The sequence below is a fragment of the Parambassis ranga genome, chromosome 10, assembly GCF_900634625.1.
Source record: "Parambassis ranga chromosome 10, fParRan2.1, whole genome shotgun sequence".
NCBI lineage: Eukaryota > Metazoa > Chordata > Actinopteri > Ambassidae > Parambassis > Parambassis ranga.
The window spans coordinates 20,221,717-20,510,074 of NC_041031.1; the positions used below are offsets into that span (position 1 = coordinate 20,221,717).

At 42.2% G+C, this 288,358-nt stretch overlaps 5 protein-coding genes across 9 annotated transcripts; 3 read left to right on the top strand and 2 right to left on the bottom strand.

The window, feature by feature from the left end:
* Nucleotides 1-107,494: 107,494 nt before the first annotated feature.
* Nucleotides 107,495-109,268, top strand: LOC114442729 (cathepsin Z-like). The gene is made up of 6 exons (XM_028416508.1): nt 107,495-107,614; nt 107,979-108,142; nt 108,301-108,480; nt 108,553-108,703; nt 108,774-108,936; nt 109,061-109,268. The coding sequence occupies exons 1-6, from the start codon at nt 107,496-107,498 to the stop codon at nt 109,184-109,186; spliced, it is 903 nt and encodes a 300-aa protein (XP_028272309.1). The 5' UTR covers nt 107,495; the 3' UTR covers nt 109,187-109,268.
* Nucleotides 109,269-114,103: 4,835 nt separating this feature from the next.
* On the top strand, nt 114,104-115,939 carry nanos1 (nanos homolog 1). Its single transcript, XM_028415996.1, has one exon. It carries the CDS (start codon nt 114,251-114,253, stop codon nt 114,929-114,931), a length of 681 nt encoding a protein of 226 aa, XP_028271797.1. The 5' UTR covers nt 114,104-114,250; the 3' UTR covers nt 114,932-115,939.
* Nucleotides 115,940-138,171: 22,232 nt separating this feature from the next.
* Nucleotides 138,172-229,018, bottom strand: pcgf1 (polycomb group ring finger 1). Of its 5 annotated transcripts, XM_028415995.1 has the most exons (9): nt 228,908-229,018; nt 227,409-227,514; nt 226,388-226,540; nt 226,203-226,274; nt 225,779-225,884; nt 225,621-225,663; nt 223,390-223,476; nt 222,800-222,880; nt 222,479-222,555 (listed from the first exon to the last, which is right to left on the bottom strand). In XM_028415995.1, the coding sequence occupies exons 1-9, from the start codon at nt 228,992-228,994 to the stop codon at nt 222,505-222,507; spliced, it is 786 nt and encodes a 261-aa protein (XP_028271796.1). In that variant the 5' UTR covers nt 228,995-229,018; the 3' UTR covers nt 222,479-222,504. The 5 variants fall into 5 exon arrangements, with proteins under 5 accessions (XP_028271792.1, XP_028271794.1, XP_028271796.1 ...); XM_028415994.1 differs by lacking the exon at nt 222,479-222,555 and having other exon boundaries at nt 222,579-222,880; XM_028415991.1 differs by lacking the exons at nt 222,479-222,555; nt 222,800-222,880; nt 223,390-223,476 and adding an exon at nt 138,172-139,533 and having other exon boundaries at nt 228,908-228,995.
* Nucleotides 215,967-218,494, top strand: lbx2 (ladybird homeobox 2). The gene is made up of 2 exons (XM_028415990.1): nt 215,967-216,663; nt 217,339-218,494. The coding sequence occupies exons 1-2, from the start codon at nt 216,339-216,341 to the stop codon at nt 217,800-217,802; spliced, it is 789 nt and encodes a 262-aa protein (XP_028271791.1). The 5' UTR covers nt 215,967-216,338; the 3' UTR covers nt 217,803-218,494.
* A 38,252-nt stretch (nt 229,019-267,270) lies between the features above and the next one.
* Nucleotides 267,271-277,572, bottom strand: fgf24 (fibroblast growth factor 24). Its single transcript, XM_028416037.1, has 5 exons — nt 276,743-277,572; nt 276,515-276,551; nt 273,051-273,228; nt 270,236-270,342; nt 267,271-268,711 (listed from the first exon to the last, which is right to left on the bottom strand). Exons 1-5 carry the CDS (start codon nt 276,772-276,774, stop codon nt 268,433-268,435), a joined length of 633 nt encoding a protein of 210 aa, XP_028271838.1. The 5' UTR covers nt 276,775-277,572; the 3' UTR covers nt 267,271-268,432.
* Nucleotides 277,573-288,358: the final 10,786 nt, after the last annotated feature.

Sequence of the window (288,358 nt, forward strand, 5' to 3'; positions counted from 1 at the left end):
AAAAAATGAAAGCACATGCACTGATAATCTGATTTGTGCTAAAAGGGGCATGCTGGGTTTCTGGAAGTGTGGATCTTTTGTTCAGTTTTTAGTCATTTATAATGCATGTTCTCAAGGACTGCACAAAAAACAGCGTCCCCTCTCACAAGGTTGTTTCTTTGTGTTATAAAAATAACCGCTGTAAAGTAAAAGGGACTTTTTTCCCCCTCCCTCAAAATTCATCCTGCTGTTCCTAGAAAGGCATCATCTTCACAAAAGTCTGCAAGAACTGTGCTGGAGGTGTAGCACGAACAATTTAATCTGCACAATCAAGCACATTTCTGACACAGTTATGAGTCCAAGGTGTTTGGAACAGACCACTTATCTTGAGTTTCCAACCCAGATTCAGACATCAATAGGCATCCTAATCCATTCAGACTCAAACCTGCGTGCAGGTAATGTCCAAAATGATGAAATATAGCACTGACACAGGACTTATGAGGTCATTTCTAATGCAGCTGCTAATGGCCTTCCCATATGTTAAATTCCATCAAGCTAGGCTAAATGGGGGGAATCCAGCCCCGTCTATAAACATCTGCCATTAGAGTTTAGGCTGCAGAGGGTGGGATTAAAGTGTCGCAGGGTTCCTGACAAGATAACTTGTAAAAGCTTGGTTGAGGGTCAAAGGTAGCAGATATCAGATGGGGTGCATTCCCAGAGTCCTGTAAAGATAGATAAATCACACAGAAAGCCTCTGCTGCCCATTTGTATCTGTCCGTCTCGCTGCCTTTTATTTTTTTTTTACTTTCCTTTTGCAGCCTGAGAGATTCACACAGATAAATCCTGCACTGTAACTCCCTGAACTTTACAGCTTACTGAGGGGAGGAAATGAGGACAGGGGAGCTGCTGATGCAGTGACATTGATAAAGCACTCCTCCAAGGCCTTAGACCACTACAATTTAGGAGAGATTGATTATCCAATTAACATTTGGCACGGTGGGGAACTTCACATGTTTGGAGCAGCACTAACAAGATGCAACTGTCCGGTCACGCTATCGCTACGCATTATAGGCAATTTCATGTCAGCTGGATAAATCAGCCATTTTCATAGAGAGAGCCCAGGAATCCGATAAACCAATCCGTAACAGCATCAGGAGCATTATTTCGTTTTGCACACTGTAGCTGCTATAAAGCTTTTGTGTAAAGAATTCAGTGCTGCTTAAATAATTTCCATTCTTAATTCAATTTCTCTTCTGAACACAACCCTGCAACGCGAGGGAGTCCTCACTGTCGGTTTTCTTCCACAAAAGGACGAGTTTCTATATTTAACAGATGCTCCACTGTACAAAAAGCTGCTGTAGCTGCTCTCTCAGAATCAGAAATACTTTAAATAGATTACATGAGTTGTGTTGACATAATTATAGCTATTAAATGTAGTGTTTTTACACTGTGCGCCTGGAAAAGATCCCAGAAAATGTCTGTAAAACAGTCATTTTTAGTAGGATTTTTCTAATATTTGACCTGGAAGTAGGAAACATGATATACTTTTGATTCATAATGTTATTTAGTCCATGACAACTCATGCAGCTAGCATGCAGCTACCTTATTTTCACATAAGGCAATAAAAACCAGATTTCTGTGTGTTTAAACCTCACTATCTATGTACCAGTTACAGTCAACATGAAATCAGACACTTCAGCTAAAAACGTCAGAGTGTTACAAACACAAAGATACCAAGCTTTTGTATGTGCTCCGTTCAAGTTAAGTCTCTCTTAAGCTTTGAGTATGTCAGGCTGGGAATGTGTCCAAAGAAACTAAGGTGGAATACCCCTTAGAAGGTTTAGAAATAAAGCCCATGCGAAAATGAGAAAAAAAACATTAAAAAAATAAACTGTAACCCCTTGGGGCCACTAGGGGCCAACTCCTAAAGTCAGTCAATCTCCCTAAAATGGACAAGTTTTAAGCTTTATTCTTTATTGATAGGTTCCCTTCTCAAGTAAGAATCAATTAATAACAACATTTTTTGATGCATTATTATGCAGAAATGGTGCTAAATATAGCTCCTGAGTTTCCCTGAGGGACCTTCCCAAAGGGATTACTAAAGTATATTCTATTCTTTTCCATGACCAGTCATTTCTGTATGGTTTACAGGAAGATTGTATTTGAATGAATTGCTTATTCAGAGGTCAAAACTATTAACAAATACACAGAGGCATAGAAAACTAAGGTTTAATTTATTAATTAACATAATGTATTTTTTTGATAAGGCATAATAAATATCAAAACATTCAAACTGTGCAATGTGTAGCCACTTAAGTTCAACTTAAAGGCCGCCAGCAGCCAAAGTCAAATATGGAATCCTGAAGTTCAAACGCATTTATTCCTCTTTCTGTAGGATAAACCGCTCAGTGTAACATATCTCGCTCTTAATTAAAACCAAAGTTGATCATGGTGGTAAAGTTTCACTCAGACTCTGCATAGAAAAGGGCAGTGTCACATTTCCTCGCCAGCTGCAGCCTAGTCTCATGTCCGAATGAAAAAACGAGATTAAGAGAAGTCCTCGTAATGGTCGTAATGTCACGTTTCACAGGTCATTAAGCTAGCAGGATAACCGACGATTAGGAGAGGACCACATTTGATCTCTCCTCCGTGTCTCTTGTCAACACAATGGCAATAAGCCACGCCACGTCAAGTCAGCGACTGAACAACAGGATTTAAAGTCTATTGTGTTCCAGCACGCTTGATGTATGCGAGGGAATTTGCTTCAGATGTTCCTAATGACTCCCTGTGGTGAGTGCATGTGTGCACTTATTGATTTTATGCTTGCCATTCTATGTATTTCTATAAAGGCTTCAATGGGGGCATCTTTTACCGCTCTGACTGTCATATTGATTTGTTCGATACGTACACAAATAGTGTGATGAATGACATTCACACTGGGCAGATGGAAGCTTTAACTTCTGATTTATTCTTTAAGTGGTTTCAGTGAAAACTTGTTCTGCCTTCTGACACATGAAGCTGACATTCACGCTGGTCACAGCCACATGCATGCTCCCACATGTGTAATATTAGGGCTGTAAAACTAATAGAGTGCTGAAGACAAACTCTGTAACATAATCTGATTATTTTTCATTAAGTTCCTTGCTGGCAGATCTCAAAGGATATGGACAGCAGATGGATCAGGGCCGCCTTTCTTACAGTCCCTAACAGATTACAGCTGCTAATATTTTGTATTCAGATTACTATAATCCCCTTTACATAGAATCTGTTACTCCTTAACCATTCACCTCTTTCTCTGGGAGCAATTAAAACAAGCTCTTGAAGCTCCAGTCCAACAGGAAGCATTAGCAGACTTATGACTTCAAAGGCTCGGCTCAAATATACCACAGTGAGTGTTGTGTGTGTGTGTGTCTCAGTTGTGGCTCTTGCACAAAAGACGGACTTCTTCTTTTTTTATTATTTTATTCTCCATAATACATAATGAGGGTTTGGTCTTCTGATCGGATTTTTAATTCTAAAAAGACGACTGAGAGCAACAAAAGCTGAGCACACGGGATTGTGAGCAGTCTGATATCCATGTTATTTGCTCAATAAAACCCCTGCCAGCACATGTGAGTTCTATGTAATGTGGCTCTGCGATGGATTAGAGCAGCAAGTCATGGACTGTGAATTTTCACAAGCCCCATTTTTTCATTGCTAAAACCTCTATTTATTTTCTTTAGTGCACATAAATGATAATTCCATTGTTGTTCTATAGTGCAGAACCACAATTTGCATTAATGCCTTGTATTTGCATGCATGTAAATCCGGTTTGGTAAATGAATGCTTTAAGTCCCACAGCAGAAATGCTTAAAATACTTAGTTTACGGAACAGATGATAAATGTCTGATGTGAGTGCAGTTTGAATAGTTTTCATTTTTATGCCTTTGTATGAATAATTACCACATTTCTGTGCCGTCTTGTCTAAAAGATCACTCTGAATTCAGGAGGTGGAATCAGTCTTGTGCTGCTAAATTTGGCCAAATCAGCACTCGTCTGGATGTTTTTCTGTCCTTGTGCTAAAATAACCTGTGGCTGGGGGAAGGAAAAAAAACTCATTTTTTTGTGTGTAGCTGCAAAGATGTTCCTCCAAATGAGCACAAATGTGCATCCCTTTGTGGTGCTCTACGTTTCATTCATGCCTCCCTGCCACTTGAGACATGCTGCCTCTGATTAGGCTAATTGCCCCCCCACACCCCTCACCTTTTACTTCCCAACATGCCCTCCCCATTCCCAAAATTCAGCTGTGCCTGGATCATCCATTTGTCTTTGCGTAATGAAATCCCAAAGGCTCCCTCGAGCTGTATAGCACCCCATCGCAGGAGCTATTAAAGACAGAGGTGGCTGTTGCACTCTTATCACCAGCCCTCGTTAATCCCAGACCTCTCTCACTCTGCAGCCCAGTTGCCACTAATGTAATAACTCTAAATCAACGAGATGAGCGGAGGGATTTCACTTTGGAGGGATGCGGTGGGAGAAGAAAAACTGTAAACAAACATAACGTTTCATGCATTTGGTAATTTGATGCTATTACTATTCTCGGGTACTTAGGCACTTCCAAATGAATAGCACTTGGAGCTCCAGATGAGTGGTGTAGCCTGCACAAACACAATTTATGTGTTCACTAAGCTCTGTGGCTCTTAGAAAAGAAAATGTTTGCCGTTTTATCCTGTACAGGAACAAAAGACCTGCCGTGTTAAACCTTCAATAATGGATTTCTTGGAAGATGTGAACAGTACGTTCTTCAGTTGATTTAAGAAACAAGCCTAATCTCACAGACACACTGTAAAACACAAAAAATACATGAATGCTTCCTGACTTTGGCAACCTCAAAAATGAAGATTTTTGTGGTTATTGTGTGTATTTTAACTCACAGACCTTCCTAAACCTAAACAAACACTGACTCAAACTGACAGAAGAATGCTGGTAAGCAGACTACATGGGCTCAAAAAGGTAATATAAATATACAAGGTGGTGTACAGACTGACAGTGGTGTGAAAGTGGAGTAGGTGGAGCAGTCCACAGGGAGGGTTTATTTCCATTACCGGACCGTAACTTTGTCGCTTTCAGCTTCAGTTTTATTCATGAAATATTCAAAGACCAAGGAATGCATCATGGGGCCTCATATTATAAATGAATGTTTAAAAAAGAAAGAAGCTTCATACCATTTTCATGGTTGCCATGGTGATGAGCCTCACCTCTATGGGGGAGATTATACATGCACTTATTATCATGAATGTAGGCGGATGCAACACATCCTCATAAAACAAATAAACAACACATTCAGTCCTACATCCCCCAGATGTGACACATGGTTTATACTGGATGGCAAGAACAGAACAGAACATATGGCTGGATGGTGGAGGAGGTAGGACTGGTGGTGTGAAAGGCTCAATCCCACAATGCACTCGGCAGAAATTGTTTCAATTCTGGTTGAAGTTAGGTATTAAAAACCACTGGTTACGATTAAGCATTAAGATGTGGTTAGGTTTACTAACTAACTATTGATAACTGTTACCACAAATCACAACATTTAATTCAACTTCTACAGGTATATACAAGCGTACCTTTAATAAAACCTTACCGTTGTTAGGAGACAACAGAGGCGGTGCTGGCCATGCAAGCAGAACGATGCATCTGGTTCCTCAGTGCAGCTGTGTGTCTGCAAACAACATGCAAGATAAATTAAATATATATACAATAAAACAGAACAATAGAGCTTCCTTAAATTGTTAAGTGACTTTTTAATCAGGACAGGAACACATATGTGCATTGTTAAACAAGGGTCTTGAATAAAGACCACACAGCACGCCAACCAAGGGAAAGATTAGACTATTCTCATATATCACTCAGCTGCACAACACACTTAGAGGAAAAGTACAGCTACCTGTATTTAAGGTACTTCTTCACAAAAGAAAGACAGATGAGCCAAATGAAACTCTAAATAACATCACATTCTGTGCAGGTATTCAAGTTTGCAAAGTGATCTGATTAGGTTCTAAATGATATACTTACCTGAACAAGACTCATCTTATATCATCATCACCATCTTGCATCATATTTACAGTCTACTCCTCTGCTTCCTGTTGACATAAACATATTTGTAAAACTGTTTTTAATTAACAATACTGATGAATATAGACTTGTTTGAAAGACTTGACCCCTTCAAACAGCCTGTTCTTTACAGGTCGTGGTTTCGGTCAAGTGCCAGCTCCTCTATGTGAAAAGCAGAGAAGCGGAGCAGTGGGTGGAGGACTTTGTGTGCAGACAGCAGAGTAACAGTGCCGGATCAACCACTGCTTGACAGAGAGAGCCATCATGGCGGCGCTGTGCCAAAAAGTGATCGTCTGCCAAACATGGATTTCTGTTGTGGCAGCGTGCTTGGAAGCTTTAAAGCTGCATCGCCAAGTGTCGTGTAGCTTGAGCCACGGCTGTTCGGTCTCATCCATCTCGTCACTCCATGTCTACGGTTATAGCAGACAAATGATCAATAAATGGTAAAGTTTGTGAAACAGAAATGGTCATTCTTGTCTGTGATATTTAACAGATTATCATCCAACCAACCCATCGTACCTGTTAACACAACATTAAAGGGTCAATGCACCTCAAAATTATTGTTTTCCATCTGCCAAAAAGTGACTAAGGCCTCTACAGAGTGCCTGAGTGGTCATTTCTGCCTCAAAGTTTCAACACCAAAGTTTATGTTGGACCTCACAGCAATCCAGACTCGACACAGGTTGTATCATCTAAACATGTGCAGAACAGTGATTATATAAACAGTGATTAGAACGTGTATCTTCTTAAACACTGAAGAAATGTAACTTCAGTTTGACCTCTCGAAACTTGTTGAAAGCACAACGGAAGTCAGAGAGGACAAACCGATCTTTTCCTGATTTTATTAATGATCCGTGCATGTCCTTGAGGAACAGTTAGCCTTTTCCCTCTATATTCCTGATTAGATGATAACACTGATGATTGTAATGGACTGTCTTCACTTGGCTAATTGCGTGTGCCATTAATATACAATGGAAAGCTCTTACAATCAGCACCGAGAGTCGGGCAGAAACTGCTAATTGGATTTGTAAAATCCATCACTTCTGCAGAAGCACAAAAGATTGGATTCACTTCATCAAGTCAGACACAGTACACAAACAAAGATGATGCAATGTAAGGGGATTAGGGCAGTCGTAACATGCTGCCTAATCCATACATGCACATCAGGGAACGAATGGGAATGTGAGCATGCAGTGGGAGTGGCGATGAAGTTCACTGGGCTGTAGTGGCTCTCTCTCTGGTACACAAGTCCATAAGTGGCATCATATTGCCACATAAGTATAAGCAGAAAACTAGCTTAGCCTAGCACTTATAAAATTAGCTTCAGTATTAGGAGCCCAGCTCATGCTGTGCTGTAATTCCATTAATTGATGTTGGTGTGTTCTCATGTGGCAAAAGGAGGCTTACCACAAACGATGATGAATGCAGAGGGTGTCGGCGGTCAAGAGGCGTTTATTTCATGGGCCCCTGCATCACTGACAGTCTTTTCATATCTGGACATGATATAGAGCCCTGACCTGGGGACATTACGCTTCTGGGGAGCAAACATAGCTCTTCCTTTTGAAATCCAGCAGACCAGCAAATGCAGGAGCCGTGAAGCGGCTAACCCCTCTGTCTTGTGTTTCAGTTCAGAAAAGAAAAAAAAAGGGGGGACTGTAGGTAAAGTGTCATCAAAAGCTGCACAAAGGAGGCCGAGATTACTGCCGTCCAAATAGGTCAAGCTTGCCTGACAGAAATGGGGGTGTTAGGAATCCATATCTCAAGCAGCAAGGTGATTTATTTGACATTACATATGGCCCACAGTTCAAGAAAGAAGGTCACTGAAGAGGAAACAACTCAACAGCCTTTGGAAGGATTGTTATGATATTTTGATATGATATGATACTTCCTCAGATGATGAAGAAACCCAGCTATAGCGGCACCAAGGATGTTTACTGTAGTGCCACCAAATGCAACAAAGTGTTTGCACTCAATGTGTGCCATAATATCTGATGCAAACCTTCATCCTCCACTTCCAAAACTCAGTTAACTGAGTCATTAGGCTAAAAAATGAACAAAAGAAGAAGTCTCGAAAAGATAAAAACTCTATGTTAATCCAGATAAGGCTGGTTTGGTGGCCAGGTGCTTATAAATGTTAGGCCTTCAAATCATCAGATTTCTCATCTGTCAAACATTTTAAACAATCTACACAGAATTATTGTCAGCTGCTTCATGAAGGAAATGCCCCACAAAACATCTGAGTTCACACTCACATAGTACCCTCCACTTTTTAACATGAGGAGAAGCCCTGCTCCTCAGCACTGCATTCATGATAGGCAGAGCAGCACGCAGAGCAGCACGCAGAGCAGCGGCACAAACTCTTCCTCGCTGCATCTGTTTGTACAAAGGGTTTTCTTTGTGTTGTGTTTTGAGTCTAAATTTCCAAAATAGTTCAGCAAAATCTGGGCTGAAATATTTGTGGAGAGAAATTTCTGAATCTGCCTTCACTGTAAAGCCATGACGTCTGTTTATAATTATTCAGCAAGGGGTAGGGTTGCTTCTTATTTGTAAAAAGTTGCTGAAAATCAACTTTATGCAAATGAGGAACAGCCTACTGCACGCAGAATGCAATGTTTAGTGTTTCATGTTGGCAATGAAAACATCAGACTCCTAGGTAGGAGGAAACTGTGGCAACATCCACCCGACCCAGTGCTGTCTACAACCGGTGACAGGGCTCTACATCACAAATGAATCCAGTACTTAGATTTATGAGCAAATGTAATGCCATTCTCATCGGCTTTGCCTGAATTTTATGTTAAGCATAAATTTGCATTCTAACCAACTAAACTAAAGCCACTTTTACACACAGATTTCCCTAAACGCTACCAAGTAAACTTGCTTGTTATGCCCCTTTTTGCTCATTGACAAACAGCAAACGAAACTGCAGTAAAGCCACCACAGTGCCAGCTTTTAAAGGTAGGGTAGGAGATTTCATTCGGATGCACTTTTTGTTAAATTAGTCCAACTTCTCTTTACAATCCAATAGCAACCGATTAGTTCGGCAGTTTCACATTAAAACGAAGAATATGAATCATCTGTGGAAGCTATAAAACGCTAAAAACATCAGCCAATCCTCCGGGTGGACCCTGTGCAGAGTATTGGCTGGTTGTCACTCTCTTCCTGCTCTGCGTGCACCAGAGAGGTACGTGCATGATGGCCGAAGTCACAGACCGCAGCTCGTCTTCAGGTAATGCGCGTCCATGTGATTGGAGGCGTGGCTTCAGGGTGAGCTCCGAGAGAAAGGGGCGTGTGTTTACTTTTGAAATCTGGCTGACTCTCACTGAGTTTTCAAAATCTCCTTTACTTACCACCTTTAATGCTGCAGGTTTTATAATCAGATGTTGTGTTAAAAGCCACTTACAAATTCAAAATGTTCTGGCAGGTTCGCCGCTAAGACCGCTGGCTACTTTTGCCTGCAGACGTTCCCGGTGTGTGTGACACTACTAGCAAAACAAATATGTTTTCGTATTGTCAAGGTTTACACATGTCTACGCATAGTATTAGTGTTGGATGAAAACCATCAATATGTTTACAGAGCAGTCATGTGTAATGATTTGGGTTTACAGGTTCAGTGTTATTTCTGATAAGTGATGTAGGATTAGAACAAATGTCAAGATTCTAGCATTACTTGGACTATATATGCTAGATTTGATCCAAACACTGAGGTATTGCTGTGGACGGAGCTACCCTCACAGTTACGGTGTGTTTTCAGCAGAAGCCTCATAGTTACTGTGAAAAATTCACAGAAAATCAGCAGCCGATGACAGTCCACACTGTGTCATGCCATCCACTCCCATGTAATGTCAAACTTCTCTTTTTTTTTTTTTTTTTTTGCCACCCTTCCTCTTTCCACTCTCGGCACACTTGTAATCCAATATCCTTTCCAGCATGGAAATGAGAAATAACAAGATTAGGAAACAATTTATATGAATCGTCTCATGTTCACTCACTGTTTACGCTTTTCTCAGGAGGGAAAGCAGAGTGCGGTTTCCATGGAAACTGCAGCCGGCCGATGACGACTTGCATTTTGAGATGGTTATTGAAGTTGGCAGCTGGAGAGTCTGCCCATAATTTTCATAGTAAAGAAGGTAGGAAGCAAGAAAAGTGCATTACCAGTGAGATTAGTTTTGCTCATGTTTTGCTTGTACTCTACGCTAGTCACATTATATTTAAATAAAAAGACCTGAAATGTTTGGTTTTATGAGTTTAGGAATGCTGTGGCAGTGTTATCTGCAGTAATATATATAAAAAAAAATGCATGCATCTGTGTTTTTATTCAGCACCTTGATGCTTTTATTGTTTGTAACTGTGTTTTGAGGAGCGCTATACAAATACAGTTTGTTATATAATTTAGCAGGCAGATACAGCTGAGCCCTCAGGAAAATGTGCTGCTCCCAGGCTCCTGGGCAATATGAGCAGCGGCCTTGAAACTACCTGTCGACATTGATCAGTCACACGGCGGGCTTTCTCTGAGATGGGACTTGCAGTTATTAGAGCGAGAGGCTGTTAGATGGAGAAGCCTGTCGTCCGCCAGCTCTGACGGCTCAGGTAAGCCCTGAGGAAAACTGCCACCCCCCCCCCCCCCCCCCCCACCCCCACCCCAAGAGCACATCAGCCCTCGGCATCACTCGAGTTTCAACTAAGTGCTGGCGTGATGTATTGGCTCTCACCACTGTGCTTCCTAGAAGAAATAGTGCAGCCATTCAGCTGCTCGGCTGTGTAAATTAGGACATCAAACCGTACTGTAGATGCAGTTTTTTTAAGAGGGCAATAAGTAAGGTTTTTACTGCCCTGTGACAAAAAATGACTGTGGAGGGTTTGATAGGGTTGTTGATCATTACGGTTCACAGGTTTCCTCGCTGTAGATTGTATCTGGCTTTCAGACAGTGACTTGTTCTGCGTTTCAAAAATAAACTCATAACCTTCCTGTTCACATTTTCAGCTGCTTTGGACAAAGACACTCTGACATTTTAGTTACAAAAAAACAAAACAAAAAAGAAGTCAATGCCGCGACAGCAGCAGCAGCAGCAGCAGCTGCCTTATTATTATTTCTCTATTTTTCACAGTGACACACTGTATTACCTTTTCAGCAGACGTTTATGGTGGCTTTCAGTTTGTAATTAGCTTACTCCTCTCTGTTGTGAAGATATGACTTTATAATGCACATCAATTGCAGGACATAATCGCTCAAGGGGTATATAACACCAGGAGTGTGGGGGGTTGTAAAAAAGACTTGTCTAGAGGTGGAAATGTTCTGCTTGCACTGAGGTTTTAGAAAACAGAATGCTCCTGCAGGATAATGATTTTTGGGATGGAACTGATTTAACAGTTTCAGCCTCTTTGTGTGGATTCAGTGCTGGATCCACAGAAACCAAGCTTCATGTCCTCAAAATGCCACCTTTGGTCAATTATACACAGTGGTGGAGGAAGTACTGAAGCTTGGTACTTAAGTAAAAGTACAAATACCCAGCAAAATATATACTCGAGTAAAAGTAGAAGTGCTACATCAACAATCCGACTTAAGTAAAAGTCTTAAGTACTTACATTTAAATGCACTTAAAGTATTAAAAGTAAAAGTACTCACACACCGAATATATATTATTGATTTGATCTGAACAGGTTAAAATAATCAAAGAAATCATCTTCATAGTAAAATGGACCATGTGTAGTTAATGTACATGTTCAGTCCAGAAGCAGCTATGGACAGGTCAGTGTGTCATGAGGCAGGCTGTGGGCATCAAGTGAACAGAGAGGCTGCTGATAACAAACAGGCATTCAGCATGTTTACTGTGTCAGTGTTCCTGCTGTAGATTCATGTTATGATTCATGTTAATCAGACATTAATGGATGGACCTGTGTTAGCAGACAGCAGCTAACTAGTTAGCTAACTGAGCCAGAGCACCGGCATCATGACTGAGGCTCATTATAGAAACACAGCTGGCAGCGTGACACCACCTCCATGCAGAGTCTGACCTCACATCAGTCCAGCACTGTGTTCATCACATGGAACAAGTAACTACAGACACTGTAGAAATGTAGTGGAGTAGAAAGTACAGGTAACAGCTGCAACATGTAATGGAGTAAAAGTATAAAGTATGCACTATTATTTTTACTTAAGTAAAGTATAAATACATAAAAATTACTTCTTCACAGTTTTGTGTGGAAGAAGGTTTGTCCTGATTATCAGATTTGATAAATGCTGAATGGGGCGGAGAGGAAACCAAAAAAACACATGGTGTCCACATACTTTTGTCTATATAGTGTGTGCCTACCCAGCAGTAACATAGAAGATGTGAACAAACAGTGAATCACTGTCCAGTAACATATTTTCACTCAGGCTTCAATGAGGACCATGATGAATTTACACTACACACTTTGTTCTGCATACCAAACACGCCATCCGTACAAAACAGCCCTAGTAAAGTTTACTTTTCAACCCCATGTGAAATCAATGGCACTCACTTGGATATCATTAAAAATGAATTAGTTTGATTTTTTTTGAATGAACACAAGTCACTTGGAAAAAAAAAAAAAGAAGAAGTTCACAAGCACACAGTGACGGTGCCCAGCAGTGATGCTGTATAGAGCTCCGAGTTCAGAGGAGCAGCTGCAGGGGGAAACAAATTCTATAAACACTTCCTTGGCAACCTTGGTGCACAAAGTTTACTCAATATGACTGTGAATATTTTAAGAATCCACGCTGCTGAAAAATAACATGGGCAACATAGAGATGTCTCTTTCAGAATGTTATTTTGCTGCATGCTGGGAAATATGTAAAGCTAATCCACAGGGTGCCTTGCAAGAGAAACTCTCAAGGCAACACTCGTCAAGGCAGCATCTAATCGCAAATTTGATGTGTGCAAAAAAAAAAAGAACACTGGACATCATTCAGAAATCAGCATGTAAAGGTAAACACAAGTTCACGGCTCCTCTCTTACAATGCACTGTAAGAGCGCTTTGTGAGGATAAACTATGTGACCTTTGCTCAATGAGATGTGACACAACAGTGCCGTCAATCATAAAGCAGAATGTTAAGACTGAAGTCCACTGGTGGTCTTTGCCCCTTCATAGCCAGGGGGGCTGCAGGGAAGGCTGTAGGGGATACAGGCCGCCGCTTGGACACCAAAGGCATTTGTGTGAAGCAGGCGCCAGCTGGTCGTGACTACTGTAATCTCTGCTATTGATTAAATGGGTTCCCAAGCCTTAGAGGGCGCACACAGATCCCAGTGGAGCAGGACAACAGCAGAGGGACGAACACGCCCTGCGCTGCTTTCTACTGTCGTCTGATGGGGTGTTGGTATGAAAGACACCGCGCTGGCAGCCCCCAGAGGGATGCTGCCTGCTGTGGCAGGTCTATACGACGGGGAGAGGGGGGGGGATTTCTAAAGACAGCGGCTGGATGGGTGGTATGAAAAGAGGTTTAGAGAAATACTGAGAAAGCATAAGAATGAGTAGGGAGCAACTGCTGGGCGCCGCTCTCTGCAGAGCTGTGAAGGAATATTTCAGATACCTTTGAATAACTTGCGTGGTATTGACAGATGAGACAGGGAGAGACAGAGAGAAAACACTTGGGTCTATTGTCAAAAGATTTCAGTCTAAAATGTTCAATGACTCATTGACATCTACAGTTTACTCAAACAGTTTTAATGTATTCAGTCTCTCTTTAACCCCTAACCCCTATATTAACCCTGTCTTCAAGATGTTCCATACTCATACTGCATCATGTTTTTTGCTTAACCCCAGATCCATATGTTAAATATTTAGGGAACCTACACTGTAGACTCATTGTTTATATCTTTGTGTGTGCCTACAATGTAAAAAAAATCTGTGTATTTTACGGTAAAATACCGGCAGCTGTGGTTGCCAGAATTTTACCGTGAAAAATAAGATGTGGACGTATAACAGATTACAGTATGACTTTTTGATACGTTTTACAGAATGTAAAAGAATGTAAATTACAGTGAATAATAAAGATGTACTGTAAACCTGTTTACGGCAGTTTACCTTAAAGTTAACAACCATCATGTAAATCTTGTTAGTTATTTTCACAAAAAATAACTGCTGTAATATAAATACTTTCACGGAAATTTGCATTAAAAAAATACACACTAGTAATCTCCACCCCAGCTGGCCTGTGATAGAATCTCATAAGGCAACATCACTAACTGAGGCATCCTTACCTGCTGTCCTGTTCTCTGAATCAAACCTGTCTTCAATCAGAATCGTGTTTATTGCCATGTAAGTGAAGGGGATGCACATTACTAGCAATTTGCCTTAGTGATTGGTGCATACATAAAAACATATAGTAATTAACATTAAATAAGATAAAACTAAGATAAAATTAAGGTAAATAAGGCTCCTCCAAAGCCTGGCTGGTCCATTTTTTTAGATGTCCTCACCACAGGTTTGGAGACCAGACCAAATTTCTTGAGATTTGGGGTCCTTTATATTAACGGGTAAGAGTTTGGACAAGAGTTTGGATTGGATTTATTGTAATACTGCACACAGTATTAGTTGTATTATATATGACTATCAGTCTTCACTTGCCTGGATTTTACTTGAATGTTTATTAATGTTTAGAATTTATTAGGTTTTATTTTTTTTACTCTTACTACTTTACCTTATTTTATATTTCTAACCTGTTTTTTGAGTATACATGGAACACCTGGAATGAAAGCAATTTCCCCCTGGGATCAATAAAGTAATTCTGATTCTGATTACAATGAAATATGGAGGTGAAAAACATGTGTAATATCCGCATATACCAAAGCAAGAAACATTTTACAATTGACAAAAAAAACAGACCTTGAAGCATAACATTGATCTTTTGTATCATATATGTTGGTGGGCTTGTAATCAGCCTTTTCACCTGAAACAGATTAAGGTTTGAGACATTTTATCCAGCTGGTAGTGCTCACCTGTATTTGCAGTTTGTTCCTTATCATCATAAAATATTTTAAATATTTACTATTATAATATATATATATATATATATATATATATATATATATATATATATATTATATAAATAATAATAAATATATATATATAAATAATAATAATATATATATATATATATATATATTATATATATATATATATATATATATATATATATATATATATATATATATTATTTTAGTCTTTTTAGTAATGTATGGTAAAAAGAAAGCCCACAGAAGATCAGAAGATTTCAAAGCAAAGCCTCCTTCCAATAATTAAAACCTAAAAATAAAGACAGGAGATCTAGGCCCTGCGATGGACCGGCATCCTCTTCATGGATAGACTCCAGGAGATCTTCATCTGTGGTTGTATTTGCCCATGAACACTCAGTATAACCAGATGATTTAGATGTTTTAAGACACACACGGAGTTAAAAAAGGGAGTACTTACTTTTGTGTTGTTATTGTAGCTTCTCCTTGATTTCCTTGCAGCTTGTGCCCTTTGATGAACATGAATCTCTGCTGATGCTGTCATAGGATACAGAAAAACTTACACACAAATAATTAATACCAAAAAAATGTAAACCACAGCTTGATACATTTAAATGAATCTCACCTCAGTCCTTGGTGTCACATGGGGCCTGCAAGTGGTTTTTAACTGTAATACCTGAAATGTAAGAGAGAAGACTCCTAAATATTAGCAATACCATGAGTCAATCTGAAAAAAACCTTAGTTACACTTCAGAGAGTTTTATTAACTTTTATTGACCAATAACCAATAAACTGTTCACATGTCTCTGTCCACTCAGGATCAGGGAGATCTGCAGTGAGGGTGAGGACTCAGGACTCACTCACATCAATTTTGCAAATTGATTAGTTGTAAAGGAGAAGAAAGTGTTTGTTTACCTCTGAAGGAACTCAAGTGTGGAGGCCAGGGCCACAGGATGGTGGATCCTGAAGGTGTAGTAACTGCCCCTGCAGTTTAAAAATAGAAGAAACTTACTATTCTAAGACAAAAGTCACTACAGTTTCCTGACATATATATATCCAGTGGAATGAACCCGTTTCTCTGCTGTAACACCTGAGAACCATGTCTGTGATTCTCTGTACATGTCGCTTATACTGCTGTCTGCAAAGCTCTGTGTTTCCTTGTTATGTGGGAAGTAAATGAGGATTTCACTTTAAACATGCGTGTGCACCTTCTCATGGAACAAGTCACCTTATGTTCTTTCAAGTGCGCTATTCCATCTGACGGACTCAACGCTCACACAACTATCGCGCATTTATAAGCACCTCCAGCCGACTCCATAGCAACTGGGGCACGTACAGCATTTCAGCTAACTAAGCTAAAAACAAAATGCCTCACATGTCAGTCAGTCAGTCAGTTCTTCTAACTTCCGCTTCCTAACCGGGAGCAAGTTTTATTTTAGGAACAAAGAGAAGCTTCCTTCGTAACTATCACTCTCAAACACAACGTAGATTCAAGTATACTTACAGACAGCGGCAATTAATGTTGGCTCCAGTACCGCAAACGTTGTCAGGAGTCAAAGCGCTAATACTTAAAACGAGAGCTCAGACTCTGGCGCGCAGCTGTGGCGCTAAGGGTTTCAAATTCAAAAAGTTCCGTGACGTCTCCACCTGCCTCTGTTCCTCCACAGGCTCCGTTTTCTCCGGGCATTTGATTTCTTCTTCGTCTTCTGTGGAAACGTAGTGTAGTAAGTAGTGTATAAGCGCCCCCTTTTGGTGTGGAGTTTGAGTTGCAGTATTTGATCTGGGATTACAGCTTCAGTATATTTAAATAAGCATATTAAACAATTAATAAATGGCAATATATATTGGAAGTATATAATAATATAATAATAAATAATATAGTCAAATCATTTAAGTAAAAAATAAACATTTGTGTTTAAGATCTGGTTTATAGATGATTGCTTAGTGAATAACAATAACTTTGCAGCTATTTAGTATAAGTAATTTAAGTATAAACACAAATTATAACACAAATATTTAGTATAAAAAGTTTGTATTTTTTACAAACACATAACATATTTTAACATCTCATTTGTACAAATAAGATATGTTTTTAAATGGTTTTGTTCTGTAAATTTAAAAGTGAGTAACAAAAAAATCTGTCATTTCTTCTGAATATCACTGCTTTAGTAGTCCCAGCTAGTAGTCTGCGTATTCCTGGTCATGTAGGTTGTCCTGGTCTAGGTTGTCCTGGACAGCCTGTCCCATTTGTTTTCTGGTGTCTCTGCAACACATTCTTTCAGGACATTCAATAATAATTACAAATATTAAACATTTTCCACCCTCAATTTAACATGGGAGTCAATGTTTATTTTTTTAATTTTTTGGTAGACAGCAGACAAGTTCACAGTGTGTGTGAGTTGTGCATCTACTTGGTGCTTAGGCTGCCTAGGGAAGACAGGCCCGAAGACATCTGAATGGCTTGCAAATAGCTTTGCAAGCTCTTGAGAAGAACTTCTGTGTAGCGCTGACTTTATTCCTGACTTTATTAGTCTCTTTATTCCCTTCAAGTGTCTCCACCTTTGGCACAGAGTCTTCCACTTTGGGGATCTTGGATGTCACAAAAGCCTCCACTGGACTGAACTCAGGTGGCTCCTGCTCTGTCACAAAAGCCTCCACTGGACTGAACTCAGGTGGCTCCTGCTCTGTCACAAAAGCCTCCACTGGACTGAACTCAGGTGGCTCCTGCTTGGGCTCAGCAGTCTCCGTGTACACCCTGGACTCCACTGGACTGAACTCAGGTGGCTCCTGCTCTGTCACAAAAGCCTCCACTGGACTGAACTCAGGTGGCTCCTGCTCTGTCACAAAAGCCTCCACTGGACTGAACTCAGGTGGCTCCTGCTCTGTCACAAAAAGCCTCCACTGGACGGAACTCAGGTGGCTCCTGCTCTGTCACAAAAGCCTCCACTGGACTGAACTCAGGTGGCTCCTGCTTGGGCTCAGCATCTCCGTGTACACCTGGACTCCACTGGACTGAACTCAGGTGGCTCCTGCTCTGTCACAAAAGCCTTCCACTGGACTGAACTCAGGTGGCTCCTGCTCTGTCACAAAAGCCTCCACTGGACTGAACTCAGGTGGCTCCTGCTCTGTCACAAAAGCCTCCACTGGACTGAACTCAGGTGGCTCCTGCTCTGTCACAAAAGCCTCCACTGGACTGAACTCAGGTGGCTCCTGCTCTGTCACAAAAGCCTCCACTGGACTGAACTCAGGTGGCTCCTGCTCTGTCACAAAAGCCGTCCACTGGACCTGAACTCAGGCGGCTCCTGCTTGGGCTCAGCAGTCTCCGTGTACACCCTGGACTCCACTGGACTGAACTCAGGTGGCTCCTGCTCTGTCACAAAAGCCTCCACTGGACTGAACTCAGGTGGCTCCTGCTTGGGCTCAGCAGTCTCCGTTACACCCTGGACTCCACTGGACTGAACTCAGGTGGCTCCTGCTCTGTCACAAAAGCCTCCACTGGACTGAACTCAGGTGGCTCCTGCTTGGGCTCAGCAGTCTCCGTGTACACCCTGGACTCCACTGGACTGAACTCAGGTGGCTCCTGCTCTGTCCAAAAAGCCTCCACTGGACTGACCTCAGGTGGCTCCTGCTCTGTCACAAAAGCTCCACTGGACTGAACTCAGTGGCTCCTGTCACAAAAGCCTCCACTGGACTGACCTCAGGTGCTCCTGCTCTGTCACAAAAGCCTCCACTGGACTGAACTCAGGTGGCTCCTGCTCTGTCACAAAAGCCTCCACTGGACTGAACTCAGGTGGCTCCTGCTCTGTCACAAAAGCCTCCACTGGACTGAACTCAGGTGGCTCCTGCTTGGGCTCAGCAGTCTCCGTGTACACCCTGGACACTTTCTGCACTTCGGTGACCTTTGGCATGGCTTCTTTACTGTCAGAAATGATCTTCGACGCTCGGGTGGAGCAGGCAGGCAGGGTCGTTACCATGGTGACAGGCTGACACACAGAAGCATACAAAGCAGACATATTTGTAGTCTTTATCACACTTTAAGCATTATATCTGTCATATTGATCATCCTCAGCTGTATCCTACTTTTCCACACTCAAATCACACAGCCTGTGCTTCTTATAGTCTTAAGGTATTATTCCAGCCTCTGACCTTTCATATCGTATATTCACAGGCTGTTCTTTAAGGTCATGACTTCATACTGTTCTTGTCTTCAGCTGTTTCTTTTTCATATCTTCATAATATTAAAACATTTTCTACTTTTCAAAATAAGAGCTTCATCTTTTCAAATTCATAACTGTGTTTCAGCAAATTGCACTTAGATGAAGTTGCAATGAAGTTGCACTTATCACTCACTACTGTTGGTACTCACCACGAATCTGAGTGTATGAAGAAATCTGTTGCTAAGATGTTAGCCTCCTCTGCAGCTGTGTTTCTCGTTCTTCCTCTCTGATCCTTCTGTTCTCCGCGTTAGTCCAGTAATCACGCCTGAGATTATTTTCCTTAGGACGCCTTTGCTTTGCACTTCGGGCAGGTAATTTCCACGGAACTGGCCAAAATATCCTGCTGTGTCTATCTTTGAAACTGTTCATATGTTTATATACCTTTGGTATACCGTTGATCCTGTGTCAGTCTGTCACCACGGTAACAGTCCTGCTGCCTGCCTGTATCCATGGCAACCTGAATGTTTATCAACTGCCCCTAACTGCAGCTCTCTCTGTCCCCCTCCTAATGCGTTTCCAATGTAAAAACACCCTCTAAACAACTTCTGTTTAAACCGAAGCCTTCACACAAAAAATATGGACACCGTCAGAATCACAAGATGTTGCTCTACAACACAGTATAATATTTATGGCTATGATGTCAAACATACAGAAGTAAATGCTTGTTTTGCGATTCTGGAATCAGATCTACTAATTCAGCCTGTAACACCATCTCCTTATGTCCATTGCAGATATGGCAAACAACAGATCATCAGCCAAATAACACCATCTACTGTAACTTAAGTAGACAATAGCTTCCTCCCAGCGTTTTCTTTAAGTTGAGTCTAACATCAATGTAACGTCACCAAGAGCTCTACCATCTCTACTGTCCCTGGGTTTACATTTATCTTGGAGTTCACCCCAAATACGAGACAGACAGAGACACACATAGACACAGACACACTTACACACACACACGGCATGTGCGTAAATGCGATTCTCTCTCCCTCTCTCTCTTTGAATAAACGCAATGAAGTTGCACTTAGCACTCACTACTGTTGGTACTCACCACAAATATTTGAATTGGTTTTGTTCTGTAAATTTAAAAGTGAGTAACAAAAAAATCTGTCATTTCTTCTGAATATCACTGCACATTTTACAGCAATGGCCTCTTTGTGACATAGTATTTCCCAGTTATTTTTATCAAAATATTATATTTTTACAGTAAAGTTGTGCTTTTTCGATATATATTGTCCGTAAAAATAAAAAGTATAAAAAGTTTGTATTTTTTTACAAACACATAACATATTTTAACATCTCATTTTGTACAAATAAAGATATGTTTTAAATGTTTTGTTCTGTAAATTTAAAAAGTGAGTAACAAAAAAATCTGTCATTTCTTCTGAATATCACTGCTTAGTAGTCCCCAGCTAGTAGTCTGCGTATTCCTGGTCATGTAGGTTGTCCTGGTCCTAGGTTGTCCTGGACAGCCTGTCCCATTGTTTTCTGGTGTCTCTGCAACACATTCTTTCAGGACATTCATCAATAATAATTACAAATATTAAACATTTCCACCCTCAATTTAACATGGGAGTCAATGTTTATTTTTTTTAATTTTTTGGTAGACAGCAGACAAGTTCACAGTGTGTGTGAGTTGTGCATCTACTTGGTGCTTAGGCCTGCCTAGGGAAGACAGGCCCGAAGACATCTGAATGGCTTGCAAATAGCTTTGCAAGCTCTGAGAAGAACTTCTGTGTAGCGCGACTTTATTCCTGACTTTATTAGTCTCTTTATTCCCTTCAGGTGTCTCCACCTTTGGCACAGAGTCCTTCCACTTGGGGATCTTGGATGTCACAAAGCCTCCACTGGACTGAACTCAGGTGGCTCCTGCTTGTCACAAAAGCCTCCACTGGACTGAACTCAGGTGGCTCCTGCTCTGTCACAAAAGCCTCCACTGGACTGAACTCAGGTGGCCTCCTGCTTGGGCTCAGCAGTCTCCGTGTACACCCTGGACTCCACTGGACTGAACTCAGGTGGCTCCTGCTCTGTCACAAAAGCCTCCACTGGACTGAACTCAGGTGGCTCCTGCTCTGTCACAAAAGCCTCCACTGGACTGAACTCAGGTGGCTCCTGCTCTGTCACAAAAGCCTCCACTGGACTGAACTCAGGTGGCTCCTGCTCTGTCACAAAAGCCTCCACTGGACTGAACTCAGGTGGCTCCTGCTTGGTCTCAGCAGTCTCCGTGTACACCCTGACTCCACTGGACTGAACTCAGGTGGCTCCTGCTCTTGCTCACAAAAGCCTCCACGGACTGAACTCAGGTGGCTCCTGCTCTGTCACAAAAGCCTCCACTGGACTGAACTCAGGTGGCTCCTGCTCTGTCACAAAGCCTCCACTGGACTGAACTCAGGGGCTCCTGCTCTGTCACAAAAGCCTCCACTGGACTGAACTCAGGTGGCTCCTGCTCTGTCACAAAAGCCTCCGCTGGACTGAACTCAGGTGGCTCCTGCTCTGTCACAAAAGCCTCCACTGGACTGAACTCAGGTGGCTCCTGCTCTGTCACAAAAGCCTCCACTGGACTGAACTCAGGTGGCTCCTGCTTGGCTCAGCAGTCTCCGTGTACACCCTGGACTCCACTGGACTGAACTCAGGTGGCTCCTGCTCTGTCACAAAAGCCTCCACTGGACTGAACTCAGGTGGCTCCTGCTCTGTCACAAAAGCCTCCACTGGGACTGACCTCAGGTGGCTCCTGCTCTGTCACAAAAGCCTCCACTGGACTGAACTCAGGTGCTCCTGCTCTGTCACAAAAGCCTCCACTGGACTGAACTCAGGTGGCTCCTGCCTTGGGCTCAGCAGTCTCCGTTACACCCTGGACACTTTCTGCACTTCGGTGACCTTTGGCATGGCTTCTTTACTGTCAGAAATGATCTTCGACGCTTGGGTGGAGCAGGCAGGCAGGGTCGTTACCATGGTGACAGGCTGACACACAGAGCATACAAAGCAGACATATTTGTAGTCTTTATCACACTTTAAGCATTATATCTGTCATATTGATCATCCCTCAGCTGTATCCTACTTTTCACACTCAAATCACACAGCCTGTGCTTCTTATAGTCTTAAGGTATTATTCCAGCCTCTGACCTTTCATATGGTATATTCACAGGCTGTTCTTTAAGGTCATGACTTCATACTGTTCTTGTCTTCAGCTGTTTCTTTTTCATATCTTCATAATATTAAACATTTTCTACTTTTCAAATAAGAGCTTCATCTTTTCAAATTCATAACTGTGTTTCAGCAATTGCACTTATGATGAAGTTGCAATGAAGTTGCACTTATCACTCACTACAGTTGGTACTCACCACAATCTGAGTGTATGAAGAAATCTGTTGCTAAGAATGTTAGCCTCCTCTGCAGCTGTGTTTCTCGTTCTTTCCTCTCTGATCCTTCTGTTCTCTCCGCGTTTAGTCCAGTAATCACGCCTGAGATTATTTCCTTTAGGACGCCTTTTTGCTTTGCACTTCGGGCAGGTTAATTTCCACGGAACGGGCCAAAAATATCCTGCTGTGTCTATCTTTGAAACTGTTCATATGTTTATATACCTTTGGTATACCTTTGATCCTGTGTCAGTCTGTCACCACGGTAACAGCCCTGCCTGCCTGCCTGTATCCATGGCAACCTGAATGTTTATCAACTGTCCCTAACTGCAGCTCTCTCTGTCCCCCTCCTAATGCGTTTCAATGTAAAAACACCCTCTAAACAACTTCTGTTTAACCGAAGCCTTCACAACAAAAATATGGACACCGTCAGAATCACAAGATGTTGCTCTACGAACACAGTATAATTTTATGGCTATGATGTCAAACATACAGAAGTAAATGCTTGTTTTGCGATTCTGGAATCAGATCTACTAATTCCAGCCTGTAACCCATCTCCTTATGTCCATTGCAGATATGGCAAACACAGATCATCAGCCAAATAACACCATCTACTGTAACTTTAAGTAGACATAGCTTCCTCCCAGACGTTTCCTTTAGTTGAGTCTAACATCAATGTACGTCACCAGAGCTCTACCATCTCTACTGTCCCTGGGTTTACATTTCTCTGGAGTTCACCCAAATACGAGACAGACAGAGACACACATAGACACAGACACACTTACACACACACACGGCATGTGCGTAAATGCGATTCTCTCCCCTCTCTCTCTTTGAATAAACGCAATGAAGTTGCACTTATCACTCACTACTGTTGTACTCACCAAAATATTTGATTGGTTTTGTTCTGTAAATTTAAAAGTGAGTAACAAAAAAAATCTGTCATTTCTTCTGAATATCACTGCACATTTTACAGCAATGGCCTCTTTGTGACATAGTATTTCCCAGTTATTTTAGCAAAATATTATATTTTTACAGTAAAGTTGTGCTTTTTTTCGATATATATTGTCCGTAAAAATAAAAAGTATAAAAAGTTTGTATTTTTTACAACACATAACATATTTTAACATCTCATTTTGTACACAATAAGATATGTTTTTAAATGGTTTTGTTCTGTAAATTTAAAAGTGAGTAACAAAAAAATCTGTCATTTCTTCTGAATATCACTGCTTTAGTAGTCCCAGCTAGTAGTCTGCGTATTCCTGGTCATGTAGGTTGTCCTGGTCTAGGTTGTCCTGGACAGCCTGTCCCATTTGTTTTCTGGTGTCTCTGCAACACATTCTTTCAGGACATTCAATAATAATTACAATATTAAACATTTTCCACCCTCAATTTAACATGGGAGTCAATGTTTATTTTTTAATTTTTTTGGTAGACAGCAGACAAGTTCACAGTGTGTGTGTGAGTTGTGCATCTACTTGGTGCTTAGGCTGCCTAGGGAAGACAGGCCCGAAGACATCTGAATGGCTTGCAAATAGCTTTGCAAGCTCTTGAGAAGAACTTCTGTGCTACTGATGTTTTAAGAAAACACTGATGATCTGTCTGTCCGTCAATGGTCGCCCAGCATCCATATATAAGGCCACATTGAATGGAGATTTCCACTCTTTGATCAGGCTCTTATAAACCAGGTCGCTAAGACCAGTGAAATTTTCTGGAGGAATGTTATTACATTGCCTCTCCAGTAAATCACAAATTTGGTTGGAAAGCCGGAGTTGGATGATGTCATACTCTTCAGAGGTTAGGTGCGTCTTTAACTTTCTATCCACTTTAGAAATGAGACCATAAAGAAATAGCTGTAAGTGTGCTCTCAGATCACAAGATTCCCTTGACTGCTGCTGAGACACTTTTGGTTCCTCAAGAGTCTCTTTATTCCCTTCAGGTGTCTCCACCTTTGGCACAGAGTCTTCCACTTTGGGGATCTTGGATGTCTGCTGCACAGGCACACTGATGACAGGTTCTTCTCTTTCAGCATTGGAAGTGACATTCAGCTTCTGAGCCTTTCTAGGAGGCTTGGGTGGAGCAGCCTTCTTTCCTGAAGCCTTTTGCATAGTAGGCTTTGGCAGAGAAACCACGTCAGGTGGCTCCTGCTCTGTCACAAAAGCCTCCACTGGACTGAACTCAGGTGGCTCCTGCTCTGTCACAAAAGCCTCCACTGGACTGAACTCAGGTGGCTCCTGCTCTGTCACAAAAGCCTCCACTGGACTGAACTCAGGTGGCTCCTGCTCTGTCACAAAAGCCTCCACTGGACTGAACTCAGGTGGCTCTGCTTGGGCTCAGCAGTCTCGTGTACACCGGACTCCACTGGACTGAACTCAGGTGGCTCCTGCTCTGTCACAAAAGCCTCCACTGGACTGAACTCAGGTGGCTCCTGCTCTGTCACAAAAGCCTCCACTGGACTGAACTCAGGTGGCTCCTGCTCTGTCACAAAAGCCTCCACTGGACTGAACTCAGGTGGCTCCTGCTCTGTCACAAAAGCCTCCACTGGACTGAACTCAGGTGGCTCCTGCTTGGGCTCAGCATCGTCCTTGTACACCCTGGACTCCACTGGACTGAACTCAGGTGGCTCCTGCTCTGTCACAAAAGCCTCCACTGGACTGAACTCAGGTGGCTCCTGCCTGTCACAAAAGCCTCCATGGACTGAACTCAGGTGGCTCCTGCTCTGTCACAAAAGCCTCCACTGGACTGAACTCAGGTTGGGGCTCCTGCTCTGTCACAAAGCTCCACTGGCCTGAACTCAGGTGGCTCCTGCTCTGTCACAAAAGCCTCCGCTGGACTGAACTCAGGTGGCTCCTGCTCTGTCCACAAAAGCCTCCACTGGACTGAACCAGGTGGCTCCTGCTCTGTCACAAAAGCCTCCACTGGACTGACTCAGGTGGCTCCTGCGTGGGCTCAGCAGTCTCCGTGTACACCCTGGACTCCACTGGACTGAACTCAGGTGCTCCTGCTCTGTCACAAAAGCCTCCACTGGACTGAACTCAGGTGGCTCCTGCTCTGTCACAAAAGCCTCCACTGGACTGACCTCAGGTGGCTCCTGCTCTGTCACAAAGCCTCCACTGGACTGAACTCAGGTGGCTCCTGCTCTGTCACAAAAGCCTCCACTGGACTGAACTCAGGTGGCTCCTGCTTGGGCTCAGCAGTCTCCGTGTACACCCTGGACACTTTCTGCACTTCGGTGACCTTTGGCATGGCTTCTTTACTGTCAGAAATGATCTTCGACGCTTGGGTGGAGCAGGCAGGCAGGGTCGTTACCATGGTGACAGGCTGACACACAGAAGCATACAAAGCAGACATATTTGTAGTCTTTATCACACTTTAAGCATTATATCTGTCATATTGATCATCCCTCAGCTGTATCCTACTTTTCCACACTCAAATCACACAGCCTGTGCTTCTTATAGTCTTAAGGTATTATTCCAGCCTCTGACCTTTCATATGGTATATTCACAGGCTGTTCTTTAAGGTCATGACTTCATACTGTTCTTGTCTTCAGCTGTTTCTTTTCATATCTTCATAATATTAAAACATTTTCTACTTTTCAAAATAAGAGCTTCATCTTTCAAATTCATAACTGTGTTTCAGCAAATTGCACTTATGATGAGTTGCAAATGAAGTTGCACTTATCACTCACTACTGTTGGTACTCACCACGAATCTGAGTGTATGAAGAAATCTGTTGCTAAGATGTTAGCCTCCTCTGCAGCTGTGTTTCTCGTTCTTCCTCTCTGATCCTTCTGTTCTCCGCGTTTAGTCCAGTATCACGCTTGAGATTAGTTTCCTTTAGGACGCCTTTTGCTTTGCACTTCGGGCAGGTTAATTTCCACGGAACTGGCCAAAATATCCTGCTGTGTCTACCTTTGAAACTGTTCATATGTTTATATACCTTTGGTATACCTTTGATCCTGTGTCAGTCTGTCACCACGGTAACAGCCCTGCCTGCCTGCCTGATCCATGGCAACCTGAATGTTTATCAACTGCCCCTAACTGCAGCTCCTCTGTCCCCCTCCTAATGCGTTTCCAATGTAAAAACACCCTCTAAACAACTTCTGTTTAACCGAAGCCTTCACACAAAAATATGGACACCGTCAGAATCACAAGATGTTGCTCTACAACACAGTATAATTTTTATGGCTATGATGTCAACATACAGAAGTAAATGCTTGTTTTGCGATTCTGGAATCAGATCTACTAATTCCAGCCTGTAACCCTTCTCCTTATGTCCATTGCAGATATGGCAAACACAGATCATCAACCAAATAACACCGTCTACTGTAACTTTAAGTAGACAATAGCTTCCTCCCAGCGTTTTCTTTAAGTTGAGTCTAACATCAATGTAACGTCACCAAGAGCTCTACCATCTCTACTGTCCTCTGGGTTTACATTTCTCTGGAGTTCACCCAAATACGAGACAGACAGAGACACACATAGACACAGACACACTTACACACACACGGCATGTGCGTAAATGCGATTCTCTCTCCCTCTCTCTCTTTGAATAAACGCAATGAAGTTGCACTTATCACTCACTACTGTTGGTACTCACCACAAATTTTTGATTGAGAAGCTTCCTTCGTAACTATCACTCTCAAACACAACGTAGATTCAAGTATACTTACAGACAGCGGCAATTAATGTTGGCTCCAGTACCGCAAACGTTGTCAGGAGTCAAAGCGCTAAATACTTAAAACGAGAGCTCAGACTCTGGCGCGCAGCTGTGGCACTAAGGGTTCAAATTCAAAAAGTTCCGTGACATCTCCACCTGCCTCTGTTCCTCCACAGGCTCCGTTTTCTCCGGGCATTTGATTTCTTCTTCGTCTTCTGCGGAAACGTAGTGTAGTAACGTATAAGCGCCCCCTTTTGGTGTGGAGTTTGAGTTGCAGTATTTGATCTGAGATTACAGCTTCAGTATATTTAAATAAGCATATTAAACAATTAATAAATGGCAATATATATTGGAAGTATATAATAAATAATAATAATAAATAATATAGTCAAATCATTTAAGTAAAAATAAACATTTGTGTTTAAGATCTGGTTTATAGATGATTGCTTAGTGAATAACAATAACTTTGCAGCTATTTAGTATAAGTATTTAAGTATAAACACAAATTATAACACAAATATTTAGTATAAAAAGTTTGTATTTTTTTACAAACACATAACATATTTTAACATCTCATTTTGTACAAATAAAGATATGTTTTTAAATGGTTTTGTTCTGTAAATTTAAAAGTGAGTACAAAAAAATCTGTCATTTCTTCTGAATATCACTGCTTTAGTAGTCCCAGCTAGTAGTCCTGCGTATTCCTGGTCATGTAGGTTGTCCTGGTCTAAGTTGTCCTGGACAGCCTGTCCCATTTGTTTTCTGGTGTCTCTGCAACACATTCTTTCAGGACATTCAATAATAATTACAAATATTAAACATTTTCACCCTCAATTTAACATGGGAGTCAATGTTTATTTTTTTAATTTTTTTGGTAGACAGCAGACAAGTTCACAGTGTGTGTGAGTTGTGCATCTACTTGGTGCTTAGGCTGCCTAGGGAAGACAGGCCCGAAGACATCTGAATGGCTTGCAAAGCTATTTGCAAGCTCTTGAGAAGAACTTCTGTGTAGCGCTGACTTCTGGCTGAGTTCTTGTAGCATGTTTTAAGAAAACACTGATGATCTGTCTGTCCGTCAATGGTCGCCCAGCATCCATATATAAGGCCACATTGAATGGAGATTTCCACTCTTGATCAGGCTCTTATAAACAGGTCGCTAAGACCAGTGAAATTTTCTGGAGGAATGTTATTATATTGCTTCTCCAGTAAATCACAAATTTGGTTGGAAAGCCGGAGTTGGATGATGTCATACTCTTCAGAGGTTAGGTGCGTCTTTAACTTTCTATCCACTTTAGAAATGAGACCATAAAGAAATAGCTGTAAGCGTGCTCTCAGATCACAAGATTCCCTTGACTGCTGCTGAGACACTTTTGGTTCCTCAAGAGTCTCTTTATTCCCTTCAGGTGTCTCCACCTTTGGCACAGAGTCTTCCACTTTGGGGATCTTGGATGTCTGCTGCACAGGCACACTGATGACAGGTTCTTCTCTTTCAGCATTGGAAGTGACATTCAGCTTCTGAGCCTTTCTAGGAGGCTTGGGTGGAGCAGCCTTCTTTCCTGAAGCCTTTTGCATAGTAGGCTTTGGCAGAGAAACCACGTCAGGTGGCTCCTGCTCTGTCACAAAAGCCTCCACTGGACTGAACTCAGGTGGCTCCTGCTCTGTCACAAAAGCCTCCACTGGACTGAACTCAGGTGGCTCCTGCTCTGTCACAAAAGCCTCCACTGGACTGAACTCAGGTGGCTCCTGCTCTGTCACAAACGCCTCCACTGGACTGAACTCAGGTGGCTCCTGCTCTGTCACAAAAGCCTCCACTGGACTGAACTCAGGTGGCTCCTGCTTGGGCTCAGCAGTCTCCGTGTACACCATGGACTCCACTGGACTGAACTCAGGTGGCTCCTGCTCTGTCACAAAAGCCTCCACTGGACTGAACTCAGGTGGCTCCTGCTCTGTCACAAAAGCCTCCACTGGACTGAACTCAGGTGGCTCCTGCTCTGTCACAAAAGCCTCCACTGGACTGAACTCAGGTGGCTCCTGCTTGGGCTCAGCAGTCTCAGTGTACACCCTGGACTCCACTGGACTGAACTCAGGTGGCTCCTGCTCTGTCACAAAAGCCTCCACTGGACTGAACTCAGGTGGCTCCTGCTCTGTCACAAAAGCCTCCACTGGACTGAACTCAGGTGGCTCCTGCTCTGTCACAAAAGCCTCCACTGGACTGAACTCAGGTGGCTCCTGCTGGGCTCAGCAGTCTCAGTGTACCCTGGACTCCACTGGACTGAACTCAGGTGGCTCCTGCTCTGTCACAAAAGCCTCCACTGGACTGAACTCGGGTGGCTCCTGCTCTGTCACAAAAGCCTCCACTGGACTGAACTCAGGTGGCTCCTGCTCTGTCACAAAAGCCTCCACTGGACTGAACTCAGGTGGCTCCTGCTCTGTCACAAAAGCCTCCACTGGACTGAACTCAGGTGGCTCCTGCTCTGTCACAAAGCCTCCACTGGACTGAACTCAGGTGGCTCCTGCTCTGTCACAAAAGCCTCCACTGGACTGAACTCAGGTGGCTCCTGCTTGGGCAGCAGCAGTCTCCGTGTACACCCTGGACTCCACTGGACTGAACTCAGGTGGCTCCTGCTCTGTCACAAAAGCCTCCACTGGACTGAACTCAGGTGGCTCCTGCTTGGGCTCAGCAGTCTCCGTGTACCCTGGACTCCACTGGACTGAACTCAGGTGGCTCCTGCTCTGTCACAAAAGCCTCCACTGGACTGAACTCAGGTGGCTCCTGCTCTGTCACAAAAGCCTCCACTGGACTGAACTCAGGTGGCTCCTGCTCTGTCACAAAAGCCTCCACTGGACTGAACTCAGGTGGCTCCTGCTTGGGCTCAGCAGTCTCAGTGTACACCCTGGACTCCACTGGACTGAACTCAGGTGGCTCCTGCTCTGTCACAAAAGCCTCCACTGGACTGAACTCAGGTGGCTCCTGCTCTGTCACAAAAGCCTCCACTGGACTGAACTCAGGTGGCTCCTGCTCTGTCACAAAAGCCTCCACTGGACTGAACTCAGGTGGCTCCTGCTCTGTCACAAAAGCCTCCACTGGACTGAACTCAGGTGGCTCCTGCTCTGTCACAAAAGCCTCCACTGGACTGAACTCAGGTGGCTCCTGCTCTGTCACAAAAGCCTCCACTGGACTGAACTCAGGTGGCTCCTGCTTGGGCTCAGCAGTCTCCGTGTACACTGGACTCCACTGGACTGAACTCAGGTGGCTCCTGCTCTGTCACAAAAGCCTCCACTGGACTGAACTCAGGTGGCTCCTGCTCTGTCACAAAAGCCTCCACTGGACTGAACTCAGGTGGCTCCTGCTCTGTCACAAAAGCCTCCACTGGACTGAACTCAGGTGGCTCCTGCTTGGGCTCAGCAGTCTCCGTGTACACCCTGGACTCCACTGACTGAACTCAGGTGGGCTCTGCTCTGTCACAAAAGCCTCCACTGGACTGAACTCAGGTGGCTCCTGCTCTTCACAAAAGCCTCCACTGGACTGAACTCAGGTGGCTCCTGCTCTGTCACAAAAGCCTCCACTGGACTGAACTCAGGTGGCTCCTGCTCTGTCACATAAGCCTCCACTAGACTGAACTCAGGTGGCTCCTGCTCTGTCACAAAAGCCTCCACTGGACTGAACTCAGGTGGCTCCTGCTTGGGCTCAGCAGTCTCCGTGTACACCCTGGACTCCACTGGACTGAACTCAGGTGGCTCCTGCTCTGTCACAAAAGCCTCCACTGGACTGAACTCAGGTGGCTCCTGCTTGGGCTCAGCAGTCTCCGTGTACACCATGGACACTTTCTGCACTTCGGTGACCTTTGGCATGGCTTCGTTACTGTCAGAAATGATCTTCGACGCTTGGGTGGAGCAGGCAGGCAGGGTCGTTACCATGGTGACAGGCTGACACACAGAAGCATACAAAGCAGACATATTTGTAGTCTTTATCACACTTTAAGCATTATATATGTCATATTGATCATCCCTCAGCTGTATCCTACTTTTCCACACTCAAATCACACAGCCTGTGCTTCTTATAGTCTTAAGGTATTATTCCAGCCTCTGACCTTTCATATGGTATATTCACAGGCTGTTCTTTAAGGTCATGACTTCATACTGTTCTTGTCTTCAGCTGTTTCTTTTTCATATCTTCATAATATTAAAACATTTTCTACTTTTCAAATAAGAGCTTCATCTTTTCAAATTCATAACTGTGTTTCAGCAAATTGCACTTATGATGAAGTTGCAATGAAGTTGCACTTATCACTCACTACTGTTGGTACTCACCACGAATCTGAGTGTATGAAGAAATCTGTTGCTAAGATGTTAGCCTCCTCTGCAGCTGTGTTTCTCGTTCTTCCTCTCTGATCCTTCTGTTCTCCGTGTTTAGTCCAGTAATCACGCTTGAGATTATTTTCCTTTAGGACGCCTTTTGCTTTGCACTTCGGGCAGGTTAATTTCCACGGAACTGGCCAAAATATCCTGCTGTGTCTACCTTTGAAACTGTTCATATGTTTATATACCTTTGGTATACCTTTGATCCTGTGTCAGTCTGTCACCACGGTAACAGCCCTGCCTGCCTGCCTGTATCCATGGCAACCTGAATGTTTATCAACTGCCCCTAACTGCAGCTCTCTCTGTCCCCCTCCTAATGCGTTTCCAATGTAAAAACACCCTCTAAACAACTTCTGTTTAACCGAAGCCTTCACACAAAAAATATGGACACCGTCAGAATCACAAGATGTTGCTCTACAACACAGTATAATTTTTATGGCTATGATGTCAAACATACAGAAGTAAATGCTTGTTTTGCGATTCTGGAATCAGATCTACTAATTCCAGCCTGTAACCCATCTCCTTATGTCCATTGCAGATATGGCAAACAACAGATCATCAGCCAAATAACACCATCTACTGTAACTTTAAGTAGACAATAGCTTCCTCCCAGCGTTTTCTTTAAGTTGAGTCTAACATCAATGTAACGTCACCAAGAGCTCTACCATCTCTACTGTCCCTGGGTTTACATTTCTCTGGAGTTCACCCAAATACGAGACAGACAGAGACACACATAGACACAGACACACTTACACACACACGGCATGTGCGTAAATGCGATTCTCTCTCCCTCTCTCTCTTTGAATAAACGCAATGAAGTTGCACTTATCACTCACTACTGTTGGTACTCACCACAAATTTTGATTGAGAAGCTTCCTTCGTAACTATCACTCTCAAACACAACGTAGATTCAAGTATACTTACAGACAGCGGCAATTAATGTTGGCTCCAGTACCGCAAACGTTGTCAGGAGTCAAAGCGCTAAATACTTAAAACGAGAGCTCAGACTCTGGCGCGCAGCTGTGGCACTAAGGGTTCAAATTCAAAAAGTTCCGTGACATCTCCACCTGCCTCTGTTCCTCCACAGGCTCCGTTTTCTCCGGGCATTTGATTTCTTCTTCGTCTTCTGCGGAAACGTAGTGTAGTAACGTATAAGCGCCCCCTTTTGGTGTGGAGTTTGAGTTGCAGTATTTGATCTGAGATTACAGCTTCAGTATATTTAAATAAGCATATTAAACAATTAATAAATGGCAATATATATTGGAAGTATATAATAAATAATAATAATAAATAATATAGTCAAATCATTTAAGTAAAAAATAAACATTTGTGTTTAAGATCTGGTTTATAGATGATTGCTTAGTGAATAACAATAACTTTGCAGCTATTTAGTATAAGTATTTAAGTATAAACACAAATTATAACACAAATATTTAGTATAAAAAGTTTGTATTTTTTTTACAAACACATAACATATTTTAACATCTCATTTTGTACAAATAAAGATATGTTTTTAAATGGTTTTGTTCTGTAAATTTAAAAGTGAGTAACAAAAAAATCTGTCATTTCTTCTGAATATCACTGCTTTAGTAGTCCCAGCTAGTAGTCTGCGTATTCCTGGTCATGTAGGTTGTCCTGGTCTAAGTTGTCCTGGACAGCCTGTCCCATTTGTTTTCTGGTGTCTCTGCAACACATTCTTTCAGGACATTCAATAATAATTACAAATATTAAACATTTTCCACCCTCAATTTAACATGGGAGTCAATGTTTATTTTTTAATTTTTTTGGTAGACAGCAGACAAGTTCACAGTGTGTGTGAGTTGTGCATCTACTTGGTGCTTAGGCTGCCTAGGGAAGACAGGCCCGAAGACATCTGAATGGCTTGCAAATAGCTTTGCAAGCTCTTGAGAAGAACTTCTGTGTAGCGCTGACTTCTGGCTGAGTTCTTGTAGCATGTTTTAAGAAAACACTGATGATCTGTCTGTCCGTCAATGGTCGCCCAGCATCCATATATAAGGCCACATTGAATGGAGATTTCCACTCTTTGATCAGGCTCTTATAAACCAGGTCGCTAAGACCAGTGAAATTTTCTGGAGGAATGTTATTATATTGCTTCTCCAGTAAATCACAAATTTGGTTGGAAAGCCGGAGTTGGATGATGTCATACTCTTCAGAGGTTAGGTGCGTCTTTAACTTTCTATCCACTTTAGAAATGAGACCATAAAGAAATAGCTGTAAGCGTGCTCTCAGATCACAAGATTCCCTTGACTGCTGCTGAGACACTTTTGGTTCCTCAAGAGTCTCTTTATTCCCTTCAGGTGTCTCCACCTTTGGCACAGAGTCTTCCACTTTGGGGATCTTGGATGTCTGCTGCACAGGCACACTGATGACAGGTTCTTCTCTTTCAGCATTGGAAGTGACATTCAGCTTCTGAGCCTTTCTAGGAGGCTTGGGTGGAGCAGCCTTCTTTCCTGAAGCCTTTTGCATAGTAGGCTTTGGCAGAGAAACCACGTCAGGTGGCTCCTGCTCTGTCACAAAAGCCTCCACTGGACTGAACTCAGGTGGCTCCTGCTCTGTCACAAAAGCCTCCACTGGACTGAACTCAGGTGGCTCCTGCTCTGTGACAAAAGCCTCCACTGGACTGAACTCAGGTGGCTCTTGCTCTGTCACATAAGCCTCCACTGGACTGAACTCAGGTGGCTCCTGCTCTGTCACAAAAGCCTCCACTGGACTGAACTCAGGTGGCTCCTGCTCTGTCACAAAAGCCTCCACTGGACTGAACTCAGGTGGCTCCTGCTTGGGCTCAGCAGTCTCCGTGTACACCCTGGACTCCACTGGACTGAACTCAGGTGGCTCCTGCTCTGTCACAAAAGCCTCCACTGGACTGAACTCAGGTGGCTCCTGCTCTGTCACAAAAGCCTCCACTGGACTGAACTCAGGTGGCTCCTGCTTGGGCTCAGCAGTCTCCGTGTACACCCTGGACTCCACTGGACTGAACTCAGGTGGCTCTTGCTCTGTCACAAAAGCCTCCACTGGACTGAACTCAGGTGGCTCCTGCTCTGTCACAAAAGCCTCCACTGGACTGAACTCAGGTGGCTCCTGCTCTGTCACAAAAGCCTCCACTGGACTGAACTCAGGTGGCTCCTGCTCTGTCACATAAGCCTCCACTAGACTGAACTCAGGTGGCTCCTGCTCTGTCACAAAAGCCTCCACTGGACTGAACTCAGGTGGCTCCTGCTTGGGCTCAGCAGTCTCCGTGTACACCCTGGACTCCACTGGACTGAACTCAGGTGGCTCCTGCTCTGTCACAAAAGCCTCCACTGGACTGAACTCAGGTGGCTCCTGCTCTGTCACAAAAGCCTCCACTGGACTGAACTCAGGTGGCTCCTGCTCTGTCACAAAGCTTCCACTGGACTGAACTCAGGTGGCTCCTGCTCTGTCACAAAAGCCTCCACTGGACTGAACTCAGGTGGCTCCTGCTCTGTCACAAAAGCCTCCACTGGACTGAACTCAGGTGGCTCCTGTTCTGTCACAAAAGCTTCCACTGGACTGAACTCAGGTGGCTCCTGCTCTGTCACAAAAGCCTCCACTGGACTGAACTCAGGTGGCTCCTGCTCTGTCACAAAAGCCTCCACTGGACTGAACTCAGGTGGCTCCTGCTCTGTCACAAAAGCCTCCACTGGACTGAACTCAGGTGGCTCCTGCTCTGTCACAAAAGCCTCCACTGGACTGAACTCAGGTGGCTCCTGCTCTGTCACAAAAGCCTCCACTGGACTGAACTCAGGTGGCTCCTGCTCTGTCACAAAAGCCTCCACTGGACTGAACTCAGGTGGCTCCTGCTTGGGCTCAGCAGTCTCCGTGTACACCCTGGACACTTTCTGCACTTCGGTGACCTTTGGCATGGCTTCGTTACTGTCAGAAATGATCTTCGACGCTTGGGTGGAGCAGGCAGGCAGGGTCGTTACCATGGTGACAGGCTGACACACAGAAGCATACAAAGCAGACATATTTGTAGTCTTTATCACACTTTAAGCATTATATATGTCATTTTGATCATCCCTCAGCTGTATCCTACTTTTCCACACTCAAATCACACAGCCTGTGCTTCTTATAGTCTTAAGGTATTATTCCAGCCTCTGACCTTTCATATGGTATATTCACAGGCTGTTCTTTAAGGTCATGACTTCATACTGTTCTTGTCTTCAGCTGTTTCTTTTTCATATCTTCATAATATTAAAACATTTTCTACTTTTCAAAATAAGAGCTTCATCTTTTCAAATTCATAACTGTGTTTCAGCAAATTGCACTTATGATGAAGTTGCAATGAAGTTGCACTTATCACTCACTACTGTTGGTACTCACCACGAATCTGAGTGTATGAAGAAATCTGTTGCTAAGATGTTAGCCTCCTCTGCAGCTGTGTTTCTCGTTCTTCCTCTCTGATCCTTCTGTTCTCCGTGTTTAGTCCAGTAATCACGCTTGAGATTATTTTCCTTTAGGACGCCTTTTGCTTTGCACTTCGGGCAGGTTAATTTCCACGGAACTGGCCAAAATATCCTGCTGTGTCTACCTTTGAAACTGTTCATATGTTTATATACCTTTGGTATACCTTTGATCCTGTGTCAGTCTGTCACCACGGTAACAGCCCTGCCTGCCTGCCTGTATCCATGGCAACCTGAATGTTTATCAACTGCCCCTAACTGCAGCTCTCTCTGTCCCCCTCCTAATGCGTTTCCAATGTAAAAACACCCTCTAAACAACTTCTGTTTAACCGAAGCCTTCACACAAAAAATATGGACACCGTCAGAATCACAAGATGTTGCTCTACAACACAGTATAATTTTTATGGCTATGATGTCAAACATACAGAAGTAAATGCTTGTTTTGCGATTCTGGAATCAGATCTACTAATTCCAGCCTGTAACCCTTCTCCTTATGTCCATTGCAGATATGGCAAACAACAGATCATCAACCAAATAACACCGTCTACTGTAACTTTAAGTAGACAATAGCTTCCTCCCAGCGTTTTCTTTAAGTTGAGTCTAACATCAATGTAACGTCACCAAGAGCTCTACCATCTCTACTGTCCCTGGGTTTACATTTCTCTGGAGTTCACCCAAATACGAGACAGACAGAGACACACATAGACACAGACACACTTACACACACACGGCATGTGCGTAAATGCGATTCTCTCTCCCTCTCTCTCTTTGAATAAACGCAATGAAGTTGCACTTATCACTCACTACTGTTGGTACTCACCACAAATTTTGATTGAGAAGCTTCCTTCGTAACTATCACTCTCAAACACAACGTAGATTCAAGTATACTTACAGACAGCGGCAATTAATGTTGGCTCCAGTACCGCAAACGTTGTCAGGAGTCAAAGCGCTAAATACTTAAAACGAGAGCTCAGACTCTGGCGCGCAGCTGTGGCACTAAGGGTTCAAATTCAAAAAGTTCCGTGACATCTCCACCTGCCTCTGTTCCTCCACAGGCTCCGTTTTCTCCGGGCATTTGATTTCTTCTTCGTCTTCTGCGGAAACGTAGTGTAGTAACGTATAAGCGCCCCCTTTTGGTGTGGAGTTTGAGTTGCAGTATTTGATCTGAGATTACAGCTTCAGTATATTTAAATAAGCATATTAAACAATTAATAAATGGCAATATATATTGGAAGTATATAATAAATAATAATAATAAATAATATAGTCAAATCATTTAAGTAAAAAATAAACATTTGTGTTTAAGATCTGGTTTATAGATGATTGCTTAGTGAATAACAATAACTTTGCAGCTATTTAGTATAAGTATTTAAGTATAAACACAAATTATAACACAAATATTTAGTATAAAAAGTTTGTATTTTTTTACAAACACATAACATATTTTAACATCTCATTTTGTACAAATAAAGATATGTTTTTAAATGGTTTTGTTCTGTAAATTTAAAAGTGAGTAACAAAAAAATCTGTCATTTCTTCTGAATATCACTGCTTTAGTAGTCCCAGCTAGTAGTCTGCGTATTCCTGGTCATGTAGGTTGTCCTGGTCTAGGTTGTCCTGGACAGCCTGTCCCATTTGTTTTCTGGTGTCTCTGCAACACATTCTTTCAGGACATTCAATAATAATTACAAATATTAAACATTTTCCACCCTCAATTTAACATGGGAGTCAATGTTTATTTTTTTAATTTTTTTGGTAGACAGCAGACAAGTTCACAGTGTGTGTGAGTTGTGCATCTACTTGGTGCTTAGGCTGCCTAGGGAAGACAGGCCCGAAGACATCTGAATGGCTTGCAAATACTAGAACTAGAACTTCTGTGTAGCGCTGACTTCTGGCTGAGTTCTTGTAGCATGTTTTAAGAAAACACTGATGATCTGTCTGTCCGTCAATGGTCGCCCAGCATCCATATATAAGGCCACATTGAATGGAGATTTCCACTCTTTGATCAGGCTCTTATAAACCAGGTCGCTAAGACCAGTGAAATTTTCTGGAGGAATGTTATTATATTGCCTCTCCAGTAAATCACAAATTTGGTTGGAAAGCCGGAGTTGGATGATGTCATACTCTTCAGAGGTTAGGTGCGTCTTTAACTTTCTATCCACTTTAGAAATGAGACCATAAAGAAATAGCTGTAAGTGTGCTCTCAGATCACAAGATTCCCTTGACTGCTGCTGAGACACTTTTGGTTCCTCAAGAGTCTCTTTATTCCCTTCAGGTGTCTCCACCTTTGGCACAGAGTCTTCCACTTTGGGGATCTTGGATGTCTGCTGCACAGGCACACTGATGACAGGTTCTTCTCTTTCAGCATTGGAAGTGACATTCAGCTTCTGAGCCTTTCTAGGAGGCTTGGGTGGAGCAGCCTTCTTTCCTGAAGCCTTTTGCATAGTAGGCTTTGGCAGAGAAACCACGTCAGGTGGCTCCTGCTCTGTCACAAAAGCCTCCACTGGACTGAACTCAGGTGGCTCCTGCTCTGTCACAAAAGCCTCCACTGGACTGAACTCAGGTGGCTCCTGCTCTGTCACAAAAGCCTCCACTGGACTGAACTCAGGTGGCTCCTGCTCTGTCACAAAAGCCTCCACTGGACTGAACTCAGGTGGCTCCTGCTCTGTCACAAAAGCCTCCACTGGACTGAACTCAGGTGGCTCCTGCTTGGGCTCAGCAGTCTCCGTGTACACCCTGGACTCCACTGGACTGAACTCAGGTGGCTCCTGCTCTGTCACAAAAGCCTCCACTGGACTGAACTCAGGTGGCTCCTGCTCTGTCACAAAAGCCTCCACTGGACTGAACTCAGGTGGCTCCTGCTCTGTCACAAAAGCCTCCACTGGACTGAACTCAGGTGGCTCCTGCTCTGTCACAAAGCCTCCACTGGACTGAACTCAGGTGGCTCCTGCTCTGTCACAAAAGCCTCCACTGGACTGAACTCAGGTGGCTCCTGCTCTGTCACAAAAGCCTCCACTGGACTGAACTCAGGTGGCTCCTGCTCTGTCACAAAAGCCTCCACTGGACTGAACTCAGGTGGCTCCTGCTTGAGCTCAGCAGTCTCCGTGTACACCCTGGACTCCACTGGACTGAACTCAGGTGGCTCCTGCTCTGTCACAAAAGCCTCCACTGGACTGAACTCAGGTGGCTCCTGCTCTGTCACAAAAGCCTCCACTGGACTGAACTCAGGTGGCTCCTGCTCTGTCACAAAAGCCTCCACTGGACTGAACTCAGGTGGCTCCTGCTTGGGCTCAGCAGTCTCCGTGTACACCCTGGACTCCACTGGACTGAACTCAGGTGGCTCCTGCTCTGTCACAAAAGCCTCCACTGGACTGAACTCAGGTGGCTCCTGCTCTGTCACAAAAGCCTCCACTGGACTGAACTCAGGTGGCTCCTGCTCTGTCACAAAAGCCTCCACTGGACTGAACTCAGGTGGCTCCTGCTTGGGCTCAGCAGTCTCCGTGTACACCCTGGACTCCACTGGACTGAACTCAGGTGGCTCCTGCTCTGTCACAAAAGCCTCCACTGGACTGAACTCAGGTGGCTCCTGCTCTGTCACAAAAGCCTCCACTGGACTGAACTCAGGTGGCTCCTGCTCTGTCACAAAAGCCTCCACTGGACTGAACTCAGGTGGCTCCTGCTTGGGCTCAGCAGTCTCCGTGTACACCCTGGACTCCACTGGACTGAACTCAGGTGGCTCCTGCTCTGTCACAAAAGCCTCCACTGGACTGAACTCAGGTGGCTCCTGCTCTGTCACAAAAGCCTCCACTGGACTGAACTCAGGTGGCTCCTGCTCTGTCACAAAAGCCTCCACTGGACTGAACTCAGGTGGCTCCTGCTCTGTCACAAAAGCCTCCACTGGACTGAACTCAGGTGGCTCCTGCTTGGGCTCAGCAGTCTCCGTGTACACCCTGGACTCCACTGGACTGAACTCAGGTGGCTCCTGCTCTGTCACAAAAGCCTCCACTGGACTGAACTCAGGTGGCTCCTGCTCTGTCACAAAAGCCTCCACTGGACTGAACTCAGGTGGCTCCTGCTCTGTCACAAAAGCCTCCACTGGACTGAACTCAGGTGGCTCCTGCTCTGTCACAAAAGCCTCCACTGGACTGAACTCAGGTGGCTCCTGCTCTGTCACAAACGCCTCCACTGGACTGAACTCAGGTGGCTCCTGCTCTGTCACAAAAGCCTCCACTGGACTGAACTCAGGTGGCTCCTGCTTGGGCTCAGCAGTCTCCGTGTACACCCTGGACTCCACTGGACTGAACTCAGGTGGCTCCTGCTCTGTCACAAAAGCCTCCACTGGACTGAACTCAGGTGGCTCCTGCTCTGTCACAAAAGCCTCCACTGGACTGAACTCAGGTGGCTCCTGCTCTGTCACAAAAGCCTCCACTGGACTGAACTCAGGTGGCTCCGGCTCTGTCACATAAGCCTCCACTGGACTGAACTCAGGTGGCTCCTGCTCTGTCACAAAAGCCTCCACTGGACTGAACTCAGGTGGCTCCTGCTCTGTCACAAAAGCCTCCACTGGACTGAACTCAGGTGGCTCCTGCTCTGTCACAAAAGCCTCCACTGGACTGAACTCAGGTGGCTCCTGCTTGGGCTCAGCAGTCTCCGTGTACACCATGGACTCCACTGGACTGAACTCAGGTGGCTCCTGCTCTGTCACAAAAGCCTCCACTGGACTGAACTCAGGTGGCTCCTGCTCTGTCACAAAAGCCTCCACTGGACTGAACTCAGGTGGCTCCTGCTCTGTCACAAAAGCCTCCACTGGACTGAACTCAGGTGGCTCCTGCTCTGTCACAAAAGCCTCCACTGGACTGAACTCAGGTGGCTCCTGCTTGGGCTCAGCAGTCTCCGTGTACACCCTGGACTCCACTGGACTGAACTCAGGTGGCTCCTGCTCTGTCACAAACGCCTCCACTGGACTGAACTCAGGTGGCTCCTGCTCTGTCACAAAAGCCTCCACTGGACTGAACTCAGGTGGCTCCTGCTCTGTCACAAAAGCCTCCACTGGACTGAACTCAGGTGGCTCCTGCTCTGTCACATAAGCCTCCACTGGACTGAACTCAGGTGGCTCCTGCTCTGTCACAAAAGCCTCCACTGGACTGAACTCAGGTGGCTCCTGCTCTGTCACATAAGCCTCCACTGGACTGAACTCAGGTGGCTCCTGCTCTGTCACAAAAGCCTCCACTGGACTGAACTCAGGTGGCTCCTGCTCTGTCACAAAAGCCTCCACTGGACTGAACTCAGGTGGCTCCTGCTCTGTCACAAAAGCCTCCACTGGACTGAACTCAGGTGGCTCCTGCTCTGTCACAAAAGCCTCCACTGGACTGAACTCAGGTGGCTCCTGCTCTGTCACAAAAGCCTCCACTGGACTGAACTCAGGTGGCTCCTGCTCTGTCACAAAAGCCTCCACTGGACTGAACTCAGGTGGCTCCTGCTCTGTCACAAAAGCCTCCACTGGACTGAACTCAGGTGGCTCCTGCTTGGGCTCAGCAGTCTCCGTGTACACCATGGACTCCACTGGACTGAACTCAGGTGGCTCCTGCTCTGTCACAAAAGCCTCCACTGGACTGAACTCAGGTGGCTCCTGCTCTGTCACAAAAGCCTCCACTGGACTGAACTCAGGTGGCTCCTGCTCTGTCACAAAAGCCTCCACTGGACTGAACTCAGGTGGCTCCTGCTCTGTCACAAAAGCCTCCACTGGACTGAACTCAGTTGGCTCCTGCTCTGTCACAAAAGCCTCCACTGGACTGAACTCAGGTGGCTCCTGCTCTGTCACAAAAGCCTCCACTGGACTGAACTCAGGTGGCTCCTGCTTGAGCTCAGCAGTCTCCGTGTACACCCTGGACTCCACTGGACTGAACTCAGGTGGCTCCTGCTCTGTCACAAAAGCCTCCACTGGACTGAACTCAGGTGGCTCCTGCTCTGTCACAAAAGCCTCCACTGGACTGAACTCAGGTGGCTCCTGCTCTGTCACAAAAGCCTCCACTGGACTGAACTCAGGTGGCTCCTGCTTGGGCTCAGCAGTCTCCGTGTACACCCTGGACTCCACTGGACTGAACTCAGGTGGCTCCTGCTCTGTCACAAAAGCCTCCACTGGACTGAACTCAGGTGGCTCCTGCTCTGTCACAAAAGCCTCCACTGGACTGAACTCAGGTGGCTCCTGCTCTGTCACAAAAGCCTCCACTGGACTGAACTCAGGTGGCTCCTGCTTGGGCTCAGCAGTCTCCGTGTACACCCTGGACTCCACTGGACTGAACTCAGGTGGCTCCTGCTCTGTCACAAAAGCCTCCACTGGACTGAACTCAGGTGGCTCCTGCTCTGTCACAAAAGCCTCCACTGGACTGAACTCAGGTGGCTCCTGCTCTGTCACAAAAGCCTCCACTGGACTGAACTCAGGTGGCTCCTGCTTGGGCTCAGCAGTCTCCGTGTACACCCTGGACTCCACTGGACTGAACTCAGGTGGCTCCTGCTCTGTCACAAAAGCCTCCACTGGACTGAACTCAGGTGGCTCCTGCTCTGTCACAAAAGCCTCCACTGGACTGAACTCAGGTGGCTCCTGCTCTGTCACAAAAGCCTCCACTGGACTGAACTCAGGTGGCTTCTGCTCTGTCACAAAAGCCTCCACTGGACTGAACTCAGGTGGCTCCTGCTTGGGCTCAGCAGTCTCCGTGTACACCCTGGACTCCACTGGACTGAACTCAGGTGGCTCCTGCTCTGTCACAAAAGCCTCCACTGGACTGAACTCAGGTGGCTCCTGCTCTGTCACAAAAGCCTCCACTGGACTGAAACTCAGGTGGCTCCTGCTCTGTCACAAAAGCCTCCACTGGACTGAACTCAGGTGGCTCCTGCTCTGTCACAAAAGCCTCCACTGGACTGAACTCAGGTGGCTCCTGCTCTGTCACAAAAGCCTCCACTGGACTGAACTCAGGTGGCTCCTGCTCTGTCACAAACGCCTCCACTGGACTGAACTCAGGTGGCTCCTGCTCTGTCACAAAAGCCTCCACTGGACTGAACTCAGGTGGCTCCTGCTTGGGCTCAGCAGTCTCCGTGTACACCCTGGACTCCACTGGACTGAACTCAGGTGGCTCCTGCTCTGTCACAAAAGCCTCCACTGGACTGAACTCAGGTGGCTCCTGCTCTGTCACAAAAGCCTCCACTGGACTGAACTCAGGTGGCTCCTGCTCTGTCACAAAAGCCTCCACTGGACTGAACTCAGGTGGCTCCGGCTCTGTCACATAAGCCTCCACTGGACTGAACTCAGGTGGCTCCTGCTCTGTCACAAAAGCCTCCACTGGACTGAACTCAGGTGGCTCCTGCTTGGGCTCAGCAGTCTCCGTGTACACCCTGGACTCCACTGGACTGAACTCAGGTGGCTCCTGCTCTGTCACAAAAGCCTCCACTGGACTGAACTCAGGTGGCTCCTGCTCTGTCACAAAAGCCTCCACTGGACTGAACTCAGGTGGCTCCTGCTTGGGCTCAGCAGTCTCCGTGTACACCATGGACTCCACTGGACTGAACTCAGGTGGCTCCTGCTCTGTCACAAAAGCCTCCACTGGACTGAACTCAGGTGGCTCCTGCTCTGTCACAAAAGCCTCCACTGGACTGAACTCAGTTGGCTCCTGCTCTGTCACAAAAGCCTCCACTGGACTGAACTCAGGTGGCTCCTGCTCTGTCACAAAAGCCTCCACTGGACTGAACTCAGGTGGCTCCTGCTCTGTCACAAAAGCCTCCACTGGACTGAACTCAGGTGGCTCCTGCTCTGTCACAAAAGCCTCCACTGGACTGAACTCAGGTGGCTCCTGCTTGAGCTCAGCAGTCTCCGTGTACACCCTGGACTCCACTGGACTGAACTCAGGTGGCTCCTGCTCTGTCACAAAAGCCTCCACTGGACTGAACTCAGGTGGCTCCTGCTCTGTCACAAAAGCCTCCACTGGACTGAACTCAGGTGGCTCCTGCTCTGTCACAAAGCCTCCACTGGACTGAACTCAGGTGGCTCCTGCTTGGGCTCAGCAGTCTCCGTGTACACCCTGGACTCCACTGGACTGAACTCAGGTGGCTCCTGCTCTGTCACAAAAGCCTCCACTGGACTGAACTCAGGTGGCTCCTGCTCTGTCACAAAAGCCTCCACTGGACTGAACTCAGGTGGCTCCTGCTTGGGCTCAGCAGTCTCCGTGTACACCCTGGACTCCACTGGACTGAACTCAGGTGGCTCCTGCTCTGTCACAAAAGCCTCCACTGGACTGAACTCAGGTGGCTCCTGCTCTGTCACTAAAGCCTCCACTGGACTGAACTCAGGTGGCTCCTGCTCTGTCACAAAAGCCTCCACTGGACTGAACTCAGGTGGCTCCTGCTTGGGCTCAGCAGTCTCCGTGTACACCCTGGACTCCACTGGACTGAACTCAGGTGGCTCCTGCTCTGTCACAAAAGCCTCCACTGGACTGAACTCAGGTGGCTCCTGCTCTGTCACAAAAGCCTCCACTGGACTGAACTCAGGTGGCTCCTGCTCTGTCACAAAAGCCTCCACTGGACTGAACTCAGGTGGCTCCTGCTTGGGCTCAGCAGTCTCCGTGTACACCCTGGACTCCACTGGACTGAACTCAGGTGGCTCCTGCTCTGTCACAAAAGCCTCCACTGGACTGAACTCAGGTGGCTCCTGCTTGGGCTCAGCAGTCTCCGTGTACACCCTGGACTCCACTGGACTGAACTCAGGTGGCTCCTGCTCTGTCACAAAAGCCTCCACTGGACTGAACTCAGGTGGCTCCTGCTCTGTCACAAAAGCCTCCACTGGACTGAACTCAGGTGGCTCCTGCTCTGTCACAAAAGCCTCCACTGGACTGAACTCAGGTGGCTCCTGCTTGGGCTCAGCAGTCTCCGTGTACACCCTGGACTCCACTGGACTGAACTCAGGTGGCTCCTGCTCTGTCACAAAAGCCTCCACTGGACTGAACTCAGGTGGCTCCTGCTCTGTCACAAAAGCCTCCACTGGACTGAACTCAGGTGGCTCCTGCTCTGTCACAAAAGCCTCCACTGGACTGAACTCAGGTGGCTCCTGCTTGAGCTCAGCAGTCTCCGTGTACACCCTGGACTCCACTGGACTGAACTCAGGTGGCTCCTGCTCTGTCACAAAGCCTCCACTGGACTGAACTCAGGTGGCTCCTGCTCTGTCACAAAAGCCTCCACTGGACTGAACTCAGGTGGCTCCTGCTCTGTCACAAAAGCCTCCACTGGACTGAACTCAGGTGGCTCCTGCTTGGGCTCAGCAGTCTCCGTGTACACCCTGGACTCCACTGGACTGAACTCAGGTGGCTCCTGCTCTGTCACAAAAGCCTCCACTGGACTGAACTCAGGTGGCTCCTGCTCTGTCACAAAAGCCTCCACTGGACTGAACTCAGGTGGCTCCTGCTTGGGCTCAGCAGTCTCCGTGTACACCCTGGACTCCACTGGACTGAACTCAGGTGGCTCCTGCTCTGTCACAAAAGCCTCCACTGGACTGAACTCAGGTGGCTCCTGCTCTGTCACAAAAGCCTCCACTGGACTGAACTCAGGTGGCTCCTGCTCTGTCACAAAAGCCTCCACTGGACTGAACTCAGGTGGCTCCTGCTTGGGCTCAGCAGTCTCCGTGTACACCCTGGACTCCACTGGACTGAACTCAGGTGGCTCCTGCTCTGTCACAAAAGCCTCCACTGGACTGAACTCAGGTGGCTCCTGCTCTGTCACAAAAGCCTCCACTGGACTGAACTCAGGTGGCTCCTGCTTGGGCTCAGCAGTCTCCGTGTACACCCTGGACTCCACTGGACTGAACTCAGGTGGCTCCTGCTCTGTCACAAAAGCCTCCACTGGACTGAACTCAGGTGGCTCCTGCTCTGTCACATAAGCCTCCACTGGACTGAACTCAGGTGGCTCCTGCTCTGTCACAAAAGCCTCCACTGGACTGAACTCAGGTGGCTCCTGCTCTGTCACATAAGCCTCCACTGGACTGAACTCAGGTGGCTCCTGCTCTGTCACAAAAGCCTCCACTGGACTGAACTCAGGTGGCTCCTGCTCTGTCACATAAGCCTCCACTGGACTGAACTCAGGTGTCATTTCTTCTGAATATCACTGCTTTAGTAGTCCCAGCTAGTAGTCTGCGTATTCCTGGTCATGTAGGTTGTCCTGGTCTAGGTTGTCCTGGACAGCCTGTCCCATTTGTTTTCTGGTGTCTCTGCAACACATTCAGGACATTCAATAATAATTACAAATATTAAACATTTTCCACCCTCAATTTAACATGGGAGTCAATGTTTATTTTTTTAATTTTTTTGGTAGACAGCAGACAAGTTCACAGTGTGTGTGAGTTGTGCATCTACTTGGTGCTTAGGCTGCCTAGGGAAGACAGGCCCGAAGACATCTGAATGGCTTGCAAATAGCTTTGCAAGCTCTTGAGAAGAACTTCTGTGTAGCGCTGACTTCTGGCTGAGTTCTTGTAGCATGTTTTAAGAAAACACTGATGATCTGTCTGTCCGTCAATGGTCGCCCAGCATCCATATATAAGGCCACATTGAATGGAGATTTCCACTCTTTGATCAGGCTCTTATAAACCAGGTCGCTAAGACCAGTGAAATTTTCTGGAGGAATGTTATTATATTGCCTCTCCAGTAAATCACAAATTTGGTTGGAAAGCCGGAGTTGGATGATGTCATACTCTTCAGAGGTTAGGTGCGTCTTTAACTTTCTATCCACTTTAGAAATGAGACCATAAAGAAATAGCTGTAAGTGTGCTCTCAGATCACAAGATTCCCTTGACTGCTGCTGAGACACTTTTGGTTCCTCAAGAGTCTCTTTATTCCCTTCAGGTGTCTCCACCTTTGGCACAGAGTCTTCCACTTTGGGGATCTTGGATGTCTGCTGCACAGGCACACTGATGACAGGTTCTTCTCTTTCAGCATTGGAAGTGACATTCAGCTTCTGAGCCTTTCTAGGAGGCTTGGGTGGAGCAGCCTTCTTTCCTGAAGCCTTTTGCATAGTAGGCTTTGGCAGAGAAACCACATCAGGTGGCTCCTGCTCTGTCACAAAAGCCTCCACTGGACTGAACTCAGGTGGCTCCTGCTCTGTCACAAAAGCCTCCACTGGACTGAACTCAGGTGGCTCCTGCTCTGTCACAAAAGCCTCCACTGGACTGAACTCAGGTGGCTCCTGCTCTGTCACAAAAGCCTCCACTGGACTGAACTCAGGTGGCTCCTGCTCTGTCACAAAAGCCTCCACTGGACTGAACTCAGGTGGCTCTTGCTTGGGCTCAGCAGTCTCCGTGTACACCATGGACTCCACTGGACTGAACTCAGGTGGCTCCTGCTCTGTCACAAAAGCCTCCACTGGACTGAACTCAGGTGGCTCCTGCTCTGTCACAAAAGCCTCCACTGGACTGAACTCAGGTGGCTCCTGCTCTGTCACAAAAGCCTCCACTGGACTGAACTCAGGTGGCTCCTGCTTGGGCTCAGCAGTCTCCGTGTACACCATGGACTCCACTGGACTGAACTCAGGTGGCTCCTGCTCTGTCACAAAAGCCTCCACTGGACTGAACTCAGGTGGCTCCTGCTCTGTCACAAAAGCCTCCACTGGACTGAACTCAGGTGGCTCCTGCTCTGTCACAAAAGCCTCCACTGGACTGAACTCAGGTGGCTCCTGCTTGAGCTCAGCAGTCTCCGTGTACACCCTGGACTCCACTGGACTGAACTCAGGTGGCTCCTGCTCTGTCACAAAGCCTCCACTGGACTGAACTCAGGTGGCTCCTGCTCTGTCACAAAAGCCTCCACTGGACTGAACTCAGGTGGCTCCTGCTCTGTCACAAAAGCCTCCACTGGACTGAACTCAGGTGGCTCCTGCTTGGGCTCAGCAGTCTCCGTGTACACCCTGGACTCCACTGGACTGAACTCAGGTGGCTCCTGCTCTGTCACAAAAGCCTCCACTGGACTGAACTCAGGTGGCTCCTGCTCTGTCACAAAAGCCTCCACTGGACTGAACTCAGGTGGCTCCTGCTCTGTCACAAAAGCCTCCACTGGACTGAACTCAGGTGGCTCCTGCTTGGGCTCAGCAGTCTCCGTGTACACCCTGGACTCCACTGGACTGAACTCAGGTGGCTCCTGCTCTGTCACAAAAGCCTCCACTGGACTGAACTCAGGTGGCTCCTGCTCTGTCACAAAAGCCTCCACTGGACTGAACTCAGGTGGCTCCTGCTCTGTCACAAAAGCCTCCACTGGACTGAACTCAGGTGGCTCCTGCTTGGGCTCAGCAGTCTCCGTGTACACCCTGGACTCCACTGGACTGAACTCAGGTGGCTCCTGCTCTGTCACAAAAGCCTCCACTGGACTGAACTCAGGTGGCTCCTGCTCTGTCACAAAAGCCTCCACTGGACTGAACTCAGGTGGCTCCTGCTCTGTCACATAAGCCTCCACTGGAATGAACTCAGGTGGCTCCTGCTCTGTCACAAAAGCCTCCACTGGACTGAACTCAGGTGGCTCCTGCTCTGTCACATAAGCCTCCACTGGACTGAACTCAGGTGGCTCCTGCTCTGTCACAAAAGCCTCCACTGGACTGAACTCAGGTGGCTCCTGCTCTGTCACAAAAGCCTCCACTGGACTGAACTCAGGTGGCTCCTGCTCTGTCACAAAAGCCTCCACTGGACTGAACTCAGGTGGCTCCTGCTTGGGCTCAGCAGTCTCCGTGTACACCCTGGACACTTTCTGCACTTCGGTGACCTTTGGCATGGCTTCGTTACTGTCAGAAATGATCTTCGACGCTTGGGTGGAGCAGGCAGGCAGGGTCGTTACCATGGTGACAGGCTGACACACAGAAGCATACAAAGCAGACATATTTGTAGTCTTTATCACACTTTAAGCATTATATCTGTCATATTGATCATCCCTCAGCTGTATCCTACTTTTCCACACTCAAATCACACAGCCTGTGCTTCTTATAGTCTTAAGGTATTATTCCAGCCTCTGACCTTTCATATGGTATATTCACAGGCTGTTCTTTAAGGTCATGACTTCATACTGTTCTTGTCTTCAGCTGTTTCTTTTTCATATCTTCATAATATTAAAACATTTTCTACTTTTCAAAATAAGAGCTTCATCTTTTCAAATTCATAACTGTGTTTCAGCAAATTGCACTTATGATGAAGTTGCAATGAAGTTGCACTTGTCACTCACTACTGTTGGTACTCACCACGAATCTGAGTGTATGAAGAAATCTGTTGCTAAGATGTTAGCCTCCTCTGCAGCTGTGTTTCTCGTTCTTCCTCTCTGATCCTTCTGTTCTCCGCGTTTAGTCCAGTAATCACGCTTGAGATTATTTTCCTTTAGGACGCCTTTTGCTTTGCACTTCGGGCAGGTTAATTTCCACGGAACTGGCCAAAATATCCTGCTGTGTCTATCTTCGAAACTGTTCATATGTTTATATACCTTTGGTATACCTTCGATCCTGTGTCAGTCTGTCACCACGGTAACAGCCCTGCCTGCCTGCCTGTATCCATGGCAACCTGAATGTTTATCAACTGCCCCTAACTGCAGCTCTCTCTGTCCCCCTCCTAATGCGTTTCCAATGTAAAAACACCCTCTAAACAACTTCTGTTTAACCGAAGCCTTCACACAAAAAATATGGACACCGTCAGAATCACAAGATGTTGCTCTACAACACAGTATAATTTTTATGGCTATGATGTCAAACATACAGAAGTAAATGCTTGTTTTGCGATTCTGGAATCAGATCTACTAATTCCAGCCTGTAACCCTTCTCCTTATGTCCATTGCAGATATGGCAAACAACAGATCATCAACCAAATAACACCGTCTACTGTAACTTTAAGTAGACAATAGCTTCCTCCCAGCGTTTTCTTTAAGTTGAGTCTAACATCAATGTAACGTCACCAAGAGCTCTACCATCTCTACTGTCCCTGGGTTTACATTTCTCTGGAGTTCACCCAAATACGAGACAGACAGAGACACACATAGACACAGACACACTTACACACACACGGCATGTGCGTAAATGCGATTCTCTCTCCCTCTCTCTCTTTGAATAAACGCAATGAAGTTGCACTTATCACTCACTACTGTTGGTACTCACCACAAATTTTTGATTGAGAAGCTTCCTTCGTAACTATCACTCTCAAACACAACGTAGATTCAAGTATACTTACAGACAGCGGCAATTAATGTTGGCTCCAGTACCGCAAACGTCAGGAGTCAAAGCGCTAAATACTTAAAACGAGAGCTCAGACTCTGGCGCGCAGCTGTGGCGCTAAGGGTTCAAATTCAAAAAGTTCCGTGACATCTCCACCTGCCTCTGTTCCTCCACAGGCTCCGTTTTCTCCGGGCATTTGATTTCTTCTTCGTCTTCTGCGGAAACGTAGTGTAGTAACGTATAAGCGCCCCCTTTTGGTGTGGAGTTTGAGTTGCAGTATTTGATCTGAGATTACAGCTTCAGTATATTTAAATAAGCATATTAAACAATTAATAAATGGCAATATATATTGGAAGTATATAATAAATAATAATAATAAATAATATAGTCAAATCATTTAAGTAAAAATAAACATTTGTGTTTAAGATCTGGTTTATAGATGATTGCTTAGTGAATAACAATAACTTTGCAGCTATTTAGTATAAGTATTTAAGTATAAACACAAATTATAACACAAATATTTAGTATAAAAAGTTTGTATTTTTTTTACAAACACATAACATATTTTAACATCTCATTTTGTACAAATAAAGATATGTTTTTAAATGGTTTTGTTCTGTAAATTTAAAAGTGAGTAACAAATAAATCTGTCATTTCTTCTGAATATCACTGCTTTAGTAGTCCCAGCTAGTAGTCTGCGTATTCCTGGTCATGTAGGTTGTCCTGGTCTAGGTTGTCCTGGACAGCCTGTCCCATTTGTTTTCTGGTGTCTCTGCAACACATTCTTTCAGGACATTCAATAATAATTACAAATATTAAACATTTTCCACCCTCAATTTAACATGGGAGTCAATGTTTATTTTTTTAATTTTTTTGGTAGACAGCAGACAAGTTCACAGTGTGTGTGAGTTGTGCATCTACTTGGTGCTTAGGCTGCCTAGGGAAGACAGGCCCGAAGACATCTGAATGGCTTGCAAATAGCTTTGCAAGCTCTTGAGAAGAACTTCTGTGTAGCGCTGACTTCTGGCTGAGTTCTTGTAGCATGTTTTAGGAAAACACTGATGATCTGTCTGTCCGTCAATGGTCGCCCAGCATCCATATATAAGGCCACATTGAATGGAGATTTCCACTCTTTGATCAGGCTCTTATAAACCAGGTCGCTAAGACCAGTGAAATTTTCTGGAGGAATGTTATTATATTGCTTCTCCAGTAAATCACAAATTTGGTTGGAAAGCCGGAGTTGGATGATGTCATACTCTTCAGAGGTTAGGTGCGTCTTTAACTTTCTATCCACTTTAGAAATGAGACCATAAAGAAATAGCTGTAAGCGTGCTCTCAGATCACAAGATTCCCTTGACTGCTGCTGAGACACTTTTGGTTCCTCAAGAGTCTCTTTATTCCCTTCAGGTGTCTCCACCTTTGGCACAGAGTCTTCCACTTTGGGGATCTTGGATGTCTGCTGCACAGGCACACTGATGATAGGTTCTTCTCTTTCAGCATTGGAAGTGACATTCAGCTTCTGAGCCTTTCTAGGAGACTTGGGTGGAGCAGCCTTCTTTCCTGAAGCCTTTTGCATATTAGGCTTTGGCAGAGAAACCACGTCAGGTGGCTCCTGCTCTGTCACAAAAGCCTCCACTGGACTGAACTCAGGTGACTCCTGCTCTGTCACAAAAGCCTCCACTGGACTGAACTCAGGTGGCTCCTGCTCTGTCACAAAAGCCTCCACTGGACTGAACTCAGGTGGCTCCTGCTCTGTCACAAAAGCCTCCACTGGACTGAACTCAGGTGGCTCCTGCTCTGTCACAAAAGCCTCCACTGGACTGAACTCAGGTGGCTCCTGCTCTGTCACAAAAGCCTCCACTGGACTGAACTCAGGTGGCTCCTGCTCTGTCACAAAAGCCTCCACTGGACTGAACTCAGGTGGCTCTTGCTTGGGCTCAGCAGTCTCCGTGTACACCATGGACTCCACTGGACTGAACTCAGGTGGCTCCTGCTCTGTCACAAAAGCCTCCACTGGACTGAACTCAGGTGGCTCCTGCTCTGTCACAAAAGCCTCCACTGGACTGAACTCAGGTGGCTCCTGCTCTGTCACAAAAGCCTCCACTGGACTGAACTCAGGTGGCTCCTGCTTGGGCTCAGCAGTCTCCGTGTACACCATGGACTCCACTGGACTGAACTCAGGTGGCTCCTGCTCTGTCACAAAAGCCTCCACTGGACTGAACTCAGGTGGCTCCTGCTCTGTCACAAAAGCCTCCACTGGACTGAACTCAGGTGGCTCCTGCTCTGTCACAAAAGCCTCCACTGGACTGAACTCAGGTGGCTCCTGCTTGAGCTCAGCAGTCTCCGTGTACACCCTGGACTCCACTGGACTGAACTCAGGTGGCTCCTGCTCTGTCACAAAAGCCTCCACTGGACTGAACTCAGGTGGCTCCTGCTCTGTCACAAAAGCCTCCACTGGACTGAACTCAGGTGGCTCCTGCTCTGTCACAAAAGCCTCCACTGGACTGAACTCAGGTGGCTCCTGCTTGGGCTCAGCAGTCTCCGTGTACACCCTGGACTCCACTGGACTGAACTCAGGTGGCTCCTGCTCTGTCACAAAAGCCTCCACTGGACTGAACTCAGGTGGCTCCTGCTCTGTCACAAAAGCCTCCACTGGACTGAACTCAGGTGGCTCCTGCTCTGTCACAAAAGCCTCCACTGGACTGAACTCAGGTGGCTCCTGCTTGGGCTCAGCAGTCTCCGTGTACACCCTGGACTCCACTGGACTGAACTCAGGTGGCTCCTGCTCTGTCACAAAAGCCTCCACTGGACTGAACTCAGGTGGCTCCTGCTCTGTCACAAAAGCCTCCACTGGACTGAACTCAGGTGGCTCCTGCTCTGTCACAAAAGCCTCCACTGGACTGAACTCAGGTGGCTCCTGCTTGGGCTCAGCAGTCTCCGTGTACACCCTGGACTCCACTGGACTGAACTCAGGTGGCTCCTGCTCTGTCACAAAAGCCTCCACTGGACTGAACTCAGGTGGCTCCTGCTCTGTCACAAAAGCCTCTACTGGACTGAACTCAGGTGGCTCCTGCTCTGTCACATAAGCCTCCACTGGAATGAACTCAGGTGGCTCCTGCTCTGTCACAAAAGCCTCCACTGGACTGAACTCAGGTGGCTCCTGCTCTGTCACATAAGCCTCCACTGGACTGAACTCAGGTGGCTCCTGCTCTGTCACAAAAGCCTCCACTGGACTGAACTCAGGTGGCTCCTGCTCTGTCACAAAAGCCTCCACTGGACTGAACTCAGGTGGCTCCTGCTCTGTCACAAAAGCCTCCACTGGACTGAACTCAGGTGGCTCCTGCTTGGGCTCAGCAGTCTCCGTGTACACCCTGGACACTTTCTGCACTTCGGTGACCTTTGGCATGGCTTCGTTACTGTCAGAAATGATCTTCGACGCTTGGGTGGAGCAGGCAGGCAGGGTCGTTACCATGGTGACAGGCTGACACACAGAAGCATACAAAGCAGACATATTTGTAGTCTTTATCACACTTTAAGCATTATATCTGTCATATTGATCATCCCTCAGCTGTATCCTACTTTTCCACACTCAAATCACACAGCCTGTGCTTCTTATAGTCTTAAGGTATTATTCCAGCCTCTGACCTTTCATATGGTATATTCACAGGCTGTTCTTTAAGGTCATGACTTCATACTGTTCTTGTCTTCAGCTGTTTCTTTTTCATATCTTCATAATATTAAAACATTTTCTACTTTTCAAAATAAGAGCTTCATCTTTTCAAATTCATAACTGTGTTTCAGCAAATTGCACTTATGATGAAGTTGCAATGAAGTTGCACTTGTCACTCACTACTGTTGGTACTCACCACGAATCTGAGTGTATGAAGAAATCTGTTGCTAAGATGTTAGCCTCCTCTGCAGCTGTGTTTCTCGTTCTTCCTCTCTGATCCTTCTGTTCTCCGCGTTTAGTCCAGTAATCACGCTTGAGATTATTTTCCTTTAGGACGCCTTTTGCTTTGCACTTCGGGCAGGTTAATTTCCACGGAACTGGCCAAAATATCCTGCTGTGTCTATCTTCGAAACTGTTCATATGTTTATATACCTTTGGTATACCTTCGATCCTGTGTCAGTCTGTCACCACGGTAACAGCCCTGCCTGCCTGCCTGTATCCATGGCAACCTGAATGTTTATCAACTGCCCCTAACTGCAGCTCTCTCTGTCCCCCTCCTAATGCGTTTCCAATGTAAAAACACCCTCTAAACAACTTCTGTTTAACCGAAGCCTTCACACAAAAAATATGGACACCGTCAGAATCACAAGATGTTGCTCTACAACACAGTATAATTTTTATGGCTATGATGTCAAACATACAGAAGTAAATGCTTGTTTTGCGATTCTGGAATCAGATCTACTAATTCCAGCCTGTAACCCTTCTCCTTATGTCCATTGCAGATATGGCAAACAACAGATCATCAACCAAATAACACCGTCTACTGTAACTTTAAGTAGACAATAGCTTCCTCCCAGCGTTTTCTTTAAGTTGAGTCTAACATCAATGTAACGTCACCAAGAGCTCTACCATCTCTACTGTCCCTGGGTTTACATTTCTCTGGAGTTCACCCAAATACGAGACAGACAGAGACACACATAGACACAGACACACTTACACACACACGGCATGTGCGTAAATGCGATTCTCTCTCCCTCTCTCTCTTTGAATAAACGCAATGAAGTTGCACTTATCACTCACTACTGTTGGTACTCACCACAAATTTTTGATTGAGAAGCTTCCTTCGTAACTATCACTCTCAAACACAACGTAGATTCAAGTATACTTACAGACAGCGGCAATTAATGTTGGCTCCAGTACCGCAAACGTCAGGAGTCAAAGCGCTAAATACTTAAAACGAGAGCTCAGACTCTGGCGCGCAGCTGTGGCGCTAAGGGTTCAAATTCAAAAAGTTCCGTGACATCTCCACCTGCCTCTGTTCCTCCACAGGCTCCGTTTTCTCCGGGCATTTGATTTCTTCTTCGTCTTCTGCGGAAACGTAGTGTAGTAACGTATAAGCGCCCCCTTTTGGTGTGGAGTTTGAGTTGCAGTATTTGATCTGAGATTACAGCTTCAGTATATTTAAATAAGCATATTAAACAATTAATAAATGGCAATATATATTGGAAGTATATAATAAATAATAATAATAAATAATATAGTCAAATCATTTAAGTAAAAAATAAACATTTGTGTTTAAGATCTGGTTTATAGATGATTGCTTAGTGAATAACAATAACTTTGCAGCTATTTAGTATAAGTATTTAAGTATAAACACAAATTATAACACAAATATTTAGTATAAAAAGTTTGTATTTTTTTTACAAACACATAACATATTTTAACATCTCATTTTGTACAAATAAAGATATGTTTTTAAATGGTTTTGTTCTGTAAATTTAAAAGTGAGTAACAAATAAATCTGTCATTTCTTCTGAATATCACTGCTTTAGTAGTCCCAGCTAGTAGTCTGCGTATTCCTGGTCATGTAGGTTGTCCTGGTCTAGGTTGTCCTGGACAGCCTGTCCCATTTGTTTTCTGGTGTCTCTGCAACACATTCTTTCAGGACATTCAATAATAATTACAAATATTAAACATTTTCCACCCTCAATTTAACATGGGAGTCAATGTTTATTTTTTTAATTTTTTTGGTAGACAGCAGACAAGTTCACAGTGTGTGTGAGTTGTGCATCTACTTGGTGCTTAGGCTGCCTAGGGAAGACAGGCCCGAAGACATCTGAATGGCTTGCAAATAGCTTTGCAAGCTCTTGAGAAGAACTTCTGTGTAGCGCTGACTTCTGGCTGAGTTCTTGTAGCATGTTTTAGGAAAACACTGATGATCTGTCTGTCCGTCAATGGTCGCCCAGCATCCATATATAAGGCCACATTGAATGGAGATTTCCACTCTTTGATCAGGCTCTTATAAACCAGGTCGCTAAGACCAGTGAAATTTTCTGGAGGAATGTTATTATATTGCTTCTCCAGTAAATCACAAATTTGGTTGGAAAGCCGGAGTTGGATGATGTCATACTCTTCAGAGGTTAGGTGCGTCTTTAACTTTCTATCCACTTTAGAAATGAGACCATAAAGAAATAGCTGTAAGCGTGCTCTCAGATCACAAGATTCCCTTGACTGCTGCTGAGACACTTTTGGTTCCTCAAGAGTCTCTTTATTCCCTTCAGGTGTCTCCACCTTTGGCACAGAGTCTTCCACTTTGGGGATCTTGGATGTCTGCTGCACAGGCACACTGATGATAGGTTCTTCTCTTTCAGCATTGGAAGTGACATTCAGCTTCTGAGCCTTTCTAGGAGACTTGGGTGGAGCAGCCTTCTTTCCTGAAGCCTTTTGCATATTAGGCTTTGGCAGAGAAACCACGTCAGGTGGCTCCTGCTCTGTCACAAAAGCCTCCACTGGACTGAACTCAGGTGACTCCTGCTCTGTCACAAAAGCCTCCACTGGACTGAACTCAGGTGGCTCCTGCTCTGTCACAAAAGCCTCCACTGGACTGAACTCAGGTGGCTCCTGCTCTGTCACAAAAGCCTCCACTGGACTGAACTCAGGTGGCTCCTGCTCTGTCACAAAAGCCTCCACTGGACTGAACTCAGGTGGCTCCTGCTCTGTCACAAAAGCCTCCACTGGACTGAACTCAGGTGGCTCCTGCTCTGTCACAAAAGCCTCCACTGGACTGAACTCAGGTGGCTCTTGCTTGGGCTCAGCAGTCTCCGTGTACACCATGGACTCCACTGGACTGAACTCAGGTGGCTCCTGCTCTGTCACAAAAGCCTCCACTGGACTGAACTCAGGTGGCTCCTGCTCTGTCACAAAAGCCTCCACTGGACTGAACTCAGGTGGCTCCTGCTCTGTCACAAAAGCCTCCACTGGACTGAACTCAGGTGGCTCCTGCTCTGTCACAAAAGCCTCCACTGGACTGAACTCAGGTGGCTCCTGCTTGGGCTCAGCAGTCTCCGTGTACACCCTGGACTCCACTGGACTGAACTCAGGTGGCTCCTGCTCTGTCTCAAAAGCCTCCACTGGACTGAACTCAGGTGGCTCCTGCTCTGTCACAAAAGCCTCCACTGGACTGAACTCAGGTGGCTCCTGCTTGGGCTCAGCAGTCTCCGTGTACACCCTGGACTCCACTGGACTGAACTCAGGTGGCTCCTGCTCTGTCACAAAAGCCTCCACTGGACTGAACTCAGGTGGCTCCTGCTCTGTCACAAAAGCCTCCACTGGACTGAACTCAGGTGGCTCCTGCTCTGTCACAAAAGCCTCCACTGGACTGAACTCAGGTGGCTCCTGCTTGGGCTCAGCAGTCTCCGTGTACACCCTGGACTCCACTGGACTGAACTCAGGTGGCTCCTGCTCTGTCACAAAAGCCTCCACTGGACTGAACTCAGGTGGCTCCTGCTCTGTCACAAAAGCCTCCACTGGACTGAACTCAGGTGGCTCCTGCTCTGTCACATAAGCCTCCACTGGAATGAACTCAGGTGGCTCCTGCTCTGTCACAAAAGCCTCCACTGGACTGAACTCAGGTGGCTCCTGCTCTGTCACATAAGCCTCCACTGGACTGAACTCAGGTGGCTCCTGCTCTGTCACAAAAGCCTCCACTGGACTGAACTCAGGTGGCCCCTGCTCTGTCACAAAAGCCTCCACTGGACTGAACTCAGGTGGCTCCTGCTCTGTCACAAAAGCCTCCACTGGACTGAACTCAGGTGGCTCCTGCTCTGTCACAAAAGCCTCCACTGGACTGAACTCAGGTGGCTCCTGCTTGGGCTCAGCAGTCTCCGTGTACACCCTGGACACTTTCTGCACTTCGGTGACCTTTGGCATGGCTTCTTTACTGTCAGAAATGATCTTCGACGCTTGGGTGGAGCAGGCAGGCAGGGTCGTTACCATGGTGACAGGCTGACACACAGAAGCATACAAAGCAGACATATTTGTAGTCTTTATCACACTTTAAGCATTATATATGTCATATTGATCATCCCTCAGCTGTATCCTACTTTTCCACACTCAAATCACACAGCCTGTGCTTCTTATAGTCTTAAGGTATTATTCCAGCCTCTGACCTTTCATATGGTATATTCACAGGCTGTTCTTTAAGGTCATGACTTCATACTGTTCTTGTCTTCAGCTGTTTCTTTTTCATATCTTCATAATATTAAAACATTTTCTACTTTTCAAAATAAGAGCTTCATCTTTTCAAATTCATAACTGTGTTTCAGCAAATTGCACTTATGATGAAGTTGCAATGAAGTTGCACTTATCACTCACTACTGTTGGTACTCACCACGAATCTGAGTGTATGAAGAAATCTGTTGCTAAGATGTTAGCCTCCTCTGCAGCTGTGTTTCTCGTTCTTCCTCTCTGATCCTTCTGTTCTCCGCGTTTAGTCCAGTAATCACGCTTGAGATTATTTTCCTTTAGGACGCCTTTTGCTTTGCACTTCGGGCAGGTTAATTTCCACGGAACTGGCCAAAATATCCTGCTGTGTCTACCTTTGAAACTGTTCATATGTTTATATACCTTTGGTATACCTTTGATCCTGTGTCAGTCTGTCACCACGGTAACAGCCCTGCCTGCCTGCCTGTATCCATGGCAACCTGAATGTTTATCAACTGCCCCTAACTGCAGCTCTCTCTGTCCCCCTCCTAATGCGTTTCCAATGTAAAAACACCCTCTAAACAACTTCTGTTTAACCGAAGCCTTCACACAAAAAATATGGACACCGTCAGAATCACAAGATGTTGCTCTACAACACAGTATAATTTTTATGGCTATGATGTCAAACATACAGAAGTAAATGCTTGTTTTGCGATTCTGGAATCAGATCTACTAATTCCAGCCTGTAACCCTTCTCCTTATGTCCATTGCAGATATGGCAAACAACAGATCATCAACCAAATAACACCGTCTACTGTAACTTTAAGTAGACAATAGCTTCCTCCCAGCGTTTTCTTTAAGTTGAGTCTAACATCAATGTAACGTCACCAAGAGCTCTACCATCTCTACTGTCCCTGGGTTTACATTTCTCTGGAGTTCACCCAAATACGAGACAGACAGAGACACACATAGACACAGACACACTTACACACACACGGCATGTGCGTAAATGCGATTCTCTCTCCCTCTCTCTCTTTGAATAAACGCAATGAAGTTGCACTTATCACTCACTACTGTTGGTACTCACCACAAATTTTTGATTGGTTTTGTTCTGTAAATTTAAAAGTGAGTAACAAAAAAATCTGTCATTTCTTCTGAATATCACTGCACATTTTACAGCAATGGCCTCTTTGTGACAACATAGTATTTCCCAGTTATTTTTATCAAAATATTACATTTTTACAGTAAAGTTGTGCTTTTTCGATATATGTTGTCCGTAAAAATCAAAGTTAAATACTGTTTTTTGATTTAGAGTAATTCCATGTGTTTTCAGGGGTGATATACTATTTTAAAGTCTTTTACTGTCTACTATTTGACATTTTTTTACCGTAATTTATACAGATTTTTTTAACAGTAACAACACAGTAACAACCAATCAAAAATTTGTGGTGAGTACCAACAGTAGTGAGTGATAAGTGCAACTTCATTACGTTTATTCAAAGAGAGAGAGGGAGAGAGAATCGTGCGCATTTACGCACATGCCGTGTGTGTGTAAGTGTGTCATTAGGCCGGGCTGTGCCCTGTTTTCTTAACATGCAGCCTAAATGTTACCTGGAGGATAAAGATCTGTTAACATAAGCAGGTGGTCAAGGGGTTAACATCAGGGTACGCACAGACGTCACCTTTCAGCATCGGAGCGTGCCTGCCTCAACCCGGAAATCTGAGAATGAGAGCAAAACAGACGATTTTCAGCCTATAGATTAAAGGCAGATAGACTCAACAGTGATCATCAAAACTGATCAAAGAAGCAGTGGTCCATGAACATTGATATGTTTCCTGACATTTATATGTACCTGATATTGATGCCAGGAAAATACAGGAAGCAAAGCCTGAAGGCTACAAAAGCCTTGAAACTAAATGAAGACGTCACGTGGTCGGGGTGTAGTCAGGGGATGATTGCGCTTTGTTATTACTTGTAACAAACACATTGTTACAAGTAATATTCATTTATTTCCATATTAAACAGACCTGGGCAAAGTACGGCCCCCGGGCCAGACCCGGCCCGCTTATATTAAACAAATATTTGAGTGCACAGTACATATTATACAAAGGCAGCAAAGGTCAGCTGTTGAGCACGGCACTACTAGTAACATCTTCCCAACCCTCCTTGTCTCTTCCATACTGCATCATCCCTTCTACATTTTGGAGAGACATGGTCACGCTTTCTACACTTAAAAAATGCTGCGCGACTATGCTGAAATGTACGGTAAAGCGTCCGGAAACTCCACAGTGCATTCAGATGTTGCTGCAGTGCTGCAGCTGAAATATTTAATTGTCATCTGCGGGAGTGTGTTTTAACATACAACCAACACACACTCAGAGTAGACATGGATACACACAGCGAGGACAGAGGAGCGAGCAGTAAATGACGGCAAAGGAATATACATGTTTCATCATTACTTATAATATGTCGCTGTTTTTTTTTTTTTAAATAAATGCTGACAAAAAGTCACAAGTACTTGCAAGTTGTCGATACAGCATTTAACCCTTTAACACCACCCTCAATAGTTGATGAAACGCCTGTCAAAGGCATACCCAAATTAAACTACAAGCTGTTTGTGACCCCTTAGGAGTATGTGCAAAAGCTTGGTCTCATTGTGAAGGTAACACTCTGAAATTTTTATTTTAGCTGTGTGATTTACTGCAATTGCAAATGGTTAACAGTGAGAGAAGTCTAAACACAGAGAAATAAAAAGATTTTGTAGCTCGCCTAAATTTTTTTTGTAAAAAAAGGCTGCTTGACAACTGGAGCATGGTGATGTTGATTAGATGACAATATAGTGACACAGGCTGAAGTCTTACCTATTCCCAGTTAAAAGTAGATAGTAATTGGACAAGAAATGACCATTTGGGACAGGTTTTTCTGTAGGTATTCCCAGGCGCTCTCCAAAAAGTGCCATTTGGAGTCTCCAAATGGACACTTTGGCACCAAAGTGCATAACTCTGGAATGCTTCAACATACAGACATCAATGAGAGCTCTAATGAAAGGTGCCACTTAGAGGAACCTCATTCCATATTCAGTTCAGTTTATTCACTATTAGTATGATTGAAATAATGTTAGTGAAGCAAAAACACATTGAATGCTCATTATTCTACTGAAACTGAAATTGTGCATCACAAGAAAAGACTCAGAACAAGAGATATGGTCAAAAACAACACCTTTATCTAAACAAATACCCAAACTACTTACAGCAAACTGTTTACATGTTTACAATTCCACAGGTTTCACAGCCACATGTTGTTCTCAGTATGCCACTGTTACAGTCACGGGCTGCTACAAAGCACAGCTAGAAAGCTTGATGGGTGTCTTACTGTCACCAGAGATGTAGACTGGCTTGTGATGTTGTACACTGGGAGTAGGAGGCTGCTCTGGCTCTGGTGCTTGGCTCCCACTCTGTATCTGAATCAGTTTGCCTAAAATGCAAAAAATAAGGTTTTCATTCACAGAACAACTGTATCTGCATTCATTGTTCACCTCACAAATCAATAGTAAAAGTGCACACCACACAGGTAAACAAAATAGAACAGTGTTTGCCTAAAATGCAAAAAATATATATAAAACAAATAACTATAGATGTATGTATGGTTGTATGTATATATCAGATATTCATTCACAGAACAACTGTAGCTGTATTCATTGTTCACCTCACAAATCAGTCCTCCACAACTACTTTTGGAGGAATAGTAAAAGCACACACCTCCCCCACACAGGTAAACAGAACAAAGGACCCACACAGGTAAATGAAATAGAACACAGTGTTTGCCTAAAAATGCACAAAATATATATAAAACAAAATAACTATAGATGTATGTATGGTTGTATGTATATATCAGATATTCATTCACAGAACAACTGTAGCTGTATTCATTGTTCACCTCACAAATCAGTCCTCCACAACTACTTTTGGAGGAATAGTAAAAGCGCACACCTCCCCCACACAGGTAAACAAAACAAAGGACACAACACTGTATTCACTAATTCTTTGAAACGTCTACATTCTATTTATAAAACTGCAACATGTATAAAAGTTACTTACTTGTCATGGACAATATCTTCTCCTTCAATGAACATGTCCTCCTCCACCGAGTCAACAGACGACACATAACTTTGCGCATCCGACACATCCTCGTCAGAAAAGTCGCTTTCCCGTCTCGTACACTCTTCAATAACTTCTTCAACAGTGTAATTCTTCTTTTCCATGCGTTTCGCCATCTCTCTGGTCACTGGAAATACCACTGGAATGGAGATATACGCTCACTCTCACTATTACGCATTTACGCATGGACAGCCGGCATCCATTGTTCATGTTTACGCTTAGGCCTGTAGCCCACCCTCCTTCCACAACCCCTTCATGTGGGACATCCCCGTGACGGAAATCTTATTGGCTATACGTCCATTGCATCAGATTCAGCGTCAAATATAATGGGCTGAAAATACAAGCGTAAGAGTGGGGGGAGGTGCTTCGCTCGATATAGTCGCTCATTGGATTGTTTTGGCTAGGGACATGCCCTCGATCCTTTTGTATGGTCAAACGAGCTGTCAATCAATAGAGTAGGGAAGTGGCTTTCCAACGAGGTGTAGGTTGTCAACAAAGAGCACAAAATGGCTGCGCCCAGACGGAGATATTGCAGTGAAAACATGAACCGTCCCGTCCTCGGGCCGCGTGTACTTAAAAGGTTAACCAAAAATGTAACTCCTGCAATGTCTAATTTATTGTTAAATAATTTCCCCACAGGGATTAATAAAGTATCTATCTATCTATCTATCTATCTATCTATCTATCTATCTATCTATCTATCTATCTATCTATCTATCTATCTATCTATCTATCTATAGCAGGCACAAGAAATGACTACTCAGTGCACCATCTTGAAGGTCAAAGGTCAACTTCTGCAAAAACATTGCAAAAACAGCAGATTTAATCAGATTTAAGGAAAACATTATCATGTTAGGTGTGGATCTCCATGCTTTTATGCTTATTTGTGCATGACCATCTCAAATATAAACATTTATTTACTTCAAGGTCATTTCTTCAAAAACAAATCTAACCTGTGAAAGCCCTAAGCTGGGAGACTGGGAGTGTCTTGCACAAATAAAATGGAAAGTATACAGATAGAGGACATGTTTTCAAATTTTGTGGCAACATCTCTCATGAGTAGCAGGAAATTGTAAATTATGTAGGCCAACCGACTTTTAATGGTGCTCCTGAAAATGACCTTGGACGACTCATCTCGCACTCTCTCCAGAGAGAGTTTTCTGGTCGAGGAAACGGGCAGCGGTGTGAAAGAGCGCCTTGTCTGAGCAGTCAGGTATGAACTCTGAATGAATGAATGTACATGTTATAGGTGAGGGTACAATCTGCCGGCTGTTACCGGGGGGAGTTTTCTTTGGCTCTGAGGCTGCAGAAGAGCAACAGACTCAAAGGGATCATACACTCCTTGGCTGCTACCGCCTCTTCTCCGTGCTGCTTTACCCCTCAAATGATGATAGAGAGCAGCTCCTCTGGTGATGCTTTGAATTTTTATGGGGCGTTTATTTTCCTTGGCAGCGAAACTGAGAGCACAAGAGAGGCTCGTTTGGTTGAGCTCGTTCAGCTTGCTCTGCGATTTTTTGGGCGTGATGTGTGAAAAACCGTGTCAGTCAATGTTAATTTGGGTACATGTGGATTAGGCTCGCTGCCTGTGCTGCAGGTGACCTGTCATGTCTTTGTAGATGAAGACTGACAGCAACATGATTCATAACCTCTATTTTGTTCAGATTGTTAACAAAGAAAAAACTTTGCTATCACTCTGAATTATTATATCTGTGGGGGTGCAGCTCCACCTCCGGGCCAACACACAAAAACCAAGCAGGCTGGAGACAGGGTGAGAGTGACACTCACAAACAAAGCCTGGAACATGTGGAACTTGGACATGTGTGACAGACATCAGGAGGAAGTGTTATTCACAGGAAGTGAAGTGCTTGAAATGAGAGGGTAGGTGGTAACCAAGACAGTCGCTACCATCGATGTCCCCAAAGGTCCGGACGTCACAGTTTTTTTCCAAGGTACATGTAATAAACATTGTGTTGCTGCAAAGATGTTTCATGTCTTTTCTGATAACCTGGCATGTCTTATACATCAGGATGTACTGTACTATTCATCATTTAAATGACAATTTTCACAAGTTATAACTAAATTACTTTCTGGACCTCAGGACTTTTTAAAAATCCTGGCCACGGCTGTGATAAAAGGGGATTTTGATGGATTGGGGGACACAGTTATATTTGCCTTTCATTGGTAAATAAACAGCAGCAGTCAGCAGGAGAGACGGTCACATCACAGCAGACCGCTCCATAGAAAAGGCACTCCTCTGATCGCCATGTATTTCAAAAGCACACAAGTTAGTAATTGAGCAAAAGGTGAGCAAAGACGGGATAAAGTGGGCGTCTTCAGTCCAGCTTTGACACAACATGTGGAACATTTTAAGGTTTAAAAATGCAGATTTTGTTCCAGCCTGTACAGGCTACTGTCTATAGACTACATGTCTACTTCTTCTTCTCCTCCTTCACCCAGCTGACTATCAAAGGTATCATAGGTAAAAGTGAAACATAGCTAGCTAAAGATCCATACTGTTGTGTGGTCAGTCAGGTATGGGATCATAATATTTTGGGTCTCTTTAATTTCATGTTTTACTGCTAAATGAGGCAGTTGTGCGTGCTTGTTTTTATCTATTACAGCCATAAAGATGCCACTTTGTTTCCAGTTTGCCGCATTCAACTAAAAGATTTCAATGATGTAATCAATAAAATACAATAATATTAAATCAAAGCAAAACTGAGTTTTAACTTGGACACATTTTCCAAATTAATTCCAGTTTGGGTTTGGGTTCTCATAAATTAAATACATCTATTCATTAATGCAATAATTTACCGCTGTGATTTATGAACATCAAGCCTAACCCTGTAACACAGACTCCTGCCTACATGAACTTAGTAACTAAAGTTACAATCATAAATATTTCACTGAGGAAATTGCTTGGAGTCATAAATGCATCATTTGAATGGGGACGACTGGAGCTCAGCCAGACCTCGTCTAACAGGGCAGCGCGATATGCATCACCTCATAAAAGGCATCAATTAACCGGGCCCTCGTATCTGAGCTCCTAGTCACTTACAAAGTCATTGCTTTCCTTCCTCCTCTCATTATCATTGCATACAGTAGGTACCCGCAAGAGTGCACTTCACAGTAAGGGGGTGTATTGTTTGTCTTTATCAGGAAGGGGGTTTCCTCCTGGGTTCTCCTGGGGCTCTGAGGGGCAGATAAAGGTCCTGTAAGCTCTCCACATGTCCCCGTGTGACATCTCCATTGTGTGGAGGAGAAAACACTCATGCAGAGCGGTGCAGACAGCATTCTGAGGTCTATGAGTTTTGACAGTGAGACATATATCAAAGGACCTGCTCTGCATATCTCACGTCCCATTCAGCCAGGTTCACTGGTTAGAAACAATGAGGCGGTTAGTAACAGGCCTCAGAGTGACTGTTATTTTCATTGACTTAAGAGGTCAGACGGTATTTGTGCCACCACAGGGACTGTACATTATTACATGAATGCTTATCATAATAAGAAACAGCTGGGAAATGAATAAATAGCTGCAATTTAACAAACTGTAGGTGATAAAACATGAAAAAGTCAAATGGAAAGAGCAGTTGTTCCGATTTCTGTTGTCGTTTTGTTTGGTTTATGGGCATTAAAACTAATGGTTAGGTTTAGAAAAAGATCAAAATCTGGGTTTAAACCCGCTGGCAGAGCTAAACATACATGCTGTAGTTTCTGTTTTTACAGGACAGTCATCTGATGGATACATCTGCATACGTTTCTCCATCATCTCATATGAAAATCATGTACTGGCCAAAAACAAACACACAAACAAAACAAACATCGCATCTCATCCAGAAATCAGCCTCAGAGAGTGGCACTTTGCTGAAATGATGATGTGGAGGCAAACAGGAAAGTGAAGCAGCTCAGATTGAGACAAACAGTGCTGCTGTGTGTTATTTTTTTTATAGGCTATATCTCAACGCAGCAAATGGTGCTGCTCGCCATATCTGCCCTCTACATTATTTACACCTCGTTTTTATTAGGCCAATCTTGACATGTGTGTCTGGTGATCGATGGGAGTGCTCTCTCTCTCTCTCTCTCCTAGCTCTGTATGGCAGCCAAAGTGGGCCATATAGGCTTGGTTTTTATTTAAAATTTGTAGGTTGTTACATAAAAAAATGGCTTTGTGTGTTTATGATGTCAAATACCAAATGTAAATACACCTCATATTTTAGTAAATGGGTTGGCCTGTGCGTCAACATGCATCCAATTATGTTTTTTTTTTAAATTTTAAACACATACAACCCAAATCCCAGGTGCATTATTCCTCCACAACCACAGCATCTAATTTGCAGTGGAGGTCAAAGGTTATCCCAACACTTCACAGTTAGAATCAGTTCATTTAGAACATACATACAATAACCAGAAACTCCTGTCAGTGGACCATGTATAGAAACACCTCACTGATGCATAATGGTTATTCGTCATGCAGTCAGTGCATCCCGCTCGCATGCAGCTGCCAACATGACTGACACATCCATACAGTAAAAAGGAAGTGGAATTCTGAAAAGCTCAGCTCAATAATACATATTTATATTAGTTACTGTTGAAATGCTATCCAAATAGATCTGACCTCGCCTCAGCTGGGGGAACAAAAATGAATTATATATATATAGCCCATACAGCCTTCACTTGGCAAATAAGGGGGAATAATACATACTATGAAGCGCTGAAGATGCACTTTTCAAGCCGTTAAGCCGGGGGGACATTCGCATTGGTGAAATGTCAAAGCTTGAAATCCACAGGAGATGCATTCCTGGATTTGTAAAGGGAGTTTCTTTGAAGCAGATGCTGGTGAATATTAATGTCCAGAGGAACTGCGGTTGGATGGCTTTGTGTGGCTCAAAATGGTCACGACAGCATGAAGAAGGGCTGCGAAGATTGTATACCTTAAAATCAGAGCCAAAAATAACCCTAAAATCAGCTGTCGCTTTAAACCTAGATCTGATTTATTCAGTGAAAAATATAAAAAAAAACATTGGTAAATGGAGCTTTAAGGGCTCCATAATCAAACTGCAGTCTATAAATGATGTTTATGTTTTTCATTGGTAAAATCCTTTAAAAAAAAGTAAACATTTATCTGTTGACCTCTTTTTATTCATGAACAGTATAAGCAGCATGAAGCAAGTGAAGGCCATGTGTACCTCTATCGCTTCAATTAGATGGTTTATGTTCTGTCTCCATAACTTAAAAAAAAAACAGCCACAAGGTCACAGCGCAGCAAAGTTAAAGTCACGACTCCATTTAACTTACAGCCATCTCCACAGGCTCAGTATTTAACTCTGATGGTGATGATGATGGTGCCTCTGCTGCAGAGCTTTCAAATAAGCACTCAGCCTCAGCCTTTTTTTTCTTTTGGGTATTTTTATTGAATGACATATGCTACATAAGTGAGAGCAGGAATAGAATAGTGCAGGACACTACAAGAATAAAGCAGGTTTATGTGCTCTGACCCTTTGATAGAAAGCACTGGGATGTGGGTGGTGCAGACTTGGGGCTGGTTTGGAGCCTGGGGTTTAAAGACTTGGGCTGTTTGACGTCTTCAGGGACAATTTTTGTGTTAAAAGGTTGACTTGTCCTATTTCAGGAAGCCACTGCTGCTGATTATCAGTGTATGTGCTTGGTCTAAAACGATGTTTAGGTATAGGTGGCACTGCATGTGTCGTAGTTAACGTCCAAATAAAAGCCAGGGCAGACGTCAGTGGTGATAAAGTTGAAGCTAACTGGTGTGCGCTCTGTTTAATCAGATTTGAATTAACTGCATATAAATATGAAAAGTTAATGTGTTTCACGGCAGGTTTTCTAATGGAAAAATGTGAAATACTAAAATAAATGGTGTCACCTGTGCACATGCCTGCAGTTGCTCCCTGAATTAAATTTACTTTTGTTCCCATGATAATGCACGGACATCGCTTACTGTTGCTTTTAAGAATGGGCTCAGGGATGTTTCCCTGACAAGTGATCCGAAATAAACACACAGCATCACTGATGATGCAAAAATGAACAATGAACAACTGATTAGAGGTTTAATGTGTTCAATTACATTAAATTAATCCAGTGAAAAATGAACAGATTACTTGTCAAGGCTTGATATGAATAATAAACACTTAAATGGAGGCGGCATTAAAATTAATTCTGCACTGGCAGACAAAGGTATTTGAAAGTCAAAACCTGGCAGATGTACTGCAGCACAAGGGCATTTTTTTTGGTGTGGAAATTTAAAATAAGACCTTGAGAATCTCTAATCATGAGCTGGGCACTGCTGCAGAGAAAGAAATAATGATGGTGGATGGTGTCGAGCGCCTGGGCTAATAGCAGAGCAGTGAACGGAGGAGAGGGACTGGGATAAGAATTTCAGTGATTTCGTTTTTCGACTGGGGGAATTGCCAGAGAACACTGTTTGATATAATTGCCTCCATATGCGGAGGGGCTGTTGAGATAGCCGTGGTGCTGCGTTCCTCTCCGTCCATCAGATACCAGTGTCTCAAACATCATTTCTGTTAAGCGCTGAGGCCCAGAACCTCATGCTTCTCTCAGCTCAAAGTATGTCATGCTGCCGTGGATAATAGTGCTACCATGTGGACCTGGTTCAGGAAAAGCACTTCCATATGTTGTGTATGCATGCTTTTCCTTTCAAGATTTATGAATGAACGAGCTTCAATCACTACAGAGTCTATACGGCCGACGACATGCTCATGTTTGAAATTTCACAATGAAATCCATTTGGCTCTTTGCAGCGTGTTTGTTTGTGGTTTTGCCAAAGTTTCTTTTTTTTTTTTCTTTGCATGCAGGATGGTGTAACTGATTCTCTTCCTCTTCTACAATTACTCTCAATAAGTGGTAATTCCGTGACCTACTTCTGAGTGTTTATCTCACTGAATGTAAAGACAGACAGGCATATTGAAACAAGCAGCGATTTGTTTATTGACATGATGATTGTAGCAAATTTAGGGCCAGAGTGGTGAGTGGTATAAATTTTTATTGCCGATGGGTCGGTGAAGCCGTTACCATGGCAACCACCACTCAAACCCTGATAATAAAATCAAACAAGTTTGACAGAGCAGCATCTAATGAGTGTTTTAAGACTAAAATCTGAGTCTGTAGCTTGAAATTTGTAGGAGGAGATACATTTGGCAGATGACCCTCGTTGAAGGGCTCTCTCATAGACTCCCATGTTAAAAATGACACCGAAATTGCTTAATATTTGAAAAACTATAATTTTTTGAAAAAAAACTTGAAGTTGATCAAGAATGTCCTCTGTGAAATGAACATTTTGATAGTTGAATGCCTGAAATCGGTCAATGTATGCTGAAGATACGCTGCGCCAAAAAAACGTACGGAAGAAGAAGAAGAAGAAGAAGAAAGAGGGTGAAGAACAATAGTTGGATTGCCTAGCAACGGCAGTCAAACTAACAAGCAGTTTCTGTTGTACAGACTGCTAATATTAAAAAACAAATGGGTACTAGAAAGTGAAAAATAAACTGCTCTCCTGCTCCCCACCCTGAGCTATTTGTGGTTTTTAAGGATCTGATGCCTAAAAAAGTCAAATGTAAAAAACAAAAAGGAAGTGATGATGTCATGTGTTCCATTGACTCTCACATGAGAAGGAAAAGTCATTCAGAGGCTGTCTGACCTTTGTTACTGTGGCTGGACATTGCTTTGCAGAGTCTCATTGAACCTCTTGAGGGCAGTGCAAACAGCGAGGTCTGCACACAGAGAGTCGGCCTCCGCCGTCACAAGCAGAGTCTCCAGCTTTCTCCCATTGACATTTCCCATCATGCTCCGAGAGCCTGCATTAGTATTCACAACCTGTGAGTGGAGGAGGCCACTGGGGAGAGGAGGAAGAGAGCGAGAGTGAGAAAGCAGACAACACAGTGCAGGGATACAGTAGGGCATTGAGCCTAGCTGGGTCACTTAACTCCCCATCTGTACTTTCCTCATTCAGCCACTGCTGTTATCTTTTGGCTGAAGTTTCCAGCTTTTTGTTGAATACAAAACCATAAAAAGTGAAAGACTCTGCATTGTGTTAAACACAGAAATGGGAGTCAAGGCCTAAGGATTTACAAAGACACAGGGAGATGATAGACAGGAAGACAAATAGATTGCGATGAAGAGACGGAGATGTGGTTAGAATGCCTGAGCACTATCTGGGCCTGGGCCTGGGCCCCACAGCCCAAGGTCTCAGGAAGTGATTAACCCTCCTCAGATACCGCAGGATGATGTGTGCGTGCACATGTGTCTGCGAGTGTGTATCAGTTGGTGGGAGTCAGGAGTGGGCAGCCAATCTCTAAGCCCTTCTCCCGAGGCTCTCCCTAAAAGTGGGGTCATCACCTTCTGATCTTGAAATTGAATTCCGATGATTCTGGTTTCCCCCCCGTGTAAATCCTCTTCCCCGAGGGCGACCCCCCCACCCACCCACCCACGCACACTACTGCGCAACCACATCTACTTTGCAGCTTCTGTCCTTGTCAGTTTCATCTAAAATCTAATTCCAGTTAAATTGGATACTCTTATTTTGGTAGTCTGGCGAAATGTAGAAAGTTTCTAAACGGTTTAGTTGATGCCTACTGTACTAAGATTCAGAACAAGATCCCAATCCCTTCATTTCTCCTTAATGTACTCCATTCCTCACTGCCTGTAATCCTCACCAGATGCAAAACCTCACCCAGCAGCCAATAAAACAACGTATTTGCAAGTCAATGTTCCTAGTAAACAAGCAACAGCAATTTAATTTAAGCTCAAAGGAAATGTAATAATTTCTGATGTGACACCAGCAGCAGCAGCAGCAGCAGCAGCCAGCAGCTAATTTAGATCCCAGCCTTGGATTTGAACCAGCAACAGCACATTCTTAAGGTGCTCCCCTGCAAACAAAACAGCACATTTGCTGGCTGTCATTCATTTTTTTTTTTTGGTAGAGGGCGAGGCAGATGTTTGTTGGGTAAATCCTGCCAGACGAGGGAACTCAGCCAGTGAAGCGAGTGAAGAAATGTGTCCATCAGTGTGTTTTGCTCACCACAGCCCCAAACCTACTGGATACCAAGCATGAAGCAGCACACGCCAGAACGAACACAACAAAGCAGACGCTGCAGAAGTGGTCGCTCCGAGCAGCAGCCGCCAGCGCTCTTTGACCTATGCCGAACATTTTCAGTCAACAGAAGAAGAAAAAAAAATGAGATTCAGTTTTTAGAAATAAAAGTAGTTTATAATGACTACAGCACCATTATCTTCACATTTTACTTAATGTGCTCCGCTAATTTGCATTTGCAATTATGTTTCGTGATGTGCACTGCTCTCCGCACTGCATTTAGTTTTATATAATATAGAACTGTGTGAAAATGTTTTTAATGGTTGAGGCAATTCAAAATATTTGGTAATTGGAAAAATAGTCGACAATGGTTTGGCACTTCCTGTTTGATTCGGTCATTTGTGTTTCATCTATATCTTGTTCCTCTTGTATAGCTTGTCCCTTTTTCAGTTGTCTGTATTGCATTCCTGTATTTCCTCACATATATTTTTGTGTCAGTGTGCTTTATTCGGCATTTTAAATTTGTTTTGTTAGCTGTTTTCCTCGCTTTTTTTGTCCTTCAAACCTGCCTCTGGTCGCCTGCATTTGGGTATGAGTACAGCAAATATGACCTCACACATCTGAATCCAGTATTCACTCACTTGTAGGCCCTGTGTAAAAGTGAAGCTAAAATATCATGGAAATTTTATATTATTACTTTTTAATAATTTAAAAACTGCATAGTTAGTTTGATTGCCGTTGCTAGGCAATCAAACTATTGTTCTTCACCTCCTTTTATTCTTCCGTACGTTTTTTGGCGCAGCGTATCTTCAGACCGATTTCAACCATTCAACTATCAAAATGTTCATCTCACAGAGGACATTCTGGGTCAACTTCAAGTTTTTTTCAAAACATTTTCAAATATTAAGCGATTTCTGTGTCATTTTTAACATGGGAGTCTATGGGAGATCCCTTCAACAAGGGTCATCTGCCAAATGTATCTCCTCCTACAAATTTCAAGCTACAGACTCCATTTTAGTCTTAAAACGCTCATTAGATGCTGCTTGTATCAAACTTGTATTTAGAATTTTCTAATTCCGAATGGTTTCCGCACGCTAGGCTCTCAAAGTTGGAGTGGTTTTTGAGGTCTCCTCTGCTGTTACCATGGTGACATGCTGACACACAGAGGCATACAAAGCTCTGAATTGCTCTGATTCTCCATCAATTCAGAGCAATCCTTCACATCAGTATTCAAAGCAATGCTTCAGCTGCAGCAATCAAACTTGCATTCTCTTCAGGAAATGCTTTTTTTGGTTGCTACTTAACTAGCATAGTATTTTAAAGTTAATATAGTGTGATGACTCAATGTTTTTTTTTTTTTATCTCTTTCAAATAAATTTACCAAATGTAACATAAAGGCCCACAGTGCACCTTGGCTCGGTTTAATCTTGTACATATCAGCTGATGTTTCTGTCTAAAAGGTTTTTCAACTTGAACTTTAAAGCTAATGACGCTAGCTGTTTATTTTCAAAGAGATTCGACTCTCTTCTCGACGCTGAATATTCTCTCTTGGATTTATCTAAGTCGCAGCACAGCACATTCAGTAGCAGTGAGGTTTGATGCAAGGGTTCACATCATTACACCACGGTGCTTAAAAAGGCGAGCCACAAGCTTAACAAGAGATTTTTTCTTCACCTTTGACATTTAGCATGTCAATGAACCGCTCAGTAACCCTCCTCTCTGTGGCTCCTCTCCTCATTACCCTCTTTGGCAGGAGAGCCACACTGCTCTTCAACTTTTTTTTCTGTCTCATAATCTTTCTCCCTTTTACCCCATCCTCCTCACCCCCCCCTCCACCTCCACCACCATCACACACATTCCCTCTCGGCCCCTCTCTCTCTGCAGCAACACAACCATTTTACTCTGCAAATGACTGCACCTGAAGTCAAGTGGAAAGGAGAAGGGCTGCTCACGCAGTCACACCACTGGGTCTCCGTCTGCAGAGTCAGTAGTGCTTCACTCTTCCCCCCGCAGGGTCAGTATCCTCAGGGCTATAAGGCTCAGCCCCATTCTATTCCAACCTGGATAAAGTATGTTCACTGTCAGCACTTTCTCCAGCAGCCTGGCACTCTGTTTATTTTTGCAAGACACAGAGCTGAATAGACTTTAATAAATACCGTGGCCTGAGAGTCAGGGAGCCATCTGAGCTTGTCACAACTTGTAACTTAGCTGGTGCACCAGTTCAGACCTGTGATTGGGTGTTCACTTAACGGATGAGTGAGTGCACAACTCTCTCATCCGAGCCCTTTGGAAATTGCACCGGTCAGGACACTGCTGGGGAATCACTGCTGCACGCATCTGCTGGGCTTCACATGTGCACACACACACACACACACACACACACACACAGCTCTGCAGCATTTTCCCCAAAGCACACTGCCACCTTAAAGGATGCTGTATAGAGATCAATCAGTGCAACATTAGAGCAATTTGTTAATTTGTTAGTCAAATACTGCAATCCTGAAATTTTATGTTATATAATATAGTGAGGTCACATCCAGCTGTGGTTTGAATGGGATCAAATGAAGACTAAAGATGAAGTTCACATTTTCTCAGTGCACATCAGGCTTTCATTAGGATTTCTGTGTTCATTCAATCTGGGATCATTCAGGAAACCAATAATAATTACATACAATGAACTTTTGTTCTGCATGACATGAAGTTTTAAAGTATTTAAATACTTGTTTTCACCTATAGACTGCATATCAATATGGATGCCATGACAGCTTCCCAAAAGTGAGGCCAAAACATCTTGTTTGCCCCCTGGTGGCTGGCTGCAGCATAGACAATAAATCCCTCCTCCCAGAGAGATGGTTTAAAGCTTGTTAGCTAGTTTTTCTTTAAATCACGCTGATCTGTGTAAAAATGCTTTTCCCCCCTTCATGTTCATATTTAATTAGTTGTTGTTGATAACAAAGGAGGAAATAATGTCGTGCTCAGCAAGCAGTGGGGCATCCAAGCTATGCTGTATTTAATGTGGAAGTGGGTGAGTGTTTGGGTGGAGCAGCGATGATGCAGCTTAACCTCTGGACCTCTGCTGCACCGACTAACAGTTCCATAGAGGTCTATGTTCGAATTGCCAGCCAACTGCAAATCAGTTCATTTGGATTGTTTCCAAGTGCATACAATAAACCACAGAGAGTGATAACTTCTTGAGAGTTTTTAATCTATCTTTCCTGTCTTGTGTAACATTGGAACTTCAGTCCTGGTAAGAAATGACTATATGTATATTACACACAGTTTTACTGGTATAGACCCAGTTAAAATTCAATTTTAATTCAATTGAAATTAAAATTCAGTCATGTAGTCATTGTGCTTTTCTTTACAAAGTACTGGCCTGAAGTAAAGACAAAAGTAAAGTTCTACATAAAACAGCAGTATATAAAAGTGAATAATGCTGGAACACAGATAATAAGCAGACGTCCAGACATCAAATGAATGAAAATGGAGAATGAAAGTGTGGCTAAATGCCTTTGAAAGATGAAACAACATTAAGTAAAGGGGCTATGGATATTTAGTGTAGCACTGGATAGGCCTATCATTTCAAGTCAGGCTCTGTTGCTGCTATTGACTTCACTTTTTCTTGTCAGTGGGTTTCAGGGTTTAACTCGGAGTTGCTGAAAATTCCACAGTGGTTTCATCCGGTGTTAATCTTTAGAGATTTGCATTAGTGTCCAGAGACACCTTTGATCTTTCTAAAGACTTTGATTGGATGTGTGAACGAGGGGGCCACTTTCCCATCATGGATCCACTGGATTAAAGGAGAGAGGGGGGGGGGGGGGGGGGCGACGTTATTTATAATTTTGGAAGTTGTTTTCAGGTCATTGCAGGCTTTCAGAAGCAATCAGACAAACACATTTCAGTGGCAGTGGCGCAGAGACAGAGAGAGAGAGAGAGGGGGCGGGAGCTCGGGTACGATTTCAAACTCAGTGAACTTATGACGACAACGCTCACCGTTTCAGTGGTTTGTCTCTGTAAACTGTGGTGGGATGAATGAAAGTCAAAGAGCACTGGCAGGAAAACGGGGAAAACCAAGACAGTGTGAGGTGTTTTATACAATTCAAAGTGTAAAAGCCCGAACGTACACAGCTGAGATCTTGACTTAAAACCTATAACAAGATTGTCATGTTTGAAAATAGCTCTTAGGGATGATATTTTGACAGCAGACCACATGTTGTAGCCGTGAATTTTTCTCCTTCTGCGGGTGTGAAACCCATCCTTCAGAGCAGTCATTAACAGCAGAGCCTCTTTGCTGAGTCATATCCACTGGGCTCCTCTGACAGCCGGGCTCCATGCTTCACCTTTCAGGAGAAATCAGAGCTCGTAAACATCGTCTCAGTGATGCCTGAAACAAGTTTCCATGCCACATTAATGTGCACAGCAGCAAGAGCGAGTCTCTCGTCGAACAGCTGCCACCCCAGCCTGCCTGGCAGCAGCGCCGCGTTGGATTTGCCATTAATTTGTCGCACCTGACAGCCGACTCTGCTGGGTACCCTCCATCTACACCACTTTGCTGCTTTCTGCCTGGGAGGGACATATCTTGCCCTTGTGAGAATAGGCCTGAAATATGGTTAGGGAAGAGAATGGTACAAAATAGGAGCCCCAGGCCGTTACATTTCATGTGAATCTAGGCCAGGCCGCATGATTTGGTGGAAAGTTAGAACTGCCGGGTTGAAGTCCGTGTGCCTTTTATAATAGAACTGGGACCGCAGACATCGCCACCTTACCCATGTCCAAATTAGACCAGATCCAAATAACTTTATGTCCATATCAGGTCCAAAGAGGATTCAGCTTCATGGCTGTCTAACATTTGGGCCAAGAAGGTGTTGTACTGCTTTCATTATAGACTTCTTTTTAAAATACCAAATAATAGTAAAAAAAAAGGCTTAATCCCCTGAGTCCAGGATAAGGTCTTCAAAGAGCATCAAACCAAGTCCAAAAAGTTTTTAGTAGCTGAGACACACACACACACACACACACACACACACACAGGGGTTATACACGGAATGTAGGCTAAACACACACACACACATACAATAAAATATTTACATGATTGACAAGTCAGGGGCTTAAGGCGATGGTTCATACAGCCATCATTACAGGCAGGTGAAGTTCAACTCATGGAGTGATTATGCTGAAAGTCAATAATGTTTCTCCCTCCGATAGAATTCAATATAGTCGGAGCGCACTGAGAGTCTTTGTGCAATCATCTGCAACCTCAGACCCAAGCAAACGCAAGCATGTTCAAAAGCTGTAATCGTGTGTGTTTGTGTGTATAAACATAATAGAATCGTCTGGCTGTAGTGGATCTTTGTATGTAGGCAAACACAACTTCAGATAAACAACACATTTTTTCACTGTGCTACTATTTTTTAGCAATTTTTTTTTAACAAATTGGCAACACAAAGCTGAAACAACGTGAGCTGCAGTCAGGTGCTACTGCCTCGATGAACTGGTCATGAGCAGGTGTACAGACCTCTGTAAAAGTAGATGTTTGGGCAGTTTGCTGCTCAGGTGTGAGTTAACACAATGCCAAGAGGGAGCAATATAAGCAACGGTGTTAGAGAGGCAAGTGTTGCTGCACATCAGTCTGAAAAGCATTTCCAAAAAATGTGGAGTTCAATGTTCTACAGTGAGGAAGATTATTTAGAGAGCGTTGAAGACAGTTGTAACACTTCCCAGAAGTGAACGCCCCAGCAAATTCACCCCAAGGTCCGACCCGGCAATGCTCCGAGAAACACAGAAAACCCAAGAGAGCGACACCTCAGAGCGTATGGGCTACATATGCCTGCAATAAGCTGCTCAAATCAAACGTGTATATCAAACTATATGAGACGTTCTGTCATCACATGTCGGTGAAATTAACTCATCTGCCTCCCTTCCTGAGGCCATAGGGGTGTTTGACCTTTGACCTTCAGATTCTAATGAGCTTATTTGTAATTTGTGCCAAATCTGAACTAATTCCTTCTAATAGATTGCGTTCATGAGCACGGGCTGAACATGGAGTCACAGTAAACCTGACTTTTGTTCACCAAAATGTAGTTTGAAGTTTGAAGAAATCCCTCAGATACCAGCAGGAGGATGAGTCAGACAACACGCCTGACAACATGATGCCTCCGGCTGTGGTGGAGATGTAAAAACACAGAAAAAATACAGAATAAAAGAAAAAGCTGGACGACTAACAGATCCTTTTATCTTCATATAAAAGGATGGAGATCTTATTTTGGCGCAAATGTCTTTGTGTTTTGTAAAGGGCAATTAAATTTACTCTGATGCACCAGGCCGCCTCAGGTCATTACCTTAACACAGGCAGTGCAGCATTTATCTCTACTTGCAATGACATGAATCATCTCAGCTAAATTTCTCTGCTGTCTGACATTAAGATCCGTTTCAGGTCACTGCGAACAACCTGAGACAAACACAAAGGAAAGTATAAAAAAAAAAAGAGGAAGAACAATCTCACGCCGCTGTCCGTTTCCTTCATTAATGGATGGATGTATTTCAATATTGATGAGGCTGACATTCACCTCAGTAATGGAACATGTGTTGAGTTTGCAAAAGTTAAAAGTGGAATGTGAGCTTGCTACTAATAGCGCTTCAAATCAATGCCGCCGTTCCATCGAGCGAAGCACTTAGCCCCACCCTCTGATGTATGGTGGTGCTGTAACACTATTACCATCATCATCATTATGCAAAGAAACGTACAAACAAACATTACTGCGTGCATCAGCAGCCGAAGCCGCAGCGACTCGGCGGCCTTGGATTATTGCAAATGGACAATAACATTTGACAAAGAGCTGCAATAAATGAGCTGTGAAGGCCGGGCCTCTCACCTGTCAACATGTGACACTTAAAACAGTAATTTGTCCCCCTCGGGGGGCTGTACTTTTCAAGGTATTGAATTTCCCTCTGTATCCAAGATTATTCAACTGTCACCTAGACAGAAAACAATACCTTTTAGAAGACAGCTTAATGTCAGGCCAGAAACCACACTGCTGTGGTTGTGCTGGTAAATTTATAAAGTTCAACCCAAGGCTAAAATGAGCCTTCTGTGTTGCTTACATAAGGCCCTTATGTGTCAGGATTTATCGGAGTGTAATAAAGATCTCACCTAAGATACCCAGTGAATAACATTTCATAGCTGTCATCATCATATGGCTCATAATGCCTTAATCTTTTATGCATATTTTCCCCCTTAAAACAACATGAACGGCCATGAACAGGCCCTCCTTTGTCGTCCGTGAATGTCAACATCCCTGTTATCCCATCAGCTCCCTCTGCCTGAAACCTTAAACCGCCAAACACCTGTTCTTTTGTGTGAGCTGGCATTTTACAGCAGGGTTTCTCAGACATGCACTGGAGCCTCTCTCCTCACGCTTTCTCACTCAACCCTCTCATTCTCTCTCTCTCTCTCTCTCTCTGCTTTCCTTTTACATGTCGTCACCCCGTCTCCCCTCTCTCTCTCTCACACACCGTCCCCTTTTCCCTCTACTTGCTATTGTCATTTCTCTCTCTCTCGCCCCTCTTCTCTTCCCATCTCTCCTCCTTTAGACCCTCTTCTTTCCTTTCAGTACCCTCTACTCTTCTTCCTCTCATCTCCTCTATCCCCTTTTTTTACTATTACACAACTCAGTGGTCCTTGATCTTTCTCTTTGAATCTTCCTCATCTTTGTCTTTCTTCTAATACCCTCATCATCCTTTCAGTCTCCCTCACCATCTTGTTTCATGTCCCCCTTGGTTACTCGTGTTTCTTTATTTAAAAAAAAAATATTTTCTGCTTTTCATTTACACAATCCACCAGGAGCACTCACTCAACCTCTCATTACAATAATATTCAGCTGTAGGAGCCTCTCGGCTTTGGAAAGGCTTTCCATCAGATTTTGGAAAGAGTCCACAGGGATTTTTTTCCCCCTATTCAACCACAAGAACATAAGTGAGGTTGGTAAAAGATGTTAGGAGATAAGGCCAGGCCTGCAGTTCGTGTGTTGGGGTTGAGATCAGGGCTCTTCGCAGTCCTGTCATAGTCTTCCATGCTAAGCTGTAGCTCTTCGCTAATTTTGAGGAACACCCACTGACACTAATGCTATGCTGTAACATTAAGGCTCATCTCTCCTAGAATTAAAGTGATTTTTATCTTTGAGGTAAGATGGTTTGTAAAACAGAACGAACTTAGAAGTCATCATGGAGAAGGTGTTTGCTTCTCTGCTGCTGATTTGTTCTTGAAAAGATTTTCTGACAATGACGTGGAGGTATAGGTATTTTTCTCAATAACAAACCATGTAATATTGTAATATAAATATGTATATTATATATATGCACAATCCTTCTATTTTAAGGCAAACTTGCACAACTCCACAACACCAGAAAACTTTGGAGAACCCATCAAGTTTATAACACTCTCCTCCTCCTCCACCCTTTAGTATCCTGATAATTTGATGATTTCCGAGTGCTTCAGTGGCTGTTCTGGAGATGGAAACTTAATAATTAGTAATATAAGTAGTAATATTTCTATGTTTTCTGATTTTGTTTCTATAAAAGTGAGAAAGGTCTCCAAGGGAACTTTACAACAGAAGTAAACAGGTTTTTGTGGTGGATGAATTAAAATTATGCATAATTAGGGGCTAGACTGCTTTGAGTGACATTGCCAATATGGCTACAGTCAGAGCGTGTGGGTGATGTCACTGACAATCGGTCAATAGTTATATATAGTCTATGATCAAAGCTATTTTTAAAAGCTGTATCAGCCCTCTAAAGGCCATTAGAAGAACTGCAGGTTAGAGTGTGTTGTTTGCTGCTTGGTTTGAATATAATTGTTATTATAAAAACTAGTGTTTGCAGGTTAATATGTTTTCTGGCAAGTTTCCAGCAACATCATTTCAGCTGGACATTGATATTCTATCAAAGAGCTCAAAATTCACAAGTGACTGGTCTAAAGCAAAGAGTTGTTCATATACCAGCACGTAGCTTGAAGCCTGGCGGGATGGATCATCGTGTGAGTGTGATCTCACAATCTCCACAAACAAACTGTGCTAGAAACATGTAAATTATGGTCCAATTAGCTCTGTTTGGACAGCAGGAGCAACCACAGTACAGTGCTGATAAAAAACAACAGGGTCTGCTTCGGTTTGTGGACAACCAGCACAGAGTAAAGCACCTCGCTGTGCGGTGCGGTGAAGAAAGGTTTTTCTGGTAATGGCTGCTCACAGCTCTGCCCGGATTGAGTGTCCATACAATAGTAATAGCATGTGTCTGTATCTCTTTAACCCTTCGGCTTTTTCTCCTCATCATTACCACTGCTCTCTTTCTTGTGATTCGAACACCCCCCTTTTCTTAACTTCCTTCCCTAATATGATGATCTTCTTTTTCTCTTTGTGCCTCTCTCTCTCTCTCTCTCTCTGGCACTCACACTTCATGTCTCCCGACTACTCTCTCTGTCTTCCTCCAAGCCTCCATTCGAGTTGTATGGAAGATGAGGTAAAAGAAAGAGGGGGGAAAAAAAAAACTCTCCAACCCTTCCCTCATCTCCTTTCTTTTTTGAAAGCTAGCCTTTGTGGAGCTGCCGGGAGCAGCTCCAGTGTCTCCGACCGCAGCCAGAGCTCTTTTCATCGGGGAGAGGTTTGAAATCTAACTGACCCTATTCATGCACTGCCAGGCCTTTGCTTGGGCTCATGCTACATAATACGAAGCAATGCAGTGACTGGGGAATGTGAGTTATTCAGTGAAGGGGAGGGGGAGGACAGCGGCAGAAGAGCGTACAGGCAGTCTGGATCAAATCAACAGGAGGCAATTTAAAACGCAACATTTTACGAGACTTCTTTCCCCTTTAGGACACATCATTACCTGGAGGTCACTTTCAGTAACTGTACGGTGGAACTCCCGAGTTTGGTTTGACCTCAGTTTGAACTTAAAGCTAAAAAATGGCTTCTTTTTTTTTCCTTCTTTTGATTTGGCCTCATGCTGCGGACTTTTTGTTCTTCGCTCCTCATCTGTCAAAGTGCTTTTCCAGCCTCACTCTGCTGCTGATTGGTTCTTGAAAAGATTTTCTGATAATGATGTAGAATTATAGCAGTTTAGTATGGTATTCTTCTCAATAACAAATATGCACAATCCTTCTATTTTAAGGCAAACCTGCACAACCCCACAATACCAGAAAACTTTGGAGAACCCATCAGATTTATAACACTGATGTGTTACACATGTTTTCTGATTTTGTTTCTCTAAAAGTGAGTCAATACCAATAGACCTCTGTGTTAAAAGGTCTCCAAGGGAACTTTACAGCAGAAGTAAGCAGGTTTTTGTGGTGGATGACTTAAAATTATGCATAATTAGGGGCTAGACTGCTTTGAGTGACATTGCCAATATGGCTACCGTCAGAGCCTGTGGGTGATGTCACTGACAATCGGTCAATATATAGTAGGGTAGAGTCAGAGTCATTTGATTTTGAGTATTTGCCGATACCGAGTCCCGATCCGATACTTTCAAGATTGTCTATAAATGCGGCAAATAGCAAGTCACTCGTTGCAGCAAAACGCGTGTGTGTGTGTGTCCAGACTGCCAAGCTAAGTGATTTTAGATGTGCAGCAGCTTATTGAGACCTCGAACACAGGACCTCTCGCACCAAAACCAACTGTCATACCCCTAAACTACAGGAGACAGAGCCACCTTGCACAGAAGGCGTTAACTTTGAGAGCCCTAATAAATATATATCCGAGTCCTGATCGGGAGGCAACATCGACAACCGATCAAGTAATCGGATCGGGATGTCCCTAATATATAGTCTATGATCAAAGCTATTTTTATAAGTTGTATCAGCCCTCTAAAGGCCATTAGAAGAACTGCAGGTTAGGGTGTGTTTGCTGCTTGGTTTGAATATAATTATTATAAAAACTGCGTAGTGTTTGCAGGTTAATATGTCTTCTGGCAGGTAACAGTAGACCTGAGCATACAACTCAAGTTTCCAGCAACATCATTTAGGCTGGACATTGATATTTTATCAAAGAGCTCAAAACAGATTGCCCTGGTGAAACTGATATTGCCCTGGGAACACTGTATAGAGGAGGTTCAGAAAGGACTCCCGTCAGGATCACAACGGAGGCAGCGGGGAGAGCCGCCAGGTGGTTGTGGATTAAAAGGGCCGCAAGTCGGGCCCTGCTGGGATGCAAGTCAGGGCTTGATCAGCCCTAGCTGGGTCACCTGGATGAGGGTCCTAAAATAACCCAGTGAACCCAGGAAACATGCCCAAGGATGCGTCGCAGCTCATTCAGAGGATGTATGTTTTATCTATCTTAATTAAGCTTTGGATCATGTAACACTAAGCACATTTAAATCAAACCTGTTGGGACTCGTTTGAGTGGCAGAGCTGTGTAGTATCACTGTTGTACTAACATTTATGCTCTGCCTGCTTAAATCTTCAGTGTATCTTTCCTTCAGCAGCAGCAGTGAGAGGCACATACATCTCCGGTTGTTATATATTATATTCACACTGCATCTTTAACATTTGTTTGTGCAAAGACTCTTTAATTACTTGCAGTACTCAGGGATTCTGTGCTCCAGTTTAAGTTTTGGGATGTGCATACTGTAAAGATAAATGTTGAAGCGCATAGTCAAGGCTACCCGTCAAATAAAAATGGACAAAAATATGGAGTCCTATTATTATGGAGGCCTTTTATGAACTTAAGATACCTGAAATGTTTTTTAGTATCGGTCCCTCCATCCCTTCACTAATGTTTGACATATGTGTGGTGTGTTTTTATTGTTTTAAATTGAAAAAACAAATCAAAAACCTACATTTAACAGCAGATAAATAACATACTATGAATTAAAAGTGAATCTTATGAAAACATTTGGCATTCCAAACATCCATGTTTTGCAGTTGTTTTAACGTTGGGCCACATTTTTCAGTGAAGGTACACTGAAGCTGTTGATCGAACCTGTCTGATAATCTTTTTGTTACCGGACTGGTCTCTCACACCACGAGGCCACACTGAGTCGATGTGCAAAATGTGCTTGTGTCAATACAGACAAGCCTAATGGTCTGTGTGTTTAAACTCCTCAATGGGACGACACTGGGGCTTTGGCAGGTTATAATGGGAACACCAATGTGTGAAATATGTTATGCAAAGAAAGCAGGCAAGTGATGTAGCAAAGGGCCACCGTTTGGCACTAAGTCGAGAGAGTCAGCAATAAACGAGGACCAAAGTAAACAAGCCGCTGACATTCAGTTTTGGCCGCCGCACCACAAGCAAGAGGCGCCTTCCAAAGTTGGCCGAGTGAGATAAATTGAGGGCAGAGTGCTGTGTCTCACCAAGAAGAGCTCGCTATTCACTGTGTCAAGTGCAAATATCCTCAATTAAATTACATTCTTTTGTAACGTAGCTAAGTAACAGAACATCACCGCAACTGAAGCAGGTTTCGGCTTTTGGATCTTTACACTTTAGAAATATTGAAAGAATAATCTGACAAGCATTTTTCAGCCTTAACTGATATGAAGTGCTTAGTAATTAGCTCGAGAGCACTTCTTCCGAGAATAAATAACATTAACATACAGCCCCTCTCCCCTGCCTTTACTGTAGAAATGTATTAAGTTAAGAGAAAAATACAGAAATTTACTTTTTATTGATGTTCTAAATAAATTATTCGACAACAAAATAACATAACATAACACGTTGTACACCCTTTGTTTTGAGTCGGTATCATCGGTACTCACCTCCTACAGTATTAAATGCCATTTTGCATGACATCATTTGTGTGCACTGTGGCTCAGAGCGGCCTCAACACAAAGATAAGGTTATATTTGTTTAAGACAAAAAATACAGGCTCATGACAAATCTGTGTAGATAAATGTATCTAGAAAGTCTACTTGTGTAGCACAGTTTGTGCAGATTTGTGCACAAAACATGCAACACAATTTACTGATAAATAAAACAGAACACGTCAACAACAGATGACAACAGTGAGGCGAATACAAATAGAAATAAAAACCTAGAAAAGTATAAAATCGAATACAGATGTGAGATTTACAGTCCAGTGTTTTGTTTGTATCCCTACACACATCACATCACTTTTTCATTTAGCCAGTAGGAAGCACACACAGCCATGCACTGTCACACAAGATAGGGAGGGAAGAAGAGTGTCATATGTGTGATATATGTACATATCACACTGATCATATTGAATAATAAAATAAAATAAATAAAACACACAGCACGTGCTGCGGTTGACAATTTCCTTCACTGGGCCAATCATCACTCTGGCAGAAATTGGAACATAAAATTAAAAATCCAATTAATCATGCAGACATGGACAGAAAATGTGCAAAAAACTGAGGGCTGACCTTTAAAATGCAATTTGCTCTCTAAACTCATAAACCTTAAGGAAGAAGAGAATGTTTGTATAAATATTTCTCTCCTTTCAGATTAATTAGAGAGCTAAACTGTTTGTGCCCTGAGACAAATATGCAAACATTCATTTAGGGTTAAGTGGTTCCTGACCAACTGGTCAGTGTTTATTCAATTCAAATATTACTGTATGCGGATAAACAAAAAGTGCGACCTGGGCAAATACTCTAAACGTTATGATGACTTCTATACATAATTCAATTTTATCCAACTAATAGGAATTTAATGAAACATACCCCCCCCCCCTCATATAGAATACATAAAAATGTCTACATATGTCAAGCTGTCATTAAACAGACTTCTGCTCTAGGAAAGAAGGATATCAAACACATAAATCTGTCGTATTTTTCTATTTTATAGGACATTTGCTGCCATATTTGACACTGTGAATGAGCATCTCCACGTAAAACACACACAAAAAAAAACCAAGAAGAAACATTAGCTACCAGCAAGAACAATTATTGTATCAATATATCTAATCAATAGAGTTGTGGGAGTGAATCTAATCCCCCCGACATCGACCTCTGGGCCCGGCCATGATCCTGTTTCCAGGATGAGCTTCACTCCCGGGCCACTGACACACAAACCATTTGAGCTCAGCACACATCCCAGCACAGACTCATCCGGACACATTCAGCTACAATAGTGTCACGCTCGGATTGGCCCTGTGAGCACTGTCATGGCCTGTTGAGCACGAAGAGGAGTTTTGGGTGGCAAGGGCTGTGTAATAACAAGGGGAGCTGGGGAGGGGTTTGAATGCTGTGCAGTGTGTTGACTGTCTATCTGCCGAAATGAACCAGTCTGCTGTACGCGATAAGCAGTTAGATCAACAACACTACTGATCAGAAATAGGGAGGATATATTTGTCATCGCTTCATGGATCCTGGTGCCAATTTGTGTATCATTGTCTGCAGACAGCAGAGCGGGACTAGTCAATCCTAGAAGCTAAATTGCTGTGCACGTCCACTGAACTCCACAATCATTCCTTTTTTTACGTCAAAAAGACCACCACCCCTTCATCCAGCGGACACTTCAGAAAAGCAAACAATCAGGTCCAGGAATAGCAGCGGTATTGTTTGCATCCCCATGTTGCTCCTAAGGGCCTCTCCTCCAGAGTTTGAATCCAGACGTGAATGAGATCCAAACAAAGAGCAGCTGTCAATGGCCTGCTAGATGTGGTGGATTAAGCGTAGAAATGAAGACCTGTTGTAGTCTTCAGCCAAATAGATTCCCTGGTATTTAAGAGGCAGTGGCAAGGAGCCACGTTTCTTTTACAACCGCCTTTTAATGAGCTCTAATTAAATATCTGAGGGCTCAGCAATTGTGCAGGGGTAAGAGGTGGATCGCTGGCCACCTAAGACCAGAACAACAAGAAAAGACAGATAAACCTTCCAAGGGATAACCTGCTGCACCCCTCCTGTCTTTCTCTGGTGGTGTCATAGCTAATGGAAGCATTTTTATTCAAGCACTTCTGCTGAAATGATAAACTATAAACTGGGCCGAGTTCAGAATCACTCCAGCAGATCTGTGAACCATGGCAGTGGAAAAACCACTTGATACACGAGAGATTGCTCTTTGTGCCATTCAGAACTGTCCAGTGCCTTCAGCCTCTTTTCACCTTTTTGTTTATGTTTAAAAGTTCACTCTAATGTCTGCTAAAGTTCTGAGTGTAAAAATATACTGCAAATTAAAGTGTTGACTAACTGTTGATGTGCTCTCTCTCTCTCTCTCACTTCTCAAACCCTCTTAGCGCCTAAATTAAGGTGTGAAACTGGAGACTGGTGTGTTCAGGAACAAGCGTTGTTCTCCTAAACTAATTTTGCACACAGAGCCCTGGAGTGGATCAAGATGTCCATCATGGTAGCTGCAGAATAACTGGAACACAAAAACCAGCTGTAATGTCTTTTTTCCTCCTCCTCCTCCTCCTCCTCTTTCTCTGTGAAGCAGAAACTCTTCCTCCCACTGAGTATTGTTGGATTTCTGCACTACAGTAAAAATGAAGGAAACGAGAAAGCTTTGCTGTGGAGCTTCCGATTCATCATTATGTGCCACATTCCTGTGCACGATCCGTGTGAACACCTTCCAGCAAGTGAGGTTCCTTCCGCCTGGCTGTGTTTTATTCATGGCTGCCTCTCTCTGCTCCATTAAGCAGCAGAGGTATCTCACATCCGGGAAGGTGCGTGCGGCACAATTACAACAGGGATCATCAGGTACTTTTAGAAAAAAAACATCTTTTTTAAAATCTTACTTAAAGAGCTGGATCATATGTACAGTATGGTACCTCTGTGCAGTTAATAATAATACAAGACTGCTGTGTTTCTCTGATCCAATAGAGCAACCGAGTTCTGCCAATGAAATCACAAGTTCCGGAGGCGATAAGACTAAAGGTACGATATAGAATTTATTTTCTGATTCAAATATTTTTTCCACCTACAAAAGAGAACATGTGATTTTTAACTTATTAAAATGGGTAACTAAACTTGTAGTGTTGAAAGCAACTATGCTAACAGTTATGCTAAAAACCTCGTCCTCGTCACCTCACATAGAAAACAGAAACAACCACTCGTTCTCAGGCACACATCAACAGATCTGGGTAGCATAACGTTTTGTATATTTTAGATACTTATACTGTCCATATGCTCATCTTTCTATTAATGTATTGACCCTACTGTTGTTATTGTGCCACACATAATCCTTATCCTATACACAGTGTAATAACAGGAATGACATGTGAAATATTCCTTTCACAGTGATTCATTCATTTGTGTTTAACTACAAAAAAAGAAACTTTGACTATATTCAGCATGGAAACGTTTCGCGACATGTTCCATAATCCATCTGCAAAGTGCATCAAAATAAACAGGAACTGCAACTTTTGTCAACAACAAACTGAGCTGAGACAGGGTTTACGTTTCGAAGCCAAAACTCTGTTACATTTCACTGAGAAAAAAAAATCAAAATAATGTGCAGTCTTCCACGACATGAAGGCTACCCTCTGCAGTGGTCAGTGGTGCAGACAACAAGCCGACACATCTGCTGATGACTGCATACTGCCTGACAAGAAGCAGACCAGAAACAGAAATGCTGCAGGTGAACTGTAAAAGTCTTCTAAATAACGGACTGCCGACTTGAAAATTGTAAATAACTGATGATTTCCTTGCCTCTCAAATTAATACGTAATGTTACCCACTACATAAACAAAACAAAACAAACAAATCCTCATTGGGATGAGTTCATGTGTATCTCACAGTGCATGTTCTGGTGAAGGATGCCTGTTTTTGTTGCTGGTTCACTAACCTAACCAAAAGCAGCTGTGGTTATGGACAACCATATCTCATCTGCATTTTCCCCGACATGTTCTTCATGTCAGAATAATGCCTTATCCTTCCATTGCTTTTCTCCTCTCTCCACAGAGCTGCAATTCAAAAGCACTTATCCCTACAGAAAGTGCTCTTGATCCTGCCGCTAAAGTAAATCAGCCAATGAGATTATTTCTGCTTGAGCAGCTGAGAAATGTTTCTGATTCTGGACCTCACCAAATAAGCATTTGGCAAAGACGCTGCCTTTCCCCATGATTCTCTCTCTCTCTCTTTCTCCGAGTGGTTGTGTAAGCGGAGTTATATTTCTGCTAATGTTTTGTAATGCATTAAAATTGAATGGTTGATGGAATGTTTTGATGCCCTCAGCTGATATGTGGAGGAGGGAGAGAGCCAAGGCAAAGAAAGAATGCAGTGTGAGAAGCAGAGGGATACAAGGGAGAGACACATAAAGAGAAACAAAAAAAAGACGCCTGCACAACTTGTCTGAAGATCTGTCTCATGACTTAAACATTCTGGGGGATAAAATATGCCCACGCTGCAGGGATTCTTTTGCCTGTAAAACCTGCAGCTTCAGCAGTGTGAGCGGCATGCATCAATGGCGTATTGTTGTATCGTTGTGTTGTGATCATATTGTGCTGCCTCATGGCTGATGGAGCTGCAGCAGTTACACTGTTGGGAAAAGTAAGACACAACCTTTGCATTTCAGAAGCAGAGCGAACCGTAAAATCCTCCCTGAGTTTTAGTGGAACGCCTTAAAGTATCACAGGTCAGTGTTTATCCTCCAGGCAACACGCACACTACATCAACTTCATTCAAATATTCAAAATACACAAATAGTGCTCCGACTTTTTTTTGTACATTCTCATCAACATGATATCATGATTAAAGACTTGAGAGAAGCTAAGGAGGTTGGTGAATTATACAACTCTGATCACATGCATGAGCACTTCAGTTTGAAGTCTGCAGCTTTAGTGGTATTTTTATCCAGGAATGCAGACTTGAACTCGTCCGACCATCCACCCTAATCACCTGATTTGGCACCCACAGACTCCAGCATGAAGAAGGAGCTCAGTGGTCGTCATTTTGACTGTGATGATGATGATGATGATGAGGATATCTCAGCTATGGACCAGTTTTTGGATATAGAATTCTCATATTTTAGGTGAAATACCTGCCTAGTTCTGGCAGATTTACAGGACAAAGGTGAACCTTTGTTCAGCTTTAGCATGCCAGTGTGAGTGCAGAGTCAGCCAATAGGAACACAGATGGACTGAGATTACTCCCACTCCAGCGTGTGCCATCATCTTATTTTATTACACCACCATAGACTCTAATACCCCGTTCACACTGGGGGAAAAAATGTGGCTTAAGCAGGATTCGGCCGCATCCAGATCAATCCAGATGTGTTTTTCTCTGAGTGTGAACACCTCGAATCCGGCTGTATCCAGTTTGATTTCAATCTGGCTAGATCCACCCACGAGAGGTGGATCTATACGCATGACGCATGCGCACACGCGGTCCTACCGCGGCGTGAACGGACTCTGTATATTACGAGGCGCCACCTAGTGGTTTGGAGGACTGCAAACATGCTGGATGAAGCTGGATTGAGTGCGGACACAAGTGTGTGCTAGCCAGATTTGAAAATAGGTCTGAACGCATCCAGTTTAAAGGCTGTCTGGGCTCAATCCTACTCTAGCTGGAATGACTTTCTCCAGTGTGAACGGGGCCTATATGACCCGTGTGCTCAACATTTGACACTGCAAAAAGGGTCATTTTTTTCAATTCCACGAAGGTCCGCTGTAGAACTAATGCTACCAACCACACCCAGAACTAATGCTACCTCCTTACACCGACTATTGTGGCATATTTATCCAGCTGCATCTCTCTGTTCACAGAGGCAGGGACTTGCTGCAATGTCGGCCTATAGTGGCGACTGGACAGTTCTTCTCGTAAAATGTGTTTAATGTTATGAAGTTATGCGTTTTTATAATGATTATTACTACACCCCTAAACTCTATTTTTAATGCCATGCCTTGACCAATAGTTTTATGCCATTTTACTTATTATCAACTGAATATAGCATTTAAAGGTAGGGTAGGAGATTTTGAAAGTAAACACACGCCCCTTTCTCTTGGAGCTCACCCCGAAGCCACGCCTCCCAACCAGTCTGTGACTTCGGCCATTATGCACGTACCTCTCTGGTGCACGCAGAGCAGGAAGAGAGTGACAACCAGCCAACTATACGCGCAGCGGCGCCTCGCAGGATTGGCTGATGTTTTTAGTGTTTTATAGCTTCCACAGATGATTCATATTCTTGGTTTTAAATCGAAACTGCTGAACTAATCGGTTGCTATCGGGTTGTAAAGAGAAGTTACACTAATTTAACAAAAAGTGCATCAGAAGGAAATCTCCTACCCTACCTTTAATATAAGAAGATGCATTAGAGCAGCTGAATGGATGTTGAGGTAACCAGGTCCAGAATCACTTGTAGTGGGTTGAAGTGCCTGGTAATAGTACTAACAATCATCATCACAGAAAATGAACCACTTCCACTGAAATCCAGTAAAAAAGCAAAAGGTCCAAATGCAGTTTAGTTTAGTTTTGAGCTGTTGTTGCCTGAGCACTGAGGAACTAAATATACACCACAGACCACACAGAGGGCGCTTAGAGGGCAGTGCTGCATGACATGCACCACAAACAATTATTAGACTTCCATTGCAACACATTGTGTTATTCTTCTTCTAATTCATTGTATAATCTGATTTAATTTCATAGAAAGTTGATGAATAATTTTCCTTGTTTTCTATCTTGTATTCATGTCTTTAGGTTAGGAATTGTCACATTAACCTCGACTGTAAGCAGGAGGTGGGAGACTTTCTGACTTTCAGTACAGTAACATGTCTGGGAAACTAAGTCAGAGGGTCCACTGCTGCTGTTGCTAACACTCGACAAAAGCAGGAATGCAGTGAAGGTCAGATTCCATTAGAGAAGTGTTATACAACCCGGGGTGGGTGGGAGGGCACAGAGGAGGGCTTTCACTCGCTCGCCTTGCTGACTTCAGAAGCACTACAAATTCCTCGTGGGTATTTATCTGTAGCCAGGTGATTTCCAGGCACGACCATCCTCGGATTGAAAAGCAGAAGAGAGCAGGGAAGAGGGGAAGGGGTTACCTGTGCTCCTCAGGTGATATTTATTTTAAACAAAGGAAGAAAGAAGCCTGTGATTTAAAGGTGTGCCCTGAGTAAGACTGAGCCGTTAGAAGAAAGGAACCAAATGCAAAGGAAAGGGGGAGTAAACACTGGTGCTCGAATGCCTTTGAACTCTGTCATGCCCTCTCATCCCAACATGCTATATCACACATCTCCTCTGTCCTGAGGATACAATGTTATCTCTGATGCCTAATATACAGCAGCAGCATGGGGATACAGGAAGGCTCATGACACAAATTGAACATTTCAACACGGCGAGCAGGAGAGCAAGCACCAGACTTAGCCTATCAGAAATCTAACTGACGCGTCCTTTGTGCCAATTCCTGTGTACGTTCAGGAAATGGAACACAGGATTGTGGGAGACATCTATTTTATGTTCTAAACCCTTCAATAAATTTCTCACATTTTATCCCCCCCACTCCCTCCATTCATCCCTACCACCTCTGCAATAACAAAGGAGGTTCTCTGGCTTGACTGCGCCTTTAGTGTGTTACATTGAGACATTAGCATTTAGATAACACTTCTGAATATAGGATGGGAGGGAATTGAAAAAAACAGGAACTGAATAAACACTGTGAATAATCAGATGTTACCATTTAAATTAACATTAGCTCGTCTGCTTATCCTTTAAAATATAAGCAAAGACCAGTAACGGCTGGAATATCTGTTTTGTTTTGTTCTGTTGTTGGACTGGAGACACCGAAAGACACAAATAAATAAATAAAACTGCAAAAGGAACAAATACAAAGGGTGTTTTATGTGAGCAGCTGTAGGCGCACCGAGGCAGTGCTTTCATTTTTAATTACTTTACAGATGATCTGCAATAATAAAGGACAGATCATATTTAGCCAAACATAAGTGATGAAACTAACACTGGCTCTTAAATACATGTACACATCATTATTAGGACCAAATATATTTGATATAAAAAAAAAAAACTGGGTCTCCCTTGTTGCTATGACTAGAAGCCAGTAGGATGGATGATAAAAGTGAGGGAGTGTATGCACTAAGATGCATAATATAAACCACGGTTCCACACAGGAATGTTGTTTTAGATGATAAGAGACTCTTGCTGTCCCTCCGACTTCATGCTTCATCTCTTTTCCCTGTTTCTTTTTGGGATCATGAAGTTTTTCCTGTAACATCGTCTATGAGAAATAAACTGACAAAGTTTCACTTCTTCCTTGTCCAACCACATATATCACAGAGTAACAGTTCAGAATCATATTTATTATGATTAAACTGGAGCCAAATTACTTGTATCAACATAATTGGCAATCAACCTGCTCTGCCACTTATGTGCTGACGGCTGAAAGTAATACTGTGGCAGTAAAACCCGAGTCACACTGTCCCTGTTTTTCTGACATTCTGATCCAAATGGTTCATTTAACTCTAATCAGGTTTGGAAAAGAAAGTGAGATGAAAATCACATTTCATCTAATAAAAAAAAAAAAAAAAAAAAAGTTTAATTTCAAAGTGTCAAAATGTCTGTAAAAACCAGTTAATATGCAAACCAGCAGTGGGCAGCATACGAGTCCTGGCCTGATTCATCACTCGTGATTCTTCTCTGTGCTCATGTATGTATTATCATCACTTCCAGGCCTTTTATTTGATCTGAGTCGCCAATCAGTGTGTGATGAAAACGGTTTGGAAACCTCACAGAGATCGATCTGAGCTCATGCTGAGACAGACATGGCCAAAATATTCTCTTAAAGGGCCAACCCCTGTTTTTTTTTTAAAGATTTGTAGTAGTAGACAAATCCACACCGAAGGCTTTGTTTTCCACTTAGAAGCCTCTACTGTTAAGTCCTAATTAAAATGGAAACAACTCTGAGGGAAATTCTTTCTTTTGATCTCATGCTGCATTTTTTTTTGTTCTTAGTAAAATTCACATTTCTTTTAAACAGCAGAAAGAAAAAAAAAGAAAAGGAAGCGTTGGTGCTGGGGGAGAGTGTGTGTGGGGGATACCCAGAGGCAATCAGTATTCTAGTCACCTGCTGCACAATATAAAGAGCATGCTAGCAAGCTGTGGACAAAGATACCCCAACACACAGCCCACCAGCACATATGGAGCCACACACAGTCACACACAACCAGCTACACATGCTTTGAAAAAGCTTCATTGAAATAAATGGCAGTCTCTTCAGCAAGCTGCACCTACAGCAGTTTCTTGGTTTCCGCAGCCAACAAGGAGAAGGAGGAGGAGGAGGAGGAGGAGGAGGGAGCAGAGCACCAGCAACAGATGATTAAAGTCTGACAAAAGGTTAGGAGATGTGACAACATGACTGCAAGTCAATCAGCGGGGTGCAATATGAGCACCTTGCCCAGATTCCAGGTAATGGAGAAGAAGAGAGTGGGGGAGGTGGAATGAGAGTTGGTGGGTGGGGTTGGGGGGGGATAATAGAGTGATGTTGCACAACATGATCAACTTTCAAGATCCCTTTGAAGTCCAGAGTGAACATTTACTCCCTCTGAAATAAACAGAGGGTATTTTTTTTTTTGGCGGGACAACATCTGTGATTAAACAGTATTAGGAGGGTTTCCCCCTCCAGCGCAGAATAAAAACAGGTCAAATCATTTGCATTGAGTAAACCTGTCTGGGTCAAACATCCTGGGGTTTGGAGGGCCCGCAAAGATGGCAGGTGGTAGTTAACATTTCAAAGTGTAAGCACCCGGAATTCCTTTGATAATATATTTTTTTTTTCCTGAAATGGGACAGGAGGAGAAAACAAACAAACAAAAACAAGGAATTCCAGGGAGGCAAAGACTTCACCTGAAAGGAAGATGATGTGGCGAGGGAAGAATCTCTGAGCTGTCACATGGGTGCAAAAACAGCTCCCTGTGTTATCACAAGGGCATTTTGTCATTGACGCATCCACCGCTGGTAGATTTATGATGGCTGAGGGGAGAGCAGGCTATTACCATCGGTAATTGATGGCCTGTAGGTGTGTGTGTGAGTCTGTGATATCAGAAACATGCATTCACACATATGTGCACGTACATACACTCTCCATCTCCTTTCATAGCACCAACACCCACCCCTGCCTGTCAGTGGTATGGGCCTCTGATTAGGGGGGGGGGGGGGAGTCATGGGCTCAGTCGCCACGGAAACTGCACCAAAGCAAACAAAGGGGTGGAACGGAGCTTAGGGAATACGGTGACACAAAGAGGCTACCTTGCACAGTGGAAGATTTCAGGAGAGATTCTAACAAAGCCGAGCCGCCGCTCAACAGTGAAGCCTGTGCGCTTGTTGTGCCTCTCATTAAGGACGCAGTGTTGATGTAGCATGCTGTGGTGCACAAGCTCTGTGATTTCAAATTAATTCCCTGCCTTTCTTCTTCCTCTCCCAGCATTTGGAATGACTTTATTATTAACATATGCAAATGACAACTTTGGGGATGTGATTAGTGAAATTGCACACATTTTCTGTGATTTTCTGTGCAGCGCATAAATAGAGTCAATCCAAAGTCATTTCACTTCATCCTCTGCTTATCGCTGCGCATTTTGTCAATCAAACTGCAGCGCCTGACATGAAACCGATAAAGCTTTGATACTGCTCTAAATCCCATCGAATCTCTGAAAGCAAACAGCATTACCACCATAAAATGAATTTACAGCAGCCATAACAATAAAAACAGAACAATAAGGTTATTAAGATTAGCCATTTCTAATAAACATTAACCTGATTATTGCAAATTAAACTTCAGAAACACTGCATGAAATAAAATCCATTAACAATGCCAAGATAAAAGGTCATGAATATGTAAAATGCATTTCAAAACAATCAATATTTCCACAGTAAAGCACTGTAATGCTGACTGATGAGAAATAAAGGCAGACATGGGGACATACAGGAAGTCACCGGACCAAAGCAGGGGATTACATTTTCTTAGGGGGCTGTGGTTGGTCTTGTCCACCGAGACTCATTAAGAATGGCCTTGACATTAAGGGCCCTCTCTCTTTCAACCTGTTTGCAGCCATGATGCTGAGATCAAACAGAGTGCTATAGGTGAGGGCACTCTCAATGGCCTAAAGCTGGTCATTCATCCTTTTTAAAGACAGGAAATCAGGCTAAATGGAGGTCCGGCTCCTCCTCCTCCTCCTCCTCCGCCCTGCTAAAGAGGCTTCAGAAGCGGCTGAGGTTTTTTTTTTTTTTTTTTGCAGTAAAGAATTTCAAGTGGCCATGGGCCTTTGAGGAGGGAGTGCAGAACCAATAAAACCCAGGATTACTTGTGTCAAAGAAACACACCTGCATTTAATACGCTGTCAGGGTGTTTTCCTAATCACTAACTCCAGGCAAAGCCGAAGAAATGCTGGAAATTCAACCCAAAAACACTTCTTCTGGTTTCAAATATGTCTCACATGTTTTCACTCGTGCAGTAAGACTTTTCCAGTGTTTATGTTTGTGCGGTTTAAACACTGCAGGGGAAATAAAGGCCTTTTGTTCGACTGGGCTGACACTTTGACTTTTCAGCCTTAAAGTCAGTGCTTTGTTGTTTTCTTCCTGAGCTTCTATTCTTTCCCTCAAATAAAAGAACTATTACTCATGTCTTCATTAGGAGCAGCTTTCTGCCTTGCTATGTAAACACTGGCAAAATACTCCCCTCAATGTGGGACGCTATTGTATCTTATTATCTGCTACCAACGCAGATGAGAGCAACAGAAATCCAAGAAAATTGTAGGAACTGAAGTAAAGGCAAAGCAGATGGATGTACAGTATGGAGGCTGATTGCAAAAAGAAAAAAAAAATGAGCATATATGTTTGAAGAATTTCTTCACTCTGGACACGTATGTAAATAAGCATGCACACACATGACGTACCTCACAGAGTCTGACTAAACATAACTTCACTAAAATCTCTCCAAAAACAGCATCAGTCTTCACGTCGGCCATGTTTTGTTGCCCTAATTATAAAACTGAAACTTGTCACTGATGCTGCGTGCCTCAGGTGGTGAGGGGGTTACATGTTGACAGCGTTAACCACGTCACCACCTGAGGCACAATCAGTGGCGTCAGTGACACATTTAGATTTAGGGTAAAAATATACAACCTATGTAAAAACTGGGAGAGTTATGGAAGCTATGTTAAGTCAGACTCGGAGATATACTTCATATGTACACATGTATCCTCTTTTACCTGCATGGTGATTCTTACAAAAAAGGCAATAACATTTAAAGGAAAGCCATCTGCTGTGTGCCTTACTGAGCTGTCACTCAAACACTATTTGATGTATTATCTCTGGAACCCACTGGTCAAATGAATCTTCAGAGAAATATGTATAAATAGGTATGAATAATATCTATAATATAGTATAGTATTTTTGTCATCTGATACAGAATGTAAACAACATGCAGTTCTTACTTAAACAATAAAAGGCTGTGTGTTAATGGGTTAAAACAATTCATTACTAATCCAGCATGATAATATTACAGCGTACATGGCAGTATGGAAATATAATGAATACTGGAGCAAAATTAATTTTAGTTAAGGGCAAGCATTAATCTAATCTATGCTAATCAGTGCACAATGACAGCACTGTATGAATTTTTTAATGAAACGCTGCAATTGTGCGAAGCTTAAAATTATAAGAGCTGCCTTCTCTTATACTGCTCTGGAGGTACAGGCTTATACAAAGCAGTATCAGTATCCAGTATCAGCCTCGGGGCTGTGCATTAAGAGGAGCTGCACAGCCCTCATCGCTCCGTCACCCTCACTCTCTCGCTCGCTCTATTTTCCCCCCTGTTTTCCTCCCCTCCCTCCCTCTCTCTCTCTTTCTCTCGCTGTCCATGACAGATGTGTGATTGATACCTGTGGTGCTGGGTGATATGCTGTTTCTAATTTTAGCCACGCTCACTTGGGAACTCTCACTGCAACAGGTAAATTGAACACACAAGCCAGAGTCCATCTGCACTGTAAATAGGCCCTGATAAATTATTTTCCATGACAGCCATAGATATGAATGAATGGAGCCTGTGCTGCTCACACAAAGGTACATACAATCTATAAGACCACCACATACAGTAAGTGCATGAGTGTGCACACTGACAATGACATATCATTCCATGTCAATGAAAACTGAACCTGTAACATTATCCTGATGGTTAAAATAACATTAGCCAGGTACTCAGAGAAAAAAGGCACGACAGGTTCAGTCAGAACAAAAACAAACTTGTTGTAGTTTGGCAATTTTAATCTAAATCTAGAGCAAATATTCACGGGTTATACAGCTGCTAGTCCAGGTGAGTACTACTTATAGGAGAACATGTCCCATAACATGTCCCACCACACTTAGCCAATAATGCATCCTCCAGATATGACATATGGTTATGTTTATGCTAACAGAACATAAGGTGGAGGTCTGTGCAACACAGCAGACCTTCAGTCAGGAGTTACATTTGGCATCCAAACTACTGTTTAAGGTTAGGCATTAATAACAGGGTCAGAGAATTCAACATTAAACACATTTTACAAGGACAACCATTTGCGGCTAAGATGAGTCTCTCATGAACACGTAGAGATGAGGTAGGAGCAGTATACATGATGAAAATAGTAAATTACAGTAGTTCAGTGTTGCACTCTGGGCTTGTTACTACTGTAGCCAACAAAACGGCAAAGAAGCTCGTTGGAGATGGAATAAGTTTGCCTCATAACATGTATTTAATTAAACTTTTATGAAACTAAAGTCACATGTAATAGTCTGACACACTCGATTGGACTGATTAAAGCCCATGCAAACTTGCGTTGTTGTAATTTTGCAGCATTAATCCATCTGCATTACAAGGAAAGGAGCTGGTGTTTATCATCCACACAACACTGAAACAAAATATACTTCACCCAGCTTGGTGTTTTGAAAGTCATTGTGAATTGAGTTGCTGTATTATTAATGTGTGGGGATGTGTCAATCAAAGAGCTGCATGTTATTTCTTGAAGCTTAAACAGTAGCCGTGTCAGAGAGGCATCACATTTCAACAGTGCAGGAAGAAAATCAAGTCAAAGCATCAATAGGTGAATTCCAGTAACACACATGGTCAGTGTAGCCTTTGACTTATGACTTTCTGCGACGCAGTGAACAATCAATTACCAGGAGTCTTGGATTTCTCATTGACTCGAGGTTTTCTAGAAATAACAGGGGGCAAAAGAGTCTTTCTGGTAAAATATTCATGTCAGTAAACCCCTGCCTTCAGACAGGCAGGTTTCTTTGTCAACCTCTTTCACACTTCCGTATTTTAAAATGCAATTTTTTCTTTTCTTTTGAAAATAGACTTGTGTGTGTGTGTGTGTGTCACACAGCTAGGAGGAAACTGGGTCATGTTAATCATTTGAATCACATAATGTAACCAGGCCAGCTATCTACCAGGTACATGTAGGTCAGAGTCCATCTTGGCTCCCGTGTGGTTTCTGACCGTGGCTTTCCCTTGACTGTCACTCATGATTAATCTGCTAATGTCCACATGCAAATTCTCCAAATAGGCCCCCTCAGTGTGACTGTACAGCTAATGGGCGCCAGTGGAGACTGTTTAGCCGTGTCATGCATATGTATGAGCTTGTATATTTAGCAGCCAAGTTTCTTTTGATCACCGTGTGGAGATTGAGTGGGCCGGGATGAATGGTGGTCCAAAGCTGGGGCACATTAGCAGCTGACCACCTGCCTTTCATTCCAAGCAGAAATAACAGATGGGCCAAACAGACTGAGACACACCATTACCAGGACATAAGGATGCAGCTCAATGTTTCACTAAATGAACAGTATTATATCAATAATAAAAAAAAGCACAGCTGCACAGAACAACATGAAAGAAAAATGTTAGTTGTATTCTAATATGGAGTATTTTAAAGCGATAAATCACTGCAACATGAATGTTTGTGTAGATTAATGTTTCTGAATTATTCACTGCAAACATTTAAAATACCACACACCTAAGAACATGCTCTCATACATAAACAACAGAACAGATTCATTACTGATGACTATATGATAAAAATGACAAAGAAGACTAAGGGTGCCATTAGTTTGGTTAGACACACATTTAAAGCTAATAATTTGGACCTGGACCAATTGGATAGATATAATCTGGACGTAGAGCTGATGTAGACAGGTTTAAAGTGGCTATAACTCTGAAACTTTGCTCCAGACTTTCACTGAGGTCGTCCATTTCTGTGGATCATTGCTGACTTGTATTTAACTTCAAACTACTTGGTTAGGTTTAGAAAGTCATCGTGACCTAGGGTTGAAAGCATCATCTCCTACTTAATAAACACCACATTTGGTCAATAATACATCCACCAGATATGACACATAGTTACGTTTGTACTAACTGAACATATGGACACACTGTCCGACATAAGACGTTATGTTAATGGAACACATGATCATATTACCCAACTCCCAAATCCAATCATGGGGCTGATACAGCCACAAACATCTGTGTTAAGAGGCAAAACAGCAGACTTTCACTCAGGAGTCCAGAGTTTGAGTCCCCCTGACACTGCAAGCTGTTCTGTTTTCACCTGAAGTTTGTTTTTAGTCATGGATTTGGCATAAAGACAAAAGAAAAAAAATACTGGCCAAGTTTAGGCATTAAATCAGGGGCTTAGGTAAAAACACTTACTTTCATAACATTAAACGGTCCCTTCTTCCATAAACACATAGAGATAAAATATTGACTTCATGTCAGGATACAAGGTTTTAACAACATTCAAACACATGAAACTGACCTTACAGGCCACAATAGACAAATCGCTTAAAACAGCTTCTCTGAACAACAACATTTGATTCATGCATAATATTTATGTGAGCACAACAGGGCTCTGCATTCAGTGTCTTCATTCACACTGCTCATTTCAAAATAAGGTGACCCCATCTTACAGCAGAAACACAAAAAGCAAAAGCACTGGAAGAAATGTCAGGGACGGTCTTGTCGGACCAAATTACAGCTCAGCTAGAATATTCTAACCTTTCTTCAGAGCAGTCATTTATAAAGCTGCAATCCATGAGTGCATCAAATTTAATCACAACATCTAAGTTCAGCACAGATCCCCCATGCCTCTGTATGTGTCTTTAAACACAACTAAAGTCCACGGTTCCCAGGGACATTGGGACACATCTGGTGCTGCCTGTGCACCCAGTCTGGTATTTAGTAAATTGTACCAATGAAGAAATCTTTCGATTACAACTAGGAAATTGCTTCTGTCAAGACCACTCAACTGGGCTAGATAACTCTTGCTTGAATTGGGTCTGGATTTGAAAAGGAGGAGTAATCTAATGTGGCATCTTGATAACATTTATCATGGAAAAGAAAGGAAGGATGTGTCCCTGTGCCAGAAGGCTTTAGGTTTTTGTATTTCCTCATGCCCCTATAATGTGTTTAAAATGTAAAAACTGTTGAACTAGCTTTTGTAGTCTCATTGTTTTTGATCACAAAGTGAGATTGCCACTACTGTAACTGAAGATAATTCTAATTTATAAACTGAAAATCAATGCTTGCTCAGCTGCACCAGTTTAGAGGGGGGGGGGGGGGGAAATCCTTATCACAGTAGAGCGGATGCAGCCTGCACATGGTCCAATTAGGCTCTAAATGTTTAATAAGCACAATCAATGTGCAGAATGAAGTCTGCCACATGGGGCTTCAGACTGAGTTGAAGGAACTGTAACCCACTCTGTGGGCTACCTTTACCTTATGGAGGGGGTAGAAAAAACCCTTTGTAAAGGACTCAGGCATTCCTTTTGTAACCATTTTAATGGCCAATGCTTCCTGGTCAAGAGGTGGCTGCTGAATGGACTCATTCTGCAGGATTAGTCCTCTGTGGTGGTGATCCAGCCAGCCAAACAAATGCGACCTTCTGGTGCCAAATCTGTGCATGCACAACTATACATTGACTGCATAGGAGGGGGCAGCAGTTCAGTCAAGGGATTAGTGGGAATCAACCACTCATGCATACACCATTTTCAAATTCTTTTTCTTGACTTTGAGAGACTTGTTTAACAATAATCACATCACAGAAGGGGGGAACTGGTGGCACCACAAGAGAAATACCTGCCAAAAATTACAACAGAGGAAACTCGGGGTTAAGGTAAGCCCTGTAGACAGGAGAGCTACAGACATCCACAGCTCCAAAGATGTCTGTTCAGTCAGGCTGTGGGTAAAAAACAGGTGGACATGCTAGAGCTGGGATACACAAAACACAGGCCTCATGTGTGTCAGATGACCTTTTGTTCCCATCAGGGCTCAGTTCTGCAGGACTGCACAGCCAAATAAACACAAAATATTCCAGATGATGTGGCCCGGTCTGCGGGATTTAGCAACACCTGACACATTCAGCGAGAGATCTGCAGAGCAAAAACCACAAGTCTGCTACACTGTGTCACTAATGCAGCATGATGGCGATTCTTCCTTTTATAAAAGTCTTATAAAAAAAAAAATAGAGAGCACCCTTTGAGATACAGTTTACATTCGTTGCAGTAACTAAAATATGAGCACTTTTTTAAAGTGATGTGGCGGAAAAGATGGGGGTAGGGGTCGAATGATTGGAGGGAATGAAACTTATTGATTTTGACATCTCCACCTGGTGCATGAGTGCACACTGCATTTCCCTTCAGCAGGGTTCTGTAGAACTGAGCAGTGCACACTGTGATTTCCCTGAGCAGCTTGCATGGAAAAAAAGATCGTGTTTAAATGTAAACAAACCAATCAGCCAATCAATAAACACAGCAAGCCCCGAGGTGCTGCTGAGCGACTAATAAACAGAACAACAACGAGCGAGAACTGTGCAAACAGAAAGGAGCACCACCGACAGAATCTCAAACATTATTAACATGAAATCCACGGGAAGACATCACGGCGCTGCTCCGACTGTTTGATGGGTAAGTGCAGAGAGGATGCAGCTCAGCAGCAGCTAGAACATACGAAGGTGTCAGAAGTTATTACAGCAAGACAAACAGGATTTCTCACAAGTGCACAAAGACTGCTCATACTTCCACCAACACGAAGAGCCTAAACGTGTCTAATGTTTGCTTTTATTTACTTAAACCAGGACATGGTTCATACATCATGACGGCCTACTACTGCCAGCCAATCAGCTTTGTTTTTTTTTTAGTTTAAATACAATAACCAAAGCAAACTAGTCATTAACAGACAGATCATCCAATCACCTGTTTAGTACTTTTTCCCCTCATAATGTCCTTTCCTAACATTTCCCAAGGACAACTTCCCAGATGGTTCTGTGTAACAAACCATCTGGCTTGTCAGGTTATGAGCTTTGTAAAAAAAGGAAAAAAATGTGTAAAATTGTAAATTCCTGTGTGTTATGACCATTTGAACCTTGAGTCCAAATGTACAAGGGTATTCTCAAAATGAGGTTTACCCTTAAAAAAAAAATCCACACACATACACAAAAACAGAATTGAAATTCTGTGGGGTATGCAATAACCTGACCTTAACCCTGAAGCCGTATCAGAGGGCTGAAAAAACAGGTCTGTGTGCATCCTGAAGTCTGTTCTATCAGCCCAACCTCACCAGGAAAACACATGACGAGGTTGATATTTTTGTTTTACTAGTACATGTGAAGAACTGTCATTAGCGATGGCACCAGCACTATTTTTTTTTACTGTGTCCACACATCAAATATGTCAAACAATTCTAACTGCGGCCCTGTCAAATTGACGCATATGATTTAACACTTGTTAATCTTCCAATCTGCTTAACCTCCCTGACCTCCTGTCACACAGTGGACCACAGAGGGAGTTCATATTACTGGCTGTATGACATGGCTGTTAAGGATCACTCTGAGCCCCCTGATTCCTGAGGTTAAAGTCTTTTGACCATATTCCAATGTAATTGCTATTAAAACCCAATTATGACTGAAATGTACATAACAGGTCTGTCATCTCTGCAGCTTTGTTACCATCACTTCTGCCAATCGAATGTGAAATGGCTCGCTGGGTTGACGAAACCCCCAACAGCGAACTCTGAGGCCGAGTTCCACTGGGAAGGCAGGAGCTCGGTATGGAGCCTTTGTAATTTCCTCGACTGGAAAATGTGGCTGCTTTTAAGACGACAAGAGGTCTCCACTACAAATAATGACCATCAATTTAATCCAGGGTCTTAAAATCGTATTTTTTTTTGTAGAGCAAGTGCTGAAACATGTTGCAACATTAATGAAATCAGTTCCTTTGTTTCTGGCAGACAGTGTCAATTAATTTTAAGACAAAGTCACCTTGAAGTAGGTTCAACTTCACTAATTATCTCAGATTTTGTCCTTGTTTTCTATTGGAAAACTCACATGATGAAATCACCTGCAAAGTTATTCTGCACTTCACTCTTTACATTTCTGCCACAGATCAATAAGGCTGTCAGGCCGTCAGTCAGGTTGACTTTGTTTACAAAATGCTGCATTCATTTCCATTTACCCAGTTTTAAGTATTTCCAGCTGAAACAAAAACACCGTGTGACCACTGAAAAATGACCTGCCCCACAGTAGCAGACATCAGACGTTAAGATGTGGCTTCAATGCCAAGCAGGGGAAATAAAATTTCATGTTTCACATCACATAGCAATGTTTTATCATTTATGTAACCTACATCTCTATTTATTTACAACAGCCGCTCTCACTGTCATGCATACAAGACACAGAGAGCCAAGAACCCCTTAAGGAGAGATTGGATGAGAGTTCATGGCCAGCACTGGTGGGAAAGAGTAATGATGATTGAGCACACAGATGCAGACTGGAGAGAAAATTGCTGCATGTTGTGAGGTTCCTTCAACAAACCCTAAATGTTGGAAGAATGCAGTCTTTACATGCTGTAGTAGTGCAACTTACATCAGCATACTCGATACGTCTTACTTCAGAGTATGCTCTTATTTTGGTTGTAGTGCTGCTGTACATGTAAACATAGCTGAAGGTGTGAATAATAGTACAGAGAACATGATCTGCACAGTGCCTGGAAGCATTGTTTCATTTTGCAGATTAGCTTGCTTTATGCTGCCCTACAATGAACTCCACATATGGTCAGTAGACAGTAGTGAATAAATGGGTAACGTTTGGACTCAGCAGTGAGTCCGAGCGGGCAGAAAAAGAATCTAGGCGGCTTATTTTCAGCAGATTCGCAGTAGTAAACATCCCGATACTTTTGGCATTCCCGGTCTGACCTACAAAGCATTGGGTTATACTCATACTTTGGTCATACTACACAGTATAGCCGGAGTACCTGCTGTGAAAAGGTTTAGTTGTGGACTGCTTGCTCAGAGCCATCGTCTTAATATTTTCCTAAAAGTAACCATCATTAATAATCATATTTTGGTCTGAGGTTTTATTTATTAAAATAATAAATTTTAAGAGAAAGTGGCGAAACGGCCTATAATGGCTTTGAAGCATAGAGAAAAACATGATAATCATCTTGCTTTATGTGTCTACTCTAAATCAATGCAGTGCATGAACTAAAGTGATCCAAACCTTCTGCTTCCTCCTACCTCCGTCTGCACCCTTGACTGAACCGTCCAGTTATCTGACATTCACTCCTTCATGACTGTTGACAGGTGAGTGGAGAATATGCTGGGGTGAAGTATCTTCCTGAGGAAATGCCAGAGAAAGTCAACTGACCTCTAAGCTTCACACAGATCAGTGAACACGGATATTATCCACTCCCCATGCACACACAGACATGCTAACAGTTCACCCACACATCACACAAGCTTGCACATGCACAGATCAATCACCTGGTCTGCGAGCTCAGTAATGATGTTGTTGACGTTAATGAGGAAAAGGACATGTTCGCGAAGGCCGCTAACGATGCTAATCATAGAAATATCACACCGATGCACCCGCAGCAAGCCGTTCATGTCAGTGAATGAGTCATTGATTAACTTGGATCTGACATGTTTTTTATGTGTGTATCCATGTGAAGTACTTTCTAATTCAAGCCTAAAGCGTCAAACACAGGAAATAGCAAAAATAAAAACACCATCTGCAGCATGTCTAAAGCTATTCACACCCTGAAGCTGTTGAAGTGATCCATGCAACTCAAGTGGATGGAATTTCTGCATCTGTTTTCAACCACATGCTCAGATACAATCTTTCCTACATTTTGCATCACTTCACAGAATCCATCTACCTTGCACAGACGATGCCCTCTCATATGCCTCTGTTCAATTCAGGAAGCAGTTGGCTTAATGCTGAACTGTAAAGCAATAGGAAACAGCTAGCCATAGCTATCATAAGATGTTTACCTTCTCTATCGCAGGAGAATTCAGACTTGTGTGTGACTGAAATTTATGAGAACTTGAACTCATGCCATGGAGGCACAATGGAGAACAAAGTCCTTGGACTGCCAACATGAGATTCATCTGCGATTGCTGAGCATGTTATTTCAAAATCTATGAGCATAAATTTGCATTAATATCCTCCATTCTTCTGGTTTCAGGCTTAGATGATGGGCGATAGGGGCTTGCAGATAAAGGCTCTGCAAAGGCCAGGCAACTTCTGTCACAGCTGGAAGCACAATCCTAAAAGTCCTACAATTGTCACTGTAGCATGAAGCAAAGTCCTTCAATAGAAATAATGGCCAGAACATGAAAAACAGTCCCAGAAAATCCACAGAAAAGACAAAGAAAAGCATGTATGGTAGTTTAAATTATATAATTCTCCGTTTCAAAAACTGATAAGACATTTGATTTCACTATAGCTGAGAGGGACCCATGTTAAGCTTGAAATACAGAGAGTAAGATATGAAAAACATACATTTATAAATAAGAATGGAGTTAAAAATGTTAATTGGAAAAGAATCTGGCTTATTTGCATGGCAGGCTTTGGTTTCCAGCTCAGTGGCAGCCTCAAACATCATTTACCATCCTCCAGCTGATTGCAAATCTGGGATCTGGTTTCCTTTCTATATCTAAATATTAATAGTCTCCATTACATGAAAATTACTTTCATCTCCGACTCATATGGAGGGATTAGATTTTAATCAGCGCATTAAATATGACTTTCTATGCCTGCAGATGGGAGAGGATGGCAGGCAGTCAATTAGTATCATGCTCTGTTTGTGGTCTCACAGTGAAGCCTGATAAAGTCTTTGTTATCACAGAGAGACTAGGAGAGCATAAACAGAAGCAACACAGTGATGAGCTTCTGTCAAGGATCAGTGCGTCGACTTTTTGTTTTGAATTAAATAATTCACCAAAAGAAATAAATTAATAAAATAAAATTGCAATCATAAACTGTTGTTCGTTAAGCTCTTAAGATGTAACCTGGTAACATTGAGTCACATCTGCTCCAATCTGTTAAGAAAATAAACCCGACTTTTCGACTTATATATCAACAACCAGATTCGTTATTACAACAAAACATTCCTTATGTCCAATATTAGAAATACAAGGAGAAACATCCTCCCAGACATTTCCTGTAAGGATGGGTCTTAAAGGGACCAAGTCAGACCACACATCCCCACCTTATAGTAGCATTTATCAGCTCCTCCTGGAGCTACATATTATCTGTCCAGTATAGCCTCTGGTTGATGACAGTCGGATGCCCGTATCAACTCATGCCATGCCAAAAATGCCATGAAAATAAACATGCACAGTATAAAGCAAAAAAAAATGAGCAAAATTGGAAAAATTAAAATCATTAAAATTAGAAGCAGTAACACTTTCTATTGCAATAATTATTGGTTTTAATGTGCTTTTACTTACAGTGTGGTATTCAGTGCCTTTGCTTTGGCCGGTCTGACCCAGCAGAATGAGGTTTTCCTCAGCTCCCCTCTGTTGTGTTCAATGAAGCCTGATTAGATTGCAGATGCAGGGCAGGTTTGCTGTTCCTCTCTTGGTGAAGCTGACAGACTATTTATTCCCTGCCCCAGTGAGAGTTTGGTGTTCTGTGGTTCAACATGGCTTGGCTACCCTTTTTTACTGTTGCTCTCATCAGTCACGTTTCTGCAAGATACTCTTTTAGTGATAAGCTAAGTTGTTACCAGCCTGTGCCCAGAAAATCTGATTTTGGGGTGAAGTAAGCTGCCTCTTAAGTTTCATTTTGGTCTTCTTGTAGTTTTCTGTCTTTTTGCTTTTTCTATTAATCTGATTCTATTTTGAAAAGATGCTTGTCAAATTCAATGATGAATTTTATACGCAGCTTGAGTATTGTCTTAGGCATTTCAGCCCAGGTTGCCTGGACACTCATAATGTGTCTTGTCACTTCAACTTACTTTGATGCCCAGGATTAATTTTAGACTTGGTTGGAATATTCATGGTTGAGTTCAGCTTTGGTAAAGCTCTGTACACATGGCCTTGCTGCTAACCTGATGTGCAACCAGACACTGACAGGATGACCCAGGATGACACTCAGTAAAATAACACAGATCTGTCTCTCTCAGAACTGCACCTCGTCCTCATGAAATCCTGAACCTCGCTAAGCTGCCCAAGTCCTGGGACTGGAGGAATGTAAATGGCAAAAACTACGTCAGCACAACTCGTAACCAGCACATCCCTCAGTACTGTGGCTCCTGCTGGGCCCATGGCACCACCAGTGCAATGGCAGGTTAGACTGTGCTTTTAATTCTTATAATGTAATATAATTTAGATGAATTCTACTCCTACCCCATCTTTGTCTTTACTAGTGTGTTCTCTTGTGACTTTAAATCACTTCAGTTGAGTCTTTCTGAACAAATGTATAACTTGTGAACCTTCTCATTGTAGATCGCATAAACATTAAGCGGAGAGGAGCGTGGCCGTCTGCTTATTTGTCTGTCCAACACGTACTTGACTGTGCCAACTCCGGCTCCTGTCAGGGAGGGGACCAAGGCAAGGTTTGGGAATATGCCAACCAACATGGCATCCCTGATGAGACCTGCAACAACTACCAGGCTGTTGACCAGAGTGAGAACTCAAACAGTAGTGAGGACAGTTTTCACTTGTGTTGGATGACTTAACCCAAAATGTTCTTTCCAGAATGTCAACCATTCAACGCATGTGGAACTTGTACATCTTTTGGGAAGTGCAACTTTGTCCAGAACTACACAGCATGGAAGGTGGGTGACTACGGCGCCATAAGTGGAAGGGACAATATGATGGCAGAAATCTACACTGGAGGACCAATCAGGTAGTTTAATGCATAGCTTTGCAGGAAAGTTTAAATCAATGTTAAAGTGGGTGACTTCTCATTCCCTCAGCTGTGCAATCATGGCCACACAGAAACTGGACGAATACACTGGTGGTTTATACTCCGAATATGTTGAGACACCTTCTATTAACCACATAGTATCAGTGGCAGGGTGGGGAGTAGAAAATGGCACTGAATACTGGATTGTGCGCAACTCCTGGGGAGAGCCATGGGTGAGTCATGACACAGAACTTTGTCCCAATTTCTGTTTGGTTGAGTGGGTTTTCAGCATGGCATTTAAATTAGATGTTAGAATGACTGCAGAGGGTCAACAAACTGAGGTTTTTCTCTCCCAAGGGTGAAAGAGGCTGGTTCAGGATTGTGACGAGCGCCTACAAAGGAGGATCTGGAAGCCGGTACAATCTGGCTTTGGAGGAAGACTGCGTGTATGGAGATGTGATTGTGCCCTTAACCTATCAATAGGGTACTGCCTGCCTGAAGCCTTATTCCCTCAGCACTCATGGACTAGGATAACTGGCACAGACACAGTTCAGCACCTTAAACTCTGGGCATAATAAAGTGTACAAAATCCAACACTTATGTTTTGAATCGCTAACAAAAAGCCTTCACTACATTCCAGCTAAAATGACTTGATGAAACCAGAAGGTAATTTAAAAACATTGTGTTGCAGATTTCAAATCGGTCATTAAGACTCAGAATGATTTGACATGTGATGGTGATGACTGCAAATTGGGTTGAACTGTTCCTTTTAGATGTGATACACCTGAGACCACATACCCCCAAAAAACTGCATTTTGAGTTACTGCCCTGTGCCCGCTGAAAGGCACTTGGCTTATTTGCTAAAACGTTGTATGAAATTGGCTTCAGATCTCCAGGGGACCACTTCACTTGCATTCACATTTATATTTGCAGTTCTCTCAGGAAGTATTGCAGAATTTGCCTTTGCCTAGATATGATTCTGTATCGCCACAAGGTCAGGTTGCAGTATAAATGGTATGTAACAGCCCTCCTGATTTACCTCAAGACTCTAGGTCTCAAAATTACTCCAGTAAAATCAAACCAGTGCCTTTCAAAAGCTGAATGCAGCTTTTTGTTCATCTCTGAGTTTGATAAACAGAACGACCTCCCTTATTGACTGACATGCTTTATTAGTTTCAATTCTGTCATGCTTCTGGAGTAACATTCTGTTTAATCACTGGTTATCTACAGCAGCACACGCACAAAGCACAATGGCATCGTCTGAGTTTATATGCAATTATTATAAGAAGCCCATTTTCTTGCCGTCAGCTGGGGAACAAAGGAAAACTGAGCACTTGGATATTTGGTGTGAGCAACAATAATAAAAAGGCAAAAACAAGCTGCTGTGCTTTGCTGCTGATATGGAAGCGTTTCCCATTAACTGCTGTTTCCATTCAGCATCTCTGGGGAGAACAAATGATAATCAAACCTTCTGCAGCTCCGTTAACTTCAAGCCTCTGAACCAAAGCAAACCTTAAGCCTATAAAGCTGCGGCATGTCCGAGTGGAGGCCCACTGCGAAAAACAAATATTGGGCATAAATTTGTTGCTTAATATTATGCGATGAAGCCCCCACCCTCCAGCAATCTTTCATATGAAATCAAATTTGCGCACTGATTAAATTTCCTGCATGTTTTCTCATTTACATAATCACAAACAGAGCTCTAATGGCTGTGAATGAAAACACATGGTAATCTTTGGGTCGGAGGCAAAAAAAGAGTTTTTTTTTTGGTGCGACAGGGAAAGCTATGAAATATGCAGGCTGCAAATGCACAGGCTATATTTTTATACTGAGAGATTCAGCATTCATCTTCATTAAGGTAATCAATATAGCAAAACAGGTTTTTCAGCAATTCCTGCAAACCCATTATGTATTGTTTCAATGATCAATACCACGCTCTGTAAACATGGATGTGGAGGGGGGGGGGCATGAATGGAGTATTACCGAGGCCTTCTGGTGCTACAGGGACCTGGATTATCAGCTTAAATACATATCTGCTTCTAAAGTATATCTGAGCAATGCATTGTAATGAGTTATCAATGGCAGCTGCCTCTAGCAGCAGTGTAGGAATATGTATGTGTGTGTGTTCTTTGTGTAATCCTCCTCCCACTTTTCAAGGCCGCTGCTGAAATCTGCCTCACAAAATAAGCAGCAGAGAAGGAAACATAAGCAGACAGCCACGGAAATATCAGAAATATGTGATTCTACAGCCACCGTGACAAAAACATGCCGCAGAGACATATTTCAATTACTATGGGTGTGAATACAAGGAGATTCCTTTACCTTGTATCATGTCAAGCCTGGATTATAACACAAACCATCAGAGATTTGCATCCAAAGCCAAAACAGAATTCTGATGCACGTCTCATATAACAAATGAGCGCATGCTGGAAATATGATCTTATGAATAAAAGCACAAGCCTTACACAGGCCCCACTTTTCCTGACGATACATGTTTTTCCTCTCTGTCAAGCAAAAACAAACAACAAAAACACTTACACCACAATCACTTAGTCAGTGTGATCCCCAAATCGATTTACAGCCATAGCCACCCTGCTGCTGTTATGCATCATTCCACTGCTAATCTCACTTCCTCCTCCAATATACTCATGCAACCTCGAGGAGCCGGCAGAATTAGCTTTAGTTAATGGATGAGTATTAATCCCTCTTAGTCACAACAAAATTAAGGAATAATGTGGCCATGAATATTTCAGCTACACCGCAGCAACACAGGATTCTGCTAACACAATCTGCACCCGGCATGCCGAAAAAGGAACTGGCGATTAAATACATTATTAATGCTTCATAATAAAATTCATATTTTGTAGCAGATGAACCATCCAGTGAGCAGGATGAATATACAAGAAAATATACAAGAAACACAGCGGTGCATTGAACCGTGCCTTTGTTCTGCTTTTATCACTGTGTCTCCTAAGACAGTGCAATCTTATTATATCCCTTAAAAATAGATGCGGACCTTCCAAGTCAGTGAGTTCCTGCAGCCTCCCCCCTGGAAGTTTTAATTAGAACACCAGTCACTCTGGTTATCGTTGTTTCAAGAGGACCGCTTCCACATTCCTTAGCTGCCCACTTCATCATAGGATCAGAGGCCCACAATGAGTGGACTGTTTGTGACGCCTGCCTCATATTTCCTCTGGATTTTACCTAAGAGTTCAGGATCTGGATGACCTTTGTTGCTGTGGTGTAATTAGATTGGCAGAATCATTGTGGAGATGTAAACTTAGGGACTTTATAATAAAAAGTGCAAAAGACATGCTCTGAGTGTTGGATTATACACAACACACTGCATCCAGTGAGCTGCCACATACAGGCACATACAGGAACAGACCAGAAGAACCTTCTAGTGGTCATGAAGGATTTTTGAGTGCCATTCGTGAAATTATGTGAATATTTTTACCCCTTACAACAAAACTTATCATAAAACTATACATGAAGATTGTTGGGTCTAATGGCGACTGGAGGAACTGCAGTTTTTGGCACATTAACCTCTTCCAGACTGTCCTCACTAGGAACACATAACATGAGGTTGATATTTCAGTCCTGGACAATGAAACGTGTGCATGTCACTGCATCTGTATTTGTTTATAGGGGCGGGACCTGTCACCATGGTAACTGAAAATGGCAACCACAGAAGGGAATGGTTTTCCTTTACCGACATTTATTTGTCACATACACATTTGTACATAGTACAATGCATAGAGAAATGATTGTGTACCAGATCCGGCATACGCATACACAACAGTAAGGACAAGTAAACAGGTAAACAAAGGCATGGTGGTGAGCAAGTATAAGGGGAAAAACTAAAGAAAATATCAAAGAGCCTGTCTTTATATATAAAGGGAGGCCATACTTTATGACTTTATGCCCAGTCAGTGTCAGTGTTAGGAGGATGATCAGATGACATTGAGCAATATTTTCAATAGTTCTGTGAGCAAAAACGCACAATACAAAGTAAGACTCGCTATAAAATTACAACAAAATAGGATTTCACCCCAGTACAGTGCAGCTGAATTGAACTAATATTGTAAGGCTAAACAACAGCAACAACATACATTAGGCCTGTTTACAACCTGTGCTGTGGATGATCCATTACAATAAACTGTTCTTCTGAAAAAAGATGCTGCTATTTACAATGTATTCATAGCCAGGTGCAAACGGAAGCATATATGAAAACATATAGACATGCTCTGTATCTACACCATTAGACTGAGAGAGAGAGTGAACTGACACCCTGATGTTGTCTGTTTAGTGCAGAACATGCAGTGTGTGCAAGTCTCCACCATTCAGATCAGGACACACTAATGACACGTGGTCACAGTGGAACATAATTGGTGACTTTCATCTTCCAGCCAGTGTCCATTATTACTGTATTTTTGGCACTGGAGGAGGAAAGCGGGGAGGGAAAGGTCTCTCAGTTCATATGGACTGACCTGTAATTGCATGATGCTGCCCCCTGTTGAAAACCTGATCTGCATGTTGTTGTTGTTGTTTTTTTCCATCCTGATGGGGGTGTTTCTGTGGATGTTATGAGGAAGCAAAGCATTACAAAAAAAAAAAAAAACATGAGACAACAAAAGATTAATATTATGCTCTAGGTTTATTTTTCTTTCTTTGTAGTGCTTGTAATCCTGCAGGTAAATTTACATGTTACACTAGAATCATGACAGTTCCTTGTTTAAAGCTGGCAGAAAAGTACTTTTTTTTAAATGGAAAAAGTAAGAAATGATGTTATAATTAAACACACATCAGGTGAATCGAAGGCCCTTGTTTATGTCCAGTGCCTGTAAACCTCCTCAACATAATGGTTTTGCCTCATATTGATTCTGTTGTGTCATAAAGGGAGGCACATTATTCCAGGGCAGCAGGAGAAAAGCTTCTGGACAGGGAACAAAGGGCCTATGCTCTTGGCACATAAAGGGTTAAGGTGTGTGAACGCCTGAGTTGGCGTTGATGGTATTCACGCACAATGATTAACGATATTGATTAACGAAACATGCGGAATTGTAATGTTTTAGTACCAATGGGGACCGCAGAGCCGAGCAGTAATTGACTGGTACTCGCGCTGAAATAATGTAATTAACCACAGCGAGCGAAATTATTTCTCTTCTGCGCAGTTGTCCAAATCATTAACTATTAACAACCCTTTTTGCCCATGAAAGTGCACGAATCTCTAAACGCCAGAGTAGTGATTGATGCGGACAAAGCGCCTGCCCGCAAGAAAACAAATCTGTCCAAATGTGGCTTTGAAGAAAGGGAGCTTGCTTTCGACCTGAGCAGAAACTTGGTTTTGAAGGGAGAGCGCGCCCCGCCCTCCTGGTCCTTATAACCAGAAAGCCTGTTTGCAGGACCGCTCAAACATAACGGGAACACTGGAGACCACATCGCTTTACATGAACCATTCCTGGAAGCGAACTCTGGCTACAAAGACATTACGGATTACACTGGCTGTTTCGCCTTTTCACGGCAAGCAAACGAGCACAAGTGGCCATGGATTTTCTCAATCACAACTATTTGAATGCGCGCAGCCCTTATGACTATACTTTTAATTTCTGGAACGACTATCTCGGGCTGACGACGTTGGTAACGAAGAATAATAAGCTCAGCATGCCCCAAAATCCCAACTCCATCACCGAGTCCCTGAAGGCGACCCTGGGTTTGGACGATTCTCCGGAGTGTCCGTGCGTAATCACGGGCGGCGTTGGAGAGAGCGGGCACCTAGACTGTTGCTGCCCGTCCGGGAGCCCCCCGCCGGCTTCTATCCTGGACTTGAAAGAGCGTTTCTCTATACTGAACCCCTTTCAAAACCAGCTCGGCGTCCAGCTGCCGGAGAGGGAGGTGGGTTTTGGTGGCAGCTTCCCGGGGTTCGATCTGTTCGGCGTGGAGAGGAAGATGCGCAAACCCGCTTCCAGGAGCAAACAGGAGCCCAAAATCTGCGTGTTCTGCCGAAATAACGGAGCACCCGAGGAGGTGTACGGCTCCCACGTCCTGAAGACTCCGGACGGCAGGGTTGTGTGCCCCATTCTGAGGGCTTATACCTGCCCTCTTTGCAGTGCCAATGGGGACAATGCCCACACGATAAAATACTGTCCACTGTCAAAAGACCAGCCATCCCAGCGACCATTAAAGGGGGGTAGGGCAGTGGGTGGTAAGAGAATGAAAATATTTTAAACAGACAAGACTATAAAGTAAATTGAATTGCACTGAACAATTTTTAGATGACTGTTTTGATTTCGGCTCTAGCCTTTATCCCAGTTTCATAAACATATTGATTTTTATCTTTTTTTTTCCTCTAAGATCTCTTATATTTTTATAGTTCCTTTATCCACATAGAATAATTTTATGCTTTATACATTGGATTTATTTTTCTTTCTAGTTTGTAGTCATTTGAGCGTGTGCATATAAATACACCTATGTATCAGCATTCACAAAGTGTGGATAAACAAAAAAAAAAAGAAAGTATTTTGGTCATGTAGGGAAACACACTGACATTTACAAAAAAAAAAAAGGGGATGAATGTCATAGCCTATTTCTACCAAGTATTTTTGTATCCGGTGAGCTATAAGCTCGCTCAGATTTTCTTTCACGTCTTAGAAAACCAAAGTTATGTTTGCCATTAAAGAAGCTCAAGAATGTGTCATTAATGAATACTTGTGTGAGTGTCTGAGTGGAGGAGGAACTCTTTGATTCCATCTGCCTGCCTGCCTAAAAAAAAAAAAAACAAAAAAACTCCACAACATATTTTCCAACTTGCTCTAAAAGTTGACATTCAATCTGCAAGGCAGGAAGAAAAAAAGAGAAACAAAACAATGTGGCCTCTGTTTAGGGCTCATAATCTCTGGGGGAACATTATAATCAATTGTTACTAAGCCAAACGTCTGTGATGAGAAAGTTATCTGTCTTCACATGCAGTCAGAAACGAGAGATGACATCGTACATTTTTGTTTACATTCCCAAATAAGGGTGACACACTGGATTGCTCTCTCTCTCTCTCTTTCTTGATAGTGTTTTGTTTTTTAACCCTGACATTGTATTCTGTCTCATGAGAAGGTGTGGAGAGAGTCCCATTCACCTTTCATTCTGTGTGTATGTGTGTGAAGGGTGGAGGAAAATAGCAAATGAATGTTAGTAAACAAACAACATGGTATCCAATTTTTTTCTATAGAAACCCCCCCCCCCCAAGAAAAAAGAGATGCAAAGATGCAAAAATGTTGTGAATGTATGATTGAAAGTGTCACTTGCAGGACTGCACATTTCTGACAGTTTTGTTTACCAAAGGATTCAATTACATTGAAGAAAGAAGAAAGATTTGCTGTATTGTATATAAAGTGATGTTTATTCAGTATTTTAACATTACAAGTGACTTCAGAGGGCGCTACCTCAACAGGATTTTGTACTTACATGTAAAAAAAAAAAATGTCAACAGCAGTTTATTGATATAGTGCTGCCATTTATAATAAGGGTTTTGATAGTATTTTTGATCTTTGTATAACATAATTGTATTTTCATTTTTGTTGCATTTAACATGATGGAAGTAAGTTTCCAAGAAGCTATAAGCATTGCTCACCACAAGGTGATTGTCTGTAAATAGTGATTATACCCATACTTTTTAAAGTTTAGTTGTTCAATGTTGCATTCTTGAGAGTGTGCAAGAGAGTAGATATTGAAGAAAAAAAGGCCGCCACTTTTAACAGAGGTTTTTTTGATTAAATGAATAAGAGAAAAAAAAAAAGAAACACTGTTGAACTTTGTTATTTATATTTTACCACAATTTCCTGTATGCTGCTGTGCAGAATAACAACATATGAATTCACTAGAGAAATAAAAACGTATCAAATATTTGGAGCTACGTGCTTTGTGTTGTGTAGTTGGGCTTGTCTTGACTGACAGGGGTATATAAACCCCCTTTTTTCTAAACACAAAGAGTCTCAGATTACTGTTCCACTGGCTGATTTTAGTGATTTGCAAAGTGGCTGATTGAATCAAGCAGGAGGAGAGTCGACTAAAAAACAAAGAAATGGCTTTTCTAGCCCTAATTATCCCGCTAACTCGCTGGCATGTAGAAGTCCTGCCGCAGAGAAATTCTAACCTTTGCCTTAGAACAGACCGATCTGTTGCTCTCATATCTTAAAAGATTTGTCTCCAAAATACAAACACAGTGCTGCAGTTGTTCGACCGTTGTTTAGGAAGGGCTGCCCACACAAGAATGTCTTGGCTTATGCCTCGACCATTCAAACAGATCATGTTTGCACTGAAGTGGATTGAATGGCTGGCCCTCCCCGGCCTTCTCCGCCTGCCATCTGTGGAATGGCTGCTGCAGATACATTATGGGGCTCAAAAACAGGCAGGAAGCCTTGCTGCTGCTTTTTCTTGTTTTTTTGGGAGCTGCAGCTGTGAGTGCTTATGAGTTTCTGCAACAGCTTGGTTTGCTACTAATGTCTTATAAATGAGGGGAATAGTAAATAGAGTGAAACCATGATGAGTCCATGAATGGCCTCACTGTCTGCGGTCTGTCTCACCAGCAAAACAACCTCAGACATTCATAATTGCTTCAGATGCTGAACATACAGTACATAAACACACCAAGGCGACTGTACACATCAGCCTAAAGCATCCTGCTGGTGTCATCCACACCTTGGCAGATCCTCCCCTCCCCCCTCTCCTCCCTCCCTGCTCTGTCTTCATGTATCTCTCCAGCTGAGGTTGTGGCATTAAAAATGGATGACTACTAAGTGCAACAGGGATTTATCTCTGTGAGAACAGTGGTGAAAAAGCCTGGCAGGCTAGCATTTCAGGCAAACACAGTCAGCTAACAGGTCTTATTCCCACTATGCCGCTGCCTCCATTAGCCACTCTGCAGACAGGGCCCATATAATCTAGTTAGTTGAGCCATTTATGAGATATGTATCTTTCATGATGGTATAATATGTCTTAGCTGGCTGGTTTTTCATCCAGTGTACAATTTACGTGCACAACAAATGGCAGGATTTCTGCAGCAGCTAAGTGCTTCCATGATATTCTTCTCCTTCGAGAGATGAATGAGGGAGATGTTTTAATTAAAGGGCAGCGTGATGGTCAGGTGTTGACTCAGAGTCCCAATCACTAAGAATGAGCTGCCTGGATGCCCTCTGGCAGGTGATTAAGATTTAGTTAATGCTCTGCAGCAGCATTTAGTCTTTGCTGTTAATGTGATTTAGAGGATTCATTAACTCACACTCATTGTGGCTACACTGAAGGTTTGCTGTTGTACACTAGGTCAGTGCTTCCCACTGATGTGCCATCACAGCTGTTCTCAGATACTTCTTTTGATTGATGGGATGGCTGAATGGAAGTGTCCGATGGTATTCTACTGCAGAGGAAAAAAAAACCATGGACTGCAGTCAAGTTATCCTGGTGTCGATGTTTAGGCTCATCTTAATACAATCCAGACTGAACTACTATGCAGTTCAATTATGAGCTGATTGATAAGTTTGTGGCCTAAGCACAAAGTAGAAGTGATCTGGTTAAAAAAAAAAAACTTTTCTGCCAGATACTCACAGTGCTTTACACTACTCTACATTACCCTTTTGTGGATGCAATTATGGTGCAATCACTGGGAGCAACTTAAAGTTAAGTATCTTGCCCAACAACACAGCATGCAGCCAGGGACCATCAACCTCACAGCTGCTCTACTGCCTGGTCACAGCCAGCAAGATGAGAACGTTAATTGAATAAAGTTTAAAGTCAAATTAACACCTTCTAGGCCAAAAATGCATCAGTCGACAATTCATATTTAACTACAGAATTCCTACATGAGGTAAAAGCAACCATAGTAGGAGCCTGAATCGTGCTTATTCAACCTTTTAGTGACATCAGTGTCAAAATGTTTACATTGTTCAAGCTTCATGTCCTGTGACATCTCATACAGCGCACATGTTATTGATATGTTTCCTTTCAATAAACTATAATGCCATCAGAAAACAGCAAAACAAGACAATAGACGACCTAAGTGGACCCCCGCCTCCCCTCCCGCTCCTCATCTTCCTTGCCTCCATCGTGTATCTCATGTGGTTTTGAACAACGAATCCAAAAGGTCAAAAAACCCAAAAGGGAATATGAAGCAAAGGTTGATGAACAAGATACAAATAAAAGAGCTATAAAACAAAACAGGAAAAAAACAAAACGATAAAAACCACAGAAAGGCAACACATGGCTCAGACACCAGGGTGGGACAGGACAAAACAAAGGGAAGCAACACAGAAGAACTGAAGACAAAGAGAAGCAGACCTAAATACACAAGGGTTAACAAGACACAGGTGAAAACAATCAGGGCGGGGCAGGTAATCCACAAAGAGGGAAACACAAGAGGAAGTTAAACAGAGAGACACACGAGTGTCAGTACTTTCAAAATAAAACAATGAAAAAACGTTCTCCAAAAGCAAAACACTAAATAAACTAAGACAATCAAGCCGAGGACTAAATGAAAACAACTGAACTGGAGAACATGACAATAAAGAAAAAACCTGAGGTAACTGTGCTGAAAAATTCAAACCCATTCTGCCTGGATCTCTGTGCAGCAACAAAGCAAATAGTGTAATGACTCGACTAAATGACCTAATGTCCCATTTGCCTCGCATTCCTCTCTTTCATTGACCCACATCGCAACAGTGTGGCTGATAATCACTTACAGAATTCATTTACTGGCTCTGTCATTTCCCAGAATACACATGCAATAAAGATGCTCCTGTCGCCTAGCAACTCCTGGAGATAAATTTGAACAGCAGCTGAGCATGAAAGTCATTCCATAGAGTGAGGAAGAGAGGATGCCACCTTTAGCCTTCATATTAGAGGGCTTATTGCTGATTTGGTGCAGGTCTGATTTTTAGAATTGGAAAGGGGGGGAAAAAAAACACAATAAACGGTTTTGGAATGTATATGTTTTCAACGCATTACTGCCCCCTGTGGTGATACAAGGCATTACAAAAATATGAATACCTGTTTTGTGTCTTCCATTCAGTGTTTTTTTAAAGGCGCTGATGTGGAAGGACTCCAAATGACGAGTGTGGTGTTATTGAACTCTCCGTCAACACGACTGCGTTGACCATTCGCTGGGCTCTGCGATAACAACTCTGTCCCTCTGAGGGCAGATCGCAGCTTTGATGCTGTAATTGAAATTTCACAAAGGATTTATTTGAAATGAACACTCGTTGCTGTTTAAGTGAGGCGGACAGGTTATTAAGTTTCTTTCACAGCATGATCAGCTTATTTCTCAGTGGCTGTTTTGCCGGTGCAGATGTACTGTCAGCTGAAATAATCCTCTGAGTCACTGGTGTGTGGATCCTAACTGCAAAAGAACATTAAATATGTTAACATTTCTCTAGTGAGAGTTTTTTTTTTTAAGAACATACAGAAAGTTGCTTGTTTTTGAAATAGTATGCATCTGTGTCAGAGCCTGGACGGACTATTATTGGCATGTTCTTAGACGGTCAGTAAAAATAAAACCACAGTAAAGGCTTTGTTTTGTTTTCATAAATATGCTTCCTATGAATAGTTTCAAGAATCCAGAATTCAATTTCCTCCAGACGTCATCTTTCAACAATGCTGTGTTGTTTGGGGTAACAGTTTTCAGCTGCCTCAAAGTTAAAGGAAGCAAATGATAATAACAATTTATTATATTTAAGGTATCCTGATCCTGTAACATTTAAACTGCAGCAGGATTTCTGTGTTGCCATTCAGCTGGTTCTAGTGTCACGCACAGAGGAGATAATCAAAGATGATTACAGACGGTTCTGCCATGTTGCCTCACCTTATCATTAAAGCATCACACAAAAACAGGCACGTTTACATAATTCAGAGAGGCACAATGTTCTTCTCTTAGGCCTATTCTGTTTTTTTTCCCCCTTATCCCTCAGATTATTGCACAGCTTAACTGTGGCACGATATTGTTTTTTTGTGCACTGTGATGCTCACTGCTGCCATTTAATATCACTAAATCCATCTCAGCAGGTTTCTGCGGTATGTATACATCATCAGCTGAACACATCCTGAGCCGTATACACCATTTTTCATCAGTTTACATTAAATCTCTAAGTTATTTCGTTTTTGTTCAGCTGCCTGTTAAACATCTAGCATAAAACAAAAAGCGGGAACATGACTTTTGATGCACACTGATGCTGATCATGAGACAAATCTATGTAAAATGAAGTAATTATTATTATTTTTTTAATTAAAGAGCAGGGTTATCAGTCAGTGGAGACTTGGATAAGGCATCCAGATCCCCTCTGGCAGGTGATAACTCTGCAGCAGTAGTTACTCTTTGCTCTTGGAGAATATATTAATTCAGACAGCAGCACATCAGGTTTGCCACACTGTGTATATTAAACTGGTCTACAGAGCAGTGTTACTGTAATGAGGCGGTCCATTTACATAGTAAGCTTCAACTTCATTGACCCATATGATAACACAGTTGAAGGCACATAATAAGTTACGGAGAATTCATTTATTGGTCCCATATCATTTCCCAGAATACACTTGCAATGAGCATGTTCCTGTCGCCTAGCAACTCCTGGAGATAAAATTGGACAGCAGCCAGGCATGAAAATCATTCCATAGAGCTTTGGAGGTAAAGGGGCTGCGACCGTCACATTACGGCCGTGTGGCGATTCGGTGCCTCTTATATGCTAAAAATAGTTGCACGTAAATGTTTTTAAAGGCTGATCCACAACAGAAAGGACGAATTCAAGAGTTCAACTTCAGTTCAGTGCTTCACCTTTATTATCCATTTTGCACTGAGGCACAAACATGGAGTGAGTCATTTGTTAAACCTGCTTTTTGTTAAGGTTTGTCTACTTGTTACTGTGTGACAGCAATGGATTTGTCTGCACAACAAACAAACAGGTTCTGCATATATGTCACATGTTACCACTTTAAATTGAGAAGCTTAAAAAACTGATCAAAGTTCCAAGGGAGGAGATAATATGCGGGATAAAAAAGTTCAGGTTGGGCCTTTTTCTGTGTTTAGGCACCAAAACAACTCAGTTAGGTTTAGAAAAGGATTGTTTTGATTAAATTAAAGCCTTCTTTACAATGTTAGGGCCCTATGATTTCCGCGATCACGGAATCGCGGACGGAATCACGGAATTGGCATTTTAACGCGGAATATATCGGAATTTGACATAATTTGACTGTAGTGCCGTTATCATGTGTAAGAAGAACGTATGTCCGGGGAAAACTGCACGGAGGGAAGCTAATCCGGGTCGCACAAGAAGCCCCTTCCACAGACTGAGCCCCTCCAATTTCAAAACACAGTAACCATGGTGAAGCGGCTGCGTACAGCTCTGCCTTCGTCACCGAAAAAAACTTCGAAACTCTGCGCCCCTCAGTACAGAGCCGAGCAGTTCCCGAACGACTTCTGTGCGCCACGTGAACTGTTGTTTTACAGATTCTGTCAACACTGGAACGACTTAAAACTACAAATACAAAAGAATTAAAATAAGAACATATAACATATTAACAGATATTGCACAGATGAGGTGAGTAGGTGGGAAGCTTGTAGAGAGGGGAGCTCACAGGGACTAACTACAGCTGAAATAACGTGTTTAAGTTGAAGAAGTTTAAAATGTTTGGTTGTTTTATAATGGAGTCAACTAAAGTTTCATCACTTGCTGCTTGTTTTTGATGCACTACTGTATGTTACCATGCTGAGGAAAACGTCACCTCAATAGATTTAAGTTAGTTTCTATTCAATTTAGTCATTTACATTAAAAACACAACGCTTCTGGAAGTAAAGTAAGGTCAAAAAAATGTGATTCCCAAAAACTATATAGTGAAAAACAGATTTCCCCAAAATTAAAACGGAAAAAACGGAATTTGGGAAAAAATAAAACTTTTTTTTAAATAGGGCCCTACAATGTGAATCAAATACTACAAGGCAAACGTATTAAACAAAGCTTTAAAATATTATTAATATGATGGATGTTGCTACATTACAAAATGTTAGTTGGGTTACCAAATTCCATTTGAAACACTTTTGACAAAACTACAGGCTCTGTTACACACAGACTACAATTCATATCTCCTTAATTCTTGTCGACAAAATGTTCATTAAAAAGGGCCCAGGGTTGTTTTTGTGCGATTGTGTTGCTGCATTGATCGCTGTCCAAGTGGTAAATTGATCTGTTTTCTATCTTCTCTTATTTAATAATGCAGTGAGTTAAAAACTGCCAGAGGGTGGTCTTTTCCACTCACATGAGATTGTTTCAGAGTGATGAAAATGCTATTACAGGTTTCTGGGAAGCCTGCAGTATTCATTTCTCTGTAGGTGGAAGAAAACAATAGCCAACCAAACTTGAGGTCTGACCAAACTGTAAACTGAACTCTATCCTGCAGTAATGGCTGCTTTATTTCTCTTCAGATTGAGGCTCTCTCTAAAGCTCGGAAGTGCAGTGATACCATGAAAAAGCACTATACTGACACCTGAAGCCAAAGACAAGACTGTGATGAGTCACTGAGAAAGTTTGGATCCATGAGTAACTTTCCAGTAAAAAGAGAAACTGTTGACCGATAGATGGATGACGTGTTTCCTCTAAAGCTTGTTATCTGTTTCTGGATTTCACCAACAAGAGTTTTAAATGTTTCAGAGGAAGATTAGTGGTTTGGTGAAGCATCACAGACTGAAACCGAAGCCACTGAGACATGAAAGAAACTCATAAAACCAACATCAAAAACAAGAATGTCTGTGGAAATGTAAAAAAAAAATGGTTGATTAATTATCAGTAGGACAGATTTAGACAAACACTGTCCTTCACTGTACTCATGACAGGTGCTGCTAAGAAGAGGCTCATTCATCGAAAGGATCACAGCAACAGCTCGGCCCAACCAACCAGTCAGTCCATAGCTCTGCTGCACAGTTAATGTGTTTTTGTCAGTGGGAAAATTCCAGCGCTGCACCGGGTCCCATGTGGTTGTGGTTTGGGTGAGAGGCACAGTAATCCGTTTGTGACGCAAGAGGGAGGAAATTGCAGAAGCTTCCTGCACAACTGTGCTTTTGTACCACTTCCAGGTGGATACCGGGCCAGTGTGCAGGCAAACAAGACCTCTACTGCTCCACCAAAGAGGAGGAGAAAGATGGCGCAACAGCACTGCCTGTAGGCCGGAAGAAGCACTGCATCATGCAATGTTCTTAAAGAGCAGAACTTTTACAGTTGCAGATGCATTTGTTTTTAATTAAACTGTAAAACAGAACACAAGCAACTATATTTGGAACATCTGTGGGTCTGCAGATGTCCGACAGTCAAAGGTGGACACAGACCTGGAATAACTACTGTTTTATAGCTACTAAAAATAAACAAATTTACCAAAAAATACTCATAATGTAAACTCGAGAGGAAGTTTATCCCGCACCTTCTGGTGAATGAAAACAAGATTATCAGGTCCAGTTTTGCACTCGTCTCTACAGAATATAGGCCTCCTGAATATAAGCAAAAATAAATAAAAGACTAATGAAAACAATCAGCTAAAATAGTTTTAGATAGATAGAGTGATAGAGTTTACATTTTAAGGTTGAAAGAACCAGTGTTAAAGGTAGGGTAGGAGATTTTGAAAACTCAGTGAGAGTCAGCCAGATTTTGAAAGTAAACACACGCCCCTTTCTCTCGGAGCTCACCCCGAAGCCACGCCTCTCAATCACATGGACGCGCATTACCTGAAGACGAGCTGCGGTCTGTGACTTCGGCCACCGGGAGGATTGGCTGATGTTTTTAGCGTTTTATAGCTTCCACAGATGATGAATATTCTTCATTTTAAAGTGAAACTGCTGAACTAATCGGTTGCTATCGGATTGTAAAGAGAAGTTACACTAATTTAACAAAAAGTGCATCAGAATGACATCTCCTACCCGACCTTTTACCACTGCTGCCTCAGTTTGGAGTTCTGTGAGGGTTAATCTTGTGGTACTCTGGCTTCCTTCCACATGTAGGTGTGAGTTTATGTGTGACTAGTTGTGTTGTCGTCTCTTAGCCCTATGATAGACTGGCGACCTGTCTTGGGGTGCACCCCGCCTCAGCTTCCCTGTGACCCTGTAGTACAAGTGAATTCAGAACAGGGATGGATGAATCAGTTAGAGCCCAACATGCACACAGTATGACTCCGATACGGTTACACACTGCAGTATTTCTCCATGTGGGAAACAAACAGACCACACATTCTCCAACCAGCCACAGAAAACAACAACACAGTGCAGCAACAGAATCCTTCTCCTCTCCTCGTTTGGTGTTAATCACAGAGGTGTTTTGGTGAAGAATAAAAGCCATCTGCCCCAATGCACTTTAGTCTGAACTGTGCTTTTTTTTTTCCCCCTTCTTAATTAATTTGCAAGATTTCCCATCTGGCACAACCATGGCTAACATCTCCCATCTGCTGCATTATATTTTCATTTTGCATGTGTCTGACTTCTGCTGATATTTTGCTCGAAGCCTTAATGGCCTCTCTCTGTGCACAACACCATCATTATTTATAATGTAACACTAAACATTCAGCGTGTTTATGTGATGATGATGAAGTGGTGTTTTCTCAGACTGTTTTATTAGCAGAGATGTTATTCCACATGTGTTGCCTTTTTGCTGCTTATCAACAACTTTTCAGCTTCACACAGATGTTTTTTTTTATTTTTTCCTTAATTTGTGTTTAAATTTGTAAAACCTTTTTTTAAGTGTTCACCACAAACGTTTACAATATCTCATGGAGAAATCATACAAACATCTGCTGCTATGAAAACACACAGTACCAGCATCAAAACAACATATGAGTGTCATTAGTTCATTAAGTTTAACGTGTGTGTGTTGTTGTTAAGTTTCAGACGGGGATGAGATTTGATCCTCTGCCTCCATCTGGTGTTTGAAACTGAAACTGAATATACAGTGATTGCATTTATTATTACTGAAGGCTTTTTTCTTATTCATAAACAATATTTCAAAGCAATGCATCCTGGGAAACCATCCTGATTCTATAAAATGTGACATGCTGAAGTAAAATCTAATGGGATAAAATGATCAATCATGACGTCATAAAACAACAAGTTAAAAGCACAAAACTGGTTAAACAGCAGCTGGATGAGCCCTGGGTTTGTCATTAACCAGCTCAAGTCCACACAAGGAATATGTGTTAACCACAAGTAAATGTATTTAATTTACTCACATAAGTAAATGATTCTCAAAACATACCCTGAATATGTATGATTAATAAGTTACATTTGATGTAAATGTAACTTCAGACAAAGAAACCCAAGACGAAAACAACAAACAAACATCACCTGCCTGCTGGGAAAGAGAGAAATGTTCCAAAATTATAAGGTCACACAGTTCCTGAAACCTCCGAGGACGAACACCAGAGTTTGAATTTCTGCAGCACAGTGTGCAACCTCCACAAACCTCTGATGTAATCACATTTAAACATAACATCATCTCAATATAAGCCAGCCGAGCAAAACTTTACAACCAATAAGCACACATTCACAATTAAGAGTGGGAACTAAGATCACAGATAATGTCAAAGTCCATAATAAAAGGCGATAAGTGATCTTTAAAGAGACAAAATAAAAATAAGATGCTTGCACTCACCAACTAATTTGAAAATAAATCCATCCTCCTTTCTTTTCTCAAGAAGACTTCAGTTTCTGTGAGTTTCAGTTGCATCAATAAGTCCTTTTCTGGGGCCATGGAGGCTCATGCTGAGAGCCGTCATGTTTCTGGCTTAGCAACATATATTATAATAGCAACACAGCTGTAGCTGTTGGCATCAATCGGATTTCCGGGTTTAGTTCAGACATTTTGCAAAGTGCCGCCGTTCAGGCTCTAGCGAGTGCTCATCCAATCACAGGACGCGTTCATGTCCAATTCTGCGCAAGGCCTTCTAATTGGCCGAGGTGTTGCTGACTCGAGATCTGATTGGCTATTGCAACTGTTCACTTACAGCGCAGGGAGCCTGCTCTGTTGATTCTGAAGGCCTCAGGCAGATTTCATAGAACCTGACAACACAAGCTGGCTGAAATATGATTGGATAAAAACTATACATAACATACAAGACTGGAAGCAGCTCAACCGAGTATATATAATATGACTTAAAGAGGACAGGCAATAGAGAAAGTATATATATACACTACCGTTCAACAGTTCAGCTGTGCTAACATAATTCCACAGGTGTTTTCTAATCATCAATTAGCCTTTTAGCATGATTAGCTAACACAATGTACCATTAGAACACAGAAGTGATGGCTGATGGGAAAGGGCCTCTGTACACCTTTGTATATATTCCATTAAAAATCAGCCTTTTCTAGTCATTTACCAAAGAGAAGGGTCATCTCAAAGTTAAAAAGAATAAGATAAGGAACACCATTATTTATCCTGCAATGGGGAAAGTTTTGAAGTCCACCAGTCAGAAAACTGTAATGTCAGGAGCCGCCACAAGGTGTCACTAAGATCCTTGCTGTTGACAAAAGAGCTAATGAGTGTAAAAATGGCATCACAGTGAGACAGCTGCAGAAATGTGAACACAAAAACATGGCCACACACACATTATCAGTGGCAGCCTATTATAAGACAATGGAGGCCTCAAAGCACTATAAAACTATTTATCATAATTATTTAGTAATAAGACAGAACTGAAACCTCAAAAATTACAAGAGATTCAATTGAATTAATTAAACAATATTAAAATATACATTCAACAGTCTATTAAATTAGCATGACAGCTAACTGCAGCATGAAGAGCGTCGACATTTTGGTCATGTTTAAGTATTTTTGCACTTTTTTCTCCACAAAAAATTGCATTCACATTTATTTCACATGTATGCACAGTGTTTACGGAGTGTTGGGTTTACTCTGTAGTGGTGTTTGAACTTAAGCTGATCACACATATCTCTACACATATTATATGAACATGCAAGTGCATTTCACCTGTGCACATATTAAGGTTATTAAGGTTAATGAATATAAACAAGCACCGACTCAGAGAGGACATTTAGAACGCCTGAATGTGGTCTTTGTAGCTCAATAGGGTTTTATCTCTAATCATCATCACATATAGTGCAAAGCTGATAGATATTTTGTGGATCATCTCAAGATAAAATGAGTCGACTTCTTCTCTGAGTCCTCCATCTGTTCCTTTCTGTTTTATTCCTCCCTTAACTTGCCTGACTTAACACACCACAGCCAGGAGGGCCCTTATCATTTCCAAAGGAATGTAACCATTCACAGCCTCTATAAGAACTCCACCTACCTCTAAATAATAGCAGTTTTTCTTTTTTTTTATAACCCTCACTCACCCACCCTTCAATGAATGTTAACGCAATATGGTTGCAGCCTGGCCAGGGGTGGAGATTGACTTGTTTCCAAACACTTAATTCAATTTGTCATCGCCATTCAGGGAGGCTCAAGTGGTCTAATTTGTGTTAATGAGGGGTAATAAAGTCATAGCCCCCTATATTACTGCCAGGGGGGGCGTAATGGAGTGTGTGTTAAGGGTGGGAGTGTGTGTGTGTGTGTGTGTGTGCAGGGATGGGGGTCGTAGGTATGGTATTGACGGGCTTTGGTCTCAGGCGGCTTGCCTGGCTGTTCTTGTGGCGTGCCGTCCATCAGGACACCAACACCCCTCCTCCTTTCTCTCTATTGTACCCCTAATTAGATAGCCTTTGTTGGGTTAATGCTGCCGCCATCTGGTCAGCCGTCCGGGGGTGTCAGCCGCAGGGTTGAGGAGGGGGGGGGGGGGGGGGGGGGCCCAGAAGGAAGAGTCTCTGTGGTGTGGAGGCCCTCCTCCTCCTCCTCCGTGCCCTCCCCTCATTCAATACCTCTGTCTAGGACCATCTTCCCCCTTTGGCCGACACCACAAGGACCCTTTCACACTTGAAGGAATTAGTGAAAGATTGATGTCTCCCTCTCTCTGTCAATGTGAGAGGGCGTAGCAACACAGCGGTGAGACTTTCTCTCTGCAGCCATGCTGACTGCAGGAGTACAGATGCTCTGTCATTCTGGGAGCTTATTTGAGAATTTTTGGGGTAAAACAGCCAAAAAGAGGTGTGCACGTGAGTGTGAATGTTTTACAGGTGGTGCCGAAAATGCAGTATTAAGTATTTCTTTCTTTTAATTTCCATGTAGAAGAAACATATTGTTGAATTACATACAGACATATTTCTATATTTTTATATAATAATAATAACAATAAATGTCCCGTTGTGATTTAACAAACAAACAAACAAACAACCTCTGTGACATGTGTAGCTCATCTGCTGTGGACACTGCTGTGAGCTAAGCAAGTTTCTTTCCTCATAGCTATGGCCATTCTAACATTAAACAACCTTTTAATATGACTTCTTGACGTACAAAACCCACTCCAAAGTACACAGATAGAGATCTTTAATCAATAAGGATCACAGCACCATAATTGGCACATTATATACAGGACTCTGGCTTTATTATGGGTCAAATATAGAGCATACATTTGGCCACAATGATCACCAAAGTCTAACAGGCTGCACATACACTAACACACACTGTCACACACACCGCCACTTTATTACGTTAGCATACACATGCACCTTTAAAATCAAAGTTCTGTGATGTAGTCTAGAGATTCAGGCTGTAAGAGAAGTAGAAAAACAAAACTTTTTGGCTATGACTTGGAAATCAAACCATGTCCACTAACAAATCAGAGCTGTGCTAAACAGAGGGAACAACAAAAGTAACACAACAAGGACATTTTTCCCAGTGACACGCTGCTTGTTTTGTCAATCAGAGTGTTTGTTTTGTTAATAATGTTTGTGTTAGAGACTCTGCATGTGTGAGTATGTGTGTGTGTGTGTGTGTGTGTGTGTGTGTGATAGGGGAGTTGTTAAGATTCTGCTGTTGATGTCTTAAGTCACCCTGGCTCTCTCTTTCAAGTGGGGAGCACAACCCTTACATGACCCTGAGCAGTTGGCTGACTGTGCCTCCTTCACGCCTCTTTCATCCCACCCAGAACAACATCGTCCATCTGCCCCCCCACCTACCCCACCCACCCCGACACATTCTGCTGTGTGTGTGTGTGCACAGACACAAGTTTTAGTGATATTTCAGTTGAAGCAGAACTCTTCCCTTGTATTGATAATGTCTATTCAATCAATGGATCATTAATGAAATCTCTTTAGCAGTTATACATTTTACACCCTCAGAAGATGAAGCATCATTAATGATTAGATGAAAGAAACATTGCCATCTACAGATACTCAAATGAAATTAACAGAAAACCCTAGAGGAGGAGCCCCCACTGACTGACGAGCGAATGGAAAAAGACAAACAACATCAAGTCAGCTTTGGCATTAATCCCATGTAGGCCCTGTCACTCTCACTCCTCCCTGTCTGTAAACAGTCAATATGAATGTTGTGACACTGGAAAAATGTTGTTAATTAGAGGTCTTTTTAACACATTGTTTTCCTGATTTCATTTAATACACACAACGCATCCGAACAGCATTATACCATGTGAGGAAAGGAACACATTCCCTGCATGCTTTGCAGACTCTGAGCCTCATTCCTGCCATTCTTTATGTTGACGTGTCCTGTTTAAATTCACAAAACACATCAGACTCCAGCAGCAATCAGCTCTGAGATGTATTATTTTAGCTGTGAAAGTTTTTCTTGGAATTATAAACTGTGCATAACTTCAGAGCAACTTGGGCCTAAATTCCCTAATCCTGAAAGTCAAACTTCATTAAAGCATTTCATTTATCTTCCGACGCTCAGTCAAGTGTTTTCTCTCAGCCACATGTTGAGCACACTCTTCGTGTAATGGTCTTATTAAAAGGGAGGTGGTTTCCAAGCAAACTGGTCTGTGCCTCCGATAGCAAAATTAGGCCTGAATGAAATCAGATACGATTAAGGAACTTATTAGTTCTTGTCATGTTCTTGTGGGTAATACAATAAACACAGGCCCCTCGAATAATCACAACCATCAGGGCTGCAATCATACTAACAACTGAATTTCCCTGAACAAGTACATATATATATATATATATATATACCCACATTACAGCGCCTTGGCTCAGCTTCACTCACCGTTATTACAGCAGCCTGCGCACATTGTTCCAGAGGTGTTAAGCAAGACTTCAGCACTGTAAAAACATTTTCATAGCCCCTGTGCAAATGGCATTTTTATACATAAATACATTGTCACTGGTGTGTCATAAGTGTCCACTATACACAAGCTTTAACAAGAGCAATCTGGTGTAGTCATTAAGTTTGCATTGCAAATATTTGGAAGCGATATTTTCCCAGTGTCTTTTATGAAAGCAACACCAGGAGTCACCAAAGTCACAACTTTTAATTAAAAAGTCTAACACTAAAATTATTATTAAAAGTATCTAATATGCAGCTGTACCTGTGTGAGCGGTGGAGAAAATATTATGTCATAATAATTAGAATTTCCCCCCCGGGGACAAATAAAATATCTAAGCATCATTATAATACTGTAGCTGGTCAACTTCATGTCTGGTGATTGGTTAAGTGTTTATTTATTGACACTTTATAAAGTAGTTAGTAGTTTTAGCCCCTAAAATGCATAATACATAATATACTCTTACATAATTATACATTCTGTGTATACTCTTGTAATCTGCACGGATGTTAGTAAATGTGAGTAGTAGCTGTAGAAGTGTAAAGTACAAAAACTTTAAAATAATTTATCGAGACAGGAAATTCTTTACTTAAAATACTCCATTAAAATACATATTTTGTGCAATATTTTTAGATTATTGATCATATAGCAAGAAATTGCAAGAATTAAGAAAAAATATTGCAAGAAAACTATGTAAACATTATTTTTTAGAATTAATTAATTAACAATTAGAATAAAATACTTTTATATATGGCTTTGGAATTATTCACCAATCATCAACCCTTACGTCCTGAGATCCTGAGATAGTTGAACAAGGACCTCAGAAGGAGTCTTCACCCTTGAGCAGACACACACACACACACTATCTCCAGGCCTTTATGCTCCTGCGACGTTCGCAGGGTTAAAATAAACGTTACTGCTGAACCATATTGTGCCCTCCCTCCTCTCTCCATATCCTTTATTCACAGGCGCGTAATTGGTAGTCAATTTGAGCTCCCCCTTTGCCTATTGTGGGCACATTTTGCTCTGACAGAGTGCGGAAGATTAATGGCTACGAGCAGCCAAGGGAGGCTCGCCTCAGCAAGCATGAGCGCCCTAAATTCATTACACCAATTTCCCCCTGTCCTGCACTCCCCTACTCACAGCCACAAGAGAGAAAAAAAGGGGGGAAAACAAGAATGAAAGGGGATAAAAGCAAAATAGTCAGATGGTGGTGGTGAAAGACAGAAAGAGGTGAAGAAACAAAGGATTAAAGAGATGGCTGCACGTTAGTGGTGTTTCTGAGGTCGCACACACACACACAGTCTGGCACCGAGGAGTCAAAAAGAGGGAGCTGATTTGTTTTGGAGCAGAATGTCGTCTGTTTAAATTTCAGTCTGGGTTGACTGCTGGAGCTGTTACAGGCACTGGCAAGGCACCAGCTCACCTCCCACAGTCACACACACACTGATGGTGTGCATACTCTCTCCACCCTATCTCTGTCTTTCATTTTCTAATAGCAAAAAATGCCAAACCACAGAATTTAACTGTTAAATTTCACTTCACCAGAGCATCCCCTGAAAGCTTGTAACATCCAATGAAGAGCAGCATCTGAACATTTCTTCAGAATTGATTTTTTTTTTTTTTAGATGTTCATCTAAATCTTCATATTGTTGCTGTTGCATCAACATCTAGTGAAAATGCCTGCCGGGTAGAGGAAGAAACGCTGCCTGCCTGCGCCAGGTACTTCACACGCATCCATGGCACATTTTGATCTCTGTCACTATGGGTCTGTTGGCATGGAGGCCCGGCTGGCTCAGATGAGCAGGAAACACCTTGAACATGGGAATGATAAGGGTGACCTGTCCCCATTTACTTGGTCTGGTCCATAATTGCGATGATTTATTTCTCCTGTCAGAGCCAAAAGGAATGCCCCCAGCCTCCCCTTAGCATGCTTTTTAACCCTGTTTTGCCCCCTCTTCTCTGAACATTCTGCTAAAACCACAATAAAAAAAGGATTTCTTTGTGCACACAAATATGCACTGAACTTATGTGCACTTACATTTCTCTGTATCACAGTGTTTGCATAATGCTCCTGCATGCCTGTCTGCGTGCAGCTTTCTGGCCTCCACAACCTATCAATGCTGCCATGTGCTTGACTGTCAGATGCTCGTTGCCCCCGGCGATGGCACCACGCCCCAAGGACTTGCACAGGCCCGCTGGAAGAGGATCCGTCCTGCACCGGGGCCCACTTCATTGTCTTGCAGTGACAGACTTTGTGGACAGCGCCATGAGGGACGCCACCGGGAGTCCAGCTAGCTCTGGCTCCTGTAGTTCCTCAATGAACCTGTCTGTCACACGCCACCTCCTCCTGGCTGTCCTGCCCCCACCAAGCCAAGAACAACCCTTATGTTTCTGACACTCTCTGTCTGCTGCACATAGACAGAGGTTCTGCAAACGTTTTAATCATTTATAACTTCTGATAGAAGACATTTACATTTTGCTTAAATCAACTGAATTTTGCAAAAGAAAAAGATCATACAAATATTGTTATGTAATGTTTGTAATTAGCCTAGCTTAGCATTAAGACAGAGGCAAATGTATGTTTTATCCACTTGTTTATTCTGCATCATGGTTGATTTACATACAATATGTGAGAATTTGGTCCTAAATTGCTCCAAAACTGCATTTTGTTTTGGATTAACATAAAACTAAGCTCAAAAGATGCACACATTTCCCTAACAAACATCAACTTTGGCTACCAAGTAGCCTCGAACTAGGCTGGTGTTGTCAGGGTTCGTTGGGAGGAGGACACAGATGCAGAGGCACAGAGCGGGTTAAAGTCAACAGAAAGTCTTTTATTACTGGCCAGGAGGGCAAAGAAATACAAAAAAAAAAAAAATCACACTCGTCGTGGTCAAAAGTACAAAAGTAGCAACGAAAAATCACACTTAGCATGGTGGCAAACGTGGTGAGTAAAACAAAATGAATTGAGAAGTTTAAACCTGACTAGACATCAAACAACACATAAAGTAAGACCAAACCAAAAGACAGGGCATAAAGCCAAACAAAATGATAACATGGCATGGCAAAAAACCTGGAGTCGTAGCAGGGACAAACCCTCAGAAGAGCAAAGACAGGAACAAACCCTCAACAGAGACAAGACGAACTAGCACTCGGTGCAAGGAAGACACAGACTAAATACATGGGGCCAGAGAAGACAATGAGACACAGGTGGCACACATTAGGGCAGGGCAGGTAATCACACAAGGAGGGAAACCACAGGAAGTAAAGCACAAGACAAGACACAAGGAGGACAGGACTACCAAAGTAAAACAGGAAGCACAAGACAAGGCAAGACAAACACCACAAAGGACAGCAAGAACTAACAAGAACCCCAAGAAACAAAACACAAGCCTACAACTACCAGGATAATACCAATAAGTGAACCCAAGGAAAACAGAGACTCAAAACAAAGAAAAGAAAACACAGGGTTGTGACAGGTGTCGTGCAGGTCTACATTACTCCACCCAAACCCGGTCACATCATGACTTGTACAGGGTCTGATGTATGTCTGGGTTAAGCCCTATCACTATAAGTCTATTTTACACCCTTGTGTGAGTCTGTGCATTTCAAAAATCTGTGGTTTTAAGAGCCCAGGGGTATTAAAACCACAAATTACCACCAATTATACTCAAGAACAAAAAGAAAGTTTCAATTGTGGTTTTAAACAAAGGGCCACTGAGGAGCGGTTTTATTAGATCTGATGTTTGTCTATTGTTGTTAACATAACATAATATTTAGCCTGTTTTTTTAGTTGAAAATGGAGAAAAGATGGTTGCTAGGCTTATTTTCACTGAATAGTATGTACTTACAGTAGCTCTGTTATCACTTGAAATCTGGTCATGGTTTGCTGAGCGTACATACATTATGCTTAGAACTTTACACTTTTTACACATAAAAACTCAATTCATATTTGTATTTATTTAGCAGTTTTACAAAATATTCTAATAAACACATCCACCAGATACATTTACATTCATAATAATGGAACATATAGCAGAGTTGACAATAAAGCTGACTTGACTTGACTTGACTTGACTTGACATGACTGTCTTGCCTAAATTGATCCAAGGGTTCAATACAGATGCAAAAGTCCAAGTAAAGTCTCAGGAGGCAGGTCCTGCAGGTACACACACCATGGTGGACTTTCACTTCAGAATCTGAGGTTCAAGTCCCCCTGACAGCACCTGCGATTTTGTTTTCACCCATTGATAAGCTTCATTTTTAATCGAGGTTTAGGTGAAGATCATCGTCAAACAAATTCATAACATTAAACCCACTGTACAAGGAAAACCCTTCCCGTCACATGGTCGCCCTTTTTGGCCTCCATCAGGATGAGTCTCTGCCCTCATGAACACATAGAGATGCAGCTGGAGAAATATTCATGTTCTGTTTTCAGGGACTGAAATATCAACCTCATGTCATGTTTTCCTGCAGGACGCGCTGCAAATTTATGTTATCATGCAAAACTCAAAGTAGTCTTTAGGTAGTCCCGGTAAATTAATTCTGGTTTTACCTTGAATCTGATTGTTTTATTACATCTTAAAAACATATGCACATTTCATAGGCCCAGCAGGACAGAGCTTATGATGGATTTTATGTGTGAACAGTCTCAGCTTTGCAGCACAGTCCACCTTTGATGGCATTTGCATCCAGGATAAAGTCTTTTTTTTCTCTTCCCAGGGTGAATTCACTTGTCCTAGCCTTCAAAGCTCTTGGCAGATTAACACAGCAACAGCACTGTGTGATTTGGCCTGCCGTGTAATTTATGTACCTTCTCTGGCTCACGGTTTCCACTCTGCACCTGTTCAAAGCCTACAATAAGCACTGTTTCCATGCTAGGGCTGTTTTGGAGAGAAGGTGACAGTGGAAATGGGTGCACAGGTCAGAGCTTCAAAAAAAAAAAGGCACACCGTTCTCTTATTTTACTCTCGTTTTGACTTGTACAAGAAAAGGGAGATCTTTAGGAGGTTGAAGGATTTGGGAGGGCACTCACGGGCCAAACTATAAATCAGTATAGGCGAGATAGATTCATTGATAGGAGAGAAACATAAAAGGCCCCCATTGTAGTAATGTAGACAAGGTGTGCAGGTTTGTTTCTCTGCTGGTCACAAGTCTGTACAGTTGGAGTCCAAGCAAGTTTGCAAGGTTCCACTTAGCAGCATCTTTCTCAGAGACCAGGGATCGGAAGACGCTCCAAGTGTTTCGCATTAATGTCAGAGCTCACAGGAGTTGGGAACCATGGGTGAGCAGGAGACGGTCGGGGGTGTGGGTTGTGAGCTTTATTGTGAGAGATATGGCCAGTGGGTGTTGCAATAGGTAACAGCAAGGGATCATAAAGATGTCACAAGAAAACTTCAGGAGACACAAAGTCTCAATTTCAGCCAAGGTGCTGCCAGCCAGATGTGGAGGCCTCGAAGCAGCAACTGGATCACAACCTGCTCGTCCTTCATGCCAAATCTGAAACTAACATGCAGAACCTCTGGGTTCTTTTGAAGTGGGTGCCAAGAGGTGTCCGGATCCTTAACGACCTGCAATTTATTACAGCGCCGTCCGGCTCGGAGTAAGAGGTCGAAGTTTGTCCGGTGAAATGTCTCTTCATCCCCTCATCTTCTCAGTGTCTTTCTTTTGCTCCATTTGATTCGTCCCATCTCCTTTTTTTCCCCACCCAGCACCTGCTTAACACCTTGACTTCATTTGTGACCTTTGTCAGGCTGCTGTTAAGTGTTTCAGGTTACCAGTGCCTTCATAGGGGTGCAGCTGGCTGAGCAAACAAGGCTTGCATGTGATGTCGGGGCCTGCTGGACTTATATTTTTTCTGTCTCCCAGAACACTTTCCTCCTAATAAACAGTGTCAGAATCAGATATTCATAGTACAGAGAGTAGTTAGTGTGACATAGCAGGGATACAGCTGTGGAGGAGGATTTATGTTGTGTTAGACAGACTGGGATTTATGGATCAAAACCAAAGTAAACTATTATTTTGTATTATACAGCTAATCATTTTTGCAGCATTATGGCTAGAGAGCAGGGCACACATATATTTACATTTATGACTGGGGCATGAATGGTAAAAGAGTGAAAAGAAGGCTTATCCCAGTTGTAGGCCTGATAACATATGGGATTATTAGCTTACGCGTATCTGTTATCACACCATTTATATTTTGAAATGTTCCCTGAACACCACGCCTCAAGTAGAAAGAATCCCGTTCTGTTGACGTTAAGTGAAAGTACTGTTTGACCTTAGAGTGACTTAGGCCAAGACCAGATGGCCTGATAAATTAATAAATAAAAAGCCATGTGAAACAAAGCATATGGACTGGAAACAGCAGTCTCCGAGGGGGATTCCCCCTGCCTTTCACCGAGGCAAGTGTGCAGCCGCAACATTTAACCGAAACAAAATGTGAGCAAATTTGTACCCGTAAACGTGAAATTACTTTTGCTCATTTTAACCCCCCTCTGTCTTTACACTGCTGCCAAATAAGCCTTTGAGGCTTTGGACAGTCGTGTGCAAAAAAGAAACAGAGTGATGTATATGGAGAGAGAGAGAGAGAGAGAGAGAGATGGAAGTAAGGGGGAAGAAATCAAAGAAAATATCTGGCAAGGAGATTTACAACTCTGGCGAAATGTTCCACTGCTGCTCGAGCAGAAGCAGCAGCGGTAAGTGTTTTGAACCTGAGGTCTGACAGCACAGGAAGGGTGGCAGGGCAGCGGGGAGGGGAGGGCGTCTCAAAAAGGCTTTACGACTCTTGTTATCAGGTCTAAATAAATCAATAAAAATCCCACTTAAGAGACGCTCACATATTTCATTATTCAGCTGTTATTGATAACTGCAGGCCGTTTGGCCCGCCTGGAGTTTTAGACTTTAAAAGTCATGATGCTTCAATTTGTATAGATATGCAGGTTGATGTGCTGCAGGTGTGGGGGTTTTGATGTCTGAGGAGCATAAACCTGCAGTGAGAACGCATGCATGGAAAACTCCACAGCACCCCTCTGGTAATAACACATCGTTTGTAGCCCATTATTTCATCAGACAACTATTTAATCAAATTAAGAAACAGAGTGTTACATAATACTGTGAAACTGAAACGACAGCAGGGAAACATGTGCTTTTGTTGCACAGTGAATGGACTCAGAGTTATCGATCCAAAGTTAACTCTTAAATGTCTGAATAAAAGAATAAGACAGATATTTATTAATGAAACCTGTTCCCATATAGCAAAATAAAGATGGTGTGCCAGAAACTGGAGGTTAGCGTTATCACTTAATTTTACTGCAGGAAAGCTGTCACGTAGTGAAAAAACATGTAAAAAACAAAGACTTAAACAATATCAGGTATCGACAACAAGTCAATATTGTGCATGCCTACCACTACTAACCCGTGTCATGTGTTTGTACATTGTTGGGTAGCTACAAGACATGCAGTATGTAAGTATGCTGAAACTTGTTATCTGATGCAATAAGCATACAAATATACATTTCTAGCTAACTGATAGCCTGGTCAGTCATTGTGATTGAAAATCCAAGGTGTTATTAGCAATTCTGCAATTCTACTTAACGTCCCTGCAATATTTTGCAGGGACGTTAAGTAACTTGCAAATAGCATGGCAGCCACCTGGTTTTGTCCATGTTAGCTGTACTTTGTTTTTTAAGTCATTCACTCATTGTCATTAAAAATCCATCATTTGCCAAATGTGTGTGAAGTGACTAAAGGAGTTTCTTGTGTAAACATTGCTCGGTGTTGTGCGCTGTTACAGGCCAGAAATGTTCAGACGGACAGTTTGAATTCTTTCTTTATCCAAAGAAGGAAGCATTTACTGTGTCAAGGGGATTTCACAATAAACTGAGACATACAAGGCAATCTATGCCAACATCACAGACACAAATAATACACTCTCTCACACATAAGAAGATCAGAACAAATCTAAAAATATGTATATCTTTATGTATGTTGTGTGTGTTCATCCCAACTTTAAGAATGTTTGACTGATGTAACACACATGCTTTAAACTCTGTGCATCTGTGTCCAGCTGTTTGGCTGAGTTTGATTTACACATACAAGGCAGTAAAACAAAAAAACTAAATAAATAAAATAACAAACTAATATATATATATGTTTATTCATTTAAGGGCTAACAAACACTGTAAATAATATTTTCCATTCAGTAAGGACGGGCTAAATGTGCCATGAAAATAAAGAGATAATCAGAAAATTTGCACTGTAAGTGTGTGTGTATATTTGCACTCATGGTGTGTGTGAGTGTGTGTGTGTGTGTGTGTCTGTGAGAATGTAATTTGAAGGGCAAGGGGAAGTCCTGTCGTAGTATACTGTAAATTACAACATGTAGTTGTGGTAAGACACACGGTGGAGATACTACAGACAAGATGACTGGAATATGGGCGTTGGGGGAAGCTGCCATGCTACCCACTCATGCCTCCCACACCCCATGCCTGGCACAGCGGGGGAGTTTCTGGATGGCACTGTAGCCCATATGGCCAATCACTCAAGCAGGGCTGAGGTGTTTTCAAAGGGACCCGGCAGCAACTTGACGCGGCCCTGTCTCCACAGGGGTCAGCGGTCGTCTGGGCAGGAGAGGCCAATCTCCTGCTGGCCTTTGAGAGACAGACATATCAACTCTTGAGTTGTAACCTCCCCTCCTTCCCTCCCTCCCTCCACTTCACTCTAGACCCCGTCATCCTACACACACACACACACACACCGCCATCAACCCTTTCCATGCATAGTACACAGGGCTTGCTAATGGGGCAGAGACCATGACCTTGAGAGCCGGACAAACAAATGAGGGAGCCTGCCAGAAGACAACGCTGACTAACCAGCCTCTTATTTATGACTTTATTTTAACTTTTGACTTTCAGCTTGATACTCACTAATCCACAGACAATCTGCACATGCAGGGTTTATTTAGGATTTCTTCCTCTAAGAAGTGGATTTTGTGTTTTATGTTATAAATGGTTTTAAATCAACTCTAGGATTAAAAAATAACCAGGCAAATAAAAATCAAACAAATTAAAGTAATGAACGAAATATAATTTACACATTTGTTTTCGACCGTCTCTGTATTAATATCGGAGGCTTTTCTTAGGGTTGAGAAGGTCAGGGGATGAACCCCGTCGAGAATGCAGGGGAGTGACTATAGATTCAATTTCTCCGTCTCAAGACGGCGTTTATGAGTCTGTGACATTATCCACAGTGACAAAGTCTCACATCTGCACAGATTTTCAGCTGTTAGAGTCATTCACAGAGGCTGTGGGTGTCGGCCTTGAGTTATCAGTGAACTGTAGAGGGCAAATGGAAAGCAGCATAATGCTAAAAACCGGCCCCGTTGGAAGACGTTACGACCATTTGTGAAATTAATAATGTTGGTTTTTAAAGGATTGGTGAATAGAAATAATAAGGAGCAGTGTATTTGTGAACGTCAAACACGTGTTGCTTATGGGATCTGATGGATTGATGGACCCGGGATTTTGCAGACTTTTCCTCCTCCTTCCAGAATTCAGTTCCTCCTGACAGCAAGGCCCAGAATATAAACCTGGGGTTTTACAAGGATGATACGGTTCATGGCAAATATGTCATTTACTCAGATGTTTGGCTCTTTACCTGGTCTGATCTGAATGAATGCCAAGTTTCTTTTTTGAATTACAATTTAATTTTCAACAAGAAAGATGTTTTGACATGTGGAAGTGAGATTATGAGTTACAAATTAGGCAAAACTGTCTTAAAAGGGGGACTAAAAACCTGCTTAGCAAATTAAAAAATTTAATATTTATGCTTTTCTATTTATCTTATTTTGACAAAGAGTGGCATCAAACAAGAAGAGAAAGCGTTTTGCTTTTTTTCTCCACATCTGTGACATGGAAGCCTCTGTGCTGATGTTAGCATCCTGAAAAGTTGTTGTGACCGCTAAGCTCCAACTGCGTTGCGTGTATGCTGAAAAACCAAACAGCCGCTGACTTTAAAGAGAGGCTGTGAGGATGTCTGTCGCAGCCCGCGTCTGTGTAATTTGTTTTTTAAAAAGCATATAAAGACCAAATGTGCCAGAGAAACTGCCCACACTCTGAGAAAAACAGGGAAATGTGCCTCTAAGCAGACATATGGAAAACTTCCTTCAGGTGGATGTCCATGCGGGATTATAATCTCAGTTTTCCAATTTGTACTTGAATCTGCCAGTTTTTTTTATTCTTGCTATATTTGTTGTATTTAATTGAAAACGTCTGCAACACAAGTTCAAAGCCGTCCAGCAGTGTTTCTTTTTCCTTTGCAGTGTAATCTCAGTGACGCTGGATCTGAATCACTGTTAGCTCCAGGGTGCTCCTCTGTTCTGCAGCTGACCCTGGCCTCTGGAGGAGAAGAGAATTTCCCCATAAAGTCTCACATTATTATTATTATGTATTGTAGAGGATCTAACAACCAGCACAGCCGCAGAAGCAGAGCCTCTCCTTTGCTATACATGGCTGTGGATTCTACTCTGTTGTCAGCGTCCCCCGCCGCCCCTCCCTCTGCTCTCCTCTTTCAGCTGCCCGGTCGCTCAGCGCGCCCTCCTTTCGGGGGTGATCATGAATCATGGAAATTGATTATGCTGTCACATCTCAAATCCCCCTGCCCAGGGCTTGACCGCAGAGTGTGTGACTGCAGGTCGGTCAAGCCTGCTTAAGGGATGCACTGCTGGTTACCCTGCCGAAGGGCCAGTCAGCCGGGCTGCCCCTGCAGGGTCACGCAGCTTCCTACCATGGCAAATGGAAAAGGATCACTCACGTTGGCAGGAAGGAATGAAGATGTCCTGCTTAAAATACCTGAGTCTAGCCATGGCTGTCCATCCTTCTACCCTTCCAGCTCCTCGTCACCATGTGTCATCTGTCTTTATCATGTTAATGACTTCATCTCTTGACTACTAACCATTCCTTACTTGAATATCTTTGCCTCATCACATTTGTGATGCATGCTTACAATAAAATATGTAGATGACACTGTAAGATTTTCATGCATGTAAACAAAAGAAAAGAAAAAAATCTTCACGCTGAGTTATGATGCAGAAAAAGCAAAGAAAGAGGTTTACATCATTAATTTGGCCGGCACTTTGCTTTTCTTCTTTGGCCTGTTCCACTATCTGTAAAGCAAGGCTTTACTTAATTCCCAAATGTTTGTAGTTTATCATATCAACAATATTTTTCAGCTGCTTTTGGCACACCTTTTGCCTTTAAGCCAGAGTTTCCAGCAGACTCCCCTTAATGATTTCTGCAGATTGTTGTTCTTTTTTATTGTGAAGATAAATCTGCTGTAACAAGCTGAAAACACCCATAAATCTGCAGCTGGGCTCAGGTTGCAATGAGACTTTTAGGGGTCAATGTTGCTATGGTGACGCATCAATCCTTCTAAGGGGCCAAAGCAAGCTCTATAAAAGAGGTGAGTGTCTGTGACAGTGTTACTGTTGTTATTGTGGGCTCGCCGTTAAAGCACTTTTTAAATGAAGGGCCACTTAACCTCTCTCGAGCATGTCAGGCCTTCACTGAGTTACTGTTGAATCAGCAGATTTCAAACAGCTTCTCACTGTACAGAATTTTTCACGTACAGACATTTATTTATTGTTTATTTATGCAGGAAAGATGGAGGACATTTGTGGTTTTCATGGAATGCCTTGCTGCATTTTCAGGCAGGAGGTTAAACGCTGATGGGCTTCCAAACAGACGCAGGAACGAGGAAAGGAAGCGTGATAATCGTTTAACTAACTCCTGCCAAGACTGTCCCTGCAGCTAAGGTCTTCTTACTTTTAACCTCTCACAGCAACCCACTTTTATTCCAAACATTTTGGAAGTTAAAGTGGAAACCTCTGTTCTGTTTCTTTGGCGACACCTGTGGCAATAAGTGGTAACTGCAACCATATTACTGTAAATCATGGGTCTCAAAACCCGCAGGCCGATATTTTGTGGCCCCCACTTGACATCAAAGTTTAGTATTAGTGCAGCCCGTACAATTTTCTCACACACACTTATTTGCCGAGGTTTGCCCTGTGCGTTTTATATTGTTTTGTCACTTATGGGCTACCATAGCTCAGGCACGTGACAGCTTCTGGTGGTGTTTGTTGACAAGTTAGCCAACTTGGTCACACGGTTGGAACGTGATTAACTAAGAGGTTCTGAGGTTCTATGTTCTGAAAAACTGTTCATGTTCTGACCTGTTATTAATAAAGATTGAGAAGATTGGACCAGTTCTTTTTTGGGAATATTTCAAACCCTTTTCTTTTGTGGAATACTTGCCTCACCCAGACTCTACCCCTAGGGGCCCCCCAGGTAAGTTGAGTTTGAGACCCCTGCTGTAAATGGAAGGACGTTTATATAATTTCAACAGTGGTTCAAAGGTTCAGTCAAACCTCTTCTTTACTTTTTTGCTGATAGACTTGACATTGAGTTCATGAAAATCTTGGTCAAAGCCTGAACTTTAGGTATGCATTTTGTGAAAATCAATAAAAAAAATGTTGGCATTGCCTGACTTGATTATTGATTAACATCTTGATTTTTTCTCTCTGAAAAATTCAATATCAACGTGAGTAAGTTGCATTAGTTTTAAATTAAACCTAATTTACCATTACAGACAAAAAACAGAACAGACCTGCATCAGCAGATCAAAGACAAACACTCAGTCATCATTTGGTCAGCCGCTCACTGTTCCTCCAGCTTCCAGCAGCAGCAGCATCCATCCGATGGAGCGCACTCCCAACAAGGTGTCCCGGCAAAGACCCAGAGCCTGTGCTGAAAGACGCCGCTCACGCTCAAACTTCACTTGATCCCAAGCGAAAGGACTCGCTCGCTCATTTATCTTTCCAGGGACAGTTCGTTCTGCGCCAGGTTAATGAATGCCAGTTGTTCCCGTGCTTCACAATCAAGAGCTTCATATTTGGCCAGGGATCAATCAAATATGGAATGCTTTGCAGGAGCTGGTTACGTGCATAGGGTGATCAATTTTATTTTGATATAAAGACAAACGCTGCACCAACATCTTCTCCAATTGTACAAAAGTGAAGCCAAAATGTTGCAGAAATGCCATCTTCTTCTGTTGTCATTCACTACAACCTGAGCCTGTGCAGCAGTGACCAGAGAGCAGAGATGTAGAGTTGATCCCTAAGCTCCCAGAGAGAGATTTTAGCAACTATTGACATTGCTTATATTACCAATTCTCTTATGAAATGTTTGAAAAGAAATGGCATTTCCTGTTTATTAAAATAATCAAGTTGCTCCCCAAAGCCTGCATAGTTTCCATGCAATTCCATATTCTCAAAGACACAATCACAAAATATTCCCCTGTAGAAATCTATTGGAAACACAACCATCTGTTACAACTGCGCAACACAATTATTGGGCATATTCAGAAAAATGTATTCATCTAAACAACGTATTTATCTAGCAGCTCCTTTTGTCTACTCTCCCCACACTGCAGGTCTCATGTATTCATCTCCACCCCATGATGCATTGCTCTTGTTGATTAGAGGCTATTGGGTTCGGGCTCGAGACATTTTCTTCCTACTCCCCGCAAAAAAGGACCAATCAGTTACACCACAACCAAAACCCTTCATTTTGGACGTCAGCGTTTCAGAGCCCGAGCGGCTAGCCACATCAGAATATGATTGCCTCCTTGCTGGACTAAATAAATGCAGCTCAAACGCACCTATCAGCAGCTCCATGCCCGATTACAGCTAAGTGAAATACACATTTCCTAGCAGTAAGGGCAAAAAACAACAAACAACACACACCCTTATGAGCAGAGTGTGAGTTGTGGTCTGTTTTTATTTTGCCTCATTAGATCTTTCAGCTCATCGCTGCTGCAAAAACACTCCAAATATGTTGATTCCTGCCAAAGCTGGTTATCACCCCAATCAAGCTTTCATCAATTACTTAGCTCTTCCTTGCCATGCAGATCAAACAGCACAGCGATGACATTTCATCCTGCACCACTCTGTCTGTGACAGGAATAAAAGACCAGAGAGGAAGAAAGAGAGAACAAATTAATAGAAACCATTCAGAAATGCAGTCATAAATTGTAATCATATGTGAAATGTTTTTGTCATTGCACGTTACTGAGAAGAAACATACACAAGCTCACAGAAAAATGTGCAGTTGAATAAATACATATGCTACATTATGATTTGTTTGAGTCCTTTTACCTCGAATAAGGAATCTCACGCCACCTAGATTGCAGTTTTTATATGTCAAATGTTAAAATAAATCAATTATTGTTGTTGACTAACATGATTTTATGCACATTTTGACGTTCAAAATCTCATTAGTCCAGTAAAAGACCACTAAAACCTTCAGCTCAGGGTTCCTCCCGGTTATTCATACATCTGCCACAGCTTGTCAAACACTATGAGATGGATCTTTCAGGCAGAAAAGTCTAATAATACCCTGTAATTTCTACAATCCGCCTCTAATCTTAGCTAATGAAATTGTCATCTGACACTGTGTTGTTTGAGCAGCATGTGGGGAAGCGACTATCTGTAATTGCCTGCATCGAAATGGTTTCCCCAGAGACCTATCCATCACGTAATCTTGTTATTGCCTGGAAGATGAGGAATGCATTTAGCTATATTGTCATTTTCCCTCCAAAAAATGTCACTGCGAGCATGCAAATGTCCCTTGCCAGCTGCGGTAGAGGCTCTGTGAGTTAAATAAGCATAACACGGGGCTGATTTGTTTTTTTAATAAAAGAAGGATTAAAAACAAATTTGTATTGCACTCCCAAAAGGATGTCTGTGTTATTATCATGAGTGTCAGTAAATAAGCAGTGTTGGAGAATTTTATCACAGATTACAGACTACATGGCTTTAAATTTTATAACATATTTATTATTTATTCCTTGACTTTAGAGTGGAATAAATGAGATGGTAATAACAGTCTCTTTGTCACCTTTCATTATATCCTCTTTCAACAAACAACAGCAATTTTCATTGTTTTTTCACATCATGATATATGTGAAAAAGTTTGCCCTGCAATGCCACAAAGAGTGAGAAAACTCACTGCTATAAAGTCTCTCCTTAGCTAAAAAAGGCACAAACAACATACAGGACAGAAATTTGTTGCTGAAAGAAGATATTTCAAAAACTGCAGTTCCTGCTGCAGCCTCTAAGGGCTGGCTCCAAAAGTGATTGATTGATCGCCATGTTAAAATGTCCAAGTTTACAGCAGAAATAAACCAGCCTGGTACAGTTGAGGTGTCAAATCAGCTCTTCAGAAACCTTTGTCACTGAAGGATCATCCATAAAGCTCTCTTTGTTAGCTAGAGCTTATAAATGATTACCTCTGACAATAATGCATAAACAATGCACCTTAAACACTGATACTGAACACTTTACCCTCTGTACATAGAACTGCACATTTTGCCTATTTAATTTAATTTTTTTCTTCTTATTGCTTATTATTATTTTTAGTTATGCTTATGCCTAAAATAAGTCTATTGTCTTTTATGTAAGTTTAGTTGTGTACAAAGTCATGTGAAGAATTTCATTGCTCAGTGTAACTGTAAAGTGCTGTGCATTTGACAACAAACTTCTTGAATCTTGAATCTTAAAGCAAAACTTTTGGCGGTACCATGCAATCTGTTAAGTGAATAATGCAGACTTAACCCTTTCTGGTCATTCTAAATTGAAGCAACTCAGCATTGCAAAAGAGTGCATGGATGTCACAGTGAACCTATTCTTTGTGTTGATATTCTTTAACAGTTGTCTTTTACAAACATAAACACACAATCTGTGATCATAACACAACCACTGCCACTAACATCAGAATTTCTGCTCATTAAATTACATCTTGACCTACAGCAAACGTCGGCCATTCCTCTTCATGCCATTAGCAAAGCTGGAAAACTACTCTTTATTAGTAAAGCATGTCTGCTTCCACTTCAGGCCCGTCCTGCAGTGGAAGCCCAGAATTTATGTTCCGCGGGGAGCACGCTGGTGAACAGACGACTCACATGTGTCTTTGCGCTGCTTCCCCGCGGCCCCCTTTAAAGGCATTCTGAACTGATTTGGGGGATATCGTAAAGCAAATGATAAATTTGTACCCCTGTCAAGTGTGGCTGTGCACCGACGATTTGCTCCAGGAATCATGTAGGAATGCCATATATCCCGACTGATTGCTACTCCCCACAAGCTGATGGCAAAATACATTACATCATTAAAGGTATCAGAGGAAATAACTTAGGCTGTGTTCCTGCTATTGTTCTGACATCGAACAGCTCGTTTGATGTAATAAAGATCTATGCTGAGAGACAGACACTGAACATGTGTCTCTACAAAAAAAAAACAAATACATTTTCATCCTCTCCTGGCTTCACTCTGTTTTCCTACAAAGCTTCAACAACTTGCAAATGCTGGCACGAGCAAAAGCCATTTCTGCCATAGTGCATCAGCAGAGAGCAGAAAACAATCTGTATGTGTCTTCTGTGATTGTGCTGCTACAAAGAGAACATTTTATATTCATACTTCATAATTAGAGAATAGTTTTTTGCCTCAAGAAACAGAAGTAATGCATCTTTGATATCTTTTTATAAATTGAGAAAACAGCGGACTGCTTTGTCTTCCCCTCATGGCACAATGAGTCAATTAACTATTTGAACAGACCGCTGGTGTAGTAAATGGTATACCACCCTGGATCCATGTGTATGTGAAGGAGATTAGCTGGATTTGAGCTGAGCTTTCAGATTACATGGCGTGAGAAACGCAGCTTGAAGGTTCAAGAAAGAGAAAGGGGGCCTGATGGCGCCGCCTCCGCGGCTGCCCCATCCTTGCCTCAAGGGTGGCTGGTAATCCCCCCGGGCAGAGGCAATAAAACTCCTATTTCTACTGTACCTGCCAGCTGAGCATCTTAGCTCGTTCGAAACACAGGGAGCATGAAATTCCCGAGGAGCCATATCAAAGCGCCAGCCCCCTTCATTATGACATCAGAACCTTCTGAAGTCAACAAGCATGAAGGCAGACTGGAGCGCTGCGTGGGTTCACAGCCTTGAAGGGGGATTCGTCGCTATTAAGGGCTATGCAGGGGGATTGCAAGCGGAGGGCAAAGGGGGGGAGAGAAGGATTACATCTATCAGCATGCATATGTGCTCCCATCTAAAAGGCTTGCAGGCCATTTTCTGCCCCCAGCATGTCCCCCAACTGTTATGATAGCCGAGACAGTAATAAAGGCTTTGGCGGTATCATAAACACAGCATGATGTTGGGTATCAAATACTTAAGGGCCAGTGACAAAGATCTGAGGGGAAGGCCAGAATTCTGGTAGAAATGTAAACATATTAATGGTGATAATTACAGTTGGTTGTGGCCATAATCCATTTGTCATCTTAATAAACACGTCTGGAAGCCGTAAAGTAAAGCACCGGCGCAAAGGAAAGCTATAAAGTTATAACGATCACATTTTAACGCTGTGATTCTGAGAGTTCAGCCATCACACTCTGAAGATGGAGGAAGCATACATACATACATATCCAGTGCTTCAAGTCAGAAATGTAAATCATCGGTCACATATGATGCAGAATATAAAAGTTAAAAGAGATGTCTCACATGTACAAAAAGGAGGAAGTACTACTTGGAAAAAAAAACTTTAAATTTTTATCCTATTAAAATAGAACTATACATTTGAATGCAGGTCTGAACACACTCTGGCTTTCCTAAATAGTGTTGACAGATGAATACTCCATGCATAGCAACTACAGTCGACCCAATGAGATGGCCCATTTGAAGTGAACATATCTGTTTATGTAAGTGACTGTAATTAATCATTCGGGCAATTATTAATCTTAAGGTTTCCTGCAGAGAAAATAATCTCAGTCTGGGGATTTTGTTTCCACAAGCGTTAGCCAGTGGTGGAAAGTAACTAAGTATTTGTACTTAGTTAGCTAACTCAGTTAGCTAACTAGTTAGCTGCTGTCTGCTAACACAGGTCCATCCATTAATGTCTGATTAACATGAATCATAACATGAATCTACAGCAGGAACACTGACACAGTAAACATGCTGAATGCCTGTTTGTTATCAGCAGCCTCTCTGTTCACTTGATGCCCACAGCCTGCCTCATGACACACAGACCTGTCCATAGCTGCTTCTGGACTGAACATGGACATTAACTACACATGGTCCATTTTCATTTAAGATGATTTCTTTGATTATTTTAACCTGTTCAGATCCTTTGCAATGGAAATCGATAATATATATTCAGTGCATGAGTACTTTTACTTTTAATACTTTAAGTACATTAAAAATTACTTAAGACTTTTACTTAAGTAGGATTGTTGATGTAGCACTTCTACTTTTACTTCAGTATATATTTTGCTGGGTATTTGTACTTTTACTTAAGTACCGAGCTTCAGTACTTCCTCCACCACTGTTGTTAGTACACTCTATTTTTTTGTATTTTATTATTAAAGGTCTGATTTAAAAAAAAAAATATTGAAAAACTAAATCACATTGAACATAATATGTAATTTGGCCTTTGTGTATGACCTCTGCAGGGTTTGAAATGAGCGGATGTTTGTCCAAAAATGAAACAAAAAGCTAATTTCCAAAGGAATGTGTCTCTTGACAAATATGATAATTTATTAGAGCTCTCATCAAAGCTGAACTATTCATTTTTTCCCTGTGAGCTGGACTGAGTGGACACACATGTTAATAATCCAAACTGTTTCCACAATTGTTTAAAAGGAAATATTGGAGACATTTAAAACCAGGATCGAGTCTGGAGTGGAATGTGCTTTAATTGCCGTCCTTGGCAAAGGAAACAGATTGGAGTATTTGATCTTGCCCGGTGTTGGCACAGTTCTGTGGAGCACGCCTCCATTTTAAACATGGCCAGTCACTCTCTTCCTGCCAAATCAATGAAAGACAATAATTGTTGATGATAACAATGAGTGAGCACGCTCGGTCCACGTTCCAATCTGGCCAAAAATTCTGATCATTTCTGTGGCTTGCAAAACAACACATAGCCCACATTAAGGAGCAAAATGAAATTCCTCATGATGGATGACTTGAGGAGGCCTCTGGATGGGAATAGCCATCCAACCCTGGGATGCAATCCCAAATTTCTGCATATAATGGCTTCAGCTGCCTTGTCACTCACCTGAGCCCACTCTGCTTTTTAATCGAAGTGCCAGTAATGAGTCGGTCAAACATGACCTGACAAATTGATTTGGATTCCCATCTGATGAGCCCGTCCATGAAACAGTCCCTCTGTGCATGGGGCCAAACGTTGTCATGGAAAGAAATGAAACGATGAAATGCAATAAGCAGAGATGCAATAAAGTTCCAGACAGGCCTTTGATCAATAGAGAGAACACAGAAAAATGAAGGTCAGCTGTCTGAGATAAAGGGACAGGTGATGCAAAAAAAAAACTTCAGCAAGAAAATACAACTGCACCGCAGCTGCATTAATTGCTTCACATAATATGCATACACATGTATCTGTAATTGCAGCCTCATGAATGTGCAATAACGTCCAACACACATGTTCTCTGAGCATAAACACAGGACAGATTATCTTCCTGTTTTATTCTCAATGTTATTGTAAATGTACAAAGATGCTAATAAGCCTCAAAAGCTTTTTTTATTTTAATTTATTTATTTAAGTTTAGTTCTTACGTTTTTGCTCTGACAGTGAGCACTCATGCTCCCTAACTGTATTCCAGAGTCTGGGGAGTCGGCGAGCGCGGTGGGACGAGTCACTTGGGAGGCATTTCGCTGTCACTGACACACAGACTCTTTATCAAATTGTGTCCAACAAATACGTCTCACATTCTGCTTGTCCGTGCTCTCCGGGCTCCCGCGGAGGAAATGTCTTGATGTCCTATCTGCCAGCCTGACTGATGATATCTAAATCTCCGAGCAGCTGCTCTGCCAAAAACCGTGAGGAGAGGAGGGATCAGGAGCAGTCCGAACATGCTGGGACACTCCAGAGACTCCTGCACGGGCCAGTCAGCGAGAGGCGGAACAGATGGGAAATATGGAGCTCCCATGAAATGCATACTGTATTTTACTCATACTGTACTAACTTTACTTAATTAGCACCTTTTCAGCTTAGCCTTCAATGACCAGACTGAAACTGATTTATACTCTAAATGTAGTTTAATTTATGACAACTTTTTACCCTGAAAGAATACTCTGCATTTTTATTTTTGATGTATTTGCTTTGTTGTTGGAGCATTGTGTAAGAGCTGGCACTGATCTGCGATTACTTTTGTGTTTCTGTCTTTCCTGTGAAGTTGAAAGACGTTTTCCCTCCTCCTCCTCCTCCTCCTCCTCCCCCTCTTCCTCCCCGCTGAGTGAGGTGAGGCGAAAAGTTTCCGAGCACCACTGGGAAGCTAATTAACAAGGCGGGTGTGAAGAAACTCCTGCTCTTGGTTGTTTTTACCCCCTGACGGGAAACACCCACTAAGTCAATCGTTCTACCTCAGAGTGTGCCTTTTACTCACCGAGAGGAAGTTGGATGTGTTTTCCTTTACTGCACCACCTCCCCCACCACCTCCTTCAACTCTCTCTGTGCTGCCGGTGTGGAGTGTCACACTGAGAAACACACATTCCTGTGTGTACCCACACACTGATGACACACAAACTACAAAGAACTGTGAACAGCTCTGTGCTAATCTTTGACATGTATCACTAAAATTCTTAATTCATACAAAGATCAATACTGTGCCTGAGTATTAGGGCTACCTCAAAGAAAAAAATATTCACAAGAATGAAGTTGTAAATTCATAATTTAACAAGCGCTCAACACTAATAGAAACTAAACAGCAGCCCCTGTAAGCCGCCCGCCCCTCACAGTCAACAGGTAGTAAGTAGTCTAATATCATCTTATGATCATCATCCATAAACCTTTAACAGGTAATTTAATGCTCTTTCCATATGATTTATGATATTTGTATGGGCTAAGCTAAGTTTTTTCACATATAGTTCAAATTTATCTCACAATTTTACATATTTTTTTTAATAAAATGTATGACTTTATTCTCATCCCATCATGATCTAATTCTAGTAATTTAATTTTTTAGTGTCCTCTAGGCAGTCCTAATACTCTGCTATACAATACTGTGGATCATTTTGTAGGATTATAAGACTTTGAGACTCAAAGTCAGCAGCTTTTTAAATTTTCCATGAAGTTGTAACTGTAGGTTTTGGGCAGACTGCCGCTCATACACCCTTACAAAATCAACATTTCACCACAGCCAATATCAGTATAATTTAACGGAGCACAGACAAATATTCAGATATTTTTACTGTGTTGGTTAACTTTTTAAGACTAATGATAGGCAGCATAGCAGGTACAGACACAGGCCTTCATCACTTGGTTGAGTTGCCTCCTTAGTGCATCACCACACATTTAATGCTAACTGCTCACAGCACCGTTTTAGAGTTTTATTTTAAAAAAATAATGAGACAAAAACCAAAAAGCAGGAAACCTAAATGAAGAGGAACGAAGTACAACAAAAGTATAACTGAAAATTAACTGGAAACAAACAGAGAGCAATTAACCTTGGAGGGCACAGAGGGAGACGTCACAGGAACAACACTGCACTGACTGACACTGACCGAACGGGAGCAACACAACGGGCAACAAGACACAGGTGAAGACAATCAGGGATGGAAACACAAGAAGTAAAACACGCAGACAGACACCCAGTCCTTTCAAAATAAAACAGGAAATACAACGAAAAAAAAAGAGTCGAATGAAAACAAGGCTAAACAAACTGGGGTCATGACATCATTAGTGTAAAGATGAAGAAGCTCAACAAACAACAAACTTTGGTTTAATCAATTCAAAAATCTAAATATTTGGGGAATGGTACTGTTATTGACCTTACGTGAGTACACTGTGTCAGCACGATGCTTTTTATCATTACACAGAGGCATCATTGTATTGTTTCACTCTCCTGAGTTCACATGAATGTGGCCTAAATCTCAGCTCTCTTTAATCTCCGTCTGTCTCTCTCTTTCCCTCTTCTTGCTTAAGATAAAGTATTTTTGTTCATGTGCAGTCCTCCTGTTTCTCTTGGCACCTTATTAGCGCCTCGGCTGTTCTTAGGGAGCACATCTGGACACAGATTCGAGAAACGACGGGCAAACGGCCATAACTTTTGCTAAGTGCTCTATATATAATCTTCATACTTTAAGCCTATGAATAACACACAGCAGGTTTAATTTATAAATGATCCTTACTTGATGGCTGTGTCGGTTGTCATTTATACATTTATTTTGTGTTTCTTGCTGTTGACTTTATTGGTGCATTCAAATCTTAGCTTAAAGTTTTTTTGGATTTTTCTGGAAGTTTACAGAACAAGTGTTGCTGCCGACAGGCGTTAAAATAAAGCCGGATGGCGCTGTGAGTCAGCAGGCAGTCTGTCAGAGATCAAGGCCCAACGACAGCAGGTGTCCTTGACCAAAACCATTTGTCTGGGCCTGATGTGTGCCTCATATAGACGGAGGAAGACAACCGTTTTTCAATCTATGTATATTTTTACTGCATTACAATCAAAGAAGTGCTACCATTGTTAAGTTTCCATTTCAGGCCAAGCACAGTGTGACACTTATTATATAAAATGGAAAAACCTAATCACCCTTCTCTCCCCCCCTCACCCATTCTTTCTGTACATCTTTAATGGGAAATTTGAGATAGTACTGAGTACAGAGCTTAGTCTGTCACATCACATGACGCGCTGCAACTAATGCAGCCAACAAATGGGCATATCATGGATCCCAGTTTTGTGAACGATCCCTGCTCAGAAACAGGTGGCAGCCGCTGTAAGACCAGATGTCCCAGTGCAGCCGTAGTAAAACGGGGTCTGTCGCAATACAGCGGTGAACAATGCGTGACGAAGACCGAAGGTGGTCTGGCTTGTGTTCAAACCCCAGGCGGGCCAACAATGGGGTGAAGTCTGGCAAGGGGCGATGTGGTGTACAGATTTGCCCAGACTGTCCCAGTTGTGCTTGGTCCCAGGGGTTAAATGAAGAACACGAGAAACCCCACCTCTGAAAACCATCCCAGTGTGAGGAAGTGGACGCTTTTCAACAATGAGGAAGTTATCTCAAACATCCCCCACAAGCCGCCTTTCCCCAGCACATACAACGCTTTGTATCCACCGGATCCTTTGTTCAGACATATGGCAAATGGCTATGGCCATTTGCTTGCACGGTATAAATAGACGGTCAGCATTACCGGTGCGATGGAAGTAAGGTTGTGGACTTCGGCCAAACTCTGCTAAAAGCTCTGAAAGCTGTCGCCAGATGGCATGGGATCAAACCGTAACTGAGCCACGCCGTCACAAAACACTTCTGTCACACATACATCGCCAGCTTGAACGCTGTGTTTCTGACACATTGTTAGTATTTTTACAAAAACGATGAGATGACCTGTCAGAAGCAGAAGTCATGATTATGACAGGAAACAACAGATGTTCTTAAAATTAGCGTCAACTGTACACAAACAAAAGTTCACTGCTGGGTTCAATTTAATGGCTAATTTATGATGCCCAGAAGTTCATATATTTTCAATAGAATAGAATAGAAAATACTTTATTTATCCCAAGCTGGGACATTTCGCAAGCATGTGACATTAAACACAGCTGTATTGTAATAAGTATAAAGAAAAAAAACTGAGGAATTTCAGAAGGTACCAAATAAGACAGAAATATGCATAATATGACTGTGTAATTGATTCCACCATGTAGTACAGCATAGCAGTGGTACATGGTGAAATGTGACAGAGGTTTCTGCTAAGCTCATTGTGTAGTTGCTGGGAACATGGTTGTAATTCATGTCATAGTTTGAGACAGATCAAAAGGACATGTATTTTATAGCACATGCATTGGCATGGCTTGAAAGGACAAATCATTCTTCAACTACAGCTCATGTCTATTTGTAAAGACAAGTGTGACATGCTTCCATTCTTTCAGGTGCACAGGTGCAAAGCACAAGTACTGTCCTTGTCTCCGGAACTAATGCGGATATTGACCTGAATCCTCCTCATAAATAAACCCATTTAAAAATCCTCTTTGATGATTTTAGGTTAGCTTTCAGCACATTTATTTTTAATATTTTAATGGCTGCTGCACAGGCTGAGATGATCTGTGGGCAACAGTTAAGAATATCTGGGTGTCCTTTTCCTGCTAATATCTTTATAATTTACAGTAGCTTAAAACAGGCAAACCGAAGGCTATATATATAGCTTAATGGCTACAATTTGCAAATTAACTACTAGATGTCACTAAAAAGTCCTATTTTGTTACTAGCTAACTGTGCCTTGGATTAGTGTTGAGATATTTCACAAGATACTGTAGCTGGAAGCTCTAGAGGACTCTAGAGGACTATGAAGCATCTCAGTTTATGCACAGTCATCAATATTTATCATGAGTGGTAATCAATCTTCTGGTTATAGAAGATATTTAATTCTTGACCTAAATAATAGACTGAGAGTTAGTCGAGTTAGTCATTCCTATAGCCAAGTTTCTAACAGCTGTCAAGCAAACGTACAATAAGTGTGGTTGTTTGATATTTATAAAGGACGATTAAGGTCAATAATGTTCTCAGTATTTCTGTCCGTCATTGAAATCTGTAAGTCTGCACTGTCTAAGAAAATGGGCAACGCCGACTTTCATGCCGTCACCTAGAAATGCTATTACAGCGTACCACCACCAAGCAGGAGCTCAGCAGTCGCCATTGGTCGTCTGTTTATCTGCTGGATTCATGGCAAGTGTTTAACATCGCCAGTAAAAAGTTGTGATGAGCTCACCCGAAGTTCATCCAATTTTGTCAGCCAACATGTCGTATGTATGTGCTCCATAAACGAACTCTACGGTGCAGCTCTGTGGTTACAGTGCAGCCTAACTGACTGATGGCGTGCCATTCAGCCAGAACTTTACTAAAATGTAGCCAGTAAAGCAGCTAATATGTGCCCTGCCAGTGCTGTGGTCTAAGGACACATTGAGTTCAAGAGGGGTCATGCTAGTGTAGCATGTCAGCAAATAGTGTGTGCACAGGTTTGCGCATATGTATGTGCATTTATATGACTCTAAATGTTACACTATCCCCTGAGAGACAGAGGCGAACACTCGGCAGAACCATTACACAGCATTGTGTTAAAAGCCTGCATGTTGATGTCAGGAAAATATGTGAGTCACTTGGCTCAAGCGACCATATTTATCTCTTTTATTGACCTACTGCCATAGTGTCTCTGGACTGAGTCATGCATGAAGATGAGCATTCTCTTCTCCTTTATCCCCTCTTTTCTCCTTGACTTTCACACACTCCTGTCTCTACGGACGTCCGTCTCCAGCAGGTGTCCAATCAGTCAGCAAAGACTCCTCTTACTGTTTGACACCATGGCAACATGCCTTTAAAAACAACTCTCAAATGCATGAGTGTGCACAAACAAAAACAAATGTGAGCACATACATGCAGCGACACAGAAACTTGGCCACACGTAGCTTCTGACAGACACACACACGTGTTCACAGTTGCAACGTGCTCGCAGCAGCTCCAGCAGAGCGTGTTTTTTAATCCCTCACCTCGTGGCAACATTTCTTTAAAGCAATAACCAATTTAGCACTTCATGCTGGATCAGGCAAACTGTATCTAAATGGCTGGAGTTAGACCAGATGCTAATGTTAAATGCAATACCCCAGCAACAGGTCCTAAATACAAACCTAATTTCCGTCAGCAGGGGTCAGACCTCAGCTTGGTGTCAGTCCCAGTCTGAGCTGCCAGCTGAAGGGGAACAGAAGCAGCAGCCCTGCTGCAGAATGAACGGAGAGGAAAGCTGCCAGAACCGGGGTCACAACAAATACAGAGCAGGACTGTGACATGTTGCCAAGTAGAGGCAGCTCAGTCCAACTCTTTTCCACATGTGTAAGCTTAACTATTCCTCAGAGTCCTAGCCATCTGATGGACACTATGAGGCAAAGTGCATGTAGGAACAGTGAGGGCATTCTGCACGTTTTTAAAGTAAAGTAACAGCTGAAGGCGGCGGTGCCTCACACTTTATGAGACGACTTCATACCACATGTGATGTTGTTGGTCTTTGGTGCAAGCTTGTTGTTTTAAAATTATGCAGGCAGTTCTCACATAAATTATTGTTGCTTTTTATCTAAAGAAAACTGTTGGCATTCTTCACAGATAAGACCATTAAATGGACACTTAGATCTAGATTAAATTATAGTCCCCTACAGCTATCACTTCCTTTGCTGCCAGCCCTCTACAGATTCCCACTGCTGAAAAATCATAGAAAGCTCAACCGGAGCGGTGGAGTTTCTTAAGGCTCCCGCATGCGAGGACCTCTCGAGGAGCTTGAAGAAGGGCAGTTCATTCATAACCCTCCTGGTGACAGGAAGCTAATCAATCAGAGGTGGCAATTTCCACACTCAGCCAGCATGAAGAGTAACGCACCACTTACTCCCTGGGCTAAAAGCATGGCCCCTGGATCCCCCAAAAAAATCACCTCATCAAGGCAGGGTCATGAAAGAGAGGGACTTCCAAAGCAATTGGTCACTGTCAAAACAACCCATTATAGTTTTATTGGGTAAAGTGACGAGGATGTTGACAGCCTGGCCGTGTGATTACAGATTTCGGTGCTGAGAGCGCATGCAGAAAAAAGAACCAAGTCCGAGAGGAACATGATATACACGTGCACTTCTCTAACTGTGTGTTAAAATCAATGAAGATTACTACACAGGGCCGAATGCTTCACTTGGTTTCGGTTACAGGAATTAAAAGTCTTTATCTGTAAATTCTGCCCTCAGAACGAATTAACACAGTGAGTGAATGTTTAATAGAGAATAATTCAAAGAGGTTTAGAAGAAAAGATTTTTAGAACCGAACCTTGCCTTGACCCTGCTCTGACCCCCCGTCCAACTCTAACCTCCAATAAAGAACTCCTATAATGTCAAGTTAACTGTGATTAATGGCAGTACCAGGCACAAAGTCTGCTCTATGTACAATACCCAGAACCTTAACACAGCTCACAGCATTTCACAGACATACAAAGAATTTATAGAAATATCTGAAGAGGTGTACTCCAAAAGCATCGCTGTTACTTTTAGCCTATAGGGCTGATTACATTTAATCCGAACACTTGTCTGTTATTGATCATTCTGTGAGTGTTGCTGTCACCTGTCAAAGTGGTGGATGTCTCATTTTGGAGCTCCAAGTCTTCATTCCTGTCCACCTTACAGGTTTATTGGCTAACGCGAGAGCTAGATGTTGAAGTGACACCCATGGCAAGGGAGAGTTTATCATTCTGCTGACAGGCTAAATAACTTGTGCCGCAGCAACAGATAACAAATGGGCTCAAGTTGTGGCTTGAGTGTCTGTGCGTTAAAGACAAGAACAACTGGGCAGCAGCAGAAATAAACGCTCTTTACTGTTTGGCGTTGGGCCATTTCTCCTATAGCACCTGAAGTACGCAGAAAGGAGAAGAACATGACAAACGTTAGGCCACTAATTTACAGTGTTTGTCTTGAATAATTGCCAACTAATTGCGCTGTAACATTCTGTTTTTGTTGACTTAGAGTGAATCCACCCACTCGCCATCCTGAAAGTCACTGTAAAAACGTCCTCTCTCTCTCTCTCTCTCACTCCTCTCCTGCAGCTCTTTCATTTTTCCATCATGAAGTGCATAATTTACATTTTAAGACATCACGCTGATTTGACTGAATTTTATAAGACAGGCCTGATTGATTTATTCTGGCTCACATTACTCATCCCTCATAATAAGCCTTCAGGATGTGTTGTCAAAGCAGCAGGCTAATAAGCTTGGGCTGTTGATAGCGCCACACTTGCCATTCACCTTTGCCTTGGAGGTGTCAAACTGTCAGTAAGAAAGCCTGCAAGCTTCAGGAGTTTACTGTGGCTTGACATAAACAAATCAATCTCCTTGTAAAGAAGAAAAAGTCTGGCCTTTACAGAAGACCTTTTAGAAGAAGGCTGCACATTCTTGTAGCTGGGATAAACAAACGCACGGTTATTCTCCCACTCTATATACAGCTGTTTCAGCTCGTACAGTAAGTGAGATATACCATAAGGCAAACAGGGGGCTGTCTTAAGCCCGTGAAAATGTGCTGCAAGAGATAAATTCCAAGATGTCAGAGGAGCTGTCAGTGTGAAAGAATACACTGGTCATTACCACCTTCAGATCTAGCTTGCATGCAAACTCCCCCCTCCCCTCCGAGAAGGACTCCTGCTGAGGATGAGCCGGACTTTCCCACACTGAGAAATGGACTTGAGTGCAGAAATTTTAATGCGCAAAGCAATCATACAAGAGCTGCAGCATATTTTTGTGTTTAGACCCGAGACTCGGAGCGTTCGTGTTACACATTTCTCCGCTGTGTGATTTGTTTTGACTTAAGGAGCAATTCTACCAAAGCTGCTGTGTGATAACAGTTCTGCCAATGGAAACATTTTCAATAATGCGATCTATGATGACAAAGCAGCCCACTTCATCACTATGTTAAAACCTACATCGGCATGGTTCGAGAAGAACTCGCCTCAGCTGTCAGATGTCCCTATTAAGGCTGTCTAATAAGCCCAGGTTACAAGACGGTTCTGAGAAGTAAGCGATATCCGCACAGCGGCCCACACATACAATAAGGCTCTGAGCCTTAGTGTGGATTTCATACTCAGGGCTGAGCATACTCTAAGCCTATTTTTGTTGTCCTGATCTCAGGCAACCCTGGACCCCATCCAGCATGGTTAAAGTAAAGCTGCCCAGTCCTTTGCTTCCACTGGGACCTGCAGGTTGAGGAAGGGGGGGGATACCAGTTAGGAATTCCTGACGAAGACCTTGTCTAAACTCTCTGCTGAATCTCTGCATGAGATTTTTATTTGCCTCAAACAGAGGAGGAAGATGTTTTGCTTTTTCAACACAAAATACTTCCAAAGCTTTGAGTTAAACTTCATACTGGAGAGCACAAACAGTCATGATAGTGCATTCCATACACAAAGCAGGCCGCACTGTGTCGTGCTTACGCTGCTATCCTGTGAATTTACGGCCACTGGGGGCCTTTTTTCTCTCCTCTCCCGTGGAGATAAGGGGTGTTTTTCTTCTGAAAATCTACAGGGGGCCGAGTGTAGTTAAAGGACACACTCAGCTGCTAGATTAACTCATCAACGCCACATTGCAGGGTGTCAACAGAAATGTTTCACACACAAGACCGACAAGGAATGAATACCATTTGGAGGTCACAAGTGGCAACCTCTCAGTTCTTTAGGCCTTTTAAATGTTAGTGTCTGCCTTTCAAGAGCAAGGATGTAACCTCTAAACCTTCGAGAGGAAAAGAGATACTTGTTGGACATCCCCCCGCCTCATGTCAGTTTCTACAGTAGATTATGAGCGATCAAGCTTATGAAATGTCGGCCAAATAAATCACAGGAGATAAATTATTTGTTGTCATTTTGTAGCTACAAATATAAGTCTACACCTCACATGACTGAATATTTAAAAATAAATCAATGAGACATTGTAAACATAGTCACCATGTGTCTGGAGGACACTCACACACAAATAAGCTGTCACTGTTGAAGGTTCCATCTGGTGCACAGATTTGAATCATATGAAAGAATACATAAAGAATTTAAAACCATTTATATTAATACTATACGTACAGTGTGCAAGCTGATTGCAGCAAAATGCACAATCCCATTAAAACAATCCATGAAATACACCTGCAGGAGGTACGGCTTCTCCTTTCACGTCCAGAAACATGATTCTTGCATCTTTTCGGTGGATGCGCCCGCCTCCTCAGCTTCCCTGAAGAACATATTTTCAGGGAAGCAAAAAACAACTGACAACCGGAGACATGGGATCATCTTCAAAAGAAAGACACATGTCTGTGGCATGCTGTCTTTTAGTTGCTTGAGCAATGCCATTCCTTGTAGTTTGAGTCATCTCGCGTAATGGCTTCCAAATTTAGATTACGGTGCAAGTTTCAAACAAAGTTTCAAATTTGTTGAGAAGCCCTGCTCGGAGCGGGTAGAGGTCTCGGAAAGGACAAGTGAGGATTGCAGGACGTACAAAAAAAAAAAAATGTGTCCCTGGCTTGTTGCTGGGAGCTGGCCAGGCTCTTCACCCTCTGCATGTTACAGCAGATTGTGAAGCCTTTGCACTTGCTGGGCAGCAAAGCTTCGATAGCAGCTCAGGGAAAGTCATTGTTTTCCCTCTAAAGCTGCAGTGCCCTCGGGTGGCACGGCTGCCATGTTTGCTTTAGATTTGAGGAAGCTCGGGCCACGTGGCCGCCGATAAGCTGCGTCCCAGGCAGCGTGTGGCGCTGGCTGCTCTCTGGAACGTGCTAGATGTTCATGTTGTTTCGTCATTGCGATGAAGATTCTGAGACATGTTGGAGGAGAGTTTGTGCTGTCCCAAGAAGCTGAAGCCAAAAAGCATTACTGAATCTAACAGACTGTTGTGTTTGCTGCTGAGAAATGTTGAGTGTAGTTGGCTTCTGTCCTGGTTGACTCCACTCACGTGCATTCTGACAGGCTTTATTCATGAAATTTCACACCGCAACATGGCCGAATCACTCTTTTCTATTTTCCTGGACTATGCAGAAATTTATTGGAGAAGATGAAACCTCTTTTTTATATTATTTAAAGACAAATTAAACAGATGTGCTCTGTAGTGAGACTTCACATACTGCTAAGGCCTGAACATCCACACAGAGACTCGCATTCACGCTCTGACTTTAACTTGATGTTTTTTGTGTTGCTCTTGTTGTTGTATTACAGAGTTGTAAAACATTTTTTTAAATTTTCGTTAAAAAAATACTGTAAATTGAGTTAATTAATAGTATCATGAATATGAATCTTACAAATGTATTAGAGACTGTATGAATGCCTTTCCTATCTGTTTTATCTGTGGTATGTTTTTTGTCTGTAACATATTTTTCTTTTTTCAGGTTTATTCAGGACCCACACCAATATAAATATGTTTAAGAATATGCAAACATACATAAAAATACTCTGTAACACAGAGAAAAAAAAAGAAAAACTAAAGTAAGTCAATTGCAAAAATGTTAAATAAAGATGTCTTTCTCTCCTTGCTCTGCTCGCTGGAACCATGTCTGAAGAGAGGTCATCAGGACCATGAGAGATGCCATGGCAGCATTGTCAGCGTTGGGTTCAGGGTGCCGTTTGGCATTGGCAGGGTATGGGGAGGTTAAGGGGTGAATGGCAGTGTTGGCCCTCTCAACCCCCTTAGCTCACCGGAGCCCACGAGCTGGCGCCAGGCTAGCCCAGCTAGCATCCAGGGCAAAAAATAGCCCCGCTGCAGTTGTTGGGCAGGGGAGAGTGACGGGGGAGAGCATGTCACACCGGGGGATCGGGTTTCAGCGGCTGTCATCAGAGAGCAGTCATTACTTCTGGGCTAATTATCTCAGGCCACATGTAAACAAGCAACCGGCCAGTGTGAAGACTACATTGTGATCACAGCTCCAGGCTTCGGTTTTGTCCCCTTCATTTATCTGATGTTGGCATGAATTCTGAGGTTGACTTAAGTGCTTGTGCTGCAAAGACCAGCTGAGTTCAGACGTCTAACAAAAAGACCTTTTCTGTGCTTATTGTTGTACTCATGCAAACATAAAAACAAATGTATTTGCTCTTATTTTTTGTATAATATAATAAATGAAATTAGCCTAGTTTGCTTGATCTTTTTATTTATATATTGTTTAAATTGTAGGACTGCAGACTGGAATAGTGGATGAGAAAATACAGATATTGTTATTAAACTCATAAATACAGAGGTAAATATGTCCTTCATCGGTTTTGTATTATTCTCTAGATAAAAAGATAAATAACCATTAAGCTTCAGCTGTGTTCAAAGACCATTTGTCATGATTTTATTTGTCAACTGGACTCTGACAGGACCCATGAAGGCTCCCTCTGACTGAAAACTCAATCCAGCACCCAGACTCGCATTCCGCAGCCTTCATGGCACATTTACTGTTCAGGCTCATGTTTCTATCACACGCCTGCCATACCATACCTGTGTACTGCGCCCACAGCCAGACAGCAGTTGTGTGTGACCTATGGTCTCCTCAGGATTGAGTGGGAACATTTAATAGAAGTAAATGATTTTAGTGGAGAAGTAAGAAGAAGGCAGTTTTGACTTCATATAGGACTATGAAGCAGTTTTATTTGAAAATATCCTACTCATAAACAGGTGGTGTTAATGCACTAGTAAAGGAGTAGTGGGGAAAAATACACATACAGCTAAAGCTTCAAAGCACACTTGTGCTGATTGTGATTGTGCCACCGATTTCCCAAACATACTTGGTAGTCATGGTTCATGAAGAGGAAATCTGGGGTGGATGGTGCCATTAATCCCAACTCCTGACTTTATTAAGAGCTCCTGTCTCCTGTAAAATGAAGCCCATGCTTCAAAAACTGTAGTTCCCTCTGTGGCCTCTGGGGGCTGACTCCAAAAAGTGACCTATAGATCTCGATGTTTAAATGTTTAACCTGAAATAAACATGTTTACAGGTACAAAACCAGCTTACAACACTGTTCACATGGTGATGATCAAAACTTGCAGAGACTCTTCAGAAACCTCGGGGTGGCATCACAGTCTGCTTTTTAAACTTGTGTTTTGTATTATAAATTATGTCAAAACAAATGTACTCTCTGTCCTTAAACAAGAATTTTCCTGGCTACTATGGTGACATGTCCCACCTGGACCAGAAGATCAAATGCACCTTTTCCCCCAACCACAGGAGGGCGCATAGCAAAAACAAATTCAACCACTAATTCTCCTTTTTTTTAAGAATTAACCAATGAAATTATATGTTCTTGTGCTTTTACATGAAGAAGAAAGATGCTTCCTCTTCAAGCCCTCAGCACTCTGCTTGCTCTCTTCATGATCCACACAACACATCAAACCTTTTAACTGTCATTCAGCAGAAGACTTTATCTTCATTATGACTGACTATGATTATTGTATCACACACATGCCTACAATCAGCCTACAATAATAAAATGTTCTTCACTCTACAGTGCGTACATACTACTCAAAAAAGACGTTTGAGAACACAATTTGAATGAAAAACAAGCCAAAAATAAAGTTAAATACCAGCCATGGTATTAAAAGTACAGAGAACTATAGGAGAGGAAATATGTAAATATTTATTTATAGGAAAATATCAACAAAATGTATGATACAGGCCTCAGGAGTCAGAGACGATTTACATTTTCCTCCCTCATGTGCTAAGATGCCTTCACTGGCTTCCAAACAACATGTCAGATAAAAGCAGTAAAGTAAGCAGCAGGTGTGGCCCTCAGTAATTTCACCTAACATACAGCTGATTGTCAGTCCTGCCGTATTATTCAATAACGTGTGGCGTAATGGAGATACAAAATGACATTCAGCTCCTGCTTGCATGCTGTCACTTATGTCCTTCTGGGGCTCGGTGGCTTGTCAGTTCCTAACTGTACATTATTAATTGCCATCCTGTACTCAATTTTTGTTTGAAGGTTGGTCTGAGTGACCAAGAGTTTGCACTCAAATATTTATACATGCCTCCTAAACCAAATTACTGCACAGCTAAAGACCTCATTTGCATGCTCGGGCCTTTTTGAAGGGCGCGAGTCAACAGCAAACATTAGTGCAGCACTCTGTCAAGTGACTGACTGACATTTCTAATGGAACATGAGCGCCTCGCTGAATATGGATTTAGCCGTGCCATTAGCCCGGGGGGGTACTTTGATGACCACAAGAAATGTGATAGGTAATTAATTTTTGGAAACACGTTCTCTCATCCCCACCAATCCGTATTAAGAGGCTGCCTGATCCCCCCATTTGCTAATTGAGTTAGCTGCATCAGTCTGGATTCGAACTTGAGAAGTGTCACAAATCAGGTTCTGTTTATCTACAATTATGTCCAAGCGAGAGGCTTAGTTTTACGATATAATTATACCTCACAAGACAGTGACCCTAGCCAACCTCATTTTGTAATGCAGAGCACTTTGGCAGGGTTGCTGATGCATACTGGGCAGATTTCACTGAGCTTTGTCTGCTGTTTTTTCTCTCTCTCTCTCTGCCTGTATCTGCCTCGGCCCCTGTCTAATTGGAGCATGAAATCTGTGCACAACAAGAATACTGAGAGAAGTTCGATTAAAATTCCCTATTTCCTCCAGATGGTATTGTCAACAGAAGGCACTGAGGATGATTTTTTTTTTCTTCCTCTTAATTTTTGTTAATCTAAGAAACAGAAGAACAGTATCCAAACAAAACAAAAAAAGCAATAACGTCTGAGTGGAAATGTAATCCATTTTGTTGTGGCCCTGAATGTGATTTGATCGACACTATCCACTTGCAGTGTGAGCCTCCCCGTGCCCTCGCCAAAGACATTTGCAACTGGTGTCAAGGCCCTATAAATCATCCTGTATCAAAGAGGCCATGTAACGCTTTCTACATTTCAACATATGTGGAATCAGAACACGTCTGTCATCGTCCTGAGCCACTCTCGCTGAAAAAGGTTTTTTGGAGACCCTTTCCCACTGTAATGTGAACCATATGTGCTATTGATTTGGGAGGTTTTACCTGCCACTGTGGGATACTCCTGAAATGAGGTGAGGCAGACACTGTCATACCTCTTCAGTAGTAAAGGATTAAGCCTGTAAACTAAAATCAACAACATGGATAACTACCAAGAAGAAGCCAGGATTTCAAACTTTTTTTTTTCCTGCCCTGATGTTTTTCTGCCTCTCTTTAAACCAGAGATTTGCGTTAAAATAGCCTTTAAACACACAGCGATTTGGTTCATTTGCATCAAATGAGACAAACTCCGACCGTGCCGACTGGTGCCAGGATGGGACTATTCATCTTAATATTATAAATGGCTCTCACTGTCATCTGAGGTTTTAAGTTCCCAAAGCAACTGATCCTGGTCTTGTACTGGCCATATATCTCTCGCTTGAAAGCCAACTCTTCCATCTCCTGCTGCTTCGTATTTAAGGTTGGCCCTCTATCTTGGATTTAACCGGCTTTCTCAATGACCATCATAACTTTGAGAAAGCGAGGACGGTTCCCTGATTCTTGTATAATTTAAGAATCTCCATTTGTGGTCTCGGAGAATGAGGACAAATGAGACCGTAAATCAGCTGATAAATGATAAGTGATTTGGTCCCTGCACGGTGACGCCTGTTGTTACGATATTCAGAGCTGATTCTGCATGATTAACGTCCAATGAAGCTAAATGAAAACAGTGGAAGGCGTCAAAATGACCTTTGATGAGGTGTGTCTGCTTTAATTTAGAGAAATTAGGTTATAGCTACAATAAAAACAGTACATATATAACAACGTCTTTACAGTATTAACTTATTGTGGCTGCTTACAGTGACCAAGTTATACTGAAAATATATATTTTAACCCTTATGCAGTGTTCAGGACATTTTTGTCCTCTAAGAGTAATTTTTCTTTTTATTTTATTTTCGTTGTAAATATGTGAACAAATTGAATCATTTTTGCTGAATAAGCTTAATTTTACATACATTTTGTTATTATGATTTTAACATGTCAATAATACACTGTGGCAAATTTTACTATCTTTTGTGTTGTCCACATTCACCTTTTCTATTAAAATTTGCCATTTTGTGTTTTTTTTTCCATTTATCGGCACCACCCCTTGGTGATTAAAGGGTTAAAATCCTGGGGGGAAATGATTTTTTGATCAGAACTGAAGTTAATTAAAAGGTCTATGCAAAAAAAATATGAAAAAAATATTTATCTGATATATTTTTAAAACTGTTAAAGTTAGAGGACGTTTTTGTCCCGAACAACATGAAAGTGTAGCGTTTGCGAACGTTGCACAAGGGTTAAATGTTTGCCTTTTAGTTTATTGCTAAGAAGAAATGTGCTGTATAATAATGAATTAGTTTTTAAAATAATTTTACATTTGGTCTGATACAACTGTTGTTTTTAATATGACATATTTGACATGTATTCATACGGCAATGACATTTTAGCACAAATAGCAGCAGAACACTGAAGAACAAGCCCAGGCCTGGAGGTAATCTACAGACAGAGTGCACCCTGACACTAAACTTCTTTATACCTTTGCTATAAGTATATAAGTCAATGTATACCTTCTGATATTTGGTAAAACAACTGTTAGTGTTTACAGCTGTTTTTAGTTTTCTGTACACTTTACAAATGAAATGTTTGTATCACAGCAAACCCTTCAGCCATGCGGCCATGTTTGTAGCCATCGGTGATACCTGCTGGTAGGCACGGATCATCCTCGCCATTAGTAAATACCACACTGGAGCCGGCGCATGCCGTTTACAAAGCTCCACTATTCTGGGAAGCCTTAACCTCGCCGCCACCCTTCTTTTCCCTTCACAAACGCAGGCTGACTTAACATTCCTGGCTCAGCGTGTGTCACAGAGAAGAACATGTAATCAGGTCGTAAAACCGTCTGTGCTCTTAATACAGCAATTAGCACGCCTGAATGTCAATTTAAAACAACTTTTATGTTCAGACTAACAGAAAAAAAAAACAAATCCATTATTCCTATTGCAGCTAAACTCTAAATCACACACTTCCAGCTTTGGGTTTGTAACTATCGCAATGATTCAACGTGATATGTGCCAGACATGGAAGTCTGAGGTGATGCAGAAAGTCGGAGATAAATCCAACAAATTATTCCTGCTGCTCTCAATGTGGATGTGATCAAACGAGCGGAGCTCGGCAGGAGAAGCCGCCACTTTTCTCTTTGGTTCCTGGTAAAGAAATCTCGGGCAGCCGCAGCAGTCTGATATCGAGAAGTGGAAAAAGAGGTATTTTGAAACGATCTATGTCATCCTTACAGCTGCTGTGTTGTCTTGAATTACCTTGATGCAGCGTTTCCAAAGACTGGATTGTATTTCCTTCGCCATCGTTTTCATCCAGATTTTTCCACAAATGCAGGCAAAAGATTTATTTACAATTTGTCTTCGTGATAGCGGATTTCTTTCATGAGGACCCTTATAGAGTTCAGGAAGCAGGGGTTCAAGTGTGTAAGTGTAAGTAGTGGTTAGTATTGAACGTATTAATTTCACATACGGGCATTGGTACAGGGCCTGGCATGGTTTATGGACAGGTTTTTTAGCCTGAAAGTATCACTTCAAAGCACTTGGCAGGACACGAGGTTGAACTTTTGGTAGAAGGTGAAAGGGGCAGATCGTTAGTGCCGAGATCGTAATAAAAACCTGAACTGAGGAGCTTTGTCGTTTAAGTCTTGTATTGTCCTTAAATATGTTCAAATGTAACAACGAACGATATTATTTCACAAAATTTCACGTAATGAAATGGCATTGTGTTCGATGGTAAACATCTGCCTCCCCTGTCAAACTTATTACATTATTATTTACAACCAAGTGCATGATATGGTTGTGAAGCTAAAACCAGTCAAGTATCATCATAGCTGTTGCCCTATTTTGTGTCAGTTAAGTAAGTGGAGCCTGTGTCTTCATGGCATGGTGCAAATTCCTGAGATTAATGTAAATGATAAGGAATCTGCAACTCTCCGGATTCTGAGATCCTTGGGATTAAAGGTTCAAGTTCCAGTCAGCACTGGAAAAGGATGACTCACTGTCCATCCCGTACGGCTATCGGGTGTCCTGTCTCCCTCCAGTTAAGAAAGTGAGGAAGAGTAAAACACAGTGTGGACTAAAGCCTGATGGGAAATAGCAGCTTTCCACTCGAGGAAGGTAAACAGTTTGTATTTCTCTGTTGGAATAAGCGCGAAGTTTTATTTATATTTATTCAGAATTTATAATGTCCATTTATTAAAAGGGACACACAGTTGTGTGTGTGTGTGCACTTGTAAAAGACAAGAAGAAAATAGAAGGACAGACACACACGCCCGAGTCACTGCCAGTGTGATGACCTACATCCCCTTCAAGGTTACTGTCCGTTTCATTAAAAGACTCTTCCATTGATCCCTGTCCTTGGAGTGAGTCTCCCCTTCGGCCGAGTCTCCATTAACAAAGTTAACTCTCTTATAACCGCGACCTCCTCCTGCTCCTCTTGACCCAGGCAGACAGCTGTGCTTACCTTAGCATAAAGTGCCACAATAGGTCATCATTATCAAATTAATCAAAGCTGTCAGGAAGCAGCGCAGTGCTGCGGCCAACTCCGCTTCAGAAACCACTTAGATCATGTAACACTTGGACGTGCAGCAAAGGAGGCGTGCGGACTTACACTGCACACACACACACACGTACTTAAGAACTATAAAGGATAGATTACACCATTTTGTTGGATACAAAGAACAGGCTGGCTTTAAATTCTCTTCTCATAGGTGCATCAGTATCACACTCAAGTTCAAACACAGATACAGTTACAGTTACATGTGTTTAACAGCAGAAATATGACATAAATGTTTCTTTCATGCCTGTTGGTTTATTGAAAAACCTCATGATGATAATAAACTAATTTTTAAAGTAGATTTAAACATTGCTCGTATGCTGTACATGTATTTCATGACACAGGCTTTAAGTGAGGAAGAGAAGAAGAAAAATCTGAACCAATTGCAAGCAGACTTTGTACTGAAACTGTTTTGAGGGAACACGTCTGATCCATTCTGACTCACAGACCTCCATCCAGACGATTTTTAGACCCTTTATAGGGAAAGCACTTCTACTCCTTTCTTCTAATTCACAGAGAAAATGGAAATAAAATGGAGATTTGATTATTGTTAGTATTTTTGTAAAATTAGATAATTGCAAACATATACACTACCGTTCAAAAGTGTGGGGTCACCAGGCCAGTTCCACAGCTTCTCTGATCAGCAGAACAGTTCAGCTGTGCTAACATCATTTCACAGGGGTTTTCTAATCATCAATTAGCCTTTTTAGCTAACACAATGTAGCATTAGAACACAGGAGTGATGGCTGCTGGGAAAGGGCCTCTATATACCTTTGTATATATTCCATTGAAAATCAGCCTTTAATAACTAGAACAGTCATTTACCACATTAACAATGTCTACACTGTAAGTCTGATTACTGTAATGTTATCTTCATTGAAAAAAAACCTTTTTTTAAAAAAATAAAATAAAATAAAGAAATTCCAAGTGACCCCAAACTTTTGAACGGTAGTGTATGTTAAATAAAAATGAGAGATTTCTTTATTTGACTATCAGATGAAATAATAATTGCGTATTTTATCGGCCATGAGAAAAAAAAACAAAAATGTAATTATCTTCCTGCAGCCATCTGAATGATCATTCAGGTTTTGGTCAAATCCGTCATGTTGCCCCTTGTGTACTGACATGTGGATTGTACAAATATCTGAGGAGACTCATTTTTCACCCAGATTGTTGTTTTCAGTTCGTTCACTTTGTGAGAGAAGTGAGATAACAAGAAGATAATTTCCACCTGCTGTTTAACAAGTGAAGCTAAACCACTGCAATACAAACACACCATACAAGTGTGTGTGTGTGTGTGTGCAGGGGGAGTGGGGCAATGAGGGAGATGTGAAACACCAAATTGCCAGATTGATTAACTTGTCTGTCAGGCTCTTCACTGTGACAATAAAGTCTGTACCTCAGGGAGCTTATTGAGAGATGACATGTCTGAGACCCCCAGGCGCACGCACACAGACACACACACACACACACACACACACACACACACACAGACACACACATGCTGACACAACCCTCCCTCCCTCTCTCTCTTCTCAGCCTTCCTTTCCTCTCACATTATCAAACACCTTTCCAAGTGAGTCCCTGCCTGCCTGTCCTGAAGGCTGCACACACACACACACACACAGCATGTAATCCCTCGGGGTCTTCTAGGCCCTGCTATCCACACCAGGCCTCATTTTATAAACCAGTTCACTTCATAATTGAAAAGGAAACTCTGGGGCGTGTTTGGCCAGTTAATCCATTTAAGATCATTATGTGCATTGTCAACTGACTTGACCCAGCTGCAGAGAGAGGATGACACAAAGAGGGGCTCGATCTAAACCCTTACTCCTCCTCTGGGTGCAGGTCAGAGGGGTTAATGAATGATTATTTCTCACTTTGTAACACAACAGGATGCTGATTTAAACGGCTACCTCCCCCCCAGCTTTGAGCATCCTCAGAGGTATAAGTGAGGTACACGCCTCAGATCAAACGGACATTAATGATGCAATATGATTTATGAGTATTAGTTTACACATGGGACGTGACCACTGTTGTGGTTAATGTTAGGGGAATACAATGGAATCTTCAGCAGTGAATAAAAGTCAAGTGTTATTAATGTAATAGTTTTCATTTGTTTTTTTTTACTATTAAAGTAGGTAAAATATACAAGTCACAGTAAAGGGATTTATATCTATATTAGCTAAATATAGTGCAACACAAAGTATTTTATTTGGAGCCTCAATGGGCTTCAAGTGATAGAGTTTATGTGAGACGGACAGAACTATGAAAAAGTAGTAATAATAACAATAATAATTGTTAAGGGGATATTTAATCATTTATACTTTATGGCTAAGAAAATAGAGGATATTTTGAAACATGTATATTTTATAATATAACACTAAGAGATAATAATAAGTAACTTATTAATTATTTCCTAATACTAAATATAAGAAAAAATGAAAGCTTTTCCTAGTACAGAATAATGATTAAACAAATGCCAAAAATAATACTTAACATTTTTGATGATTTAGACAAGCCACCTCTTCCCCATTTTTCCTGCTGTGGATCATTTTCTGGAGGTTTAAGAGGCCGACTCTCAACAAAGAAGAAATCCACACGCTACATAAACCCTGGATTATATGTGAAAATGTGAAAGGAGACTTAATACTTTAGGGCACAGACTTATCAATCACTCCAAATCCTCTCTCACAGTTTCAATTTTCTAACACTGCTTAATGCAAAGTAAAAAAAAAAAAAATCTGCTGATCCACATGCCTTTACATGGACAAGCCTGCAGAGTTTATCAACCATCAATCTATCACACAGCATCAAACCGCTGCCTGTAAAAATGCCACAAAGGCCAATAGTGACAACTTATAATGGGAGACCATAAAAATTAAAAAGAAAGAAAAAAAACATAGCTGTCCTTTTCCCAGTGCTGCAGAAAATAACGTGGCAGGAGAGACACGGACCTCAGGCTATTGTTTTTCAGAGCGCCCATTTGAAGTTGGACGGCGTTTCCTGCCCGGAATCCTCAATGAACCATTTGTTTATGTCCTCTTGGTCAGTAAATCACTTAGCGCATCAAAGAGCTCCATTCTGCCCCCGTACAACAATAGGAGGTCATGCCAATGTGCAAACATGACAAGGATGCAGAGCAAGAAAATGTCTTCCTTTCCTGCGGTGATGACAATTGTTCCAAGATTTATGCAATGCTGGCATGAGTAACAGAGAGCATGGAAGTCATGAAAAATCACAGGGAAGAGCCGTGCGATCACTGCTGAGTAGTCGTAGCTTTTCGTTATTTATTACCTTATTTCGCAAACATTTAAAACACAGTCATCATCCTACTCTGCCTTTGGTCTCATGCATCTGATAAGTTTTCATATCAATCAAAAGTGAGACCCATAAATGCTACTTAACACTTCTGACTTCACTTCTGGGCCAATAAAATGAAAGTCATCGGCTCTATTATTGTTGCTGCTGTTGCAGGATGGAGAATACAATTTGTTTGGCCTTGAAGTCCTTCAAAAGGAAACACGTGACTAACACAGACGGCGCTGCTGAGTCATGCTGCCGGAAGAGTAGCCGATTCATTTTTGCCTACTTCTCAGCACTCAACACGTCACGCGATCCAAACACATCGCTGACGTCAGGAAGGGATTTACACCCCTCCTGTGAATATTCCTTCGCGGCGGCCCGGACCCGAGTGTCTTGTAGGTCTAAAAGCCAACAGCGGACAGGAAACTGCTGAAATGAGCTACCAACTTCTGCCACCACTCCCCTTTTTACTCTAAGAGCCCTGGAAGACTGTGGCGTGGTGAGACTCAAGGCCAACAATGTGCCCACGGCCCATGCTCACATCCTCTCTGGAAGCGCTGCCGTTCCCCAGCCGCTTGCAATGTTGCAGAGCGGAAAAGGCCTCAGTTATACGAGGGCTGGCAGACCATTGTGTGCAGGGGAGCTGGTCCAACGGTTTAACAGTTATAATGGCAGCTAGTGTCAGTAGTTTGAGATCTGGCCTTATTTGGGGATATTCCAATGCAAGTGCAGACTTTAGCTAAGGAAACAAACACAGGGAAACAATAATGCACCTTAAAGAATTAAGAAAAGACTATTATAAATGCTTATAAACTACATGACATACCCTATCTTCCTATGCTACACTATACCATGGCTGCTGAAATTATACATCAGATGGTGATCAATGGTTATAAAATAAACCCACTTAAGGCTAATTTACAGAAGAACGAAGGCTCTCCATTTTAAACAAATATATGTTCTTGAGTAATGCATACATGCAAAAATCCTGGATTAAAACTGTTGCAGCTAATCTTTAAGAATCTCAGCCATCCAGATAATGGCAGTCCAGTCTAAAGCGTCTCAAGAAAGTCCAGCTGACCTCGTTTAAACTCTTGGATGTTACAACTAACTCAATCATTAAGTACCAACGAGTCTCAGAATGGTTCTCTTAATGGTTATTTATCTGAAATCAATAATGAGCTTGATTATTCAGAGTAATCATCATCATTTGGTCTCAAAAGAAGCTTATTTTTGGTGGAATTCACTCAACAGTTGAGGCAAAAATTCTGTCAAACTTGCAAAAAATAGAATCGTATAAATGAAGTAAACAGGTGCAACGAGATTAAACGTACACAAATTTACAACCTTAAATGTGACAATAAAATGCTACTCTGCGTTGTGCTACAATCTTTAATTGAAAAACAGCACAAGCTAATAGTTAGAATTCCAGAGCTGAAGCTAATTTCATATCCAGCACTTGACAGTTTAATCATCCTTTTAGTTACAACCTCCTCCTACATTTACATAGATCATAAAATGCATGAGGAGATTAGATAATTCCTCACAGAACCTCCTCCATATTAATAACAGCGTTTGCAATGTTATGGCACTTGCATTAATTTGTGTGGGCAATGACATTATCCTCGATTGCCTTGCATTTCAGGCCAATTCGCTGGGCCAGTCAACCGCATCGGCAAGCCCCAAGCCCTCCCCCTCAACCCTCCCCTCGGCGACTAATGAAAAAGACATCAGCAGGCGTCGAGAAGGTCGCCCGTCCCGTTTGTTGTGACCTCGCTGTGTCTCTGCTCTCCCTCTGACAGCTTTTGATGCATCAGGGGTGGCTGCTTCTCTGGGCCAGGCTGTGGATGGGCAGGACGGACCTTTCTTGTAGCATCACTTCACTATCAGCCTGCGGCGACAACCCTCCTTTTTTTCCCTGCACACCACGTCCCTTCCAGCTAGCTTCTCACCCTCCCTTCCTGCACCCTCACTGCTCAATTACAATAATAGCTATAATAACCTTTATCTGTCTAATGTGTGTGAGAATATAATTATTAAATGTGCTACAAGTAATGACACAAGATAATGAGATGCAGAACAAAATGGACAACAAAATCAGTAAAAGCTGAGAGATAAAGGAAATGTGGAGTAAACTGTGACATAAAATTCAGAATGAGTTCACTGTACAAAATGGAACATTTAAAACTACTAGACTACTTGGTGAACATTTCTTTAGAATGTTCCTTCGAACTTCCCGAAGGCAGATTTTTTTTATGGCCATAATGTTGTATCTTCTTGTTTATTTTAACCCAGCAGCCCACTGGAGTAGTTTTAGCAGACATAATTTATCATATAGAAATTACCTTATGTTCCATATGTATGTAGTAGTAGTCCATATTTAGGTCCACTTAAGGTGCATATTGTACATTGGTGTGCTAATAAGGTAAATCTAGCTATTCAGTGTGAACAAGTGCATATGAAATCAACGGAAAAAAATGGCAGAGAAGATTGTTGCAGATTAGAAAAGTTTATCTATTAGCATATATTATAAGAATCTGTTTTGATTTAACCACAATATGAGTGGAATTTGCAGCAACTGTTTTGTTTTTTTTTGTTTTTTTTGTTGTCCAATAGTCCAACATCAAAAACAAAACAAAATGCTGGAATAAGGCTATATTTGTTGTTCAAGGAATCATTGACAAGTGTGTGGCAAATTTTCACCAGTTTCTACAATCCTGGCTAAAATTTTTGGTATTCAGATTTTTTACATTAAATGGCAGCTTCAGGTCTTATATATAGCGCAGGTGAAAAGATCTTAGACATAGCTGGGAGCTACACTTGTCACTGTCACATCTATTGTTGGATGGCCGTCACCTTCCTGTGGTAGTGTGGCTCCTCAGGCCTCCACCAGGTGTTCCTCTGTCCCCTTAATGAAACACAAAGGGCAGCCGCTTGAGACGGAAAGAGCCAAATTGAATCGGGGCCTCTCCTTTTGTGTGCTGCATTAACAACTCAATTAAATGCCAGCAAGCATCTGCTGCTATGCCAGTCTGGCATGAATACCTCACCGGGTCTATTGTGCTCTTGTTTTTCTACACTAAGAGAAGGAAGAGACACAAAGAAAGAGAGAGAGGTGGAGAGAGACAGGTAGACTAATCCTTCCCACTTTACACATAAAACAGCCTCTAAGAAAACTAATAATACAGAACCAATAAAATATTATATAAATATACCAGTGAGCTCCTCATAAGAGCAAAGATCCTCTTATGTGTTGTCATGAAGCATCTTCACCTCCTCCTACAGCAGCAGCATTAAAGGTATTAAAGCTGTGTATGGAACATGGCTGGAGGTTGTGGTGAGACAGAGGGAGACAGGGGGGGAACACGGGGGAGAAGAGAAAGGAGAGAGCGGGAGGAAGGAGAGACTGCTCATCCCAGACTGGGAGTTCATCCATCATTGGAATCAGTGTGTGCTGTAATTACTGTGTCAAATAGATGGGATGATGCCTGGGAGGAACGAGTGTGTGTGTGAGAGTGTGTGTGTGTGTGTGACTGATCATGCATGTTTGTGTGTGTGTGTGTGTGTGCATAGAGGTCTGAATCCACCGGTATGCCTACATGTGTGCGTGTGTGTGTGTGTGTGAAGTGTTAAGAGATCTCCCGTGGACACCTTATCTTCATAATCACCCCCCCCCAAACACACACACCCACAAACACACACAACAAACCACCCTCCTCCACTGTCATCTGTCATCTATAGCCGGTGTTGTCAACTGGCGCTGTCATGCATTGCCAACATCGAGCCATCAGGAGAGGAAGGCTTAACTCTTTCAGTAGCAAAGTCCTTTGAGGCTTCAGAGAGGTTGCAGCTATTTAAGGAATGTGCAGCATAAAGGAGGGATGAAGAAACTGAAACATGGGAAGCGTGGATAAAGTGGAGAGCAGGACATGCTCACGGCTGTGTTTCAATGAATGTCTGTTAGGGCAGACGTCACGTCACAATAAGGAGAAGCCTAGTCCCTGATCGATGTGAGGATTTAAAACACATTAATCCAGATAAAGAAAGAAACGGAAAAATATCTTAAACTCATGCTAGTTTTTATTTTCTGAATCCAGCCATTGTTTTGTCCAATTTGTGAATATGTGGCATTTGAACAACTATAATATTTGACAAAAAAGGAAAAAGTGTTGAAGAGCAGCTCATAGATTGAGGCAGAACTGATGAGGCATGTGACCTTCAACACTGAGCTTTGTGTAAAAGTGTATTCAAATACACACCTAACCAAAGCTTTTTATTACCTACACCTAACCGTGCACGGAAACTAATCAATATGATGTTGTATTGGTAACTTATAGCAATTTTTATGCATTTTAAGCTCATTTTTTTGCACATCATTTTAAAAAATGCATAGTAATTACACATGATAAATCCTTAGAGATAACAGATAATGACGGAAATATATGAAGAATTATTTGCTAAATGTGTGATAAAGACGTACGGCTAACTAATGGATTTGATGAATATTGGTGTCAAGAAGTTGGTATTTGAGTTCATCTAATATGACAGTGAAGGTTCATTTGACCAAAAAACACAAAAACTAACTTATTAACTATGCAAAGGCTACTTAACTATAAATAAAGAGAAATAACATCAGGTTTATCTCTGATGCTCAAAGCGTCATTAAACCCCATTTAGTCCAAATGTGTGATTAAAAGCTGAAATCAGTTAAAAATCACTCCAAAAGAACCCTGACCGGCCGGCAGCGGCTGCTCCGTTTTGCAAACTGTGCACAGTGGGAATAGGAGGGCGGCTGAGATTGTGCTGGGTGTACATCTTTCTGGTGCTTGTGTCCTGTTCTCTCGCTTGAGAAATTATCTGAAAAATGGGGAGCGTGTCCGTAAGCCATATGGCTCGGCGAGAGCGGCGACGAGGAGAGCAGCGGAGCACGTAAAGAGGTGGAAATGGCGTTAGCCGCTTGGCTGCTCAGTTGGCAATCAAAGTCTTGGTGAACCAGTGAAAGATGTAAGCAGGAGAGAGGATCATGAGTCTGGTCACTCTATTTGGCAACGTGACAGCTCCGTCCTGATGGTGGAGCAGTTTGATCTGTTAAGCGTGCAGAACGTTCGACTGATTTATTATTTGACCAGGCGAGAGTCATCCATAAAAACCAATCATTCACTCTTGTAGTGTCGATGAATGAGGAGCAGATAACACATTATAATGTTCCTATTTTTCAAAATAAAAGCATTATCAACATGAGATCCATCACGACTGGTGCAGGTATACAAACATGTTTTATGAAAGATAAAAGCAGGTGCCACACATGGCTGCTGCCATGTCCTTGAGCAAGGCAGTTCTCCAGGCTCTGAACTAGACCCCTTGTGCTGCCAATAAAAAAGTATTATAATTAATTATACAGCTCCAAGCATAGCAGAATCCTATAAAGTCAGAACGTTGGCAGGATGAATTGACAGCTCTCACCTCCGCCGCCGAGCCCCTGATACCTCAACACAACCTTCCCTCTTCTTTATAGCGGCTGCACGGCTGCTCTCAGGGGCTATTAGGGAAAATGTAACATTTGGTGCCATATGCTTGCAGGTTGTTTGGGAATAGTGATGCGGCCATTTCTAGACATGCTGTAGCTTACATTTTGCCACTTAATTACCATCATGACATCAGAACAGGAAGCAAACTGCAGATGTCGGTAAAAAGCTCCCAGGGAGGAAAGGGGGAGGGGGGGTGGCTTCTGAGGAAGATCATTAAAAAAACAGTCTTCATTATCAAAGGTGAGATGAGTGACTTGTACAAAGAGTTATGAATTGATTTATTTATGGAAAGTTAGTGAGTTATTCAAGCTGAAATAAATGATGAGTAGTTGTTAATGTAGCTCATTACTGTAGTCACTAGTTACCATGTGGATGAGTTTCCAATCTCTTGTTCTTTGTTAAGGCATCTTCCATATTCCATATCTTCCATAACAGAATAGTATAGACATATACATATGTGAAGGTCTCCTGCTGTCATTGCAGACTTTAGGTTTGTCAGCCCTCCGGGCCGCCTGACGGGTCTGCGGCTGCAGGTAGTCGCCTGCTTAAACAGTGGTGCCTCTGCCCTCAACCATGTATACATGCATGGATGAGGTCACAACTCGCTACAAGCTCAAGTTCACACCTACTGTACATACTGTTGTAAGATTTATTAAAAGATCTTTGTTCCTTTCTGGACATGGAATCGTACTTCACCTCTGCTTCTAAGCTAAGCTAAGCTAAGCTTGCTAATGCCTGAAATTCTGATCAAAGTAACTTAAAAATAGTGCAGAGTGAGGCTGTTCCACGAGGGGCTCACAGGGATGCCTGTGTGTGTGTGTGTGTGTGTGCATTTAATATCTGCTGCAATGAAAAAAGCCGACCATAGTCCAAAAGGCCCAGGGGTTATTTATAGTGGGCAGCAGACTGAGTGGCAGACTTCTCTTAATCAGCATGCTACTATGAGAGGTAATTTAAAGACGCTGACAAGAATTAAATTGTGTTTTGATTTTCTCATTAGCCTAATCTCAAGTGGGGCTCGTTATTGTGTAATTTCCCTGCCTTGACATGACATCTTGTTTTGGGCGATGACAGCCGTATGCCGCCGTTTTGGGGACAGGGGCAAGGGTGGCAGGAGAGGGAGGAGTGGGGAGGGAGAGGGAGAGGGGGGAGTTCCCTAATGACAGCTCGAAGTTATTTGGTTGGTTGTTCCCACCACTACCTAATCTGCACTATAAACACACACACACACACACACACACCTACACACACACACAAGGTACACACAGACACCGCTTTCAAACATAAAAGTTCAGTGGCTGCAGGGGGTGATGAAAAAGTCCAGACATGTGCGTGTGTGTGTGTGTGTGTGTGTGTGTGTGTGTCTTCAGTGTGCAAATGAATCTTTCAATGTCACTTTGTGGTTGAGGGTTCATCGTTTTAGCAGATAATTCAGCTGCTGGTGTGTGTGTGTGTGTGTGTAAGGTAATGTGAGGGAGGAGATCTGCAGGCTGTATCAGGTATAGCGTGCTAGACGTATTCACTATTTTATTTTACGGTCTTAAGTGTGCGCGTGTGTTTATAGCAGGGTTGTGGTCAGCTGGGTGGTCAGCATTATGACATGAATGGGATGTAACAGGTAAACGTAAACAGCAGCAGGCAGGATCCATAATAAAGGAGTCATAATTTGAAAAAAGACAGAGGTCGTTAAAGTCAGAAGACCAGAAAAGTATGTAGGGGCACGTCCACATCGTGCTTTAAAAGTTATCATTAAAATATTAAAATCAATATAGCTGGCATGACCAGTTTATGTGTACAGTGAGTTACAGTAGTAACAGTAATAGGTTACAGCTGCTGTGTCGTGTTCATGAATGTACAAACTCTTATTTTGGAAATGCTATTCAGGGTTCAGGACTCCTAAAGACAGCGGGAGAACACAAAGTAGACTTCTTTTGTAAATACTATAAAATGAGCATCATTCATAGGGTGAGTCTGTCCGCAACTTAAGACTAATATTATGTGAAGATAATGCAGTAGAAAAGCTTCACATGGGAGTTATTCTTTCACGTTTAGCACAGGACAGGAGTGTATCTGTGGGACAGGAATGAAAATTCACTCCCATGTTACCATTTAATCCCCGGAGCAGCCGTCAAATACCTCTGACATCTTCCTTATCCTGTTGCAAGTACAATAAGGCTCTGTCTCTCTCTTCTGATTGTTGTTTTTACAGGAGCATCAGACTCTTGAAAAACTAACAGTTCATTTAGAGATTAAGCTTTTTATTCAGTAGCATGATCCCAATATAATAAAAACAAATCTCTCTTGTAGCTTTCTAATCCTCATTTTACCGTTCAAGTAAACATTTTCCTGCAGTATTTGTGATGGAATTTCCACCAGGACACTACATACACCGCAAAGGTTTTTTAGTATTTATGGCCTCGGCTGGTATTTCTGGATTTCTGTGTAATAAAGTATGAAAACGCTCGGTAAAGCATGACACTGTGTGGACACAGTGGGATTAAAATATTGACAGCAGACTGTGTTTTCTAACCTTGCTGGCCGTTTTTCATACCGTCTTGGCAGAAGTCTGGCAGAGGTGATAAATCACATCCTTTAGTATCCTAGATTCTTTTCTTGCTGCAGGTTTCTTGTCGCCAGTCTTTAGCAAGCCAAATGTGAAAGCTGTGACCTCGCCGCTGCCCTCCACACCTGTTGTGGTGAATCTCAGTGCTAGTCAAAGGTATTAGGCAAAGACGGGACACAAAGCCGACACAGAGCGAGCGAGATGGCAGCTTCTCTGTGCTCAGAGCATTTAAAAAAAATGCTAATTATTTTCATGAAATTACCGTTTCTGTTTTAAATAAGACCATAATATGTAGTTAAAGCTTAAATCTGCAGACACATATGATGTCATCAATCCATCAACTCATTTACATCCGTTCCTCTTAAAGACTTTTGAGTCTTGAGGGATTCAAATTCAATTTTCAGTGTCTGACAAGGGAAGCTGTCAAAAGAAAACAGAGAGCCACCCTCCATCTGTTTTTCACACTTTCATACATCAAAGTCATCGAAGGAAGGCCGGTCCGAAGAGGTCACCGCCATCTGAACGATTTATCAAAGTGAACAATGGTGTGACTTCATCGAAGCACCCGATGCCACATTTGCTGTCATCACGGCAGCCTTGGTTCCCACACCGCCACGAAGAGAACGACAAGAAAAATGAGTTCTCTGACACTTTTTTTTTACAGAAAAAGCTGCTCAGGTTTATAGAAGTCCTCATCCCTCTTCAAACACATCCTGTTTGGGTGAGGGGAGTCACACACACTTTGACCTTTTTGAGCTCTCAGGGTTCCTGTCAAGGCTTCTGTCAGGAACTGAAAGGCAGCAGTGGACATCCCTCTCATCTACGACAGCATCACTTGGCCTATTTTTAGTGTGGATAAGAATGGACCACGAAAACGAAGCAAAGCTCTAAAAGGTGTAGTACTTTTCATCATGGTTCCATCATGGTATGCTGTGATCATGACGATATCATGGAACAATAGTTTTTTAAAAAGTATGGATAAAACCTGTTCCCTCCTGCTATTGCCAATTTCGGTTACTATGACAACCCTAAACATACAGTTGCAGCTGCACAAAAATGAAAAGTGCATGTTTTCAAGGACTGAAATATCTACTGAGCCCCTCTGATGACATGGTCAAAAAAATAAATAAATCGTGGCCAAGAAAGATATATAACATGCGCACGAAATACTACTTCGTGACCACAAATTAGTATTGTTATTGACGGGGAGCTCCAAGGGCGCAGGGAGCGGGGTGCCCAGGCAGGACGCACCCTCCCCGGGCAGCAGGGAGCAATGATCGAGGGAGGGGGTGCGTCCTGCCTGGGCACCTCGCTCCCCTGCGCCCTTGGAGCTCCCCTGTGCTCCAGCACATTCCTTGGAAGAGGGAAGTAACCCATGATCACACAGCAGGTCATCAGACTGGATGATACTAGAAACTAACGGTAGTATACTCTGCAGCAATCCTTTATTTCTCCTTCTAATTAGTGAAGACATCATCGAGGATAAAACATTACAGTATAGCAGATATGTCCTCCTGTAATTAGTCTTCTTGTTAAAAGCACTACTACACACAACATTTTTAAAAAGCTTAAGCACCACTGTGTAAATTACCTGCAAGCTTCTACGGGTGTCGTTTTGTCCACTTCACAGTTTCCAGCTCTCCCCCTCTTGGTCTAACAGCTTCAATTTACATAAAAATGAGCCTGCCTCGTGTGAGAGTGATGCAACATCTGTGCTGATCAGAATTAATTGAAATCTGTGATGTTGTGCAGCACTGCTAATTCGCCGCGTTACTAGCAGCATATAAAGAAGCATTATGCTATTTAGGGACGTCTATTCACTACGAATGATGGAGACACGAGCTAAACACTTAACTGTGCTGCAGCAGTGATGGCTGCTGCCTCTGTTTTAACCACATATACATCTATATAACATGCAGCATTATGATCATATATCAGTGCGATAGACTTCTCAAACACTCAGCATTTATAAAAGAGTATATTTTAATTTATGTATCACATTAAAAATATATTAATGATCAATGTGTAGATCATAGTTTATTTATTTAAATATTGATTGATTGATTTTATGATCAAACACTTAAATCTTTCTGTTTACTCCTGATAAATGAGATGTGTACATAATACATGACGGCCATACTGTGTAATACAGCCTACTGTGCTCGGTCCTATGAGGACAGATGATCATTGTCAACACTGCTGTTAATAATAGCTTACTTGTATAAGACAGTCAGACAGGAACTCATAGATCTTGTATAATAAAAATAAACTCGCCCACCCTTCTCCCTGTGTCTGTGTGCCGCCTGCACAGGTGCAATATCCTAAGAAATATTTCACTGCTCTTTCTGTTTTCATGCAGTAGACAATAATCTTTAAGTAATTCCTAGATGCAAATTCTTTATCAGAATGAGTGTTCCTTTCTCTACAAAACCATCTTCACCTGATAAGGAGAAAACCAAACAGCTCACACTGTTAGGGGGACTCCAACCCCAGACTTTTGAGTTAAAATCCAAAGCGACTTCTGCAGCTGCATCGGTCCTATGATCGGAGAATACCTCTGTATGTTTCAATAGCTCAAACGTTACCACGTGTCTTTCAAGGGCTTGGACTCGCTCCAAGGTCTCAAATAAAAAAATGACCTGAATGACTCTTCAACATATTGCCACTTCACTTTGGGATGGACAACCTACAGTTGGTGATGGAACAATGAAAAGACCTCTAAGAAGCCTGCAGACTAAAGGAACCACCTACGCTTCAGCCTAAGATCCAGACAAGAGAAACTGACTCTGAGCACTGGTTCCACAGTCAGGAGCCACGGGGCAGAATCCCTCCTGCAGAAAATCCAGAACCAGCTTCTCAATGCAAAACGTCTTCAAGAAACTTCAAACTCACTTCAAGCCCTTGAATGAAACTAACCTGGATGACTGACGTCACCGTGTATTATTGACCAAATGTGGCATTTTATTGTGAGTACGTGTGATAAACCACTCCATCAGGTTGCATCAGAGACAGCAAAGTCATGCAGAACTGACAGTCAGAGGCTAAACCTGCTAACTCTGCTAACTGAACACACATAAATGCACAGCAGAGGAGAATATGACGAAGTAATCCACACCTAAACTAGAATGAGTGCCTTTTCCTGTACACACTGTTTAAATATTCACTTGCAGTTCATGTCAAATCAGCCTTCTGCTGATTGTAGCTCGTTCAAACCTCACAGCAGCATCATCACTACCTGTAACGCTGTGGGGTCAACGGGACAATTACAGCCATTTATTCCAGCTTAATAGGGAGCGAGGGATGTAAGAGATGCTGGTAGTTGGGGAAAAGCTTTGGGGGGGGGGGGGGGGGGGGGGGCACTACAACTAACGGGATCTGACTCTTAACCCACGTGTGCATTAGGCGGGCAATGATCTGTAAAGCTGCGCTCCACTGGGGTACGCTAGCGAGTCTCTTTTACTCCTTGATCTATTGCCCCGCTTTAGCTCCGACGATCTATCACACGGAACTGGCAGTAACGGATGAGAATGATCTGCTGGAAAAACTCTCTCATTTGTCTCTGTCGCAGCCAGTGAACTAGAGGAGACGCTAATACAGGGAGACGGCTTGGGGAGGGGATATAATTATGTCTCGGCACTCTTCTGCTCACTGGCTGAGTATGGAAGGCATATTAGGATATAATAAAGCCAGGCCTCTTCCCTTCTTTGGATTTCTTTTTTTCCTTCTTGATGTCTTTTTCCCTTCTTCGTATTTTCTCTTTCCTTTGCTATCTATTCTATTTGTGTGTCTCTTGTTTTCCTCCTCTCACTGTGACTGTTTCTGCTTTTCTATCATCTCTCTCGCAGCCAGGAGGACTTCAGCTCTGCAACATAAAGGGGCTAGTTTTCCTCTTTTTTGTTTGTGTGTCCAGAAAAGGCAAACGATCCAAAAAAAGTTAAATATAGCCCAAGATATCCTGTTTAAATCCAGATATTTTATATTTTTAACCACATATTCCAGAAATGCATTGAAATCTTTCTTGATTATGGCAATGATATGTCAACTTACTTGTATTTTAACAAATGAATGTGCAGTGCAACCAGTTTTGAATCACATACGATACAAAAAATACACAGTGTGTTTTGCCAGAATAAGAAAAGAGGAAGAAATAAATTTGCTCTAAACGTCTGCAGATTCTGAGATCTGTTCATGCAGGATCTGCATTATGCTGAATGTCTGTTATCACTTAAACACAGGATGTCATTTACAGTGGAATTTTTACTTTACAAATTCCAGACATGACAGATTCACACATGAAATAAATCAGAGGCAATCACCAAGCATTTATTTGCGGGTCGCTGGCCGTCTCCAGGTGATTCCCTGCAGCATAAATGAGGTTTGAGTCAACAGGCTTTTTTTGGAGAGACGAACAAATACACTGGACTAGCAGCCAGCTGTCCTCTGTGTCTGGCCATGCAGCCTGAATTGCATTTCTCTCTGGGTTCCAGTTTGGATTTAGTGATAAGTGCCGAGGCCAGGCAGCACTTGGACTCTGACTACAGGCCAGCAGCTGAGCCAGAGCTGTTGCCTCCCATCTGGGTTGTAGCAGAGTAGACTGCAGGCATTGTCACAGAAATGGCAGCGAGAGAGTGCTGTAAGATGCAGACCAGTACAAACAGTTTCCTTTTCTTTAAATCTTTTATGTTTGGGATTCAGGACAAATTTTTGTGTAACAGTCAGCTGAAAGGTTGTGTTTATGTCTCTGTCTGGGCAGAAAACATGGCTGCTCATGTAATATGTAAAGGCAAAATAACGATAAAAGGATCTTGATCTCCATGTTAGATCTCATTTATATAAAGACGAATGCATGAACGCGAAAGTGAGCCCAAAACATCTGGATCGCCCCCTGGTGGCTTAAATAAGAGGAAGTAACATCATGGTCAGCAGTAAACGGAGCAGCTCTGGTTTGATGTGGAAGTGGAGTATTTGGGTGGAACATTGATGAAACGACCTAAACCTCTACTGCACAGACTCCAAGATGGCGTCTTTTCCCAAACTGGCAGCTCCCGTACAAGATATTTTGGCCTCATTTTGTACTATGGGCGGGGAGTGAAATCATGTAGCCTTCCCTACAATAAGAAAAAGACGTGTTTTAAATGTGTTTTGCTTTTTATTATTAACTCTTGCACATGCTCTGTTTAGTTCTGTGGCAATTCTGTCAAGGTTTCTTTAAGTTTTGTTTAAATAAACTGCTGAACATCTAATAAGAGCGATACACTCTTCACACTGTTAGTTCAGAGTGTGGGGGTGTTTCTGATTTTATAAAAAAAATGGTTGAAACAGATTTTCCATTTATTTAATACTCAAACACATTCTTTATTCTCTTCCCTGATCAACTCCTTCCATTTCTTAAAACAAATACAGTGAGATCGATCTCTTAACCTTCAAACTACGCCCCTATAAGTGTCATGCTAGAGGGAAGACATCCGCTGCCTGCCTGGTAAGTCAGCTGCCTTGTTGCCGATTAAAGCTCCTGTAGGCAGGAAACTACCACTGTGTTATGAGTATAGTTCCTTCCTGAAACATGGCACAGCGGCACACAGGAGATCTGCAGGATGCATGTGTGTGTGTGTGTGTGTGTAACCTTGTGCTTGAACTGTATACACACTTTTTGTAAATTAATCAGCATAAGAAAGCTGTTAATGAACGCCTGATAAAGGTTTGGCTCAAAAACATGCAGCTTGCATTATTCTCTTGAACTTTGCACAGTTCAGTCTAAAACACTGTTAGCCAGCATTCCTTCTACACTGTGATTGCAAATGTAAAATGCAAAGAAATAGCTGCAGATAAGTTGTATGTGTGTGTGTGTGTGTGTGTAGACATTGTGTGTGGTATCATACAGAGGATTTCCTGAGGATCAAAGAAAAGTACGTCAGCCTGTCTCATCTGTCATTCAGTAACAAGGAATGATCTCATCGTCCTGCACTGTTCTTTATGTCAAATAAACAGTGCACCTTTTATGTTGCAGTTGCGTAGACTCCAACATACAGGGCAATGTGCAAGGGACAGTAAATTAAAGCAAATGTAAATGAAGCAGGAGACATCCACTTCTGTGCATATGCATCCCTGTGATGTATACTCCTTCACCAGAAGGTGAACTTGACCCCTGTGGACGCCCACGTACCTTCCAATTCATACCACTATGGCTACACAAAGGCACTAACTCTCTATAAGACTCCATTTGTCTTTAGAAGAACATAAAGACAAACAAATGTGAAAGGGAAATGTCCAGACTTTTCAACTGAAGAAAGTGTCACACTAAAAGACCATGTTGATGTTGATGTACATGATCTCTGTGTGATAACGCCTCCACCAAACAGACTTGAAAGCAGCATAATATCATGTGTCTGTGGGGTCTGCAGCTGTCTGTGCTCACAAGGGAGTATAATCCTATGAATGAAACGAGAACACACAGCTGCTTTATAAAAATCAGACTTCCTGGTTGTTGGTTTGCACTGATTGTTGTTATACGCGTCACGTATTGAGCTGAATGCATGGTAATTAGGGTAATTTCCAGTCCATTGTTCAAAAATGAGGGTAAATTCTTTGAATAAAAGAAAAGCAGTGCAAAGATAGAGTAAAAATATTTCAATATTAATAAAAACGTGTGTGCTACATATAAAAAAAAGGTTTGTATTCATCATAAATGTGGAAATATGCTTTAGAGGGAGAGAGGTTAGAGAGGGTTTTCAACGAGAGGGAGGGCCAGTGTATGTGTGTGTTTGTGTGTGAGTGTGTTCAACCCGTTAAACAGCCTTTTTATGCACCCAGCACCGCTGTGTGACAGTTTGTTTGTGGAGCTGTAAACACGCTGAGGTGGCGGCGGCGGTGGTGGTGGTGATGGCGGTGGCTCGGGGAGGACGTCAGACCACAGAGTGACCGCCTGCCTGGAAGCACGTTACCTCAAAAGCCCTCTGCTGGATTACTGACTTATTGTTGTGTGTCATGTTCCATCATTCATCTTGCACGTCTCATTTTTCTCCTGGCTGTTTTTGCCCATAAACACCCTGTGCACACACACACACACAGACACACACACACACCCCTCATTCCCTTAACTGGCTGGCTGACAGACCTGAGTTGTATTTCAGTGGAACGGCTGTATGATTCTCCCTCTGTGATGCTTTCAGGGTTAGTAGACTAATCATTTCTTTTGCATGTGTTGAAAAAATAAATCTACTAAATCCACTGATACATGTGCAGCAGGACAATGGTGTTAGCTTATAGCATTACAGCAACGGAGCTAAAAACAGGCTGCTGTTGGGGCTGGGACTTGATAGCTGAACATGGCAGATAGGTAGGTAGGTGGGTAGGTAGGTAATACCAGAAGCGATAGCTGGAATGGATGGAGTAAGCTCCTATTCCATATTCAATCCACGTATTGGATATTAGACACAAACTAACTGTTTTTTAATGGCTAACTTTAACCGGTGGTATTTAATTCATAACGCCAACCATGAGTCAAAAGATAACCAAAGTGGCCATGGTCTTGAATCATAGTGTTGGAAGAAACACCATGATGTAAGATCCTTCTTCTGCTCTGGCTTCTATCAGCAATCCAAAGACATGCTGTTTTTTTTTCTGTCTGTTTAAAGAGTGCTTACCCTCCTGCCTCCTTTCACCCCACAGAAGATAAGCAGATATATATTTGCACATGAACTTTAAAGGTAGGGTAGGAGATTTTGAAAACTCAGTGAGTCAGCCAGATTTTTAAGTAAACACAGGCCGCGTTCTGTCTGAGCTCACCCCGAAGCCACGCCTCCCAATCACATGGACACGCATTACCTGAAGACGAGCTGCGGTCTGTGACTTCGGCCATCATGCACGTACCTATCTGGTGTGAGCAGAGCAGGAAGAGAGTGACAACCAGCCAATACTCCGCGCAGGGTCCACCCGGAGGATTGGCTGATGTTTTTAGTGTTTTATAGCTTCCACAGATGATTCATATTCTTCGTTTTAAAGTAACACTGCCGAACTAATTGGTTGCTATCGGATTGTAAAGAGAAGTTACACTAATTTAAGAAAAAGTGCATCAGAATGAAATCTCCTACCCTACCTTTAAAGCAATTATTTTTGACTTGTGTAAATAGGCTTTAGCTCTATGGTCGAAGCTGATTTCACCTTCGACCATAGAGCGTTCTCTCTGGGTCTGTATGTCCCGTCCTTTTAACTTCGACACTGTTGCTGCAGCGGCAACAAGTCTAAGGTAACATTGATCCTCCAGCCCCATCTCCACGCCTCTGCACTTGACCTGAATGTGTCCTCAGAGATCAACAGTCAATTAAGCGCCCCTTCATATTTTTTTTAGTTGTTTTACCCTGAGAGCAGAGAGGAGTTCAGTTTAGCCCTCTGCACTGCTACTCCGCTAATTGGAACCAGGATCTGTAAAAATGGGAACTTAAGTAAAACATGCCATAAAATTCTGAAGGCTAACCATAAACTAACCAATTTCTTTCATTCTTTTAAAGGGAACTCTAACTGAAACCTCCACGTAAACTTTTACGAGGATCCCTGGGGTCACCCGTAAACCCGTTAATAGAGATGAGATATGAGCGGGGCGCTTGGGCCTCCCATTTCGTTTGCATTTCTTTCTCTTTCCTTTTTTTTCTTCCTCCTGTTCCATTGCATTCTTTAAAGAGGTCAAATGCTGTTCGGAGCAAACACAGCCAAGAATCCACGGCAGTTTTTATCAAAGAAAGTTTGATCCACGTTGACTGATTTTTAGCGGATAAGCGCCGACACGTCGGAGCTGGTTGTGTTCTTTTTTTTTAGCTCGCTGTGGTGATGTGGGTTTGGTGCAGAGGTGTGCAAAGGTGAAGCTCACACTGTTTTAGTGGCCATCATGCAGAGAGGGCTTTCTTTCATGTTCAGCTTGAGACAATTCATTAGCTTCAATTACGGTGTGATTGACAATGTGAGCGCTGATATGGTTTTGGAGATTATTTGAAAGTTTTACTCCATTCTGCAAACTTTGGAGCAAATGTGATACAAAGAAAACATCAGTAGCAAATAAACTAAATTTAGGCTATTTTTGGAAAGCTTTGGAATTTTAAAAATGAGTCACATCCAGTGAAATGATAAGTGTCTCTGGACAATAACAGAAAAATCAAATGTGTCCTGGCACGCCTACAGTCCAGCTCCTATAGGAGAGCTAATCACACTGTTTGGTAGCTTCACATTTTGATGATCACATTTGGGTTTGCAGATTTTTATTTTTTTATTAAACACAGTAACTGTAATTACCTCGACATTTTATTTCCTGATTATTTATGTATTGATTTATTTATTTTATCAATAATCACAAAGTCATTAACTTGCGGTTGGAATTTACAAAGTTTTTGTCCAAGTAAAACATGTAAGGAAGGAGGAGGAAAAAAATATGAGGGAAAATAAAAGCCCCGCTCTGAGCACAGTGTTGGGAATCATTATCTACTTAAATGCTCGAGCCTTGGTCTTTTTGTTGCTTTACTCAAAGCATGAGCTGTGTTTCATATCCCATTGAGACTAATGAGAACAGTCTTGGGACCCGTTGCGGTTATTTTGACAAATTGAGCCTGTAGTTGTTTTTCCTTTTACTCCCGCCCATATATTGCAATCTGAATCACCACTCTTACTGTAAGAGAGATGATTTGGTTTTTTTTTTTGCTTTCTGGGACCAAATTAGAATACTGAGCGTTGTAACCGCATATCCTGGGAGTGAAGTAAGTGGTCAGTGACTCATAGCTGGGCTATTAGCAAAGGAATGATGGTGCTGCTGAAAAATCTGACAAAACAATTGGTTAATTTTACAAATGATAATGATTTTGTGTATGTCAGATGGCCCCTTCGGGTAACTAAAACACAGACCTCGGTCCAACGTTTTGTCACTAGGGTTCATGAGTGTGGGATGCCGATGCCTTGGGCCGAAAGGACAGCCGTCCACATTTTTTAGTGCGACGCTGACGTCTCGGGTTACACTGTAGCCCGAGCCGAGCTGTGGCCTAAGACCACCCTTCAATTAATCTTAGCCTTGTAGCGGCTTATAATTTGCCATTACAAAAGCCATTAAACCTGGAGGCCTGATTCGGAGCTCCTGGGACTGCTTTGGGAGGAGGGGATGGGGATCCGACAGGCCTCCAGTTGGCCCCTTGGACCCTGGACGAGCCCCTTTCCACAAAACAGACAGGTACTTAAAAACAGGGTGAAAAGATCACCTTAAAGAAAACAAGGAAGATTAATGGGAAAAAATGAGGGGCCTTTAGGTCGCTTTCATCTGGGTTTGATTCAGGTCTTCAGTGAGCCATTAACCCAAAGGACAACTGTCCACCGCCTAAGTGAGAAATGAAGCTCCCCTGCGCCGGCTCAGACGAATGTTTGAGCCGCTCCTGAGGCCCTTGGAGTGGATCAGGACACGGGGCGGAAATGTGGTTCTATTTTTCTCTCAGATCTACTGAGCTCATCAGTGATTCAGTGAGCAGACGCAGATAATGTTTGCAGTGATAAATTTGACATCCTGCAAATTCTCGCTTTCATTTCATCTTCATACACTTTATTTACAGTAAAGGCCAGGCAGCAGAGGTCAAAGGGAATCAATCGAGTCCAGTTGTGCCAAATGTAATTCATAAAAGATTGCAACCTCTTTAAATGGTGCTAATTATAAGACAAAAAAAAGAATGTAAATTAGATGACTAATAAATCTCTGATAACTTGTTTTTATAAGTGTGAAGACGAGGAAAGATTAGAGTACCTCATCCAAATGTTCCACACTTTGGACCGGATCCTCACAGAGCTTTAATTTTCAGCATGAAACACAGAGAGCTCAACCAGCTGCTGCTGCAAAGGCTTCATATTAACACTCAATCAATATTATGTTCAAATGTATGTGTATTCCTGCTGCGGTGGTTTTCGTGGATATTAATACATGATAAATCTGAAAGAAGATCAAGCAGATAATGATGCAGATGAATATGAGGCTGTCACAGGGACATTTATAAGGAAGAGGGAGCAGGCACAATGGCTACAGCGATATAAAGGAGGGTCCTTTTTTAGCAGCATTGTAACAGTTTTGGTGCAACATCATGAAGCAACCTCCAGGGCAAGCAAGATCCATGCAAGCCTTCATACATGAAGTGCTTGGAAATGGAACGTGTGCGTATTTGTTCGGCCACAACAGTAACAGAAAGAGGGCTACTGCAGGACGGAAAGCTTTTATAACATCTGTACATTATGAATTTATGTGTTTATGAATTTAACTCTTAAAGTCTTAAACCCTGTTTTTAATTCCTAACACTAACCAGTAGTTTGTAACTCCAACTCCAACTGTTGGTGAAAACAAAACGGCTCATGGTGTCAGGGGCCACTTACACAGGCACTCACACTGTAACACTTTACAGGTTATTTGAAGACGGAATTACCCTCATGATGCTTGGTCTCACCTTCAAATGGAAGCCTCAGCTAATAGGAGGTGATTAAATATATACCTGGTGGATGGAGGTTATGTCACACACAGGTGACGGCTCGCTCCACCAGAAAAATATAGATTTTTACATTTTTAGGCAAATTTGGCCCAAGAAAGAACTTATGTGCAAGAAATGTGTTTTTTTGTGTCTGAGCTCAAGAGAATATCAGCTGCAAGGATATTTTTAATTAACTGCCCAGTGGGAGGGGCTAAGAGGATATAAGGGACTCCTCAGGAGCTACGTCACAATAACCTTCCACATAGGTCAAAGAAATGCTAAACATCCTATATCTGTGATGCAACGATAGCCATAAAAGACCTGATACCATTGCCGTTTAGCCAGCAGGTTTCGCAAAAAGCGGTGAGGCAGACATCTTTTGCACTTCTGATTTAGGCATTAGCAGTTACATTGTCACGCAGACTGTGAAGCCGGGTATAAATAATGCAGCGCTGGATGGGAAGGCTGGAGTGCTGGTACGGTTCGTAGCAAGTACAAAGCACACACCTGGCCTCAGAGTGAAATCAAATCTATCCTGAACTCTGTCTCTCCTCTCATTTCGCTTCAGCAGTTTTCCGTGCACAGGGTTCTGGGTCAGGAACCGGGGAGGAGTGATTTGAGTTCAGGTCAAACACACAGACAGCTTCACACAATAATGTGTTTCAAAGCTGTTTCATCTCCAACATTAAAATGCTTTTTACTTCACAGGAAGTTAAATAAGTACAGTAGGTCGTTCCTGCAGAACACCTTGTGAATCTTTTCCAAAGGCCTCACTGATAATGGGCTGTAATCACTGCCCATTAAACCACGTTCAATAGATTAACACCCACTGAATCCACTGCGAGTCAGTGTGTTTTTTTTAAGGGATCAATAAACCAATTCCTCTTGGTTATGTTTCCCTTGTCTACAGCAATCAGTTCAGTGCTGATTAAATCACAGCACATTATCTCCGTGGGATTTATCTTGCCTAAATTGAGTTTCTTTCACCCTCCTGGCCACGGGAGAGTGGGCAACGCCTGCTGGGAGAGAGAAATAATCATTCATTAACCTCTGACCTGCGAGAAGTGTCAACTGAATCACCCGGCTTCGTTGTTTCTTTCTCCCCTGCGCACCCCCTGAGCACCCAGCCTAGGCAAATTGACAATTTACACACTGCAGCCCAAACTTTATTAACCTGCGCTGCGGTTTGATGCAGTCACTTGATCAGCTGGTAAAATGAGGCATAAAAAGATCGTCTCAGATCTGAATTGCACGTGTTCAAAGAGGGAGGGGGTTGTTTGTGGCTGTTTTTTTTGCTGTGGAAACAGACCAAAGGAAAACAGTGGGTGAGTAGAAGGATTGCATTTGAAAACATAACTTGAGCTTAATTTATGGAGTGTGACGATCTCAAAGGGATGGACGTGCACATCATCTCATCTGTCATTATGGCTCTCAGCTGTCTTTCTTTCTTCTTTCTGAGCTGATGACCTACTGTTTTCAGCCTCAGAATAGGGTTTGATGTCTTCATATGGTCACAGTAGGAGTGATAAATTACAGGACACCTTTTTTCTGTTCAACACATGGAAGTCCTCACTGTTGCATTTGATTTTTAAATGCTTCAGAAGTGTGCAGTCACAAATCACTCTATGAGTCCTTTTTTTGTCACAGTAATGGTGAAATAAAAAAAGCGCCAACTTTCCACCAACAGACCAAAACAAAGAAGACCACCAGAAAACTGGAATGCTGAAGCACATATGTACATTTGTCTACGGACGACCACATAACTCAGCTGCAGTGCACCAATCATCATGCATGAGGCTGAGCAGCAGAAGTGTAAGCCATTTCCTCCGACTTTAAAGCATTACCTCCAGTATTGATTGCGCTGTCAATGGAAGTCTTGAAGATATGAGTCATAATGCTATTTCTGTCCCCGCACAGTAGCAATAAACACAACCAAGCTGCCCCGAGATCTTTCCCTCAGACATTATTAGGAGCTACAACTGTGTGAGACTCAACATGGTGTAAAAACAAACCAAATGTCAGCACCGCTGCCCAAGCGCCTTTTGCTATAGCCAACAGCAAATGTAATGAAAGCTTGGAAGGCTCTGTTAGTACGCCGCTGACCTTTTATACATTTATTGTTCTCCTGACATTTCTCCAAGATGGAGAAGGTGAAAAACAGAATGAGGTGCTAAAGCAGAAATCGGGATTTTTTATCGCCCCCGTTAGAGAATGACTTTCATCGATCCAAACTCTTGGACTTCACAGAGGGTCGATGCGCTGTTATTGCCAACACTAACGTGCTGCTTCGCTCTCTGTAGACACGATGCAGTTTTTATTAGCTTTTGTGTCACTTTAGTGTTACTGGAATGTGAAAAGGGCGGAAAAAAAGGGATCTGCCCGCTGGCCTGTTCTCTGTGACTCTGGAACAAAATGAGGAACATCAGGCTGGTGGGTGATTTTCTAGATTTTACACAAGCACAGAAAAAAATGCTATATAATCCATCTGGATTCTTGATGTCACGGACCTCAGTTGATAGATTATTTACATTATGGGGCAGTGTGCAGCTCTGTCACCTCACAGGGTCCTGGTTTAAACCTGTCAGTCAGCCTTTCTGTGTGGAGGCTGCATGTTCTGCTCCTGTACTCCAGCTTCCTCCCACATGCTTTAGGTTAATTAGGGAATCTAAATTGGGTGTAGGTATGAGTGTGACTGGTGGCTTGTCTGTGGGTCCCTGCAATAGATTGGCAACTTGTCTATGGTGTAGCCTGCCTCTTGCCCATTGATAGCTGTGCCAGGCTCCAGATCCTGTGTGTAGGACAGGGCTGGTGTAAATTAAAGGTTGCTGTATCTGACAGAAATTGTGAATGATTGAATGCAAATAAATAAATATAAATGAAACCTATATCTTAGTTAAACACATAAAAGTCATTTTTTTGAAAAAGCAAAAATGTATTTTGCCCCCACCAGGAAACCAGATTATACTAATTATATGCCTTAAGCTACATAATAAATTAGCCTTTCAACACATTTTTGATGTTCCTCATTGCTGAAACAGTTTATTTAATGCAACTGCAGACAGAGCCGTGGGAAGAGTGAAAAATACAAGCTCACATTCTAACAGGCAACTACAGTATAATGTGAATTTACAACATCTGGTAACTACAAGAATCTGTGGCACATAGCAGACATGGACCATAAACTGGATCCCTACCCTAACCACACTCAGTAATTACAATATTGCCCATAAGCCCAGTCAGAAGAGCACAGCCAGATTCATTTATGCAAAAGTGTGAATTGTATTGAGTTTGTATTGTTTCTCTTCCTAAAGTTCCCTTTGAGGACGTCACCGTCCTCTATTGGTGAGTAGGTGTGTCACCTCTGCCTCATTTTATCAAACCAAGCTAAACGTTTCTGTTCCGACATGTTTACATGAATAGATTAAGTGAATTTATAAGTCTGCTAAGTACATCAAGCATGCTAATTCCCCTGCTAGCAGGCAATAGGAGTGGTGACCCCCTGATGGCTGCTGCTTCAGCTTTCCCTGATGAACTCTGAGGCAAAATTGTATCAGTTCCTGATCCACTGCCATCTTCTTTCTGCTTTGGCTTACCAAAGAATTAAGTTCTTAACGGGAGACTTCGTTTTAATACAGAAATGTCTGCCTATTCCAGCAGGGGGTGCTTCACCTGATACACATGTGCAAGCATATCTCATCATTTGGTTACTTACAAATTGACATATATGTAAATATTCAGAGTACATAATATTATGAGCAAAACATTGCTATTGGCAGATATTGGGCTTAAAATGAAACATTAGAGATGAGATAGAGATGTCAGTAGATAAATTGACACACACTAATATCCACTATGTCCCCAGTGGACACATAAAAAAACACCACCCTGACACTGGTGAGCTTGTAACAGGGGCAAGTATCAGCTTAATTACCCAATTTAAAGGGGTTTCACTGCAGAAACAGCCCCCAAGTCCTCTGCAATGTATCCATATCTGTTTCAGCACTTGGCCAAAAGGGGATGAAGAATATCAGCATATTGGATATTGGCAAAAATTCAAAATACACGATCAAAGTGCAGATATGAAGAGACCTACTAGATATTTGTCAGATGTCTGTCAGATGCCTTATGCATGTGCGGTGCTGGGCAGTCAGCCTCTGAGAGGAAGTGATCGAGCAACAAGAAGGGAGAAACAGCTGCTTAATAATTCAGGACGCTGAGATTAAAAAGATCGTGGGCCGGGTGCGTTATTAAAAGGCAGAGTAATTACTTCAGAACTCCATGTCACTGCTTCAATAAGAGGCGCCTAATTTGGTTACTGCCAACCTCACGCGTAATTGCTGAAGATGAACAATGGCTGCCGCACAAAGAGAGGAGTAACTGCACCGAGTCCCCGCTACACACCGGAGTCAATAAGAAGGAAGTGAAAAAATGATAACTGGGGAAAAGAGCATGTTCTTCGGCAAAAATACCAAAAAAGATGTTCAAATAAAGTCAAGTCTCAATGTTTTTTATCGCAGATTATTCAATGTTTACCTTCGTTTTACAGAGATTAAAGTTATTTTTAACTAAATGACACCGGTCTTACAACTAAACGAGCTCATCAGATGTACATCACTCAGGTCGGCTGCTCTGCTTTAGCTTGACCCTGTCAAATCAACAGTGTATGTATGCATCCATGGTGAGACTGGACTCCTTCCCTCCACAGGCACTCCATCACAAAACAGAGGGAGTTGCTACCAGATGGTTAAACAAACACATCGCCCAACTGCCCATAACTCAAATCCACTTAGCACCCTCTTGTCAACATGTCCCTCACTCGCTCACTACCTCTCCCATCTTCAGGCCTGTGCAGAGGAAGGAAGGAAAGGGAGGAAGAAAAAATAATACGGAAATAATGAGAATCAGCAAGAAATTCCTGGGGGGTGTGTTTAATTTTAATCACCAAGCCTATCCATCCTCGGTAGCTCTCATCTCTCCCCCACGCTCCCTCCCTCCCTTCCCTCCCTCCTTTCCTTATAGGTGTACTGAAATGAAGGGGGGACGGCGAGCACCTGGAGTGACAGCACGTGTAAGGGTCACAGAGACAAAGTCCAAACGTGATGTTTGACTCAGGCTTTTCTGAGAGCTCTCGGGGAGGCGCCCAGGATTCAGGCCAGGGGTTAAGAGTTTGTAGGTCGGCAGGTCACGCAATTTTCCCTTTTCCCTTGGCCTCATCCCTGCGCTTAAAACCTCAACGGTGTACTTGAGAGGGTAATTTATTATCCTGAGTGCTGTCCAGCTTGGACAAGAAGCTGGGAGCACAGAATTAAGCTCCTAACTTCTGAGGACAGAACGTGTTTTCCTCTCTTTTTACCAGCCCTGAATTTTCAAACACATGCAGGTGATTGATGATTTATTTTGGTTGTTGCTTGGGATGAGTAAAGTATTTCTATTCTATTCTGTTCTTGCCTACAGGTCATCTTGGTTAGCATGATTCTTTTCTTGACTGAGGATATATTACTGTGTTTCAATCTGGCAGAATCATTTTTTTTATTTTCCTGAATTATCATTGTAAATCAAAGCTCCACGGTTTTGTTTTTCTTAAGGTTTTGTCTCATAAATGTCAAACAAGTGGTGTGACTATGTGCCAGATTGAGATATCCTGTGAGGTATCCCCACCGTTGATAGTGCGGCCTCGCCGTGTTGCAGCACAGGTGAAAAGGTGAAAAGATAAGCATTATCTCTGACACATAATTGTCAAAGGCATGGATAATTGACATGCATGCCACAATGTCCAAAAGTAGGCCTGCTGATGACAGCCAAACTCCACTCGGCCCCTGGAATGTGCAGAGGCCATTCTCAGACATCTGAACATCAAACGGCGCTCAGCTCTGTCAATCTAATAGCCCTGGATGTGGGATTTATTGGCTCTCACGGGCCAAAAGAGAGATGAGGGGCGAAAGCAGAACCAGATTTTCTCTCCCGTATCAGTTTCTCTTCTGTCAGTCAGGCTCTCATCAGCTTGCTCAGGAAAAGACGTGAGCTATATTTGTAGTAGATTAACTACTATTTAAAAAAAGTTACAAAGAGTGTGAAGGATTTTACAAAATAAGACAACTATTAAATCAAGTCTATACCAGAAAAACAACCGGAAGTGCTGAGGGTGATTGATTGTTTACGTAGCTATGCACCCTCTTGTGGTCAGATGGGTAAGTGCATGAAAACCCTTGAACATTTCATCACGAAAAAAAAATGTAGTCAAAAATACATTTGCCAGATATGAAATATGGTTGCGTGCATGCTAATGTCATACAGCTGCAATACACGCAGTGCAGGCTTTTACACTGGAGTCAGGGGTTTGAGTCCCCCTGGCACCACGAGCTGTTTTGTTTTCACCTGCTGCTGAGTTTCATTTTTAATCACGATTAGATTTGGCATATAAAAAAAACACCTACTAGTTAAGTTTAGGTATTAAAAACAGGGTGATATGAAACTGAAACATAAACCTCATGCTGTGTGAGGGTGGGCTGAAAATATTACGGTTACCACAACAGCCAAAAAACGTATAGAAGCATGTTACTAATGTGATAAACTCTAAAACTGAAACCAAATATAAACAATAATAAATAAGACACAACAGACTCGGCCTCCTGGGTGAAATTCTCAACTTAGTTTCTCTGCTCCACCACATTCAACAATCTGCTTCATATTCCCGCACATTGCAAACACATTCAAACTGATGTTTAGCATTATACAAGCTGTGAGTGCTAATGATGGATAAATCTGCATCTGATTTCTGAGATCATGTTTCACATACCAGAAATAAATTGCACTTTTGCACCATTAAACCCTGTTCACACTGACACAAACATGAGTTGTGCGGGAAAAGGAACAACAAAGTTGTTGTTTGATTAAAAAAAAAAAATTAAAAAACAGATGGCCAAATAAGGGGAAGAAATGTGAACAGTGGGGTCCAAAAGTTGAAGACCCAAGTCAGGCTTGTAGTCCTCAAGCCTTGATAAACATAACGTTCTCACAGAGAAGAACCTAGAGGAGTTCTATTTATCTCTGTTAGCCCCCTGAAAAACTCCCTGTCCCTGCTTAGATAGCCCTGCCAATTCGGCATGATGTCATCCCCCTGGCGTGCGGTGATTGATGCATCCTGGCTGCCAGCACTAGTTGGAGGCAAGGGGGAGAGGGGGGGGGGATCAAGATGGAGAGAGGGGTGAATTTTCCACAGATAGAGACATCCAAATGTGAACAGAGCCCAGCGTGGGGTCGGATCAGAGCTCAGGCCAATTCGCTGCATACCTGCACCACAGTGAATGCGGCGCTCTCACCATCACGGCTCCCTACAGTCAGTCGGTTTTGATGTTTCAAAAGCCGAATACACAAGTGGGGAACAGTGGTGATGGTCCTGCTCACTGGTTTGATGGAAACGCCATGGGGGGAAAGGGCCCGGCTCTGATTATGTACGTTCACTCCATCTTCTCTCTGAGTTCTGTTACATATCAAGGGTGAGGGGAAGGGGGGGGTGTTATTGTGAGTCGAAGAGTAAGTGTTTCACAGATAGTCACGGAGACGTGCTGAGATGAACTCAACAGGGAGCCTGTCAGCAAGCCAAGTTAGTTCTGGTGCTTTAATGGCTCTATCATACACTGTTTCATAACATTTCATGGTTATTTGTTTCCACTGGGAGATACAGCATTTATTGGTTTTCATGTGTATTCACTTATGTTTAAATATCTAGACATAACAACTCAATCTGTAATGTTTGAATGTGCTTCTTTTTAAATCCATACGTTTAAACAGGAAGGGGAAGCACTAGCAGTAATTGCTAACTTAATACTCACATTACTTTCTCAGTCTCCTACATTTACACACTTTAGAGCATATAAATCCTTTCTGTGTAGAAAGTCGCATCTTGGATGCAAAGACATGATCACCATCAAGATGGCGGCGAATGAGCTCCTTCTTCTGGAGGGGTGCAGCTAAAATTCAAACTTCCTGGTTGCATGGAGCAAAAAATAAACTCCTCTATTCCCTTTACGTTGGGCTCCAAACTTATCAACTGGTGAGTGGGCAGCAGTGGGTCAGTGGTATAGCATAGTTGTCCAATAACCGGAAGGTTGGTGGTTCGATCCCAACTAGTCACTGTTGTGTGTTGTGTGTGTTGTGTGTCACTGTTGGGCAAGGCACTACCTCCACTACACTACTACACTGGTGTATGGCGCTCTTTACTGGGCTGCCTTAAGCAATTTCCCCATTGTGGGACTAATAAAGGTTTCTTAAGAATACATGAACATACACACAACAATAAAACGCAGATTGATCCCAGGACCAAGCTGTGTTCTACTGACTCATGGTCTCCATATAAACTGGGCTAGTTCTCCCATAGCACTATAACAGGAAGTGCATTGTCATATACTAACAAAACACTGGTGGAAAAAAAAAGCAGCTCAGCCTCTTATCAATGTGACTTTTTAATGGCTTGTTTCCCAAAGGTGGTCATTATTACCTCTGGATCAATATCATTTAAAAATAAACATCTACGCTGACACAAAGTCAATGATCCTTCACTGAATGTGTAAATGAGTAAACACACTGTCACACTTTTCAGCAGAGTATTGACAGATTCACAATTAATTAGAGCTTGTTTTCTCTTTCCCTACATTAAAGGATTACAAAGGATTTAAAGAGGCGCTGCATATTTACCACAAAACTGCCTCTAATTTGTTGGCTTTGCTCTTGTTTACATCCACCAAAACCATGTGAATACATTATTTATGATAATACATACTCATCTTTATCATGTTTGACATAAACGAATTTGCATATGTAGAAGCTTTATTTTGCTTTACTGGAGCTTATTTTCTCTTTTGTTGTCTGTAAAGTCTGGTGATACTGATGCACACTTGTTCTGTCCCTGTGCCTCTGCAGGTATTTAATGAGTTTTAACTGTGTGTGTCTTGCCGTGTGTTTGTGTGCGCTCGCTCGACTGTTTGTTGGCATGCAGAGTCCTGCGTGCATGTGTCAGAGGGAGAAAAAAAAAAAGTGTCCACCGCTACATAATCAGTATCGGCCCCTGCTCCTTTTCACTGTGGTCCGGCAACTGAGACTGAACACGAGGTGCAGGGAATTGAGGTGCATTGATCTGTCCTCTGCAGCGTCTCCCTGGACTAGTGAAATCATTAACCTCGCTGGCACAGACACAGGAAGCAACAACAGAGTATCTTTGAGAGGTTAATTAAAAATAAAAGCGCAAGGGGGGGAAGGGCAGAGGGGGTGTTCACCAGGGAAAAGTGCACTGACTTCCAAATGAGCTCACTCCAGTATGGATGTCTGTGGTCAGCAGACAACAAAGTATGAAGACTTTATTTTTCTTTACGAACCAACCAGGTGGGCTCAGGTGGAAACTTTTACCTTTTAGTTACATACCAGAGACTATGATTAGGACTTTTATGATTGCATTATGTTTTTAAATTGATGTAAAAAGTGACTGCATCAGCCTTATAAGAGAATATGGCCAGCGGAGACCATCCTCAAACCAAGCTGCTGAGCACAAACAGTGACGGTCGCTGAAACTGCTCTCCGAATACAACAGAAACTGAAGACACATTATTTTAGCCTTATTATTGGGACACACCCGCTGACAGTAAAAACTATGGACAAAGCTTCTGTGACGTCACGTTTGCTTCTGAAGCTCTGCTTTGAGTCTCAGTGGGAGGCTCTGGGCTGCTCTGACCATCGCCATGTTGGCAGAAGTCTGAGTGAGTTGGTGGAGTAAACATCAAAGATGCTTCACTACAAGCAGCACACTGTTCACACTGCAAGTTTCTCTATGATTGACAGTTGTGGTCTGCACAATGGTGGTAACACTTCTGCATCATCAGCAGGTGTCTCAGGGTCTCTGATGTTTTGACCCCTAGCCTGTGAATCGCCTGCAAAAGCTGGCCACAGCAATCTCTCTCATGGTCTCCTTTAACTTTGACTCTAGGCAGATGTTGCTGAATCGTTGACAGCAGATTTTGATGGTTAACGATGGTTGACGATAGCTTTCCTGGTACTTTGCCTTCTTCTACTCATGAGAGTCTATAGGGATTGACTCGCATTTGAAGCCAGCCCCTAGAGGCTACAGTGTGAACTGCATGTTTTAACACTTCTGCATTGGCTTCAAGTCTGAGCCCCAGAGGTTGCCGCTTGGGCACACCACACTTGTGTGTGCAATGCCTTCTGGTACTTGTAGGCACTGCAATAACAGCTATGCAAGCAGAACAGCATGAAAATGTACTCTCCCTGTCCATGTAACACACGTGAAGGAATTTAATAAAACAACTATCATCCATACTGACTAGACAACTGGACAGTTTCCATTGTCGTATTTATATAGTTTTAACCACCATTTTACATAGATCTCCAAACATGACGACATCTATGCACAAAGAGCAGTCAGGTGAGCAGACAGGTGGTAAGCCAGCAGATTAGCCAAAGGAAAAAATTTTACTGAGGTAAAACTAAAAGTGAATGTACTCAACGTGGAGGTAATTAAACCTGAGGAGGCCTGCGGCTGTTTGCAGTGAACTGTTCACAGAAGGCTGATGGTGTCTTTAAAACCTGCCGGATGATCATACGTCCTGCCCTGTCTGACAAAGGTGCTAAACAGAAGCAATTAATTCAAAGAGTTATTTTCCTGATGGTGGTGGAATAATGTAAACCATTGTAATTTAAACTATGGCAACATAATAAGTTATGGAAACATGATGTGTGCCACTAAATTTGCTCTTTTTCGAATAGTTTTCTCAACTTTCTTAATAAAATAGTGACTCTACATGGAAGCTATTACATTTATTGACTTGTTGTTTAAGTCACAATAGAGATAAGATTAATAGAGAGCAGAGCCATGAAAGAAACAAGCTTAAAAATGATGAATGATGGAGGTATGCACCGTGCACAAAGTAATGTAATATTCTGTGGACGTTCTAGTGAAGGTAATGTGTGTCCCTGCAGTGTTTTCGATGAGTTTCTGTAACTGATGCTCACATTATAATCAACAGATTAAAAACAAGATTACCTTAATATCTACACATATCACAATTTTAAAACACAACGCTGTGGACTAGCATTATTCAATAAAATGACATCCAGCAGAGAGGCCTTCAGTGCGTGTCAGCTCCCAGTAGGTGTGACAGCTTCACCACAAATAATGTCTGATGTTCAAATGTCAATAAGACATCAAAGCAGCCCGTTGTGACGAGGGGTGCGAGTCACCATCGATGAGGCTGCTGCTGAGAACTCTTTCAGCTCGGGACAGAGACACAAAGTGAACTGAACATTTTGGCAGACCGTGTCGACAGCGATGGTCCGACTGCTGCCTGAATTCATGCATTCTTTATGAATTTGTTATTGAAAAGTCTCATTATGTTCATCACAGACATACTGGGATGAATGTTTCTTTACCCAATATTGTGTACAGTACAAGAGACATTATTTAAGAAGGCACTTCATTGGATTACATCCACACACAGCAATGAGTTGTTTTATTAGCTCGCTGCTGATGTTTACAGCATAAACAGGTTAGCTGTTTGCTACTGTGTGGAAATGTGATGTGGATCAACTTGATAGGCCTGTTGAACGGCGGTTATTGCAGTCTGTAGTCCCAGGGAACGCACGAGGAAATGATGCTCCCCCCCTCCCCGTCAGCGCCGCAGAGCCCCCTCTGCCTCTGGATCTATGGGTAATTACTGAGGCTCTGCTGACTCGGGAGAATCACACATAAGAACACAGACACACAGAAGAGCTCATGTTAAATCTCACACAGAGTTTTCAGTTCTACCATCAGTTCTCGGAGGGGGAATTCATCTTGATGATTGAGGTAAATCTGAGAGAAAATACTGCAGCTAAAGCACATGAATTATCTTAACTATAAGTTATCTAACAGCTGGAAGGAACTCCATCAAACCCAAAGTCTTGGTTGTTATAACAATTCTTCATATCTAGCCTCTAAGACCTGAAGGTCTAATTCATAATGCATATTTCAAAGTTTAGGATATTTTCTTTCCCCCATTAAAGAAAACACTTAAACATATTTAAGAAATAAGAGTTCTTTTCATTGTAAGGACTTTTTTTGGCTACAATCTAATGCTGGTTTGATTTTTGTAGATATCATTCAACCCCTTTTAACATTCACATATTTGCCACCTAACAGCAGTTCTCATTGCATCAAGCCTTTCCTGCTGTGAAATAAACTTATTAAACTGAGTATTAGACTTGTAGTGTTGAGGGAATAACAATGCAGAGCTACAAGCAGACAGCAGCTATGCTAGCAGTTTAAAAACCTCCATATTCACTCCCTTATGTTACGATATGATCAGGATGCACTGTGAGGTTTACTCAGTGTCAGATATCTCCATCTAATTGGCCAATATTTCATTTCAAGGCCAATAATAATATTGTGCATCCTTAGCCAACTCCTTCTAATAAAAATACCTCATCTAAAGAGTAATGAAAATCCAAAGAACAACAATAAATACCATAAAGATGCCTTCCAAGAACCCCTCTGTCCAACTCTGGACAACACTCAAACCAACCTAATCTAAATATAATCCTGCTTCGTAAAGTCTGGATTAACTTTAAGATGACAAAAGCACTGATTTCTATTTCAGAAGACAACACTCCTTCCACATCACCTCTGCCTGTGAGGTTTCTTGTGTGCAGTATAGAGATTTCTTCTTCTATGTTTTAAAATCACAGGTTGACCGACTGCGGTGACAGACACCCACCCACCCACGGGAACTCAGGATGCTTCCGAGAGAAAAGCCGTCCCATTTCTGAGACAAAATGATTCCCAGGTTTATTAGCCTCTGGAAATTGGCTTCAGTGGGAGGCGGAAAAACAAATCATTTCAATATATACCCGGGTGTCCTAATGTTCATTTCAATGCTGTCACTTAGAGTGGGGGGAGGGAGGAAGGACAGACAGAACGCATTGTGCTGCTGACAGGATTGGCTTTGTGTGTGATGAATGGGGCTGTCACAGACGGTGACAGGTTTGTGTTCAATACATGTGGATGTACAATACGCTCTGCATCCCGTGACAAGCTGGGAGGCTTTTTGTCCCGATAATCTCCATATCGTTTCATCTCTGGCTGCTTATGGCGGATGTGGTCACTGAGGGGTGTGTCATGGCCGCTGCGCACAGACTGTCGATCCTCTGGAAGCAAAAAAAAAAAAAAAATAGGACACCAAGTTGACTAATGTGTTCAAGTGTTGGTTCTTTTTTCTTTCTTCTTCTTGTTTTCAAAGTCACTGAGAGTCTGAGGAAAAATCTGGATTCAAATGTCTGGTTTTGCAAACATTTCTGAGGCCGTGTTGACACGTGACACTATCAGAGGGGACCTGACCACACGGGACAGCTACTACATGCAAGTCTGAATGCACAAAAGTACTTACAGGATGTCCTATTATCATGACTTAAGAGCATGGCACAAAGTGAATTTATCATATACATTTAATGTAATATTTTGCTTTACCTAAAAAGCTGTGGCAGCCTGAGCAAACTGCCAACATGTGTCGCCAGGAGTGGGTCCAAGAACTCTACATGTGGTTACTAAGCGGGAAACCTCTGGGTCTCAAACATGAAGACAATGCAGAAGTATTAAAAATTGCAGTTCACGTCGCAGCCTCTAGGGGCTGGCTCCAGAAGTGAGTCAATCCCCATAGACTTCCATGTTAAAATGTCCAAATCTACAGCAGAAATAAACTTGTTTACAGCCCAGTACAAAAAACGATTCTGGTCTCAAATGCTGAGTTTCCTTCAAGTGTGGCGGACTGTGATGCTGCCAACATGGCGACAGTCAGAGCGTTCAGGTGCCTTCAGAAATCAATGGGTGACGTCACACAAGGTCCGTCCATAGTACTTATTGTCAATGGTATGGACTCTTAACATTATTGCTACTTACTCTGCTGGCCTTTTAAATTCAAAACTAGTTCAAATTAACTGTACCGGTATGTTTAATCAGTTTTAAGGACTACACAAAGAAACAATGTGTTGACTTTAGTCATTCAAAGAATAGCCTTAAAAATAGGGGGGGGGGGGGGAATGAATTAATAATTTTATAAATAGGACAAAAAATAGTACAGTGATTCCAAACGCTAGAATCAAGGTGATGACAGTGACAACATGGAAAAATAGTCGGAATATAATATACATAAGCAAAAGCAAAAGCAGAGGAAAGAGACAAAAAACAATATAAAAATGTCTCTGCTGCAGGAAATAAAATCATAGAGGAAGTGAGTGCAGGGTGTGAGTGGGAGGTTGAATGTATGCACGTCTGTCTCCCTACAATTTGTATTCATGCAGGCAGACAGTGTTAAAGGGAGGAGAGGGAACGCATGTGTGCACAGTGGAAAAAAAGTTCATCAGATCATCTTAGAGCCAAAATACAACATTACTATAATCAACAATTCAAGTATTGATTACTTCAGATATAAGATAAAATATTAGCGACACTGGGAGTGGGCACCCCTTGTGTTTCTGATTTACAAAAGAAAAAAAACTGAAACGCAGACACAGACTCTGGGGAACGCCGGGGTTTTTCTCTGTGGATTCATTGCTCACGGCTGCGATGGAGTGTGAGCCCTTTTTCTTAATATTTATGCACCTCTGCGACAGACTAAGTTATGGACGCACATCGGGCCAAGACCTCGCTTAGTGTTTTCACTCCCTTAATATTTATGCTTCCCAGCATTTTTTTCCTATTGGTATTTTTCCTGTTATTCTGTCACGTCAACCTGAGAAATGAAGAGCCAAAGGAGTTCAATCACATACAAATGATGAAAGTTATTAAATCATTAAATATCACAGCTGGTAATCCAGTTAAAGGACACACTAAATGTCTGTTTATGTATGATTTAAGGCAAAATTTAGATTGCAAAACAATGTTTTTTACACTTTTTTCCAATGATGAGTTGTTATCAGTGAAGGAACTCCCTTGTCTAAAGATGAGGGTTTCCCCAAAGCTGCTGCATAAGACAGATTTTATCAATTAGCTATTTTATTTTTGAACCTTTTATCGTGGCTTGAACATGTCAAGAAGGAGAGGAATGACGACCAAGAGAAGCACCTTCAATTTAAACCGTCTATGAAAAATAGGAAGCAATAATAATGATGGAACAGCTGGCTGGAAACGTCCTAACATGTTCCAGAGCTCCTCGGTGCAGTTTAATAGCTTATATTTCACTTACGTGGACACATTCATGTTTCTATGAAGCGCATCTCAATTGGGCCAGATAGCGACGTGTAGCCAATAATTCTCAGTGTTTGTTTTAACCTGCTGTGGTGAAAGGGGGTTTCTGCTGCAGGACAACTCATATTTCACATTTAGGGTTTTAATCACAGGGATGTATATACATTTACTTTCAAAAACTTTCTGGCAGTCACACTGTCCTGTGTGGTGAGTAAAAGTCCCTGTAGGTGTCCAGGTGGGCAAAACAAACACAAGGAAGAGAGTTACAGCAAATCATTTCACACCTGTTGTTCCTTCTCTGCTGGACGTCGAATGTGAGGTGATCAAATTTTACTTCCTGAATGAATAAAAACGCTCATTTCAGTTATTTCAGTGTGCAACTATACGCCTGCATTAACAGTATCCTGTATTCAGTGAATGCAACATACACTGGTTTCTTTGCTTATAGGTGCGCCTCAGTGCTGGCTGCCATACAACTGATGACAAATGAACAGAGTGGATTAAACTCTGTTGTTGTTGAGCATCATCCCTCTCTGCAATGCTGATCAGCAGAGCCGGCCTAACGTACTTTGACCTCCTGCAGGGTCACATACAAAAGCTGGGTCTAAACATCCACTGAACAAGGGGTTTATTTTCAACATGGCTACCATTGAATCAACTGCATTTTGGTACGAAAAAAACCCAGAAAGAATAAACAAAAGGAAAGAAACCGCACAACGCAGCACCCTGTCCTACCCCGGTCTCAATTTTACAATGCGACATCTACCGGTTTGGATTTCCAAACAGGTCTGGACATATCTGGCTAAAAAGCAATCCGGATTTGATCCCACTGTAGCTGGATTGACTTTCCTCACGTGGTCCTAGAAACCTACCAACCGACGTTTCCTCCACCAGAAACAAGATTATTATTCACCTCTGTGCGGTTCAGCTCCGGACGTTTTCCCACCAATGTCCTCTGAATATTGATACAGTAGAGGTAAATGAGTGCTTTCACCTTTCACCTTAGCTTTAAACATAAGATAACGCAATCACCACCGCATTCCCTCATGGGGATCATTCGACTTTCACCGGGGGACGAGACGGACCAGGCAATGACCACATTCACATCTATAATGTTACTTTGGAAATGACCTCATATCCTGATTAAAGGTCAAATAAGATTATATGCATCTTAATATCAGGTTCATAAATTTCAGCGAGCAGTGAGGTTTTCTAGGCCAGAACCTTTAAGCTGCCTCTGTGTTTATGGGTTATACTTATTCATGAGCGTTTATTTTTGGCAGAGAAGAGACTCCGTTGAAAAAACAATGAGTCAATTATCCCCTGGAATCCAGATTAATTCATATTTAGTATCTGGCATGGCCCAGACGCTGCAGACTGAGGACCAATATATGTGTGGAAAATTGCATTTCAGCTTAAGTTGTCTATAAAGGTGTAATGATGGTATTTGAATGCATCATTGTTTTGACTGATAGAGTAAGTTCCTGCTAACTCTTTGTTCTGTTTGGAATACCGAAAAACAACAACCAAGAGGACAGAACTCCTTGTGTTTTTAATGTGACCAAATTAAGCATCATAAGTCTTAACTGTGTTGCATGTGTGCATTTTCACCTTTTGTGGAATCACAGAAACATGAGACACAGGCAGCGTCTCTGCAAAGTTCAGCCTCTCAGCACTGGATATGTACTTATCCTAAATATTGTTTGACCTTCCCAGTGCCCGGCTATTACTCTCCTGTGAGTCCACATCACCCCAGCCGACTCCCACCCCTCCTTCTTTTTTTTCCACAGATGGATTTTTTGTTGCATTAATCCCACAGATCAGGTGGGTTTTGTCAACGTGTTAAACTTTAATACTTTGGGTCATTTATCTTTACGGCCAAACCCGAGGTCTGTCAGCGACCAGACGAGCTATTTCCTCATTTGGTTTGGGAGCAAAGTGGCGCAGGAGAGAGCAAAAAAAAGAAGGGGGGATTGGTGGTGGTGGTGGTGGTGGTGATGGAGTGAAGTGGATTGGAGGGGGGGTTGAGGGGTCTGCAGCTCACCAGTTAATGAAATCCTGATGTGAGGAGGGAGAGGAAGAGTTGGCGGAGGGGTAAAGGGGTGAGCTCTGAGGTCGAGGCGCCACACCATCTCAGGAAAACGACGCCCCTCCAGAGAGGTGGCTTCACTGACTCATTTATTTTATTTTTGAGGAGTGGCCCCAGCTTACAAAGAGATGTGCCCCTAATTACGTATCGGACGCCCCGCATCAGGGACCTGCCGGGTGCCCAAGTGGACAAGGATAGAATTGCAAGTGATTAATTTGTGGAAAGCTCCCCAGGAACGTGGTACACTCACACGAGTATTTGTCTTCATTTGCCAAGATATGTACAGTGACAGGAGAGGGCAAGCCTTCAGAGCCCTGAGTGGATGTTTGGTTTCTCCTCTTATGGAGAAAAAAAAACATCCACTCAGGAAAAAAATAAAGTCCAGGCAGTTATGATAACAATAATAATAATAAAGAAGAAATTCCTGAATGATTGTTGTTGCTTGCACACACTGTCAGTCATTCACATGCAACAGAAAAACATTTCCCTGCTCCATTTAGCAGCTAAAACACTGGAACTAATGAACAAATAAGCAGCGTCACAATGTTAGAACATGCATTTTCTTTTGTTGCCTGTTCTGATGCAAATGTCGAGAACGTATCTCACTTCTGTAAATGCAACAGATAATTACAAGTGGCTCGGAAAATACTGAGAGAATATGTATGATACCCACAGATATGGGTGATAGTATTCATATCATGTGAGCGTGCAGATGTGAGGGAGGAATGTGCAGCAATTCCAGCAGAAATATGTATTTACATAAACTATAGATTTTTGTTGGATAATGATAAATAGGGACATCCTGACTTAGAGGGAGAGATGAAGCCTAAAATGATCCCTGATTATTACAGTAATGTGTAGCAGTCAGTTAGGAGGAGGTGTCGAGGAGGGATGGAGGGGGGTGAGAGCATCCTTACTGTTCAGACATACATAAATCTCTGAAGTGACATTTTTTATAGCAAAAACAAAATTAGTATATGGTCTTTACATCATAATTCTGATTTTGTTCATCACATTTGTTTATTTCTTCCTGTTTAAGCAGCTGCAGGTTGCTTCTACATGAAAGGTTATGAAGGACTAAACTCTGCTCTCCTCTCCGGCCTGCTGAGCAGTCATGTTGTGGTCGCTCCTGATCACAGAGCAACTCAGTGGCAGAATCCCTTCAATGCCTATAAATAGATCTGGCTCAATGCACTGCCTCTGTGTGTGTGTGTGTATAAATCCCTCTTGACAATTTAGTGGTTTAAGCCTCACGCAAAGGGCACAGAAATTAAGAATTTTTAAATCAAGACAGTAACTAAAAAAGCTTTTTGATGTTGTAAAATGTGAAATATTATTTAAAAATCTGCATTAGAAATATATTGCGATGGCAAAATTCTTTATGTTCAGTGTCAAATTAAATTATTGTAACTGAACCCACTGATTTGCAACACAAATTGTAAATCATAAACTAGTATTTAAACAACTAATAATAATAATAATAATAATAATAATAATAATAATAATAATAATAATACCACTGGTCCGTTTGATTGCTCTTCTTTAACAAGCTGGCCGTGTGCCACAAATACATCAACAACATGAGTTTAATGTCTTGTATCAGATTCCACGCTTTGTTCCTGCAGTCAATGGGCTAATTACATAGTAATGAAGCTAGTCAACAGTCAAACAGAGGAAACATTCACCCGTAATGCTGTAATCCTCCTTTAAGCCTCCACACATCCTTCTTTATGATCCGAAACAGGCCCCGGTGGACCATTAGAGAGCAACGAGGACGACCACGGCCCGCTCCCAGGAGGGAGGTTCATGGAGTGGAGGTGGAGCGTGCAGGCCCGTGGAACAAAATGAAGCCACTGTGGCTTTGTGCTGAGAAAGATTGGGTTACTGTTTACGTTTGTGTGAATCAAGCGATGGTGGACTGTGTGTGTCAGGAGATGTTGAGGTGATGGCAGACCAGCAGTTACAACAGAAGTTCATTCTCCTCATCCATGTATGATGGAAACAGGTGTGTTATGTTCATGGTGCGCTGACTCTGATCTCTTCATCAATCATTACTGCAACAGCAGCACTTTGTTCACTTTGAGTGTGACCCAGTTACTAATACTGTAAATAGACACTGCGTGCACTGATGTTGGTACAAGAACTTTGTGTGGTTTAATATGTTCAACAGAAACAATAGACAGTGTGTGTGCTGACATTCTGTAGGATTTCACATTTTTGGATATTGTCATTTTTTATATGTGTTGCAATAAAAATTAATGATCTTTATGTTGTAGCTTATGGACATTGATTTTTAAGTTTCTTTAAATAGGCTATGAAATATGTGGAAATACATGTATGCATATACATATACGTATATATATACGTATATATATATATACATATATATATATATATATATATATATATATACACATATATACATATACATATACATATATATATACATATACATATATACATATATACATATATACATATATACATATATACATATATACATATATATATATACACATACATATATATATATATATATATATATACACATATATATATACATATATACTGTGTAACCAATGCTGTATTGTGATTTTTTTTTTAATTTATTTTCTATTACTTATTGACAATTGATAAAAATTTAAAGATGCACTACTGTTTATTGCACCTTTAAAATGTCCCTGTACTGTTGTGGTTAATACAGCATTTGGGGGATAAATAGAGTCACACAGAACAACTTTTTGCAGCACTAACATAACAGGCATTTTCTGACCTTTTTAAACAAATTGTGAATTAATGAACCAAGAGAATGAAGGCCAGGTTAATCAATAATAAAAATTCAACTAGTGACATTTGAGTAGGTCAACTCTGTGGTAAAAATGTAAAATATAAAATACAAAACAGGACAAAAATAATCTGAAATCTTTATCAGCAGCAGCAGCAGCAGCAGGTTCATTCAGAAGAATAAACTCTTGCCAATAACTGATCTACTACTGTCTCTGTTCAGAAAATCACCTATCACCAGCAAACGTGTCATGCACAATAATGACGGGTGATGTAATGCAATGTTGGGACTGCTCAGATGCCCAATAAGAACTGACGACGTCACTGCGCGGACGAAGCATCACCTCCAAACAGTGAGACGCTGCTGCTGCCGTGAAGATGAACACCTGTGCGTCAAACGGTGCGTTCGAGAACGGATTGGAAAGAAACCACTGCGTGATGTTGGCCTAATAATGCGCACCGGCCAGGGAAGGTGTCTGATAAAAAGAGGTTTGAAGGACTGGTGTGCCATCACCATTACGCACGTATAGAAAACTGAACGCCCTAAATCTAACCCGTCTCCATTACGCACAAAAAAACAAACAACTAACTTTAAATGGGCCTATTGATACTTTATAGTTTTTATTTGGACCCTTTCATTATATTTTAACTATTCGAATTCAGTTTTCTATGTGTCGGTATTACGGTGGAAAAAATTGAAAAAACAAAAAAAGGTGCACAGTGTCACACGTGATCTACCTCATTCTGTATCAGACGGAGCCTCATCAACACTGCGCCTTCATCAAGCCACACAGTGTGTTTTACAGTGGAAAACAGGCCGGTTAAGAATGGAAACAAACACACCCACAGCGCCCCGAGCAGCCTTCTCCTGTATCATGTTATACTGAGAGGCGTTTACAGCTGTTTTCTTTCATAATACAGAAGGACACGCTGCGCTGTGAGAGCTGCCTCTTTACAACAGCGGTGGAGACAAAAACGCAGCCTCCACGGCCTTCACACCTGCGCCGTACTTTTATTACATTAAGTAACATTATTACACGGAAAATAACCACAGAATTACCACAGAGGGACGAAAAGCACTTCTGTGGTTTTCAACTATAGAGACCCAATTCTGCTTTATTTATATATTTATTTATTTATTTTACCATTAATTCAAAAAGAATTCTTGTGGATATATGTGGCTTATGTGTAACTTTCTATTGTGCATTACTGACCTTGGATGCTATTTTATAAATAACGTATTTTTTTGTTGTCTCTTCGAATGATGCATTTTAATTTTAATCGATTAACGTTTAAATCCCTCATCATCGCATTTTTACAGTATTAATTTACAATAAATTTGATGGACTCCGCCCTGAAAAGACCTCCTAAAATCGACAAAGTGCATTATATATATATATATATATATATATATATATATATATATATATATATATATATATATATATATATATATATACGTATATATTTATACGCTAACCACCTGAATCCCTGCGCTGAAGACGCACGGCCCGTTGCATGAGGGGTATGATAAACGGTAACGCGTTACAGCACTGTAACAAATAACATTTTCAGGATTATTCCTGCAGTTGTTGCATTTGTCATCACCCTCTTTGAGCCGGTGGAGGCTGAACTGGATACTTTCAGCATTCCCCGATATTCGCTCCGGACGCAGTGAATTAATTTGGTGATTAATGACAGAAAGGCTGGCCTCCACCGGGTGGGACTTTTCCCACTGCTTTGATTTTTATCGAGCTGAGAGATGGCACAAATATTACGCGTTCGGCACTGCTGACTGTCAATAAGAGGTGTGATTTTTTTTTTAAAAGCAAAGAAAATTGAAACCCTGTGCTGTTGTTTGTTAAATCGATCCACACAAAGAGAGAAAAAAATCTAATAATTTCTGAGGTGACTGAATGTAAAGAACTGATAGGAGGTAAAAGCAAAGCGAATCATCCAATTAAATCTCTCAAGAGCTGATGATTGATGATGTCAGCTGCTCTGCTTCTAATTAACGTTTAAATTAAGGAAAAAAAACTTTAAGACCAGCCTCACGTCAGACCTTAAAGCCCATTGAACCGTTGTATGAGGAGGTCTCGGGGTCTATTCATGCAGAAACCAGATTTCAGGTTAATAATCTACAGCAGTGCGGGTCCGGATGGTCCGCAGAGCTCAGAGCAGATCCATCTTTTTAAAAAATAAAAACAAATGTTCCTCCTTCTCATAGCCAGACACCACGCAGGCCTTCAGGGTTAAAGTAAACGAAATAAAATGTATTATATATAAGAATATTTCTCTTATTATGTCGAACATTCACAGAAAATTATATATTTACATTTATTCTGTATATTTGCCTGTGTGTTTAAAATTATAACAAACGTTGTTTGTATAACAAATGCAAATAAAAAAATCAGCATATGCGCACTGTGGTCTGCTTCAACCTAATTTTGAAAATCGACTCCAAACATGTCAGGTTAAATCCCCTTCATTGTGATATTAATATCTTTCCAGCTACCTGCCCCCTTTTTCCTCCAGAAGAACCCCGTACATGTGTTCTGTCCAAATTCCCTTAACTAAATTTATCCTCACAAACTCCCGCTCGTTATGGAGAAATATGTATTCAAAGCAGCCACGAAGGGTGGACCTCCAAGGCAGATAATAGAATTTCCTGCTGTTTTATAACTCTGTCCCTAAACCAATGTCACCATATGCTCCTGTTGGCACAAGGCTCTCCGCGGTGGCTGCCTGGGCGGCAGGCTTCGCCCAGTGGGGTCACAAAAATCTGATTCTGTGGTGTTTTTTTTTTTTTTATTCTCCTGCGTTTGTTTTATTGATCCTCAAAATAAAACATCCTATAATTTAGATTCTAAACCGCAGGATAGAGTTATTGTGATATTCTGCGTAAAACAAAAATGTCTATTTGCTGCCGGTCAATATTCTAATCTCAAATTATTCTGTTGTCTCCAGAAGGCATATTTTATTCTGCCGACAAATAATCTCTGCAATGTATTAAAATGAATACATAATCTGAGAAGCTTTTGTATTTGCGGAGCCTTCAATAAAACAACGTGTGTTTCCTCTGAACAGACGTACCTGCTGCTCTCCCCGGCGTCCACCTCCTCCTCTCCGTTCCCTCCCCATAATCCGTTTTTCCTCTTTACATTCTAAAACCTCCTTCAATAAAAAAATTTCCATTCTCCTTCCTCAGACTCGGAGCTGCAGCGTGGCGTCACCTTTATTATTCGCTTATTTCACGCTACAGCATTAAATTACACCGGAATTCTGGATTTCACCTGCAGGGACGTGCTGGAGCAGAGGGTGGCAAACCGAAGAAAATCCCAAACATTAAAACAATAAACAACCCGCATGAGCAAAAACAAACAAACAACAAACAAATTCAACTCTGGTGAAGCTGGTTGATTGTTTTCTTCCTTGTACAGGATTGTGTGGTATTAGGCATTATATGAGTGTTTTTAAAAAATATAATTTTGAAGCTTGTGGCCACCTTTAGTGTCACATGTTTGTATTTTCAGATTAAAGCTAATCTGCTGTCATAAAACATAAAAAATAAAATAAAATAAAACTCCACCGCCTGTCATGTCAGTCTGAACAATTCTAACGCAAATAATTGGAAACCACATTATTATGCGTAATTACGCACGAACATGTCCAAATGTATATCACGTCTGGAAACTATTGTTTGCTCCTCCAAACTTTCCCACAAGGCAGAGATGCTGGTGGCAACATTTTAATGGTCATTACTTTCCCTTTCTAAAAGAATACACCAGCAGAGGGAAACAGATGCATAAACATTTCGGGCTATCTTTCTCCTCGGCAGCAACAGACTCCTCCTATTCCCCACGTCCAATTAGTTATTATGGTCCGGCCCTTTAAGACGCAGCAGCGGGTCAGCAAGTAGTGTAGTGTTTCTCTAATTGAACTTCGCCCAATCAACAATAACTCGTTAGCAGTCGCTTTCTTCTCGGTGCCCGAGAAAGCTTTTTCCCCCTTGCAGGGATTCACCCCCTCCAGTCAGACACTTCCTAAAGATCTACATGGAGCTTGGCAGAGGAACTGCGACGCTCTGAAGGGAATACAGTCCGGCTGCCTTTACAACTACGCCCGAAGCATGGTTATTCTGGAGGAAAACTTTCAGGCGAGCTAAGTTGCAGCTTTCTGTTTTCAGTGTCGAGATATAGTGGAGGTTTTTACAAGAAGGGGGAAACGCGTGGACGCTGAAATCTGAATGAAATAATCAATTTTTCTGAAGGCAGCGATTCTTCGGGACTGCGATGACCTCCAGTAAAGACATGAAGGCAGGTTCTGTGTTGCAGTCCAGCGGCGAGGAGAGGCGACGGGCTCCCCTGGACCAGCTGCCGCCACCGGCTAACTCCAATAAGCCGCTAACGCCGTTCAGTATTGAGGATATCCTAAACAAACCCTCCGTAAAGAAATCTGTGGCCAGTATCTGTCCGCCCCGAGTCCAGGAGAAAGTGACGGGCTCCAACTCGGCGAGGAACGGGATCACCACTCCGTCCTCGCCGCTGTGCGCGCTGGAGGAGCTGGCCAGTAAAACGTTTAAGGGTCTGGAAGTCAGCGTTATCCAAGCAGCAGAAGGTAAAAACTTTTTTTTTATTATTTTTCAGGGAGGCTGAAATTAAATGATCTTTGAAGGGAAATAAGTTCAATCACTGTGAGACTCAGAGCTGAGCTCGCTGTGTTTTGGCTCTATATGTTGACACACCAGTATTGGAATGTGGGGTAGAGTATATACAAGACGAGGAAAGAGAAAACAAACATTTACGCATGTAACTGTGCAGCCATGAGACACACAAACTAATCACACTGGCTGATGTACTGACCCTGCTGTCAAAAGTTGACCAGCAGTTATGGCCTATGCTGCACGCACAGCTATGTTGGATTAAAATGGATAACTGACAAATGCATTGGAGTTAAATGGCACACTTTTTTGCAACACACTTCTGATGCACACTGGAGCGTAATCAATGGGTTAAATATATTTTAGCTTAGTAGAAACACTACAACAACTACTTTTAATTAAAACTATATTTTGTTTTGAATAATGTTGACATCACTTCAGCTCAGTGATTTCCTTATCCATCAAAGCCTGCAACGTTATGTTGTTTCTGAGATTAATGTAAGATTAAAAAAAAGTGTCTCTAAACAGGGGCCAGGCCTGTTCTGCTGTGCCCTCTGTTGCTGCCGTGGTTTGCAAGGAGAGTGACCGTTGCGCGTGTTTCATCCCTCCTGTGTGTGTTTTCCTCTCCCAAGGTCGTGAGCATCTAAACGCCTTTGGACAGAGACAGACGTCGAAAAAGAGGAGAAAGTCGCGGACGGCCTTCACGAACCATCAGATTTACGAGCTGGAGAAGAGGTTTTTGTACCAGAAGTACCTTTCTCCGGCCGACCGTGACCAAATCGCGCAGCAGCTGGGACTCTCCAACGCGCAGGTCATCACCTGGTTTCAGAACCGCAGGGCCAAACTCAAGAGGGACCTGGAGGAGATGAAAGCGGACGTTGAATCGCTAAAGAAAATCACGCCACAGACCCTGCAGAAGCTCGTCAGCATGGAAAACATTGAGGATCCCCAGAGTGGGGGCCCAGAGGCCAGGTCACCCAGTATCTCACCGACCTCCCAAGGACACCGAGCCTTCCCACAGTCCCCCTCCTCGTCAAGAGACCAAACCACGGATGAATTTTCAGAGGACGACGAGGAAATCGAAGTGGACGATTGACAGTCAGATTGTGACGGCTGTGATTTTCATAAAGCGACAAACAACAAAAAGAAAAACAAAAAAAGGGGAAATTTTTCTTCCCAAACTTTTGCACGGATACTGACAAAAGGAGAATATATAAATATATAAACATTCAGGAACGTTTTTCCTCCTCTTTTTTTTTTCTCCATTTTAATTTATTAATCGGACTTGTACAGCCTTCCAAGTCTGTCATTTTAGTTTGACCATAAGATTTGCGGAATATCTGGTGTTATGGTACAGGAAGACTGAACATTGTGTAAACATTTTATCTTAACGTTTCATTCAATATTTTTTTTGTTTTTAAAAAAACAAGAGGGATGGAAAAGTCGTGCAATTATTATTTTTGTGTTTGCAATGAATTCACATTTGGATCTGCCAAATATTTACATTTTGGACACACACACACACACACACACACACACACACACACACACACACACACACACCGGGGATCCATCTGCCACTCCATCCCACCTTATACGTGTATTTTCTTTTTTTCCCCCATCCAAATAGAAAAGGCTGTCTCTGCAGACATGCAGGGCAGAGGTAGCACCACTACACACTAAAGCTCTGAGTTGTGTATATAGATCAAACATCCTATATGCGACAATTTTATTGTAACATTCTATTTAATCAGCATCTATGTAAATAAAGGTTATATGATATTTCAAGCAGCTTTCGGCGCGATTGGATGTGTGATTGATCATAAAAATATTTAGAATTAAAAAGAAATCAGAGAATAAAATATATTTTTTAATCCCTGCAGTATGCTGGGTCCTCTATAGGAATGCTGAGAGATAAAGACACTTATTATAAAGAATGATAATGGATTTTCCCCTGTGAGATTAAGGCAAAGATCCTCCCTGAAATCTGCTCGGCTTGGTAAAAATGAGACTTTTTTTGAATAATTGACCTCTGCTTTCAGCCCTTAAGTGCCATGACTTCAATTAGCAGCCGTCCACTGCCTTTATTCCCATTCTTTCTCGGGGCTTTGAATACATCTTGTCACAAGAAGGTCCCGGTCTGGCTGCGGTGTTAAGAAAAGCTTGCCTCCAACCCCTGCGCCATATGTTTTCTTCCTCCTCCTATATGAATCGTCTTTAACACAACTAGTCGACATGATTGATTAGGTTAACCCGCCTTTGCCTTACATAAAACAGCTACCGCCGAGCCGTGGGCAATAATGGCACGCATCTGCCACTCTTGAGTCGGGTTTGTTTGGAAAAGGGAGGAAAAAAAAAAGTCTCCCATGAATAGCAAATGGGTTAGTGTGAGGATCCTAATGAATAAAGCTCAATGGGAGGCAGTGGAAATGCGGCGTGCTGCTGCTGCTGCTGGCCATTTGTAACAGTTTTGTAACGGGATCAAAAGTTTGGTGTGTGTGTGTGTGTGTGTGAGGGAGGGGAGGTGGGCGTTAGCGTCGTTTTTAGAGGCAGAATGTTATTTATTCTAAAACACGTATTTACACTGCTCGTGTTTTATTGCTGCTTTTACGCACGCATTACGCACCGTGTTTTTTCAAGGCAGCGAACTCATTTTATTAATTTATTATTAGATTAATAAAAAAAGAAATTATTGGCGTTGAATTCCTTAAAAGTGACATTGAATTAGATTTTAAAAGGATCTTTTTTTGTGCTTACAATACCAAACTTGAGCATCCACGCTGTGTTTTGTTAAAGACATCTTTCCTGACACGCTTATTGTGGATAATTAGAAAAACGCGACGCAATAAGATGAAACCAGGCCTCTTGGCTGTCTACAGGCTGTGAGGCTAAAGGGAAACTAAAGGGCTTGTTAGGAGAGATTTTTCTCTTCTTTTTTTGTGATATGGAGGAACAGCACAGGCCGGAGAGCACAATGGAGGTAATCGGCTGGAATCGTGTGAGGTTGAAAAGTCAAGTAGGCCTTTTATGATGGAGACACTGTGGACAGGCAGCAGGATGGAGCCTTGAATTCAAGTCAGTGGAAAATTAAAGGGTTTAATTTTAACTTAAATTTTACTAATGAAAGTCTCACCTCTTATTATTAAATATTACATTTCCTGCTGTATTAATACTTAATTCATTTTATAACCATACGAATATTTGTGGGTTATTATTATATTATTATTTTCCCTATGGTTATGGATACAGGTGAATTACACACACAAACAGCAGACATGCCAGCAGTCTCCAGACTTTGGGGCCACATCTAGAAACACATTTATTAAAATTTATTTTTAAATAATATAGATATATAGGACTAAAGGTCCCAGCTTTAGGGGATTTTTTTTCCAAAATAAGAGTGCAGAGTGTATGTCGCTTTTCATTTTAAATATGGCCACAAGTGTCAAATGTACACAATTTAACATATAGATAATAAATTAATATTCTTATTTCCAAACAGACCATAACGAAACTCCACCCTGGCATCCTTGTTTTTGTTTGTAGCATCTTAACCTTCGCCATGAAAAAATCTTTACTCCACAGCTGCCTTAATCCAGGTCAGTGACCCCTGCGCTAAAATGGAAAACTGTTCTGCCCTTGATGAAGACGAGGTCTTCTTACACATGAAATCTAAACTTCCATTCTAACCACCGACCTTTAGGACACATAAACGCTCCGGATAGCACTGAAATAATAGCTAGATACCTACACACTCATATCCAAGTGTTCAGTGGGTGGATTCCTCTTTACAATCTGCAGGGTAGCCTGGTATGTGCTGCTGAAACTGTTTGGCTTCGACACCACAGTCTACTTAGAAAGACTACAGACAGAATAAGTTACAAGGCGTGTGTGTATATTATCTGGCTGTGTCAGGTTATCAGGGCCTCTCCTTTCATTCTGGACAAGATCACACACATCAAAGCTTGTCTGATGAAAAAAGCACCAAGTGTGCCACCTAGTGATGATCCGAGAGGACTGTCTGCACACAGGAAAGAGGAAGAGACAGGGACGGTCAGTAAAATCCTGTAAAGGATGAAGTCGTGGGCATGGACGGGTTTTACTTTGCATAAAAAATTCAATTGTCAAGACAGAAAAATATCACACAAGACGGGGCAAAGCGACAGGCTTAGCAGAGTTTCCACTCTAAAGAGGCGGCTCACTCACTGATTCTACTCATGAAGCTCAGTTTACTCATCATCAGGAGACTGAATGCAGCTGCACAGCTCCGTGGCTGCATGCAGAGCCCTCCAGAGACTAGCAAAAACTCTGATGAGGGTTATCTCCAAGCAAGTCTGTGGAGCACAGATTTATAAGAGATAGCCTGGGAGCAGGCATGCAGGGCCTAATGAAAGATGATATTGAGTCTGAACTTTATTGAGAAGAGTTGGAGCACTTTGTCCTTGGGCCAGACAAGAGACTAAATATCAGGATCTCTCAAATTCTGCAGGATTTGTTATTTAAAAATGTAAAAGAAGAGGTACAAATGCCTATAAAATGTTAACACTCTTTTAGAAATTCCAAATCCCCTGTGTGCAGTATAACCAAGACGTGACAAGTCGTCATAAATACACCTGCATTTAGACAATTTAATCTTGATCACATAGTAATAAAATATCTGTGACACATTTACTGAGAACCACCATCCAGCAGGAGCGATACATGATGTTTCCAAGGAACTGAATATTACTCGGATTACACGAAGGTCAATTATAAAAATGGAAATGACATGGCACAGCTGTAAATCTACCTCGTGCAGGCCTGTGAGGAAGGAAACCAAGTGTGGACCCTGAAGCAGCTACACGGTCGTGATAGGAGACGCATAAAACGGCTGTTGTCACGGCTGGTACATGTGTATATATATATGTGTGTGTGACAGTGAAAGCAGTGATAAGGTGACGAACAGATATCCTACCATGTTTGGAGTGATAAAAGCTTTGAAGCAGTTTTCTGAAAGAGACCCCAGAAAACCTGTCTCAGCCTGAAAGCTTGATTTCAAAATAAAACAACAGGTCGAAGAGTCCATAATGTCTGACAGGACGTTCAAATTACTGTTCACCCAGTCCCAACGCAACCTAACAGAGCAAAGAATGAGGAAATCTGCAAGCATAACGCTGACGCAGACACATCTACACAAGCTCAGAACTGCATCTGCTGCTTAAACAGATTCTATGTCCCACTGTAGAAAAACAAACACTAACAGTCTGTTCTATTATTTGCACTTTTTGTCCAATCGAGTTGCATCAGCAGAGTTTTAATCATGATTAAGGGTCATGTTGCTTTTGTTTAGATTTTAATTTAGCCACACAATGCATGAACATTGTGGATTATTACTGTATTTTTTTTTAAATTACATCCGTCCTGGACGTCACTGTGTAACAGTGGACATGAAAGATAAATGACTAAAGGTGACTTAAGTCTACAATAATGCAACAAGTTCCATTCATTCATACCAGTCTTCTGTAAATTCTCTTTAGCCGGTACAAACGACCACACAGACCAACAGTGTGGAGCCCGAGAAGCTAATCTGAGTAAGCTTGTCCAGATGTGAGGATCACACCATTCAGCATCTCCCGGGTGGTGTTAGCATCTTAGCATCTTGGTCAGTCATTAAAACAAACTATTACTTTTCTCATTTAAAATTTATTTTCAAAAATACAAAACAAGGAAAATAAGTATATGTACACAAACACTATTAAAATAGAATATGTATTGTACAAAATATGTACAGCTCTCCCCACCCCGACTGAAAACAAGTCCTATCTGGTCCTTTTGTCCTTGATGGTGTAGTGAAGAACTAATGGTTGGGCCTTGGGAGAAAAAAACATTTTGTGTGTTACAGGTGCAGTGTTAGCCAAACACAGATCAAAATATTATTTATTAAAAAACATAATGCAATGTTACATCTGTTGATGCTACTACTGGACGTCTTTCAACTTATGCTACACTCAATATGACTATGATTTAATTTTATATTGATTGACACAATTTCCAAAAAATTGTTTGTGTGTGTGTAAGAAATGTTGGCACTAGCCGACAGTGGCTGTACTGTACCTTGCCAAACCAGTGTGAGAGCCATAACCGTTTCATGGTCATGTGATCGGGCAGAGACTCATTATTAAACAACATCTGGACCTATAGGAAGACCACACAAACAGATGTGAAAGGAGCATCCGATACAATTGTAATAAATGAAACCGGTTTTGCTGCTGGCAACAAAAAGAAAGAAGCAAGAGTCTGGAAACACAGTTGGGCAAACTTTGACCTGATGGCACAGTCACTGTCACAAACTAAATATATTTAGTGGAACATGTAATCCAAACCACCTTAACTAAGCCTCGGCACAGAGCGAGACACTTAACGGGAAGTCTTTCATTCCCTGCTGCGCTGCAACAATCTGGGCAAGGGTTCATTTTCATCATCACTCAGGGACAGCCAGCGCAAACATTAATACACAACAATGTTGCCATACACGCCACTGCCAGTTATTAAAGGAAACATGGACACTACATCTCCATCACTTACAGTCACCACAATTTGAGCAGACTGGCAGAATATTGATTATTTTCACATATTATATTATCGGTAAAACCATCGTTGCCGTCACTTTGATATAGTGCAACATTTAATAAGAAAGGACTGACCTGGTGTTTTTCCACGTTTAGCCGATGACAGAGTACTTTCCGTAGGTGTCTCACCTCTGCTCGGACAGAGCAGCGAACAAACTTCTGCTGCAGAGACAAGGCCAAACAATGCACTGTAAAAAAAACCTCAGACCAAGCAACATGATCCGTCGTTGACACGGTCAGACCGAGAAGTAATACTCATAAATTACGACCACCTGCACATTTGTGTTTATTGCTCCAACTCATGTAAGCACCGAGGAGCCATTTAGGGAGACTTCATGTTTATACTACATGTTAAAACGTCCGATTTATTCCAGTAGTTAACATGTTACTGTACCATGTAAGCAAATCCCTCATTAAGCTTTTTAGAACTCTTGGATTTGCTCTGCATTCAGCTGTGGTGGAATTATGGCAGAGCAAACTGACATTTTTGTTGGTCAGAGAGAGTAGAAAGGCCAACGGTTATAAACGTCTCTTTAGTTTTGCCTGTAAAACTAGAAGCACATGCTGCTGTCTTTTGACAGTTTTAGCATTCAAATATTTGAATGTTTATGAAGTCTAGTTGAACGTTTACGGCCATGCGCTGTAACAAAACACATTTCCAACATAGAAGAAACATAAACTTAACAACAAGGTAACAACTGGGTGTGGCACACTCCTGTTACAGTTAGATTTACAGTAAAGGAAAAACCCAGCTTACTGCTGGATGGTTTCCGCTCCCAGCTGACTTATTACACACTCCTTAAGGCAAAGAGCTAAACTTCCTTTTCCCCATGAATGCAAGGTTGCAGTATTTCTTATAAAGCGCAGGCAGAAGTTTGTTTAACAGAATTTACACCACAGTTGAGTCTGATTAGATGCAGGGTAAGAAAGGTTAAGAGTAGAATTCAAAACCAAAAATACTGCAAGGACACAACTTTGTGTTAGCAAACTGATCCAACATTACACCCAAGAGTTTTCATTCATTTATCATCAAGTCATTTATAGTTCACACAGAGGTTGACATGAAATAAATCTGCGTATTAAGAGTAAAGAATGGTGGCAATGCAGCTGCATGTTCCAATGTAACATTAGATAAAACAATAAACATCATGTCAGCTTTGGAAAACAGGCGAAGAGGACAAGGGCGAACCAAGATACAAACACCACATTCTTCAATAGTGTGATACGGTGACATCAGATTTAAAGCCCCAAGTCACCGAGTCTGTTCACTCAGGTTAAATAACAGGTCACCTCTCCCATACACAGATCTCTCAGCTCTGTAAATACAGGATGACTGAGCATGTGGTAACTAGAAGCGCCACACTGATATCTGTTAACCAAGGGTGCCCTCTGCTGGAGGAACACAATCATTCCAAAAGGGACGAAGAGAGAGTGGGTTTTTAGCTTTGTGACACATGCATCCTTCAATAAAACAGTTTTCACATGAATTATAGGACTGTATTTGTATCTATACAGGAAAGAGGAAGCAGAACAGACAGGTTGTCACACTCATGCAGCCTTTCTGACCGCATGAACTAGGGCTGGCCTCCACTTTTGTGTAACATCCTCCATGTACGGACCTTTTTCAAGGTCTCTCTGAAACCCACAGGCCATGGCTACACAGACAGTAAACAAAGATGACACATGCCAGGAAAAGAACAGAAGAAAGACAGAACAGATGGGAAGGGAAATTATAGATACGGGGCAACAAGAGATAAGCGTTTGTTGCCTTTTTACACTATAAATCAAGTCAAGAGACACTTCTTGATGTGTCGATTTATACTGCAACACAATGAAAGCGCAAACACCCAATAGGCTGTTTTCATGGCGCCAGTGTGCCATAAAAAGTGCACGCTAATCGCAACAAACAGTACTCAACATGCACTCATTTTAAGATGTATGTCAAAAACACCACAACATTTTCTCAATAATACTCTCCAGTTATGAGTTGGTTGGTAAATAAAGAACACATATAAGCCGTGCTGGTGTACTTTCCCCCCTTTACCCTGGACTCTCTGTTAAGCAGGAGGCCTCATCAGCGGCCAGACTAATAGCCCGAGTGCTAAATTCTGCTGTAGCTGTCATTGTGCCATGTATTTGCTTAGCCGTTAGAGTAGAAATGACTTGTTAAAAGCTTCAAGACTGTGTACCCAGAGACATGTCTCTCTGGATGTGGAAAGCATCACCCTTGTCACTGAGTACACACGACTTGTACTGAGATGCACTGCTGCAAACACCTAAGACAGCTATTGGTACAAACGACTTACCTGAAGGGTGAGTTTCGTCTTGTCTTTGCCTGCAAGTGATGAACTGTAAAGACAAAAAAGTAAACATGGTGTTACACAGCCATATCATCACATTGACATTTTATCAGTCTAATCAAATACATCATCAAAGCACACAGATTACTCTCAGAGCAGCTTACCTTAGCCTTTCTAAACATAGTGAAACCTGTTCGTCGTATCTGTAGAAGTGAGCTTTGGAATGGTCAAAGCTTGTGTAAGGTAAACCTGTCGAATCTGGTACACCATCTGGAAAGAAAAAAGAAAAATGCATCGGTTACTATGACGTCATCTGGACGTGATGCACTGAAGTGATCAAACTGAAACAACTTGCAGGTTGTTCAGCTGCAGGTGCTCAGGACTCAGTGTAAAACAACAGCGAAATTTGATCAACTCCACATTCGCAGCTGTGAATCATGCATCAGCAACGACACTAACTGGTACTTCATGGGAATTTTTTAATTTTAAACAGCTGGTTTGGTTTAGGGGAAATCCACTAGTACAGGATGTGTCTCACCAACGTAAAACATCAAAGTCAGTTGTAAACACAGTACAATGAAGACTTACCATCTCCAGTAGGTTGGATGACTCTTTCTAACCCACGCGACTGATAAAATTCCTTTATTCTTTTGTCTTCACCTGAGAAATATAACAGATATTACAAAGCGGGCAGAAAACATCAACAAGTGAGGACTTTTGGTGACAGCGATCATCCTCAGACTTTTGACTGACAACCAGCAGAGTTCACATACTTTCTTGTAGTCCAGGCACCAGTTTGTAGACGATGTCTTGCATCACTCGATCAAGTTTGAGGTTCAGTAAAGGCTGTGTTTCATGGATTTTGATGTTGCACATTGGACAATACTTGCTCGTCTGCAGATATTTCACAATACAACTTTTACAGACTGCAAAACAAAAAAAGAGAGAAATCATCATATCAGCAGCCAGACATTCACATCAGTATTATTATTGTGGTAAACATCAGAGGCCGTGTTAACAAAGATTCTAAGAATCCCCTCAGAGACCTACTATCTTAGCCTGAATGTTTGATCATAGTGAGGAGGTGTGTTTGACCCTGTTACTATGTGTAACGCATTGTTTTAGGAGATGTGATTGGTCAAATGATGATGTGATCATAAACACATATGGCTTGGATGTAATTCAACCTATATGACATTAATGTGGGACTATTTGCTCAGCTGTCATCAACTTTCTGTCATTGCTGTTTGTTAAATAAGAGTTGGTGCAGATTTACCTGCAAACAAAATGGAAACAGGTGAAAAAAAAATGAGAAAACCAAACTTGACAGAGGAGCAAAGGTCACTCTGACACTTCCCTCGCCCTGGTTCTGCACACAAGTGAGGAGTGTGAAAAGCAATGGTATGTCTGCAATCTAAGATGAGGTCAACCACAAACTATATGCCCTCTCCATCTAATCTGTGGTGTTTTAATAGCTCACAGTCAGTCATAGTTTGGAGGATGTTTCCCCTCTCTGTCCTCTCTGTTTAAGTAACTCTTAAGCCTCTTTAAAGTCCTTCTCTACTCTTAACAGTTTTACACCTTAATACCTCTCTTAAGTGCTAAGATGTTTTGTGAATCACTTTTATCTTTACGTCTTATTTATAAGGGGAGATTCTTAGAAAAAGTCATAACTCTGAGGATTTTCTCAGAATTTCACCACTAAGGGAAACTTAGCGCTAAGAATCTTTGTGAATATGGCCCCAGACTTTTACAAAGTTGACAACAGATAACGATGACAGCAGGGACACTCACAGGTGTGTAAACACTCCGTTATTGTCGTTGCATCTATGAAGTAGCCTGCACAAAGGTAGCACACAATGTGTTCATTCAGGTCCTTGATCTTCAGCTTGACCTCCTCCTGTACAAACAAAACAAAGACATTACACAAACCTCACAAGCATTAAGTAGATCCTGTCCCCTTTACCAGCACTGGAGGTATGAACATGAGGACTAAGTAAAGCAAAGAAAACCTTGTCAACATGCATCAATTTAACCTGAAACTTTGATTCTAATAGTTGGACACTTCAGCTCACTGCTCTTTCTTGCAATACAAATCAATAGTTGACATTATGGCAAACCAGTCTTTGATTACTGGCTGTAGGAAAGACTAAAAATGTGTTTTTTAAGTTTCCATCAGTCCACACAGTCGGTTTGATAGGGAATTATACCGTTAATTATGCACCATTAAGCCTGGACTAGTCTTACTGGAGACCTCTGGCACATCTATAGCGGTCACCCTGATAAGATGCTTCGTATGATCCTTTCCTGCACAAAACCGCCTTTCAACATCCACTGAGAAGAGTTAATGCATTTATGTCTACACAGTGATATCCATTTAAATAGAGGGAGATCAAACTCGATAGAAGAGCGATGTAAGGATGAGAGCAATCAGCTCGATGTCAATCCTCTATCCACTACACAAAAACAAAAAGTATGTAGAAAATGTATATAAACTCTTCTCAGCAACAATAAAGCCTCAAGGATAACACCACCTCTGCTTTAACACTAAAATAAAAGATGTTTCTGCATTTTATTTTCTCGCCAGCTGAAGGGACAGAGCCTGACCTTTGACCTCTATATGGAAGTAAAGAGATAAACGTCATGAAAGAAGACAGGTTTGGCTGTCTAGGCTTTCCAGTGGACTGTCGTGCGTATAGTAAACTGAATGTGTGCGGACAGGGGTCATTTTAACAGAAAAGTGTGACGCGGTCAGTCACCTCGCTGCTCTGCCTCGGGCGGTTGTGACCATCGTCACATTGTAACAGCGAAATTAGCGGCACTAAACGAACTAATTTGTTCAACAACGTGGTGTGTTCAAGCCAAACACAAACGACAGTTCGAAACGGACCCCCGTTACTTCATTACACAACACGCAGAGAAAGAGCCCACAGAGCGGAGCAGCTCTTACCGCTCCAGTTCACTCACACAACGCTCCAACTGCATGTAAACTCTCGGGTGAATTGAGAAAAACAGTGTGTTAGAAAATGGGTCGAAATAACAGTTAGTTGAAGCGGGTTGGCACGCTGCTCCCCCAGAACAACACGGCTTCACTCCAGCCCCTCTACGCATGCTCGGGCACTTCTCCTCTCCTCACAGCGCTCCACAGCATCGCTTTCCCTCTCTCCATCAGCGCAGCGGAGACGACAACGATCTCCCGCTAATAACGTGCGAATAACTCGACTCTTTGGCACTTTCACCCTCCGCGCGTTTCTCCTACCGTGGGGACGAGTTCCAACAACACGGCCACTCACCTCGTTTCTCAGCGGGTCCAGTTTGTAGACGGACTGTAGCTGATTTCGTAGCCGCATCGCTATGGCCATCGGACCTTGCTCCGCCATCTTTGGGAATTATGCTAACTTCCGGGTAATCCGGATGTTAGCATATTATCCACGCTGAGGCGGGTAGCTGAAAAAATAAAACATACAAAATTAAATAAATTAAGTAATAAATAAATAATCAAATGCATATATAGTAGAGGTTCCACACCATAAAATACAACTTTTAAAAATATACCAATACTGACAGCACACAGATTTTCGTATTTTATATTATGTTACACACAAATCACGTGAAACTTAATGAGAATCACAAAACAGGCTCTATTATAAGCTCTACAAACACAAATACAGAAAAGTGTATAAAGATAGTTCATGATAACTTAGAGGTAAGTCAAAAACTGTATATTTTATCACTTGCATCCATAATCAAAATAGAAAAGAACTGAAAACAATAATAATATATAAGATGTTGTTGTCATTGCTTTCAAATAAGTTGATTAAGTTAAGTAAATTCTTAGCTCTCCTCAGTTGAGGTAGAAATCATCCAGTTTCATACGATTTAAATACACATTAGACTTGTCTGTTTGGTTTGTGCATGTAATATAGTTATTTTGTTCAATATTTTGATTTGATTCCTTCCTTATGAATTCACTCTTTATGTTTTTATTTAGTTTAGTTCTACTCCAGTCCAGAATGTGCTCATGTGTTGTCTCATGTGTTAGTCTGAACTGTGGGCAATAGAGGGCACTGCAGGCCCACGCTTCAGTTTGCAACAGCTACTGCTATTCACTTAACATTATCACATAATACAATGTTATTCAGGCACACAGAAGATTTATGTAGTCTATAAAAGGTGTCTTTAATATTGAGCCACATACGCTCAAATGCAGCAAGCCCAGTGGGCTTTTATTAAGCTTATTGCCTGATTAAAAATACCTTTAAGGGGTTTGATGTAGCTATAAGTAGTTTGTAATGTATATTAACAGTTTGCTGATTGTGGGGGCACACCACAATTACACATGTTCAGCCACAAGCCGCAACAACATACAGAACAGTTGATCAGTCTTGTAACCTGAGTCCTCTGACTAGTACTCAGGCTCCGTAGAGGGCGGGCGGATTTGCCACCACACACAGACATGTAAAGATGTACTTAATGCACATAAGCAAGCCAGTTTGGAAAATTAACTAACACAACTGCTGAACAGAGTTTGTCTGATCTTTCTAGTGGAACCCCCCCATCCTAGCCCCCCTACCCCCTTCATTTAGAGGAGGGCTGAAGTGTTTGAACCCCCAGACTGTGAGGAGGGGAGGGGAGGAGGGGTTGAGTGAGTACTTGTCTCCCCTCGTTGAACAACAACCGTCAAGAGTCTCTTGAGAAAAGCAGCAGAGAAACTGTGGTTGTCCTGGGCAGCTCCCAGACCTAAATATGTGTAAATACCAGGCTGGAGAATATGTGTGAATATGAGAGCAGCATCGCCACAGATAATCATGTGGTTTATGTATTTGGGACAAAGTTATTTAAATCCAGAGTTTGCATTGTGTTGAGCTGTGTTTTTGTAATTTATCTGGGCTTTCACAGCGGTGAGACATGTGAGGTTTTTTTTTGTTTACTTTTCCAACAGTTATTTACTTATGGGCAGAATGAAAAGTAATAGGTTTGTGGAAAAATTAATTTCCAAATGGTGAACAAAACGTCTTCTTGGTTGTGGCTGAGTTGCATTTGAATTAGTGTCTGCCCTGTTTGAACAGGTCGTCTTATTGGTATTATATGTGGAGGTCTCCTTGATCCCTCCCAGAGGGCTTCCAACCTGTGGACCACCCAAAAGCTGCGGTCCTAAACAAAGACTCGCCCCTCATTCATGCTTTTGTAATTTCCCAGTCTGATGGAATGACTGGCAAGTTTGTCTTATTCCTACCACCTCAGTGACTCCGTTGCAGCCGAAATGACTGTGCGCGAACCATTTATTGAGACTGTTAAATCTGGCATGAATGCTTTGTTCGTGGGTGTTTATCAGTGATGAAACTCACAACTCATGTAATTTTCTTTCGATTTTGACGTTTCTTTTTGGCTCAGAAATTCAACGCTTCTTCTTGATAATCCCTTGAAAACATGTAACACCTTGCACAATGGGATTTTATTCTGTAGTTGAACAGACAAGCTCTTGTCAGCAGGGTCCAAATCAAACTCAGTTAATATAAATTGGAAGATAGAGAACACACAAAGCAATATATTTTCATTCTTGGCAGCATTTTTGACTGCGAAGAACCGTTGTGATCAGTCTCGCTTCACCGAGCCTTCATAGTCGGGCCTTGTGTCCCCTGCTGTCTGCCATTTCCTCTTGCCATGTAATGTCTTATCTGCTGGGTCTGCAAGGTCACTGCTTATCTGATTGACAGAGCTTTGACTCCACGCAATATCCAAATAACCTGAGGGCCTGCAGGCGCAGGAGGATCACAGCATGGCAAAATCCACCAGTCGGGAGAGCGAGAGCGAGTGAGAGAGAGGCAAAGGAGCCAACGAGAAAGGAGAGGATCAAGGTGAATCCAAGCCTTTCATTTATTGTCATAACGTCATGTCAAAGTTGTGGACTATAGATTCCCTATATTTTCTTCAGCTGTCTGCATTGCTGACAGTTATTTCTCCAGTCTCTTCACTTTTGTTTGAAGTGATTAGTTTATCTGAGGGATCAGACACCTTCCAGGACTACAAAGGCAGTGCTATTATGAGGAATGTAGGGATTATTTACCACTGAATAAATGTGTCTGATAATAAAAATAAACAAAGATTTCCAACTTGTTCATCTTCTGTTTCTCGTATGTTCGCTATTAGTCTGCCTAATTAAATCATGTTTGAGGAAACTCCTTCAAAACATCTGAGGTCTGTCATCCAGTGAAAACTCACAGAGCCGATAGAGACCCCATTTACATCATTTCTGTACACCCTGTGCTAAAACCACCCTGCAGTAGGGATCTATATTCTGCATTGCCAAAAAGGAGGCCCCTGACACCCCCCCTACCCCCTTCCTCTCCCCCTCTCCCTCCCTCTCTCTCGCTCTCTCTCTCTCCCTCCCTCAGAGCAATCAGAGCATGCAGGGGTGGACTGCAGCTTTTGTCTCCTTTGCTCCAGCAATTGGCCACCAAGTGGCAAGCTAATGATGAGAGCCCTCTTGGAATGGCTCCAGAGCAGTACAGCTTGTGCTGCTTGATGGGCAAGGGCATAATGAATGATGTAGGGCAAGCCCTTAGGCCTCCCCCTGGCACAAAACTCCCAATATCACAATCTGATTCACTTCAAATGCTGCAAGAAATACATGCACAGTGAGGACATGTTGCCAAGATGTGCAGACAGACACAGAATTGCACAGCATGCACGGTGCAATGAATAAAAGAATCCAATATAAAACAACAGTGCTGTGAAGCATCAAATATATGTCTGTCCAGAGCACTAATGGTGGCCTTTTCTTTTTTTTCTATGCATTTATTTGGCACCAAAATACGACAAAACGAGTAAAATGGTGCAAGCCAGCGCTAATTCAGACAGAAGCTGAGATTCTGGAGAAAGCCACATCCATCCAGCAGCATCCCGCATTGTGTGACAAAGCTGTACAAAACATTCTAACATCCCTCATCATCACTGCAGAGAGGTCCTGCAGATTTCAGCCAAGTGAATTTTGTTGGTCTCTGTGTAACAATGTATCAGGATGAGGAGCGTTTTTCACTTGTTAGTTCAATCTTTTGATCGTTATCACAAGTACATCAGCTGTTGTTACATGCCTGTGTGACACTGGCGTAAACATGCAAACAGGGAAGTCAGTGCATGCACAATTCCAATTTATTGCTGCTACAAAATTGATAAATAACCGAGTTAACAAACAGATCCTTGTCCAGTTTCCATGCTTTAAAAAAAAATCCTAATCCTCACTTTAAATAAGCTAGAGGCTAACTATTGAATGACATGATTGGAAGATGCTGAGACAAGATTAGTCTGCCAATAAGAACAAGTTAGCCTGCCGATGTCAAAAGAAAAGAAAGCTCCATATTAAATCTTATTAATGTGGCACAATAGAGCTTTGTCTGTCATCTATTGAATTTCCATTACTGGTGTGTGTGTGTGTGTGTATTTTAGGCTTGTGTGGTATTATGTGAGTCAAGAACACACACACGAACACACAAACTTTGAAAGAATTTCAGTTATTTCAGGTTTATCTATAGACCTTTTTCTTCACAAAAAAATATAATTGTAGACAAATTGTATGAAATCTAAGAATTTGTTATATAGTTATATGGTATTATATAGACTGTTGACCCCAACAAATACTACAAATTTCAAGCTTGCCCTATGAAAGAAGAGTTAAACCCCTGAATTAATCCGGCACTAGAGTCCTGGATTTAGTCATTCTCTCAGCCTCCTTACAAATGGTTAAAAAAAATCAAACTTGTGTTCTCTCTCTCCACACCCTTCTCTCACACACAGAAACCCGCGTGCACACACACACACACTTTCATGCTCGAGATAAGGTGATTTGTTGCTTGTACTCATAATCCGCACACGCATAATAAAGAACAAATTGTCTTATTTATGGATCAGGGCATGTTACACAACAGAGAATTTCAGTAGTGAAGATATGAATTTCAATCATCCGTCTCCTTCCGATTTTCATGACTGTTCATCTCATTCGGTGATTAAAATGTTACAGAGCTTGCTGACTCCATTCAGGCAAGATTCCCTCTGCTGACGCTGATCTCTCTTTGAAATTCAAGACCCGCAAAAAGCCTAGGCACACTTGCTCCTCTTGTCATGTACTGTATCTGCTCTGTGCACGCTCGCTTATCATGCAGCCATCTTATCTTCACGGGCATTTAAGAGAATAAGGGTAAAGGGATAACAAACTCAGCAGAGAGGAAGCCTCATCTAAATCCCAAAGAGGGATGCAGGCTCCCCGAGTGCCATCATTACAAGCTGTCTACACCACGCTGAGGCCGATATATCAGGATAATGTAAAGGTACAATTTGTCAAAATTTTAGAATAGTACCACCATGTCACAACAGAAAGCTATTCTTCTTTTATACAGTGTATCATTCTAACTTCAGCTAGGTAATAAGTCAAACTGTAAACGCAACAGTAGCTGAACCTCTCCATCAGTATGATTACCAGGAGAGCTGTTGGTTTGGTCTTACCCTAGCATTGACCTTCTTCTTCCTTGTACAACACTTATGACATCATTGGCATCGGGCAACACAGGAAGCTGGAAATCGTCTTATCTAGGATGGACTTATCAATGTGATCAAAACATGCTTGAAACTTATTTCAGGTCTGTTTGAACCTTAATCATGATCCTTTTCTAAACCTAACCAGGTAGTGTTGGTAGCTACTTTTTTATGTCTACCCAAGTATTGGTGTTAACAGCTGAAACACGGTCGACTGCTTAAAACATCTTGGCCCTGTAACACCAGCTTGCAACATTCAGATAAATGCACTTCAAAGCTTTATGCTGCTCCAAGATGCTTCTGAGAACGTATGTGTGTGTGTGAGTGTGTATTTGTGTAAGATAATGGCAATCCCTTGATGGCCAAGAGTGATTTGGTTCAAGCTTTCTGGTGCATTATATCCCTTCTGGCCTCTTGTAAAGAACTTTGATGAGGACCCAGAAGAGTAGACCCTTATTGCCTGCACTTACTGTGTCAATAATGGGATTGTTCACTTGTTGTTGACTTCACCCTCGTCTCATTTTCTTCTCTTCCAGTCATACATGCAGGCAGTCTTTCATCTATCTCTGCTATCTTCTTCCGTAGCATGCAACTGCTGAGATCGCCAACCCACCGCGCCACCACCTCTCGCTGCAGGAGGAAGCGGCCTATCTGTAAGAGCCGTCTCGATGACGCTAACAGCGTCCACTCTCACTGACACACACAAGATGAGATGATGAGTGTTCTGTTTACAAAACACATTCATAACACTCACGGTATGATTCAAAGATACTCATTGGTGAAAAGTCCCTGTGCATTTACATCACATTCAGCTATAAACCAGAGATTTTTAATGACAAACACATTTTTCCACCAGGGATTTCAACATTTCATCCTTCAAACTGAAATACATCAGACTGTGTCAGAAATAATTTCCTTCGAATCATGCAGCCAGAAGTGCAGCCTCTGCAGTCAGTTGATAGACAAGGAGATGTCAGTTTCCACATCTCAACACTGAGCAAACACGCAAAACCTGTGAGCCGCCAAAACTCTATCCCTGCTAATCTCTGAGCCTACATCACAGACCACGACGCAGCCAGACAGCCCCCAACCCAAAGCCAAGGGCAAGCAAGGCAGCACACCTTTGACTGCAGAGAGTAAACAGGGGAGAGGGGAAATCTATATTTCACAAAGCGGGGCCCGGCACTCAGGGCTTGGCAAAAGTAAACAATAGCACTAGCAGGCCCATAATTGATGGCACCGTTCCTTTTAATACAGTAAATAGATGTCAAACAGTGGTGGAACGCAGCAACCAGATTACAAAAGATTTGCAACACCCCGGGATTACAGAAGAATGCCTTTCTTTGATCTTGCAGCACTTAGTCTTTGATTCCCTGTAATTACTCCAAGCAGCCGCTTTCTTCGGCTCGACCTGAAAAATGATAACAGTTTCTTAATTTTGGGAGGGATTAGGGACCTGGGTCTGGTTTTCGCACACAATGGTAACCATGACCTGAGCTGACATTCTGGTTCTAAGGGAATACTGTAGTTTCTATGAGAAAAAAACAAAAAAAAGATAAAAGCCAAAAAAGACAAACTGCATTTGATTCAAATACTCAAACTCTATATAATATTATCATGTGTGGTCTTAGTCCATTGAGACATAAATGCTTCAGCAATATTCACTCCTCAGAAGATTAATGATGACCTTTGCTCCAGCGCCACCAGTATCTCAACATCTATTAGATGGATTGACACCAGACATTCCCAGAGGATCAACTCTTCCTCACTTTTCCTAACGCATCACCTTTTTAATGGACGGGTTGATGGATTGCCAGAAAATTTGGTACAGACATTCAAATTCCCCTAAAGATAAACTGTTATCACTTTGGAGATCTCCTGACTTTTAGTCTAGCGCCGCCACTAATACTAGAGGTCCTGGTCTAAGTGTCAGCACCCTCTGCTCATCAGTCCCATCTCGTATTTGTCTATAAGAACAAACTATGTGGTCTCACAAAGAGCACATTTGGCTCTGCTTACTGACATGCAAACGGAACATCCTGGGTTTAGTTTCTTTCGTCCTCTGATCCTTGTTGCATGTCATCTGTGTCTCTTTAAATGATCAAACAGACTGCTTTCTTTATTTGATATTAAACTGTGTTTGTTGCAGGAAGACACAAAGATCAAAGATTTTTTGGACGGAGCGTCTGACCTGGAGTCAGACTGAGTGTACCTGTTGTCTGGTCCTCCACTGTGAGGCTCGGTCACAGCTGGTAAATGTGGAGGCTTGGCGAGGACAACCAGTCCAGTGCACACATTTCCCAACTTAATGGAGAGTTTGTGACTGAGGGCCTTTAAGGTGGGTGGATCAAAGATATGATATGATTAAAGGAGAACTAAAGCATGTAGTTCTGTGTGGAATAATTGGACAAGAGATTCTTTCAGAAGCTCCCATTACTTGTTTTTATATGGTAACCCTCATTGAGCATTGGCTCTTATAAGAAGTTATTTCACTGTGTATTCATTCGGTGTATTCTTATATCTTCCCAGTAAAAAGCAAAGCTGAGGTCAGAAACTATGCACTCCTGTTTTATCCGTTGAATCATCTCGTGCTCCAGCTTTCCTTCTACGCATTTCTCCTGAATGAATGCACACTGTTCTCATTAGGTCATAGTTTGTCTCACTACCTAACCTATCATATCCTTCACATGGTGATTAGTTTATCTTTGATATCATGGGTGTAAGTCAGTGAAAAATGTCTATAGTATCATGCATGGATGAAGAGTCACTCCTCTCTGATTTCTAGCAATGAGGAGGAGTTCTTCATATTCCAAATAACTGGGTTCATATTCACAGAACACACAAAGTCTAAAAAGAGACGTAAACGGTCTGAGTTAAGAGAAAAACAATCCCCTAACTCCACAACTTGTTCTCAGACAGATCACCTATCAACCAATTAATACTGGGATAGTAAGTTCATTTATGAAACATGATGTCATCCATAGCCCTGTGAAAAAAAGTCTCAATGGGAAACTTGCCATTTAGGGTGATTAGTGGTAACATAAGAACACAGCCTCTGCAGAAAGATACCTACATGAACTCATCCTCATCAACCACACTTAAATCAAGCTGCATACAGGTTCAATCAAAGATCTCTAATCAGTGCGAGAACTTTGATAACACAAAGACACCGGTCTGCTGAAAATCTCCTCAACTGGATGCTGAAGCTTTTGTAGGTGGTCTAATCATCTCATCCTCGCTGACTTTATTTCCCCATGGTGACTTCACTTGACTCGTGACACGTGCACATACACATCCCACATACGTGAAGCTGCTGACCCAAGAAGACAAATCAGAAGAGCCTCAGGGCCCGGCCTGCCCGACCAAAGAGATGAGATCATGAGACCAGCAGAACCTCATTTTCCCTTAAATTGCACCTCTGATCAGCTCAGTGTTTCCTGCAACAATTACACTGACCCCAAGTCCTCATTAGCAAATGGTGTGGAGAAGAAAAAAGACCACTTAGTTTATGAAGAGCAGAACGTTTAGTGGAGGAGAGGGTTTTTTTTTATCTCCTCTCCACCTCCCATCATGTCTTGAGGCTTCTTCCCAACACCACTTCTGATTAGGGAACTTTGGTTCTAAATCATCAGCTGGAGTTCTGTAGATGAAAGTACCTTCTTAATGTGGAGGTCCCACAGTGCCGTGTCCCTCACGAGCAGCCAGAGACTGATTCCAAAAGGAGATTTCTGCCTTTTAAAAGCACTGTTGCCATTAGGAATCTATTTGTAGACATGAAAGTAAAACAAATGTTTCTAAGTAGTTTGCTATTTTTGGGGTCTTGTAAGAGTCGAATCACCTACAGCATATCTTCTTTTAGTTCCTTCAGTATGAGGCACTTGATGAAAACATTCTACAAACATCCAATTAGAGGACTCATATGTCTCGCTAACAGGGTGCACACACACTCGGAGGCAAACACAAATAAACGCAGCCAGTCTCTCTTTTAAAAGACAGTTCACACCTGGCATCAAGGGGGTCAGATACAGGACAACACTGAAACCATGTGTTTATTATTTTCAGGCAACGTGGCTCAGTTTGTGCAGGCTCTTTACATGTATTCATGATCCCCAGTGGAAGAATCCTAATGACTTTGGTGATCCCTTTCCACATTTAAATGATGGATTGGCACATTCAAACTAAACAAACTAGAACAACTTGATCCCCTGACTTTTAATCTAGCTCCATTATCAGGTCAATGTTTCAATTTGCAAAATACTCTGGTTTATGACCAACTACCTGCAAAGTATCAAAGGTGTCATCTCAGTCGCTCCCCGGGAATCTAAACTCTCACACTTATTATTTGCAGAAACGTGTGTGTTTGGGGCTGAGAGCACGGTGATTTGTTAAGATGGACAGTTTGGCAGAGTAGGACCTTGATTCATCCCCAGAACACGGGGCCCCTCCAAGTGAGAGCTGGAAACTGTTATAATTCATTCATGCTGCTGCAGGCCAAACGGCTCCCACCTGAGTCAGTATGATCTACGAGTGTCCGTGAGCCCCCAGACACATGTAAATGTACACCACACTAATTGGTGCAGCAACAGTCAGGGGTTTTAAATCAACGGTTATATCACCTGTTGTTTCGAACTAGATGGGAGAAGGAAGAGGGATTATCTTTATGATTTGTTTCTGTTTTTAAGTTTGGTATCTGTTTGTCTTCTTGCCTGTTTTGATTTCTTGTTTCTTTTCCCTCTAGCAGCTGGAAAGGAAGACAATGATGTTACTGCCATGACTTTGAACGTGCCAAAAAGTCAGAATGCAGAGCAGCAACAACTAATTTGTAAAAGATGATGAGAAGGTAAGCTAACCACAAGAACATCAAAAGGCTTGTCAGGTGGAAAGTTTTACGCTTTCTTTTATGGATGTTTTAAAATGTCATTGGCATGAAGGGAAACAGTTCGTCATCCTGGATCAATTCTTCAGCTCACAAGAGGTGATTGATAAGTTTGTGACATAAGTGAAGTAATTTGATAGCAGCATCATCTATGTTATGAGAACAGGTTTTTCAGTTCAGTTCCAATCCACATTCCTGGATGAATGGATTGTCCTTTTTCTCAAACAGTCCAATTTACTGTTGAACAGCATGTAATCACAGCTCTGTAATTCGCTTATCAATCATCCCTTAGACTGGCTACACAATAGATGATTGTTGAATCTGAACAATCTGAATTAAAAGCAGACATTAGGACAGTTTTTAACAGACATTATAAACCTCTGAACACACATAGTGGACGATTTTGGCCAGATTTGTGAGACGACACACCTGCGCTTTGGACTAACAATTTCAGAGTGGCATTTCTCCCAGAAACGTGACATCAGGAGATAAACAAAGATGGAGGATGAACCATGTTGTCTGTTCTATAGCATGTTGTTGTCATAATTCTACAAGCCAGTCTTCTGTTTTTATATTCCATTTGGCTCGGGTCCTGTTTGCCACCATGATTGTGAACTATAAACGTCCAGCTGGTGATGCTTCCCAGTCGCTTGCTCTCATTGGCTACTGAGGGTATTCTGCCAGAGGCAGCCTGTCCAGGAAGATATGGTGTTTGATATTTACAACTGAAGAGTAAGGGAGGCTTTGACTCAATTTGAAGCAGTAAATATTTGTATTGACACCAGGATTATTTGGAATAATCAAATAATCAATTGTCAAAAGCCGTGTAGAAGCCTTAAACTGGCTTAAAATCATCTGCAGTCAGTTTGAGTCACTTGTTTATTCTCCACATAAAGACTACTGTCCACATCTTGTTGTTCTCAGTTGTTTCTTCTTTTTCCTCATCATCTACTTTTTCATTTTTCACTACAGCAAATTGACACATCACACTATATCCTTACACCCAGGATCCCCCATTCATTTATTTCTGCAAGCCACCATCCAGCACTGATAAAACAGTTTTGACATTCAAAATATTTTTACCGCTCTCATTACTGCCTCATTGTTCATCTCTCACAGCGTCACCGTGTCGAGACTGTTCCCTGACAGAATTGGACCCAAAAACGTTCAAACCTGTCAAACACAGTATGCTTTCATTTATCTTAAGTGTGCAAACCTGAAACCATACTTCAACTGTCATATCAAAAAAGGGTGGAGATAGATTAAATATTTGACCTCTGCTAAGGAAAATATTAACATATTTCTGCAGTGATCTTGCACCATCTTCCACGCTCAACAATGAAAAATACAAACTCTCACCATTTGTTTAGATGACGTTGAATCTAATGTCCTAGCGGTGCACTTTGATGTCCACAGTTTGTGTTAGCCTGCAGAAAGAGCTAATGCAGTCCATATCTGAGCTGTACCTGAATGACAAAACAAGGTGGAGAAGCTGTCCAGGCTGAAATGATCAGAGGGAACATTATAGAAGACAGACACAGGATTGTCCTGAAGATTCGGACTTGCCCTTTGTCAGTTGAGCCGCCACAAACTCAAAATAGTTAGATAAAATTGAAGTGAACATTGCGTTGTTGTGCTACAGTCTAGCAGATTTCCAGTGTCTTCTAAAGGTTAGAACTGCAAAACTAGCTATTGAGCTTTTATCTATTGACAATGTAAAGCCTGATGGCACACACAGAGCCTCCACCACGGCCTCTACAAGCCTTTGCTACACCTTACCGGTGTAATTACACCACAAAACATCACGTGTGATGAAGCGTCTGTTTGTATATTTCTTGTGCTTCAGACAGTACTACTGGTATTGTTCAGATCTACTTGTCACTGGAACTAATATGTTAGTAGACCATAGACTGTATATAAAGATGGACGACATGACAGCTCCCTAAAAGTAAGGCCAAAACATCTGGGCTGCCCCCTGGTGGCTGGCTGCAGTATAGATTATAAACCCTTCCTCTTCCATGTTAGGGAATGGGACACAGACCCAACAAAAAGCTAAAAATACTGCTCAAATAAAATGTTCCCAGAGATGGTTTATGGCTTCTTAGGTAGATATTTTCACACTGATTTGTGTTTAAATGCTTATTTTGTGATATGTTCAGAATTTATTAGTTATTGTTGGCTAAAATAGGAAGAAGTAATGTCGGGGCCAGCATCCAAGCTATGCAAAAAGTTTGAGGGGAGCTTGATGTAGAAGTAGGTGTGTGTTAAACTCACGGCCTCCACTGTCTCTGGTTCCAAGGCGGCATTTTTAAACATTGCCTGCAAGCAAGATATTTTGGCCTAACTTTTTGCACAATGGACAGCCATATTGTCCCTCTGTGTACACAGTCTATGATGCAGACAGACAAGCCGAGTGGACCAATCACAGCTGTCACAGCTGCATCTTCACCAGAGTTTTGGGTAGATGAACATCAGGCACCACACAAAGGACAAAAGTGCTCTTGGATAAATCACTTCAAAATAAATCACATCAATTTTAGTGGCAGAAGGGACAGACTACCATTTTCACAACTTCGCCCAACCTCATCTTGACTGATCTGATTTAACATTTTCACTGAACTAACTGACTTCAATTCAAAGAGCTGTGGATGCATCCTTAAAACTCATGACCAGAAAGTGTAAACTAGCTCCACAATTAACAAGAACAGTAAAGCAATGACCAGTTTTTGTTCAACCCTGTGCGGATATGTCTTCTGAATGTGAATTATGATCTCTGAAGGTTTAGGCAAAGTATTTAGTGTTAGTTTGTTATGTCTGAGGCCTTGAACTCCTCTGTTCCTCGCTCTGTTTTTGTAAGCTCTTTCCCTTGGTGAAACATACCTGGCTGATAACAAACATAAGCTGGCAAATGTTTGACAACTCTAGGCAGGTTTTCTGTACCTGCATTGCTTTTTGACAGTACAAATGGTCTCTGACACGAACAATCCAAATGTCCAAACGAGTTGTCATAGTCAAATGCATATGCCATGTTTCAGTCAGTCATCTTGTCCAACATGTAAACTTAGTCCTACGTGGCAAGCTGACACCACTTCTGTGTTCTTTCAAATTGTTTTTATCCTTTTTTTTCTGTATGGTTGACACATCAGTTGACTGGTACGCTGATCAGGTGCCTCGCACATGCTCGTGCTTGCTCCCTGACACACGTCGAAGCAGAGTTGCCAGAAAAGACAGTGGTGCTGTCACTGCAGACACCTGAATAAAAAATGTTGCAAATAGTTTGCAAGCAGATATGTGCTGGCTCGTTGGCAGAGTCAAGGCTTTTGTGGTTCAACAAGAGGCAACCCAATCCAGTGAGAAAATGCTTCCATTAAGGTGGCATGCACATACACACACAAGGAAATATGTAAATGAAAGAGTGTGTTTGAGACATACTGTATCAAGGGGTCTAAACAAGAGCGTGTAGTTATTAAAAATCCTCATTTTAATAAGTAAACATTTTTTCTTGGCACTTTTATTGATGTAGGTCACACACAGAAACACTGATCCTGATCCACTGACATAACTATGATGAAGCATCCAAGATTCTAAGGAGCCATTTTTAGTTAGTGTCACACTAAACTGCTAATACAGGCAAGGAGTTAAAATGAGGCAGAGGCAGGCCATTTATTAACTTAGAACCTATCAATACCGGTTTTACACAAGGCTGTAAACATGTTTATTTCTGCTGTAAAGTTGGACATTTTGACTCACCTTTTGAGCCAGCCCTCAAGTGGCCAGTTGATGAACTGCAGTCTTTGGAACTTCTGCACAGCTCAATCTTTCTGCAGCAATTGTACAAATCATCCAGTTTAGAGAGGTAGTACAAGTGAAAACCCTTGTAGAGGTTAATGAACCTTTTTCTTCATTGTTCACTGGCTTTTCTACACAAATACAGCAGCCCTTTCATTGCCTTTGTTAATTGAAATTACAGATGTCTTATTAAACACTAAAAGGTAATGAAGAAGTGTTTTGTAGTTCTGTTGTGACTACGGCCGCACCAGTTGTTCTTCATTTAGAAAAAATGTTTTGCAAGAGGGGGGTTGTCACACTCCTGCAACCTGGCAGAGCCAAATAAAGGCTAACATCCACATCACTTCCAAAGAACAAACATTTGCAGGACACTTGGGAAGATGATAGCCAATGCCACCCAAGTACCGTAACAAATGACTCAGTATTTCTGAGCATCAAAAGCTTCAGATTGCAATGTGGCGTCTGACCTGCGAGGTCGCTGGACTCCATGACATCAGACCCAGTATCACGTCATGGTCAACCTCATTCCCTGAGCGCTAATTAACACCAGACATAGGGATTATGGACAAAGCTCAGGGCATTACCATTCATCACAGAACAGCTTAGTTTGTTTATTTGCAGATGTAGAAGAGAGAATAATAACAGATTGTGGAAATTAGAGGAAAGAAAACCCAGGGGACAGAGAAATTAACAAATAAAATGGTGGGTAAACTCAGCGTCGCGCTGCTGATTACACTGCAATCCAGAACCCAGCGGTCCTTGAAGTGTCATCAACCTTTATGGCATGGACAGGCCTGGAGCAGAGGCTTAAAGGGTTGTACATAAAAGAGACACTGTTTGCTTTGTGCCTTTAAATGGACTCAGCAAAGAGCAGTGCTGAGGGAAGAGTAGTGGCGAAAACAGATGCGATTCGTGGAAGATCTCTCTCTAAACAGTGAACAACAAGTCCTCCCTGTGCTTTTAAACATGAATTAATGTAGATTCCAGGCGTATTTCAAGGCTGTCTGTGACGCCTCGACTCACCGGTGTGGTGGAATTTCGTAGGGGTGCGAGAATCTTGTTGTAATGGGCATTCCAGCGCAGCAACATTACCTCTATTTCCCAACAATCAATCATAGTCAGCATGCTTTTCGGGAGGAGAACGACTAAAAAGAGGCTGCAAGCGTGGCTGTGATTGTTTACATTTGTGTGTGTGTATGTGTTTTTATATAGTGCAGATAGATATTGAACAAATCTGAGAGTTCATTGAATGTAACAATCATAATAGCTATACAATATGTTTTAAATATAATTTATGTTCAAGGTCAGCCTGAAGCATGCAGGCTTGGCATATTTTTCACACCAGATAACCACTCAAATAGGATCTACAGTCGACCCTGCGAAATTATCTTAGGCTGTATGTCATTTAGGACTCAAAGAGAGGAGCATAACACGACCAGGGTTAGGGGATTTAACTGCTTGTGGGTCCACCTCCACCAAGAGTGTTCAGGCATAACACAAACAATAACAAAACGGCTCCCATCAGCCTCATAATGTCACAAACACACTCTCATACTGACCCTCAAATGTAGACATCTCATGTTTTCTGGCTCTATTACAATGTTCAGCACCAAGACTGTGGGTTTCTCATGTTTTCTGATGCACAGAACTGTCTAAAGGTGGCACCATACAAAGGATTATTAACTAATAAGATGAGAAAACTGTCCCTTCTCACTGTCAGCTCACTGAACAATGTGATATCATGCAACTTTTGCAACTTGTGTGCTTTAACTCTGCACTTTAAGCTGTCCGCATGTTATTTTGATGCTGCTTCGTGTAAATTACCTCACATTTCAAGCTACAATTCTACTATTTCCGGATGATATAAAGGAACATGGGTGAATACATAGGCTGATGCCACACGATCATGGGATGCCTGGGGATGGTACTGGACATATAACACAGGAATCCAGGGTTCACAACCCTCTTTGTAAAAGTCATGGTTTGTCTTAAAACACACAAATTCATAACATTAAACGCATTTTAAAAGGAAAACTTTTGAAATGTCATGTGAAATGCTACAAAGCATAGCAATCACATGTGAAATGAATAAAGAAATTGACCTGTAATGGCCTGTGTTTCCTCATAGTATACTGATGGGTCCAAACCACCTGCGCTTCACTCACAAGGACATAGCACAGAACCAGTTTGTGATCTCTTGTGAGAATCGAGCTGTCTTGCAAGGTGAGTTCCCTGACAGCTGTGGACCAGCAAAGCAGCACATTTTTCTGGTCAGAATTTTCACAAGAGGCTTTAAGACAAAAAGGGAAGGTTCTGAAATTCTAAAACCACCACAAAGTAGGAAACAAAACATTACCTCACATATCTCTAGTGGCTCAGGGGTCGATTAGTTAATAAAATATATTCAGTGAGAGTGTTCAGTTTACTTTTACCTACCTATCTCAGCCCAAAACAACAGGCTTCCCTGCCAGCCGTAAAAGGAAACACACAGTAGCAGTACCTTCCTGCTCATTCTGACTACCTGAGTCATCTCTGTGCTGTAAAGGACACTGTGAGTCATGCCCAAACAATCTAGTTGTTGATATTGCACTGATATACCTGGATGCATGATTGAAGTCTTTGCACAAGCTATACACAATAATTTAGCATTAGCATGGCCCCTCTTATTAGCCTTAATTTACGTATATGTTTTATATTCATTCACAACGTTCAGATGTTTAAGTGTGACCTACCAAACATCACTCCGAACTCTCAGAGAGACACAGATAATTACATGACAAACTTATGAAGTCTTTTCTGTTTGTGTCTTTGTGTGCAGCTTAAACTCTGCTGTGCAGGGCAGTGCCGGACTATCTGACAGTGACATTGCACATATGCATCTTTTGACACCGCTGACGGCCGGCACATGTGCTTCACTTTCCGTCAGATCACGTTCGACCCCAAATTAAAAAGGGAGATGGATGACGCTGACCTGAGACAAAACAAAAGGGCGTTCACCGGCGTGTTCCACACATTCTCAGCTAATCAGGAACTGCCCTGCTTGGAGACACAGTGTCCACTGAATAACAGCATGCAGTGATAAGGTCACCAAATTAACTAAAGCTGGAATCAAGAATCTGAAGCCTTTCCTAATCCGTGACTAACAAGATTAGAAGGTTTCCACTCAACATACAGGTCGCTGGAAGAATCACTCTGGGACCTGGGCTGGAGTGGACGAGGAGAGTCCCCCAAAATTTCACTATAATCCAAAACAAAGTTTCTACCTTAAAATATTATTTTGCTAAATTTTGCTAACAGCATAACAAAATCGGTGAGTTAGACGATGCCAGAATACCAAAAAAAAACAAAATCATCCTGCCAGCAACACACAATTTTTCTACATATTTTTGAATTAATGAAGTTTTTGTTTGTTAACAGCTTTATATTATATAGAGATGAATATGTGTTACGTATTGCAAACAGCTTTAAATGGTGAGAGACAGGCGTAGCAAGATAGGTGAACGGGTGCACATCCAGTTCCAGGACAATGAACAGACACAAAGAAAAAGGAGAGGTGCACTAATGAAAACTTATGTGTGTGAAAAATGTAGTGTTCAGGCGGCGGTTCCCTTTCCCTCATTAACATTCACATGATATCAATTATAAAACAAAAAAACAAAACAAAACAAACTATAACGTAATATGGAGCAAAGATCGTTTTTATGCCTTCAAAGCAAAAATGTGGCATATTTCCTAATTTCCCTATAGGGATTAATAAAGTTAATCTTAATTTCCCTCTAATACAAGTCACATAATAATAATGTATTTTTCATGCACACCACTTTTTAGTGCTTGTACATGTGAATCAGCCATTTAAAAATATAAAGTTGCAAAAGTCCACATTAGGAGGACTCACAACAGACCTTGACAAAGGAGTCCTAAGTTTCTTCATCACTGTTGCAACCATTACAAATCTTTAAAGTAAAATGTTCAGATTAGGTGGTGCAGTGATCAGAAATGTGTCCAACAGGTTTTGTTTATGGGGCTTGCAGATAAACTAGCACTGTTTTGTGGTCAAAACGTGTTTTACAGTTCAGTTACAAAAAAACTGATGATTTTACAGGTGAATGTAAGTTTTTTTTTGCAAATGTTCTCGCTCCGTTTTACAGCAAAAAGCACAACAAGACAGTGAAAAGAATGCGAGTCTGCTCAAAGCTGAGCAATACACAAAACGACTGAGTCTTTTCCCAAAGAGCAAGTGGAGCCTCGTCTCTGAAAAGGCTCCATACATGAGGTAGCGAGGAGAATGCCACACAAGACAAACTGGGGAGAGGAGAGAATACACTTTCTGCCTCCCTCTCCTTGCTCAGTGAACCAGCACAGCGAGCACAAAAGCCACTGTTTGCCAGTGTGTCGAGGAATCCAACCAGTCGCCTCGATGAGAAAAAGAGTCCTTCAATTAGACCGTAAGATTATAAACAACACAAAAGAAAAAATGTCTTGATGAAGGATGATGCATTTCACTGGATCTGACTGAATACTGTATCGGCAGATTAGGTTTTTCATGTAAGAAATAAAGTGCTTATATGAATCTCTGAACAATACAAACAAACACAGCGCAACCTCAGAAGCAGCATACAGGGTTCCTCTGTTGTTAATGCAGACGTTTTGGGAGGTGTTTGCCTGGTAAATTGTGTGTAATGTTGTGAGTCCCGAAACGCAGTCCTTTCCTAAATCTAAGAAAGAACAGTAGAAACATAAGGAAAGTGAAGGAACGATTGGAACAATGTTAGAATCACCATCCAGCTTCCAGACCTATTGAAAGACTGTGATGGCCATTATGGCAGACTGCATCAGACACCCGTCTGGATATGTCACTTCTGGATCAGCCTGTGTAATCCCAAATTTAGCCAGTGTTTTATGCCTAAGTACAAGTAAAAACAAAACAGGTTTTGGTGTCAGGGGGACTTGAACCTCAGACTCCTAAATGTGAGTCCCCAACCTGCGTCCTTATGTAGACTTTTGCGGCTGTATTGCTCCCATGATCATTGGGCATTACAATCATATGTTCCGTTAATAAACATAACCACGTGTTGTTTCTGGTGGACAGAAACAGATAGGTTTGACACTTTCTGTCTACTGCTCATAGCCACAATTGCCAAAAATGGTGTGGGAAGAAAGGATATGTTTGTTGCCTGAATGTGGTGTGTACTTGTGTCTGATAATTGAGCCAACAGGTCTGCAGAATATTGATGCTAACATTTGATTAGCTATGACACGTTGTTGGCAGCTATCATGTAAATGTAGAGTAAGCCATGCAGCTGAAGTTTAGACAGAAAGTGCAGTAGTTTAATACAAAGACGGTGACTAGGAAATATTGTTTTGATACTTTTTAAACTCTTTCTATAATTATTTCTTATTATATCCAAGTGGGGATGACATGGGAAATTTTAGGAATTACACCGTGTCCATAAAACGTCCTTTGTCTTTCAGAGTTAACGACCTGAGAGTTCTCCTTGGTCAACAGTGTTTCTCTGGATGAGCAACTGTCATCAATCCAGTCAGAGATTTCTTTCCTCAGGACTCTGCGCCTGCTGAGAACCACACGCAATCTGTGATAAATCCTCAATGCTTTATGCTGCTTTTAAGGGAGCATAATTCTTGCGGGCTGGTGTTTTTATCACCCAGTGTTTATCCTGGGAATACATCCTCACCAGACAAATTTCACATATCGGACTAGTGGATGACATTTATCTTTGCTGGAGGGAGATGGCTCTGTGGATTTCAACTGAAACTGTACATTTTAGACGGATGAATAATCCTATTATTAGCCCGATAATGTGGTTTTTAAGGTACTGAGGCACTCGGGTTGAGTGTGCACCTTGTCTGGATGTTATTAGTGGGATCAAGCAGAGTTAAAGATCTTTGACACTGTGTTACAATGCAGGTATTTCAACAAGGAAGAACATAAAGCTGAGTTGTTTAATACTTTTGCGAATGAGAGATTATAGAGGAATTTTCCTCGACAAAAATAGAAATATGGCATTTCAAGTTTATTTTTCACCTGTAGCAACTGTCTGTCCTGTGTTTTATTTAGACATACATTCCAACTGCACCACATTTTGAAGAAGGTTTATCATACCTGTCATACTTTCAGAGCCATCTCCCTCCCTCATGAAGCCTAATATGCTCAGTCACATTCTTAGGATGAGACCACACGGCTACTTATACAACAGAGAGCCGCAGCCAAGCCACCTGATGGCTTCGGTGATGCGTTCCAGCCGTGCTGGTAATCCCACAATGCACTGTCATGAAAAATGGAAATGGTTTCACTACTAACTCATGATAAAAAACAGGGAGCTCCGAGACGATCCGTCTTGCTTTCTCCACCAGAGCGCTCTCGTATTTCTAATCTTGTCAACTGGACTGTTTGTTTTTTTCTACAAGTCTGAAACTATATTATTGTTGAATATAAAATGTTATAACAAAAAAAATCTTTCCTTGGATTTTATTGCCATAATAAAGAATGTTAGCTCTGGGACTGCCTGTAGATTTCAGTGTTCAAGTCAGATATGCTTTTTCCACATGCTGTCAGTTTACAGCGTGTTTTTCCACTTTGCATTGTTTGTTTATAGAGAAAAAAATATATCGTTTTTTGCTTTAAAATGCATAAAAATGCAGATGGTGAGGATCACTTGAAAATAACTTACTTTCAACATGCAAAGGAATTATTCCACAGCTGTGTATCTATCAGTGACTGGACAGTCACTAAATGATGCTTTCTCAAAACCAATGTACACCAAAATGTGCATGAGCCACAAAAACAAAAACACACACTTTCTGCCACAAGAGTGCTGGACGACACAGACGTCAGAAAATTTCTCTTCACAATAAACAGCACCCAGAGGTCTGACCTCAAGGACCCAAGTATCAAAACCTGCAGTTCCACACACAGCCTCTGAACTACTCTGCTCCATCCAGGCTCCATCTATTTGCCCGTATTTGGATTAACCAGAAGACTTTGACACTTTCAACATAGCAATTGTTGAGCCTCCTGCACAGACTCATAAAGGTTCTACAGAAACTTCTCAGTAACGACTGCTGAGCTTTTGTCAACAGGCTTCAATTATTGGCCAGTAGCTACAAAAATAATGATGGACATCAGAATCTGGCAGTGGTCATGGCTGTTCAGAAATCAGTCACTTACCCTGAATGCAGGGTTAAGGCCAATCAGGTTAGATGCAACATTACTTGACAACGGTTTGCCCATTTGTTATGTTATATGTGTTTACTCCACTCGGTGTAGCAGCACCGTGTTTCACCAGATTTTCAACACTGCATGGTGAAAGTAATGACAGCCTCCACATGTGCCTTGCAGACTCAGCATAAATGCAGGTGAGCTCACCATACAGTCAAACGAACGATGATGTATTGACTGAAATGATGATGATGTATTGACCAAAAGTCTCTGCCATCCCTGCATTCCTAAGTCACAATAAAATCTGATAAAACATTTGGCACCCATCACCTCGTGGCACCTAATTCCATCAGAATTTCGTGTCTTGAATATTCCAGCATCCCAGATTAGAGGGTGTTTTGCTAAACAAAGGCGGGTTTGATTCTGAGCAGGACTCGGCACTCCACCTCACAGGCATTACATAAAGCTTGAGCCTCGACTTGGCATCGGTCCCTTTTCAGCAACGCTCCATGAGAACATGACTGAGCAATGCTAAACCCATGACCCCACTTACACTTGTACCCCACATCACCCTGCGAGCCCCTCTACGCCTCATTCTCTTCCTGTTTCAGTCTCTCTCCTCCCTTCATCCATTCTTTTTCCGCTACATTAAAGTCTTCATTACTGTAAGCAGGGACGAGAGCAATATGGCATGAAATGTACAGGAACTGCTGTACAACCGGCACAGCTATACTAATGTGACTATAAGTGTAGTGACAATAGTATAAAAACTTTTATTAGCATAGTTGTTCCTATGTGTGGCTCCCTCTTTGTCTCCTACCTGCTACGACATGCAGTACTGCAGATCCAGCCGGAACACTTTGTACCAAAACACAATCTGCGGTACTGCGGCTTTAAAATCTGCCTCCTATTTGTTTTGTGTCTCGCTCTCTCTGGCTTACATCCTCTCACATCACTCCCGTCACTCATTTAATCACACATCAAAGGCTGCTCTGCTTGATCACAGCGAATCAAATCATATCAAAATATCATTGCTGTCACTGGCTTTGTTATTGTTAAGAGTGATGGCGGCTCCGTCCGCCCTCTTTGCATATTTTTGGTGGAGCATAGCCAAGTGAAATAGCTTTAGTCATATCAGTTAATTCTGTCTCTAGTCCACCTTACGGTATGTACCTGTCACTCTAAACATGCAAAACATGTTGCACAGGAGCGACAGACAATGAAAGAACAAGGACAGAAAATAAAGGCTAGAGGTCTGTCAACACACTGCCTCTCTCTCACACACACACAAACACACACACACACTTGCCGCACTTTCTCTTCAAATTTCTTAAACCACAAGTGATCAGCATCCTCTGAGGAAGAACTGGCACCTGTGTTTTAAGTGTGGCGACAGCAAGAAGCAAATATTATATATTTATAATAGCTGCTTGGTATATGGGAAAGTGGCTAACATGCTAACTGTGAATTAGTAGCTTTCAGAGATACTTGGAAACCTCCTCTTTGGCACATCTGATTGGTTGAAATAATCTTGCAACAGACAGTGACTGACTGATGGTTCATCCAATCAGCGGCTAAAGGACTGCATATACAGTATATATATATATATATATATATAGCATATAACTGTAGTTAATAATGATGCAGTTACACATATATAAAGTGTAGCTGTCACAGAGCAATGATCAGACACTGAAGATCAGTCTCATCTCATGTCACGGCCTCGGTGTAGCAGAACCCCCCTCCATGCCCACCTCCCCTCTCCGCCTGGTGACAGACCGATCATTGTCTGCAGCAGCCGAGGATTCTTTAGGGATTAAATAAACGCAGGTGAGTTACTGCTCTGACAGGGAAGTGAAATATTCCTATATTGTATAAACATTACATCACCCATCCCATAAGCTGTAACTGGCAATTGTCCACAAGTTATTAGATGGAGGAACCCGATGCTTTGTCTCAACGGCCTAGCTATGTACATCTATATGTGAATCCTTAAAAATAAACGTGGGACTGTCTACTACTGTGCATGTATGGAACGCCTCCTCGATGCAGAAAGCAATATATAATAAGACCTTTGAGTATAAGCCCGGCCTTGTACTGTGTGTCAGTGCACTGCTATGGCTGCTATTACTCTATTACTTCGGATCCTCTGTCACCCCTGAACTGCTCTCTTCTTCTGCAAGATTCTCGCCAACTCGCCACCCCAACTAAGCTGACAACATACAAATATTATTATCATCAACAAGAGAAGCTCTATTTAAGACCAAGACATTTTCTTTTATTACCTCTTGGCACTTTTAAGGCATTCCACTTATTTTCTCCCTCCTCCACTCATCCATAAAAATCTGATAAAATAACCAGACTTAAACAGTTTGTAAGCAACTGGACATATTTCTGTATTTTCAGTGTTAAGTCACTCACCGTGTCCTTAGTTTTTTTTTCTTCTTTAACTTAAGAGGGCTCTCTTCAATGTAAACCAGACGTTTATTAGTTTAAGGAGATCTGTGAGAAAAGACAAGACACAGCAGAGGACCATATTCAAAACAAAGGGTCACAAATCTATGTGAAGGCATTTCTATAATATTTTCGCTCCGCAGACGGACGGAGTTAACACAGGCACACATCTGCAACGCTTTTCTGTCACTGTCAAGTGATACTTTTAAAAACAACTTTATGCTTTTATTTACGCAAGAATTTGTGAGAAAGTATTTCACCATATGTTCTCATGATGGGAGGATGACACAGGATTGCTGAATTGGAAACAAAGCAGCAGCCCACATGTCTACATGTCTACCTAACTACAAACGGTTGTAGTTTATACGATTCAGTCATGATATCAAAAAGGTTGAATCGTGCATTTAAAATTGGACAACCCTCAAAAATGCATCATGAGAGTTGAATGGCTCATCTCAGTTAAATGCAGTTTTGTTTCTGTGTGTTTGTCTTTTTGCTCAGTGCACAATAATGGTTACCACTTGGTCGTAGGTGTAATAGACTGGCGACCTGTCGGATGTACCACGCCTTTTGCCCATTGAAAGCTGGGATGAATCTTGTGCCCCTGTGACTCTGTATGTAAGGGATGGATGGATGGATGGATGGATGGATGGATGGATGGATTGAGTGCACAATAATCTGTATTAATCCATCTCTCTAAAGGCTGACAGACCTAATTAGGAAAATATTTTTGCAACCCTCACGGCACAAACAAACAAATAAATTGAAATACTGACACCACATGCAAAAACTCGTCAGCAACTACAGGAACAGAGGCAACAAGGTAATGTCAATGGAAAATGTGATTGGACAAATGATTTCTACCTGTGAATCTAGACTTCCAAACGGCAACCAAAATGTGTTTAAGATGAGAAATAAACTGTACAGTTGGTCTGTCTGCTTTGGCAGGATGTCACTGATGTGCATGAAGTAGTCAGTGCATCAAAGCTACGAAACAATAAACAACTAGATTTGAATTTTAAAAATAGTAAATTGCAAAAATGAATCAAGTCTAGTTGGCACCAGCGCCCTGTCTGTTAAAATCCATCTCCCAGAATGCATTGCATGTGCATGGGTACTTATACAGACAATGAACTGAAGGTGTTCCTGTGAAGATCATACCATAATTCAGCACAGGCTGCACCATTTATCTCAATGGTTATTTATCTCAATAGTTGTCTATTTTTTCAACAAACTCAACATTGTAGTGACTTTAATAAAACCAACTGTGGAATTTTATCTGCACACACCGAGGAACTGAGATGAGTAATTGCTTTCAAAAGTAAAGATCCTTATCATCACTATCTTATGTCTCCTCATTTCCCTCACAGTTTGATCAGATCAGTGTGTTCTGAAGCCGCCTGCTACAACAGCTGAAAGGCCAGCAGGAGCTGCTGTAATCTGATCATAGATAATCTGGGATAATCTGTGGGATCATACATCACGACCATATGACAACAGTTTGAACTCCTCCGAAGCCTTGCACAGGAGTGAACTCTGTACAAACAAAACCCCTCTGACGGGCAATCCGTCACTATCTGTTCAACCTATACATGACAAAGCAACAAATTGCCTTTGAATTGCTTGTTGCGGGTGAAATCCCAGCTTCAGGGGAGAGTTTTTCTCCTCCTCTCTCAGAGCAATGAATCATAAAAATGTGACAAATAAGGTTTGACATTGCTTTTTGGGGCTGATTAATGAGTGTAGCTATAGTCACGGTGGAAAGTCCCACACAGACAGGTTGGAAGATTTCTGTTTAGCGCTGGAGCAGTGAAGAAAAGCCTCTTCATGTGTGTCCTGGCGTTGAACACGGGTTGGCTTGGTGACGTGCAATCAGGCTGCTCCCCTTATGTGAACCTTAAAATTGACTTTAAAGCTTGCTGCTGTCTGTTTGATTGTGCCTACAGTAACAACACAATGCTCAATTGCTCATATATATGTTGACACTTGCAGTAGTCACACAAATTATAATAAAACTCATACAGATGTTGTAATATGAGTACAAGTTAGACACACTGAACAGAAACTAACCGTAGACTACAAACAGTACAGACGAGCAGTGCTTCACAATGTGATGCATGCTTTCTGACATACTACTCGGATACTCACTCTTTAGAATATGATTACTATGTTTTTCCATTGGTCAAATGAATGATGGTGAACTTTGTCTCACTTAAGCTGGATGGAATGTTCATAGAATTTTGACAAATGAGGACTAACAGGAACCTCCTTGGTGGAAATGCCAAAAAAAGAAAACTGCAGTTCCTTCAGTGCCCACTTGAGGCAGACTCCTACAAAGAGCATGTGTAGACATCACTTCCCATGTTGGAACTAGTGGCCAATGTTTTGCATCTGTAAGGGTCAACAGAGGGCGCATGAGAAGCTTAGCGTGGACATCCTTGTACGTAGACTAGGTTAAATGATGTGTCTTCATAAAGAAAAGCTAACATGACGTCAATATGTCAGTCCTTGAAAACAGAACGTGTGTGCATATTTCTGCTGGTGCATCTCTGTGTAATTTCTATGCAGACAGGAGTCATTGCCATGTGACCGCAGAAGGGAACGATTTTCCATGTTAAATGTGTGAAATGTTATGACTATGACCTAACCCCTTACTATGTTTTTAAGAACCAACCTTAACCATCCATCCATCCATCATCCATTAACCTGCTTTGTCCTGCAGTGCAGGGTAACAGGGGGGCTGGAGCCTATCCCAGCTAACTATGGGTGAGAGGCAGGGTACACCGTGGACCGATCACCAGTCCATCACAGGGCAACATACATACAGACAACTATTCTCACTCACACTCACACCTACGGGCAATTTAGAGTCACCAATCAACCTTTTAGAATGTGGGAAGAAGCCGGAGAAAACCCATGCAACACAATACATGTGTTGGACACTGAGGATATGTTGGAAGAGAGGACACTACCAAGTAAGCATTAATCAAAAGTAGAAGGTTATTAAACTTGCATAATTAGTGTAACTGGTGTGATAGCAGTACCACAGTAAAGGCAATCTATTACTCACCGGTGTTACTGAAAGTTATAGTGATGAGGGCTTGTGGGGAAGTTTGTATCCCTGTGTCGTGTCACAGCATCACCACACACAGAGACACTGTTTTAATATTTTACAGTCAAAGAGTTACAGCAGCTAAAAAAAATGAAATCATCATCTTCAACTATTGCTGGTATTTCTGAAGTCGGTGGCTGTGATAGTAACCATGACTTCATTCTGAGCTGTTTGGAAACAGCCTCTTCATATACCGGTTTATTTTATTTGTCACCTGTGGCAACGTGTTGGTCTGTGTTTTATTTAGCCGTGCATTCCGACTGTACTTCTAACTACATTTAGAGAAAGGTTTATCATACCTGTCATACTTTCAGAGCCATTTTCCTCCCTTATGAAGCCTAATATGCTCAGTCAGACCACACAGCATTATATTATGAAACGGCCAACAGAAGTGACCGTCCAATGATGCTTTCCAGCTGTGCCGGTTATTCTTACAATGAGGTCTGAAAAAAAAGTAGCAGGCTGATTAGTGGTTACTATGGATAGATAAAGCAAAAGGTCACAGAAAATGCATTATTGCTGCATTGAAGACTTTGCGTTTTAAAGAGGTGGGTTTTAAAGCTTTGGTGGAGGAGTAACAGCCAGCTTTGAAAAATTAGAAAATTTGACAAAACACATTCATATCAATGTTAACATAATGAGTAAGTTGTTAACGTGGCTAACTAAAATATGCATAAAATGCATGGTGTTCTCATTATACAACATAAAATACTGTTTGAAAGTATGTTATGGAGTCTATGGTACGCCTAAGGCCCTGTTCACACTGGAGAAAGTTAATCCAGCTAGAGTAGGATTGTATCTGGATATTCTTTAAACTGGATATGTTCAGACCTATTTTCAAATCTGGCTATCACACACGCGTGTCCGCACTGAATCTGGCTTAATCCGGCTTGTTTGCGGTCCTCCCAACCGCTAGGTGGCGCCTCGTAATATACAGAGTCCGTTAAGCCCTGTGGAAAATAAACTCGGGGCAAAGCTGTCATAGTTCAACGGTTCATTACATGCAGCTTTTGTACACGACCCGGACACTGTCCCCGTGAACCGGAAGTATCGCATCGCTATCTGGAAGTATCACGTCAGGATATATCCAGATACGGCCGAATCCCGCTCTAGCTGCATTGATTTCCCCAGTGTGAACGGGGTATAAAAGGTTCCTAATTTGCCTCTGATGTCACACGGATTTCTGCATATGCAGACAGTATACATTTGGCTTATTTTACCATAGTTGGGCATTTTTAAAGGGATTCATTAATTAATTCACATTCAAAGTGCTTACAATATTTGGTAATAAATAAATAATAATTAAAGTAATTAAATAAATTAGCCGTGTGCTCATGCCTCAGCAGATTTTTACATTTACATTCTTTTCATTTTATCTCTGAAAACCTGCCAAATAGCATGTTCCATTTCAGAAGTGACATTTTGTAAACTATTCGTCTGTTTACTACATTTTTTCTCTTTTACTATGAGTACAAGCCGACAGGGAATTTTCTGTACTGAGTCTTTGAAACTTGCTTTAAAAAGCTGCTGTGTTTATTTCAAAACTCCTGTCTGTCAATAAGAAAACAGACATTCCTTTCATTCCTTCCTTTGCGGTTTTGTGCCACAGCTGCAAAATAGCTGTAATAACTCTCGTTACAACAGACTGTGTGATTTCAGCATTGTTTGGGAATTTCCCTGAAGAAGCCTAATATTGCAGAATATTATTAAGACCGCACAAAGTCTTTGGCTTCGGAATAGGTAGAGACAATTTTTCAGATGATTCAGCTGCTACAATAATAAACACCGACATTCCTTACTTTATCTTGCTATCTAGAGTTACACACACACTGCCAAAGTGAGCAAGGTGTTTTTTTTCCAATGTGTGAAAAATGTGATTATATATAGGAATATTTGCTGCATATTATCTTGTCAGGACTCCGTGTCCTTGACCTTTGCTCTATAAGTTATAGCCACCAGTGGTTTTATACAGCACTAAGATGTAAATGTTTTAATAGCACCTTGTCAGCAAACACAATGTTTAGACTGAACAGTCATTCCCAACATTTTTGTTCCATGACAACTAAAGGAAAGGAAAGGTAACAAAACTATAAGTGATCTGTTGCTTTGATAGAACACAGCTATCACCAGGGTTGCTAAGACGATGAAAGCAAAGTCACTTTTTGACTGTCATTGAAGATGGACTAACCATCTTGGGTATCCGATCTGACCAAAACTAGTGGGGGAACTACTTTAACCTGGAGGTCTATGGTGATAGACTTGTCTAGTTGGTAGGTTTGACAATTTATTAGGTGGTTATTTGGTGGTTTTCGGCTCCAAATACAGTATGATCTGCTTCTGCCCATTGCTCAAACATGGGGCCAAATATCCTATTTATGGGTGATGCCATGTTGGAAAAAGACGCCATCTTGGAGCCAGAATCTAAGCAGTAGAGATCGGGAGGGAAAGCTGCATTGTTGCTGTTCCACCCAAACCTCCACTGCCCCCCTCGTTGAATCAGTTTGGCTCCTTCATTAACTGTTGACTGCAGCTTCTTTCCTCCTTTTTTGTCTTTTTGTCACTAATTAAACACGAACATGTGTAATTAATGAGCATGTGGACACAGATCAGTGTGATTAAAAGCTAGCTCACAAGCCACAACCCATCTCTGGGAAAAATCAGAGGCATACTTTTACTTTATAGTTGGGTCCATGTTCCATCCACTAACATGGTGAAGGCAGGGCTTTAATACAGCTAACAACCATGGGGCACCCACATGTATTGGGCTCACTTTGTGGGGGCTGTCATGCTGTGTATCTCTATATACAGTCTATGGTTTTTACAGGTAAAAATGCCACACAAGGAACCAGAATGCTAAAAAGGGGACACACACAGGCTATGCTGTAAAATATACCCGGCTACACTGAACCTACAGCATGGATAAATTAAGCTTAAGAGCAAATAATGTCCATTTAGAAGTCAGAGATCCACTGTTAATGTGAGAAGTGGGGCTGAAGTGAGTATTCTGTCCTTTTAACTGAGTTAAAGAATAAGGCCCAAAATATATTTAAAACGACCCTTTCCCAAACAATTCCTCAATGAGTGCAGACCGTCTCAGAGTTTGTCCAGCCATGGCAAAGTGCTATTGGCAGTGTGTGTGCGTTGCTGTGATTGGTGGTGTTGATACGTTTCATTAAGGTAACCCTAGCTGCTCATATCTCTGTTTCATCCTCGCAGAGTCTCCTGAGAGTGTGCTGGGAAACAAAGGAGGCCGGGTCCTTTGTGGGGTACACTGAGGCCTGCTTCAGTTTACTGTAAACACACTGGCAGGGGCGTCGCAGAGGTCACGTATGAGTGTTTGTGTGTGTGGGTGTGGAGGCCTTTGTCGTGGTGCTTTCATAGAGTTAAGTTGCAGTTGGTGATGGAGAATGAAAAGAAAGCTGGAGAGGAAGTAGAGAGGAATTTAGATAATGGACTGTTTTTATGAAGTGAGATGACAAAAAGATTTTGTATTTTATATGTTTGTTTTAAATGTGATAGTTATATATATTTCTATAATATTTTCTTGACTTTGTAAGTGCTCATTTTTCCTTAAAGTACTAAATATCATTAAGGTTTTATTATCAGGATGACACAGCTCCGGCAATGAAAATTTATTTTGTCATCATTAATTTTGAAAATTGTAAAATGTATTGTAATCTTGTTTTTTTTCCAATTTCCAAAAATGAACAAATGATTTAAAGCTACAGTTCCAAATATTTGGTCTCCCCCTTCTGGATATTAAAGGAATTACACAAATGCAAAAGGAATTACAAACTGCTGACACAGCTGACAGCGGGTCAATGAATATAATGTTACATCACACTGTTCAGCTTTGCCTGGTGGATATTAGCTCCACCTCTTTGTCTGTACTTGGAGTTTACAAGGACTATGACACTCCCAATATGGCGATGGACGGAGACTCCACAGAAACCTGCAGGTGACGTCACGGACCAGCCCACATCCTACAGCTGAGTTTGGTGTTTTTGAGTTATAACAATGCTAGGCTAGCTACCTTGGCCTGGGGAGGTCGTTGTTTAATTTAAGTATTTACAGCAGGCTATGGAGCTATTATAATTATTTGACTGAAATAATTTTATCCATAAGCATCAGAGACTTTTCTTGGAAGCTTCCTAGATTTTTCTGTCCACTCTCTGCCTCATTCTCTTTGGGTCCTGTTGTTTCAGTCTTTAAGTCTTCTCTTTTTAAATATTAAACACCACTGACGTGCTGATGGAGAAATGTCGCCACAGACACTAGATTTAAAATTCTGAATACTTATTTTCTATGTTCTATTTGAAGCATGTAGCTATGCATCACTTGTAAAACCACTTTATACAGTAAAGAAATAGTGAAAGAACAAAAACACTCTCAAGTGGGTTAATCGTTGGCAGAGCATGGAATCACCTCTGAGAAGATTTATTTGCTGTTTGCCATTTGTCACCTTGACACTCTGTCGTTCTACAAACACTGATTGTGGCTTACAAGGTACTGGCTCTGATGTGTGTATGCATTGTGGTTATTACTCATGTGGTGGGAACATAAATCTCTTGTCACACTGTGTGGACCTGCCTCCCCTTAAGGGACAAAAATAAAGTCTCCATAACGCAACTGATTAAACCAAGACTTAAAGAGAAGCCTGCAAGAAATGAATATAATGTCCTCAGAAGTGACTGAAACATGACTCTGTGTGTGTGTGTGCTTGCACCTTTTCCGACACAGAGGTCAACCAGTCAACTAGGTGCTGAGGGAATGATTTTTCACAGGCTTTGATTTGCCTGTGAGTAAGTTGGCAAGTATGCTTTCAAAGTCCAGTAGTCTGCGGTCCCAGCAGACCACCACAAAGGAGCTAATCCCCTCTATCACAGCCAGCGCAAACACATTAGCCACACAACATCAACACTGCACTCAAGAGCCCCATTGACAAATCCTCCCTGCTTTCTCAATGAAATTCAAACGGGGAGCCACGATGTTCCTTTCCCAGCAAAACAAGGAGCTCAAATGTTGAAATTCAAGCTGCTGTGAGACATAATTAAACTGCACTGTGCAAAGTTTTCATCTTTAAATGACAACAACTGAAAAGAAGTGATATCTTACTCGTACTAATTCCATAATTGAGGCTACGTTTCTTGTTAATATTGTGTGTCATTGTATTTTGTGTCCATCTGCTTCCTCATTGTTGCTTTTTACCGTTGACTTGAGTCAGACAGGTCATCAAGACGACTGAACTTGACCCAGGCAAAGCTAAGAATCAACTTCCGAATTCAATGCAGCTTTTATGGTGCTGCGTACAGTTCGCTGTTGAAATCATCTAAATTTCAGCCATGAATTATGGATTATGGATTATCATGGATTATGACAGAAGCTCCGTCTTAACTGCGGTACATTCTAAGTGTTTGCCAGTCTGTCGCAAGGCTAACATGTCGGGGCAAACGACCAATAACAATCACACCTAAATACCCGGTACCCCGAGAAAACCCAGACTCCGCACAGAAAGGCTTCAGCCAGATTCGAACCAGGAACCTTCTTGCTGTGAAGCAGCAGAGTATAACTAACTTAAACCACTCAGAATGTTTCTGACACCAAGAACACCATTTGCTCACTGTGCACATGGCTTAACCACGAACAACTGTGTCATACAGTTTAAGAAGATGAAATGAATGCAGCCAGACTAGATCCAAGACAGCCAGTTAGACCAAACAATGGAGATAGGTATTAGATCACAGCAGGGATCCACCCACAGATGTCCTTTATCACATATACACCTGTAGTCCCAACCAACCAGTGGATGAAGCTGGAGGACCAGCAACCATCTTCAAAAAACTTGCCCTGATCCAAATGTTTGGACCTGGATGACTGAAAACTTTCACTAACATACCTATATAAGTATCCTATGGGTCCTAGGCCTGCACCTCATTGTCCCATTTATTGGTCTATCCATGAAGCAGTATTCCATCTGTCATTGTTTTGCAGCAAAGGGAGGAACTGTGTATTTTCTCCTTCACATCTTGCCAGTATAAATCCAGCTCACACTGACCTACAGTCACCCTCTGTCCATGTCAGACAGTAAACTGTTGGTAGACATTCCCCTCTAGTAGCCGGTTCAGTACTGCACGGCGTTCCGCCTCCCTCTGTGACTCTGCTGGCACCACACCTTGCAACCAGGCCACCGAGAAAGTAGAACGCCAGCTAGGCTGCTAGCGGTGTGAACGCAGAATCGCTGCCGAGCTCCTGAGAGCACGTCATCAGAGGCACAATGGTGAGTGGGCAGCAGGCCCTTGGGCCCCCGTGGGGGTTGCGGACTCCCCAGTAAGAACCCTGTGGACTCCCAGCTGTTCTATGCAACATGCTGAGCAGTAGGGGGTCGCCCTGTGTTTGTTTAAAACTAACAGGAGTCCCATTAAAGCCCTGACTCCCCTCATTTAGGACTGCCATGGGGACACAAAGGACAGCCCTGGGAAGCGGCACGTTGCAAGGGACACCAATTATTGAGGCGAGGACACAGGCCAGCTTGTTCATGCTCAGGGACATGTCAACTCATTGGACAACCCCCTCCGTCAAACCCATTGACCAGAGCGCACGGAGAGGCATCTTAATTGGTGTTGGGCAAACAGATTTTGTCACAAAGTTGCAAAGGAAGCTAAGTAGCTGAATGTTCACATTGTCCAACCCCTGACCTGAGCTTCAGGGGCCGTTCCGAGACATCATTATGCTCCATTACTTTGAGTAATCGTCTCAGACTCGTCCTATACCGCAGCAGGGAATCCAGGACAGCAATTAAAAGCAATATTCTGGCAATAAAGATGGCGTAAATAAAAAGTGAGCCCTTTTCTTTGTGTACAATGATATGATAGTGGCGAGGGGTAAGATTTGGCACAGAAAGCAGCTGCTAGGTTCCTTTAGCTGGAGTTTTTTGACGGAGAAAGGGGGTCGTCTCAGCCTTCTTTGCTCCAACCTGTCCATCCTCTTCAACTCTGTCCCCTCACTGGACCCCCTGAGCCCCCTACACTTCCCTCCCTCTCTGCCTCTTTCATTCTGTTTTAAAAGGGATTTTGTTAGAGGGAATCACTTGACATCATTAGTTTTGGAGAGCGGCCACCATGGCAGGGTTGCTTGTCTTGGCTCATGAAAACATGTGTCAGATTAGCAGCAGAGGACCTGTGTTTCGACCTCAGGTGAAAGGTCTGCCGTGTTTTTTTTTCTTTTGCTTTTGTTTCCTACTGTTCTTCCTCCTCTCTCTCTTTCCTACCAGTGAACTGAGGACTGAGGACGATATTAGCCACAAATTATTCATGCCTTAGGTTTAACCTGGCCGGAGGAAGGACGACTGCCCTCACCATCATACCATGTAACACAGGGCAGAAGTACAGCAAAACAACAGTAACACATTAAATGCTTGCAAAGTTGCCAACAGCACCTTTTTCACGTTTTTATAGCAAAACCTAGCTATCTGATCTAAATGCGTCCAGAGGCAGGTGCATCCCTGAAAATCTAACTCAAAACCACACAGACCAGACTAATTCTTTGAATAGAACACATGAGGATTGCTGCCAGACTAGCTAAATTTTACCCTAAAAATAAATGCAAAGTGTGAAAAAAGAAAGTAAAGAGGAAGGACTGGTATCTAGTATTTGACCTTATCTGGTCATCGGTGTTGCACAATAAATAATTACAAATAAAAATGGTGTTAGGAAGTAGTTTTTTTAGTACAATGAATGGATGGTGAGATGAATCTGTCCTAATGTGCTTTTACAGTATTTTTAAATGACTTGAGTTCATTAATCATTTAGTCACTTTCATTGAAATATAAGTGTAAATGTAGATGCTGATTTTGTACATTGAATTCATATTTAAAGTTTCAAATATTTTGACTAGTTATGATGTTTAATACCTGCTGGTTTTCTTCTGACTCTCTGATTGGTTTAGGGGTTTCTTTAGTAAATTCTGCAACAACTTTTCTCAGATTTAACTGAATATTTTACGCGTCATGCAACAGGAACTATTTTAGGATACAAATTCCACAGCAACAACAACACGACATGTACAAGTCAAAGGAATAGAGTGCACAAGACTTCTGTATTTCCGATTTCTAACAGCAGCACTCCAGACAGGTGGAGAAGATCTCCTTGCAGGTGTGCTGCAACAAGCTGGCGTAATGTGATTTTATTTTACACAGCAAACCTCAAAATGTTGCACACATGCAGGCGTACAAAATAAAACCTTTCATGAAATGATTTGTGGGGTAAAACATCTATTTGCTCGTCATCCTCTGATTGCATCATCTGTTTTGAAAAAGCGCTGTTGTGTCCCGATATTTCCATTACAGGAAAAAAGGCGTCACAACTTAAAAATTTGGCCTTGATAGAATCAAGCAGCTTCTGCCCATTGGTGGGAAAGTGCTGATTAATTGTGTCGTAGCCCTGTGAGAAAGTACGCCCAGCGCAAAGCACTAATTATGGGCCCTGCCTGGCTGAGAGAAAAGGGGGCAAAACTCTCAACAAAGGCTCATCTCATATCTCAAGACAATGAGGAGCCAAAAGAATAGGAGAAAGGAGAAGTTAATGAGCTGTGTCACCTGGCATCTGTTGATGCTGGGACCAGGACTGACTGGTGTGTGTTTGTGTAGATGTGAGACAAAGTTTATTTATGTACGATTACATGTGGTGTTGTTTGTTCGCTGCAGCGTGTCTCTTCTCTTCCTGCAACATTAGCCAATGAATAGAAAGATGCAAATATAAGGGGAGAATAATAATAATAATAATAAATAATAAATGGTATATATACATATACATATATACATGTACACACACACACACACACATTTAAATATATGTATAAATGTATTTGTAGAAGTCAATTTTCATGCATATTTGCATGATTAAACATGTTTAAAGACAGATATGTTCATCTTAGGCAACTATTTGGTGGATGCTCTCTTTGGTAGAGACTTGCGTCCATGCTCTGATGATGAAAATAATGTCACACAGACCTCCTGTGGACACTCACACATAAAGAAGCTAACGATTTCTTGCTTACTTTTTATTTTTAGCTGTCCTGTAATCAAGGTCGTGCACCAAAGCGTCTATGTTAGCTGAATAAAAGATGATGCTTACATGACTAAAACTTCACCCCTCTGCAACAAATTATATAATTATATAATATACAATTCTCTTGATGACTATTAGTGCCGAGTCTAGTTTAGGAGATAAATGTGTAGATGTGCACTGTAGTTTGTTTACAACGTTAAAAATAGGCAGAAAGTGTCTGATGGATTTATAGTCTACACAAACAAACGAACGATATCTGTACGCTTTAAACACATTTAAAAACTGTTTTGACAGAAAACATCTCCTGACCTTCATTTCTGACCTTTTTTTTTTTTTTTTTTTTTTTTTTAATAACAGGCTGGCCACATGTTGTTATGAGGAGAACACAGACGAGGTCTGGCTTTCCAGAAACTGTATGTACAGTAAGCACATTTGTAATCCTGTAAAAACACAACTCAGCCATGTATTCAAAAATACTTTGATAGTGTTCCCCCTGCGGATTTCACAGTCATAAAAGGCGACCAGTCAACTGTGGTTAGCGTTTAGCGTGAGTTAGACGGGCGGCAGCAGCAGCAGCAGCAGCAGGGCTGTTTTGACAGTAAATGACGTGATGTGAAACTGCATTTAATGGCAGAAGGTATATTATAGCTGGAGCTGTGTTTTGTTTGGCGTTGGGAGTTTTGTTTTTCACTGACCTTGAAGGACGATTTCAGTAAATTTCACAGAGACAAAACTTGTTCTGTGTCTCAAACAGAAGACATTTCTGTTGACAGGGCTAATTGTTAAGTGTGTGGTTACTGATCTTGAGGCCAAAGAGCCACTTTTGGTTGTTCCACTAAAATTTTGTATAACTTCTTCAGAACCACATTTTTTTTTTTCCTCGACATTGACACAGCTCTCCGGTCATACTGTACCCATTGTGCTCAGTGTCAGCATGCTGAGATTTTCTAATAATAGAATATAAACTACTTGGCAAGCAGGACTGCATTTAAAGATTCCACCTCCTTTGAAAAGGGGTTGGGCTCGGCAAAAAGGGAATTCTATGTTTCATTTTGAAGTTATTGGTCCAGTTCCAAGACCATCCAGCCTCCAATGATCAAAGGTTGAGTCAGAGAAAAGCCTAGCGGGAGGCTTATGCAAAAATGTCGTCTCCTTATTGCGAATCGGCCGACATGTTGGAAACCATCGTTTAAATGTCAATATACCCAGATGCAGTTTGGCTGTGCTTGGTCAAGTTTGAAGTATGCGGATGAAAAAAAAAAAGAAAGAGAAAAGCTTTTTGCACGCATTAATAGAATTTGGAGGGTTTCAAAAGTTGCATTGATTAAATTCCTCAACAAGCCGTAAAATGGCAAAAGCCAGACTATTTATATGTAAGGCTGCAGACATTTTATCTATAATTTAAGGTTATTTTTTCCCCCTTCTCAATAATCATCGCCATCATTTTCAAGAGGAAACAGGGATAAAGACAAGAGCTAAGGACATCAAACCAATCCTTATAATCCTGCCGTTATCTCAGTTTCTCCTCTCAGCAGGATCTGACTCGTTATGAATCAAGCACTTTACGTTGCCACCTTTAAAAGCCGCCCAGGCGCGCACACACAGTCCTGTGAAACATGTGGATCTGTTGGGAGGTAGCTACCAGAGTGAAGTGGGGGAGGGAGGGGGGGGGGCTGATAGCATCGCAAGGAATTTAAACAAAAGTATTTTTTTCTCCCTCAAAGCCGCCATCTTTCAGTCTGACGGTTACTGTAAACATCATTCCTGCACACAGCATTATAAGACATGCTACTCTGCATTCCTGTTAAAAGATGAAAAAAATACTGTGTGTTTACCGGCTGGAAAGTCAGAGAAGTTAACTTCAAAGTAAGGACCGTTTTCGAGTGCACCCGGGGTCTGATCACTCACTTCAGTCACCTGCATTGAACAATGAATTCAAGAAATTAAACATACAAGATTTTTTTCCTGCAAAAAAATACCTTTTTATAACAGTGTGAAGACCAGCTGTGTGAACCCTCGCTGCCCTTCACAGTGATATAAAAAGCCTCGAGAGGTGTTGCAATAGGCCTTTCTCAAACCACGCTGACCTTAAAAGCAGTCCTCACGCTGTGGGTTTGTATATAAAAATGCATACCTTGGCAGTATGCAGAGAAGGGAATGTACTCTAACGTCTGACCAAAAGGCTACCTGCAGCATTTCTGCTCAGACACCACCACGCACATCATCCAATTCTGTCAACTCTACCTCTACAAACAATAAAGACATTATATGTTATTTTTTTAAAATATAGTCCTCATTTTATTAACAGAGGCCAAATAAAACTCATCACATTTTATTTACAAAGGGCGGCAATAAATATCTTAATAATAGTCATAAAATTATTTTTGCTTACATTTGTTTAAAAAAAAAAAAGTCATAAATGTGTCATGTTGTTAGTAGCAACTCATACAAAGACCCGCCAGACGACAGGTAAATACATACTACGGGTGAAAAAGAGGCTGGGGTTTGTCATCAGTGAGAGACAGAAGACGTGACAGAGGCACAAACTTTTCCCGTTTAGGATTCAAACTCCACCACGACGCTGAGAGCGTACAACCCCGCCCCACCCCCAACCCCCACCCCTGCCCCTACCCCTACTCCACCCCCCCCCGAATCCTGGACCCCCGAGGACAAGAAGCTTTGAAGTTTATGGGTGGATGATACACAGTAGTCCCGTCTGACAAACAAGCACGGGGGGGGGGGGGGGGGGGGGGGGTTCCCAAAATGCATCTCTTGCAGTGAGAGTGAAAGGGGCGACTGAAAGGTTCAAGAGATTCAACTGAACGCAGACAGGACGACTAAAAGATAAACAAAGAGGTAGAGGAAGTCATCACCAGCACCTAGCTAGCTCACGCTCCAAAGAATCAATGCATCCTTTTCTGGAACAGCTGAAGAAGAGCTGATAGACACGGGAGTTGAAGGGGATTAACATCCATCCCCACATGTGATGAAGTTGGAAGACAGTGTGGAATTATGAATCACATCAGCTGCTGTATTTTTGTTTGTATTGGTTTTTTTTTGCTGTTTAAACAGGACTAAATCCATGGCGGGTGCCCGACTAGTCAAAGCATGTCGTGTTTTAGCTGAATCACAGGCTGCACGGAAATGTCACACAGGACTCAGGAGAGCATTCCAGCAGCCACGAGCGGAGCTGAGGGTTGAGAGACATATGGAAAAAACAGAGCGAGAGAGAGAGAGAGAGAGAGAGAGAGAGACCTGTACAATATTGCACTCAAAGCTACACAGTTATCCTGGCAGCACAGTGTCACCTGCAACTGCCACCTCTCTCCGTTTCATCTCCATGGTGTCTAATTCCAGTGGAAAGTATGGGATCCGCGTTGTCAGGGGCAACACAAACAAAAACCGACAGGTATTCCAATAAATCTCTAGTTGGCTGATTTTTATAACATTGCGTCAGCTCCTGCTTCAGCTCCCATTGTCAAACAGAAAGTATGCCTTCAGCTTGCCGTTCAGACGTGGCTGAGGACGACGGCGACAGGAATTCTCTCAGAGGTCCTTTAGTTTATCCAGTATAAATAACATGACAGACACGTTAGCACAATGACATCAACCCAAAAGAATCCAAGAGTTAGGAAATATTCAGTCATCCTGAAATACAAAAATAAAACATCTTTGACTTTCTTTTGTTCTTTTTGTCTGTCTTTCTTTTACAGAAGTGAAGTCTTTAAGGTGATTTTTTTTTTTTTAAGAAGCTTGAGATTTTCAGTTACAGGTTTGTTTTTTCCTCCATATCGAGGAAAACTAGTGCTGCTCCCATCAGTTCCTCTTGGGGTTGGGTTTTAATCGCCGAGCCCTTCGTGTCCGCTTAGTTACTGTAGTGAAACGAAACTCCTGCAGCGGATCCACGCGGCCCTTCGGCTGCCGCTTCATGAAGTGGACTTCTTGTTGCCTCTGTGTGGTCCGCGAACCTTTCTTAGGCCGGCCCTTGCGGTTGAAGCCGAGGTACCATCCTTTGTACTTAGCCGACACGAGAGCTGTGTAGTTGTTCTCCAGGAATTCCTCAATAAAGACACACTCCTGTTTCCTTCCATCAGGCTGAAAGACGGAGAAAATATATTCATTCTTAACTTAACCAAAACAATCGAATGTCTGATTTATTTCAAATTTAAAATAAACATCCACGATGACTGCCGTTTTTAGAAATAAAGACTTTTTAGTAAGGTTTATTTATGGTTGAAGGTATCCACTATAACTAGTGCATGTATTGTGAAATAAGACTACCTCCCGTTTAGTCATGCTTTTTCAGTCATATAATAAAAATCCTAAATGCTGAAGCATTTGAAGAGTTGTGTATCGTGATCATGATGCTTCCGCACAAAGTTCAATGTCAAGCTGTTCAGACTTAATCCAAATCTGAATCGAAGCCTAAAATTAAGTTAAAAATCGAGGTTATACAGCAATCCACTGAAGTCACATCACATGTTTAAGACTGGACGCCGACACCCAATTACAGCTCTCTCTATGTGCTAACGTACACTGAGGTGACATCACGTCTTATGTGGGTAAGTAAAAGGGGCAAAAGAGGCAGCAGGATGTCAGCTAGACAAGAAGGAAGTCAGGATTATCATACAGCATACTCGAGCTAGCCACTCCTCACTTGCTCCACTCTTTATGCTAAGCTAAGCTAGCTTTCTCCGGGGACAGGCCGCACAGCTTCATCCTTGCAGGACACAGATATGTGTGGGGTTAATGACATAGGAATATCTGACTTTTTAAAAAAAAATATTTTAAGACATTATATACGGAAACAGTAAATAGTGATATAGAGATATTATCATGTCCTCATACTAAGACATGCTGGTTTTCTGTGTAGTTTTTTAGGGTAAACCGTGTGCTGATCCTAAGAATACACTGATGTTTTTTCTAAAGTTGACAGATCATACCAATCTGTGTTTACATAGTAAACATGCTGTCATTTTACACTGTGCATAATTACAGTGTAATGTTGTTGATTTGTTTTTAAATAATAATCCCATGCTGTTCTAAGGAAAGCTGTCAAAGACCATGTTTCAAACAAATGAGGCCGCTGCAACAAAAACTCAAAACGTGGCCTATGTTTCTAACAGATGACCATAATGAGTGAGTGAAAACTCGTGTGAATTACAGCGGCCCCGCCGATGACGACAGCATGAGTTATTAATGCAACAAAATCACGTGTGCCTCCGAAGAACACTAAACGTTTTTCAAATATTAACTTCTTTTCCATATCGCTGCGGCCGTCTGCAGAGTCACATGCAGTCATCCCGCGCTCTGCGGCCACCTGGTGTGACTAAGTGATATAATTGCAATGGCATTCCTCCTAAGTGACCATTAGTCTCTCAATGCATTGTGGTGATTGCAGTCCGTAATTGACTGATCGAGTGTCAAAGGAGTAGGGCGATTACGTAATGGAAGAATGGCTGTGAGTTATCAAAGGGGTTTTGTTAGGGTGTACAAAAACAGCAGGAGAAAGCAGATCTGAGGCTGCGTTCAATTCAGCCTGGATTAACAGCTCCACTTCAAATATTCGTTTTGATATCGGAAATTGGCGATCTATTTTTTTTTTTAAATCATACTCACCCTTCCAACTATTTTGCCCTTCTCGTTCATACAAATGTAATGCTCGCTCTCCTTTCCTTTTATTCGAATGTGGCTCCCGAAGGTTTCCGTCTCAACAACAAGAAGAGCTGAAAAAGAGAAGAAAGGTAGACTCGGTTAGGGTCATGTACATCTCTTGAACTCCTACACATATGCATTCCCATACATTTAAACCAAACGGAGTAAGTAAAAATGTTTAAAAACATGTTTTTCAGCCTGACAGTGAGGAGCCTGTTTGTCTTATACGAGGTGTAATACCACTTAAACATCCTTTATATGACACCATATACGCATCAAACCAACAAAGCCACTGTCACTTCAACCTGACACAGCACTAATCCACTCTAAAGATGTATCCAGGCGGCTCTTTTATTTTTCCGCACCCGCCCCCCCCTTCTCTCTCCTCTCTGCTCCCGTCCCAAATGTTAACCCCTGCGAGGTCACCTTTGTCTCTGCTCGCCCTTCGACCAGCAAAAGAGATCTGCCAAACATTTGTGGAGCGGTTATGTGCCCCTCAGGATTAGGTTTCAAGTTCCCTTTAGTCTGTGCTCACTCAATCAAAAAGTTAAGATGATCCATTTGTTTAACACACAGGGCCATTCAGTAGCGCTCAAGGGAGCAGGGGGAAGAATAGTCGAAGGGGACGGGATGTGCTTGGGGGCAGAAGTAAATCCCCACCACCACCACCCCCATTCTAAAATTAACCTGGCTGGTAGGTAACCTGTCCTAAAGGTGGAAAAAGTCCCTCCTTCTCTTGTTCTGTGATTTTTGGATCTAAAGAACAGATTTTTTTTTAGTCTGGACCTCAATACATATGGAACTAAATCCAGCAAGATTGGCTTACACATGAAGTAAATGATGTTCTAAAAGATTTGGGGCCACTTGGCAACACTTTGTCCTCCTCACTCTGGAGCTGGTTTTGCACGGAGACCCAAAACTTCCACCTCAGGTATGAAGCTGCGACCCAGAACATCAGATAAAACCACATTTCCCTTCCTTACTGTAACTTGTCCTTTGTCTCTGACCCCTTTCCAAACCCTATCTCTGAGTAACCCACTAATGGTTTGATCTTGATCCTGGCAGCTATCGACAAACTTAATGAGATCCTTGACTCAAGCTCCAGTAAAACACAAACATCTCGCTGTCATCAATACCACCAACAACTGGCATTCAGTTGACAAAGGAAGAAATGTGGTACTTTTATTTACACTTAATCCTCATAATCTACAATCTCTACATATGCATCGTTATCCTTTTTGTGCGCCTTATTGTTTCCACATTTGGTACATGAACAACATAAAATAAAGAAAATCTGACTGAGAGTCGTGGACATCTTCATTCGTGCTGCTCCTTCTGAGCTACGTTTTTTTTTTTCCATCGTTGTAATGTGAATAATGTGAGCTGCAGCCACATCCTGACCCCAGCCAGAGGCCACCTGTCAAAAACACTAGAAACTCCAGCTTTAAATCCAGATTGCAGCTTTTATCAGTTTAAAAGCTTTCGCAGTGACCCTCTTAGCGAACGTCACTTACAATGGACTGTAAAGGATTGTTCAAGTCTCTTAACGGTAATGAATATGCTACACTAATACCTCAGAAGAATCATGATGCCCCTCACTTTAGCTGTGCAGATATGCACTGAAAGCTCTACCATGAAGCAATATTTTCTCCTGAGGTGGTTTGTGGCCCTTTGTTGTGAAGCTGCAGCAATTGAGAGTGAATTAGAGTATCTCACTGAACATTATTAGTGAGTGCAAAGGAGTTCGCAGGTGCCAGGTACTGCAGCTGGATGGGGAGGAGGAGAAGGAGGAGGAGGAGGAGGTGCGGGGGGGAACAAGGGGAGGGGTGGAGGTTAGAGTTGGCAAAGCCTCATGGGAAAAATTGGATCTGCTTCCACTCAAGCTCTAACAAGCAGTGAGGAAACTTCGCCTCGGCGCGCATCTGTGACTGAACACACTCACTCAGAGGCATTCAAGACCGTCAATTTTAGAGCTGTGAGTCAGCTGTTATGAGCAAAAATATCTGCAGGGAAGCACAACACGGGTCCTAGTGCTTTGTGTTTGTGCCTCCACATCAAAGAGAACTTCACTGACCATCAATTTACTCAATTGCCATTTTCTGTTTTTGATCTGAGGGGGGTGAAGAAGTCCAAACAGGAAGCAGAGCATACACTCAGAGTTGATAGGAGTATAAAGTTTTATCTGAGGTAATTATGAAGTTCCACCATGTTCACTACATCTGAAGGCCAAAAACACATCGGCCAAAGAAGCTTGACCTCTCCATGCACAATTTAAGGAGGTAAGGTTGACCAAAAATCCCAACTGCATCAACTGTCTCAGTATGGACTGTCTACATCATCATTTGCCCAGGGAATCAATGGCTTCAAATGCAAGTGACAGAGTTGAATAATGCCAAGTGAGTGAAAGCACCATAGGCTTAAACTTAACCCACAACTTGACATTCCAAAACCACTGGAAAGGGCTGACATACAGGTCAGTTTTGGTCCTTGATAGACAAAAACACACTGTGCAAATGCTGCAGCAAGCATCCACTGCAAGGTCAGCAGCTTCACCACACTTTCATCCACCCCAACCAGCAGTAGGTAGCTATCAAAAGTCACAGTCCCCTCCTGTGCCAGCCAAACACAGACTGTAGAAAACCGCCTCCAAACTACCAGCAGTGAACAGCCAAAAGTGCAGGTGGGGTGAGAACGACTCTCAGGAAGCACCAAAACCTGTCTGGTAGGTGAGGTTTGATTTCTAAAGTGTCAGGTGAGATGCACAGGAGTTCTCCCATACCATACTTGCCCCCATCATCGCCGTTGGCGTTGATTTTCTTCCCCAGGATCTGGACATGTTTTCCAGTGGTCCTGCTGTAGAGCTGGTAGATCCGGACCTGCTTTCGGCTCAGGTCGTCGGGGTTTCTCGTGTGGTTTTCGATGTAAAACCTGAAATCAGCAGAGCTCTGCTGAGATTCCTGCACAGAGGGAGAGAGAGCAAGAAAGTTAAAAAAAGAGACAGACAGTGAGCGATCTTCACTGCACAGGTGTTGATAGTAATTTGTGCTGTTGGTTTTATGGGAACGGTGTCAAAAAAATTTTGCTTCAGGGTTTAAAAACTGAGATAACAACCTGGAAACTTGTGGCTGTGGCATTTTAGAGTTTGTCTTCTTTCTTTCAACTGGCACATTTTTTTATGCAATGCATTTACGAGCTGCTAACTGTGTTACAAGACATGTTAATGAATTCACAGTTTGAGTAAAAATCCCACTGAACAAGTGCAAAGCCTACAGTGAATCCTTGTGTTGGTCTGTATTGTGCCTCCGGGCAATATTGAGAAACCTGTACTCCATTTCTACAAGCAAGCAAGCCACCAGCAATTATACACCTGAAGCATCCAGACCTGTTGCACTATCATCAAACAAATATCTGCCTGCAGGCCAAGAAGAGTCCATAAATTAGGAAATGCAGCAGGCGGAGTACTGATGGAAAGAGGCACCTTAAACCACAAAAAAAACTCTCTTGTAGAAGACCTTTCTGATCAAATCACACACATCCGCCTCTCAGAGCTCACCAGCCGGCTGTTTATGAGTCAGCTCAGACCTGACATAAAAACAGAGGAAATCGCAGAATCCTGCGGCATCTCAGAAGAGCGACTGTGACCCAACATGTGGAAGAGCGAGAGGAAACGTATACTTTCAGAAGCCCTGGAATCTCAGTTCACGCCAAGATCCCATTTCCCCAGCTGTATGGTGTGGTAATTGCACAGTAATGGCTTTTTATGTGGCTGTTCTCAGGTGGCTAATTATATACACATTACACAGCCTGACTTCTTGTTATTCTAACTTCAGCAAATTAATGACATGTAGTGTGGATGAACATGATAGGAAACTATGGCCTCAGAAGAACAAATCCTTAAAATCAGAGAGGGAAAAATAAACAACTTCTACAAATCTGCAAAATCCTGTTAAGGCTCTTGACAGGCCTCATCTGATCCAGGTGTCAGATAGGATCTGCTCCAATAATGTTGTCCACAAAAACGTTTCTATCTCAGGGTTAACCTCCCAGAAACCAAAATCAAAGGCATGTTCGGGCATCAACCTGCAGGTGTTTTTCCCCTCAAATGCCCATCAGGTTGTGGGGTGCAGCAGTGATGGCCTCAGTGTTACAGCCTCTACTATAGTCTAGAAACGTGGACCTTGGAGAATCCAGCGCCTGAACTGGGACACACAGCTTCTGTGGCTGTTGACATTTAGGAAACACACCCATAATGTTACTTTTGGCATGATGCAATGTGAGGCTGGATACAGTCAAATTATAAAATACTCCAACACGAGGTGTAATATTGAGTACAAGGCACCACAACATGTTGAGAACTCAAGAAGACTGAGAGCTTCTCTGTCTGTCTGATGGGATTTTCTACTGGAAAACATACTTGATACACAACTTTTAAGACACAAAATTAGACATAGCACCCTCTATTTAATGTATTTTTATTTACCACATATCACACATTAAAAACAGGCTATGGTTCCTGAACCCTAAACTCATCTTGGACCAGAGTTCTGCTAAAACTGGTCGTCAATAATCCGCATCAGAAATGATCAAATCAAAAACATCATATATCTAATGTTTGCTTCCAATAAAGCTGCCCTGTCTGCACCCTCTGTGTCCCAGAGAATAATGTCATCTAGAAACAACCTGGATTCATCCTAAACTCTGCAACAACTGCTCAAAAAAAATCAGCATCATCATCAACTCTCTCTCAACATGAACCTCAAAGAAACACACAACAAAACACAGCCTAACTGGGGCTGCTGAGGGATTTATCCCAAATCTCCCCATCTCTAAACAAACATAAAGGTGTGTTTGGTAGACAGTTGCATTTCATGTGGAGGGGAAAGGCAAGCCTAAGCACATGGCTGAGGTGAACAGCTAGCGACAACAGTCTTTTTTTTTTTATCACGCCGTCTCTTTTCTTCAAAGACGCAGCCTGGAAACGGATATGGTTGAAACTTCAAAAGTCTGGCACTCAGCTTCACCGAGGAAGCATAGTTGTCGCATCCATCTACAGATACACCTCGCTATCTACTTGACACACACACACACAGACAGGGTCTCACACACATACACAAAAAGACTCTCTCGCATGCTGGCAGTGCATTCAAAGTCAACTTCCAACTGTGGTTACTTCTTTTGTTTTTCCTTGTAAAATCACAACCACAGCATGACGTGGAGGAGTCATAAGCATGTGTGTAACTGCAGAATAACATTATGAGGGACTCTGACAGGAGCCTGAAAGGCTGCTCCTGCAACTGTTGGTAAATTCCATCTGACATTTTCCAAAGAATCAAATGTAAAAATAACAATCAGACCATCTTATATGTTTCTTGGCTCACTATCTGTTCTCCTATATATAAGGAGTGGTCAGTAGTTTGTGCTTGCTCTGTTGGAATAATCAGAGCATAAACTGCACTTTCTGCTTTTTGCTTCTTTTTTTGAGTGTGGAACATTTTCTCTATGAGTTAGGTTGTTTTATGCAGCTTTTATGCAGGCGATTGTGTCTCAAACAGTAGAACTTTGCAATCAATAAGAAGTGTTTTTCATAGTTTACAGATCAATTTTAAATGTGACATTCTCAAAACAACAATATGAATATTCTGGGGGTTTATTACATGTATCTTTAATATCTGGAAGCTATGATTAAAATGTTAAACTCATGTTAGAACATATTGATAAATTAATTATAAAAAGGAAAGCAGTGTGTAGAATATTCAAGATCAACACGTGATGTCCATTTTTTCAGCACGGTATCTAAATCACGCCGCGCAGTCAATTAGCTGAGGATGCCTGCAAATCATTACCGTTCAAAGTGAGACGCAACTAATAAAAAAAAATGAGGCAACAAAGCGCCAAACGAGCCATCTGCTCAGAGAAACGACGTTTAACCTCAGGAATCAAAATATTTATGACACAATTCTGCTGTAAAACACCGCGATGGCTACTTGAACTGCAAACTAAAAACAACAGGTTGAAATTTAGATCAAATTTGTGATTTCCATCATTTGTAAATTGATTTTTTTGTACATTATTTTATGCATTTCTCACACACCATAAATTAAAGCCTTAGTTTTTCCCCACTTCCAATTTATTTCTAATTTACGCAAAGTAACCACAGTTATGTGTGCAGAAACTTTAATCCATCTACACGGGGTCATGCAAAAACTCACACACACACAAAGTAGTGGATGGGTGTAAACATACCTGTAACTGGAAATAGAGTACCAGAAAATGTAAACACCTAAAGTGGAGAGAGAGAGGGAGAGAAGAGAGGAGGGGAGTGAATCACACAGGCAATTACATGAAAACTAAACGCAGCCTACCTGGATGACACCAACGCACAAATATGAAGTTTTTAGCGACTTCTATTGGTAAGAATGCATGATTTTTATGTGCAAAAAAAAAAAAAGCAAACAAATGTGGAATACTTACAGGTATATGAACCTCGAAGGCAGCAGAGACATCTTGGCTCGCAGAAATACAGCTGAAATACACCTGCTTCCACAGTTTTAGAGCCCCAGGAAAGGTTGGCGAAATCGCCCCCCCTCGCTCCCCTGCGCGTCTTTTACGCACACAACTCCGGGGGTAAGTAGGAGATTGAATCCCAGTGTAAGGATAGATGACGGGAGAGCAGCAGCAGAGTTACGGAGTGCAACATTGGGTGCTTCCTTGTTGGGGGAAATTATCCAGAAGATTGTTTTTTTTTTCTCAGCTCAGTCTCCTCCGCGCCCCCACAAATAACGTCTCCTTAAATCGGTGCCAAGCGTGTAATCAGTATTCAACCTCTCCAAAAAAAATGCCCTTCTCTTAAAAAAATATCCTTAAGAGTTTTGCGCGCTTACAACTAAGTTTTCCCCACAAAGCCAATCCTGCTCCTCCAGAGATCACAGGCTCCTCAGCTCCGTCCGTATACCTGCGGGGGACTTCTACACCTTGCATGGGTCATTTTATTCTACTAAGTGCTACAAAATAAATGCGCCGAACAGTAAAAAAAAAACAGACGTCCAACAAAAAACAAGTCGCTAAATGCGCACAACAAAACTTATCCCAGCATGAATTGTGTGTTTTTCAAAAGAAAAGGTGGTGTTGAAATCGCAGCGGTGGTAGCAGCAGCAGCAGCGGCAGCGGCAGCAGCAGCGGATCCCTGGAGAGGTTCGGGGGCTGATGATGGCGCAGCAGTGCCTGTCAGTGGTGTTTGTGCGTCTGCGGCTTGAGATTTGGGCACAGTGAGGCTTTTTTGTTGTTGGTGGGAGGAAACATGTCAGGGGTTTGCACCTGATAGGATAATCTTGGAGAGACCATCAGCTTTGGAGAGGCTTTTTTTCCCTCTCGGTGGGCAAAGCGCTGCGCAAAGAACTTGAACAAGGAGATGAAATGCTGTTTAAGTTTTTTTTTTTTTAAGGTTAGATTTCTGTTTGAGCGTTTGATATAATTGCAAATCAGTCGAAGATGACACATTTAATATGAGATTACTTCCATTTTTCTGTATTCATATTTTATGCAAAGTGTCGCTTTTATAATATTTCGATTTTCACTACTTTTGGCAATTTATATTTTTATTATTACCGCCTGTGAAAATACGCAGACACGCTGTGCGGCAACAGAAAGAGAAACTGCGCCTCTCTCTGCGTCTTATTTGTGCCGCTGGTTTGTGGATTGGCCTCTCTCTCTCTGCCAGACAGCATTCAAATGCATGTTGTTGTTCCTGATTTTTTTCAATAATGTGCTATAACTTATCCCGCATTTAAATGAAAGAGAGGTGTGAATGTGTTTACGAGTACTTCAGAGCTGGCAGCAGTAAAGTGAGCCCACATCTCTGCTGCAATTAAAAAGGACAAGAAGAAGAAGAAAATAAAACCTTTTGTGGTTTGCGCCTTTATTGTCCCATTAAAACTGGATCCTCGGGATTCCTTCCCCCCATTGATATTCAAAATGAATCTAAATGATTACATACATAACTTCCCATGCTGGGGATTTTCAAAGGGCCTCCTGCAGCTGAAATGAAAAGGAGTGTTTAGCTAAGAGATCCAGATGCTGATCAAAAAGATGTCAAAACAGCAAAATAAACAAAAAGCAGGAAATGATTAACCTTTTATTCAAAACACGCTATGAGTTATAGCAGGTTAAATCACAAAGCTGCAACTTTTTTCTGTGTGTGTGTGTGTGTGCATAAAGTGGGTTTACCCAGTGATTCATGGTTGATCCTGTCAACCACAGGGCACTGTAATAATCCCTGTAACGCAAGTGATGTCTAATATCATGACTAATTTAGCCTTGTCAGCCTCAGGGAGGGAAAATCACAGCAAAATATAGTGCAAATAGTAATTATCCAGAAAGATCATTTCTTTACAAATGTAAGGCTTTGGGATTGTTTGATCCAATAAGGCTTGCATTAGCATCCTGCTCACATGCTGATAAAGATGAGTTCCCTGAAAGCCGAAAAATAAAAGGCACCTGATAACTGTTTTAAAGGCGGGATGATAAACAGCAATTACCTGCACTGACTGTGACAGAGCCAGCATCGTGGTGTCACTCATCGCCTCTTAAGCACATGTTTGTGACAAACTTCTCGGAGCATGACTGTAAATCCAGAAAACAGAGAGAAAGAGGGGAAAGCAGCGGCCGCAAGCTTGGATGCCACCTATGAAGCACAAGAAGAAGAAGAAGAAGGAGGAGACGTATCTCTGCTCGTGGCAAAAAGAGAAAGCCTTTTATCATTTTATCAGAATGAGAATAAGCAATGGCCAGACGCCAGTGTTTGGATGGTTCTGCTAGGCACTTTGCTTTGGCTGCTGACCAATGAGGCACAGATTTATTCTCAAAACATAAACAGGCTGACTAATAAGTTTCTGACCTGACTGACAAACAGATCTTATTCATCTGGCACTGCACCTTTGTAAGAACACAATTGATGCAACTACTCCACACAACATCCATCTGCTGAGCCCTTTAAAGGTTCTTTTTCTGTTGACTGCATGCTCTGTGGATTGTCTGGGCGACTGGCAGGATGTGATTTATGCTCATTTTTTGTAACTTTTTCAACAAAAGTTAAAGAATCTGTGGAAAAATATCTCTTATTGTAAGTGAGAAAATCTGCTTTGTGTTTTCAGTGGGGTAAATTTCCCCTTTATCTATGCAGCATCAGCCCCCCCCCCCCCCCCCCCCCCCAAAAAAAAAAAATCTGATAAAGCAGTTAGAATCAATCAAATTCAGGTTGCCGCTGGAGAAGAAGCGTAACAAGAGAGAGCTTTGTGAATGGGGAGAGCTGTTTCAGTCCAGTTCCAAAGGCTCTGAGGAGGAGGAGGAGGAGGCGGAGGAGGAGGATGGGGTGGGGAGTGGGGGCAGCCACTCAAGAGTTGGGATAAGGTTACCCACACAGATTAGCTGACAAGAGTGAGGGAGTGAGAAAAACAAGCAAGCAAGTTAAAGGTCTTAGTTTACCTGGCTTGCTGTGCTTGGCAGCCAATGAAAGTACCTCCAAACCACAGATTCTCAAGCAGTGCCTGAAATGATCTTCTGCAGCCACACGGCCAGTTCTCTTTCAATTTCCTTGACTTTTTGAGTCAGGTGTGTGCAAAAGTGGCGAATGATGTTGCTCATACGAAGAGTCCCTTTCAAGCCTTTGAATTTGAACCTCGCAGCTTCCGTGCAGTTATGCGTGTCCGTCTACGGCAACGGGACTGTGGGAATGTCACCGAGGATATCTCATTGAAGCAAAAAGAGGAGGCATCTGAGGGCAGGCGAGCGCTCAACAGTTCAAAGGACCCTAGCAGGCATTTAAGTCTTGACAAAAGAACTTGGCAGATCAGTAAGTGAAGCCCAATGTACTACATTAGTGTCAGGACCCCCTCCGCGTCCCTCCCACTTCGCACTTTCATCTCTGACACGGACATATTGACTTAAAGGAAAGAAGGGGGGGCCAGGGCCATGGAGGGGGGGGGGGGGGGGGGGGGGTCAGTAGTTGTGGTGTGTGTGCTGAGGAGGGGGGGGGGTGCATTCGTCCCATTCAAATTCTCAAGGTGAAGCGATTGATGCCGAGGGGTGACCACTGAATCATATAAGCCACCCAGAAGCTTTTTTTTTAAAGTAGAAGTCACAGGCCGACAAGCATGTGAGACCTAAATGGAACGGCCCTCTTCCTCTCATCTCCTGCAAACTCAACCTCACCCCATTAGTAGATGCTGACCCTACCCCCACTGCCTCACATCCCTTTTTCACACTGCTGATCATCAGGCTACCCAAAGTCCAGTCACTAGCGTGGGTCCGGGTCGTAATGGGGTCGCGACACCTTGACATTGCGGAGGGTGACAGAGAAAGGAGCCAGAGGAGGGAGGGTGCAGCGAGCCAGCTACCTCAGAGACCTTTCAAGTATCACCTGAAGAAGAGGGAGGAGGGAAAAAAAAGCAGGAAGTGTTACGGCAATTTGTCCCCCGTCACACGTTGTTTGCATGGAGTCATTAAGTACCATTTCGGCTTTTGCCTTGAAGGGAAGAAGCCGGAGAGTTTGGGAGCAGGCGTATTTGTTGGTGGGGATTTGGGGGGGGGGGGAATTGAAGCATCGCTTTTTAACAAATCATCTGTGAGCAACACAGTACATGTCGAAAATATTAATGTTTCCATTAGCTTCAGTGGCCTGGTTGACATTAATAATGATTTGCTCCATCTCAGTCCAGCAGGGAGTCTAAAGTTGTCCAAAAACATAAACAAAAGTTTGGGCTGTCTTGTTGCTAGTTGCTCACATGTGCAATAACTTTATGTGACTACATGTGAATTCTGAAGACCTCACTAAACTATTCATGCTTGGCTGAGTTCTTTGGCCATTGCTTAGCACAGACAAACTGCCAAAATGTGTCACAGTGCTACAACTAAATAACAATCAGCCGACAGACATCATGTGTTCTAAGTTTTTTGGCCCATGTTTGACAGATAAATGTCAACTCCCTTGGAAGAGCAGGGGTAATCAGAAAGTCTTGTTTCTGTTCGCAGGCTCTTGTTGAACAATATGAGTGCTTTAATGACATAATAAGCCTTCAGAGCAGGGTGGACTAGTGCTTGGGAAATAAAATGATGTAAGTGTTTTTTGTCAGCTCTTTAATTTTTTTTCTCCCTCCTTGAATTGAACGACTCCATAATTGTTTTCTTAGATAGCCACAATTACCAAATTAAAGTTCTGGTTGTTGGTAATGTGGCATAAAATTGCTTTGAGACTCACAAACCAGCCAGAAGGTTTGACTCATTCACACAAAATGTGTGATTATTTGACAGTTATCAAAAACACTTTGGTGCCTTGCTGAGTTTAAACGGATGGTGAAGCCCTGATGGATGGTGCTTTATAGATGTCATTAATGAGACAAAGACCCAGAGTAAATTAGAAATTACCTTGAAAACAGCTTTGAAAAGGTGATGCTTTAGTATCAAAAGGAGGTTGAAGCCCACCAAGAGTGTGACCTGAACTCACCCACATAATTTGATGAGCACTTTGATTTTTAAGTCATTACCTTCATGTTAGGGGTGAGAAGTACTAAGTGAGTGTTCAAAGCTGAAGGCTGTCAGGCTAACGTTTATCTGATTACTGTGCTGTCTGAAATGCACTTCCTCAGGTGCAACCGCTCTGTTCTGGAAACACGTGTTATTGGTCTCGGCTCGTACAGATTGATCAGGTTCTTGAACTTTAGATGACATTCTAAAATGTGTGTTAAAATGCAATCGTAATGAAACTTTCAATATTGACAGTACGCCTGTTGTTGCATGGTTCTAGGGCTGTTTCTAATTGTGTCTCATCTCTTCATACCAGCAGAGAAGTAGTGAAAACACAGATTTATTAATAGGACAAATATATGGCTTCACGTTATTTTATTAATTAAACAATGTAGTGCTTTAAGTCAGTGTTGTCTTTACATGCTGTATGCAGATTTAGACTTAGTATTATGGTATTTACTTTAGTAATATGCACTCATTTCATCTCAGGTGATTGCTTTGCTGTGATTTAGTGCTTTTTTTGTCACACAAGTGAAGGGAATTGGGTTAAAATGTATTAAAACGTGCCAGAATGTGTGAAAATCTGGCCATCATGCAGATCAATCATGAGCAATCATGAGCAATCATGGCTCAGTGTGCTCTAGAGAAATCAGAGTTGCTCTAGTGACAGAAACCATCCAACAACCAACCTACATCATCAACGGCTAGCTAAGCAGGTAAGATGCAAAGATGCAAGGATGAAAAAATACACGGATCCATTCAAGACTTCAAAGCAAGGGCAACTGGACCGGATGTTTTGCTGCTCCTCCAGGCAGTAGCTGTCCTACAGGTTCACCTCAGCCTCACCCTGAGACTGAGAATCTTCCTCAGCATACAGGGGTCTATGCTAGCCTAAAAACAAACTCTGTCCTGCTCCCTGATGTTTGCTTGCTGGAGAACAAACCTGACTCTGACTCCAGCAGTGTATATAGCACAAGTTGTTGCATATTTGTTTTTGTAGAAACATGGATCACATGCTAGACCTGACCACCTTGTTGAATTTGGCTTTGGTAAATCACAGCTGTTTAACAGAAACAACCCCTTCTAGAACAAGTTAGTGCCAGACTCAAGCTTTATTAATGGTAAGTCAATTTTCAAACTCTTTGCCCTCTCTCAGAGTTTCAGACTATAAGTCCTCTGCTCCCAGTCAGTAAAGGACCCTCAGTTGGAGTGGAGTTTCTTTCTTGAGCTGTCTCTCTGCTCCGGTAAGCTAGCCTGAACCTGCAGTTCCACTCATCCTAATCGCTGAGCCCAATCCATTCCCCTGTCTAGCACCTCTTCAGAGGCCGCTCGCCCCTTTGTTCTGACAATACACAAACGACCATTCAAATGGAGGGACTCTGTAATCAGTGAAATACTAGCCTCTGGGCTTTGTAGAATAAAAAAAAGGGAGGGAGCAACATAGAAAGAGAACACAGAGAGAGAGAGAGAGAAAATCCATCCATGACCAATCAACTCTAACTACCTGTCTGGCTTTTTAGCTGCAGATGTTATTTGGAAAAGAGGGGAAAAAATGTGCCCGTTCCAGATGTAAGATGTACAAAGGGGAAGGCAGGCTGGTACCTCCACCCACTGAGAAAAAGGCTGGACCTTTCCACACCCATCTATCTGTGATACGGTTGGTGTTGTTTTTGCTTTTGCAGACGCCACGTCCTTCAAACAAATATGTGATCCATTGCGTCACCACACGCTAAAACACAAGCTAAAATAACATATGGATGATGCAGTTTCACTGACGAAGCATGCTGAGATCTCACTGCGTCATTTGGAGCTGTACTTCAGACGAAATTATTTACGGATCACAGGTACACAAAGAAGTATAAAAATATTCATAATGGACGACAGTGGAGACAAACTGTCTCTGGTAAACAAGATATAAAGCGTAGAGGTTTACTTACGTCCTCATTAATCCAGAGGTCATGACATGCTGTAGGTTTGATCTAGTCAAAGGCTACGAAATAATTATTTTTGTTTCATATTCTTCATGTGTGTTTTACACCTTGGACTGCTGCTCTAATTAAATGCTACTTGGTATCAATCACCTCAGAAAAAGCAAGATAAAGACTGGTATTGTATGTGTACTATGATTTTGTATTAAATGAGCTTCTTCTGAGTTTAAGGTGAAATCAATGATTTCACTAACATTAAAATCAACTCTGTTATTAAACCCACAACAAACCTCAAATCAGAACGTACCCCCTACAAGATGCAACCATAATCATGAGCTGACAAAATGAGCCTCTGAACATTTTGTGCGACACACATTCTGTAGAGTACACTGACAGTTACTATTGTGTTTGCAATCCGTGTCGTGATTACTTAGATAAATATATGGGTGATTAAGGTGATTAAAGTGAAAAGAAGCAATGGAGCTATAATAAAAGCAGTAAAACCAGTAAATCGGGTAGCTAATGCATTAGCTCTGCCCAAAAAATGACTTGCACAAGTTAGCATCGCCAGTTCTTCTATAAATCTCTTGCTTACAGCTCTGTCATCCTGTCTCTCTCCCCCCATTGCTTCCTGTTTGTCGACAACACACTAGATGAATTATCTGGTTGCCACAAAATGCATCATTGGGGGCAGCTGCTGTCACATTTATGTATTTAGATACAACCTAGTAGTCTTCACCTTGTTAAATCAGTGCAGAGAACATAGAAGGGAAGATGGGAGAGAAGTCAGATGAGACAACACGCAAGGTGTGTAATAGCCTAGCACAGCTTGGGGGGCTAAAGTCATTACAGATATCAGGTTTTTGAAGTTTTGGGACTGACAAATTACCTTGTTGAACCACACCATTCTGAGTGAGGCATGTCTGTCAAATATCTGATAAAGGTGAAGCCCCGGGCGGCTGTTGGACTGATCACGGACAGACAAGCGGAAAACAGATACATTTAAACTTGTGAACATGTGATGTGGAGATAAACCCTAGAAAGCTAATGGGGTTTTCTGTCCAAGACACCTAGTAGAATACTAAAATATACAATTATGAGGTTACTTTCCTATTGTTGGGGATCATTCTTATGACATATGATACTGTGTTACCACTGGACTTGCTGTAACATAAAGACTGGCGTCACCTGTGGTAACAACAGGATGGCTGGACAATCAGACTACAAATCTGTTACAATACAGTCCTTAATGATTTCTTTTCCAGATATTTCTCAGCTCCGTTGTGAATTGACAGCATTGCTTACCTGGAACAATCACTTTTTTATTTATGAGCCTTGAATGTATCCATCCTTTCATTCTCTTAGCACTACAATCCCCAGGTCACCCCATGCACAGGCTCAATAAAAATGTTCCCTTAGACACCTTGCTAATTGTAGCACACACTACCTCTTTGAAAAATAACAAAAGGCCAGCGTAATATCCAAAACTGCCACTGCAGAACTGCTGGACTGCTTCTGTGGCCTTTGCCTGAAAGATGGGCAAGGTTTCTCCTGAGGCTTCTGGCACTCCCCTTTCCAGAGAGGTCCTCTTGTTCGGTCCAAGAGTTCCTCCCCATCTTAGTCATCTTGCAGTCTGGCAGACCTCCAGTTAGGCCACACTGTATTTCTTCAAATCTGACCTAAATCTAGCCCATCTGGATCCACCAACGTCTCATAGGACACAGTAGTGAAGGGGCCCTATAGCGGCTGTCTCGATCCAAGGAAAATTTCACTAGAGCAGTGTGGAGAGAAGTCATTTCTTTAACCAGAGTTAGAGTACAGAACGAGTGGAAATTCTCTTTCTATTTGTTGTTTATTGATGAGCAAGCTAGTGTGGCTTGCTCATCAATAAACAAGTGTAATACAAGATATTCTAAATAGTAACACATCAAGGCCAAAAGGCCCAAAGCCAGACCAGGTTTGCTTGTCAGCTCTAACCCCAGTCTCTTATCCATGGGGCCAACAAGCCACAACAATACTGCAAATGACTACATGATGACAATTGGCCTGATCACCATCATGGACACTCATCTACTGAGACAAAAGTCGACATATCTACTCACTGCCTTACATGTTGTCTACTCCAGACACTGCCGGTGACAAATCTGCTTCAACTCCAACTTATTACTGGCAGCTGTTATTACACTGGTCTGTACTGCTTAGTTAAAAAGTGGCAATGCTACTAAAATAAGAAGGGAGACACCCAGTAACAACAGATCTGTTAATAATTAAGAACAAAATTGAGTTTATTGGCAGCACAACTTCCTTAAGGATGTAAAAAAAAGCAAAGAGGCTCCTTATCAGGAACTGCAACCAACACCAAAGAGTCCATACTTTTTTTAAAAGAGAAATTGACCACTAACTTGCAGTTTTCTAAGGACTAGAGGCTGGACATACAAGGAAGTACTGACAGTTTTCAGCTTCAGCAATTCCCACCCATAGGTTCCTGCATCTTGAGCTAACACTGATAATTGCAGGCATGAAAATGCTGAGACCAAGTGTCTAGTTAGGATGTGTGACATGGTTGCAACTCCCTTTAATTCTTTCCCCGATATGGAATTTTGCGCTCAGATATCACCAGTAAAAACATCTGACGCTGATGTGATCAGCTTTGCAAAGGAGGCATGTATCCAGACTTTCCAATACCTAACACTGACTCATATACTGCTCAAACTGGCAAACTGCTGCACATTTGGTATGCCTCAAAAATTAAAATGTCCAAATGTTAATGTCATATAAAGGCATGTAAGGCAAAGGTGTCTTCCCTTTCACAATCCCCAAGCCCTGAAATTCCTCCAGAAGTCTCTCTACTGCATTGGAAGAAAAAAAAAAAAGCTCTGAGTTTGTGGGCAGAGGAATGCAGCTCACATCTTTGCCATAGCAGCCGTAGAGGTAATGCGCTCGCGTGTTGGCGCTTGTCGAGGTGAGCGCACCTCCCTCTTCTGTATTAATAACCGCATGTCCTATTGCTGTATCAACTGGGCTGTGTTTTACTGGGCCCCGGGTTTGCTTACGGGAAAGACAGATGATGAACTCCCCCACCTCTTCCTCTAATTTACACAATTACTTCCCCTGAATCCCAATCCCTGAATGCACCCCCCCCTCCCCCAACAACACACATACATATCACCAATGCCAAGAGCAAAACAAATAAAATGTGTATGCCATGTTACTCCATCTAATGAAGAGTGACTGAGAACCCAAGGCGTTTTTAGCACAGCAGAAATAGTTAAAAATAGTTCCCACTGATAATGCCACAGAGTTCAATAATCCTGTCAGGAAAAGAGCTGACTGCTCTTTTTTTTTTTTTTTTTTGCTGCTAGAAAAAAAATGTTTATATAAGCGCATCATCCTTGACAATTGACTTATACATAGAAGGAATTGTTATTAAGATACAGTCAACTGTCAAAATCGTGCTGTGAAAGAGAAAATCGCTGGTGATGACAATGATGGCTTCCTTTCCGTCTAATATAAACATACCAGCATGATCACTTTTTCCCCCGAGGGCAAAGTCATTGTTCCATTTTGAAAGCTCTCTGTGAATGCTTGAAATGTTCCCTTGATATTTTTTCCCTCTCGCTCGTTTATTTGCTTGTATCCAGGTGATGTGCCAACCTGTCACATCAAGCACAAACGGCCTTATTTCCTCAGAGCAAAGGTCAAAACAATCGTCACAGGAGGGATGGGTGGGTGTGTGTATGTGTGTGTGTGTGTGTGTAGGAGGTGGAGGGGATAACAGACCACACTCGGTAGTTTTAGTTTGACGTGTGAAGAACAAACTACCTGCGGAGACAAAACATGCTCATTCAAACACGTCTGTGACAGAGATGTTGGCCTCCAGGGAGACAACCATGATTTTTCCATAAATTTTTATTAATCTAAAGCACTAAGCGTAGACAGAAATCTTATTCAAATGAAATTGGTACTTGCCGTATTTCCAACATTAAATAAAAATGAGTGAAAGCTACAACATCTGTCCAAATTTTATTTATTACATCAAGCCCAATAATCTAGAAAAGTTAAATGTCATTGCCACTTGGGGCCGCCAAATCGCACGTTTAACAGTACAAAAACCTGCACCTTTTCCAACACATCTGCTTGTCCCACTTCTGCAGGACAAACACTGACCTCTTTCCAATGTTACTCCATCTTAATGATAGCACTCTCACCAGTTTCACAGCATTGACCAAGTCTCAACCGCAGAATGATTAAAAAGCAGTAGAACATGTTAACAACACCTGTTGTTGTGGAGTTATATATTCTTCCCCAAACTACACAAGCACAGATGTCTTGAAAAAAAAAAAAAAATCACACATCCTTTTGGGTCGTGAGAAAAAAGAGGGCGGAAATGTACATGCCTGCAGAGACATGACCTTACATTTCTTTCCACCACAAGATGAATATCTTGTCACCAATTAAACCTCCTACAGGTAAACCCAAGAAACATAATTTGAGAGATAATGGATGATATTACATAGCAGAAGTTCTCATGTCAAACAAAAGCACAAAACAAAGTGTTGCAATAAATGCAAGTGCTCTGAAAGATGCCATTACTACAAAAAAAACACACACACACAATAATCAGAGCAGTTACCCTCTCTGC

Bases quoted from the DNA above. Each gene is read 5' to 3' on its own strand.
- fgf24 (XM_028416037.1), bottom strand. From the start codon at position 276,774: ATGTCTCTGCTGCCTTCGAGGTTCATATACCT. The intron at 270,343-273,050 runs GTATGGGAGAAC...TCTCTTTTTCAG, and splicing joins CGATGATGGGGGCAAGTATG to CTCTTCTTGTTGTTGAGACG. The intron at 268,712-270,235 runs GTGAGTATGATT...TCCGTCTTTCAG, and splicing joins AGGGCAAAATAGTTGGAAGG to CCTGATGGAAGGAAACAGGA.
- nanos1 (XM_028415996.1), top strand. From the start codon at position 114,251: ATGGATTTTCTCAATCACAACTATTTGAATGCGCGCAGCCCTTATGAC.
- pcgf1 (XM_028415994.1), bottom strand. From the start codon at position 228,994: ATGGCGGAGCAAGGTCCGATGGCCATAGCGATGCGGCTACGAAATCAG. The intron at 226,275-226,387 runs GTATGTGAACTC...TATATTTCTCAG, and splicing joins GGTGCCTGGACTACAAGAAA to GTGAAGACAAAAGAATAAAG. The intron at 225,664-225,778 runs GTAAGCTGCTCT...TTGTCTTTACAG, and splicing joins CTATGTTTAGAAAGGCTAAG to TTCATCACTTGCAGGCAAAG.
- lbx2 (XM_028415990.1), top strand. From the start codon at position 216,339: ATGACCTCCAGTAAAGACATGAAGGCAGGTTCTGTGTTGCAGTCCAGC. The intron at 216,664-217,338 runs GTAAAAACTTTT...TCCTCTCCCAAG, and splicing joins CGTTATCCAAGCAGCAGAAG to GTCGTGAGCATCTAAACGCC.
- LOC114442729 (XM_028416508.1), top strand. From the start codon at position 107,496: ATGGCTTGGCTACCCTTTTTTACTGTTGCTCTCATCAGTCACGTTTCT. The intron at 108,143-108,300 runs GTTAGACTGTGC...TTCTCATTGTAG, and splicing joins CACCACCAGTGCAATGGCAG to ATCGCATAAACATTAAGCGG. The intron at 108,937-109,060 runs GTGAGTCATGAC...TTCTCTCCCAAG, and splicing joins ACTCCTGGGGAGAGCCATGG to GGTGAAAGAGGCTGGTTCAG.